General features: G+C 51.6%; 1 protein-coding gene across 1 annotated transcript; it reads left to right on the top strand.

Annotated features, from left to right (window-relative positions):
* Positions 1 to 245,422: 245,422 nt before the first annotated feature.
* LOC137204035 (protein starmaker-like) lies at positions 245,423 to 262,379 on the top strand. Its single transcript, XM_067701372.1, has 7 exons — positions 245,423 to 245,522; positions 246,613 to 246,705; positions 250,559 to 250,651; positions 254,493 to 254,585; positions 259,705 to 259,797; positions 261,899 to 261,991; positions 262,315 to 262,379. The coding sequence occupies exons 1-7, from the start codon at positions 245,423 to 245,425 to the stop codon at positions 262,377 to 262,379; spliced, it is 630 nt and encodes a 209-aa protein (XP_067557473.1).
* Positions 262,380 to 287,443: the final 25,064 nt, after the last annotated feature.

Raw genomic sequence — 287,443 nt, 5'->3', positions numbered from 1 at the left:
CGATGGATAGTGTGAGGGTGAGACCAATGGTGCCTGCGATGTTGCGTGCAATACAGAATGCCATGCTGAGCGCGATGATAGGAACAATCTTGAAAGCGATCTTGAGTGCAATGGTGAGAGCGATGATGAGTGCAAGTGTGAGAGCAGTGGTGAGTGCGATGGTGAAATCGATGGTGACTCCGAGGGTGAAAGCATTGGTGAGAGCGATGGTGAGAGCGAAGGTGAGTGCAATGTTGAGAATGATGGTGAGAGTGATGATGAGAGCGATGATGAGGCGATGGTGAGTTCGATGGTGAGTGCTATGCTGTGTGTGACGGTGAGAGCGATTTTGAGTGCGATGGTGAATATGATGTTGAGTGCGAGGGTGAGAGCGATGGTGAGTGTGAGGGTGAGTGCAATGGGGAGAGCGATAATGAGAGTGATGGTGACTGCCACAGTGAGAGAGCTGATGAGTGCGATGAGTACGATCGTGAGAGTGATGGTGGGTGCGATGGCGAGGGCGATGATGAGTGAGATGGTGAGAACAATGGTGAGAGCTATGGTGAGTGCGACGGTGAGTGATGCTGCGTGCGATGGTCCATTTAATGGTGAGTGAGATGGTGTGTGTGATGGTCAGAGTGAAGCGATGATGAGAGCAATGATGAGTGCAATGGTGAGTGCTATGGTGAGAGCGATGGAGGGTGCGATGATCAGTCCGATGGTGAGAGCGATAGTGAGAGTGATGGTGATTGTGAGGGTGACATCAATGTTGCGTGCAATGATCCGTGTGATGCTGAGTGCGATGGTGACTGCGATGGTGAGTGTGATGCTGAGAGCTATGGTGTGTTCGATGGTGAGTGCGATGGTGAGAGCAACGGAGAGTGCGATGGTGAGAGTGATGATGAGTGCGATAGTGTGTGCGATGGTCAGTGTGATGTTGAGGATGATGGTGAGACCGATGATGAGAGCCATAGTGAGTGGGACGTGGAGTGCGATGGTGAAAGCAATGGTGAGAACAAAGGTGAGAGCAATGGTGAGAGCGATGGTGAGTGCGATGATGACGGTGATTGTGAGAGTGATGGTGAGTGTGATTGTGAGAGTGAAGCTGCGTGCCACTGTCCGTGTGATGGTGCATGCCAGGGTGCATGCGATGGAGAGTGCGATGCTGAGAGTGATATTGGGAGTGATCTTGAGAGCGATGGTGAGTGCGATTGTAAAAGCGATTGTTAGTGCCAAAGTGCGTGTGATGGTGAGTGCGATGGTGAGTCAGATGGTGAGCATGATGGGGAAAGAGATGGTGAGTGTGAAGGTGAGTGCGATGGTGTGCACGATTGTGCATGCAATCGTTAGAGCAATGGAAAGTGCGATGGTTAGTGCGATGGTGACAGCGATGATGAGAGTGATGGTGAAAGCGATTGTGAATTCGAAGGTGTGGGTGAGGGTGTGTGCGATGGAGACTGGGATGCTGAGTGAGATGGTGAGAGAGGTGGTGAAAGCAATTGTCAGTGCAATGATGAGTGCGATGCTGAGTGCGCTGGTGCATGCGATGGTGCCAGCTATCGTCAGTGTGTTGGAGAGAGTGATGGTGAGTGTGATGTTCAGTGCTATGGTGAAACAGATAATGCGTGTGATGGTGCACGCGACAGTGTGTGCCACTGTGCGTACAACAGTGTGTGCAATGGTGAGTTCAATGTGTAGTGCAACCATGAGAACAATGTTGAGTGCAACAGTGAGTGCAAGGGTGAGAGCCATGGTGTGTGCGATGGTTCGTTCGATGGAGTTGTGATGCTGAGTTTGATGGTTAGAGCGATCTAGAGTGTGATGACGAGTGCGATGGTGATTGTGATGGTGAGAGCGATGGTGAGTGCGATGGTGAGTGGGATGGTGCATGTGAAGGTGAGTGCGATGGTGTGCGTGATAGTGAGAGCAATGGCGCATGCGGTGGTGATTGCGACATTGAGACTGATGGTGAGTGAGATGGTGGGTGCAATAGTGAGAGCCATGGTGAATTCAACAGTGAGTGCGATGTTGAGAGCGATGGTGAGTGTGATGGTGAGAGTGATGGTGAGTACGTTGGTGAGAACGATGCTGAGTGTGATGGTGAGACCGATGGTGCTTGCGATGGTGCGAGGGATGATGAGTGTGATGGTGAGAGTGATGGTGATTGCAATGTTCGATGCAAGCTGAGAGTGATAGTGCGTGCGATGTTACGTGCAAAAATGTGGGCCATGGTGCATGCGACAGTTTGTGAGACAGTGAGTGCAACGGTGAGTGCGACAGTGAGAGCAAAGTTGAGTGCGATGGATAGTGTGAGGGTGAGACCAATGGTGCCTGCGATGTTGCGTGCAATACAGAATGCCATGCTGAGCGCGATGATAGGAACAATCGTGAAAGCGATCGTGAGTGCGATGGTGAGAACGATGGTGAGAGTGATGATGAGAGCGATGGTGAGGCGATGGTGAGAGCGATGGTGAGTGCTATGCTGTGTGTGACGGTGAGAGCGATTTTGAGTGCGATGGTTAGAGTGATGGAGAGTGCGATGGCGAATGTGATGGTGAGTGCGAGGGTGAGAGCGATGGTGAGTGCGATGGTGAGTGCGATGGGGAGAGCAATAATGAGAGTGATGGTGACTGCCACAGTGAGAGAGCTGATGATTGCGATAAGATTGTGAGAGTGATGGTGAGTGCGATGGCGAGTGCGATGATTAATGCGATGGTGAGAACAATGGTGAGAGCTATGGTGAGTGCGACGGTGACAGTGATGCTGCGTGCGATGGTCCATTTAATGGTGAGTGAGATGGTGTGTGTGATGGTGAGAGCGATGGTGAGTGCTATTGTGAGAGTGATGGTGAATGAGACGGTGAGTGCGATGGAGCGTGGGATGGTGTCTGTGATGGTGAGAGTAATGGAGAGTGCGATAGGCAGTGCGATGCTGACAGTGATAGTGAGAGCGATGTTGAAAGTGATTGTGATTGCAAAGGTGTGTGCGATGGTGAGGGAGATCTTGAGAGCGATGGTGAGTGCGATGGTGAGTGGGATGCTGCATGTGATGGTGAGTGCGATGGTGTGTGTGATAGTGAGAGCAATGGCACGTGCGATGGTGAGTGTGACGTTGAGACCGATGGTGAGTGCGATCGTGAGAGCAATGGTGAGAGTGGTGTTGAGTGCGATGATGAGTGCAATTATGAGAGCAATGATGAGAGTCATGGTGAGTGTGATGGAGATAGCTAGGCTGCGAGCGATGCTCCCTGTGATGATGAGTGCGGTGGTGAGTGTGATGGTGAGAGAGATGTTGACAGCTAAGTTTAGTGCGATGGTGAGAGCGATGATAAGTGCAATTGTGAGAACAATGGTTAGTGCGATGGTGAGATCGATGGTGACTGCGAGGGTGAATGCGTTGTTGAGAGCAATGTTGAGAGCGATGGTGAGTGTGATGGCAAATGTGATGTTGAGTGCGAGGGTGAGAACGATGGTGACTGCGAGGGTGAGTGCGATGGGGAGAGCGATAACGAGAGTGATGGTGACTGCCACAGTGAGAGAGCTGATGAGTGCGATAAGTACGATTGTGAGAGTGATGGTGACTGCGATGGCGAGGGTGATGATGAGTGCGATGGTGAGAACAATGGTGAGAGTATCGTGAGTGCAACGGTGACAGTGATGCTGCGTGCGATGGTCCATTTAATGGTGAGTGAGATGGTGTGTGTGATGGTGAGAGCGAAGCGATGATGAGAGCGATGATGAGTGCAAAGGTGAGTGCTATGGTTGAGAGCGATGGTGAGAGCGATGGAGGGTGCGATGATGACGGTGATTGTGAGAGTGATGGTGAGTGTGATTGTGAGAGTGAAGCTGCGTGCAACTGTCCGTGTGATGGTGCATGCCAGGGTGCATGCGATGGAGAGTGCGATGCCGAGAGTGAGATTGGGAGCGATCCTGAGAGCGATGGTGAGTGCGATTGTAAAAGCGATTGTTAGTGCCAAAGTGCGTGTGATGGTGAGTGCGATGGTGAGTCAGATGGTGAGCATGATGGGGAAAGAGATGGTGAGTGTGAAGGTGAGTGTGATGGTGTGCACGTTTGTGCATGCAATCGTTAGAGAAATGGAAAGTGCGATGTTTAGTGCTATCGTAACAGCGACGATGAGAGTGATGGTGAAAGCGATTGTGAATTTGAAGGTGTGCGTGAGGGTGTGTGCGATGGAGACTGGGATGCTGATTGAGATGGTGAGGGAGATGGTGAAAGCAATTGTGAGTGCAATGATGAGTGCGATGCTGAGTGCGATGGTGCATGCGATGGTGCCAGCTATCGTGAGTGTGTTGGAGAGAGTGATGGTGAGTGTGATGTTCAGTGCTATGGTGAAACAGATAGTGCGTGTGACGCTGCATGCGACAGTGTGTGCCACTGTGCGTACAACAGTGTGTGCAATGGTGAGTTCAATGTGTAGTGCAACCATGAGAACAATGTTGAGTGCGACAGTGAGTGCAAGGGTGAGAGCCATGGTGTGTGCGATGGTTCGTTCGATGGAGTTGCGATGCTGAGTTTGATGGTTAGAGCGATCTAGAGTGTGATGATGAGTGCGATGGTGATTGTGATGGTGAGAGCGATGGTGAGTGAGATGGTGGGTGCAATAGTGAGAGCCATGGTGAATTCAACAATGAGTGCGATGTTGAGTGCGATGGTGAGTGTGATGGTGAGAGCGATGGTGAGTACGATGGTGAGAGCGATGCTGAGTGTGATGGTGAGACCGATGGTGCATGCGATGGTGCGAGGGATGATGAGTGTGATGGTGAGAGTGATGGTGAGTGCAATGTTCGATGCAATGCTGAGAGTGATAGTGCGTGCGATGTTACGTGCAACAATGTGGGCCATGATGCATGCGACAGTTTGTGAGACAGTGAGTGCAACGGTGAGTGCGACAGTGAGAGCAAAGTTGAGTGCGATGGATAGTGTGAGGGTGAGACCAATGGTGCCTGCGATGTTGCGTGCAATACAGAATGCCATGCTGAGCGCGATGATAGGAACAATCGTGAAAGCGATCGTGAGTGCGATGGTGAGAGCGATGATGAGTGCGAGTGTGAGAGCAATGGTGAGTGCGATGGTGAGATCGATGGTGACTGCGAGGGTGAGTGCATTGGTGAGAGCGATGGTGAGAGTGATGATGAGAGCGATGGTGAGGCGATGGTGAGAGTGATGGTGAGTGAGATGGTGAGTGCGATGGAGCGTACGATGGTGTGTGTGATGGTGAGAGCGATGGGGAGTGCGATAGGCAGTGCGATGCTGACAGTGATAGTGAGGGCGATGTTGAAAGTGATTGTGATTGCAAAGGTTTGTGCGATGGTGAGAGAGATCTTGAGAGCAATGGTGAGTGTGATGGTGAGTGGGATGGTGCATGTGATGGTGAGTGCGATGGTGTGCGTGATGGTAAGAGCAATGGCGCATGCGATTGTTATTGCGACATTGAGACCGATGGTGAGAGCGATGGTGAGTGCGATCGTGAGAGCAATGGTGAGAGTGGTGGTGACTGCGATGATGAGTGCACTTATGAGAGCAATGATGAGAGTCATGGTGAGTGTGATGGAGATAGTGAGGCTGCGAGCGATGCTCCGTGTGATGATGAGTGCAGTGATGACTGTGATCGTGAGAGAGATGTTGAGAGCGAAGTTTAGAGCGATGGTGAGAGCGATGATGAGTGCAATGGTGAGAACGATGGTGACTCCGAGGGTGAATGCGTTGGTGAGAGCGATGGTGAGAGCGATGGCGAGTGCGATGGTGAGAACGATGGTGAGAGTGATGATGAGAGCGATGGTGAGGCGATGGTAAGAGCGATGGTGAGTGCTATGCTATGTGTGACGGTGAGAGCGATTTTGAGTGCGATGGTGGGAGTGATGGTGAGTGCGATGGCGAATGTGATGGTGAGTGCGAGGGTGAGAGCGATGGTGAGTGCGAGGGTGAGTGCGATGGGGAGAGCAATAATGAGAGTTATGGTGACTGCCACAGTGAGAGAGCTGATGAGTGCGATGAGTAAGATTGTGACAGTGATGGTGAGTGCGATGGCGAGTGCGAAGATGACTGCGATGGTGAGAACAATGGTGAGAGCTATGGTGAGTGCGACGGTGACAGTGATGCTGCGTGCGATGGTCCATTTAATGGTGAGTGAGATGCTGTGTGTGATGGTGAGAGCGATGGTGAGTGCTATCGTGAGAGTGATGGTGAGTGAGACGGTGAGTGCAATGGAGCGTGCGATGGTGTCTGTGGTGGTGAGAGCAATGGAGAGTGCGATAGGCAGTGCGATGCTGACAGTGATAGTGAGAACGATGTTGAAAGTGATTGTGATTGCAAAGGTGTGTGCGATGGTGAGGGAGATCTTGAGAGCGATGGTGAGTGCGATGGTGAGTGGGATGGTGCATGTGATGGTGAGTGCGATGGTGTATGTGATAGAGCAATGGCGCGTGCGATGGTGAGTGCGACGTTGAGACCGATGGTGAGTGCGATCGGGAGAGCAATGGTGAGAGTGGTGGTGAGAGCGATGATGAGTGCAATTATGAGAGCAATGATGAGAGTCATGGTGAGTGTGTTGGAGATAGCGAGGCTGCGAGCGATGCTCCATGTGATGATGAGTGCGATGATGAGTGTGATGGTGAGAGAGATGTTGAGAGCAAAGTTTAGTGCGATGGTGAGAGTGATGATGAGTGCAATTGTGAGAACAATGGTTAGTGCGATGGTGAGATCGATGGTGACTGCGAGGGTGAATACGTTGTTGAGAGCAATGTTGAGAGCGATGGTGAGTGTGATGGCGAATGTGATGTTGAGTGCGAGGGTGAGAGCGATGGTGACTGCGAGGGTGAGTGCGATGGGGAGAGCGACAACGAGAGTTATGGTGACTGCCACAGTGAGAGAGCTGATGAGTGCGATAAGTACGATTGTGAGAGCGATGGTGTGTGAGATGGCGAGGGTGATGATGAGTGCGATGGTGAGAACAATGGTGAGTGCAACGGTGACAGTGATGCTGCGTGCGATGGTCCATTTAATGGTGAGTGAGATGGTGTGTGTGATGGTGAGAGCGAAGAGATGTTGAGTGCAAAGGTGAGTGCTATGGTGAGAGCGGTGGTGAGTGCAATGTTGAGAGCGATGGTGAGAGCGATGGAGGGTGTGATGATCAGTCCGATGGTGAGAGCAATAGCTAGAGTGATGGTGATTGTGAGGGTGACATCAATGTTGCGTGCAATGTTCCGTGTGATGCTGAGTGCGATGGTGACTGCGATGGTGAGTGTGATGCTGAGAGCTATGGTGTGTTCGATGGTGAGTGCGATGGTGAGAGCAACGGAGAGTGCGATGGTGAGAGTGATGATGAGTGCGATAGTGTGTGCGATGGTCAGTGTGATGTTGAGGGCGATGGTGAGAGCGATGATGAGAGCCATAGTGAGTGAGACGTGGAGTGCGATGGTGAAAGCAATGGTGAGAACAAAGGTGAGAGCAATGGTGAGAGCGATGGTGAGTGCGATGATGACGGTGATTGTGAGAGTGATGGTGAGTGTGATTGTGAGAGTGAAGCTGCGTGCAACTGTCCGTGTGATGGTGCATGCCAGGGTGCATGCGATGGAGAGTGCGATGCCGAGAGTGATATTGGGAGCGATCTTGAGAGCGATGGTGAGTGCGATTGTAAAAGCGATTGTTAGTGCCAAAGTGCGTGTGATGGTGAGCGCGATGGTGAGTCAGTTGGTGAGCATGATGGGCAAAGAGATGGTGAGTGTGAAGGTGATTGCGATCGTGTGCACGATTGTGCATGCAATCATTAGAGCAATGGAAAGTGCGATGGTTAGTGCGATGGTGACAGTGATGATGAGAGTGACGGTGAAAGCGATTGTGAATTCAAAGGTGTGGGTGAGGGTGTGTGCGATGGAGACTGGGATGCTGAGTGAGATGGTGAGAGAGATGGTGAAAGCAATTGTGAGTGCAATGATGAGTGTGATGCTGAGTGCGATGGTGCATGCGATGGTGCCAGCTATCGTGAGTGTGTTGGAGAGAGTGATGGTGAGTGTGATGTTCAGTGCTATGGTGAAACAGATAGTGCGTGTGACGGTGCACGCGACAGTGTGTGCCACTGTGCGTACAACAGTGTGTGCAATGGTGAGTTCAATGTGTAGTGCAACCATGAGAACAATGTTGAGTGCGACAGTGAGTGCAAGGGTGAGAGCCATGGTGTGTGCGATGGTTCGTTCGATGGAGTTGCGATGCTGAGTTTGATGGTTAGAGCCATCTAGAGTGTGATGATGAGTGCGATGGTGATTGTGATGGTGAGAGCGATGGTGAGTGAGATGGTGGGTGCAATAGTGAGAGCCATGGTGAATTCAACAGTGAGTGCGATGTTGAGAGCGATGGTGAGTGTGATGGTGAGAGCGATGTTGAGTACGATGGTGAGAGCGATGCTCAGTGTGATGGTGAGACCGATGGTGCATGCGATGGTGCAAGGGATGATGAGTGTGATGGTGAGAGTGATGGTGAGTGCAATGTTCGATGCAATGCTGAGAGTGATAGTGCGTGCGATGTTACATGCAAAAATGTGGGCCATGGTGCATGCGACAGTTTGTGAGACAGTGAGTGCAACGGTGAGTGCGACAGTGAGAGCAAAGTTGAGTGCGATGGATAGTGTGAGGGTGAGACCAATGGTGCCTGCGATGTTGCGTGCAATACAGAATGCCATGCTGAGCACGATGATAGGAACAATCGTGAAAGCGATCGTGAGTGCGATGGTGAGAGCGATGATGAGTGCGAGTGTGAGAGCAATGGTGAGTGCGATGGTGAGATCGATGGTGACTGCGAGGGTGAGTGCATTGGTGAGAGCGATGGTGAGAGTGATGATGAGAGCGATGGTGAGGCGATGGTGAGAGTGATGGTGAGTGATTTGCTGGGTGCGATGGTGAGAGCGATCATGAGAGCAATGTTGAGTGCGATGGTGAGAGCAATGTGGAGTGCGATGGCGAGTGTGATGTTGTGTGCGAGGATGAGAGTGATCGTGAGCGTGAGGGTGAGAGTGATGGTGAGAGCGATGGTGAGAGTGATGGTGAGTGCGATGGTGAGTACTTTGGTGCGTGCCATGCTGCGAGCTTTGGTGAGCGCCATGGTGAGACCGATGGTGAGAGCGAGGATAAGTGTGATGGTTAGAGTGATGCTGAGAGTAACGGTGAGTGCAGTGGTGAGTGCAGTGATGAGTGTGATACGGCAGTGCACATGATGGTGGGTGCGACAGTGATTGGGACGGTGAGAGTGAGCATGAGAGCGAAAGCGCGTGTGATGGTGCATGCGATGGAGAGTGCTTGGCTGAGTGCGATGGTGAGAGCAATTTTGAGAGCGATTGTGAGTATGATGGAGAGTGTGATGGTGAGAACCATGGTGACAGACATGGTGAGTGCGATGTTGAGAGCGATGGTGAGAGTGTTAGAGCGTGTGATGGAGCACGTGACAGTGTGTGCCCCAGTGCATGCTATGGTGAGTGCTATGGTGAGTGCAATGGGGAGTGCAATGGTGAGAGTGATGGTGAAAGCAAATGTGAGTGCAAAGGTGTGTGCGATTGTGAGTGTGACTGTGAGTCTTATGGTGAGAAGATGGTAAGTGCGATGGTGAGAGCAATGGTGAGTGTGATGATGAGAGTGATGGTGAGAGGGACGGTGATGGTGATGGTGAGAGCGATGGTGTGTATGATAATGAGTGTGATGGTGAAAGCGATGTGAGTCCGAGGGTGAGAGCGATGCTGCTTTCGATGGTCCATGTGATGGTGCGTGACACGCTGCATGCAATGGACAGTGCAATGCAAAGTGTGATCTTGAGAGTGGTCTTGAGAGCGACAGTGAGTGCAATTTTGAGTGTCATGGTGGGAACGACGGTGAGAGTGACGGTGAGTGCGATGGCATGTGCGATGGTGAGAACGATGGTGAGGGTGATGGTGAGAGCGATGTTGAGTGTGATGGTGAGAGTGATGGTGAGAGCGATGGTAAGTGCAATGGTAAGTGCGATGGTGAGTGCGATGTTGAGGGTGATGGTGAGAGCGATGGTGAGTGCTATCGTGAGAGTGATGGTGAGTGAGATGTTGAGTGTGATGGAGCGTACGATGGTGTGTGTGATGGTGAGAGCGATGGAGAGTGCGATAGGCAGTGCGAAGCTGACAGTGATAGTGAGAGCGATGTTGAAAGTGATTTGATTACAAAGGTGTTTGCGATGGTGAGAGAGATCTTGAGAGCGATGGTGAGTGCGATGGTGAGTGGGATGGTGCATGTGAAGGTGAGTGCGATGGTGTGCGTGATAGTGAGAGCAATGGCGCGTGCGGTGGTGATTGCGACATTGAGACTGATGGTGAGAGCGATGGTGAGTGCGATCGTGAGTGCAATGGTGAGAGCGATGATGAGTGCAAGTGTGAGAGCAATGGTGAGTGCGATGGTGAAATCGATGGTGACTCCGAGGGTGAATGCGTTGGTGAGAGCGATGGTGAGAGCGAAGGTGAGTGCGATATTGAGAACGATGGTGAGAGTGATGATGAGAGCGATGGTGAGACGATGGTGAGTGCAATGGTGAGTGCTATGCTGTGTGTGACAGTGAGAGCGATTTTGAGTGCGATGGTGGGAGCGATGGTGAGTGCGATGGTGAATGTGATGGTGAGTGCGAGGGTGAGAGCGATGGTGAGTGTGAGGGTGAGTGCGATGGGGAGAGCGATAATGAGAGTGATAGTGACTGCCACAGTGAGAGAGCTGATGAGTGCGATGAGTACGATTGTGAGAGTGATGGTGGGTGCAATGGCGAGGGCGATGATGAGTGCGATGGTGAGAACAATGGTGAGAGCTATGGTGAGTGCGATGGTGACAGTGATGCTGTGTGCGATGGTCCATTTAATGGTGAGTGAGATGGTGTGTGTGATGGTCAGAGTGAAGCGATGATGAGAGCGATGATGAGTGCAATGGTGAGTGCTATGGTGAGAGCGATGGTGAGAGCGATGGAGGGTGCGATGATCAGTCCGATGGTGAGAGCGATAGTGAGAGTGATGGTGAGTGTGAGGGTGACATCAGTGTTGCGTGCAATGATCCGTGTGATGCTGAGTGCGATGGTGGCTGCGATGGTGAGTGTGATGCTGAGAGCTATGGTATGTTCGATGGTGAGTGCGATGGAGAGAGCAACGGAGAGTGCGATGGTGAGAGTCATGAGGAGTGCGATAGTGTGTGCGATGGTCAGTGTGATGTTGAGGGCGATGGTGAGACCGATGATGAGAGCCATAGTGAGACGTGGAGTGCGGTGGTGAAAGCAATGGTGAGAACAAAGGTGAGAGCAATGGTGAGAGCGATGGTGAGTGCGATGATGACGGTGATTGTGAGAGTGATGGTGAGTGTGATTGTGAGAGTGAAGCTGCGTGCAACTGTCCGTGTGATGGTGCATGCCAGGGTGCATGCGATGGAGAGTGCGATGCCGAGAGTGATATTGGGAGCGATCTTGAGAGAGATGGTGAGTGCGATTGTAAAAGCGATTGTTAGTGCCAAAATGTGTGTGATGGTGAGTGCAATGGTGAGTCAGTTGGTGAGCATGATGGGGAAAGAGATGGTGAGTGTGAAGGTGAGTGCGATGGTGTGCACGACTGTGCATGCAATCGTTAGAGCAATGGAAAGTGCAATGGTTAGTGCGATGGTGACAGCGATGATGAGAGTGATGGTGAAAGCGATTGTGAATTCGAAGGTGTGGGTGAGGGTGTGTGTGATGGAGAATGGGATGCTGAGTGAGATGGTGAGAGAGATGGTGAAAGCAATTGTCAGTGCAATGATGAGTGCGATGCTGAGTGCGATGGTGCATGCGATGGTGCCAGCTATCGTGAGTGTGTTGGAGAGAGTGATGGTGAGTGTGATGTTCAGTGCTATGGTGAAACAGATAGTGCGTGTGACGGTGCACGCGACAGTGTGTGCCACTGTGCGTACAACAGTGTGTGCAATGGTGAGTTCAATGTGTAGTGCAACCATGAGAACAATGTTGAGTGCGACAGTGAGTGCAAGGGTGAGAGCCATGGTGTGTGCGATGGTTCGTTCGATGGAGTTGCGATGCTGAGTTTGATGGTTAGAGCGATCTAGAGTGTGATGATGAGTGCGATGGTGATTGTGATGGTGAGAGCGATGGTGAGTGAGATGGTGGGTGCAATAGTGAGAGCCATGGTGAATTCAACAGTGAGTGCGATGTTGAGAGCGATGGTGAGTGTGATGGTGAGAGCGATGGTGAGTACGATGGTGAGAGCGATGCTGAGTGTGATGGTGAGACCGATGGTGCATGCGATGGTGCGAGGGATGATGAGTGTGATGGTGAGAGTGATGGTGAGTGCAATGTTCGATGCAATGCTGAGAGTGATAGTGCGTGCGATGTTACGTGCAAAAATGTGGGCCATGGTGCATGCGACAGTTTGTGAGACAGTGAGTGCAACGGTGAGTGCGACAGTGAGAGCAAAGTTGAGTGCGATGGATAGTGTGAGGGTGAGACCAATGGTGCCTGCGATGTTGCGTGCAATACAGAATGCCATGCTGAGCGCGATGATAGGAACAATCGTGAAAGCGATCGTGAGTGCGATGGTGAGAGTGATGATGAGTGCGAGTGTGAGAGCAATGGTGAGTGCGATGGTGAGATCGATGGTGACTGCGAGGGTGAGTGCATTGGTGAGAGCGATGGTGAGAGTGATGATGAGAGCGATGGTGAGGCGATGGTGAGAGTGATGGTGAGTGATTTGCTGGGTGCGATGGTGAGAGCGATCATGAGAGCAATGTTGAGTGCGATGGTGAGAGCGATGTTGAGTGCGATGGCGAGTGTGATGTTGTGTGCGAGGGTGAGAGTGATCGTGAGTGTGAGGGTGAGAGTGATGGTGAGAGCGATGGTGAGAGTGATGGTGAGTGCGATGGTGAGTACGTTGCTGCGTGCCATGCTGCGAGCTTTGGTGAGCGCCATGGTGAGACCGATGGTGAGAGCGAGGATAAGTGTGATGGTTAGAGTGATGCTGAGAGTAACGGTGAGTGCAGTGGTGAGTGCAGTGATGAGTGTGATACGGCAGTGCACATGATGGTGGGTGCGACGGTGATTGGGACGGTGAGAGTGAGCATGAGAGCGAAAGCGCGTGTGATGGTGCATGCGATGGAGAGTGCTTGGCTGAGTGCCATGGTGAGAGCAATTTTGAGAGCGATTGTGAATATGATGGAGAGTGTGATGGTGAGAACCATGGTGACAGACATGGTGAGTGCGATGTTGAGAGCGATGGTGAGAGTGTTAGAGCGTGTGATGGAGCACGTGACAGTGTGTGCCCCAGTGCATGCTATGGTGAGTGCTATGGTGAGTGCAATGGGGAGTGCAATGGTGAGAGTGATGGTGAAAGCGAATGTGAGTGCAAAGGTGTGTGCGATTGTGAGTGTGACTGTGAGTCTTATGGTGAGAAGATGGTAAGTGCGATGGTGAGAGCAATGGTGAGTGTGATGATGAGAGTGATGGTGAGAGCGACGGTGATGGTGAGAGCGATGGTGTGTACGATTATGAGTGTGATGGTGAGAGCGATGTGAGTCCGAGGGTGAGAGCGATGCTGCTTTCGATGGTCCATGTGATGGTGCGTGACACACTGCATGCAATGGACAGTGCAATGCCAAGTGTGATCTTGAGAGTGGTCTTGAGAGCGACAGTGAGTGCAATTTTGAGTGTGATGGTGGGAGCGATGGTGAGAGTGATGGTGAGTGCGAATGCGAATGCTATGGTGAGTGCTAGGGTGAGAGCGACGGTGAGTGCGAGGGTGAGTGCGACGGGGAGAGCAATAATGAGAGTGATGGTGGCTGCCACAGTGAGAGAGCTGATGAGTGCGATGAGTAAGATTGTGAGAGTGATGGTGAGTGCGAAGGCGAGTGCGATGATGAGTGCGATGGTGAGAAAAATGGTGAGAGCTATGGTGAGTGCGACGGTGACAGTGATGCTGCGTGCGATGGTCCATTTAATGGTGAGTGAGATGCTGTGTGTGATGGTGAGAGCGATGGTGAGTGCTATCGTGAGAGTGATGGTGAGTGAGACGGTGAGTGCGATGGAGCGTGCGATGGTGTCTGTGATGGTGAGAGCAATGGAGAGTGCGATAGGCAGTGCGATGCTGACAGTGATAGTGAGAGCGATGTTGAAAGTGATTTTGATTGCAAAGGTGTGTGCAATGCTGAGGGGGATCTTGAGAGCGATGGTGAGTGCGATGGTGAGTGGGATGGTGCATGTGATGGTGAGTACGATGGTGTATGTGATAGAGCAATGGTGCGTTCGATGGTGAGTGCGACGTTGAGACCGATAGTGAGTGCGATCGTGAGAGCAATGGTGAGAGTGGTGGTGAGTGCGATGATGAGTGCAATTATGAGAGCAATGATGAGAGTCATGGTGAGTGTGATGGAGATAGCGAGGCTGTGAGCGATGCTCCATGTGATGATGAGAGCGATGGTGAGTGTGATGGTGAGAGAGATGTTGAGAGCGAAGTTTAGTGCGATGTTGAGAGCGACGATGAGTGCAAATGTGAGAACAATGGTTAGTGCGAGGGTGAGAGCGATGGTGACTGCGAGGGTGAGTGCGATGGTGAGAGCGATAACGAGAGTGATGGTGACTGCCACAGTGAGAGAGCTGATGAGTGCGATAAGTACGATTGTGAGAGTGATGGTGAGTGCGATGGCGAGGGTGATGATGAGTGCGATGGTGAGAACAATGGTGAGAGTATCGTGAGTGCAACGGTGACAGTGATGCTGCGTGCGATGGTCCATTTAATGGTGAGTGAGATGGTGTGTGTGATGGTGAGAGCGAAGCGATGATGAGAGCGATGATGAGTGCAAAGGTGAGTGCTATGGTGAGAGCGATGGTGAGTGCAATGTTGAGAGCGATGGTGAGAGCGATGCAGGGTGCGATGATCAGTCCGATGGTGAGAGCAATAGTTAGAGTGATGGTGATTGTGAGGGTGACATCAATGTTGCGTGCAATGATCCGTGTGATGCTGAGTGCGATGGTGACTGCGATGGTGAGTGTGATGCTGAGAGCTATGGTGTGTTCGATGGTGAGTGCGATGGTGAGAGCAACGGAGAGTGCGATGGTGAGAGTGATGATGAGTGCGATAGTGTGTGCGATGGTCAGTGTGATGTTGAAGACGATGGTGAGAGCGATGATGAGAGCCATAATGAGTGAGACGTGGAGTGCGATGGTGAAAGCAATGGTGAGAACAAAGGTGAGAGCAATGGTGAGAGCGATGGTGAGTGAGATGATGACGGTGATTGTGAGAGTGATGGTGAGTGTGATTGTGAGAGTGAAGCTGCATGCAACTGTCCGTGTGATAGTGCATGCCAGGGTGCATGCGATGGAGAGTGTGATGCCGAGAGTGATATTGGGAGCGATCTTGAGAGCGATGGTGAGTGCGATTGTAAAAGCGATTGTTAGTGCCAAAGTGCGTGTGATGGTGAGTCAGATGGTGAGCATGATGGGGAAAGAGATGGTGAGTGTGAAGGTGAGTGCGGTGGTATGCACGATTGTGCATGCAATCGTTAGAGCAATGGAAAATGCAATAGTTAGTGCGATGGTGACAGCGATGATGAGAGTGATGGTGAAAGCGATTGTGAATTCGAAGGTGTGGGTGAGGGTGTGTGTGATGGAGAATGGGATGCTGAGTGAGATGGTGAGAGAGATGGTGAAAGCAATTGTCAGTGCAATGATGAGTGCGATGCTGAGTGCGATGGTGCATGCGATGGTGCCAGCTATCGTGAGTGTGTTGGAGAGAGTGATGGTGAGTGTGATGTTCAGTGCTATGGTGAAACAGATAGTGCGTGTGACGGTGCACGCGACAGTGTGTGCCACTGTGCGTACAACAGTGTGTGCAATGGTGAGTTCAATGTGTAGTGCAACCATGAGAACAATGTTGAGTGCGACAGTGAGTGCAAGGGTGAGAGCCATGGTGTGTGCGATGGTTCGTTCGATGGAGTTGCGATGCTGAGTTTGATGGTTAGAGCGATCTAGAGTGTGATGATGAGTGCGATGGTGATTGTGATGGTGAGAGCGATGGTGAGTGAGATGGTGGGTGCAATAGTGAGAGCCATGGTGAATTCAACAGTGAGTGCGATGTTGAGAGCGATGGTGAGTGTGATGGTGAGAGCGATGGTGAGTACGATGGTGAGAGCGATGCTGAGTGTGATGGTGAGACCGATGGTGCATGCGATGGTGCGAGGGATGATGAGTGTGATGGTGAGAGTGATGGTGAGTGCAATGTTCGATGCAATGCTGAGAGTGATAGTGCGTGCGATGTTACGTGCAAAAATGTGGGCCATGGTGCATGCGACAGTTTGTGAGACAGTGAGTGCAACGGTGAGTGCGACAGTGAGAGCAAAGTTGAGTGCGATGGATAGTGTGAGGGTGAGACCAATGGTGCCTGCGATGTTGCGTGCAATACAGAATGCCATGCTGAGCGCGATGATAGGAACAATCGTGAAAGCGATCGTGAGTGCGATGGTGAGAGTGATGATGAGTGCGAGTGTGAGAGCAATGGTGAGTGCGATGGTGAGATCGATGGTGACTGCGAGGGTGAGTGCATTGGTGAGAGCGATGGTGAGAGTGATGATGAGAGCGATGGTGAGGCGATGGTGAGAGTGATGGTGAGTGATTTGCTGGGTGCGATGGTGAGAGCGATCATGAGAGCAATGTTGAGTGCGATGGTGAGAGCGATGTTGAGTGCGATGGCGAGTGTGATGTTGTGTGCGAGGGTGAGAGTGATCGTGAGTGTGAGGGTGAGAGTGATGGTGAGAGCGATGGTGAGAGTGATGGTGAGTGCGATGGTGAGTACGTTGCTGCGTGCCATGCTGCGAGCTTTGGTGAGCGCCATGGTGAGACCGATGGTGAGAGCGAGGATAAGTGTGATGGTTAGAGTGATGCTGAGAGTAACGGTGAGTGCAGTGGTGAGTGCAGTGATGAGTGTGATACGGCAGTGCACATGATGGTGGGTGCGACGGTGATTGGGACGGTGAGAGTGAGCATGAGAGCGAAAGCGCGTGTGATGGTGCATGCGATGGAGAGTGCTTGGCTGAGTGCCATGGTGAGAGCAATTTTGAGAGCGATTGTGAATATGATGGAGAGTGTGATGGTGAGAACCATGGTGACAGACATGGTGAGTGCGATGTTGAGAGCGATGGTGAGAGTGTTAGAGCGTGTGATGGAGCACGTGACAGTGTGTGCCCCAGTGCATGCTATGGTGAGTGCTATGGTGAGTGCAATGGGGAGTGCAATGGTGAGAGTGATGGTGAAAGCGAATGTGAGTGCAAAGGTGTGTGCGATTGTGAGTGTGACTGTGAGTCTTATGGTGAGAAGATGGTAAGTGCGATGGTGAGAGCAATGGTGAGTGTGATGATGAGAGTGATGGTGAGAGCGACGGTGATGGTGAGAGCGATGGTGTGTACGATTATGAGTGTGATGGTGAGAGCGATGTGAGTCCGAGGGTGAGAGCGATGCTGCTTTCGATGGTCCATGTGATGGTGCGTGACACACTGCATGCAATGGACAGTGCAATGCCAAGTGTGATCTTGAGAGTGGTCTTGAGAGCGACAGTGAGTGCAATTTTGAGTGTGATGGTGGGAGCGATGGTGAGAGTGATGGTGAGTGCGAATGCGAATGCTATGGTGAGTGCTAGGGTGAGAGCGACGGTGAGTGCGAGGGTGAGTGCGACGGGGAGAGCAATAATGAGAGTGATGGTGGCTGCCACAGTGAGAGAGCTGATGAGTGCGATGAGTAAGATTGTGAGAGTGATGGTGAGTGCGAAGGCGAGTGCGATGATGAGTGCGATGGTGAGAAAAATGGTGAGAGCTATGGTGAGTGCGACGGTGACAGTGATGCTGCGTGCGATGGTCCATTTAATGGTGAGTGAGATGCTGTGTGTGATGGTGAGAGCGATGGTGAGTGCTATCGTGAGAGTGATGGTGAGTGAGACGGTGAGTGCGATGGAGCGTGCGATGGTGTCTGTGATGGTGAGAGCAATGGAGAGTGCGATAGGCAGTGCGATGCTGACAGTGATAGTGAGAGCGATGTTGAAAGTGATTTTGATTGCAAAGGTGTGTGCAATGCTGAGGGGGATCTTGAGAGCGATGGTGAGTGCGATGGTGAGTGGGATGGTGCATGTGATGGTGAGTACGATGGTGTATGTGATAGAGCAATGGTGCGTTCGATGGTGAGTGCGACGTTGAGACCGATAGTGAGTGCGATCGTGAGAGCAATGGTGAGAGTGGTGGTGAGTGCGATGATGAGTGCAATTATGAGAGCAATGATGAGAGTCATGGTGAGTGTGATGGAGATAGCGAGGCTGTGAGCGATGCTCCATGTGATGATGAGAGCGATGGTGAGTGTGATGGTGAGAGAGATGTTGAGAGCGAAGTTTAGTGCGATGTTGAGAGCGACGATGAGTGCAAATGTGAGAACAATGGTTAGTGCGAGGGTGAGAGCGATGGTGACTGCGAGGGGGAGTGCGATGGTGAGAGCGATAACGAGAGTGATGGTGACTGCCACAGTGAGAGAGCTGATGAGTGCGATAAGTACGATTGTGAGAGTGATGGTGAGTGCGATGGCGAGGGTGATGATGAGTGCGATGGTGAGAACAATGGTGAGAGTATCGTGAGTGCAACGGTGACAGTGATGCTGCGTGCGATGGTCCATTTAATGGTGAGTGAGATGGTGTGTGTGATGGTGAGAGCGAAGCGATGATGAGAGCGATGATGAGTGCAAAGGTGAGTGCTATGGTGAGAGCGATGGTGAGTGCAATGTTGAGAGCGATGGTGAGAGCGATGCAGGGTGCGATGATCAGTCCGATGGTGAGAGCAATAGTTAGAGTGATGGTGATTGTGAGGGTGACATCAATGTTGCGTGCAATGATCCGTGTGATGCTGAGTGCGATGGTGACTGCGATGGTGAGTGTGATGCTGAGAGCTATGGTGTGTTCGATGGTGAGTGCGATGGTGAGAGCAACGGAGAGTGCGATGGTGAGAGTGATGATGAGTGCGATAGTGTGTGCGATGGTCAGTGTGATGTTGAAGACGATGGTGAGAGCGATGATGAGAGCCATAATGAGTGAGACGTGGAGTGCGATGGTGAAAGCAATGGTGAGAACAAAGGTGAGAGCAATGGTGAGAGCGATGGTGAGTGAGATGATGACGGTGATTGTGAGAGTGATGGTGAGTGTGATTGTGAGAGTGAAGCTGCATGCAACTGTCCGTGTGATAGTGCATGCCAGGGTGCATGCGATGGAGAGTGTGATGCCGAGAGTGATATTGGGAGCGATCTTGAGAGCGATGGTGAGTGCGATTGTAAAAGCGATTGTTAGTGCCAAAGTGCGTGTGATGGTGAGTCAGATGGTGAGCATGATGGGGAAAGAGATGGTGAGTGTGAAGGTGAGTGCGGTGGTATGCACGATTGTGCATGCAATCGTTAGAGCAATGGAAAATGCAATAGTTAGTGCGATGGTGACAGCGATGATGAGAGTGATGGTGAAAGCGATTGTGAATTCGAAGGTGTGGGTGAGGGTGTGTGCGATGGAGACTGGGATGCTGAGTGAGATGGTGAGAGAGATGGTGAAAGCAATTGTGAGTGCCATGATGAGTGTGATGCTGAGTGCGATGGTGCATGCGATGGTGCCAGCTATCGTGAGTGTGTTGGAGAGAGTGATGGTGAGTGTGATGTTCAGTGCTATGGTGAGAGAGATAGTGCGTGTGACGGTGCACGCGACAGTGTGTGCCACTGTGCGTACAACAGTGTGTGCAATGGTGAGTTCAATGTGTAGTGCAACCATGAGAACAATGTTGAGTGCGACAGTGAGTGCAAGGGTGAGAGCCATGGTGTGTGCGATGGTTCGTTCGATGGAGTTGCGATGCTGAGTTTGATGGTTAGAGCGATCTAGAGTGTGATGATGAGTGCGATGGTGATTGTGATGGTGAGAGCGATGGTGAGTGAGATGGTGGGTGCAATAGTGAGAGCCATGGTGAATTCAACAGTGAGTGCGATGTTGAGAGCGATGGTGAGTGTGATGGTGAGAGCGATGGTGAGTACGATGGTGAGAGCGATGCTGAGTGTGATGGTGAGACCGATGGTGCATGCGATGGTGCGAGGGATGATGAGTGTGATGGTGAGAGTGATGGTGAGTGCAATGTTCGATGCAATGCTGAGAGTGATAGTGCGTGCGATGTTACGTGCAAAAATGTGGGCCATGGTGCATGCGACAGTTTGTGAGACAGTGAGTGCAACGGTGAGTGCGACAGTGAGAGCAAAGTTGAGTGCGATGGATAGTGTGAGGGTGAGACCAATGGTGCCTGCGATGTTGCGTGCAATACAGAATGCCATGCTGAGCGCGATGATAGGAACAATCGTGAAAGCGATCGTGAGTGCGATGCTGAGAGCGATGATGAGTGCGAGTGTGAGAGCAATGGTGAGTGCGATGGTGAGATCGATGGTGACTGCGAGGGTGAGTGCATTGGTGAGAGCGATGGTGAGAGTGATGATGAGAGCGATGGTGAGGCGATGGTGAGAGTGATGGTGAGTGTGAGGGTGAGAGTGATGGTGAGAGCGATGGTGAGAGTGATGGTGAGTGCGATGGTGAGTACGTTGGTGCGAGCCATGCTGCGAGCTTTGGTGAGCGCCATGGTGAGACCGATGGTGAGAGCGAGGATAAGTGTGATGGTTAGAGTGATGCTGAGAGTAACGGTGAGTGCAGTGGTGAGTGCAGTGATGAGTGTGATACAGCAGTGCACATGATGGTGGGTGCGACGGTGATTGGGACGGTGAGAGTGAGCATGAGAGCGAAAGCGCGTGTGATGGTGCATGCGATGGAGAGTGCTTGGCTGAGTGCGATGGTGAGAGCAATTTTGAGAGCGATTGTGAGTATGATGGAGAGTGTGATGGTGAGAACCATGGTGACAGACATGGTGAGTGCGATGTTGAGAGCGATGGTGAGAGTGTTAGAGCGTGTGATGGAGCACGTGACAGTGTGTGCCCCAGTGCATGCTATGGTGAGTGCTATGGTGAGTGCAATGGGGAGTGCAATGGTGAGAGTGATGGTGAAAGCGAATGTGAGTGCAAAGGTGTGTGCGATTGTGAGTGTGACTGTGAGTCTTATGGTGAGAAGATGGTAAGTGCGATGGTGAGAGCAATGGTGAGTGTGATGATGAGAGTGATGGTGAGAGCGACGGTGATGGTGAGAGCGATGGTGTGTACGATTATGAGTTTGATGGTGAGAGCGATGTGAGTCCGAGGGTGAGAGCAATGCTGCTTTCGATGGTCCATATGATGGTGCGTGACACGCTGCAAGCAATGGACAGTGCAATGCCAAGTGTGATCTTGAGAGTGGTCTTGAGAGCGACAGTGAGTGCAATTTTGAGTGTCATGGTGGGAACGACGGTGAGAGTGATGGTGAGTGCGATGGCATGTGCGATGGTGAGAACGATGGTGAGGGTGATGGTGAGAGTGATGTTGAGTGTGATGGTGAGAGTGATGGTGAGAGCGATGGTAAGTGCAATGGTAAGTGCGATGGTGAGTGCGATGTTGAGGGTGATGGTGAGAGCGATGGTGAGTGCTATCGTGAGAGTGATGGTGAGTGAGATGATGAGTGTGATGGAGCGTACGATGGTGTGTGTGATGGTGAGAGCGATGGAGAGTGCGATAGGCAGTGCGATGCTGACAGTGATAGTGAGAGCGATGTTGAAAGTGATTGTGATTGCAAAGGTGTTTGCAATGGTGAGAGAGATCTTGAGAGCGATGGTGAGTGCGATGGTGAGTGGGATGGTGCATGTGAAGGTGAGTGCGATGGTGTGCATGATAGTGAGAGCAATGGCGCGTGCGGTGGTGATTGCGACATTGAGAATGATGGTGAGAGCGATGGTGAGTGCGATCGTGAGTGCAATGGTGAGAGCGATGATGAGTGCAAGTGTGAGAGCAATGGTGAGTGCGATGGTGAAATCGATGGTGACTCCGAGGGTGAATGCGTTGGTGAGAGCGATGGTGAGAGCGAAGGTGAGTGCGATGTTGAGAACGATGGTGAGAGTGATGATGAGAGCGATGGTGAGACGATGGTGAGTGCGATGGTGAGTGCTATGCTGTGTGTGACGGTGAGAGCGATTTTGAGTGCGATGGTGGGAGCGATGGTGAGTGCGATGGTGAATGTGATGGTGAGTGCGAGGGTGAGAGCGATGGTGAGTGTGAGGGTGAGTGCGATGGGGAGAGCGATAATGAGAGTGATAGAGACTGCCACAGTGAGAGAGCTGATGAGTGCGATGAGTACGATTGTGAGAGTGATGGTGGGTGCGATGGCGAGGGCGATGATGAGTGCGATGGTGAGAACAAAGGTGAGAGCAATGGTGAGAGCGATGGTGAGTGAGATGATGACGGTGATTGTGAGAGTGATGGTGAGTGTGATTGTGAGAGTGAAGCTGCATGCAACTGTCCGTGTGATAGTGCATGCCAGGGTGCATGCGATGGAGAGTGTGATGCCGAGAGTGATATTGGGAGCGATCTTGAGAGCGATGGTGAGTGCGATTGTAAAAGCGATTGTTAGTGCCAAAGTGCGTGTGATGGTGAGTCAGATGGTGAGCATGATGGGGAAAGAGATGGTGAGTGTGAAGGTGAGTGCGGTGGTATGCACGATTGTGCATGCAATCGTTAGAGCAATGGAAAATGCAATAGTTAGTGCGATGGTGACAGCGATGATGAGAGTGATGGTGAAAGCGATTGTGAATTCGAAGGTGTGGGTGAGGGTGTGTGCGATGGAGACTGGGATGCTGAGTGAGATGGTGAGAGAGATGGTGAAAGCAATTGTGAGTGCCATGATGAGTGTGATGCTGAGTGCGATGGTGCATGCGATGGTGCCAGCTATCGTGAGTGTGTTGGAGAGAGTGATGGTGAGTGTGATGTTCAGTGCTATGGTGAGAGAGATAGTGCGTGTGACGGTGCACGCGACAGTGTGTGCCACTGTGCGTACAACAGTGTGTGCAATGGTGAGTTCAATGTGTAGTGCAACCATGAGAACAATGTTGAGTGCGACAGTGAGTGCAAGGGTGAGAGCCATGGTGTGTGCGATGGTTCGTTCGATGGAGTTGCGATGCTGAGTTTGATGGTTAGAGCGATCTAGAGTGTGATGATGAGTGCGATGGTGATTGTGATGGTGAGAGCGATGGTGAGTGAGATGGTGGGTGCAATAGTGAGAGCCATGGTGAATTCAACAGTGAGTGCGATGTTGAGAGCGATGGTGAGTGTGATGGTGAGAGCGATGGTGAGTACGATGGTGAGAGCGATGCTGAGTGTGATGGTGAGACCGATGGTGCATGCGATGGTGCGAGGGATGATGAGTGTGATGGTGAGAGTGATGGTGAGTGCAATGTTCGATGCAATGCTGAGAGTGATAGTGCGTGCGATGTTACGTGCAAAAATGTGGGCCATGGTGCATGCGACAGTTTGTGAGACAGTGAGTGCAACGGTGAGTGCGACAGTGAGAGCAAAGTTGAGTGCGATGGATAGTGTGAGGGTGAGACCAATGGTGCCTGCGATGTTGCGTGCAATACAGAATGCCATGCTGAGCGCGATGATAGGAACAATCGTGAAAGCGATCGTGAGTGCGATGCTGAGAGCGATGATGAGTGCGAGTGTGAGAGCAATGGTGAGTGCGATGGTGAGATCGATGGTGACTGCGAGGGTGAGTGCATTGGTGAGAGCGATGGTGAGAGTGATGATGAGAGCGATGGTGAGGCGATGGTGAGAGTGATGGTGAGTGTGAGGGTGAGAGTGATGGTGAGAGCGATGGTGAGAGTGATGGTGAGTGCGATGGTGAGTACGTTGGTGCGAGCCATGCTGCGAGCTTTGGTGAGCGCCATGGTGAGACCGATGGTGAGAGCGAGGATAAGTGTGATGGTTAGAGTGATGCTGAGAGTAACGGTGAGTGCAGTGGTGAGTGCAGTGATGAGTGTGATACGGCAGTGCACATGATGGTGGGTGCGACGGTGATTGGGACGGTGAGAGTGAGCATGAGAGCGAAAGCGCGTGTGATGGTGCATGCGATGGAGAGTGCTTGGCTGAGTGCGATGGTGAGAGCAATTTTGAGAGCGATTGTGAGTATGATGGAGAGTGTGATGGTGAGAACCATGGTGACAGACATGGTGAGTGCGATGTTGAGAGCGATGGTGAGAGTGTTAGAGCGTGTGATGGAGCACGTGACAGTGTGTGCCCCAGTGCATGCTATGGTGAGTGCTATGGTGAGTGCAATGGGGAGTGCAATGGTGAGAGTGATGGTGAAAGCGAATGTGAGTGCAAAGGTGTGTGCGATTGTGAGTGTGACTGTGAGTCTTATGGTGAGAAGATGGTAAGTGCGATGGTGAGAGCAATGGTGAGTGTGATGATGAGAGTGATGGTGAGAGCGACGGTGATGGTGAGAGCGATGGTGTGTACGATTATGAGTTTGATGGTGAGAGCGATGTGAGTCCGAGGGTGAGAGCAATGCTGCTTTCGATGGTCCATATGATGGTGCGTGACACGCTGCAAGCAATGGACAGTGCAATGCCAAGTGTGATCTTGAGAGTGGTCTTGAGAGCGACAGTGAGTGCAATTTTGAGTGTCATGGTGGGAACGACGGTGAGAGTGATGGTGAGTGCGATGGCATGTGCGATGGTGAGAACGATGGTGAGGGTGATGGTGAGAGCGATGTTGAGTGTGATGGTGAGAGTGATGGTGAGAGCGATGGTAAGTGCAATGGTAAGTGCGATGGTGAGTGCGATGTTGAGGGTGATGGTGAGAGCGATGGTGAGTGCTATCGTGAGAGTGATGGTGAGTGAGATGATGAGTGTGATGGAGCGTACGATGGTGTGTGTGATGGTGAGAGCGATGGAGAGTGCGATAGGCAGTGCGATGCTGACAGTGATAGTGAGAGCGATGTTGAAAGTGATTGTGATTGCAAAGGTGTTTGCAATGGTGAGAGAGATCTTGAGAGCGATGGTGAGTGCGATGGTGAGTGGGATGGTGCATGTGAAGGTGAGTGCGATGGTGTGCATGATAGTGAGAGCAATGGCGCGTGCGGTGGTGATTGCGACATTGAGAATGATGGTGAGAGCGATGGTGAGTGCGATCGTGAGTGCAATGGTGAGAGCGATGATGAGTGCAAGTGTGAGAGCAATGGTGAGTGCGATGGTGAAATCGATGGTGACTCCGAGGGTGAATGCGTTGGTGAGAGCGATGGTGAGAGCGAAGGTGAGTGCGATGTTGAGAACGATGGTGAGAGTGATGATGAGAGCGATGGTGAGACGATGGTGAGTGCGATGGTGAGTGCTATGCTGTGTGTGACGGTGAGAGCGATTTTGAGTGCGATGGTGGGAGCGATGGTGAGTGCGATGGTGAATGTGATGGTGAGTGCGAGGGTGAGAGCGATGGTGAGTGTGAGGGTGAGTGCGATGGGGAGAGCGATAATGAGAGTGATAGAGACTGCCACAGTGAGAGAGCTGATGAGTGCGATGAGTACGATTGTGAGAGTGATGGTGGGTGCGATGGCGAGGGCGATGATGAGTGCGATGGTGAGAACAAAGGTGAGAGCAATGGTGAGAGCGATGGTGAGTGAGATGATGACGGTGATTGTGAGAGTGATGGTGAGTGTGATTGTGAGAGTGAAGCTGCATGCAACTGTCCGTGTGATAGTGCATGCCAGGGTGCATGCGATGGAGAGTGTGATGCCGAGAGTGATATTGGGAGCGATCTTGAGAGCGATGGTGAGTGCGATTGTAAAAGCGATTGTTAGTGCCAAAGTGCGTGTGATGGTGAGTCAGATGGTGAGCATGATGGGGAAAGAGATGGTGAGTGTGAAGGTGAGTGCGGTGGTATGCACGATTGTGCATGCAATCGTTAGAGCAATGGAAAATGCAATAGTTAGTGCGATGGTGACAGCGATGATGAGAGTGATGGTGAAAGCGATTGTGAATTCGAAGGTGTGGGTGAGGGTGTGTGCGATGGAGACTGGGATGCTGAGTGAGATGGTGAGAGAGATGGTGAAAGCAATTGTGAGTGCCATGATGAGTGTGATGCTGAGTGCGATGGTGCATGCGATGGTGCCAGCTATCGTGAGTGTGTTGGAGAGAGTGATGGTGAGTGTGATGTTCAGTGCTATGGTGAGAGAGATAGTGCGTGTGACGGTGCACGCGACAGTGTGTGCCACTGTGCGTACAACAGTGTGTGCAATGGTGAGTTCAATGTGTAGTGCAACCATGAGAACAATGTTGAGTGCGACAGTGAGTGCAAGGGTGAGAGCCATGGTGTGTGCGATGGTTCGTTCGATGGAGTTGCGATGCTGAGTTTGATGGTTAGAGCGATCTAGAGTGTGATGATGAGTGCGATGGTGATTGTGATGGTGAGAGCGATGGTGAGTGAGATGGTGGGTGCAATAGTGAGAGCCATGGTGAATTCAACAGTGAGTGCGATGTTGAGAGCGATGGTGAGTGTGATGGTGAGAGCGATGGTGAGTACGATGGTGAGAGCGATGCTGAGTGTGATGGTGAGACCGATGGTGCATGCGATGGTGCGAGGGATGATGAGTGTGATGGTGAGAGTGATGGTGAGTGCAATGTTCGATGCAATGCTGAGAGTGATAGTGCGTGCGATGTTACGTGCAAAAATGTGGGCCATGGTGCATGCGACAGTTTGTGAGACAGTGAGTGCAACGGTGAGTGCGACAGTGAGAGCAAAGTTGAGTGCGATGGATAGTGTGAGGGTGAGACCAATGGTGCCTGCGATGTTGCGTGCAATACAGAATGCCATGCTGAGCGCGATGATAGGAACAATCGTGAAAGCGATCGTGAGTGCGATGCTGAGAGCGATGATGAGTGCGAGTGTGAGAGCAATGGTGAGTGCGATGGTGAGATCGATGGTGACTGCGAGGGTGAGTGCATTGGTGAGAGCGATGGTGAGAGTGATGATGAGAGCGATGGTGAGGCGATGGTGAGAGTGATGGTGAGTGTGAGGGTGAGAGTGATGGTGAGAGCGATGGTGAGAGTGATGGTGAGTGCGATGGTGAGTACGTTGGTGCGAGCCATGCTGCGAGCTTTGGTGAGCGCCATGGTGAGACCGATGGTGAGAGCGAGGATAAGTGTGATGGTTAGAGTGATGCTGAGAGTAACGGTGAGTGCAGTGGTGAGTGCAGTGATGAGTGTGATACGGCAGTGCACATGATGGTGGGTGCGACGGTGATTGGGACGGTGAGAGTGAGCATGAGAGCGAAAGCGCGTGTGATGGTGCATGCGATGGAGAGTGCTTGGCTGAGTGCGATGGTGAGAGCAATTTTGAGAGCGATTGTGAGTATGATGGAGAGTGTGATGGTGAGAACCATGGTGACAGACATGGTGAGTGCGATGTTGAGAGCGATGGTGAGAGTGTTAGAGCGTGTGATGGAGCACGTGACAGTGTGTGCCCCAGTGCATGCTATGGTGAGTGCTATGGTGAGTGCAATGGGGAGTGCAATGGTGAGAGTGATGGTGAAAGCGAATGTGAGTGCAAAGGTGTGTGCGATTGTGAGTGTGACTGTGAGTCTTATGGTGAGAAGATGGTAAGTGCGATGGTGAGAGCAATGGTGAGTGTGATGATGAGAGTGATGGTGAGAGCGACGGTGATGGTGAGAGCGATGGTGTGTACGATTATGAGTTTGATGGTGAGAGCGATGTGAGTCCGAGGGTGAGAGCAATGCTGCTTTCGATGGTCCATATGATGGTGCGTGACACGCTGCAAGCAATGGACAGTGCAATGCCAAGTGTGATCTTGAGAGTGGTCTTGAGAGCGACAGTGAGTGCAATTTTGAGTGTCATGGTGGGAACGACGGTGAGAGTGATGGTGAGTGCGATGGCATGTGCGATGGTGAGAACGATGGTGAGGGTGATGGTGAGAGCGATGTTGAGTGTGATGGTGAGAGTGATGGTGAGAGCGATGGTAAGTGCAATGGTAAGTGCGATGGTGAGTGCGATGTTGAGGGTGATGGTGAGAGCGATGGTGAGTGCTATCGTGAGAGTGATGGTGAGTGAGATGATGAGTGTGATGGAGCGTACGATGGTGTGTGTGATGGTGAGAGCGATGGAGAGTGCGATAGGCAGTGCGATGCTGACAGTGATAGTGAGAGCGATGTTGAAAGTGATTGTGATTGCAAAGGTGTTTGCAATGGTGAGAGAGATCTTGAGAGCGATGGTGAGTGCGATGGTGAGTGGGATGGTGCATGTGAAGGTGAGTGCGATGGTGTGCATGATAGTGAGAGCAATGGCGCGTGCGGTGGTGATTGCGACATTGAGAATGATGGTGAGAGCGATGGTGAGTGCGATCGTGAGTGCAATGGTGAGAGCGATGATGAGTGCAAGTGTGAGAGCAATGGTGAGTGCGATGGTGAAATCGATGGTGACTCCGAGGGTGAATGCGTTGGTGAGAGCGATGGTGAGAGCGAAGGTGAGTGCGATGTTGAGAACGATGGTGAGAGTGATGATGAGAGCGATGGTGAGACGATGGTGAGTGCGATGGTGAGTGCTATGCTGTGTGTGACGGTGAGAGCGATTTTGAGTGCGATGGTGGGAGCGATGGTGAGTGCGATGGTGAATGTGATGGTGAGTGCGAGGGTGAGAGCGATGGTGAGTGTGAGGGTGAGTGCGATGGGGAGAGCGATAATGAGAGTGATAGAGACTGCCACAGTGAGAGAGCTGATGAGTGCGATGAGTACGATTGTGAGAGTGATGGTGGGTGCGATGGCGAGGGCGATGATGAGTGAGATGGTGAGAACAATGGTGAGAGCTATGGTGAGTGCGATGGTGACAGTGATGCTGTGTGCGATGGTCCATTTAATGGTGAGTGAGATGGTGTGTGTGATGGTCAGAGTGAAGCGATGATGAGAGCGATGATGAGTGCAATGGTGAGTGCTATGGTGAGAGCGATGGTGAGAGCGATGGAGGGTGCGATGATCAGTCCGATGGTGAGAGCGATAGTGAGAGTGATGGTGAGTGTGAGGGTGACATCAGTGTTGCGTGCAATGATCCGTGTGATGCTGAGTGCGATGGTGGCTGCGATGGTGAGTGTGATTCTGAGAGCTATGGTATGTTCGATGGTGAGTGCGATGGAGAGAGCAACGGAGAGTGCGATGGTGAGAGTCATGATGAGTGCGATAGTGTGTGCGATGGTCAGTGTGATGTTGAGGGCGATGGTGAGACCGATGATGAGAGCCATAGTGAGACGTGGAGTGCGGTGGTGAAAGCAATGGTGAGAACAAAGGTGAGAGGAATGGTGAGAGCGATGGTGAGTGCGATGATGACGGTGATTGTGAGAGTGATGGTGAGTGTGATTGTGAGAGTGAAGCTGCGTGCAACTGTCCGTGTGATGGTGCATGCCAGGGTGCATGCGATGGAGAGTGCGATGCCGAGAGTGATATTGGGAGCGATCTTGAGAGCGATGGTGAGTGCGATTGTAAAAGCGATTGTTAGTGCCAAAATGCGTGTGATGGTGAGTGCGATGGTGAGTCAGTTGGTGAGCATGATGGGGAAAGAGATGGTGAGTGTGAAGGTGAGTGCGATGGTGTGCACGACTGTGCATGCAATCGTTAGAGCAATGGAAAGTGCAATGGTTAGTGCGATGGTGACAGCGATGATGAGAGTGATGGTGAAAGCGATTGTGAATTCGAAGGTGTGGGTGAGGGTGTGTGTGATGGAGAATGGGATGCTGAGTGAGATGGTGAGAGAGATGGTGAAAGCAATTGTCAGTGCAATGATGAGTGCGATGCTGAGTGCGATGGTGCATGTAATGGTGCCAGCTATCGTGAGTGTGTTGGAGAGAGTGATGGTGAGTGTGATGTTCAGTGCTATGGTGAAACAGATAGTGTGTGTGACGGTGCACGCGACAGTGTGTGCCACTGTGCGTACAACAGTGTGTGCAATGGTGAGTTCAATGTGTAGTGCAACCATGAGAACAATGTTGAGTGCGACAGTGAGTGCAAGGGTGAGAGCCATGGTGTGTGCGATGGTTCGTTCGATGGAGTTGCGATGCTGAGTTTGATGGTTAGAGCGATCTAGAGTGTGATGATGAGTGCGATGGTGATTGTGATGGTGAGAGTGATGGTGAGTGAGATGGTGGGTGCAATAGTGAAAGTCATGGTGAATTCAACAGTGAGTGCGATGTTGAGAGCGATGGTGAGTGTGATGGTGAGAGCGATGGTGAGTACGATGGTGAGAGCGATGCTGAGTGTGATGGTGAGACCGATGGTGCATGCGATGGTGCGAGGGATGATGAGTGTGATGGTGAGAGTGATGGTGAGTGCAATGTTCGATGCAATGCTGAGAGTGATAGTGTGTGCGATGTTACGTGCAAAAATGTGGGCCATGGTGCATGCGACAGTTTGTGAGACAGTGAGTGCAACGGTGAGTGCGACAGTGAGAGCAAAGTTGAGTGCGATGGATAGTGTGAGGGTGAGACCAATGGTGCCTGCGATGTTGCGTGCAATACAGAATGCCATGCTGAGCGCGATGATAGGAACAATCGTGAAAGCGATCGTGAGTGCGATGGTGAGAGCGATGATGAGTGCGAGTGTGAGAGCAATGGTGAGTGCGATGGTGAGATCGATGGTGACTGCGAGGGTGAGTGCATTGGTGAGAGCGATGGTGAGAGTGATGATGAGAGCGATGGTGAGGCGATGGTGAGAGTGATGGTGAGTGATTTGCTGGGTGCGATGGTGAGAGCGATCATGAGAGCAATGTTGAGTGCGATGGTGAGAGCGATGTTGAGTGCGATGGCGAGTGTGATGTTGTGTGCGAGGGTGAGAGTGATCGTGAGTGTGAGGGTGAGAGTGATGGTGAGAGCGATGGTGAGAGTGATGGTGAGTACGATGGTGAGTACGTTGGTGCGTGCCATGCTGCGAGCTTTGGTGAGCGCCATGGTGAGACCGATGGTGAGAGCGAGGATAAGTGTGATGGTTAGAGTGATGCTGAGAGTAACGGTGAGTGCAGTGGTGAGTGCAGTGATGAGTGTCATACGGCAGTGCACATGATGGTGGGTACGACGGTGATTGGGACGGTGAGAGTGAGCATGAGAGCGAAAGCGCGTGTGATGGTGCATGCGATGGAGAGTGCTTGGCTGAGTGCGATGGTGAGAGCAATTTTGAGAGCGATTTTGAATATGATGGAGAGTGTGATGGTGAGAACCATGGTGACAGACATGGTGAGTGCGATGTTGACAGCGATGGTGAGAGTGTTAGAGTGTGTGATGGAGCACGTGACAGTGTGTGCCCCAGTGCATGCTATGGTGAGTGCAATGGGGAGTGCAATGGTGAGAGTGATGGTGAAAGCGAATGTGAGTGCAAAGGTGTGTGCGATTGTGAGTGTGACTGTGAGTCTTATGGTGAGAAGATGGTAAGTGCGATGGTGAGAGCAACGGTGAGTGTGATGATGAGAGTGATGGTGAGAGCGACGGTGATGGTGAGAGCGATGGTGTGTATGATTATGAGTGTGATGGTGAGAGCGATGTGAGTCCGAGTGTGAGAGCGATGCTGCTTTCGATGGTCCATGTGATGGTGCGTGACACACTGCATGCAATGGACAGTGCAATGCCAAGTGTGATCTTGAGAGTGGTCTTGAGAGCGACAGTGAGTGCAATTTTGAGTGTGATGGTGGGAACGATGGTGAGAGTGATGGTGAGTGCGAATGCGAATGCTATGGTGAGTGCTAGGGTGAGAGCGACAGTGAGTGCGAGGGTGAGTGCGACGGGGAGAGCAATAATGAGAGTGATGGTGGCTGCCACAGTGAGAGAGCTGATGAGTGCGATGAGTAAGATTGTGAGAGTGATGGTGAGTGCGAAGGCGAGTGCGATGATGAGTGCGATGGTGAGAAAAATGGTGAGAGCTATGGTGAGTGCGACGGTGACAGTGATGCTGCGTGCGATGGTCCATTTAATGGTGAGTGAGATGCTGTGTGTGATGGTGAGAGCGATGGTGAGTGCTATCGTGAGAGTGATGGTGAGTGAGACGGTGAGTGTGATGGAGCGTGCGATGGTGTCTGTGATGGTGAGAGCAATGGAGAGTGCGATAGGCAGTGCGATGCTGACAGTGATAGTGAGAGCGATGTTGAAAGTGATTGTGATTGCAAAGGTGTGTGCGATGGTGAGGGAGATCTTGAGAGCGATGGTGAGTGCGATGGTGAGTGGGATGGTGCATGTGATGGTGAGTACGATGGTGTATGTGATAGAGCAATGGTGCGTTCGATGGTGAGTGCGACGTTGAGACCGATAGTCAGTGCGATCGTGAGAGCAATGGTGAGAGTGGTGGTGAGTGCGATGATGAGTGCAATTATGAGAGCAATGATGAGAGTCATGGTGAGTGTGATGGAGATAGTGAGGCTGTGAGCGATGCTCCATGTGATGATGAGAGCGATGGTGAGTGTGATGGTGAGAGAGATGTTGAGAGCGAAGTTTAGTGCGATGGTGAGAGCGACGATGAGTGCAAATGTGAGAACAATGGTTAGTGCGAGGGTGAGAGCGATGGTGACTGCGAGGGTGAGTGCGATGGTGAGAGCGATAACGAGAGTGATGGTGACTGCCACAGTGAGAGAGCTGATGAGTGCGATAAGTACGATTGTGAGAGTGATGGTGAGTGCGATGGCGAGGGTGATGATGAGTGCGATGGTGAGAACAATGGTGAGAGTATCGTGAGTGCAACGGTGACAGTGATGCTGCGTGCGATGGTCCATTTAATGGTGAGTGAGATGGTGTGTGTGATGGTGAGAGCGAAGCGATGATGAGAGCGATGATGAGTGCAAAGGTGAGTGCTATGGTGAGAGCGATGGTGAGTGCAATGTTGAGAGCGATGGTGAGAGCGATGCAGGGTGCGATGATCAGTCCGATGGTGAGAGCAATAGTTAGAGTGATGGTGATTGTGAGGGTGACATCAATGTTGCGTGCAATGATCCGTGTGATGCTGAGTGCGATGGTGACTGCGATGGTGAGTGTGATGCTGAGAGCTATGGTGTGTTCGATGGTGAGTGTGATGGTGAGAGCAACGGAGAGTGCGATGGTGAGAGTGATGATGAGTGCGATAGTGTGTGCGATGGTCAGTGTGATGTTGAAGACGATGGTGAGAGCGATGATGAGAGCCATAGTGAGTGAGACGTGGAGTGCGATGGTGAAAGCAATGGTGAGAACAAAGGTGAGAGCAATGGTGAGAGCGATGGTGAGTGCGATGATGACGGTGATTGTGAGAGTGATGGTGAGTGTGATTGTGAGAGTGAAGCTGCGTGCAACTGTCCGTGTGATAGTGCATGCCAGGGTGCATGCGATGGAGAGTGTGATGCCGAGAGTGATATTGGGAGCGATCTTGAGAGCGATGGTGAGTGCGATTGTAAAAGCGATTGTTAGTGCCAAAGTCCGTGTGATGGTGAGTCAGATGGTGAGCATGATGGGGAAAGAGATGGTGAGTGTGAAGGTGAGTGCGGTGGTATGCACGATTGTGCATGCAATCGTTAGAGCAATGGAAACTGCAATAGTTAGTGCGATGGTGACAGCGATGATGAGAGTGATGGTGAAAGCGATTGTGAATTCGAAGGTGTGGGTGAGGGTGTGTGCGATGGAGACTGGGATGCTGAGTGAGATGGTGAGAGAGATGGTGAAAGCAATTGTGAGTGCAATGATGAGTGTGATGCTGAGTGCGATGGTGCATGCGATGGTGCCAGCTATCGTGAGTGTGTTGGAGAGAGTGATGGTGAGTGTGATGTTCAGTGCTATGGTGAAACAGATAGTGCGTGTGACGGTGCACGCGACAGTGTGTGCCACTGTGCGTACAACAGTGTGTGCAATGGTGAGTTCAATGTGTAGTGCAACCATGAGAACAATGTTGAGTGCGACAGTGAGTGCAAGGGTGAGAGCCATGGTGTGTGCGATGGTTCGTTCGATGGAGTTGCGATGCTGAGTTTGATGGTTACAGCCATCTAGAGTGTGATGATGAGTGCGATGGTGATTGTGATGGTGAGAGCGATGGTGAGTGAGATGGTGGGTGCAATAGTGAGAGCCATGGTGAATTCAACAGTGAGTGCGATGTTGAGAGCGATGGTGAGTGTGATGGTGAGAGCGATGGTGAGAGCGATGCTGAGTGTGATGGTGAGACCGATGGTGCATGCGATGGTGCGAGGGATGATGAGTGTGATGGTGAGAGTGATGGTGAGTGCAGTGTTCGATGCAATGCTGAGAGTGATAGTGCGTGCGATGTTACGTGCAAAAATGTGGGCCATGGTGCATGCGACAGTTTGTGAGACAGTGAGTGCAACGGTGAGTGCGACAGTGAGAGCAAAGTTGAGTGCGATGGATAGTGTGAGGGTGAGACCAATGGTGCCTGCGATGTTGCGTGCAATACAGAATGCCATGCTGAGCGCGATGATAGGAACAATCGTGAAAGCGATCGTGAGTGCGATGGTGAGAGCGATGATGAGTGCGAGTGTGAGAGCAATGGTGAGTGCGATGGTGAGATCGATGGTGACTGCGAGGGTGAGTGCATTGGTGAGAGCGATGGTGAGAGTGATGATGAGAGCGATGGTGAGGCGATGGTGAGAGTGATGGTGAGTGATTTGCTGGGTGCGATGGTGAGAGCGATCATGAGAGCAATGTTGAGTGCGATGGTGAGAGCGATGTTGAGTGCGATGGCGAGTGTGATGTTGTGTGCGAGGGTGAGAGTGATCGTGAGTGTGAGGGTGAGAGTGATGGTGAGAGCGATGGTGAGAGTGATGGTGAGTACGATGGTGAGTACGTTGGTGCGTGCCATGCTGCGAGATTTAGTGAGCGCCATGGTGAGACCGATGGTGAGAGCGAGGATAAGTGTGATGGTTAGAGTGATGCTGAGAGTAACGGTGAGTGCAGTGGTGAGTGCAGTGATGAGTGTGATACGGCAGTGCACATGATGGTGGGTGCGACGGTGATTGGGACGGTGAGAGTGAGCATGAGAGCGAAAGCGCGTGTGATGGTGCATGCGATGGAGAGTGCTTGGCTGAGTGCGATGGTGAGAGCAATTTTGAGAGCGATTTTGAATATGATGGAGAGTGTGATGGTGAGAACCATGGTGACAGACATGGTGAGTGCGATGTTGACAGCGATGGTGAGAGTGTTAGAGTGTGTGATGGAGCACGTGACAGTGTGTGCCCCAGTGCATGCTATGGTGAGTGCAATGGGGAGTGCAATGGTGAGAGTGATGGTGAAAGCGAATGTGAGTGCAAAGGTGTGTGCGATTGTGAGTGTGACTGTGAGTCTTATGGTGAGAAGATGGTAAGTGCGATGGTGAGAGCAATGGTGAGTGTGATGATGAGAGTGATGGTGAGAGCGACGGTGATGGTGAGAGCGATGGTGTGTACGATTATGAGTGTGATGGTGAGAGCGATGTGAGTCCGAGGGTGAGAACGATGCTGCTTTCGATGGTCCATGTGATGGTGCGTGACACACTGCATGCAATGGACAGTGCAATGCCAAGTGTGATCTTGAGAGTGGTCTTGAGAGCGACAGTGAGTGCAATTTTGAGTGTGATGGTGGGAGCGATGGTGAGAGTGATGGTGAGTGCGAATGCGAATGCTATGGTGAGTGCTAGGGTGAGAGCGACAGTGAGTGCGAGGGTGAGTGCGACGGGGAGAGCAATAATGAGAGTGATGGTGGCTGCCACAGTGAGAGAGCTGATGAGTGCGATGAGTAAGATTGTGAGAGTGATGGTGAGTGCGAAGGCGAGTGCGATGATGAGTGCGATGGTGAGAAAAATGGTGAGAGCTATGGTGAGTGCGACGGTGACAGTGATGCTGCGTGCGATGGTCCATTTAATGGTGAGTGAGATGCTGTGTGTGATGGTGAGAGCGATGGTGAGTGCTATCGTGAGAGTGATGGTGAGTGAGACGGTGAGTGTGATGGAGCGTGCGATGGTGTCTGTGATGGTGAGAGCAATGGAGAGTGCGATAGGCAGTGCGATGCTGACAGTGATAGTGAGAGCGATGTTGAAAGTGATTGTGATTGCAAAGGTGTGTGCGATGGTGAGGGAGATCTTGAGAGCGATGGTGAGTGCGATGGTGAGTGGGATGGTGCATGTGATGGTGAGTACGATGGTGTATGTGATAGAGCAATGGTGCGTTCGATGGTGAGTGCGACGTTGAGACCGATAGTCAGTGCGATCGTGAGAGCAATGGTGAGAGTGGTGGTGAGTGCGATGATGAGTGCAATTATGAGAGCAATGATGAGAGTCATGGTGAGTGTGATGGAGATAGTGAGGCTGTGAGCGATGCTCCATGTGATGATGAGAGCGATGGTGAGTGTGATGGTGAGAGAGATGTTGAGAGCGAAGTTTAGTGCGATGGTGAGAGCGACGATGAGTGCAAATGTGAGAACAATGGTTAGTGCGAGGGTGAGAGCGATGGTGACTGCGAGGGTGAGTGCGATGGTGAGAGCGATAACGAGAGTGATGGTGACTGCCACAGTGAGAGAGCTGATGAGTGCGATAAGTACGATTGTGAGAGTGATGGTGAGTGCGATGGCGAGGGTGATGATGAGTGCGATGGTGAGAACAATTGTGAGAGTATCGTGAGTGCAACGGTGACAGTGATGCTGCGTGCGATGGTCCATTTAATGGTGAGTGAGATGGTGTGTGTGTTGGTGAGAGCGAAGCGATGATGAGAGCAATGATGAGTGCAAAGGTGAGTGCTATGGTGAGAGCGATGGTGAGTGCAATGTTGAGAGCGATGGTGAGAGCGATGCAGGGTGCGATGATCAGTCCGATGGTGAGAGCAATAGTTAGAGTGATGGTGATTGTGAGGGTGACATCAATGTTGCGTGCAATGATCCGTGTGATGCTGAGTGCGATGGTGACTGCGATGGTGAGTGTGATGCTGAGAGCTATGGTGTGTTCGATGGTGAGTGTGATGGTGAGAGCAACGGAGAGTGCGATGGTGAGAGTGATGATGAGTGCGATAGTGTGTGCGATGGTCAGTGTGATGTTGAAGACGATGGTGAGAGCGATGATGAGAGCCATAGTGAGTGAGACGTGGAGTGCGATGGTGAAAGCAATGGTGAGAACAAAGGTGAGAGCAATGGTGAGAGCGATGGTGAGTGCGATGATGACGGTGATTGTGAGAGTGATGGTGAGTGTGATTGTGAGAGTGAAGCTGCGTGCAACTGTCCGTGTGATAGTGCATGCCAGGGTGCATGCGATGGAGAGTGTGATGCCGAGAGTGATATTGGGAGCGATCTTGAGAGCGATGGTGAGTGCGATTGTAAAAGCGATTGTTAGTGCCAAAGTGCGTGTGATGGTGAGTCAGATGGTGAGCATGATGGGGAAAGAGATGGTGAGTGTGAAGGTGAGTGCGGTGGTATGCACGATTGTGCATGCAATCGTTAGAGCAATGGAAAGTGCAATAGTTAGTGCGATGGTGACAGCGATGATGAGAGTGATGGTGAAAGCGATTGTGAATTCGAAGGTGTGAGTGAGGGTGTGTGCGATGGAGACTGGGATGCTGAGTGAGATGGTGAGAGAGATGGTGAAAGCAATTGTGAGTGCAATGATGAGTGTGATGCTGAGTGCGATGGTGCATGCGATGGTGCCAGCTATCGTGAGTGTGTTGGAGAGAGTGATGGTGAGTGTGATGTTCAGTGCTATGGTGAAACAGATAGTGCGTGTGACGGTGCACGCGACAGTGTGTGCCACTGTGCGTACAACAGTGTGTGCAATGGTGAGTTCAATGTGTAGTGCAACCATGAGAACAATGTTGAGTGCGACAGTGAGTGCAAGGGTGAGAGCCATGGTGTGTGCGATGGTTCGTTCGATGGAGTTGCGATGCTGAGTTTGATGGTTAGAGCGATCTAGAGTGTGATGATGAGTGCGATGGTGATTGTGATGGTGAGAGCGATGGTGAGTGAGATGGTGGGTGCAATAGTGAGAACCATGGTGAATTCAACAGTGAGTGCGATGTTGAGAGCGATGGTGAGTGTGATGGTGAGAGCGATGGTGAGAGTGATGCTGAGTGTGATGGTGAGACCGATGGTGCATGCGATGGTGCGAGGGATGATGAGTGTGATGGTGAGAGTGATGGTGAGTGCAGTGTTCGATGCAATGCTGAGAGTGATAGTGCGTGCGATGTTACGTGCAAAAATGTGGGCCATGGTGCATGCGACAGTTTGTGAGACAGTGAGTGCAACGGTGAGTGCGACAGTGAGAGCAAAGTTGAGTGCGATGGATAGTGTGAGGGTGAGACCAATGGTGCCTGCGATGTTGCGTGCAATACAGAATGCCATGCTGAGCGCGATGATAGGAACAATCGTGAAAGCGATCGTGAGTGCGATGGTGAGAGCGATGATGAGTGCGAGTGTGAGAGCAATGGTGAGTGCGATGGTGAGATCGATGGTGACTGCGAGGGTGAGTGCATTGGTGAGAGCGATGGTGAGAGTGATGATGAGAGCGATGGTGAGGCGATGGTGAGAGTGATGGTGAGTGATTTGCTGGGTGCGATGGTGAGAGCGATCATGAGAGCAATGTTGAGTGCGATGGTGAGAGCAATGTGGAGTGCGATGGCGAGTGTGATGTTGTGTGCGAGGGTGAGAGTGATCGTGAGTGTGAGGGTGAGAGTGATGGTGAGAGCGATGGTGAGAGTGATGGTGAGTGCGATGGTGAGTACGTTGGTGCGTGCCATGCTGCGAGCTTTGGTGAGCGCCATGGTGAGACCGATGGTGAGAGCGAGGATAAGTGTGATGGTTAGAGTGATGCTGAGAGTAACGGTGAGTGCAGTGGTGAGTGCAGTGATGAGTGTGATACGGCAGTGCACATGATGGTGGGTGCGACGGTGATTGGGATGGTGAGAGTGAGCATGAGAGCGAAAGCGCGTGTGATGGTGCATGCGATGGAGAGTGCTTGGCTGAGTGCGATGGTGAGAGCAATTTTGAGAGCGATTGTGAGTATGATGGAGAGTGTGATGGTGAGAACCATGGTGACAGACATGGTGAGTGCGATGTTGAGAGCGATGGTGAGAGTGTTAGAGCGTGTGATGGAGCACGTGACAGTGTGTGCCCCAGTGCATGCTATGGTGAGTGCTATGGTGAGTGCAATGGGGAGTGCAATGGTGAGAGTGATGGTGAAAGCGAATGTGAGTGCAAAGGTGTGTGCGATTGTGAGTGTGACTGTGAGTCTTATGGTGAGAAGATGGTAAGTGCGATGGTGAGAGCAATGGTGAGTGTGATGATGAGAGTGATGGTGAGAGCGACGGTGATGGTGAGAGCGATGGTGTGTACGATTATGAGTTTGATGGTGAGAGCGATGTGAGTCCGAGGATGAGAGCGATGCTGCTTTCGATGGTCCATATGATGGTGCGTGACACGCTGCAAGCAATGGACAGTGCAATGCCAAGTGTGATCTTGAGAGTGGTCTTGAGAGCGACAGTGAGTGCAATTTTGAGTGTCATGGTGGGAACGACGGTGAGAGTGATGGTGAGTGCGATGGCATGTGCGATGGTGAGAACGATGGTGAGGGTGATGGTGAGAGCGATGTTGAGTGTGATGGTGAGAGTGATGGTGAGAGCGATGGTAAGTGCAATGGTAAGTGCGATGGTGAGTGCGATGTTGAGGGTGATGGTGAGAGCGATGGTGAGTGCTATCGTGAGAGTGATGGTGAGTGAGATGATGAGTGTGATGGAGCGTACGATGGTGTGTGTGATGGTGACAGCGATGGAGAGTGCGATAGGCAGTGCGATGCTGACAGTGATAGTGAGAGCGATGTTGAAAGTGATTGTGATTGCAAAGGTGTTTGCAATGGTGAGAGAGATCTTGAGAGCGATGGTGAGTGCGATGGTGAGTGGGATGGTGCATGTGAAGGTGAGTGCGATGGTGTGCATGATAGTGAGAGCAATGGCGCGTGCGGTGGTGATTGCGACATTGAGACTGATGGTGAGAGCGATGGTGAGTGCGATCGTGAGTGCAATGGTGAGAGCGATGATGAGTGCAAGTGTGAGAGCAATGGTGAGTGTGATGGTGAAATCGATGGTGACTCCGAGGGTGAATGCGTTGGTGAGAGCGATGGTGAGAGCGAAGGTGAGTGCGATGTTGAGAACGATGGTGAGAGTGATGATGAGAGCGATGGTGAGACGATGGTGAGTGCGATGGTGAGTGCTATGCTGTGTGTGACGGTGAGAGCGATGGTGAGTGCGATGGTGGGAGCGATGGTGAGTGCGATGGTGAATGTGATGGTGAGTGCGAGGGTGAGAGCGATGGTGAGTGTGAGGGTGAGTGCGAGGGGGAGAGCGATAATGAGAGTGATAGAGACTGCCACAGTGAGAGAGCTGATGAGTGCGATGAGTACGATTGTGAGAGTGATGGTGGGTGCGATGGCGAGGGCGATGATGAGTGCGATGGTGAGAACAATGGTGAGAGCTATGGTGAGTGCGATGGTGACAGTGATGCTGTGTGCGATGGTCCATTTAATGGTGAGTGAGATGGTGTGTGTGATGGTCATAGTGAAGCGATGATGAGAGCGATGATGAGTGCAATGGTGAGTGCTATGGTGAGAGCGATGGTGAGAGCGATGGAGGGTGCGATGATCAGTCCGATGGTGAGAGCGATAGTGAGAGTGATGGTGAGTGTGAGGGTGACATCAGTGTTGCGTGCAATGATCCGTGTGATGCTGAGTGCGATGGTGGCTGCGATGGTGAGTGTGATTCTGAGAGCTATGGTATGTTCGATGGTGAGTGCGATGGAGAGAGCAACGGAGAGTGCGATGGTGAGAGTCATGATGAGTGCGATAGTGTGTGCGATGGTCAGTGTGATGTTGAGGGCGATGGTGAGACCGATGATGAGAGCCATAGTGAGACGTGGAGTGCGGTGGTGAAAGCAATGGTGAGAACAAAGGTGAGAGGAATGGTGAGAGCGATGGTGAGTGCGATGATGACGGTGATTGTGAGAGTGATGGTGAGTGTGATTGTGAGAGTGAAGCTGCGTGCAACTGTCCATGTGATGGTGCATGCCAGGGTGCATGCGATGGAGAGTGCGATGCCGAGAGTGATATTGGGAGCGATCTTGAGAGCGATGGTGAGTGCGATTGTAAAAGCGATTGTTAGTGCCAAAATGCGTGTGATGGTGAGTGCGATGGTGAGTCAGTTGGTGAGCATGATGGGGAAAGAGATGGTGAGTGTGAAGGTGAGTGCGATGGTGTGCACGACTGTGCATGCAATCGTTAGAGCAATGGAAAGTGCAATGGTTAGTGCGATGGTGACAGCGATGATGAGAGTGATGGTGAAAGCGATTGTGAATTCGAAGGTGTGGTTGAGGGTGTGTGCGATGGAGACTGGGATGCTGAGTGAGGTGGTGAGGGAGATGGTGAAAGCAATTGTCAGTGCAATGATAAGTGCGATGCTGAGTGCGATGGTGCATGCGATGGTGCCAGCTATTGTGAGTGTGTTGGAGAGAGTGATGGTGAGTGTGATGTTCAGTGCTATGGTGAAAGAGATAGTGCGTGTGACGGTGCACGCGACAGTGTGTGCCACTGTGCGTACAACAGTGTGTGCAATGGTGAGTTCAATGTGTAGTGCAACCATGAGAACAATGTTGAGTGCGACAGTGAGTGCAAGGGTGAGAGCCATGGTGTGTGCGATGGTTCGTTCGATGGAGTTGCGATGCTGAGTTTGATGGTTAGAGCGATCTAGAGTGTGATGATGAGTGCGATGGTGATTGTGATGGTGAGAGCGATGGTGAGTGAGATGGTGTGTGCAATAGTGAGAACCATGGTGAATTCAACAGTGAGTGCAATGTTGAGAGCGATGGTGTATGTGATGGTGAGAGCGATGGTGAGTACGATGGTGAGAGCGATGCTGAGTGTGATGGTGAGACCGATGGTGCATGCGATGGTGTGAGGGATGATGAGTGTGATGGTGAGAGTGATGGTGAGTGCAATGTTCGATGCAATGCTGAGAGTGATAGTGCGTGCGATGTTACATGCAAAAATGTGGGCCATGGTGCATGCGACAGTTTGTCAGACAGTGAGTGCAACGGTGAGTGCGACAGTGACAGCAAAGTTGAGTGCGACGGATAGTGTGAGGGTGAGACCAATGGTGCCTGCGATGTTGCGTGCAATACAGAATGCCATGCTGAACGCGATGATAGGAAGAATCGTGAAAGCGATCTTGAGTGCAATGGTGAGAGCGATGATGAGTGCAAGTGTGAGAGCAATGGTGAGTGCGATGGTGAAATCGATCGTGACTCCGAGGGTGAATGCGTTGGTGAGAGCGATGGTGAGAGCGAAGGTGAGTGCGATGTTGAGAACGATGGTGAGAGTGATGATGAGAGCGATGGTGAGGCGATGGTGCGTGCGATGGTGAGTGCTATGCTGTGTGTGACGGTGAGAGCGATTTTGAGTGCGATGGTGGGAGCGATGGTGAGTGCGATGGTGAATGTGATGGTGAGTGCGAGGGTGAGAGCGATGGTGAGTGTGAGGGTGAGTGCGATGGGGAGAGCGATAATGAGAGTGATGGTGACTGCCACATTGAGAGAGCTGATGAGTGCGATGAGTACGATTGTGAGAGTGATGGTGGGTGCGATGGTGAGGGCGATGATGAGTGAGATGGTGTGTGCAATAGTGAGAACCATGGTGAATTCAACAGTGAGTGCAATGTTGAGAGCGATGGTGTATGTGATGGTGAGAGCGATGGTGAGTACGATGGTGAGAGCGATGCTGAGTGTGATGGTGAGACCGATGGTGCATGCGATGGTGCGAGGGATGATGAGTGTGATGGTGAGAGTGATGGTGAGTGCAATGTTCGATGCAATGCTGAGAGTGATAGTGCGTGCGATGTTACGTGCAAAAATGTGGGCCATGGTGCATGCGACAGTTTGTGAGACAGTGAGTGCAACGGTGAGTGCGACAGTGAGAGCAAAGTTGAGTGCGATGGATAGTGTGAGGGTGAGACCAATGGTGCCTGCGATGTTGCCTGCAATACAGAATGCCATGCTGAGCGCGATGATAGGAACAATCGTGAAAGCGATCGTGAGTGCGATGGTGAGAGCGATGATGAGTGCGAGTGTGAGAGCAATGGTGAGTGCGATGGTGAGATCGATGGTGACTGCGAGGGTGAGTGCATTGGTGAGAGCGATGGTGAGAGTGATGATGAGAGCGATGGTGAGGCGATGGTGAGAGTGATGGTGAGTGATTTGCTGGGTGCGATGGTGAGAGCGATCATGACAGCAATGTTGAGTGCGATGGTGAGAGCGATGTTGAGTGCGATGGCGAGTGTGATGTTGTGTGCGAGGGTGAGAGTGATCGTGAGTGTGAGGGTGAGAGTGATGGTGAGAGCGATGGTGAGAGTGATGGTGAGTACGATGGTGAGTACGTTGGTGCGTGCCATGCTGCGAGATTTAGTGAGCGCCATGGTGAGACCGATGGTGAGAGCGAGGATAAGTGTGATGGTTAGAGTGATGCTGAGAGTAACGGTGAGTGCAGTGGTGAGTGCAGTGATGAGTGTGATACGGCAGTGCACATGATGGTGGGTGCGACGGTGATTGGGACGGTGAGAGTGAGCATGAGAGCGAAAGCGCGTGTGATGGTGCATGCGATGGAGAGTGCTTGGCTGAGTGCGATGGTGAGAGCAATTTTGAGAGCGATTTTGAATATGATGGAGAGTGTGATGGTGAGAACCATGGTGACAGACATGGTGAGTGCGATGTTGACAGCGATGGTGAGAGTGTTAGAGTGTGTGATGGAGCACGTGACAGTGTGTGCCCCAGTGCATGCTATGGTGAGTGCAATGGGGAGTGCAATGGTGAGAGTGATGGTGAAAGCGAATGTGAGTGCAAAGGTGTGTGCGATTGTGAGTGTGACTGTGAGTCTTATGGTGAGAAGATGGTAAGTGCGATGGTGAGAGCAACGGTGAGTGTGATGATGAGAGTGATGTTGAGAGCGACGGTGATGGTGAGAGCGATGGTGTGTACGATTATGAGTGTGATGGTGAGAGCGATGTGAGTCCGAGGGTGAGAACGATGCTGCTTTCGATGGTCCATGTGATGGTGCGTGACACACTGCATGCAATGGACAGTGCAATGCCAAGTGTGATCTTGAGAGTGGTCTTGAGAGCGACAGTGAGTGCAATTTTGAGTGTGATGGTGGGAGCGATGGTGAGAGTGATGGTGAGTGCGAATGCGAATGCTATGGTGAGTGCTAGGGTGAGAGCGACAGTGAGTGCGAGGGTGAGTGCGACGGGGAGAGCAATAATGAGAGTGATGGTGGCTGCCACAGTGAGAGAGCTGATGAGTGCGATGAGTAAGATTGTGAGAGTGATGGTGAGTGCGAAGGCGAGTGCGATGATGAGTGCGATGGTGAGAAAAATGGTGAGAGCTATGGTGAGTGCGACGGTGACAGTGATGCTGCGTGCGATGGTCCATTTAATGGTGAGTGAGATGCTGTGTGTGATGGTGAGAGCGATGGTGAGTGCTATCGTGAGAGTGATGGTGAGTGAGACGGTGAGTGTGATGGAGCGTGCGATGGTGTCTGTGATGGTGAGAGCAATGGAGAGTGCGATAGGCAGTGCGATGCTGACAGTGATAGTGAGAGCGATGTTGAAAGTGATTGTGATTGCAAAGGTGTGTGCGATGGTGAGGGAGATCTTGAGAGCGATGGTGAGTGCGATGGTGAGTGGGATGGTGCATGTGATGGTGAGTACGATGGTGTATGTGATAGAGCAATGGTGCGTTCGATGGTGAGTGCGACGTTGAGACCGATAGTCAGTGCGATCGTGAGAGCAATGGTGAGAGTGGTGGTGAGTGCGATGATGAGTGCAATTATGAGAGCAATGATGAGAGTCATGGTGAGTGTGATGGAGATAGTGAGGCTGTGAGCGATGCTCCATGTGATGATGAGAGCGATGGTGAGTGTGATGGTGAGAGAGATGTTGAGAGCGAAGTTTAGTGCGATGGTGAGAGCGACGATGAGTGCAAATGTGAGAACAATGGTTAGTGCGAGGGTGAGAGCGATGGTGAGTGCGATGGTGAGAGCGATAACGAGAGTGATGGTGACTGCCACAGTGAGAGAGCTGATGAGTGCGATAAGTACGATTGTGAGAGTGATGGTGAGTGCGATGGCGAGGGTGATGATGAGTGCGATGGTGAGAACAATGGTGAGAGTATCGTGAGTGCAACGGTGACAGTGATGCTGCGTGCGATGGTCCATTTAATGGTGAGTGAGATGGTGTGTGTGATGGTGAGAGCGAAGCGATGATGAGAGCAATGATGAGTGCAAAGGTGAGTGCTATGGTGAGAGCGATGGTGAGTGCAATGTTGAGAGCGATGGTGAGAGCGATGCAGGGTGCGATGATCAGTCCGATGGTGAGAGCAATAGTTAGAGTGATGGTGACTGTGAGGGTGACATCAATGTTGCGTGCAATGATCCGTGTGATGCTGAGTGCGATGGTGACTGCGATGGTGAGTGTGATGCTGAGAGCTATGGTGTGTTCGATGGTGAGTGCGATGGTGAGAGCAACGGAGAGTGCGATGGTGAGAGTGATGATGAGTGCGATAGTGTGTGCGATGGTCAGTGTGATGTTGAAGACGATGGTGAGAGCGATGATGAGAGCCATAGTGAGTGAGACGTGGAGTGCGATGGTGAAAGCAATGGTGAGAACAAAGGTGAGAGCAATGGTGAGAGCGATGGTGAGTGCGATGATGACGGTGATTGTGAGAGTGATGGTGAGTGTGATTGTGAGAGTGAAGCTGCGTGCAACTGTCCGTGTGATGGTGCATGCCAGGGTGCATGCGATGGAGAGTGTGATGCCGAGAGTGATATTGGGAGCGATCTTGAGAGCGATGGTGAGTGCGATTGTAAAAGCGATTGTTAGTGCCAAAGTGCGTGTGATGGTGAGTCAGATGGTGAGCATGATGGGGAAAGAGATGGTGAGTGTGAAGGTGAGTGCGGTGGTATGCACGATTGTGCATGCAATCGTTAGAGCAATGGAAAGTGCAATAGTTAGTGCGATGGTGACAGCGATGATGAGAGTGATGGTGAAAGCGATTGTGAATTCGAAGGTGTGGGTGAGGGTGTGTGCGATGGAGACTGGGATGCTGAGTGAGATGGTGAGAGAGATGGTGAAAGCAATTGTGAGTGCAATGATGAGTGTGATGCTGAGTGCGATGGTGCATGCGATGGTGCCAGCTATCGTGAGTGTGTTGGAGAGAGTGATGGTGAGTGTGATGTTCAGTGCTATGGTGAAACACATAGTGCGTGTGACGGTGCACGCGACAGTGTGTGCCACTGTGCGTACAACAGTGTGTGCAATGGTGAGTTCAATGTGTAGTGCAACCATGAGAACAATGTTGAGTGCGACAGTGAGTGCAAGGGTGAGAGCCATGGTGTGTGCGATGGTTCGTTCGATGGAGTTGTGATGCTGAGTTTGATGGTTAGAGCCATCTAGAGTGTGATGATGAGTGCGATGGTGATTGTGATGGTGAGAGCGATGGTGAGTGTGATGGTGGGTGCAATAGTGAGAGCCATGGTGAATTCAACAGTGAGTGCGATGTTGAGAGCGATGGTGAGTGTGATGGTGAGAGCGATGTTGAGTACGATGGTGAGAGCGATGCTGAGTGTGATGGTGAGACCGATGGTGCATGCGATGGTGCGAGGGATGATGAGTGTGATGGTGAGAGTGATGGTGAGTGCAATGTTCGATGCAATGCTGAGAGTGATAGTGCGTGCGATGTTACGTGCAAAAATGTGGGCCATGGTGCATGCGACAGTTTGTGAGACAGTGAGTGCAACGGTGAGTGCGACAGTGAGAGCAAAGTTGAGTGCGATGGATAGTGTGAGGGTGAGACCAATGGTGCCTGCGATGTTGCGTGCAATACAGAATGCCATGCTGAGCGCGATGATAGGAACAATCGTGAAAGCGATCGTGAGTGCGATGGTGAGAGCGATGATGAGTGCGAGTGTGAGAGCAATGGTGAGTGCGATGGTGAGATCGATGGTGACTGCGAGGGTGAGTGCATTGGTGAGAGCGATGGTGAGAGTGATGATGAGAGCGATGGTGAGGCGATGGTGAGAGTGATGGTGAGTGATTTGCTGGGTGCGATGGTGAGAGCGATCATGAGAGCAATGTTGAGTGCGATGGTGAGAGCAATGTGGAGTGCGATGGCGAGTGTGATGTTGTGTGCGAGGGTGAGAGTGATCGTGAGTGTGAGGGTGAGAGTGATGGTGAGAGCGATGGTGAGAGTGATGGTGAGTGCGATGGTGAGTACGTTGGTGCGTGCCATGCTGCGAGCTTTGGTGAGCGCCATGGTGAGACCGATGGTGAGAGCGAGGATAAGTGTGATGGTTAGAGTGATGCTGAGAGTAACGGTGAGTGCAGTGGTGAGTGCAGTGATGAGTGTGATACGGCAGTGCACATGATGGTGGGTGCGACGGTGATTGGGATGGTGAGAGTGAGCATGAGAGCGAAAGCGCGTGTGATGGTGCATGCGATGGAGAGTGCTTGGCTGAGTGCGATGGTGAGAGCAATTTTGAGAGCGATTGTGAGTATGATGGAGAGTGTGATGGTGAGAACCATGGTGACAGACATGGTGAGTGCGATGTTGAGAGCGATGGTGAGAGTGTTAGAGCGTGTGATGGAGCACGTGACAGTGTGTGCCCCAGTGCATGCTATGGTGAGTGCTATGGTGAGTGCAATGGGGAGTGCAATGGTGAGAGTGATGGTGAAAGCGAATGTGAGTGCAAAGGTGTGTGCGATTGTGAGTGTGACTGTGAGTCTTATGGTGAGAAGATGGTAAGTGCGATGGTGAGAGCAATGGTGAGTGTGATGATGAGAGTGATGGTGAGAGCGACGGTGATGGTGAGAGCGATGGTGTGTACGATTATGAGTTTGATGGTGAGAGCGATGTGAGTCCGAGGATGAGAGCGATGCTGCTTTCGATGGTCCATATGATGGTGCGTGACACGCTGCAAGCAATGGACAGTGCAATGCCAAGTGTGATCTTGAGAGTGGTCTTGAGAGCGACAGTGAGTGCAATTTTGAGTGTCATGGTGGGAACGACGGTGAGAGTGATGGTGAGTGCGATGGCATGTGCGATGGTGAGAACGATGGTGAGGGTGATGGTGAGAGCGATGTTGAGTGTGATGGTGAGAGTGATGGTGAGAGCGATGGTAAGTGCAATGGTAAGTGCGATGGTGAGTGCGATGTTGAGGGTGATGGTGAGAGCGATGGTGAGTGCTATCGTGAGAGTGATGGTGAGTGAGATGATGAGTGTGATGGAGCGTACGATGGTGTGTGTGATGGTGACAGCGATGGAGAGTGCGATAGGCAGTGCGATGCTGACAGTGATAGTGAGAGCGATGTTGAAAGTGATTGTGATTGCAAAGGTGTTTGCAATGGTGAGAGAGATCTTGAGAGCGATGGTGAGTGCGATGGTGAGTGGGATGGTGCATGTGAAGGTGAGTGCGATGGTGTGCATGATAGTGAGAGCAATGGCGCGTGCGGTGGTGATTGCGACATTGAGACTGATGGTGAGAGCGATGGTGAGTGCGATCGTGAGTGCAATGGTGAGAGCGATGATGAGTGCAAGTGTGAGAGCAATGGTGAGTGTGATGGTGAAATCGATGGTGACTCCGAGGGTGAATGCGTTGGTGAGAGCGATGGTGAGAGCGAAGGTGAGTGCGATGTTGAGAACGATGGTGAGAGTGATGATGAGAGCGATGGTGAGACGATGGTGAGTGCGATGGTGAGTGCTATGCTGTGTGTGACGGTGAGAGCGATGGTGAGTGCGATGGTGGGAGCGATGGTGAGTGCGATGGTGAATGTGATGGTGAGTGCGAGGGTGAGAGCGATGGTGAGTGTGAGGGTGAGTGCGATGGGGAGAGCGATAATGAGAGTGATAGAGACTGCCACAGTGAGAGAGCTGATGAGTGCGATGAGTACGATTGTGAGAGTGATGGTGGGTGCGATGGCGAGGGCGATGATGAGTGCGATGGTGAGAACAATGGTGAGAGCTATGGTGACAGTGATGCTGTGTGCGATGGTCCATTTAATGGTGAGTGAGATGGTGTGTGTGATGGTCAGAGTGAAGCGATGATGAGAGCGATGATGAGTGCAATGGTGAGTGCTATGGTGAGAGCGATGGTGAGAGCGATGGAGGGTGCGATGATCAGTCCGATGGTGAGAGCGATAGTGAGAGTGATGGTGAGTGTGAGGGTGACATCAGTGTTGCGTGCAATGATCCGTGTGATGCTGAGTGCGATGGTGGCTGCGATGGTGAGTGTGATTCTGAGAGCTATGGTATGTTCGATGGTGAGTGCGATGGAGAGAGCAACGGAGAGTGCGATGGTGAGAGTCATGATGAGTGCGATAGTGTGTGCGATGGTCAGTGTGATGTTGAGGGCGATGGTGAGACCGATGATGAGAGCCATAGTGAGACGTGGAGTGCGGTGGTGAAAGCAATGGTGAGAACAAAGGTGAGAGGAATGGTGAGAGCGATGGTGAGTGCGATGATGACGGTGATTGTGAGAGTGATGGTGAGTGTGATTGTGAGAGTGAAGCTGCGTGCAACTGTCCATGTGATGGTGCATGCCAGGGTGCATGCGATGGAGAGTGCGATGCCGAGAGTGATATTGGGAGCGATCTTGAGAGCGATGGTGAGTGCGATTGTAAAAGCGATTGTTAGTGCCAAAATGCGTGTGATGGTGAGTGCGATGGTGAGTCAGTTGGTGAGCATGATGGGGAAAGAGATGGTGAGTGTGAAGGTGAGTGCGATGGTGTGCACGACTGTGCATGCAATCGTTAGAGCAATGGAAAGTGCAATGGTTAGTGCGATGGTGACAGCGATGATGAGAGTGATGGTGAAAGCGATTGTGAATTCGAAGGTGTGGTTGAGGGTGTGTGCGATGGAGACTGGGATGCTGAGTGAGGTGGTGAGGGAGATGGTGAAAGCAATTGTCAGTGCAATGATAAGTGCGATGCTGAGTGCGATGGTGCATGCGATGGTGCCAGCTATCGTGAGTGTGTTGGAGAGAGTGATGGTGAGTGTGATGTTCAGTGCTATGGTGAAAGAGATAGTGCGTGTGACGGTGCACGCGACAGTGTGTGCCACTGTGCGTACAACAGTGTGTGCAATGGTGAGTTCAATGTGTAGTGCAACCATGAGAACAATGTTGAGTGCGACAGTGAGTGCAAGGGTGAGAGCCATGGTGTGTGCGATGGTTCGTTCGATGGAGTTGCGATGCTGAGTTTGATGGTTAGAGCGATCTAGAGTGTGATGATGAGTGCGATGGTGATTGTGATGGTGAGAGCGATGGTGAGTGAGATGGTGTGTGCAATAGTGAGAACCATGGTGAATTCAACAGTGAGTGCAATGTTGAGAGCGATGGTGTATGTGATGGTGAGAGCGATGGTGAGTACGATGGTGAGAGCGATGCTGAGTGTGATGGTGAGACCGATGGTGCATGCGATGGTGTGAGGGATGATGAGTGTGATGGTGAGAGTGATGGTGAGTGCAATGTTCGATGCAATGCTGAGAGTGATAGTGCGTGCGATGTTACATGCAAAAATGTGGGCCATGGTGCATGCGACAGTTTGTCAGACAGTGAGTGCAACGGTGAGTGCGACAGTGACAGCAAAGTTGAGTGCGACGGATAGTGTGAGGGTGAGACCAATGGTGCCTGCGATGTTGCGTGCAATACAGAATGCCATGCTGAACGCGATGATAGGAAGAATCGTGAAAGCGATCTTGAGTGCAATGGTGAGAGCGATGATGAGTGCAAGTGTGAGAGCAATGGTGAGTGCGATGGTGAAATCGATCGTGACTCCGAGGGTGAATGCGTTGGTGAGAGCGATGGTGAGAGCGAAGGTGAGTGCGATGTTGAGAACGATGGTGAGAGTGATGATGAGAGCGATGGTGAGGCGATGGTGCGTGCGATGGTGAGTGCTATGCTGTGTGTGACGGTGAGAGCGATTTTGAGTGCGATGGTGGGAGCGATGGTGAGTGCGATGGTGAATGTGATGGTGAGTGCGAGGGTGAGAGCGATGGTGAGTGTGAGGGTGAGTGCGATGGGGAGAGCGATAATGAGAGTGATGGTGACTGCCACATTGAGAGAGCTGATGAGTGCGATGAGTACGATTGTGAGAGTGATGGTGGGTGCGATGGTGAGGGCGATGATGAGTGAGATGGTGTGTGCAATAGTGAGAACCATGGTGAATTCAACAGTGAGTGCAATGTTGAGAGCGATGGTGTATGTGATGGTGAGAGCGATGGTGAGTACGATGGTGAGAGCGATGCTGAGTGTGATGGTGAGACCGATGGTGCATGCGATGGTGCGAGGGATGATGAGTGTGATGGTGAGAGTGATGGTGAGTGCAATGTTCGATGCAATGCTGAGAGTGATAGTGCGTGCGATGTTACGTGCAAAAATGTGGGCCATGGTGCATGCGACAGTTTGTGAGACAGTGAGTGCAACGGTGAGTGCGACAGTGAGAGCAAAGTTGAGTGCGATGGATAGTGTGAGGGTGAGACCAATGGTGCCTGCGATGTTGCCTGCAATACAGAATGCCATGCTGAGCGCGATGATAGGAACAATCGTGAAAGCGATCGTGAGTGCGATGGTGAGAGCGATGATGAGTGCGAGTGTGAGAGCAATGGTGAGTGCGATGGTGAGATCGATGGTGACTGCGAGGGTGAGTGCATTGGTGAGAGCGATGGTGAGAGTGATGATGAGAGCGATGGTGAGGCGATGGTGAGAGTGATGGTGAGTGATTTGCTGGGTGCGATGGTGAGAGCGATCATGAGAGCAATGTTGAGTGCGATGGTGAGAGCAATGTTGAGTGCGATGGCGAGTGTGATGTTGTGTGCGAGGGTGAGAGTGATCGTGAGTGTGAGGGTGAGAGTGATGGTGAGAGCGATGGTGAGAGTGATGGTGAGTACGATGGTGAGTACGATGGTGAGTACGTTGGTGCGTGCCATGCTGCGAGCTTTGGTGAGCGCCATGGTGAGACCGATGGTGAGAGCGAGGATAAGTGTGATGGTTAGAGTGATGCTGAGAGTAACGGTGAGTGCAGTGGTGAGTGCAGTGATGAGTGTGATACGGCAGTGCACATGATGGTGGGTGCGACAGTGATTGGGACGGTGAGAGTGAGCATGAGAGGGAAAGCGCGTGTGATGGTGCATGCGATGGAGAGTGCTTGGCTGAGTGCGATGGTGAGAGCAATTTTGAGAGCGATTGTGAGTATGATGGAGAGTGTGATGGTGAGAACCATGGTGACAGACATGGTGAGTGCGATGTTGAGAGCGATGGTGAGAGTGTTAGAGCGTGTGATGGAGCACGTGACAGTGTGTGCCTCAGTGCATGCTATGGTGAGTGCTATGGTGAGTGCAATGGGGAGTGCAATGGTGAGAGTGATGGTGAAAGCGAATGTGAGTGCAAAGGTGTGTGCGATTGTGAGTGTGACTGTGAGTCTTATGGTGAGAAGATGGTAAGTGCGATGGTGAGAGCAATGGTGAGTGTGATGATGAGAGTGATGGTGAGAGGGACGGTGATGGTGATGGTGAGAGTGATGGTTTGTACGATTATGAGTGTGATGGTGAAAGCGATGTGAGTCCGAGGGTGAGAGCGATGCTGCTTTCGATGGTCCATGTGATGGTGCGTGACACGCTGCATGCAATGGACAGTGCAATGTCAATTGTGATCTTGAGAGTGGTCTTGAGAGCGACAGTGAGTGCAATTTTGAGAGTCATGGTGGGAACGACGGTGACAGTGATGGTGAGTGCGATGGCATGTGCGATGGTGAGAACGATGGTGAGGGTGATGGTGAGAGCGATGTTGAGTGTGATGGTGAGAGTGATGGTGAGAGCGATGGTAAGTGCAATGGTAAGTGCGATGGTGAATGCGATGGTGAGTGTGATGGTGAGAGAGATGTTGAGAGCGAAGTTTAGTGCAATGCTGAGAGCGATGATGAGTGCAATTGTGAGAACAATGGTTAGTGCGATGGTGAGATCGATGGTGACTGCGAAGGTGAATGCGTTGTTGAGAGTGATGTTGAGAGCGATGGTGAGTGTGATGGCGAATGTGATGTTGAGTTCGAGGGTGAGAGCGATGGTGACTGCGAGCGTGAGTGCGATGGGGAGAGCGATATCGAGAGTGATGGTGACTGCCACAGTGAGAGATCTGTTGAGTGCGATAAGTACGATTGTGAGAGTGATGGTGAGTGCGATGGCGAGGATGATGATGAGTGCGATGGTGAGAACAATGGTGAGAGTATCGTGGGTGCAACGGTGACAGTGATGCTGCGTGCGATGGTCCATTTAATGGTGAGTGAGATGGTGTGTGTGATGGTGAGAGCGAAGGGATGATGAGAGCGATGATGAGTGCAAAGGTGAGTGCTATGGTGAGAGCGATGGTGAGTGCAATGTTGAGAGCGATGGTGAGAGCGATGGAGGGTGCGATGATGACGGTGATTGTGAGAGTGATGGTGAGTGTGATTGTGAGAGTGAAGCTGCGTGCAACTGTCCGTGTGATGGTGCATGCCAGGGTGCATGCGATGGAGAGTGCGATGCCGAGAGTCATATTGGGAGCGATCTTGAGAGCGATGGTGAGTGCGATTGTAAAAGCGATTGTTAGTGCCAAAGTGCGTGTGATGGTGAGTGCGATGGTGAGTCAGATGGTGAGCATGATGGGGAAAGAGATGGTGAGTGTGAAGGTGAGTGTGATGGTGTGCACGATTGTGCATGCAATCGTTAGAGCAATGGAAAGTGCGATGTTTAGTGCGATCGTAACAGCGACGATGAGAGTGATGGTGAAAGCGATTGTGAATTCGAAGGTGTGGGTGAGGGTGTGTGCGATGGAGACTGGGATGCTGATTGAGATGGTGAGGGAGATGGTGAAAGCAATTGTGAGTGCAATGATGAGTGCGATGCTGAGTGCGATGGTGCATGCGATGGTGCCAGCTATCGTGAGTGTGTTGGAGAGAGTGATGGTGAGTGTGATGTTCAGTGCTATGGTGAAACAGATAGTGCGTGTGATGGTGCATGCGACAGTGTGTGCCACTGTGCGTACAACAGTGTGTGCAATGGTGAGTTCAATGTGTAGTGCAACCATGAGAACAATGTTGAGTGCGACAGTGAGTGCAAGGGTGAGAGCCATGGTGTGTGCGATGGTTCGTTCAATGGAGTTGCGATGCTGAGTTTGATGGTTAGAGCGATCTAGAGTGTGATGATGAGTGCGATGGTGATTGTGATGGTGAGAGCGATGGTGAGTGAGATGGTGGGTGCAATAGTGAGAGCCATGGTGAATTCAACAATGAGTGCGATGTTGAGAGCGATGGTGAGTGTGATGGTGAGAGCGATGGTGAGTACGATGGTGAGAGCGATGCTGAGTGTGATGGTGAGACCGATGGTGCATGCGATGGTGCGAGGGATGATGAGTGTGATGGTGAGAGTGATGGTGAGGGCAATGTTCGATGCAATGCTGAGAGTGATAGTGCGTGCGATGTTACGTGCAACAATGTGGGCCATGATGCATGCGACAGTTTGTGAGACAGTGAGTGCAACGGTGAGTGCGACAGTGAGAGCAAAGTTGAGTGCGACGGATAGTGTGAGGGTGAGTCCAATGGTGCCTGCGATGTTGCCTGCAATACAGAATGCCATGCTGAGCGCGATGATAGGAACAATCGTGAAAGCGATCGTGAGTGCGATGCTGAGAGCGATGATGAGTGCGAGTGTGAGAGCAATGGTGAGTGCGATGGTGAGATCGATGGTGACTGCGAGGGTGAGTGCATTGGTGAGAGCGATGATGAGAGTGATGATGAGAGCGATGGTGAGGCGATGGTGAGAGTGATGGTGAGTGATTTGCTGGGTGCGATGGTGAGAGCGATCATGAGAGCAATGTTGAGTGAGATGGTGAGAGCAACGTGGAGTGCGATGGCGAGTGTGATGTTGTGTGCGAGGCTGAGAGTGATCGTGAGTGTGAGGGTGAGAGTGATGGTGAGAGCGATGGTGAGAGTGATGGTGAGTACGATGGTGAGTACGTTGGTGCGTGCCATGCTGCGAGCTTTGGTGAGCGCCATGGTGAGACCGATGGTGAGAGCGAGGATAATTGTGATGGTTAGAGTGATGCTGAGAGTAACGGTGAGTGCAGTGGTGAGTGCAGTGATGAGTGTGATACGGCAGTGCACATGATGGTGGGTGCGACAGTGATTGGGACGGTGAGAGTGAGCATGAGAGCGAAAGCGCGTGTGATGGTGCATGCGATGGAGAGTGCTTGGCTGAGTGCGATGGTGAGAGCAATTTTGAGAGCGATTGTGAGTATGATGGAGAGTGTGATGGTGAGAACCATGGTGACAGACATGGTGAGTGCGATGTTGAGAGCGATGGTGAGAGTGTTAGAGCGTGTGATGGAGCACGTGACAGTGTGTGCCCCAGTGCATGCTATGGTGAGTGCTATGGTGAGTGCAATGGGGAGTGCAATGGTGAGAGTGATGGTGAAAGCGAATGTGAGTGCAAAGGTGTGTGCGATTGTGAGTGTGACTGTGAGTCTTATGGTGAGAAGATGGTAAGTGCGATGGTGAGAGCAATGGTGAGTGTGATGATGAGAGTGATGGTGAGAGCGACGGTGATGGTGAGAGCGATGGTGTGTACGATTATGAGTGTGATGGTGAGAGCGATGTGAGTCCGAGGGTGAGAGCGATGCTGCTTTCGATGGTCCACGTGATGGTGCATGACACAGTGCATGCAATGGACAGTGCAATGCCAAGTGTGATCTTGAGAGTGGTCTTGAGAGCGACAGTGAGTGCAAATTTGAGTGTGATGGTGGGAGCGATGGTGAGAGTGATGGTGAGTGCGATGGCATGTGCGATGGTGAGAACGATGGTGAGGGTGATGGTGAGAGCGATGTTGAGTGTGATGGTGAGAGTGATGGTGAGAGCGATGGTAAGTGCAATGGTAAGTGCGATGGTGAGTGCGATGTTGAGGGTGATGGTGAGAGCGATGGTGAGTGCTATCGTGAGAGTGACGGTGAGTGAGATGGTGAGTGCGATGGAGCGTACGATGGTGTGTGTGATGGTGAGAGCGATGGGGAGTGCGATAGGCAGTGCGATGCTGACAGTGATAGTGAGGGCGATGTTGAAAGTGATTGTGATTGCAAAGGTTTGTGCGATGGTGAGAGAGATCTTGAGAGCAATGGTGAGTGCGATGGTGAGTGGGATGGTGCATGTGATGGTGAGTGCGATGGTGTGCGTGATGGTAAGAGCAATGGCGCATGCGATTGTTATTGCGACATTGAGACCGATGGTGAGAGCGATGGTGAGTGCGATCGTGAGAGCAATGGTGAGAGTGGTGGTGACTGCGATGATGAGTGCAATTATGAGAGCAATGATGAGAGTCATGGTGAGTGTGATGGAGATAGTGAGGCTGCGAGCGATGCTCCGTGTGATGATGAGTGCCGTGATGAGTGTGATGGTGAGAGAGATGTTGAGAGCGAAGTTTAGAGCGATGGTGAGAGCGATGATGAGTGCAATTGTGAGGACAATAGTTAGTGCAATGGTGAGAACGATGGTGACTCCGAGGGTGAATGCGTTGGTGAGAGCGATGGTTAGAGCGATGGCGAGTGCGATGGTGAGAACGATGGTGAGAGTGATGATGAGAGCGATGGTGAGGCGATGGTAAGAGCGATGGTGAGTGCTATGCTGTGTGTGACGGTGAGAGCGATTTTGAGTGCGATGGTGGGAGTGATGGTGAGTGCGATGGCGAATGTGATGGTGAGTGCGAGGGTGAGAGCGATGGTGAGTGCGAGGGTGAGTGCGATGGGGAGAGCAATAATGAGAGTTATGGTGACTGCCACAGTGAGAGAGCTGATGAGTGCGATGAGTAAGATTGTGAGAGTGATGGTGAGTGCGATGGCGAGTGCGAAGATGAGTGCGATGGTGAGAACAATGGTGAGAGCTATGGTGAGTGCGACGGTGACAGTGATGGTGCGTGCGATGGTCCATTTAATGGTGAGTGAGATGGTGTGTGTGATGGTGAGAGCGATGGTGAGTGCTATCGTGAGAGTGATGGTGAGTGAGACGGTGAGTGCAATGGAGCGTGCGATGGTGTCTGTGGTGGTGAGAGCAATGGAGAGTGCGATAGGCAGTGCGATGCTGACAGTGATAGTGAGAACGATGTTGAAAGTGATTGTGATTGCAAAGGTGTGTGCGATGGTGAGGGAGATCTTGAGAGCGATGGTGAGTGCGATGGTGAGTGGGATGGTGCATGTGATGGTGAGTGCGATGGTGTATGTGATAGAGCAATGGCGCGTGCGATGGTGAGTGCGACGTTGAGACCGATGGTGAGTGCGATCGGGAGAGCAATGGTGAGAGTGGTGGTGAGAGTGATGATGAGTGCAATTATGAGAGCAATGATGAGAGTCATGGTGAGTGTGTTGGAGATAGCGAGGCTGCGAGCGATGCTCCATGTGATGATGAGTGCGATGATGAGTGTGATGGTGAGAGAGATGTTGAGAGCAAAGTTTAGAGTGATGGTGAGAGTGATGATGAGTGCAATTGTGAGAACAATGGTTAGTGCGATGGTGAGATCGATGGTGACTGCGAGGGTGAATACGTTGTTGAGAGCAATGTTGAGAGCGATGGTGAGTGTGATGGCGAATGTGATGTTGAGTGCGAGGGTGAGAGCGATGGTGACTGCGAGGGTGAGTGCGATGGGGAGAGCGACAACGAGAGTTATGGTGACTGCCACAGTGAGAGAGCTGATGAGTGCGATAAGTACGATTGTGAGAGCGATGGTGAGTGAGATGGCGAGGGTGATGATGAGTACGATGGTGAGAACAATGGTGAGTGCAACGGTGACAGTGATGCTGCGTGCGATGGTCCATTTAATGGTGAGTGAGATGGTGTGTGTGATGGTGAGAGCGAAGCGATGATGAGAGCGATGATGAGTGCAAAGGTGAGTGCTATGGTGAGAGCGATGGTGAGTGCAATGTTGAGAGCGATGGTGAGAGCGATGGAGGGTGCGATGATGATGGTGATTGTGAGAGTGATGGTGAGTGTGATTGTGAGAGTGAAGCTGCGTGCAACTGTCCGTTTGATGGTGCACGCCAGGGTGCATGCGATGGAGAGTGCGATGCCGAGAGTGATATTGGGAGCGATCTTGAGAGCGATGGTGAGTGCGATTGTAAAAGCGATTGTTAGTGCCAAAGTGCGTGTGATGGTGAGTGCGATGGTGAGTCAGATGGTGAGCATGATGGGGAAAGAGATGGTGAGTGTGAAGGTGAGTGCGATGGTGTGCACGATTGTGCATGCAATCGTTAGAGCAATGGAAAGTGCGATGGTTAGTGCGATGGTGACAGCGACGATGAGAGTGATGGTGAAAGCGATTGTGAATTCGAAGGTGTGGGTGAGGGTGTGTGCGATAGAGACTGGGATGCTGAGTGAGATGGTGAGGGAGATGGTGAAAGCAATTGTGAGTGCAATGATGAGTGCGATGCTGAGTGCGATGGTGCATGCGATGGTGCCAGCTATCGTGAGTGTGTTGGAGAGAGTGATGGTGAGTGTGATGTTCAGTGCTATGGTGAGAGAGATAGTGCGTGTGACGGTGCACGCGACAGTGTGTGCCACTGTGCGTACAACAGTGTGTGCAATGGTGAGTTCAATGTGTAGTGCAACCATGAGAACAATGTTGAGTGCGACAGTGAGTGCAAGGGTGAGAGCCATGGTGTGTGCGATGGTTCGTTCGATGGAGTTGCGATGCTGAGTTTGATGGTTAGAGCGATCTAGAGTGTGATGATGAGTGCGATGGTGATTGTGATGGTGAGAGCGATGGTGAGTGAGATGGTGGGTGCAACAGTGAGAACCATGGTGAATTCAACTGTGAGTGCAATGTTGAGAGCGATGGTGTATGTGATGGTGAGAGCGATGGTGAGTACGATGGTGAGAGCGATGCTGAGTGTGATGGTGAGACCGATGGTGCATGCGATGGTGCGAGGGATGATGAGTGTGATGGTGAGAGTGATGGTGAGTGCAATGTTCGATGCAATGTTGAGAGTGATAGTGCGTGCGATGTTACATGCAAAAATGTGGGCCATGGTGCATGCGACAGTTTGTGAGACAGTGAGTGCAACGGTGAGTGCGACAGTGAGAGCAAAGTTGAGTGCGACGGATAGTGTGAGGGTGAGACCAATGGTGCCTGCGATGTTGCGTGCAATACAGAATGCCATGCTGAACGCGATGATAGGAAGAATCGTGAAAGCGATCTTGAGTGCAATGGTGAGAGCGATCATGAGTGCAAGTGTGAGAGCAATGGTGAGTGCGATGGTGAAATCGATGGTGACTCCGAGGGTGAATGCGTTGGTGAGAGCGATGGTGAGATCGAAGGTGAGTGCGATGTTGAGAACGATGGTGAGAGTGATGATGAGAGCGATGGTGAGGCGATGGTGAGTGCGATGGTGAGTGCTATGCTGTGTGTGACGGTGAGAGCGATTTTGAGTGCGATGGTGGGAGTGATGGTGAGTGCGATGGTGAATGTGATGGTGAGTGTGAGGGTGAGAGCGATGGTGAGTGTGAGGGTGAGTGCGATGGGGAGAGCGATAATGAGAGTGATGGTGACTGCCACATTGAGAGAGCTGATGAGTGCGATGAGTACGATTGTGAGAGTGATGGTGGGTGCGATGGCGAGGGCGATGATGAGTGAGATGGTGAGAACAATGGTGAGAGCTATGGTGAGTGCGACGGTGAGTAATGCTGCGTGCGATGGTCCATTTAATGGTGAGTGAGATGGTGTGTGTGATGGTCAGAGTGAAGCGAAGATGATTGCAATGATGAGTGCAATGGTGAGTGCTATGGTGAGAGCGATGGTGAGTGCAATGTTGAGAGCGATGGAGGCTGCGATGATCAGTCCGATGGTGAGAGCGATAGTTAGAGTGATGGTGATTGTGAGGGTGACATCAATGTTGCGTGCAATGATCCGTGTGATGCTGAGTGTGATGGTGACTGCGATGGTGAGTGTGACGCTGAGAGCTATGGTGTGTTCGATGGTGAGTGCGATGGTGAGAGCAACGGAGAGTGCGATGGTGAGAGTGATGATGAGTGCGATAGTGTGTGCGATGGTCAGTGTGATGTTGAGGGCGATGGTGAGAGCGATGATGAGAGCCATAGTGAGTGAGACGTGGAGTGCGATGGTGAAAGCAATGGTGAGAACAAAGGTGAGAGCAATGGTGAGAACGATGGTGAGTGCGATGATGACGGTGATTGTGAGAGTGATGGTGAGTGTGATTGTGAGAGTGAAGCTGCGTGCAACTGTCCGTGTGATGGTGCATGCCAGGGTGCATGCGATGGAGAGTGCGATGCCGAGAGTGATATTGGGCGCGATCTTGAGAGCGATGGTGAGTGCGATTGTAAAAGCGATTGTTAGTGCCAAAGTACGTGTGATGGTGAGTGCGATGGTGAGTCAGATGGTGAGCATGATGGGGAAAGAGATGGTGAGTGTGAAGGTGAGTGCGATGGTGTGCACGATTGTGCATGCAATCGTTAGAGCAATGGAAAGTGCGATGGTTAGTGCGATGGTGACAGCGATGATGAGAGTGATGGTGAAAGCGATTGTGAATTCGAAGGTGTGGGTGAGGGTGTGTGCGATGGAGACTGGGATGCTGAGTGAGATGGTGAGAGAGATGGTGAAAGCAATTGTGAGTGCAATGCTGAGTGCGATGCTGAGTGCGATGGTGCATGCGATGGTGCCAGCTATCGTGAGTGTGTTGGAGAGAGTGATGGTGAGTGTGATGTTCAGTGCTATGGTGAGAGAGATAGTGCGTGTGACGGTGCATGCGACAGTGTGTGCCACTGTGCGTACAACAGTGTGTGCAATGGTGAGTTCAATGTGTAGTGCAACCATGAGAACAATGTTGAGTGCGACAGTGAGTGCAAGGGTGAGAGCCATGGTGTGTGCGATGGTTCGTTCGATGGAGTTGCGATGCTGAGTTTGATGGTTAGAGCGATCTAGAGTGTGATGATGAGTGCGATGGTGATTGTGATGGTGAGAGCGATGGTGAGTGAGATGGTGGGTGCAATAGTGAGAGCCATGGTGAATTCAACAATGAGTGCGATGTTGAGAGCGATGGTGAGTGTGATGGTGAGAGCGATGGTGAGTACGATGGTGAGAGCGATGCTGAGTGTGATGGTGAGACCGATGGTGCATGCGATGGTGCGAGGGATGATGAGTGTGATGGTGAGAGTGATGGTGAGTGCAATGTTCGATGCAATGCTGAGAGTGATAGTGCGTGCGATGTTACGTGCAACAATGTGGGCCATGGTGCATGCGACAGTTTGTGAGACAGTGAATGCAACGGTGAGTGCGACAGTGAGAGCAAAGTTGAGTGCGATGGATAGTGTGAGGGTGAGACCAATGGTGCCTGCGATGTTGCCTGCAATACAGAATGCCATGCTGAGCGCGATGATAGGAACAATCGTGAAAGCGATCGTGAGTGCGAGTGTGAGAGCAATGGTGAGTGCGATGGTGAGATCGATGGTGACTGCGAGGGTGAGTGTATTGGTGAGAGCGATGGTGAGAGTGATGATGAGAGCGATGGTGAGGCGATGGTGAGAGTGATGGTGAGTGATTTGCTGGGTGCGATGGTGAGAGCGATCATGAGAGCAATGTTGAGTGCGATGGTGAGAGCAATGTTGAGTGCGATGGCGAGTGTGATGTTGTGTGCGAGGGTGAGAGTGATCGTGAGTTTGAGGGTGAGAGTGATGGTGAGAGCGATGGTGAGAGTGATGGTGAGTACGTTGGTGCGTGCCATGCTGCGAGCTTTGGTGAGAGCCATGGTGAGACCGATGGTGAGAGCGAGGATAAGTGTGATGGTTAGAGTGATGCTGAGAGTAACGGTGAGTGCAGTGGTGAGTGCAGTGGTGAGTGTGATATGGCAGTGCACATGATGGTGGGTGCGACAGTGATTGGGATGGTGAGAGTGAGCATGAGAGCGAAAGCGCGTGTGATGGTGCATGCGATGGAGAGTGCTTGGCTGAGTGCGATGGTGAGAGCAATTTTGAGAGCGATTGTGAGTATGATGGAGAGTGTGATGGTGAGAACCATGGTGACAGACATGGTGAGTGCGATGTTGAGAGCGATGGTGAGAGTGTTAGAGCGTGTGATGGAGCACGTGACAGTGTGTGCCCCAGTGCATGCTATGGTGAGTGCAATGGGGAGTGCAATGGTGAGAGTGATGGTGAAAGCGAATGTGAGTGCAAAGGTGTGTGCGATTGTGAGTGTGACTGTGAGTCTTATGGTGAGAAGATGGTAAGTGCGATGGTGAGAGCAATGGTGAGTGTGATGATGAGAGTGATGGTGAGAGCGACGGTGATGGTGAGAGCGATGGTGTGTACGATTATGAGTGTGATGGTGAGAGCGATGTGAGTCCGAGGGTGAGAGCGATGCTGCTTTCGATGGTCCACGTGATGGTGCATGACACAGTGCATGCAATGGACAGTGCAATGCCAAGTGTGATCTTGAGAGTGGTCTTGAGAGCGACAGTGAGTGCAATTTTGAGTGTGATGGTGGGAGCGATGGTGAGAGTGATGGTGAGTGCGATGGCATGTGCGATGGTGAGAACGATGGTGAGGGTGATGGTGAGAGCGATGTTGAGTGTGATGGTGAGAGTGATGGTGAGAGCGATGGTAAGTGCAATGGTAAGTGCGATGGTGAGTGCGATGTTGAGGGTGATGGTGAGAGAGATGGTGAGTGCTATCGTGAGAGTGATGGTAAGTGAGATGGTGAGTGCGATGGAGCGTACGATGGTGTGTGTGATGGTGAGAGCGATGGGGAGTGCGATAGGCAGTGCGATGCTGACAGTGATAGTGAGGGCGATGTTGAAAGTGATTGTGATTGCAAAGGTTTGTGTGATGGTGAGAGAGATCTTGAGAGCAATGGTGAGTGCGATGGTGAGTGGGATGGTGCATGTGATGGTGAGTGCGATGGTGTGCGTGATGGTAAGAGCAATGGCACATGCGATGGTTATTGCGACATTGAGACCGATGGTGAGAGCGATGGTGAGTGCGATCATGAGAGCAATGGTGAGAGTGGTGGTGACTGCGATGATGAGTGCAATTATGAGAGCAATGATGAGAGTCATGGTGAGTGTGATGGAGATAGCGAGGCTGCGAACGATGCTCCGTGTGATGATGAGTGCAGTGATAGTGTGATGGTGAGAGAGATGTTGAGAGCGAAGTTTAGAGCGATGGTGAGAGCGATGATGAGTGCAATTGTGAGGACAATAGTTAGTGCAATGGTGAGAACGATGGTGACTCCGAGGGTGAATGCGTTGGTGAGAGCGCTGGTGAGAGCGATGGCGAGTGCGATGGTGAGAACGATGGTGAGAGTGATGATGAGAGCGATGGTGAGGCGATGGTGAGAGCGATGGTGAGTGCTATGCTGTGTGTGATGGTGAGAGCGATTTTGAGTGCGATGGTGGGAGTGATGGTGAGTGCGATGGCGAATGTGATGGTGATTGCGAGGGTGAGAGCGATGGTGAGTGCGAGGGTGAGTGCGATGGGGAGAGCAATAATGAGAGTTATGGTGACTGCCACAGTGAGAGAGCTGATGAGTGCGATGAGTAAGATTGTGAGAGTGATGGTGAGTGCGATGGCGAGTGCGATGATGAGTGCGATGGTGAGAACAATGGTGAGAGCTATGGTGAGTGCGACGGTGACAGTGATGCTGCGTGCGATGGTCCATTTAATGGTGAGTGAGATGCTGTGTGTGATGGTGAGAGCGATGGTGAGTGCAATCGTGAGAGTGATGGTGAGTGAGACGGTGAGTGCAATGGAGTGTGCGATGGTGTCTGTGGTGGTGAGAGCAATGGAGAGTGCGATAGGCAGTGCGATGCTGACAGTGATAGTGAGAACGATGTTGAAAGTGATTGTGATTGCAAAGGTGTGTGCGATGGTGAGGGAGATCTTGAGAGCGATGGTGAATGGGATGGTGCATGTGATGGTGAGTGCGATGGTGTATGTGATAGAGCAATGGCGCGTGCGATGGTGAGTGCGACGTTGAGACCGATGGTGAGTGCGATCGGGAGAGCAATGGTGAGAGTGGTGGTGAGAGCGATGATGAGTGCAATTCTGAGAGCAATGATGAGAGTCATGGTGAGTGTGTTGGAGATAGCGAGGCTGCGAGCGATGCTCCATGTGATGATGAGTGCGATGATGAGTGTGATGGTGAGAGAGATGTTGAGAGCAAAGTTTAGTGCGATGGTGAGAGCGATGATGAGTGCAATTGTGAGAACAATGGTTAGTGCGATGGTGAGATCGATGGTGACTGCGAGGGTGAATACGTTGTTGAGAGCAATGTTGAGAGCGATGGTGAGTGTGATGGCGAATGTGATGTTGAGTGCGAGGGTGAGAGCAATGGTGACTGCGAGGGTGAGTGCGATGGGGAGAGCGACAACGAGAGTTATGGTGACTGCCACAGTGAGAGAGCTGATGAGTGCGATAAGTACGATTGTGAGAGCGATGGTGAGTACGATGGCGAGGGTGATGATGAGTGCGATGGTGAGAACAATGGTGAGAGTATCGTGAGTGCAACGGTGACAGTGATGCTCCGTGCGATGGTCCATTTAATGGTGAGTAAGATGGTGTGTGTGATGGTGAGAGCGAAGAGATGTTGAGTGCAAAGGTGAGTGCTATGGTGAGAACGATGGTGAGTGCAATGTTGAGAGCGATGGTGAGAGCGATGGAGGGTGTAATGATCAGTCCGATGGTGAGAGCGATAGCTAGAGTGATGGTGATTGTGAGGGTGATATCAATGTTGCGTGCAATGTTCCGTGTGATGCTGAGTGCGATGGTGACTGCGATGGTGAGTGTGATGCTGAGAGCTATGGTGTGTTCGATGGTGAGTGCGATGGTGAGAGCAACGGAGAGTGCGATGGTGAGAGTGATGATGAGTGCGATAGTGTGTGCGATGGTCAGTGTGATGTTGAGGGCGATGGTGAGACCGATGATGAGAGCCATAGTGAGTGAGACGTGGAGTGCGATGGTGAAAGCAATGGTGAGAACAAAGGTGAGAGCAATGGTGAGAGCGATGGTGAGTGCGATGATGACGGTGATTGTGAGAGTGATGGTGAGTGTGATTGTGAGAGTGAAGCTGCGTGCAACTGTCCGTGTGATGGTGCATGCCAGGGTGCATGCGATGGAGAGTGCGATGCCGAGAGTGATATTGGGAGCGATCTTGAGAGCGATGGTGAGTGCGATTGTAAAAGCGATTGTTAGTGCCAAAATGCGTGTGATGGTGAGTGCGATGGTGAGTCAGTTGGTGAGCATGATGGGGAAAGAGATGGTGAGTGCGAAGGTGATTGCGATCGTGTGCACGATTGTGCATGCAATCATTAGAGCAATGGAAAGTGCGATGGTTAGTGCGATGGTGACAGCGATGATGAGAGTGATGGTGAAAGCGATTGTGAATTCAAAGGTGTGGGTGAGGGTGTGTGCGATGGAGACTGGGATGCTGAGTGAGATGGTGAGGGAGATGGTGAAAGCAATTGTCAGTGCAATGATGAGTGCGATGCTGAGTGCGATGGTGCATGCGATGGTGCCAGCTATCGTGAGTGTGTTGGAGAGAGTGATGGTGAGTGTGATGTTCAGTGCTATGGTGAAACAGATAGTGCGTGTGACGGTGCATGCGACAGTGTGTGCCACTGTGCGTACAACAGTGTGTGCAATGGTGAGTTCAATGTGTAGTGCAACCATGAGAACAATGTTGAGTGCGACAGTGAGTGCAAGGGTGAGAGCCATGGTGTGTGCGATGGTTCGTTCGATGGAGTTGCGATGCTGAGTTTGATGGTTAGAGCGATCTAGAGTGTGATGATGAGTGCGATGGTGATTGTGATGGTGAGAGCGATGGTGAGTGAGATGGTGGGTGCAATAGTGAGAACCATGGTGAATTCAACAGTGAGTGCGATGTTGAGACCGATGGGGCATGCGATGGTGAGAGGGATGATGAGTGTGATGGTGAGAGTGATGGTGAGTGCAATGTTCGATGCAATGCTGAGAGTGATAGTGCGTGCGATGTTACATGCAAAAATGTGGGCCATGGTGCATGCGACAGTTTGTGAGACAGTGAGTGCAACGGTGAGTGCGACAGTGACAGCAAAGTTGAGTGCGACGGATAGTGTGAGGGTGAGACCATTGGTGCCTGCGATGTTGCGTGCAATACAGAATGCCATGCTGAGCGCGATGATAGGAAGAATCGTGAAAGCAATCGTGAGTGCAATGGTGAGAGCGATGATGAGTGCAAGTGTGAGAGCAATGGTGAGTGCGATGGTAAAATCGATGGTGACTCCAAGGGTGAATGCGTTGGTGAGAGCGATGGTGAGAGCGAAGGTGAGTGCGATGTTGAGAACGATGGTGAGAGTGATGATGAGAGCGATGGCGAGGCGATGGTGAGTGCGATGGTGAGTGCTATGCTGTGTGTGACGGTGAGAGCGATTTTGAGTGCGATGGTGGGAGCGATGGTGAGTGCGATGGTGAATGTGATGGTGAGTGCGAGGGTGAGAGCGATGGTGAGTGTGAGGGTGAGTGCGATGGGGAGAACGATAATGAGAGTGATGGTGACTGCCACAGTGAGAGAGCTGATGAGTGCAATGAGTACGATTGTGAGAGTGATGGTGGGTGCGATGGCGAGGGCGATGATGAGTGAGTTGGTGAGAACAATGGTGAGAGCTATGGTGAGTGCGACGGTGAGTGATGCTGCGTGCGATGGTCCATTTAATGGTGAGTGAGATGGTGTGTGTGATGGTCAGAGTGAAGCGATGATGAGAGCAATGATAAGTGCAATGGAGACTGCTATGGTGAGAGCGATGGTGAGAGCGATGGAGGGTGCGATGTTCACTCCGATGGTGAGAGCGATAGTGAGAGTGATGGTGATTGTGAGGGTGACATCAGTGTTGCGTGCAATGATCCGTGTGATGCTGAGTGCGATGGTGACTGCGATGGTGAGTGTGATGCTGAGAGCTATGGTGTGTTCGATGGTGAGTGCGATGGTGAGAGCAACGGAGAGTGCGATGGTGAGAGTGATGATGAGTGCGATAGTGTGTGCGATGGTCAGTGTGATGTTGAGGGCGATGGTGAGAGCGATGATGAGAGCCATAGTGAGTGAGACGTGGAGTGCGATGGTGAAAGCAATGGTGAGAACAAAGGTGAGAGCAATGGTGAGAGCGATGGTGAGTGCGATGATGACGGTGATTGTGAGAGTGATGGTGAGTGTGATTGTGAGAGTGAAGCTGCGTGCAACTGTCCGTGTGATGGTGCATGCCAGGGTGCATGCGATGGAGAGTGCGATGCCGAGAGTGATATTGGGAGCGATCTTGAGAGCGATGGTGAGTGCGATTGTAAAAGCGATTGTTAGTGCCAAAGTGCGTGTGATGGTGAGTGCGATGGTGAGTCAGATGGTGAGCATGATGGGGAAAGAGATGGTGAGTGTGAAGGTGAGTGCGATGGTGTGCACGATTGTGCATGCAATCGTTAGAGCAATGGAAAGTGCGATGGTTAGTGCGATGGTGACAGCGATGATGAGAGTGATGGTGAAAGCGATTGTGAATTCGAAGGTGTGGGTGAGGGTGTGTGCGATGGAGAATGGGATGCTGAGTGAGATGGTGAGAGAGATGGTGAAAGCAATTGTGAGTGCAATGATGAGTGCGATGCTGAGTGTGATGGTGCCAGCTATCGTGAGTGTGTTGGAGAGAGTGATGGTGAGTGTGATGTTCAGTGCTATGGTGAAACAGATAGTGCGTGTGACGGTGCACGCGACAGTGTGTGCCACTGTGCGTACAACAGTGTGTGCAATGGTGAGTTCAATGTGTAGTGCAACCATGAGAACAATGTTGAGTGCGACAGTGAGTGCAAGGGTGAGAGCCATGGTGTGTGCGATGGTTCGTTCGATGGAGTTGCGATGCTGAGTTTGATGGTTAGAGCGATCTAGAGTGTGATGATGAGTGCTATGGTGATTGTGATGGTGAGAGCGATGGTGAGTGCGATCGTGAGAGCAATGGTGAGAGTGGTGGTGACTGCGATGATGAGTGCAATTATGAGAGCAATGATGAGAGTCATGGTGAGTGTGATTGAGATAGCGAGGCTGCGAACGATGCTCCGTGTGATGATGAGTGCAGTGATAGTGTGATGGTGAGAGAGATGTTGAGAGCGAAGTTTAGAGCGATGGTGAGAGCGATGATGAGTGCAATTGTGAGGACAATAGTTAGTGCAATGGTGAGAACGATGGTGACTCCAAGGGTGAATGCGTTGGTGAGAGCGATGGTGAGAGCGATGGCGAGTGCGATGGTGAGAACGATGGTGAGAGTGATGATGAGAGCGATGGTGAGGCGATGGTGAGAGCGATGGTGAGTGCTATGCTGTGTGTGACGGTGAGAGCGATTTTGAGTGCGATGGTGGGAGTGATGGTGAGTGCGATGGCGAATGTGATGGTGAGTGCGAGGGTGAGAGTGATGGTGAGTGCGAGGGTGAGTGCAATGGGGAGAGCAATAATGAGAGTTATGGTGACTGCCACAGTGAGAGAGCTGATGAGTGCGATGAGTAAGATTGTGAGAGTGATGGTGAGTGCGATGGCGAGTGCGATGATGAGTGCGATGGTGAGAACAATGGTGAGAGCTATGGTGAGTGCGACGGTGACAGTGATGCTGCGTGCGATGGTCCATTTAATGGTGAGTGAGATGCTGTGTGTGATGGTGAGAGCGATGGTGAGTGCTATCGTGAGAGTGATGGTGAGTGAGACGGTGAGTGCAATGGAGTGTGCGATGGTGTCTGTGGTGGTGAGAGCAATGGAGAGTGCGATAGGCAGTGCGATGCTGACAGTGATAGTGAGAACGATGTTGAAAGTGATTGTGATTGCAAAGGTGTGTGCGATGGTGAGGGAGATCTTGAGAGCGATGGTGAGTGCGATGGTGAATGGGATGGTGCATGTGATGGTGAGTGCAATGGTGTATGTGATAGAGCAATGGCGCGTGCGATGTTGAGTGCGACGTTGAGACCGATGGTGAGTGCGATCGGGAGAGCAATGGTGAGAGTGGTGGTGAGAGCGATGATGAGTGCAATTATGAGAGCAATGATGAGAGTCATGGTGAGTGTGTTGGAGATAGCGAGGCTGCGAGCGATGCTCCATGTGATGATGAGTGCGATGATGAGTGTGATGGTGAGAGAGATGTTGAGAGCAAAGTTTAGTGCGATGGTGAGAGCGATGATGAGTGCAATTGTGAGAACAATGGTTAGTGCGATGGTGAGATCGATGGTGACTGCGAGGGTGAATACGTTGTTGAGAGCAATGTTGAGAGCGATGGTGAGTGTGATGGCGAATGTGATGTTGAGTGCGAGGGTGAGAGCAATGGTGACTGCGAGGGTGAGTGCGATGGGGAGAGCGACAACGAGAGTTATGGTGACTGCCACAGTGAGAGAGCTGATGAGTGCGATAAGTACAATTGTGAGAGCGATGGTGAGTACGATGGCGAGGGTGATGATGAGTGCGATGGTGAGAACAATGGTGAGAGTATCGTGAGTGCAACGGTGACAGTGATGCTCCGTGCGATGGTCCATTTAATGGTGAGTAAGATGGTGTGTGTGATGGTGAGAGCGAAGAGATGTTGAGTGCAAAGGTGAGTGCTATGGTGAGAGCGATGGTGAGTGCAATGTTGAGAGCGATGGTGAGAGCGATGGAGGGTGTAATGATCAGTCCGATGGTGAGAGCGATAGCTAGAGTGATGGTGATTGTGAGGGTGACATCAATGTTGCGTGCAATGTTCCGTGTGATGCTGAGTGCGATGGTGACTGCGATGGTGAGTGTGATGCTGAGAGCTATGGTGTGTTCGATGGTGAGTGCGATGGTGAGAGCAACGGAGAGTGCGATGGTGAGAGTGATGATGAGTGCGATAGTGTGTGCGATGGTCAGTGTGATGTTGAGGGCGATGGTGAGACCGATGATGAGAGCCATAGTGAGTGAGACGTGGAGTGCGACGGTGAAAGCAATGGTGAGAACAAAGGTGAGAGCAATGGTGAGAGCGATGGTGAGTGCGATGATGACGGTGATTGTGAGAGTGATGGTGAGTGTGATTGTGAGAGTGAAGCTGCGTGCAACTGTCCGTGTGATGCTGCATGCCAGGGTGCATGCGATGGAGAGTGCGATGCCGAGAGTGATATTGGGAGCGATCTTGAGAGCGATGGTGAGTGCGATTGTAAAAGCGATTGTTAGTGCCAAAATGCGTGTGATGGTGAGTGCGATGGTGAGTCAGTTGGTGAGCATGATGGGGAAAGAGATGGTGAGTGTGAAGGTGAGTGCGATGGTGTGCACGATTGTGCATGCAATCATTAGAGCAATGGAAAGTGCGATGGTTAGTGCGATGGTGACAGCGATGATGAGAGTGATGGTGAAAGCGATTGTGAATTCGAAGGTGTGGGTGAGGGTGTGTGCGATGGAGACTGGGATGCTGAGTGAGATGGTGAGAGAGATGGTGAAAGCAATTGTGAGTGCAATGATGAGTGCGATGCTGAGTGTGATGGTGCCAGCTATCGTGAGTGTGTTGGAGAGAGTGATGGTGAGTGTGATGTTCAGTGCTATGGTGAAACAGATAGTGCGTGTGACGGTGCACGCGACATTGTGTGCCACTGTGCGTACAACAGTGTGTGCAATGGTGAGTTCAATGTGTAGTGCAACCATGAGAACAATGTTGAGTGCGACAGTGAGTGCAAGGGTGAGAGCCATGGTGTGTGCGATGGTTCGTTCGATGGAGTTGCGATGCTGAGTTTGATGGTTAGAGTGATCTAGAGTGTGATGATGAGTGCTATGGTGATTGTGATGGTGAGAGCGATGGTGAGTGAGATGGTGGCTGCAATAGTGAGAGCCATGGTGAATTCAACAGTGAGTGCGATGTTGAGAGCGATGGTGAGTGTGATGGTGAGAGCGATGCTGAGTGTGATGGTGAGACCGATGGTGCATGCGATGTTGCGAGGGATGATGAGTGTGATTGTGAGAGTGATGGTGAGTGCAATGTTCGATGCAATGCTGAGAGTGATAGTGCGTGCGATGTTACGTGCAAAAATGTGGGCCATGGTGCATGCGACAGTTTGTGAGACAGTGAGTGCAACGGTGAGTGCGACAGTGAGAGCAAAGTTGAGTGCGATGGATAGTGTGAGGGTGAGACCAATGGTGCCTGCGATGTTGCGTGCAATACAGAATGCCATGCTGAGCGCGATGATAGGAACAATCGTGAAAGCGATCGTGAGTGCGATGCTGAGAGCGATGATGAGTGCGAGTGTGAGAGCAATGGTGAGTGCGATGGTGAGATCGATGGTGACTGCAAGGGTGAGTGCATTGGTGAGAGCGATGGTGAGAGTGATGATGAGAGCGATGGTGAGGCGATGGTGAGAGTGATGGTGAGTGATTTGCTGGGTGCGATGGTGAGAGCGATCATGAGAGCAATGTTGAGTGAGATGGTGAGAGCAATGTTGAGTGCGATGGCGAGTGTGATGTTGTGTGCGAGGGTGAGAGTGATCGTGAGTGTGAGGGTGAGAGTGATGGTGAGAGCGATGGTGAGAGTGATGGTGAGTACGATGGTGAGTACGTTGGTGCGTGCCATGCTGCGAGCTTTGGTGAGCGCCATGGTGAGACCGATGGTGAGAGCGAGGATAAGTGTGATGGTTAGAGTGATGCTGAGAGTAACGGTGAGTGCAGTGGTGAGTGCAGTGATGAGTGTGATACGGCAGTGCACATGATGGTGGGTGCGACAGTGATTGGGACGGTGAGAGTGAGCATGAGAGCGAAAGCGCGTGTGATGGTGCATGCGATGGAGAGTGCTTGGCTGAGTGCGATGGTGAGAGCAATTTTGAGAGCGATTGTGAGTATGATGGAGAGTGTGATGGTGAGAACCATGGTGACAGACATGGTGAGTGCGATGTTGAGAGCGATGGTGAGAGTGTTAGAGCGTGTGATGGAGCACGTGACAGTGTGTGCCCCAGTGCATGCTATGGTGAGTGCTATGGTGAGTGCAATGGGGAGTGCAATGGTGAGAGTGATGGTGAAAGCGAATGTGAGTGCAAAGGTGTGTGCGATTGTGAGTGTGACTGTGAGTCTTATGGTGAGAAGATGGTAAGTGCGATGGTGAGAGCAATGGTGAGTGTGATGATGAGAGTGATGGTGAGAGCGACGGTGATGGTGAGAGCGATGGTGTGTACGGTTATGAGTGTGATGGTGAGAACGATGTGAGTCCGAGGGTGAGAGCGATGCTGCTTTCGATGGTCCACGTGATGGTGCATGACACAGTGCATGCAATGGACAGTGCAATGCCAAGTGTGATCTTGAGAGTGGTCTTGAGAGCGACAGTGAGTGCAATTTTGAGTGTGATGGTGGGAGCGATGGTGAGAGTGATGGTGAGTGCGATGGCATGTGCGATGGTGAGAACGATGGTGAGGGTGATGGTGAGAGCGATGTTGAGTGTGATGGTGAGAGTGATGGTGAGAGCGATGGTAAGTGCAATGGTAAGTGCGATGGTGAGTGCGATGTTGAGGGTGATGGTGAGAGCGATGGTGAGTGCTATCGTGAGAGTGATGGTGAGTGAGATGGTGAGTGCGATGGAGCGTACGATGGTGTGTGTGATGGTGAGAGCGATGGGGAGTGCGATAGGCAGTGCGATGCTGACAGTGATAGTGAGTGCGATGTTGAAAGTGATTGTGATTGCAAAGGTTTGTGCGATGGTGAGAGAGATCTTGAGAGCAATGGTGAGTGCGATGGTGAGTGGGATGGTGCATGTGATGGTGAGTGCGATGGTGTGCGTGATGGTAAGAGCAATGGCGCATGCGATTGTTATTGCGACATTGAGACCGATGGTGAGAGCGATGGTGAGTGCGATCGTGAGAGCAATGGTGAGAGTGGTGGTGACTGCGATGATGAGTGCAATTATGAGAGCAATGATGAGAGTCATGGTGAGTGTGATGGAGATAGTGAGGCTGCGAGCGATGCTCCGTGTGATGATGAGTGCAGTGATGAGTGTGATGGTGAGAGAGATGTTGAGAGCGAAGTTTAGAGCGATGGTGAGAGCGATGATGAGTGCAATTGTGAGGACAATAGTTAGTGCAATGGTGAGAACGATGGTGACTCTTAGGGTGAATGCATTGGTGAGAGCGATGGTGAGAGCGATGGCGAGTGCGATGGTGAGAACGATGGTGAGAGTGATGATGAGAGCGATGGTGAGGCGATGGTAAGAGCGATGGTGAGTGCTATGCTATGTGTGACGGTGAGAGCGATTTTGAGTGCGATGGTGGGAGTGATGGTGAGTGCGATGGCGAATGTGATGGTGAGTGCGAGGGTGAGAGCGATGGTGAGTGCGAGGGTGAGTGCGATGGGGAGAGCAATAATGAGAGTTATGGTGACTGCCACAGTGAGAGAGCTGATGAGTGCGATGAGTAAGATTGTGAGAGTGATGGTGAGTGCGATGGCGAGTGCGAAGATGAGTGCGATGGTGAGAACAATGGTGAGAGCTATGGTGAGTGCGATGGTGACAGTGATGCTGCGTGCGATGGTCCATTTAATGGTGAGTGAGATGGTGTGTGTGATGGTGAGAGCGATGGTGAGTGCTATCGTGAGAGTGATGGTGAGTGAGACGGTGAGTGCAATGGAGCGTGCGATGGTGTCTGTGGTGGTGAGAGCAATGGAGAATGCGATAGGCAGTGCGATGCTGACAGTGATAGTGAGAACGATGTTGAAAGTGATTGTGATTGCAAAGGTGTGTGCGATGGTGAGGGAGATCTTGAGAGCGATGGTGAGTGCGATGGTGAGTGGGATGGTGCATGTGATGGTGAGTACGATGGTGTATGTGATAGAGCAATGGCACGTGCGATGGTGAGTGCGACGTTGAGACCGATGGTGAGTGCGATCGGGAGAGCAATGGTGAGAGTGGTGGTGAGAGCGATGATGAGTGCAATTATGAGAGCAATGATGAGAGTCATGGTGAGTGTGTTGGAGATAGCGAGGCTGCGAGCGATGCTCCATGTGATGATGAGTGCGATGATGAGTGTGATGGTGAGAGAGATGTTGAGAGCAAAGTTTAGTGCGATGGTGAGAGCGATGATGAGTGCAATTGTGAGAACAATGGTTAGTGCGATGGTGAGATCGATGGTGACTGCGAGGGTGAATACGTTGTTGAGAGCAATGTTGAGAGCGATGGTGAGTGTGATGGCGAATGTGATGTTGAGTGCGAGGGTGAGAGCGATGGTGACTGCGAGGGTGAGTGCGATGGGGAGAGCGACAATGAGAGTTATGGTGACTGCCACAGTGAGAGAGCTGATGAGTGCGATAAGTACGATTGTGAGAGCGATGGTGAGTGAGATGGCGAGGGTGATGATGAGTGCGATGGTGAGAACAATGGTGAGTGCAACGGTGACAGTGATGCTGCGTGCGATGGTCCATTTAATGGTGAGTGAGATGGTGTGTGTGATGGTGAGAGCGAAGAGATGTTGAGTGCAAAGGTGAGTGCTATGGTGAGAGCGGTGGTGAGTGCAATGTTGAGAGCGATGGTGAGAGCGATGGAGGGTGTGATGATCAGTCCGATGGTGAGAGCAATAGCTAGAGTGATGGTGATTGTGAGGGTGACATCAATGTTGCGTGCAATGTTCCGTGTGATGCTGAGTGCGATGGTGACTGCGATGGTGAGTGTGATGCTGAGAGCTATGGTGTGTTCGATGGTGAGTGCGATGGTGAGAGCAATGGAGAGTGCGATGGTGAGAGTGATGATGAGTGCGATAGTGTGTGCGATGGTCAGTGTGATGTTGAGGGCGATGGTGAGAGCGATGATGAGAGCCATAGTGAGTGAGACGTGGAGTGCGATGGTGAAAGCAATGGTGAGAACAAAGGTGAGAGCAATGGTGAGAGCGATGGTGAGTGCGATGATGACGGTGATTGTGAGAGTGATGGTGAGTGTGATTGTGAGAGTGAAGCTGCGTGCAACTGTCCGTGTGATGGTGCATGCCAGGGTGCATGCGATGGAGAGTGCGATGCCGAGAGTGATATTGGGAGCGATCTTGAGAGCAATGGTGAGTGCGATTGTAAAAGCGATTGTTAGTGCCAAAGTGCGTGTGATGGTGAGTGCGATGGTGAGTCAGTTGGTGAGCATGATGGGGAAAGAGATGGTGAGTGTGAAGGTGAGTGCGATGGTGTGCACGATTGTGCATGCAATCGTTAGAGCAATGGAAAGTGCGATGGTTAGTGCGATGGTGACAGCGATGATGAGAGTGATGGTGAAAGCGATTGTGAATTCGAAGGTGTGGGTGAGGGTGTGTGCGATGGAGACTGGGATGCTGAGTGAGATGGTGAGAGAGGTGGTGAAAGCAATTGTGAGTGCAATGATGAGTGCGATGCTGAGTGCGATGGTGCATGCGATGGTGCCAGCTATCGTGAGTGTGTTGGAGAGAGTGATGGTGAGTGTGATGTTCAGTGCTATGGTGAGAGAGATAGTGCGTGTGACGGTGCACGCGACAGTGTGTGCCACTGTGCGTACAACAGTGTGTGCAATGGTGAGTTCAATGTGTAGTGCAACCATGAGAACAATGTTGAGTGCGACAGTGAGTGCAAGGGTGAGAGCCATGGTGTGTGCGATGGTTCGTTCGATGGAGTTGCGATGCTGAGTTTGATGGTTAGAGCGATCTAGAGTGTGATGATGAGTGCGATGGTGATTGTGATGGTGAGAGCGATGGTGAGTGAGATGATGGGTGCAATAGTGAGAGCCATGGTGAATTCAACAGTGAGTGCGATGTTGAGAGCGATGGTGAGTGTGATGGTGAGAGCGATGGTGAGTACGATGGTGAGAGCGATGCTGAGTGTGATGGTGAGACCGATGGTGCATGCGATGGTGCAAGGGATGATGAGTGTGATGGTGAGAGTGATGGTGAGTGCAATGTTCGATGCAATGCTGAGAGTGATAGTGCGTGCGATGTTATGTGCAAAAATGTGGGCCATGGTGCATGCGACAGTTTGTGAGACAGTGAGTGCAACGGTGAGTGCGACAGTGAGAGCAAAGTTGAGTGCGATGGATAGTGTGAGGGTGAGACCAATGGTGCCTGCGATGTTGCCTGCAATACAGAATGCCATGCTGAGCGCGATGATAGGAACAATCGTGAAAGCGATCGTGAGTGCGATGCTGAGAGCGATGATGAGTGCGAGTGTGAGAGCAATGGTGAGTGCGATGGTGAGATCGATGGTGACTGCGAGGGTGAGTGCATTGGTGAGAGCGATGGTGAGAGTGATGATGAGAGCGATGGTGAGGCGATGGTGAGAGTGATGGTGAGTGATTTGCTGGGTGCGATGGTGAGAGCGATCATGAGAGCAATGTTGAGTGCGATGGCGAGTGTGATGTTGTGTGCGAGGGTGAGAGTGATCGTGAGTGTGAGGGTGAGAGTGATGGTGAGAGCGATGGTGAGAGTGATGGTGAGTACGATGGTGAGTACGTTGGTGCGTGCCATGCTGCGAGCTTTGGTGAGCGCCATGGTGAGACCGATGGTGAGAGCGAGGATAAGTGTGATGGTTAGAGTGATGCTGAGAGTAACGGTGAGTGCAGTGGTGAGTGCAGTGATGAGTGTGATACGGCAGTGCACATGATGGTGGGTGCGACAGTGATTGGGACGGTGAGAGTGAGCATGAGAGCGAAAGCGCGTGTGATGGTGCATGCGATGGAGAGTGCTTGGCTGAGTGCGATGGTGAGAGCAATTTTGAGAGCGATTGTGAGTATGATGGAGAGTGTGATGGTGAGAACCATGGTGACAGACATGGTGAGTGCGATGTTGAGAGCGATGGTGAGAGTGATAGAGCGTGTGATGGAGCACGTGACAGTGTGTGCCCCAGTGCATGCTATGGTGAGTGCTATGGTGAGTGCAATGGGGAGTGCAATGGTGAGAGTGATGGTGAAAGCGAATGTGAGTGCAAAGGTGTGTGCGATTGTGAGTGTGACTGTGAGTCTTATGGTGAGAAGATGGTAAGTGCGATGGTGAGAGCAATGGTGAGTGTGATGATGAGAGTGATGGTGAGAGGGACGGTGATGGTGATGGTGAGAGCGATGGTTTGTACGATTATGAGTGTGATGGTGAAAGCGATGTGAGTCCGAGGGTGAGAGCGATGCTGCTTTCGATGGTCCATGTGATGGTGCGTGACACGCTGCATGCAATGGACAGTGCAATGCCAATTGTGATCTTGAGAGTGGTCTTGAGAGCGACAGTGAGTGCAATTTTGAGTGTCATGGTGGGAACGACGGTGAGAGTGATGGTGAGTGCGATGGCATGTGCGATGGTGAGAACGATGGTGAGGGTGATGATGAGAGCGATGTTGAGTGTGATGGTGAGAGTGATGGTGAGAGCGATGGTAAGTGCAATGGTAAGTGCGATGGTGAATGCGATGGTGAGTGTGATGGTGAGAGAGATGTTGAGAGCGAAGTTTAGTGCAATGCTGAGAGCGATGAAGAGTGCAATTGTGAGAACAATGGTTAGTGCGATGGTGAGATCGATGGTGACTGCGAGGGTGAATGCGTTGTTGAGAGTGATGTTGAGAGCGATGGTGAGTGTGATGGCGAATGTGATGTTGAGTTCGAGGGTGAGAGCGATGGTGACTGCGAGCGTGAGTGCAATGGGGAGAGCGATATCGAGAGTGATGGTGACTGCCACAGTGAGAGATCTGTTGAGTGAGATAAGTACGATTGTGAGAGTGATGGTGAGTGCGATGGCGAGGATGATGATGAGTGCGATGGTGAGAACAATGGTGAGAGTATCGTGGGTGCAACGGTGACAGTGATGCTGCGTGCGATGGTCCATTTAATGGTGAGTGAGATGGTGTGTGTGATGGTGAGAGCAAAGCGATGATGAGAGCGATGATGAGTGCAAAGGTGAGTGCTATGGTTGAGAGCGATGGTGAGAGCGATGGACGGTGCGATGATGACGGTGATTGTGAGAGTGATGGTGAGTGTGATTGTGAGAGTGAAGCTGCGTGCAACTGTCCGTGTGATGGTGCATGCCAGGGTGCATGCGATGGAGAGTGCGATGCCGAGAGTGATATTGGGAGCGATCTTGAGAGCGATGGTGAGTGCGATTGTAAAAGCGATTGTTAGTGCCAAAGTGCGTGTGATGGTGAGTGCGATGGTGAGTCAGTTGGTGAGCATGATGGGGAAAGAGATGGTGAGTGTGAAGGTGAGTGTGATGGTGTGCACGATTGTGCATGCAATCGTTAGAGCAATGGAAAGTGCGATGGTTAGTGCGATGGTGACAGCGATGATGAGAGTGATGGTGAAAGCGATTGTGAATTCGAAGGTGTGGGTGAGGGTGTGTGCGATGGAGACTGGGATGCTGAGTGAGATGGTGAGAGAGATGGTGAAAGCAATTGTGAGTGCAATGATGAGTGCGATGCTGAGTGCGATGGTGCATGCGATGGTGCCAGCTATCGTGAGTGTGTTGGAGAGAGTGATGGTGAGTGTGATGTTCAGTGCTATGGTGAGAGAGATAGTGCGTGTGACGGTGCACGCGACAGTGTGTGCCACTGTGCGTACAACAGTGTGTGCAATGGTGAGTTCAATGTGTAGTGCAACCATGAGAACAATGTTGAGTGCGACAGTGAGTGCAAGGGTGAGAGCCATGGTGTGTGCGATGGTTCGTTCGATGGAGTTGCGATGCTGAGTTTGATGGTTAGAGCGATCTAGAGTGTGATGATGAGTGCGATGGTGATTGTGATGGTGAGAGCGATGGTGAGTGAGATGATGGGTGCAATAGTGAGAGCCATGGTGAATTCAACAGTGAGTGCGATGTTGAGAGCGATGGTGAGTGTGATGGTGAGAGCGATGGTGAGTACGATGGTGAGAGCGATGCTGAGTGTGATGGTGAGACCGATGGTGCATGCGATGGTGCAAGGGATGATGAGTGTGATGGTGAGAGTGATGGTGAGTGCAATGTTCGATGCAATGCTGAGAGTGATAGTGCGTGCGATGTTATGTGCAAAAATGTGGGCCATGGTGCATGCGACAGTTTGTGAGACAGTGAGTGCAACGGTGAGTGCGACAGTGAGAGCAAAGTTGAGTGCGATGGATAGTGTGAGGGTGAGACCAATGGTGCCTGCGATGTTGCCTGCAATACAGAATGCCATGCTGAGCGCGATGATAGGAACAATCGTGAAAGCGATCGTGAGTGCGATGCTGAGAGCGATGATGAGTGCGAGTGTGAGAGCAATGGTGAGTGCGATGGTGAGATCGATGGTGACTGCGAGGGTGAGTGCATTGGTGAGAGCGATGGTGAGAGTGATGATGAGAGCGATGGTGAGGCGATGGTGAGAGTGATGGTGAGTGATTTGCTGGGTGCGATGGTGAGAGCGATCATGAGAGCAATGTTGAGTGCGATGGCGAGTGTGATGTTGTGTGCGAGGGTGAGAGTGATCGTGAGTGTGAGGGTGAGAGTGATGGTGAGAGCGATGGTGAGAGTGATGGTGAGTACGATGGTGAGTACGTTGGTGCGTGCCATGCTGCGAGCTTTGGTGAGCGCCATGGTGAGACCGATGGTGAGAGCGAGGATAAGTGTGATGGTTAGAGTGATGCTGAGAGTAACGGTGAGTGCAGTGGTGAGTGCAGTGATGAGTGTGATACGGCAGTGCACATGATGGTGGGTGCGACAGTGATTGGGACGGTGAGAGTGAGCATGAGAGCGAAAGCGCGTGTGATGGTGCATGCGATGGAGAGTGCTTGGCTGAGTGCGATGGTGAGAGCAATTTTGAGAGCGATTGTGAGTATGATGGAGAGTGTGATGGTGAGAACCATGGTGACAGACATGGTGAGTGCGATGTTGAGAGCGATGGTGAGAGTGATAGAGCGTGTGATGGAGCACGTGACAGTGTGTGCCCCAGTGCATGCTATGGTGAGTGCTATGGTGAGTGCAATGGGGAGTGCAATGGTGAGAGTGATGGTGAAAGCGAATGTGAGTGCAAAGGTGTGTGCGATTGTGAGTGTGACTGTGAGTCTTATGGTGAGAAGATGGTAAGTGCGATGGTGAGAGCAATGGTGAGTGTGATGATGAGAGTGATGGTGAGAGGGACGGTGATGGTGATGGTGAGAGCGATGGTTTGTACGATTATGAGTGTGATGGTGAAAGCGATGTGAGTCCGAGGGTGAGAGCGATGCTGCTTTCGATGGTCCATGTGATGGTGCGTGACACGCTGCATGCAATGGACAGTGCAATGCCAATTGTGATCTTGAGAGTGGTCTTGAGAGCGACAGTGAGTGCAATTTTGAGTGTCATGGTGGGAACGACGGTGAGAGTGATGGTGAGTGCGATGGCATGTGCGATGGTGAGAACGATGGTGAGGGTGATGATGAGAGCGATGTTGAGTGTGATGGTGAGAGTGATGGTGAGAGCGATGGTAAGTGCAATGGTAAGTGCGATGGTGAATGCGATGGTGAGTGTGATGGTGAGAGAGATGTTGAGAGCGAAGTTTAGTGCAATGCTGAGAGCGATGAAGAGTGCAATTGTGAGAACAATGGTTAGTGCGATGGTGAGATCGATGGTGACTGCGAGGGTGAATGCGTTGTTGAGAGTGATGTTGAGAGCGATGGTGAGTGTGATGGCGAATGTGATGTTGAGTTCGAGGGTGAGAGCGATGGTGACTGCGAGCGTGAGTGCAATGGGGAGAGCGATATCGAGAGTGATGGTGACTGCCACAGTGAGAGATCTGTTGAGTGAGATAAGTACGATTGTGAGAGTGATGGTGAGTGCGATGGCGAGGATGATGATGAGTGCGATGGTGAGAACAATGGTGAGAGTATCGTGGGTGCAACGGTGACAGTGATGCTGCGTGCGATGGTCCATTTAATGGTGAGTGAGATGGTGTGTGTGATGGTGAGAGCAAAGCGATGATGAGAGCGATGATGAGTGCAAAGGTGAGTGCTATGGTTGAGAGCGATGGTGAGAGCGATGGACGGTGCGATGATGACGGTGATTGTGAGAGTGATGGTGAGTGTGATTGTGAGAGTGAAGCTGCGTGCAACTGTCCGTGTGATGGTGCATGCCAGGGTGCATGCGATGGAGAGTGCGATGCCGAGAGTGATATTGGGAGCGATCTTGAGAGCGATGGTGAGTGCGATTGTAAAAGCGATTGTTAGTGCCAAAGTGCGTGTGATGGTGAGTGCGATGGTGAGTCAGTTGGTGAGCATGATGGGGAAAGAGATGGTGAGTGTGAAGGTGAGTGTGATGGTGTGCACGATTGTGCATACAATCGTTAGAGCAATGGAAAGTGCGATGGTTAGTGCGATGGTGACAGCGATGATGAGAGTGATGGTGAAAGCGATTGTGAATTCGAAGGTGTGGGTGAGGGTGTGTGCGATGGAGACTGGGATGCTGAGTGAGATGGTGAGAGAGATGGTGAAAGCAATTGTGAGTGCAATGATGAGTGCGATGCTGAGTGCGATGGTGCATGCGATGGTGCCAGCTATCGTGAGTGTGTTGGAGAGAGTGATGGTGAGTGTGATGTTCAGTGCTATGGTGAGAGAGATAGTGCGTGTGACGGTGCACGCGACAGTGTGTGCCACTGTGCGTACAACAGTGTGTGCAATGGTGAGTTCAATGTGTAGTGCAACCATGAGAACAATGTTGAGTGCGACAGTGAGTGCAAGGGTGAGAGCCATGGTGTGTGCGATGGTTCGTTCGATGGAGTTGCGATGCTGAGTTTGATGGTTAGAGCGATCTAGAGTGTGATGATGAGTGCGATGGTGATTGTGATGGTGAGAGCGATGGTGAGTGAGATGGTGGGTGCAATAGTGAGAGCCATGGTGAATTCAACAGTGAGTGCGATGTTGAGAGCGATGGTGAGTGTGATGGTGAGAGCGATGGTGAGTACGATGGTGAGAGCGATGCTGAGTGTGATGGTGAGACCGATGGTGCATGCGATGGTGCGAGGGTTGATGAGTGTGATGGTGAAAGTGATGGTGAGTGCAATGTTCAATGCAATGCTGAGAGTGATAGTGCGTGCGATGTTACGTGCAAAAATGTGGGCCATGGTGCATGCGACAGTTTGTGAGACAGTGAGTGCAACGGTGAGTGCGACAGTGAGAGCAAAGTTGAGTGCGATGGATAGTGTGAGGGTGAGACCAATGGTGCCTGCGATGTTGCGTGCAATACAGAATGCCATGCTGAGCGCGATGATAGGAACAATCGTGAAAGCGATCGTGAGTGCGATGGTGAGAGCGATGATGAGTGCGAGTGTGAGAGCAATGGTGAGTGCGATGGTGAGATCGATGGTGACTGCGAGGGTGAGTGCATTGGTGAGAGCGATGGTGAGAGTGATGATGAGAGCGATGGTGAGGCGATGGTGAGAGTGATGGTGAGTGATTTGCTGGGTGCGATGGTGAGAGCGATCATGAGAGCAATGTTGAGTGCGATGTCGAGTGTGATGTTGTGTGCGAGGGTGAGAGTGATCGTGAGTGTGAGGGTGAGAGTGATGGTGAGAGCGATGGTGAGAGTGATGGTGAGTACGATGGTGAGTACGTTGGTGCGTGCCATGCTGCGAGCTTTGGTGAGCGCCATGGTGAGACCGATGGTGAGAGCGAGGATAAGTGTGATGGTTAGAGTGATGCTGAGAGTAACGGTGAGTGCAGTGGTGAGTGCAGTGATGAGTGTGATACGGCAGTGCACATGATGGTGGGTGCGACAGTGATTGGGACGGTGACAGTGAGCATGAGAGCGAAAGCGCGTGTGATGGTGCATGCGATGGAGAGTGCTTGGCTGAGTGCGATGGTGAGAGCAATTTTGAGAGCGATTGTGAGTATGATGGAGAGTGTGATGGTGAGAACCATGGTGACAGACATGGTGAGTGCGATGTTGAGAGCGATGGTGAGAGTGTTAGAGCGTGTGATGGAGCACGTGACAGTGTGTGCCCCAGTGCATGCTATGGTGAGTGCTATGGTGAGTGCAATGGGGAGTGCAATGGTGAGAGTGATGGTGAAAGCGAATGTGAGTGCAAAGGTGTGTGCGATTGTGAGTGTGACTGTGAGTCTTATGGTGAGAAGATGGTAAGTGCGATGGTGAGAGCAATGGTGAGTGTGATGATGAGAGTGATGGTGAGAGGGACGGTGATGGTGATGGTGAGAGCGATGGTTTGTACGATTATGAGTGTGATGGTGAAAGCGATGTGAGTCCGAGGGTGAGAGCAATGCTGCTTTCGATGGTCCATGTGATGGTGCGTGACACGCTGCATGCAATGGACAGTGCAATGCCAATTGTGATCTTGAGAGTGGTCTTGAGAGCGACAGTGAGTGCAATTTTGAGAGTCATGGTGGGAACGACGGTGAGAGTGATGGTGAGTGCGATGGCATGTGCGATGGTGAGAACGATGGTGAGGGTGATGGTGAGAGCGATGTTGAGTGTGATGGTGAGAGTGATGGTGAGAGCGATGGTAAGTGCAATGGTAAGTGCGATGGTGAATGCGATGGTGAGTGTGATGGTGAGAGAGATGTTGAGAGCGAAGTTTAGTGCAATGCTGAGAGCGATGATGAGTGCAATTGTGAGAACAATGGTTAGTGCGATGGTGAGATCGATGGTGACTGCGAGGGTGAATGCATTGTTGAGAGTGATGTTGAGAGCGATGGTGAGTGTGATGGCGAATGTGATGTTGAGTTCGAGGGTGAGAGCGATGGTGACTGCGAGCGTGAGTGCGATGGGGAGAGCGATATCGAGAGTGATGGTGACTGCCACAGTGAGAGAGCTGATGAGTGCGATGAGTAAGATTGTGAGAGTGATGGTGAGTGCGATGGCGAGTGCGATGATGAGTGCGATGGTGGGAACAATGGTGAGAGCTATGGTGAGTGCGACGGTGACAGTGATGCTGCGTGCGATGGTCCATTAAATGGTGAGTGAGATGCTGTGTGTGATGGTGAGAGCGATGGTGAGTGCTATCGTGAGAGTGATGGTGAGTGAGACGGTGAGTGCAATGGAGTGTGCGATGGTGTCTGTGGTGGTGAGAGCAATGGAGAGTGCGATAGGCAGTGCGATGCTGACAGTGATAGTGAGAACGATGTTGAAAGTGATTGTGATTGCAAAGGTGTGTGCGATGGTGAGGGAGATCTTGAGAGCGATGGTGAGTGCGATGGTGAATGGGATGGTGCATGTGATGGTGAGTGCGATGGTGTATGTGATAGAGCAATGGTGCGTGCGATGGTGAGTGCGACGTTGAGACCGATGGTGAGTGCGATCAGGAGAGCAATGGTGAGAGTGGTGGTGAGAGCGATGATGAGTGCAATTATGAGAGCAATGATGAGAGTCATGGTGAGTGTGTTGGAGATAGCGAGGCTGCGAGCGATGCTCCATGTGATGATGAGTGCGATGATGAGTGTGATGGTGAGAGAGATGTTGAGAGCAAAGTTTAGTGCGATGGTGAGAGCGATGATGAGTGCAATTGTGAGAACAATGGTTAGTGCGATGGTGAGATCGATGGTGACTGCGAGGGTGAATACGTTGTTGAGAGCAATGTTGAGAGCGATGGTGAGTGTGATGGCGAATGTGATGTTGAGTGCGAGGGTGAGAGCAATGGTGACTGCGAGGGTGAGTGCGATGGGGAGAGCGACAACGAGAGTTATGGTGACTGCCACAGTGAGAGAGCTGATGAGTGCGATAAGTACAATTGTGAGAGCGATGGTGAGTACGATGGCGAGGGTGATGATGAGTGCGATGGTGAGAACAATGGTGAGAGTATCGTGAGTGCAACGGTGACAGTGATGCTCCGTGCGATGGTCCATTTAATGGTGAGTAAGATGGTGTGTGTGATGGTGAGAGCGAAGAGATGTTGAGTGCAAAGGTGAGTGCTATGGTGAGAGCGATGATGAGTGCAAGTGTGAGAGCGATGGTGAGTGCGATGGTGAAATCGATGGTGACTCCGAGGGTGAATGTGTTGGTGAGAGCGATGGTGAGAGCGAAGGTGAGTGCGATGTTGAGAACGATGGTGACAGCGATGATGAGGCGATGGTGAGTGCGATGGTGAGTGCTATGCTGTGTGTGACGGTGAGAGCGATTTTGAGTGCGATGGTGGGAGCGATGGTGAGTGCGATGGTGAATGTGAAGGTGAGTGCGAGGGTGAGAGCGATGGTGAGTGTGAGGGTGAGTGCGATGGGGAGAGCGATAATGAGAGTGATGGTGACTGCCACATTGAGAGAGATGATGAGTGCGATGAGTACGATTGTGAGAGTGATGGTGGGTGCGATGGCGAGGGCGATGATGAGTGAGATGGTGAGAACAATGGTGAGAGCTATGGTGAGTGCGACAGTGAGTGATGTTGCGTGCGATGGTCCATTTAATGGTGAGTGAGATGGTGTGTGTGATGGTCAGAGTGAAGCGATGATGAGAGTAATGATGAGTGCAATGGTGAGTGCTATGGTGAGAGCGATGGTGAGAGCGATGGAGGGTGCGATGATCAGTCCGATGGTGAGAGCGATAGTGAGAGTGATGGTGATTGTGAGGGTGACATCAATGTTGCGTGCAATGATCCGTGTGATGCTGAGTGCGTTGGTGACTGCGATGGTGAGTGTGATGCTGAGAGCTATGGTGTGTTCGATGGTGAGTGCGATGGTGAGAGCAACGGAGAGTGCGATGGTGAGAGTGATGATGAGTGCGATAGTGTGTGCGATGGTCAGTGTGATGTTGAGGGCGATGGTGAGACCGATGATGAGAGCCATAGTGAGTGAGACGTGGAGTGCGATGGTGAAAGCAATGGTGAGAACAAAGGTGAGAGCAATGGTGAGAGCGATGGTGAGTACGATGATGACGGTGATTGTGAGAGTGATGGTGAGTGTGATTGTGAGAGTGAAGCTGCGTGCAACTGTCCGTGTGATGGTGCATGCCAGGGTGCATGCGATGGAGAGTGCGATGCCGAGAGTGATATTGGGAGCGATCTTGAGAGCGATGGTGAGTGCGATTGTAAAAGCGATTGTTAGTGCCAAAGTGCGTGTGATGGTGAGTGCGATGGTGAGTCAGATGGTGAGCATGATGGGGAAAGAGATGGTGAATGTGAAGGTGAGTGCGATGGTGTGCACGATTGTGCATGCAATCGTTAGAGCAATGGAAAGTGCGATGGTTAGTGCGATGGTGACAGCGATGATGAGAGTGATGGTGAAAGCGATTGTGAATTCGAAGGTGTGGGTGAGGGTGTGTGCGATGGAGACTGGGATGCTGAGTGAGATGGTGAGAGAGATGGTGAAAGCAATTGTGAGTGCAATGATGAGTGCGATGCTGAGTGTGATGGTGCCAGCTATCGTGAGTGTGTTGGAGAGAGTGATGGTGAGTGTGATGTTCAGTGCTATGGTGAAACAGATAGTGCGTGTGACGGTGCACGCGACACTGTGTGCCACTGTGCGTACAACAGTGTGTGCAATGGTGAGTTCAATGTGTAGTGCAACCATGAGAACAATGTTGAGTGCGACAGTGAGTGCAAGGGTGAGAGCCATGGTGTGTGCGATGGTTCGTTCGATGGAGTTGCGATGCTGAGTTTGATGGTTAGAGCGATCTAGAGTGTGATGATGAGTGCGATGGTGATTGTGATGGTGAGAGCGATGGTGAGTGAGATGGTGGGTGCAATAGTGAGAGCCATGGTGAATTCAACAGTGAGTGCGATGTTGAGAGCGATGGTGAGTGTGATGGTGAGAGCGATGGTGAGTACGATGGGGAGAGCGATACTGAGTGTGATGGTGAGACCGATGGTGCATGCGATGGTGCGAGGGATGATGAGTGTGATGGTGAGAGTGATGGTGAGTGCAATGTACGATGCAATGCTGAGAGTGATAGTGCGTGCGATGTTACGTGCAACAATGTGGGCCATGGTGCATGCGACAGTTTGTGAGACAGTGAGTGCAACGGTGAGTGCGACAGTGAGAGCAAAGTTGAGTGCGATGGATAGTGTGAGGGTGAGACCAATGGTGCCTGCGATGTTGCGTGCAATACAGAATGCCATGCTGAGCGCCATGATAGGAACAATCGTGAAAGCGATCGTGAGTGTGATGCTGAGAGCGATGATGAGTGCGAGTGTGAGAGCAATGGTGAGTGCGATGGTGAGATCGATGGTGACTGCGAGGGTGAGTGCATTGGTGAGAGCGATGGTGTGAGTGATGATGAGAGCGATGGTGAGGCGATCGTGAGAGTGATGGTGAGTGATTTGCTGGGTGCGATGGTGAGAGCGATCATGAGAGCAATGTTGGGTGTGATGGCGAGTGTGATGTGTGCGAGGGTGAGAGTGATCGTGAGTGTGAGGGTGAGAGTGATGGTGAGAGCGATGGTGAGAGTGATGGTGAGTACGATGGTGAGTACGTTGGTGCGTGCCATGCTGCGAGCTTTGGTGAGCGTCATGGTGAGACCGATGGTGAGAGCGAGGATAAGTGTGATGGTTAGAGTGATGGTGAGAGTAACGGTGAGTGCAGTGGTGAGTGCAGTGATGAGTGTGATACGGCAGTGCACATGATGGTGGGTGCGACAGTGATTGGGACGGTGAGAGTGAGCATGAGAGCGAAAGCGCGTGTGATGGTGCATGCGATGGAGAGTGCTTGGCTGAGTGTGATGGTGAGAGCAATTTTGAGAGCGATTGTGAGTATGATGGAGAGTGTGATGGTGAGAACCATGGTGACAGACATGGTGAGTGCGATGTTGAGAGCGATGGTGAGAGTATTAGAGCGTGTGATGGAGCACGTGACACTGTGTGCCCCAGTGCATGCTATGGTGAGTGCCATGGTGAGTGCAATGGGGAGTGCAATGGTGAGAGTGATGGTGAAAGCGAATGTGAGTGCAAAGGTGTGTGCGATTGTGAGTGTGACTGTGAGTCTTATGGTGAGAAGATGGTAAGTGCGATGGTGAGAGCAATGGTGAGTGTGATGATGAGAGTGATTGTGAGAGGGACGGTGATGGTGATGGTGAGAGCGATGGTGTGTACGATTATGAGTGTGATGGTGAGAGCGATGTGAGTCCGAGGGTGAGAGCGATGCTGCTTTCGATGGTCCATGTGATGGTGCGTGACACGCTGCATGCAATGGACAGTGCAATGCCAAGTGTGATCTTGAGAGTGGTCTTGAGAGCGACAGGAAGTGCAATTTTGAGTGTCATGGTGGGAACGACGGTGAGAGTGACGGTGAGTGCGATGGCATGTGCGATGGTGAGAACGATGGTGAGGGTGGTGGTGAGAGCGATGTTGAGTGTGATGGTGAGAGTGATGGTGAGAGCGATGGTAAGTGCAATGGTAAGTGCGATGGTGAATGCGATGGTGAGTGTGATGGTGAGAGAGATGTTGAGAGCGAAGTTCAGTGCAATGGTGAGAGCGATGATGAGTGCAATTGTGAGAACAACGGTTAGTGCGAAGGTGAGATCGATGGTGACTGCGAGGGTGAATGCGTTGTTGAGAGCGATGTTGAGAGCGATGGTGAGTGTGATGGCGAATGTGATGTTGAGTTCGAGGGTGAGAGCGATGGTGACTGCGAGCGTCAGTGCGATGGGGAGAGCGATATCGAGAGTGATGGTGACTGCCAAAGTGAGAGAGCTGATGAGTGCGATAAGTACGATTGTGAGAGTGATGGTGAGTGCGATTGCGAGGATGATGATGAGTGCGATGGTGAGAACAATGGTGAGAGTATCGTGAGTGCAACGGTGACAGTGATGCTGCGTGCGATGGTCCATTTAATGGTGAGTGAGATGGTGTGTGTGATTGTGAGAGCGAAGCGATGATGAGAGCGATGATGAGTGCAAAGGTGAGTGCTATGGTGAGAGCGATGGTGAGTGCAATGTTGAGAGCGATGGTGAGAGCGATGGAGGGTGCGATGATGACGGTGATTGTGAGAGTGATGGTGAGTGTGATTGTGAGAGTGAAGCTGCGTGCAACTGTCCGTGTGATGGTGCATGCCAGGGTGCATGCGATGGAGACTGCGATGCCGAGAGTGATATTGGGCGCGATCTTGAGAGCGATGGTGAGTGCGATTGTAAAAGCGATTGTTAGTGCCAAAGTACATGTGATGGTGAGTGCGATGGTGAGTCAGTTGGTGAGCATGATGGGGAAAGAGAAGGTGAGTGTGAAGGTGAGTGCGATGGTGTGCACGATTGTGCATGCAATCGTTTGAGCAATGGAAAGTGCGATGGTTAGTGCGATGGTGACAGCGATGATGAGAGTGATGGTGAAAGCGATTGTGAATTCGAAGGTGTGGGTGAGGGTGTGTGCGATGGAGACTGGGATGCTGAGTGAGATGGTGAGAGAGATGGTGAAAGCAACTGTGAGTGCAATGATGAGTGCGATGCTGAGTGTGATGGTGCCAGCTATCGTGAGTGTGTTGGAGAGAGTGATGGTGAGTGTGATGTTCAGTGTTATGGTGAAACAGATAGTGCCTGTGACGGTGCACGCTACAGTGTGTGCCACTGTGCATACAACAGTGTGTGCGATGGTGAGTTCAATGTGTAGTGCAACCATGTGTACAATGTTGAGTGCGACAGTGAGTGCAAGGGTGAGAGCCATGGTGTGTGCGATGGTTCGTTCGATGGAGTTGCGATGCTGAGTTTGATGCTTAGAGTGATCTAGAGTGTGATGATGAGTGCTATGGTGATTGTGATGGTGAGAGCGATGGTGAGTGAGATGGTGGCTGCAATAGTGAGAGCCATGGTGAATTCAACAGTGAGTGCGATGTTGAGAGCGATGGTGAGTGTGATGGTGAGAGCGATGCTGAGTGTGATGGTGAGACCGATGGTGCATGCGATGTTGCGAGGGATGATGAGTGTGATTGTGAGAGTGATGGTGAGTGCAATGTTCGATGCAATGCTGAGAGTGATAGTGCGTGCGATGTTACGTGCAAAAATGTGGGCCATGGTGCATGCGACAGTTTGTGAGACAGTGAGTGCAACGTTGAGTGCGACAGTGAGAGCAAAGTTGAGTGCGATGGATAGTGTGAGGGTGAGACCAATGGTGCCTGCGATGTTGCGTGCAATACAGAATGCCATGCTGAGCGCGATGATAGGAACAATCGTGAAAGCGATCGTGAGTGCGATGCTGAGAGCGATGATGAGTGCGAGTGTGAGAGCAATGGTGAGTGCGATGGTGAGATCGATGGTGACTGCAAGGGTGAGTGCATTGGTGAGAGCGATGGTGAGAGTGATGATGAGAGCGATGGTGAGGCGATGGTGAGAGTGATGGTGAGTGATTTCCTGGGTGCGATGGTGAGAGCGATCATGAGAGCAATGTTGAGTGAGATGGTGAGAGCAATGTTGAGTGCGATGGCGAGTGTGATGTTGTGTGCGAGGGTGAGAGTGATTGTGAGTGTGAGGGTGAGAGTGATGGTGAGAGCGATTGTGAGAGTGATGGTGAGTACGATGGTGAGTACGTTGGTGCGTGCCATGCTGCGAGCTTTGGTGAGCGCCATGGTGAGACCGATGGTGAGAGCGAGGATAAGTGTGATGGTTAGAGTGATGCTGAGAGTAACGGTGAGTGCAGTGGTGAGTGCAGTGATGAGTGTGATACGGCAGTGCACATGATGGTGGGTGCGACAGTGATTGGGACGGTGAGAGTGAGCATGAGAGCGAAAGCGCGTGTGATGGTGCATGCGATGGAGAGTGCTTGGCTGAGTGCGATGGTGAGAGCAATTTTGAGAGCGATTGTGAGTATGATGGAGAGTGTGATGGTGAGAACCATGGTGACAGACATGGTGAGTGCGATGTTGAGAGCGATGGTGAGAGTGTTAGAGCGTGTGATGGAGCACGTGACAGTGTGTGCCCCAGTGCATGCTATGGTGAGTGCTATGGTGAGTGCAATGGGGAGGGCAATGGTGAGAGTGATGGTGAAAGCGAATGTGAGTGCAAAGGTGTGTGCGATTGTGAGTGTGACTGTGAGTCTTATGGTGAGAAGATGGTAAGTGCGATGGTGAGAGCAATGGTGAGTGTGATGATGAGAGTGATGGTGAGAGGGACGGTGATGGTGATGGTGAGAGCGATGGTGTGTATGATTATGAGTGTGATGGTGAGAGCGATGTGAGTCCGAGGGTGAGAGCGATGCTGCTTTCGATGGTCCATGTGATGGTGCGTGACACGCTGCATGCAATGGACAGTGCAATGCCAAGTGTGATCTTGAGAGTGGTCTTGAGAGCGACAGTGAGTGCAATTTTGATTGTCATGGTGGGAACGACGGTGAGAGTGATGGTGAGTGCGATGGCATGTGCGATGGTGAGAACGATGGTGAGGGTGATGGTGAGAGCGATGTTGAGTGTGATGGTGAGAGTGATGGTGAGAGCGATGGTAAGTGCAATGGTAAGTGCGATGGTGAATGCGATGGTGAGTGTGATGGTGAGAGAGATGTTGAGAGCGAAGTTTAGTGCAATGCTGAGAGCGATGATGAGTGCAATTGTGAGAACAATGGTTAGTGCGATGGTGAGATCGATGGTGACTGCGAGGGTGAATGCGTTGTTGAGAGCGATGTTGAGAGCGATGGTGAGTGTGATGGCGAATGTGATGTTGAGTTCGAGGGTGAGAGCGATGGTGACTGCGAGCGTGAGTGCGATGGGGAGAGCGATATCGAGAGTGATGGTGACTGCCACAGTGAGAGAGCTGATGAGTGCGATAAGTACGATTGTGAGAGTGATGGTGAGTGCGATGGCGAGGATGATGATGAGTGCGATGGTGAGAACAATGGTGAGAGTATCGTGGGTGCAACGGTGACAGTGATGCTGCGTGCGATGGTCCATTTAATGGTGAGTGAGATGGTGTGTGTGATGGTGAGAGCGAAGCGATGATGAGAGCGATGATGAGTGCAAAGGTGAGTGCTATGGTGAGAGCAATGGTGAGTGCAATGTTGAGAGCGATGGTGAGAGCGATGGAGGGTGCGATGATGACGGAGATTGTGAGAGTGATGGTGAGTGTGATTGTGAGAGTGAAGCTGCGTGCAACTGTCCATGTGATGGTGCATGCCAGGGTGCATGCGATGGAGAGTGCGATGCCGAGAGTGATATTGGGAGCGATCTTGAGAGCGATGGTGAGTGCGATTGTAAAAGCGATTGTTAGTGCCAAAGTGCGTGTGATGGTGAGTGCGATGGTGAGTCAGATGGTGAGCATGATGGGGAAAGAGATGGTGAGTGTGAAGGTGAGTGTGATGGTGTGCACGATTGTGCATGCAATCGTTATAGCAATGGAAAGTGCGATGTTTAGTGCGATCGTAACAGCGACGATGAGAGTGATGGTGAAAGCGATTGTGAATTCGAAGGTGTGGGTGAGGGTGTGTGCGATGGAGACTGGGATGCTGATTGAGATGGTGAGGGAGATGGTGAAAGCAATTGTGAGTGCAATGATGAGTGCGATGCTGAGTGCGATGGTGCATGCGATGGTGCCAGCTATTGTGAGTGTGTTGGAGAGAGTGATGGTGAGTGTGATGTTCAGTGCTATGGTGAAACAGATAGTGCGTGTGACGGTGCATGCGACAGTGTGTGCCACTGTGCGTACAGCAGTGTGTGCAATGCTGAGTTCAATGTGTAGTGCAACCATGAGAACAATGTTGAGTGCGACAGTGAGTGCAAGGGTGAGAGCCATGGTGTGTGCGATGGTTCGTTCGATGGAGTTGCGATGCTGAGTTTGATGGTTAGAGCCATCTAGAGTGTGATGATGAGTGCGATGGTGATTGTGATGGTGAGAGCGATGGTGAGTGAGATGGTGGGTGCAATAGTGAGAGCCATGGTGAATTCAAGAATGAGTGCGATGTTGAGTGCGATGGTGAGTGTGATGGTGAGAGCGATGGTGAGTACGATGGTGAGAGCGATGCTGAGTGTGATGGTGAGACCGATGGTGCATGCGATGGTGCGAGGGATGATGAGTGTGATGGTGAGAGTGATGGTGAGTGCAATGTTCGATGCAATGCTGAGAGTGATAGTGCGTGCGATGTTACGTGCAACAATGTGGGCCATGATGCATGCGACAGTTTGTGAGACAGTGAGTGCAACGGTGAGTGCGACAATGAGAGCAAAGTTGAGTGCGATGGATAGTGTGAGGGTGAGACCAATGGTGCCTGCGATGTTGCGTGCAATACAGAATGCCATGCTGAGCGCCATGATAGGAACAATCGTGAAAGCGATCGTGAGTGCGATGGTGAGAGAGATCTTGAGAGCAATGGTGAGTGCGATGGTGAGTGGGATGGTGCATGTGATGGTGAGTGCGATGGTGTGCGTGATGGTAAGAGCAATGGCGCATGCGATTGTTATTGCGACATTGAGACCGATGGTGAGAGCGATGGTGAGTGCGATCGTGAGAGCAATGGTGAGAGTGGTGGTGACTGCGATGATGAGTGCAATTATGAGAGCAATGATGAGAGTCATGCTGAGTGTGATGGAGATAGTGAGGCTGCGAGCGATGCTCCGTGTGATGATGAGTGCAGTGATGAGTGTGATGGTGAGAGAGATGTTGAGAGCGAAGTTTAGAGCGATGGTGAGAGCGATGATGAGTGCAATTGTGAGGACAATAGTTAGTGCAATGGTGAGAATGATGGTGACTCTGAGGGTGAATGCTTTGGTGAGAGCGATGGTGAGAGCGATGGCGAGTGCGATGGTGAGAACGATGGTGAGAGTGATGATGAGAGCGATGGTGAGGCGATGGTAAGAGCGATGGTGAGTGCTATGCTATGTGTGACGGTGAGAGCGATTTTGAGTGCGATGGTGGGAGTGATGGTGAGTGCGATGGCGAATGTGATGGTGAGTGCGAGGGTGAGAGCGATGGTGAGTGCGAGGGTGAGTGCGATGGGGAGAGCAATAATGAGAGTTATGGTGACTGCCACAGTGAGAGAGCTGATGAGTGCGATGAGTAAGATTGTGAGAGTGATGGTGAGTGCGATGGCGAGTGCGAAGATGAGTGCGATGGTGAGAACAATGGTGAGAGCTATGGTGAGTGCGACGGTGACAGTGATGCTGCGTGCGATGGTCCATTTAATGGTGAGTGAGATGCTGTGTGTGATGGTGAGAGCGATGGTGAGTGCTATCGTGAGAGTGATGGTGAGTGAGACGGTGAGTGCAATGGAGCGTGCGATGGTGTCTGTGGTGGTGAGAGCAATGGAGAATGCGATAGGCAGTGCGATGCTGACAGTGATAGTGAGAACGATGTTGAAAGTGATTGTGATTGCAAAGGTGTGTGCGATGGTGAGGGAGATCTTGAGAGCGATGGTGAGTGCGATGGTGAGTGGGATGGTGCATGTGATGGTGAGTGCGATGGTGTATGTGATAGAGCAATGGCACGTGCGATGGTGAGTGCGACGTTGAGACCGATGGTGAGTGCGATCGGGAGAGCAATGGTGAGAGTGGTGGTGAGAGCGATGATGAGTGCAATTATGAGAGCAATGATGAGAGTCATGGTGAGTGTGTTGGAGATAGCGAGGCTGCGAGCGATGCTCCATGTGATGATGAGTGCGATGATGAGTGTGATGGTGAGAGAGATGTTGAGAGCAAAGTTTAGTGCGATGGTGAGAGTGATGATGAGTGCAATTGTGAGAACAATGGTTAGTGCGATGGTGAGATCGATGGTGACTGCGAGGGTGAATACGTTGTTGAGAGCAATGTTGAGAGCGATGGTGAGTGTGATGGCGAATGTGATGTTGAGTGCGAGGGTGAGAGCGATGGTGACTGCGAGGGTGAGTGCGATGGGGAGAGCGACAACGAGAGTTATGGTGACTGCCACAGTGAGAGAGCTGATGAGTGCGATAAGTACGATTGTGAGAGCGATGGTGAGTGAGATGGCGAGGGTGATGATGAGTGCGATGGTGAGAACAATGGTGAGTGCAACGGTGACAGTGATGCTGCGTGCGATGGTCCATTTAATGGTGAGTGAGATGGTGTGTGTGATGGTGAGAGCGAAGAGATGTTGAGTGCAAAGGTGAGTGCTATGGTGAGAGCGGTGGTGAGTGCAATGTTGAGAGCGATGGTGAGAGCGATGGAGGGTGTGATGATCAGTCCGATGGTGAGAGCAATAGCTAGAGTGATGGTGATTGTGAGGGTGACATCAATGTTGCGTGCAATGTTCCGTGTGATGCTGAGTGCGATGGTGACTGCGATTGTGAGTGTGATGCTGAGAGCTATGGTGTGTTCGATGGTGAGTGCGATGGTGAGAGCAACGGAGAGTGCGATGGTGAGAGTGATGATGAGTGCGATAGTGTGTGCGATGGTCAGTGTGATGTTGAGGGCGATGGTGAGAGCGATGATGAGAGCCATAGTGAGTGAGACGTGGAGTGCGATGGTGAAAGCAATGGTGAGAACAAAGGTGAGAGCAATGGTGAGAGCGATGGTGAGTGCGATGATGACGGTGATTGTGAGAGTGATGGTGAGTGTGATTGTGAGAGTGAAGCTGCGTGCAACTGTCCGTGTGATGGTGCATGCCAGGGTGCATGCGATGGAGAGTGCGATGCCGAGAGTGATATTGGGAGCGATCTTGAGAGCGATGGTGAGTGCGATTGTAAAAGCGATTGTTAGTGCCAAAGTGCGTGTGATGGTGAGTGCGATGGTGAGTCAGTTGGTGAGCATGATGGGGAAAGAGATGGTGAGTGTGAAGGTGAGTGCGATGGTGTGCACGATTGTGCATGCAATCGTTAGAGCAATGGAAAGTGCGATGGTTAGTGCGATGGTGACAGCGATGATGAGAGTGATGGTGAAAGCGATTGTGAATTTGAAGGTGTGGGTGAGGGTGTGTGCGATGGAGACTGGGATGCTGAGTGAGATGGTGAGAGAGATGGTGAAAGCAATTGTGAGTGCAATGATGAGTGCGATGCTGAGTGCGATGGTGCATGCGATGGTGCCAGCTATCGTGAGTGTGTTGGAGAGAGTGATGGTGAGTGTGATGTTCAGTGCTATGGTGAGAGAGATAGTGCGTGTGACGGTGCACGCGACAGTGTGTGCCACTGTGTGTACAACAGTGTGTGCAATGGTGAGTTCAATGTGTAGTGCAACCATGAGAACAATGTTGAGTGCGACAGTGAGTGCAAGGGTGAGAGCCATGGTGTGTGCGATGGTTCGTTCGATGGAGTTGCGATGCTGAGTTTGATGGTTAGAGCGATCTAGAGTGTGATGATGAGTGCGATGGTGATTGTGATGGTGAGAGCGATGGTGAGTGAGATGGTGGGTGCAATAGTGAGAGCCATGGTGAATTCAACAGTGAGTGCGATGTTGAGAGCGATGGTGAGTGTGATGGTGAGAGCGATGGTGAGTACGATGGTGAGAGCGATGCTGAGTGTGATGGTGAGACCGATGGTGCATGCGATGGTGCGAGGGATGATGAGTGTGATGGTGAGAGTGATGGTGAGTGCAATGTTCGATGCAATGCTGAGAGTGATAGTGCGTGCGATGTTACGTGCAAAAATGTGGGCCATGGTGCATGCGACAGTTTGTGAGACAGTGAGTGCAACGGTGAGTGCGACAGTGAGAGCAAAGTTGAGTGCGATGGATAGTGTGAGGGTGAGACCAATGGTGCCTGCGATGTTGCCTGCAATACAGAATGCCATGCTGAGCGCGATGATAGGAACAATCGTGAAAGCGATCGTGAGTGCGATGCTGAGAGCGATGATGAGTGCGAGTGTGAGAGCAATGGTGAGTGCGATGGTGAGATCGATGGTGACTGCGAGGGTGAGTGCATTGGTGAGAGCGATGGTGAGAGTGATGATGAGAGCGATGGTGAGGCGATGGTGAGAGTGATGGTGAGTGATTTGCTGGGTGCGATGGTGAGAGCGATCATGAGAGCAATGTTGAGTGCGATGGCGAGTGTGATGTTGTGTGCGAGGGTGAGAGTGATCGTGAGTGTGAGGGTGAGAGTGATGGTGAGAGCGATGGTGAGAGTGATGGTGAGTACGATGGTGAGTACGTTGGTGCGTGCCATGCTGCGAGCTTTGGTGAGCGCCATGGTGAGACCGATGGTGAGAGCGAGGATAAGTGTGATGGTTAGAGTGATGCTGAGAGTAACGGTGAGTGCAGTGGTGAGTGCAGTGATGAGTGTGATACGGCAGTGCACATGATGGTGGGTGCGACAGTGATTGGGACGGTGAGAGTGAGCATGAGAGCGAAAGCGCGTGTGATGGTGCATGTGATGGAGAGTGCTTGGCTGAGTGCGATGGTGAGAGCAATTTTGAGAGCGATTGTGAGTATGATGGAGAGTGTGATGGTGAGAACCATGGTGACAGACATGGTGAGTGCGATGTTGAGAGCGATGGTGAGAGTGTTAGAGCGTGTGATGGAGCACGTGACAGTGTGTGCCCCAGTGCATGCTATGGTGAGTGCTATGGTGAGTGCAATGGGGAGTGCAATGGTGAGAGTGATGGTGAAAGCGAATGTGAGTGCAAAGGTGTGTGCGATTGTGAGTATGACTGTGAGTCTTATGGTGAGAAGATGGTAAGTGCGATGGTGAGAGCAATGGTGAGTGTGACGATGAGAGTGATGGTGAGAGGGACGGTGATGGTGATGGTGAGAGCGATGGTTTGTACGATTATGAGTGTGATGGTGAAAGCGATGTGAGTCCGAGGGTGAGAGCGATGCTGCTTTCGATGGTCCATGTGATGGTGCGTGACACGCTGCATGCAATGGACAGTGCAATGCCAATTGTGATCTTGAGAGTGGTCTTGAGAGCGACAGTGAGTGCAATTTTGAGTGTCATGGTGGGAACGACGGTGAGAGTGATGGTGAGTGCATTGGCATGTGCGATGGTGAGAACGATGGTGAGGGTGATGATGAGAGCGATGTTGAGTGTGATGGTGAGAGTGATGGTGAGAGCGATGGTAAGTGCAATGGTAAGTGCGATGGTGAATGCGATGGTGAGTGTGATGGTGAGAGAGATGTTGAGAGCGAAGTTTAGTGCAATGCTGAGAGCGCTGAAGAGTGCAATTGTGAGAACAATGGTTAGTGCGATGGTGAGATCGATGGTGACTGCGAGGGTGAATGCATTGTTGAGAGTGATGTTTAGAGCGATGGTGAGTGTGATGGCGAATGTGATGTTGAGTTCGAGGGTGAGAGCGATGGTGACTGCGAGCGTGAGTGCGATGGGGAGAGCGATATCGAGAGTGATGGTGACTGCCACAGTGAGAGATCTGTTGAGTGCGATAAGTACGATTGTGAGAGTGATGGTGAGTGCGATGGCGAGGATGATGATGAGTGCGATGGTGAGAACAATGGTGAGAGTATCGTGGGTGCAACGGTGACAGTGATGCTGCGTGCGATGGTCCATTTAATGGTGAGTGAGATGGTGTGTGTGATGGTGAGAGCGAAGAGATGTTGAGTGCAAAGGTGAGTGCTATGGTGAGAGCGGTGGTGAGTGCAATGTTGAGAGCGATGGTGAGAGCGATGGAGGGTGTGATGATCAGTCCGATGGTGAGAGCAATAGCTAGAGTGATGGTGATTGTGAGGGTGACATCAATGTTGCGTGCAATGTTCCGTGTGATGCTGAGTGCGATGGTGACTGCGATGGTGAGTGTGATGCTGAGAGCTATGGTGTGTTCGATGGTGAGTGCGATGGTTAGAGCAACGGAGAGTGCGATGGTGAGAGTGATGATGAGTGCGATAGTGTGTGCGATGGTCAGTGTGATGTTGAGGGCGATGGTGAGAGCGATGATGAGAGCCATAGTGAGTGAGACGTGGAGTGCGATGGTGAAAGCAATGGTGAGAACAAAGGTGAGAGCAATGGTGAGAGCGATGGTGAGTGCGATGATGACGGTGATTGTGAGAGTGATGGTGAGTGTGATTGTGAGAGTGAAGCTGCGTGCAACTGTCCGTGTGATGGTGCATGCCAGGGTGCATGCGATGGAGAGTGCGATGCCGAGAGTGATATTGGGAGCAATCTTGAGAGCGATGGTGAGTGCGATTGTAAAAGCGATTGTTAGTGCCAAAGTGCGTGTGATGGTGAGTGCGATGGTGAGTCAGTTGGTGAGCATGATGGGGAAAGAGATGGTGAGTGTGAAGGTGATTGCGATCGTGTGCACGATTGTGCATGCAATCATTAGAGCAATGGAAAGTGCGATGGTTAGTGCGATGGTGACAGTGATGATGAGAGTGATGGTGAAAGCGATTGTGAATTCAAAGGTGTAGGTGAGGGTGTGTGTGATGGAGACTGGGATGCTGAGTGAGATGGTGAGAGAGATGGTGAAAGCAATTGTGAGTGCAATGCTGAGTGCGATGCTGAGTGCGATGGTGCATGCGATGGTGCCAGCTATCGTGAGTGTGTTGGAGAGAGGGATGGTGAGTGTGATGTTCAGTGCTATGGTGAAACAGATAGTGCGTGTGACGGTGCATGCGACAGTGTGTGCCACTGTGCGTACAACAGTGTGTGCAATGGTGAGTTCAATGTGTAGTGCAACCATGAGAACAATGTTGAGTGCGACAGTGAGTGCAAGGGTGAGAGCCATGGTGTGTGCGATGGTTCGTTCGATGGAGTTGCGATGCTGAGTTTGATGGTTAGAGCCATCTAGAGTGTGATGATGAGTGCGATGGTGATTGTGATGGTGAGAGCGATGGTGAGTGAGATGGTGGGTGCAATAGTGAGAGCCATGGTGAATTCAACAGTGAGTGCGATGTTGAGAGCGATGGTGAGTGTGATGGTGAGAGCGATGGTGAGTACGATGGTGAGAGCGATGCTGAGTGTGATGGTGAGACCGATGGTGCATGCGATGGTGCGAGGGATGATGAGTGTGATGGTGAGAGTGATGGTGAGTGCAATGTTCGATGCAATGCTGAGAGTGATAGTGCGTGCGATGTTACGTGCAACAATGTGGGCCATGATGCATGTGACAGTTTGTGAGACAGTGAGTGCAACGGTGAGTGCGACAATGAGAGCAAAGTTGAGTGCGATGGATAGTGTGAGGGTGAGACCAATGGTGCCTGCGATGTTGCGTGCAATACAGAATGCCATGCTGAGCGCGATGATAGGAACAATCGTGAAAGCGATCGTGAGTGCGATGGTGAGAGTGATGATGAGTGCGAGTGTGAGAGCAATGGTGAGTGCGATGGTGAGATCGATGGTGACTGCGAGGGTGAGTGCATTGGTGAGAGCGATGGTGAGAGTGATGATGAGAGCGATGGTGAGGCGATGGTGAGAGTGATGGTGAGTGATTTGCTGGGTGCGATGGTGAGAGCGATCATGAGAGCAATGTTGAGTGCGATGGCGAGTGTGATGTTGTGTGCGAGGGTGAGAGTGATCGTGAGTGTGAGGGTGAGAGTGATGGTGAGAGCGATGGTGAGAGTGATGGTGAGTACGATGGTGAGTACGTTGGTGCGTGCCATGCTGCGAGCTTTCGTGAGCGCCATGGTGAGACCGATGGTGAGAGCGAGGATAAGTGTGATGGTTAGAGTGATGCTGAGAGTAACGGTGAGTGCAGTGGTGAGTGCAGTGATGAGTGTGATACGGCAGTGCACATGATGGTGGGTGCGACAGTGATTGGGACGGTGAGAGTGAGCATGAGAGCGAAAGCGTGTGTGATGGTGCATGCGATGGAGAGTGCTTGGCTGAGTGCGATGGTGAGAGCAATTTTGAGAGCGATTGTGAGTATGATGGAGAGTGTGATGGTGAGAACCATGGTGACAGACATGGTGAGTGCGATGTTGAGAGCGATGGTGAGAGTGTTAGAGCGTGTGATGGAGCACGTGACAGTGTGTGCCCCAGTGCATGCTATGGTGAGTGCTATGGTGAGTGCAATGGGGAGTGCAATGGTGAGAGTGATGGTGAAAGCGAATGTGAGTGCAAAGGTGTGTGCGATTGTGAGTGTGACTGTGAGTCTTATGGTGAGAAGATGGTAAGTGCGATGGTGAGAGCAATGGTGAGTGTGATGATGAGAGTGATGGTGAGAGGGACGGTGATGGTGATGGTGAGAGCGATGGTGTGTACGATTATGAGTGTGATGGTGAGAGCGATGTGAGTCCGAGGGTGAGAGCGATGCTGCTTTCGATGGTCCATGTGATGGTGCGTGACACGCTGCATGCAATGGACAGTGCAATGCCAAGTGTGATCTTGAGAGTGGTCTTGAGAGCGACAGTGAGTGCAATTTTGAGAGTCATGGTGGGAACGACGGTGAGAGTGATGGTGAGTGCGATGGCATGTGCGATGGTGAGAACGATGGTGAGGGTGATGGTGAGAGCGATGTTGAGTGTGATGGTGAGAGTGATGGTGAGAGCGATGGTAAGTGCAATGGTAAGTGCGATGGTGAATGCGATGGTGAGTGTGATGGTGAGAGAGATGTTGAGAGCGAAGTTTAGTGCAATGCTGAGAGCGATGATGAGTGCAATTGTGAGAACAATGGTTAGTGCGATGGTGAGATCGATGGTGACTGCGAGGGTGAATGCGTTGTTGAGAGTGATGTTGAGAGCGATGGTGAGTGTGATGGCGAATGTGATGTTGAGTTCGAGGGTGAGAGCGATGGTGACTGCGAGCGTGAGTGCGATGGGGAGAGCGATATCGAGAGTGATGGTGACTGCCACAGTGAGAGATCTGTTGAGTGCGATAAGTACGATTGTGAGAGTGATGGTGAGTGCGATGGCGAGGATGATGATGAGTGCGATGGTGAGAACAATGGTGAGAGTATCGTGGGTGCAACGGTGACAGTGATGCTGCGTGCGATGGTCCATTTAATGGTGAGTGAGATGGTGTGTGTGATGGTGAGAGCGAAGAGATGTTGAGTGCAAAGGTGAGTGCTATGGTGAGAGCGGTGGTGAGTGCAATGTTGAGAGCGATGGTGAGAGCGATGGAGGGTGTGATGATCAGTCCGATGGTGAGAGCAATAGCTAGAGTGATGGTGATTGTGAGGGTGACATCAATGTTGCGTGCAATGTTCCGTGTGATGCTGAGTGCGATGGTGACTGCGATGGTGAGTGTGATGCTGAGAGCTATGGTGTGTTCGATGGTGAGTGCGATGGTGAGAGCAACGGAGAGTGCGATGGTGAGAGTGATGATGAGTGCGATAGTGTGTGCGATGGTCAGTGTGATGTTGAGGGCGATGGTGAGAGCGATGATGAGAGCCATAGTGAGTGAGACGTGGAGTGCGATGGTGAAAGCAATGGTGAGAACAAAGGTGAGAGCAATGGTGAGAGCGATGGTGAGTGCGATGATGACGGTGATTGTGAGAGTGATGGTGAGTGTGATTGTGAGAGTGAAGCTGCGTGCAACTGTCCGTGTGATGGTGCATGCCAGGGTGCATGCGATGGAGAGTGCGATGCCGAGAGTGATATTGGGAGCAATCTTGAGAGCGATGGTGAGTGCGATTGTAAAAGCGATTGTTAGTGCCAAAGTGCGTGTGATGGTGAGTGCGATGGTGAGTCAGTTGGTGAGCATGATGGGGAAAGAGATGGTGAGTGTGAAGGTGATTGCGATCGTGTGCACGATTGTGCATGCAATCATTAGAGCAATGGAAAGTGCGATGGTTAGTGCGATGGTGACAGTGATGATGAGAGTGATGGTGAAAGCGATTGTGAATACAAATGTGTAGGTGAGGGTGTGTGTGATGGAGACTGGGATGCTGAGTGAGATGGTGAGAGAGATGGTGAAAGCAATTGTGAGTGCAATGATGAGTGCGATGCTGAGTGCGATGGTGCATGCGATGGTGCCAGCTATCGTGAGTGTGTTGGAGAGAGGGATGGTGAGTGTGATGTTCAGTGCTATGGTGAAACAGATAGTGCGTGTGACGGTGCATGCGACAGTGTGTGCCACTGTGCGTACAACAGTGTGTGCAATGGTGAGTTCAATGTGTAGTGCAACCATGAGAACAATGTTGAGTGCGACAGTGAGTGCAAGGGTGAGAGCCATGGTGTGTGCGATGGTTCGTTCGATGGAGTTGCGATGCTGAGTTTGATGGTTAGAGCCATCTAGAGTGTGATGATGAGTGCGATGGTGATTGTGATGGTGAGAGCGATGGTGAGTGAGATGGTGGGTGCAATAGTGAGAGCCATGGTGAATTCAACAGTGAGTGCGATGTTGAGAGCGATGGTGAGTGTGATGGTGAGAGCGATGGTGAGTACGATGGTGAGAGCGATGCTGAGTGTGATGGTGAGACCGATGGTGCATGCGATGGTGCGAGGGATGATGAGTGTGATGGTGAGAGTGATGGTGAGTGCAATGTTCGATGCAATGCTGAGAGTGATAGTGCGTGCGATGTTACGTGCAACAATGTGGGCCATGATGCATGTGACAGTTTGTGAGACAGTGAGTGCAACGGTGAGTGCGACAATGAGAGCAAAGTTGAGTGCGATGGATAGTGTGAGGGTGAGACCAATGGTGCCTGCGATGTTGCGTGCAATACAGAATGCCATGCTGAGCGCGATGATAGGAACAATCGTGAAAGCGATCGTGAGTGCGATGGTGAGAGTGATGATGAGTGCGAGTGTGAGAGCAATGGTGAGTGCGATGGTGAGATCGATGGTGACTGCGAGGGTGAGTGCATTGGTGAGAGCGATGGTGAGAGTGATGATGAGAGCGATGGTGAGGCGATGGTGAGAGTGATGGTGAGTGATTTGCTGGGTGCGATGGTGAGAGCGATCATGAGAGCAATGTTGAGTGCGATGGCGAGTGTGATGTTGTGTGCGAGGGTGAGAGTGATCGTGAGTGTGAGGGTGAGAGTGATGGTGAGAGCGATGGTGAGAGTGATGGTGAGTACGATGGTGAGTACGTTGGTGCGTGCCATGCTGCGAGCTTTCGTGAGCGCCATGGTGAGACCGATGGTGAGAGCGAGGATAAGTGTGATGGTTAGAGTGATGCTGAGAGTAACGGTGAGTGCAGTGGTGAGTGCAGTGATGAGTGTGATACGGCAGTGCACATGATGGTGGGTGCGACAGTGATTGGGACGGTGAGAGTGAGCATGAGAGCGAAAGCGCGTGTGATGGTGCATGCGATGGAGAGTGCTTGGCTGAGTGCGATGGTGAGAGCAATTTTGAGAGCGATTGTGAGTATGATGGAGAGTGTGATGGTGAGAACCATGGTGACAGACATGGTGAGTGCGATGTTGAGAGCGATGGTGAGAGTGTTAGAGCGTGTGATGGAGCACGTGACAGTGTGTGCCCCAGTGCATGCTATGGTGAGTGCTATGGTGAGTGCAATGGGGAGTGCAATGGTGAGAGTGATGGTGAAAGCGAATGTGAGTGCAAAGGTGTGTGCGATTGTGAGTGTGACTGTGAGTCTTATGGTGAGAAGATGGTAAGTGCGATGGTGAGAGCAATGGTGAGTGTGATGATGAGAGTGATGGTGAGAGGGACGGTGATGGTGATGGTGAGAGCGATGGTGTGTACGATTATGAGTGTGATGGTGAGAGCGATGTGAGTCCGAGGGTGAGAGTGATGCTGCTTTCGATGGTCCATGTGATGGTGCGTGACACGCTGCATGCAATGGACAGTGCAATGCCAAGTGTGATCTTGAGAGTGGTCTTGAGAGCGACAGTGAGTGCAATTTTGAGAGTCATGGTGGGAACGACGGTGAGAGTGATGGTGAGTGCGATGGCATGTGCGATGGTGAGAACGATGGTGAGGGTGATGGTGAGAGCGATGTTGAGTGTGATGGTGAGAGTGATGGTGAGAGCGATGGTAAGTGCAATGGTAAGTGCGATGGTGAATGCGATGGTGAGTGTGATGGTGAGAGAGATGTTGAGAGCGAAGTTTAGTGCAATGCTGAGAGCGATGATGAGTGCAATTGTGAGAACAATGGTTAGTGCGATGGTGAGATCGATGGTGACTGCGAGGGTGAATGCGTTGTTGAGAGTGATGTTGAGAGCGATGGTGAGTGTGATGGCGAATGTGATGTTGAGTTCGAGGGTGAGAGCGATGGTGACTGCGAGAGTGAGTGCGATGGGGAGAGCGATATCGAGAGTGATGGTGACTGCCACAGTGAGAGATCTGTTGAGTGCGATAAGTACGATTGTGAGAGTGATGGTGAGTGCGATGGCGAGGATGATGATGAGTGCGATGGTGAGAACAATGGTGAGAGTATCGTGGGTGCAACGGTGACAGTGATGCTGCGTGCGATGGTCCATTTAATGGTGAGTGAGATGGTGTGTGTGATGGTGAGAGCGAAGAGATGTTGAGTGCAAAGGTGAGTGCTATGGTGAGAGCGGTGGTGAGTGCAATGTTGAGAGCGATGGTGAGAGCGATGGAGGGTGTGATGATCAGTCCGATGGTGAGAGCAATAGCTAGAGTGATGGTGATTGTGAGGGTGACATCAATGTTGCGTGCAATGTTCCGTGTGATGCTGAGTGCGATGGTGACTGCGATGGTGAGTGTGATGCTGAGAGCTATGGTGTGTTCGATGGTGAGTGCGATGGTGAGAGCAACGGAGAGTGCGATGGTGAGAGTGATGATGAGTGCGATAGTGTGTGCGATGGTCAGTGTGATGTTGAGGGCGATGGTGAGAGCGATGATGAGAGCCATAGTGAGTGAGACGTGGAGTGCGATGGTGAAAGCAATGGTGAGAACAAAGGTGAGAGCAATGGTGAGAGCGATGGTGAGTGCGATGATGACGGTGATTGTGAGAGTGATGGTGAGTGTGATTGTGAGAGTGAAGCTGCGTGCAACTGTCCGTGTGATGGTGCATGCCAGGGTGCATGCGATGGAGAGTGCGATGCCGAGAGTGATATTGGGAGCAATCTTGAGAGCGATGGTGAGTGCGATTGTAAAAGCGATTGTTAGTGCCAAAGTGCGTGTGATGGTGAGTGCGATGGTGAGTCAGTTGGTGAGCATGATGGGGAAAGAGATGGTGAGTGTGAAGGTGATTGCGATCGTGTGCACGATTGTGCATGCAATCATTAGAGCAATGGAAAGTGCGATGGTTAGTGCGATGGTGACAGCGATGATGAGAGTGATGGTGAAAGCGATTGTGAATTCAAAGGTGTAGGTGAGGGTGTGTGTGATGGAGACTGGGATGCTGAGTGAGATGGTGAGAGAGATGGTGAAAGCAATTGTGAGTGCAATGCTGAGTGCGATGCTGAGTGCGATGGTGCATGCGATGGTGCCAGCTATCGTGAGTGTGTTGGAGAGAGGGATGGTGAGTGTGATGTTCAGTGCTATGGTGAAACAGATAGTGCGTGTGACGGTGCATGCGACAGTGTGTGCCACTGTGCGTACAACAGTGTGTGCAATGGTGAGTTCAATGTGTAGTGCAACCATGAGAACAATGTTGAGTGCGACAGTGAGTGCAAGGGTGAGAGCCATGGTGTGTGCGATGGTTCGTTCGATGGAGTTGCGATGCTGAGTTTGATGGTTAGAGCGATCTAGAGTGTGATGATGAGTGCGATGGTGATTGTGATGGTGAGAGCGATGGTGAGTGAGATGGTGGGTGCAATAGTGAGAACAATGGTGAATTCAACAGTGAGTGCGATGTTGAGAGCGATGGTGAGTGTGATGGTGAGAGCGATGGTGAGTACGATGGTGAGAGCGATGCTGAGTGTGATGGTGAGACCGATGGTGCATGCGATGGTGCGAGGGATGATGAGTGTGATGGTGAGAGTGATGGTGAGTGCAATGTTCGATGCAATGCTGAGAGTGATAGTGCGTGCGATGTTACGTGCAACAATGTGGGCCATGATGCATGCGACAGTTTGTGAGACAGTGAGTGCAACGGTGAGTGCGACAATGAGAGCAAAGTTGAGTGCGATGGATAGTGTGAGGGTGAGACCAATGGTGCCTGCGATGTTGCCTGCAATACAGAATGCCATGCTGAGCGCGATGATAGGAACAATCGTGAAAGCGATCGTGAGTGCGATGGTGAGAGTGATGATGAGTGCGAGTGTGAGAGCAATGGTGAGTGCGATGGTGAGATCGATGGTGACTGCGAGGGTGAGTGCATTGGTGAGAGCGATGGTGAGAGTGATGATGAGAGCAATGGTGAGGCGATGGTGAGAGTGATGGTGAGTGATTTGCTGGGTGCGATGGTGAGAGCGATCATGAGAGCAATGTTGAGTGCGATGGTGAGAGCAATGTTGAGTGCGATGGCGAGTGTGATGTTGTGTGCGAGGGTGAGAGTGATCGTGAGTGTGAGGGTGAGAGTGATGGTGAGAGCGATGGTGAGAGTGATGGTGAGTACGATGGTGAGTACGTTGGTGCGTGCCATGCTGCGAGCTTTGGTGAGCGCCATGGTGAGACCGATGGTGAGAGCGAGGATAAGTGTGATGGTTAGAGTGATGCTGAGAGTAACGGTGAGTGCAGTGGTGAGTGCAGTGATGAGTGTGATACGGCAGTGCACATGATGGTGGGTGCGACAGTGATTGGGACGGTGAGAGTGAGCATGAGAGCGAAAGCGCGTGTGATGGTGCATGCGATGGAGAGTGCTTGGCTGAGTGCGATGGTGAGAGCAATTTTGAGAGCGATTGTGAGTATGATGGAGAGTGTGATGGTGAGAACCATGGTGACAGACATGGTGAGTGCGATGTTGAGAGCGATGGTGAGAGTGTTAGAGCGTGTGATGGAGCACGTGACAGTGTGTGCCCCAGTGCATGCTATGGTGAGTGCTATGGTGAGTGCAATGGGGAGTGCAATGGTGAGAGTGATGGTGAAAGCGAATGTGAGTGCAAAGGTGTGTGCGATTGTGAGTGTGACTGTGAGTCTTATGGTGAGAAGATGGTAAGTGCGATGGTGAGAGCAATGGTGAGTGTGATGATGAGAGTGATGGTGAGAGGGACAGTGATGGTGATGGTGAGAGCGATGGTGTGTACGATTATGAGTGTGATGGTGAGAGCGATGTGAGTCCGAGGGTGAGAGCGATGCTGCTTTCGATGGTCCATGTGATGGTGCGTGACACGCTGCATGCAATGGACAGTGCAATGCCAATTGTGATCTTGAGAGTGGTCTTGAGAGCGACAGTGAGTGCAATTTTGAGTGTCATGGTGGGAACGACGGTGAGAGTGATGGTGAGTGCGATGGCATGTGCGATGGTGAGAACGATGGTGAGGGTGATGATGAGAGCGATGTTGAGTGTGATGGTGAGAGTGATGGTGAGAGCGATGGTAAGTGCAATGGTAAGTGCGATGGTGAATGCGATGGTGAGTGTGATGGTGAGAGAGATGTTGAGAGCGAAGTTTAGTGCAATGCTGAGAGCGATGAAGAGTGCAATTGTGAGAACAATGGTTAGTGCGATGGTGAGATCAATGGTGACTGCGAGGGTGAATGCGTTGTTGAGAGCGATGTTGAGAGCGATGGTGAGTGTGATGGCGAATGTGATGTTGAGTTCGAGGGTGAGAGCGATGGTGACTGCGAGCGTGAGTGCGATGGGGTGAGCGATATCGAGAGTGATGGTGACTGCCACAGTGAGAGATCTGTTGAGTGCGATAAGTACGATTGTGAGAGTGATGGTGAGTGCGATGGCGAGGATGATGATGAGTGCGATGGTGAGAACAATGGTGAGAGTATCGTGGGTGCAACGGTGACAGTGATGCTGCGTGCGATGGTCCATTTAATGGTGAGTGAGATGGTGTGTGTGATGGTGAGAGCGAAGCGATGATGAGAGCGATGATGAGTGCAAAGATGAGTGCTATGGTTGAGAGCGATGGTGAGAGCGATGGAGGGTGCGATGATGACGGTGATTGTGAGAGTGATGGTGAGTGTGATTGTGAGAGTGAAGCTGCGTGCAACTGTCCGTGTGATGGTGCATGCCAGGGTGCATGCGATGGAGAGTGCGATGCCGAGAGTGATATTGGGCGCGATCTTGAGAGCGATGGTGAGTGCGATTGTAAAAGCGATTGTTAGTGCCAAAGTACGTGTGATGGTGAGTGCGATGGTGAGTCAGTTGGTGAGCATGATGGGGAAAGAGATGGTGAGTGTGAAGGTGAGTGCGATGGTGTGCACGATTGTGCATGCAATCGTTAGAGCAATGGAAAGTGCGATGGTTAGTGCGATGGTGACAGCGATGATGAGAGTGATGGTGAAAGCGATTGTGAATTCGAAGGTGTGGGTGAGGGTGTGTGCGATGGAGACTGGGATGCTGAGTGAGATGGTGAGAGCGATGGTGAAAGCAATTGTGAGTGCAATGATGAGTGCGATGCTGAGTGCGATGGTGCATGCGATGGTGCCAGCTATCGTGAGTGTGTTGGAGAGAGTGATGGTGAGTGTGATGTTCAGTGCTATGGTGAGAGAGATAGTGTGTGTGACGGTGCACGCGACAGTGTGTGCCACTGTGCGTACAACAGTGTGTGCAATGGTGAGTTCAATGTGTAGTGCAACCATGAGAACAATGTTGAGTGCGACAGTGAGTGCAAGGGTGAGAGCCATGGTGTGTGCGATGGTTCGTTCGATGGAGTTGCGATGCTGAGTTTGATGGTTAGAGCGATCTAGAGTGTGATGATGAGTGCGATGGTGATTGTGATGGTGAGAGCGATGGTGAGTGAGATGGTGGGTGCAATAGTGAGAGCCATGGTGAATTCAACAGTGAGTGCGATGTTGAGAGCGATGGTGAGTGTGATGGTGAGAGCGATGGTGAGTACGATGGTGAGAGCGATGCTGAGTGTGATGGTGAGACCGATGGTGCATGCGATGGTGCGAGGGATGATGAGTGTGATGGTGAGAGTGATGGTGAGTGCAATGTTCGATGCAATGCTGAGAGTGATAGTGCGTGCGATGTTACGTGCAAAAATGTGGGCCATGGTGCATGCGACAGTTTGTGAGACAGTGAGTGTAATGGTGAGTGTGACAGTGAGAGCAAAGTTGAGTGCGATGGATAGTGTGAGGGTGAGACCAATGGTGCCTGCGATGTTGCCTGCAATACAGAATGCCATGCTGAGCGCGATGATAGGAACAATCGTGAAAGCGATCGTGAGTGCGATGCTGAGAGCGATGATGAGTGCGAGTGTGAGAGCAATGGTGAGTGCGATGGTGAGATCGATGGTGACTGCGAGGGTGAGTGCATTGGTGAGAGCGATGGTGAGAGTGATGATGAGAGCGATGGTGAGGCGATGGTGAGAGTGATGGTGAGTGATTTGCTGGGTGCGATGGTGAGAGCGATCATGAGAGCAATGTTGAGTGCGATGGTGAGAGCAATGTTGAGTGCGATGGCGACTGTGATGTTGTGTGCGAGGGTGAGAGTGATCGTGAGTGTGAGGGTGAGAGTGATGGTGAGAGCGATGGTGAGAGTGATGGTGAGTACGATGGTGAGTACGTTGGTGCGTGCCATGCTGCGAGCTTTCGTGAGCGCCATGGTGAGACCGATGGTGAGAGCGAGGATAAGTGTGATGGTTAGAGTGATGCTGAGAGTAATGGTGAGTGCAGTGGTGAGTGCAGTGATGAGTGTGATACGGCAGTGCACATGATGGTGGGTGCCACAGTGATTGGGACGGTGAGAGTGAGCATGAGAGCGAAAGCGCGTGTGATGGTGCATGCGATGGAGAGTGCTTGGCTGAGTGCGATGGTGAGAGCAATTTTGAGAGCGATTGTGAGTATGATGGAGAGTGTGATGGTGAGAACCATGGTGACAGACATGGTGAGTGCGATGTTGAGAGCGATGGTGAGAGTGTTAGAGCGTGTGATGGAGCACGTGACAGTGTGTGCCCCAGTGCATGCTATGGTGAGTGCTATGGTGAGTGCAATGGGGAGTGCAATGGTGAGAGTGATGGTGAAAGCGAATGTGAGTGCAAAGGTGTGTGCGATTGTGAGTGTGACTGTGAGTCTTATGGTGAGAAGATGGTAAGTGCGATGGTGAGAGCAATGGTGAGTGTGATGATGAGAGTGATGGTGAGAGGGACGGTGATGGTGATGGTGAGAGCGATGGTGTGAATGATTATGAGTGTGATGGTGAAAGCGATGTGAGTCCGAGGGTGAGAGCGATGCTGCTTTCGATGGTCCATGTGATGGTGTGTGACACGCTGCATGCAATGGACAGTGCAATGCCAAGTGTGATCTTGAGAGTGGTCTTGAGAGCGACAGTGAGTGCAATTTTGAGTGTCATGGTGGGAACGACGGTGAGAGTGATGGTGAGTGCGATGGCATGTGCGATGGTGAGAACGATGGTGAGGGTGATGGTGAGAGCGATGTTGAGTGTGATGGTGAGAGTGATGGTGAGAGCGATGGTAAGTGCAATGGTAAGTGCGATGGTGAATGCGATGGTGAGTGTGATGGTGAGAGAGATGTTGAGAGCGAAGTTTAGTGCAATGGTGAGAGCGATGAAGAGTGCAATTGGGAGAACAATGGTTAGTGCGATGGTGAGATCGATGGTGACTGCGAGGGTGAATGCGTTGTTGAGAGCGATGTTGAGAGCGATGGTGAGTGTGATGGCGAATGTGATGTTGAGTTCGAGGGTGAGAGCGATGGTGACTGCGAGCGTGAGTGCGATGGGGAGAGCGATATCGAGAGTGATGGTGACTGCCACAGTGAGAGATCTGTTGAGTGCGATAAGTACGATTGTGAGAGTGATGGTGAGTGCGATGGCGAGGATGATGATGAGTGCCATGGTGAGAACAATGGTGAGAGTATCGTGGGTGCAACGGTGACAGTGATGCTGCGTGCGATGGTCCATTTAATGGTGAGTGAGATGGTGTGTGTGATGGTGAGAGCGAAGCGATGATGAGAGCGATGATGAGTGCAAAGGTGAGAGCAGTGGTGAGTGCGATGGTGAAATCGATGGTGACTCCGAGGGTGAAAGCATTGGTGAGAGCGATGGTGAGAGCGAAGGTGAGTGCAATGTTGAGAATGATGGTGAGAGTGATGATGAGAGCGATGATGAGGCGATGGTGAGTGTGATGGTGAGTGCTATGCTGTGTGTGACGGTGAGAGCGATTTTGAGTGCGATGGTGAATATGATGGTGAGTGCGAGGGTGAGAGCGATGGTGAGTGTGAGGGTGAGTGCAATGGGGAGAGCGATAATGAGAGTGATGGTGACTGCCACAGTGAGAGAGCTGATGAGTGCGATGAGTACGATCGTGAGAGTGATGGTGGGTGCGATGGCGAGGGCGATGATGAGTGAGATGGTGAGAACAATGGTGAGAGCTATGGTGAGTGCGACGGTGAGTGATGCTGCGTGCGATTGTCCATTTAATGGTGAGTGAGATGGTGTGTGTGATGGTCAGAGTGAAGCGATGATGAGAGCAATGATGAGTGCAATGGTGAGTGCTATGGTGAGAGCGATGGTGAGAGCGATGGAGGGTGCGATGATCAGTCCGATGGTGAGAGCGATAGTGAGAGTGATGGTGATTGTGAGGGTGACATCAATGTTGCGTGCAATGATCCGTGTGATGCTGAGTGCGATGGTGACTGCGATGGTGAGTGTGATGCTGAGAGCTATGGTGTGTTCGATGGTGAGTGCGATGGTGAGAGCAACGGAGAGTGCGATGGTGAGAGTGATGATGAGTGCGATAGTGTGTGCGATGGTCAGTGTGATGTTGAGGATGATGGTGAGACCGATGATGAGAGCCATAGTGAGTGAGACGTGGAGTGCGATGGTGAAAGCAATGGTGAGAACAAAGGTGAGAGCAATGGTGAGAGCGATGGTGAGTGCGATGATGACGGTGATTGTGAGAGTGATGGTGAGTGTGATTGTGAGAGTGAAGCTGCGTGCCACTGTCCGTGTGATGGTGCATGCCAGGGTGCATGCGATGGAGAGTGCGATGCCGAGAGTGATATTGGGAGTGATCTTGAGAGCGATGGTGAGTGCGATTGTAAAAGCGATTGTTAGTGCCAAAGTGCGTGTGATGGTGAGTGCGATGGTGAGTCAGATGGTGAGCATGATGGGGAAAGAGACGGTGAGTGTGAAGGTGAGTGCGATGGTGTGCACGATTGTGCATGCAATCGTTAGAGCAATGGAAAGTGCGATGGTTAGTGCGATGGTGACAGCGATGATGAGAGTGATGGTGAAAGCGATTGTGAATTCGAAGGTGTGGGTGAGGGTGTGTGCGATGGAGACTGGGATGCTGAGTGAGATGGTGAGAGAGGTGGTGAAAGCAATTGTCAGTGCAATGATGAGTGTGATGCTGAGTGCGCTGGTGCATGCGATGGTGCCAGCTATCGTCAGTGTTTTGGAGAGAGTGATGGTGAGTGTGATGTTCAGTGCTATGGTGAAACAGATAGTGCGTGTGATGGTGCACGCGACAGTGTGTGCCACTGTGCGTACAACAGTGTGTGCAATGGTGAGTTCTATGTGTAGTGCAACCATGAGAACAATGTTGAGTGCAACAGTGAGTGCAAGGGTGAGAGCCATGGTGTGTGCGATGGTTCGTTCGATGGAGTTGTGATGCTGAGTTTGATGGTTAGAGCGATCTAGAGTGTGATGACGAGTGCGATGCTGATTGTGATGGTGAGAGCGATGGTGAGTGCGATGGTGAGTGGGATGGTGCATGTGAAGGTGAGTGCGATGGTGTGCGTGATAGTGAGAGCAATGGCGCATGCGGTGGTGATTGCGACATTGAGACTGATGGTGAGTGAGATGGTGGGTGCAATAGTGAGAGCCATGGTGAATTCAACAGTGAGTGCGATGTTGAGAGCGATGGTGAGTGTGATGGTGAGAGCGATGGTGAGTACGTTGGTGAGAACGATGCTGAGTGTGATGGTGAGACCGATGGTGCATGCGATGGTGCGAGGGATGATGAGTGTGATGGTGAGAGTGATGGTGATTGCAATGTTCGATGCAAGCTGAGAGTGATAGTGCGTGCGATGTTACGTGCAAAAATGTGGGCCATGGTGCATGCGACAGTTTGTGAGACAGTGAGTGCAACGGTGAGTGCGACAGTAAGAGCAAAGTTGAGTGCGATGGATAGTGTGAGGGTGAGACCAATGGTGCCTGCGTGTTGCGTGCAATACACAATGCCATGCTGAGCGCGATGATAGGAACAATCGTGAAAGCGATCGTGAGTGCGATGGTGAGAACGATGGTGAGAGTGATGATGAGAGCGATGGTGAGGCGATGGTGAGAGCGATGGTGAGTGCTATGCTGTGTGTGATGGTGAGAGCGATTTTGAGTGCGATGGTTGGAGTGATGGAGAGTACGATGGCGAATGTGATGGTGAGTGCGAGGGTGAGAGCGATGGTGAGTGCGATGGTGAGTGCGATGGGGAGAGCAATAATGAGAGTGATGGTGACTGCCACAGTGAGAGAGCTGATGAGTGCGATAAGATTGTGAGAGTGATGGTGAGTGCGATGGCGAGTGCGATGATTAATGCGATGGTGAGAACAATGGTGAGAGCTATGGTGAGTGCGACGGTGACAGTGATGCTGCGTGCGATGGTCCATTTAATGGTGAGTGAGATGGTGTGTGTGATGGTGAGAGCGATGGTGAGTGCTATCGTGAGAGTGATGGTGAGTGAGACGGTGAGTGCGATGGAGCGTGCGATGGTGTCTGTGATGGTGAGAGCAATGGAGAGTGCGATAGGCAGTGCGATGCTGACAGTGATAGTGAGAGCGATGTTGAAAGTGATTGTGATTGCAAAGGTGTGTGCGATGGTGAGGGAGATCTTGAGAGCGATGGTGAGTGCGATGGTGAGTGGGATGTTGCATGTGATGGTGAGTGCGATGGTGTGTGTGATAGTGAGAGCAATGGCGTGTGCGATGGTGAGTGTGACGTTGAGACCGATGGTGAGTGCGATCGTGAGAGCAATGGTGAGAGTGGTGTTGAGTGCGATGATGAGTGCAATTATGAGAGCAATGATGAGAGTCATGGTGAGTGTGATGGAGATAGCTAGGCTGCGAGCGATGCTCCCTGTGATGATGAGTGCGATGGTGAGTGTGATGGTGAGAGAGATGTTGACAGCTAAGTTTAGTGCGATGGTGAGAGCGATGATAAGTGCAATTGTGAGAACAATGGTTAGTCCGATGGTGAGATCGATGGTGACTGCGAGGGTGAATGCGTTGTTGAGAGCAATGTTGAGAGCGATGGTGAGTGTGATGGCAAATGTGATGTTGAGTGCGAGGGTGAGAACGATGGTGACTGCGAGGGTGAGTGCGATGGGGAGAGCGATAACGAGAGTGATGGTGACTGCCACAGTGAGAGAGCTGATGAGTGCGATAAGTACGATTGTGAGAGTGATGGTGACTGCGATGGCGAGGGTGATGATGAGTGCGATGGTGAGAACAATGGTGAGAGTATCGTGAGTGCAACGGTGACAGTGATGCTGCGTGCGATGGTCCATTTAATGGTGAGTGAGATGGTGTGTGTGATGGTGAGAGAGAAGCGATGATGAGAGCGATGATGAGTGCAAAGGTGAGTGCAATGTTGAGAGCGATGGTGAGAGCGATGGAGGGTGCGATGATGACGGTGATTGTGAGAGTGATGGTGAGTGTGATTGTGAGAGTGAAGCTGCGTGCAACTGTCCGTGTGATGGTGCATGCCAGGGTGCATGCGATGGAGAGTGCGATGCCGAGAGTGATATTGGGAGCGATCTTGAGAGCGATGGTGAGTGCGATTGTAAAAGCGATTGTTAGTGCCAAAGTGCGTGTGATGGTGAGTGCGATGGTGAGTCAGATGGTGAGCATGATGGGGAAAGAGATGGTGAGTGTGAAGGTGAGTGCGATGGTGTGCACGATTGTGCATGCCATCGTTAGAGCAATGGAAAGTGCGATGGTTAGTGCGATGGTGACAGCGATGATGAGAGTGATGGTGAAAGCGATTGTGAATTCGAAGGTGTGGGTGAGGGTGTGTGCGATGGAGACTGGGATGCTGAGTGAGATGGTGAGAGAGATGGTGAAAGCAATTGTCAGTGCAATGATGAGTGCGATGCTGAGTGCGATGGTGCATGCGATGGTGCCAGCTATCGTGAGTGTGTTGGAGAGAGTGATGGTGAGTGTGATGTTCTGTGCTATGGTGAAACAGATAGTGCGTGTGACGGTGCACGCGACAGTGTGTGCCACTGTGCGTACAACAGTGTGTGCAATGGTGAGTTCAATGTGTAGTGCAACCATGAGAACAATGTTGAGTGCGACAGTGAGTGCAAGGGTGAGAGCCATGGTGTGTGCGATGGTTCGTTCGATGGAGTTGCGATGCTGAGTTTGATGGTTAGAGCGATCTAGAGTGTGATGATGAGTGCGATGGTGATTGTGATGGTGAGAGCGATGGTGAGTGAGATGGTGGGTGCAATAGTGAGAACCATGGTGAATTCAACAGTGAGTGTGATGTTGAGAGCGATGGTGTATGTGATGGTGAGAGCGATGGTGAGAACGATGGTGAGAGCGATGCTGAGTGTGATGCTGAGTGTGATGGTGAGACCGATGGTGCATGCGATGGTGTGAGGGATGATAAGTGTGATGGTGAGAGTGATGGTGAGTGCAATGTTCAATGCAATGCTGAGAGTGATAGTGCATGCGATGTTACATGCAAAAATGTGGGCCATGGTGCATGCAACTCTTTGTGAGACAGTGAGTGCAACGGTGAGTGCGACAGTGACAGCAAAGTTGAGTGCGATGGATAGTGTGAGGGTGAGAACAATGGTGCCTGCGATGTTGCGTGCAATACAGAATGCCATGCTGAGCGCGATGATAGGAACAATCGTGAAAGCGATCTTGAGTGCAATGGTGAGAGCGATGATGAGTGCAAGTGTGAGAGCAATGGTGAGTGCGATGGTGAAATCGATGGTGATTCCGAGGGTGAATGCGTTGGTGAGAGCAATGGTGAGAGTGAAGGTGAGTGCGATGTTGAGAACGATGGTGAGAGTGATGATGAGAGCGATGATGAGGCGATGGTGAGTTCGATGGTGAGTGCTATGCTGTGTGTGACGGTGAGAGCGATTTTGAGTGCGATGGTGGGAGCGATGGTGAGTGCGATGGTGAATGTGATGGTGAGTGCGAGGGTGAGAGCGATGGTGAGTGTGAGGGTGAGTGCGATGGGGAGAGCGATAATGAGAGTGATGGTGACTGCCACAGTGAGAGAGCTGATGAGTGCGATGAGTACGATCGTGAGAGTGATGGTGGGTGCGATGGCGAGGGCGATGATGAGTGAGATGGTGAGAACAATGGTGAGAGCTATGGTGAGTGCGACAGTGAGTGATGCTGCGTGCGATGGTCCATTTAATGGTGAGTGAGATGGTGTGTGTGATGGTCAGTGTGAAGCGATGATGAGAGCAATGATGAGTGCAATGGTGAGTGCTATGGTGAGAGCGATGGTGAGAGCGATGGAGGGTGCGATGATCAGTCCGATGGTGAGAGCGATAGTGAGAGTGATGGTGATTGTGAGGGTGACATCAATGTTGCGTGCAATGATCCGTGTGATGCTGAGTACGATGGTGACTGCGATGGTGAGTGTGATGCTGAGAGCTATGGTGTGTTCGATGGTGAGTGCGATGGTGAGAGCAATGGAGAGTGCGATGGTGAGAGCGATGATGAGTGCGATAGTGTGTGCGATGGTCAGTGTGATGTTGAGGGTGATGGTGAGACCGATGATGAGAGCCATAGTGAGTGAGACGTGGAGTGCGATGGTGAAAGCAATGGTGAGAACTAAGGTGAGAGCAATGGTGAGAGCGATGGTGAGTGCGATGATGACGGTGATTGTGAGAGTGATGGTGAGTGTGATTGTGAGAGTGAAGCTGCGTGCAACTGTCCGTGTGATGGTGCATGCCAGGGTGCATGCGATGGAGAGTGCGATGCCGAGAGTGATATTGGGAGCGATCTTGAGAGCGATGGTGAGTGCGATTGTAAAAGCGATTGTTAGTGCCAAAGTGCGTGTGATGGTGAGTGCGATGGTGAGTCAGATTGTGAGCATGATGGGGAAAGAGATGGTGAGTGTGAAGGTGAGTGCGATGGTGTGCACGATTGTGCATGCAAACGTTAGAGCAATGGAAAGTGCGATGGTTAGTGCGATGGTGACAGCGATGATGAGAGTGATGGTGAAAGCGATTGTGAATTCGAAGGTGTGGGTGAGGGTGTGTGCGATGGAGACTGGGATGCTGAGTGAGATGGTGAGAGAGATGGTGAAAGCAATTGTCAGTGCAATGATGAGTGCGATGCTGAGTGCGATGGTGCATGCGATGGTGCCAGCTATCGTGAGTGTGTTGGAGAGAGTGATGGTGAGTGTGATGTTCAGTGCTATGGTGAGAGAGATAGTGCGTGTGACGGTGCACGCGACAGTGTGTGCCACTGTGCGTACAACAGTGTGTGCAATGGTGAGTTCAATGTGTAGTGCAACCATGAGAACAATGTTGAGTGCGACAGTGAGTGCAAGGGTGAGAGCCATGGTGTGTGCGATGGTTCGTTCGATGGAGTTGCGATGCTGAGTTTGATGGTTAGAGCGATCTAGAGTGTGATGATGAGTGCGATGGTGATTGTGATGGTGAGAGCGATGGTGAGTGAGATGGTGGGTGCAATAGTGAGAGCCATGGTGAATTCAACAGTGAGTGCGATGTTGAGAGCGATGGTGAGTGTGATGGTGAGAGCGATGGTGAGTACGATGGTGAGAGCGATGCTGAGTGTGATGGTGAGACCGATGGTGCATGCGATGGTGCGAGGGATGATGAGTGTGATGGTGAGAGTGATGGTGAGTGCAATGTTCGATGCAATGCTGAGAGTGATAGTGCGTGCGATGTTACGTGCAAAAATGTGGGCCATGGTGCATGCGACAGTTTGTGAGACAGTGAGTGTAACGGTGAGTGTGACAGTGAGAGCAAAGTTGAGTGCGATGGATAGTGTGAGGGTGAGACCAATGGTGCCTGCGATGTTGCGTGCAATACAGAATGCCATGCTGAGCACGATGATAGGAACAATCGTGAAAGCGATCGTGAGTGCGATGGTGAGAGCGATGATGAGTGCGAGTGTGAGAGCAATGGTGAGTGCGATGGTGAGATCGATGGTGACTGCGAGGGTGAGTGCATTGGTGAGAGCGATGGTGAGAGTGATGATGAGAGCGATGGTGAGGCGATGGTGAGAGTGATGGTGAGTGATTTGCTGGGTGCGATGGTGAGAGCGATCATGAGAGCAATGTTGAGTGCGATGGTGAGAGCAATGTTGAGTGCGATGGCGAGTGTGATGTTGTGTGCGAGGGTGAGAGTGATCGTGAGTGTGAGGGTGAGAGTGATGGTGAGAGCGATGGTGAGAGTGATGGTGAGTACGATGGTGAGTACGTTGGTGCGTGCCATGCTGCGAGATTTGGTGAGCGCCATGGTGAGACCGATGGTGAGAGCGAGGATAAGTGTGATGGTTAGAGTGATGCTGAGAGTAACGGTGAGTGCAGTGGTGAGTGCAGTGATGAGTGTGATACGGCAGTGCACATGATGGTGGGTGTGACGGTGATTGGGACGGTGAGAGTGAGCATGAGAGCGAAAGCGCGTGTGATGGTGCATGCGATGGAGAGTGCTTGGCTGAGTGCGATGGTGAGAGCAATTTTGAGAGCGATTGTGAGTATGATGGAGAGTGTGATGGTGAGAACCATGGTGACAGACATGGTGAGTGCGATGTTGAGAGCGATGGTGAGAGTGTTAGAGCGTGTGATGGAGCACGTGACAGTGTGTGCCCCAGTGCATGCTATGGTGAGTGCTATGGTGAGTGCAATGGGGAGTGCAATGGTGAGAGTGATGGTGAAAGCGAATGTGAGTGCAAAGGTGTGTGCGATTGTGAGTGTGACTGTGAGTCTTATGGTGAGAAGATGGTAAGTGCGATGGTGAGAGCAATGGTGAGTGTGATGATGAGAGTGATGGTGAGAGGGACAGTGATGGTGATGGTGAGAGCGATGGTGTGTACGATTATGAGTGTGATGGTGAGAGCGATGTGAGTCCGAGGGTGAGAGCGATGCTGCTTTCGATGGTCCATGTGATGGTGCGTGACACGCTGCATGCAATGGACAGTGCAATGCCAAGTGTGATCTTGAGAGTGGTCTTGAGAGCGACAGTGAGTGCAATTTTGAGTGTCATGGTGGGAACGACGGTGAGAGTGATGGTGAGTGCGATGGCATGTGCGATGGTGAGAACGATGGTGAGGGTGATGGTGAGAGCGATGTTGAGTGTGATGGTGAGAGTGATGGTGAGAGCGATGGTAAGTGCAATGGTAAGTGCGATGGTGAGTGCGATGTTGAGGGTGATGGTGAGAGCGATGGTGAGAGCGAAGTTTAGTGCAATGCTGAGAGCGATGAAGAGTGCAATTGTGAGAACAATGGTTAGTGCGATGGTGAGATCGATGGTGACTGCGAGGGTGAATGCGTTGTTGAGAGCGATGTTGAGAGCGATGGTGAGTGTGATGGCGAATGTGATGTTGAGTTCGAGGGTGAGAGCGATGGTGACTGCGAGCGTGAGTGCGATGGGGAGAGCGATATCGAGAGTGATGGTGACTGCCACAGTGAGAGATCTGTTGAGTGCGATAAGTACGATTGTGAGAGTGATGGTGAGTGCGATGGCGAGGATGATGATGAGTGCGATGGTGAGAACAATGGTGAGAGTATCGTGGGTGCAACGGTGACAGTGATGCTGCGTGCGATGGTCCATTTAATGGTGAGTGAGATGGTGTGTGTGATGGTGAGAGCGAAGCGATGATGAGAGCGATGATGAGTGCAAAGGTGAGTGCTATGGTTGAGAGCGATGGTGAGAGCGATGGACGGTGCGATGATGACGGTGATTGTGAGAGTGATGGTGAGTGTGATTGTGAGAGTGAAGCTGCGTGCAACTGTCCGTGTGATGGTGCATGCCAGGGTGCATGCGATGGAGAGTGCGATGCCGAGAGTGATATTGGGCGCGATCTTGAGAGCGATGGTGAGTGCGATTGTAAAAGCGATTGTTAGTGCCAAAGTACGTGTGATGGTGAGTGCGATGGTGAGTCAGTTGGGGAGCATGATGGGGAAAGAGATGGTGAGTGTGAAGGTGAGTGCGATGGTGTGCACGATTGTGCATGCAATCGTTAGAGCAATGGAAAGTGCGATGGTTAGTGCGATGGTGACAGCGATGATGAGAGTGATGGTGAAAGCGATTGTGAATTTGAAGGTGTGGGTGAGGGTGTGTGCGATGGAGACTGGGATGCTGAGTGAGATGGTGAGAGAGATGGTGAAAGCAATTGTGAGTGCAATGATGAGTGCGATGCTGAGTGCGATGGTGCATGCGATGGTGCCAGCTATCGTGAGTGTGTTGGAGAGAGTGATGGTGAGTGTGATGTTCAGTGCTATGGTGAGAGAGATAGTGCGTGTGACGGTGCACGCGACAGTGTGTGCCACTGTGCGTACAACAGTGTGTGCAATGGTGAGTTCAATGTGTAGTGCAACCATGAGAACAATGTTGAGTGCGACAGTGAGTGCAAGGGTGAGAGCCATGGTGTGTGCGATGGTTCGTTCGATGGAGTTGCGATGCTGAGTTTGATGGTTAGAGCGATCTAGAGTGTGATGATGAGTGCGATGGTGATTGTGATGGTGAGAGTGATGGTGAGTGAGATGGTGGGTGCAATAGTGAGAGCCATGGTGAATTCAACAGTGAGTGCGATGTTGAGAGCGATGGTGAGTGTGATGGTGAGAGCGATGGTGAGTACGATGGTGAGAGCGATGCTGAGTGTGATGGTGAGACCGATGGTGCATGCGATGGTGCGAGGGATGATGAGTGTGATGGTGAGAGTGATGGTGAGTGCAATGTTCGATGCAATGCTGAGAGTGATAGTGCGTGCGATGTTACGTGCAAAAATGTGGGCCATGGTGCATGCGACAGTTTGTGAGACAGTGAGTGCAACGGTGAGTGCGACAGTGAGAGCAAAGTTGAGTGCGATGGATAGTGTGAGGGTGAGACCAATGGTGCCTGCGATGTTGCCTGCAATACAGAATGCCATGCTGAGCGCGATGATAGGAACAATCGTGAAAGCGATCGTGAGTGCGATGCTGAGAGCGATGATGAGTGCGAGTGTGAGAGCAATGGTGAGTGCGATGGTGAGATCGATGGTGACTGCGAGGGTGAGTGCATTGGTGAGAGCGATGGTGAGAGTGATGATGAGAGCGATGGTGAGGCGATGGTGAGAGTGATGGTGAGTGATTTGCTGGGTGCGATGGTGAGAGCGATCATGAGAGCAATGTTGAGTGCGATGGTGAGTGTGATGTTGTGTGCGAGGGTGAGAGTGATCGTGAGTGTGAGGGTGAGAGTGATGGTGAGAGCGATGGTGAGAGTGATGGTGAGTACGATGGTGAGTACGTTGGTGCATGCCATGCTGCGAGCTTTGGTGAGCGCCATGGTGAGACCGATGGTGAGAGCGAGGATAAGTGTGATGGTTAGAGTGATGCTGAGAGTAATGGTGAGTGCAGTGGTGAGTGCAGTGATGAGTGTGATACGGCAGTGCACATGATGGTGGGTGCCACAGTGATTGGGACGGTGAGAGTGAGCATGAGAGCGAAAGCGCGTGTGATGGTGCATGCGATGGAGAGTGCTTGGCTGAGTGCGATGGTGAGAGCAATTTTGAGAGCGATTGTGAGTATGATGGAGAGTGTGATGGTGAGAACCATGGTGACAGACATGGTGAGTGCGATGTTGAGAGCGATGGTGAGAGTGTTAGAGCGTGTGATGGAGCACGTGACAGTGTGTGCCCCAGTGCATGCTATGGTGAGTGCTATGGTGAGTGCAATGGGGAGTGCAATGGTGAGAGTGATGGTGAAAGCGAATGTGAGTGCAAAGGTGTGTGCGATTGTGAGTGTGACTGTGAGTCTTATGGTGAGAAGATGGTAAGTGCGATGGTGAGAGCAATGGTGAGTGTGATGATGAGAGTGATGGTGAGAGGGACGGTGATGGTGATGGTGAGAGCGATGATGAGTGCAAGTGTGAGAGCAGTGGTGAGTGCGATGGTGAAATCGATGGTGACTCCGAGGGTGAAAGCATTGGTGAGAGCGATGGTGAGAGCGAAGGTGAGTGCAATGTTGAGAATGATGGTGAGAGTGATGATGAGAGCGATGATGAGGCGATGGTGAGTGTGATGGTGAGTGGGATGGTGCATGTGAAGGTGAGTGCGATGGTGTGCGTGATAGTGAGAGCAATGGCGCATGCGGTGGTGATTGCGACATTGAGACTGATGGTGAGTGAGATGGTGGGTGCAATAGTGAGAGCCATGGTGAATTCAACAGTGAGTGCGATGTTGAGAGCGATGGTGAGTGTGATGGTGAGAGTGATGGTGAGTACGTTGGTGAGAACGATGCTGAGTGTGATGGTGAGACCGATGGTGCTTGCGATGGTGCGAGGGATGATGAGTGTGATGGTGAGAGTGATGGTGATTGCAATGTTCGATGCAAGCTGAGAGTGATAGTGCGTGCGATGTTACGTGCAAAAATGTGGGCCATGGTGCATGCGACAGTTTGTGAGACAGTGAGTGCAACGGTGAGTGCGACAGTGAGAGCAAAGTTGAGTGCGATGGATAGTGTGAGGGTGAGACCAATGGTGCCTGCGTGTTGCGTGCAATACACAATGCCATGCTGAGCGCGATGATAGGAACAATCGTGAAAGCGATCGTGAGTGCGATGGTGAGAACGATGGTGAGAGTGATGATGAGAGCGATGGTGAGGCGATGGTGAGAGCGATGGTGAGTGCTATGCTGTGTGTGACGGTGAGAGCGATTTTGAGTGCGATGGTTGGAGTGATGGAGAGTGCGATGGCGAATGTGATGGTGAGTGCGAGGGTGAGAGCGATGGTGAGTGCGATGGTGAGTGCGATATGGAGAGCAATAATGAGAGTGATGGTGACTGCCACAGTGAGAGAGCTGATGAGTGCGATAAGATTGTGAGAGTGATGGTGAGTGCGATGGCGAGTGCGATGATTAATGCGATGGTGAGAACAATGGTGAGAGCTATGGTGAGTGCGACGGTGACAGTGATGCTGCGTGCGATGGTCCATTTAATGGTGAGTGAGATGGTGTGTGTGATGGTGAGAGCGATGGTGAGTGCTATCGTGAGAGTGATGGTGAGTGAGACGGTGAGTGCGATGGAACGTGCGATGGTGTCTGTGATGGTGAGAGCAATGGAGAGTGCGATAGGCAGTGCGATGCTGACAGTGATAGTGAGAGCGATGTTGAAAGTGATTGTGATTGCAAAGGTGTGTGCGATGGTGAGGGAGATCTTGAGAGCGATGGTGAGTGCGATGGTGAGTGGGATGCTGCATGTGATGGTGAGTGCGATGGTGTGTGTGATAGTGAGAGCAATGGCGCGTGCGATGGTGAGTGTGACGTTGAGACCGATGGTGAGTGCGATCGTGAGAGCAATGGTGAGAGTGGTGTTGAGTGCGATGATGAGTGCAATTATGAGAGCAATGATGAGAGTCATGGTGAGTGTGATGGAGATAGCTAGGCTGCGAGCGATGCTCCCTGTGATGATGAGTGCGATGGTGAGTGTGATGGTGAGAGAGATGTTGACAGCTAAGTTTAGTGCGATGGTGAGAGCGATGATAAGTGCAATTGTGAGAACAATGGTTAGTCCGATGGTGAGATCGATGGTGACTGCGAGGGTGAATGCGTTGTTGAGAGCAATGTTGAGAGCGATGGTGAGTGTGATGGCAAATGTGATGTTGAGTGCGAGGGTGAGAACGATGGTGACTGCGAGGGTGAGTGCGATGGGGAGAGCGATAACGAGAGTGATGGTGACTGCCACAGTGAGAGAGCTGATGAGTGCGATAAGTACGATTGTGAGAGTGATGGTGACTGCGATGGCGAGGGTGATGATGAGTGCGATGGTGAGAACAATGGTGAGAGTATCGTGAGTGCAACGGTGACAGTGATGCTGCGTGCGATGGTCCATTTAATGGTGAGTGAGATGGTGTGTGTGATGGTGAGAGCGAAGCGATGATGAGAGCGATGATGAGTGCAAAGGTGAGTGCAATGTTGAGAGCGATGGTGAGAGCGATGGAGGGTGCGATGATGACGGTGATTGTGAGAGTGATGGTGAGTGTGATTGTGAGAGTGAAGCTGCGTGCAACTGTCCGTGTGATGGTGCATGCCAGGGTGCATGCGATGGAGAGTGCGATGCCGAGAGTGATATTGGGAGCGATCTTGAGAGCGATGGTGAGTGCGATTGTAAAAGCGATTGTTAGTGCCAAAGTGCGTGTGATGGTGAGTGCGATGGTGAGTCAGATGGTGAGCATGATGGGGAAAGAGATGGTGAGTGTGAAGGTGAGTGCGATGGTGTGCACGATTGTGCATGCCGTCGTTAGAGCAATGGAAAGTGCGATGGTTAGTGCGATGGTGACAGCGATGATGAGAGTGATGTTGAAAGCGATTGTGAATTCGAAGGTGTGGGTGAGGGTGTGTGCGATGGAGACTGGGATGCTGAGTGAGATGGTGAGAGAGATGGTGAAAGCAATTGTCAGTGCAATGATGAGTGCGATGCTGAGTGCGATGGTGCATGCGATGGTGCCAGCTATCGTGAGTGTGTTGGAGAGAGTGATGGTGAGTGTGATGTTCTGTGCTATGGTGAAACAGATAGTGCGTGTGACGGTGCACGCGACAGTGTGTGCCACTGTGCGTACAACAGTGTGTGCAATGGTGAGTTCAATGTGTAGTGCAACCATGAGAACAATGTTGAGTGCGACAGTGAGTGCAAGGGTGAGAGCCATGGTGTGTGCGATGGTTCGTTCGATGGAGTTGCGATGCTGAGTTTGATGGTTAGAGCGATCTAGAGTGTGATGATGAGTGCGATGGTGATTGTGATGGTGAGAGCGATGGTGAGTGAGATGGTGGGTGCAATAGTGAGAGCCATGGTGAATTCAACAGTGAGTGCGATGTTGAGAGCGATGGTGAGTGTGATGGTGAGAGCGATGCTGAGTGTGATGGTGAGACCGATGGTGCATGCGATGGTGCGAGGGATGATGAGTGTGATGGTGAGAGTGATGGTGAGTGCAATGTTCGATGCAATGCTGAGAGTGATAGTGCGTGCGATGTTACGTGCAAAAATGTGGGCCATGGTGCATGCGACAGTTTGTGAGACAGTGAGTGCAACGGTGAGTGCGACAGTGAGAGCAAAGTTGAGTGCGATGGATAGTGTGAGGGTGAGACCAATGGTGCCTGCGATGTTGCGTGCAATACAGAATGCCATGTTGAGCGCGATGATAGGAATAATCGTGAAAGCGATCGTGAGTGCGATGCTGAGAACGATGATGAGTGCGAGTGTGAGAGCAATGGTGAGTGCAATGGTGAGATCGATGGTGACTGCGAGGGTGAGTGCATTGGTGAGAGCGATGGTGAGAGTGATGATGAGAGCGATGGTGAGGCGATGGTGAGAGCGATGGTGAGTGCTATGCTGTGTGTGACGGTGAGAGCGATTTTGAGTGCGATGGTTGGAGTGATGGAGAGTGCGATGGCGAATGTGATGGTGAGTGCGAGGGTGAGAGCGATGGTGAGTGCGATGGTGAGTGCGATGGGGAGAGCAATAATGAGAGTGATGGTGACTGCCACAGTGAGAGAGCTGATGAGTGCGATAAGATTGTGAGAGTGATGGTGAGTGCGATGGCGAGTGCGATGATTAATGCGATGGTGAGAACAATGGTGAGAGCTATGGTGAGTGCGACGGTGACAGTGATGCTGCGTGCGATGGTCCATTTAATGGTGAGTGAGATGGTGTGTGTGATGGTGAGAGCGATGGTGAGTGCTATCGTGAGAGTGATGGTGAGTGAGACGGTGAGTGCGATGGAGCGTGCGATGGTGTCTGTGATGGTGAGAGCAATGGAGAGTGCGATAGGCAGTGCGATGCTGACAGTGATAGTGAGAGCGATGTTGAAAGTGATTGTGATTGCAAAGGTGTGTGTGATGGTGAGGGAGATCTTGAGAGCGATGGTGAGTGCGATGGTGAGTGGGATGCTGCATGTGATGGTGAGTGCGATGGTGTGTGTGATAGTGAGAGCAATGGCGTGTGCGATGGTGAGTGTGACGTTGAGACCGATGGTGAGTGCGATCGTGAGAGCAATGGTGAGAGTGGTGTTGAGTGCGATGATGAGTGCAATTATGAGAGCAATGATGAGAGTCATGGTGAGTGTGATGGAGATAGCTAGGCTGCGAGCGATGCTCCCTGTGATGATGAGTGCGATGGTGAGTGTGATGGTGAGAGAGATGTTGACAGCTAAGTTTAGTGCGATGGTGAGAGCGATGATAAGTGCAATTGTGAGAACAATGGTTAGTCCGATGGTGAGATCGATGGTGACTGCGAGGGTGAATGCGTTGTTGAGAGCAATGTTGAGAGCGATGGTGAGTGTGATGGCAAATGTGATGTTGAGTGCGAGGGTGAGAACGATGGTGACTGCGAGGGTGAGTGCGATGGGGAGAGCGATAACGAGAGTGATGGTGACTGCCACAGTGAGAGAGCTGATGAGTGCGATAAGTACGATTGTGAGAGTGATGGTGACTGCGATGGCGAGGGTGATGATGAGTGCGATGGTGAGAACAATGGTGAGAGTATCGTGAGTGCAACGGTGACAGTGATGCTGCGTGCGATGGTCCATTTAATGGTGAGTGAGATGGTGTGTGTGATGGTGAGAGCGAAGCGATGATGAGAGCGATGATGAGTGCAAAGGTGAGTGCAATGTTGAGAGCGATGGTGAGAGCGATGGAGGGTGCGATGATGACGGTGATTGTGAGAGTGATGGTGAGTGTGATTGTGAGAGTGAAGCTGCGTGCAACTGTCCGTGTGATGGTGCATGCCAGGGTGCATGCGATGGAGAGTGCGATGCCGAGAGTGATATTGGGAGCGATCTTGAGAGCGATGGTGAGTGCGATTGTAAAAGCGATTGTTAGTGCCAAAGTGCGTGTGATGGTGAGTGCGATGGTGAGTCAGATGGTGAGCATGATGGGGAAAGAGATGGTGAGTGTGAAGGTGAGTGCGATGGTGTGCACGATTGTGCATGCCGTCGTTAGAGCAATGGAAAGTGCGATGGTTAGTGCGATGGTGACAGCGATGATGAGAGTGATGGTGAAAGCGATTGTGAATTCGAAGGTGTGGGTGAGGGTGTGTGCGATGGAGACTGGGATGCTGAGTGAGATGGTGAGAGAGATGGTGAAAGCAATTGTCAGTGCAATGATGAGTGCGATGCTGAGTGCGATGGTGCATGCGATGGTGCCAGCTATCGTGAGTGTGTTGGAGAGAGTGATGGTGAGTGTGATGTTCTGTGCTATGGTGAAACAGATAGTGCGTGTGACGGTGCACGCGACAGTGTGTGCCACTGTGCGTACAACAGTGTGTGCAATGGTGAGTTCAATGTGTAGTGCAACCATGAGAACAATGTTGAGTGCGACAGTGAGTGCAAGGGTGAGAGCCATGGTGTGTGCGATGGTTCGTTCGATGGAGTTGCGATGCTGAGTTTGATGGTTAGAGCGATCTAGAGTGTGATGATGAGTGCGATGGTGATTGTGATGGTGAGAGCGATGGTGAGTGAGATGGTGGGTGCAATAGTGAGAACCATGGTGAATTCAACAGTGAGTGCGATGTTGAGAGCGATGGTGTATGTGATGGTGAGAGCGATGGTGAGAACGATGGTGAGAGCGATGCTGAGTGTGATGCTGAGTGTGATGGTGAGACCGATGGTGCATGCGATGGTGTGAGGGATGATAAGTGTGATGGTGAGAGTGATGGTGAGTGCAATGTTCAATGCAATGCTGAGAGTGATAGTGCATGCGATGTTACATGCAAAAATGTGGGCCATGGTGCATGCAACTGTTTGTGAGACAGTGAGTGCAACGGTGAGTGCGACAGTGACAGCAAAATTGAGTGCGATGGATAGTGTGAGGGTGAGAACAATGGTGCCTGCGATGTTGCGTGCAATACAGAATGCCATGCTGAGCGCGATGATAGGAACAATCGTGAAAGCGATCTTGAGTGCAATGGTGAGAGAGATGATGAGTGCAAGTGTGAGAGCAATGGTGAGTGCGATGGTGAAATCGATGGTGACTCCGAGGGTGAATGCGTTGGTGAGAGCAATGGTGAGAGTGAAGGTGAGTGCGATGTTGAGAACGATGGTGAGAGTGATGATGAGAGCGATGATGAGGCGATGGTGAGTTCGATGGTGAGTGCTATGCTGTGTGTGACGGTGAGAGTGATTTTGAGTGCGATAGTGGGAGCGATGGTGAGTGCGATGGTGAATGTGATGGTGAGTGCGAGGGTGAGAGCGATGGTGAGTGTGAGGGTGAGTGCGATGGGGAGAGCGATAATGAGAGTGATGGTGACTGCCACAGTGAGAGAGCTGATGAGTGCGATGAGTACGATCGTGAGAGTGATGGTGGGTGCGATGGCGAGGGCGATGATGAGTGAGATGGTGAGAACAATGGTGAGAGCTATGGTGAGTGCGACGGTGAGTGATGCTGCGTGCGATGGTCCATTTAATGGTGAGAGCGATGGTGAGTGTGATGGTGAGAGTGATGGTGAGTACGATGGTGAGAGCGATGCTGAGTGTGATGGTGAGACCGATGGTGCATGCGATGGTGCGAGGGATGATGAGTGTGATGGTGAGAGTGATGGTGAGTGCAATGTTCGATGCAATGCTGAGAGTGATAGTGCGTGCGATGTTACGTGCAAAAATGTGGGCCATGGTGCATGCGACAGTTTGTGAGACAGTGAGTGTAATGGTGAGTGTGACAGTGAGAGCAAAGTTGAGTGCGATGGATAGTGTGAGGGTGAGACCAATGGTGCCTGCGATGTTGCGTGCAATACAGAATGCCATGCTGAGCACGATGATAGGAACAATCGTGAGTGCGATGGTGAGATCGATGGTGACTGCGAGGGTGAGTGCATTGGTGAGAGCGATGGTGAGAGTGATGATGAGAGCGATGGTGAGGCGATGGTGAGAGTGATGGTGAGTGATTTGCTGGGTGCGATGGTGAGAGCGATCATGAGAGCAATGTTGAGTGCGATGGCGAGTGTGATGTTGTGTGCGAGGGTGAGAGTGATCGTGAGTGTGAGGGTGAGAGTGATGGTGAGAGCGATGGTGAGAGTGATGGTGAGTACGATGGTGAGTACGTTGGTGCGTGCCATGCTGCGAGCTTTGGTGAGCGCCATGGTGAGACCGATGGTGAGAGCGAGGATAAGTGTGATGTTTAGAGTGATGCTGAGAGTAACGGTGAGTGCAGTGGTGAGTGCAGTGATGAGTGTGATACGGCAGTGCACATGATGGTGGGTGCGACAGTGATTGGGACGGTGAGAGTGAGCATGAGAGCGAAAGCGCGTGTGATGGTGCATGCGATGGAGAGTGCTTGGCTGAGTGCGATGGTGAGAGCAATTTTGAGAGCGATTGTGAGTATGATGGAGAGTGTGATGGTGAGAACCATGGTGACAGACATGGTGAGTGCGATGTTGAGAGCGATGGTGAGAGTGTTAGAGCGTGTGATGGAGCACGTGACAGTGTGTGCCCCAGTGCATGCTATGGTGAGTGCTATGGTGAGTGCAATGGGGAGTGCAATGGTGAGAGTGATGGTGAAAGCGAATGTGAGTGCAAAGGTGTGTGCAATTGTGAGTGTGACTGTGAGTCTTATGGTGAGAAGATGGTAAGTGCGATGGTGAGAGCAATGGTGAGTGTGATGATGAGAGTGATGGTGAGAGCGACGGTGATGGTGAGAGCGATGGTGTGTACGATTATGAGTGTGATGGTGAGAGCGATGTGAGTCCGAGGGTGAGAGCGATGCTGCTTTCGATTGTCCGTGTGATGGTGCGTGACACGCTGCATGCAATGGACAGTGCAATGCCAAGTGTGATCTTGAGAGTGGTCTTGAGAGCGACAGTGAGTGCAATTTTGAGTGTCATGGTGGGAACGATGGTGAGAGTGATGATGAGTGCGATGGCATGTGCGATGGTGAGAACGATGGTGAGGGTGATGGTGAGAGCGATGTTGAGTGTGATGGTGAGAGTGAGGGTGAGAGCGATGGTAAGTACAATGGTAAGTGCGATGGTGAATGCGATGGTGAGTGTGATGGTGAGAGAGATGTTGAGAGTGAAGTTTAGTGCAATGGTGAGAGCGATGATGAGTGCAATTGTGAGAACAATAGTTAGTGCAATGGTGAGATCGATGGTGACTCCGAGGGTGAATGCGTACGTGAGAGCGATGGTGAGAGTGATAGCGACTGCGATGGTGAGAACGATGGTGAGAGTGATGATGAGAGCGATGGTGAGGCGATGGTGAGAGCGATGGTGAGTGCTATGCTGTGTGTGACGGTGAGAGCGATTTTGAGTGCGATGGTGGGAGTGATGGTGAGTGCGATGGCGAATGTGATGGTGAGTGCGAGGGTGAGTGCGACAGGGAGAGCAATAATGAGAGTGATGGTGACTGCCACAGTGAGAGAGCTGATGAGTGCGATGAGTAAGATTGTGAGAGTGATGGTGAGTGCGATGGCGAGTGCGATGATGAGTGCGATGGTGAGAACAATGGTGAGAGCTATGGTGAGTGCGACGGTGACAGTGATGCTGCGTGCGATGGTCCATTTAATGGTGAGTGAGATGGTGTGTGTGATGGTGAGATCGATGGTGAGTGCTATCGTGAGAGTGATGGTGAGTGAGACGGTGAGTGCGATGGAGCGTGCGATGGTGTCTGTGATGGTGAGAGCAATGGAGAGTGCGATAGGCAGTGCGATGCTGACAGTGATAGTGAGAGCGATGTTGAAAGTGATTGTGATTGCAAAGGTGTGTGCGATGGTGAGGGAGATCTTGAGAGCGATGGTGAGTGCGATGGTGAGTGGGATGCTGCATGTGATGGTGAGTGCGATGGTGTGTGTGATAGTGAGAGCAATGGCACGTGTGATGGTGAGTGCGACGTTGAGACCGATGGTGAGTGCGATCGTGAGAGCAATGGTGAGAGTGGTGTTGAGTGCGATGATGAGTGCAATTATGAGAGCAATGATGAGAGTCATGGTGAGTGTGATGGAGATAGCGAGGCTGCGAGTGATGCTCCGTGTGATGATGAGTGCAGTGATGAGTGTGATGGTGAGAGAGATGTTGAGAGCGAAGTTTAGAGCAATGGTGAGAGCGATGATGAATGCAATTGTGAGAACAATAGTTAGTGCAATGGTGAGATCGATGGTGACTCCGAGGGTGAATGCGTACGTGAGAGCGATGGTGAGAGTGATAGCGACTGCGATGGTGAGAACGATGGTGAGAGTGATGATGAGAGCGATGGTGAGGCGATGGTGAGAGCGATGGTGAGTGCTATGCTGTGCGTGACGGTGAGAGCGATTTTGAGTGCGATGGTGGGAGTGATGGTGAGTGCGATGGCGAATGTGATGGTGAGTGCGAGGGTGAGTGCGACAGGGAGAGCAATAATGAGAGTGATGGTGACTGCCACAGTGAGAGAGCTGATGAGTGCGATGAGTAAGATTGTGAGAGTGATGGTGAGTGCGATGGCGAGTGCGATGATGAGTGCGATGGTGAGAACAATGGTGAGAGCTATGGTGAGTGCGACGGTGACAGTGATGCTGCGTGCGATGGTCCATTTAATGGTGAGTGAGATGGTGTGTGTGATGGTGAGATCGATGGTGAGTGCTATCGTGAGAGTGATGGTGAGTGAGACGGTGAGTGCGATGGAGCGTGCGATGGTGTCTGTGATGGTGAGAGCAATGGAGAGTGAGATAGGCAGTGCGATGCTGACAGTGATAGTGAGAGCGATGTTGAAAGTGATTGTGATTGCAAAGGTGTGTGCGATGGTGAGGGAGATCTTGAGAGCGATGGTGAGTGCGATGGTGAGTGGGATGCTGCATGTGATGGTGAGTGCGATGGTGTGTGTGATAGTGAGAGCAATGGCACGTGTGATGGTGAGTGCGACGTTGAGACCGATGGTGAGTGCGATCGTGAGAGCAATGGTGAGAGTGGTGGTGAGTGCGATGATGAGTGCAATTATGAGAGCAATGATGAGAGTCATGGTGAGTGTGATGGAGATAGCGAGACTGCGAGTGATGCTCCGTGTGATGATGACTGCAGTGATGAGTGTGATGGTGAGAGAGATGTTGAGAGCGAAGTTTAGAGCAATGGTGAGAGCGATGATGAATGCAATTGTGAGAACAATAGTTAGTGCAATGGTGAGATCGATGGTGACTCCGAGGGTGAATGCGTAGGTGAGAGCGATGGTGAGAGCGATGGCGAGTGCGATGGTGAGAACGATGGTGAGAGTGATGATGAGAGCGATGGTGAGGCAATGGTGAGAGCGATGGTGAGTGCTATGCTGTGTGTGACGGTGAGAGCGATTTTGAGTGCGATGGTGGGAGTGATGGTGAGTGCGATGGAGAATGTGATGGTGAGTGCGAGGGTGAGAGCGATGGTGAGTGCGAGGGTGAGTGCGACGGAGAGAGCAATAATGAGAGTGATGGTGACTGCCACAGTGAGAGAGCTGATGAGTGCGATGAGTAAGATTGTGAGAGTGATGGTGAGTGCGATGGCGAGTGCGATGATGAGTGCGATGGTGAGAACAATGGTGAGAGCTATGGTGAGTGCGACGGTGACAGTGATGCTGCGTGCGATGGTCCATTTAATGGTGAGTGAGATGGTGTGTGTGATGGTGAGAGCAATGGTGAGTGCTATCGGGAGAGTGATGGTGAGTGAGACGGTGAGTGGTATGGTGCATGTGATGGTGAGTGCGATGGTGTATGTGATAGTGAGAGCAATGGCGCGTGCAATGATGAGTGCGACGTTGAGACCGATGGTGAGTGCGATCACGAGAGCAATGGTGAGAGTGGTGGTGAGTGCGATGATGAGTGCAATTATGAGAGCAATGATGAGAGTCATGGTGAGTGTGATGGAGATAGCGAGGCTGCGAGCGATGCTCCATGTGATGATGAGTGCAATGGTGAGTGTGATGGTGAGAGAGATGTTGAGAGCGAAGTTTAGTGCGATGGTGAGAGTGATGATGAGTGCAATTGTGAGAACAATGGTTAGTGCGATGGTGAGATCGATGGTGACTGCGAGGGTGAATGCGTTGTTGAGAGCAATGTTGAGAGCGATGGTGAGTGTGATGGCAAATGTGATGTTGAGTGCGAGGGTGAGAGCGATGGTGACTGCGAGGGTGAGTGCGATGGGGAGAGCGATAACGAGAGTGATGGTGACTGCCACAGTGAGAGAGCTGATGAGTGCGATAAGTACGATTGTGAGAGCGATGGTGAGTGCGATGGCGAGGGTGATGATGAGTGCGATGGTGAGAACAATGGTGAGAGTATCGTGAGTGCAACAGTGACAGTGATGCTGCGTGCGATGGTCCATTTAATGGTGAGTGAGATGGTGTGTGTGATGGTGAGAGCGAAGCGATGATGAGAGCGATGATGAGTGCAAAGGTGAGTGCTATGGTGAGAGCGATGGTGAGTGCAATGTTGAGAGCGATGGTGAGAGCGATGGAGGCTGCGATGATCAGTCCGATGGTGAGAGCGATAGTTAGAGTGATGGTGATTGTGAGGGTGACATCAATGTTGCGTGCAATGATCCGTGTGATGCTGAGTGCGATGGTGACTGCGATGGTGAGTGTGATGCTGAGAGCTATGGTATGTTCGATGGTGAGTGCGATGGTGAGAGCAACGGAGAGTGCGATGGTGAGAGTGATGATGAGTGCGATAGTGTGTGCGATGGTCAGTGTGATGTTGAGGGCGATGGTGAGACCGATGATGGGAGCCATAGTGAGTGAGACGTGGAGTGCGATGGTGAAAGCAATGGTGAGAACAAAGGTGAGAGCAATGGTGAGAGCGACGGTGAGTGCGATGGTGACGATGATTGTGAGAGTGATGGTGAGTGTGATTGTGAGAGTGAAGCTGCGTGCAACTGTCCATGTGATGGTGCATGCCAGGGTGCATGCGATGGAGAGTGCGACGCCAAGAGTGATATTGGGAGCGATCTTGAGAGCGATGGTGAGTGCGATTGTAAAAGCGATTGTTAGTGCCAAAGTGCGTGTGATGGTGAGTGCGATGGTGAGTCAGTTGGTGAGCATGATGGGGAAAGAGATGGTGAGTGTGAAGGTGAGTGCAATGGTGTGCACGATTGTGCATGCAATCGTTAGAGCAATGGAAAGTGCGATGGTTAGTGCGATGGTGACAGCGATGATGAGAGTGATGGTGAAAGCGATTGTGAATTCAAAGGTGTGGGTGAGGGTGTGTGCGATGGAGACTGGGATGCTGAGTGAGATGGTGAGAGAGATGGTGAAAGCAATTGTGAGTGCAATGATGAGTGCGATGCTGAGTGCGATGGTGCATGCGATGGTGCCAGCTATCGTGAGTGTGTTGGAGAGAGTGATGGTGAGTGTGATGTTCAGTGCTATGGTGAAACAGATAGTGCGTGTGACGGTGCACGCGACAGTGTTTGCCACAGTGCGTACAACAGTGTGTGCAATGGTGAGTTCAATGTGTAGTGCAACCATGAGAACAATGTTGAGTGCGACAGTGAGTGCAAGGGTGAGAGCCATGGTGTGTGCGACGGTTCGTTCGATGGAGTTGCGATGCTGAGTTTGATGGTTAGAGCGATCTAGAGTGTGATGATGAGTGCGATGGTGATTGTGATGGTGAGAGCGATGGTGAGTGAGATGGTGGGTGCAATAGTGAGAGCCATGGTGAATTCAACAGTGAGTGCGATGTTGAGAGCGATGGTGAGTGTGATGGTGAGACCGATGGTGCATGCGATGGTGCGAGGGATGATGAGTGTGATGGTGAGAGTGATGGTGAGTGCAATGTTCGATGCAAGCTGAGAGTGATAGTGCGTGCGATGTTACGTGCAAAAATGTGGGCCATGGTGCATGCGACAGTTTGTGAGACAGTGAGTGCAACGGTGAGTGTGACAGTGAGAGCAAAGTTGAGTGCGATGGATAGTGTGAGGGTGAGACCAATGGTGCCTGCGATGTTGCGTGCAATACAGAATGCCATGCTGAGCGCGATGATAGGAACAATCGTGAAAGCGATCGTGAGTGCGATGGTGAGAGCGATGATGAGTGCGAGTGTGAGAGCAATGGTGAGTGCGATGGTGAGATCGATGGTGACTGGGAGGGTGAGTGCATTGGTGAGAGCGATGGTGAGAGTGATGATGAGAGCGATGGTGAGGCGATGGTGAGAGTGATGGTGAGTGATTTGCTGGGTGCGATGGTGAGAGCGATCATGAGAGCAATGTTGAGTGCGATGGTGAGAGCAATGTTGAGTGCGATGGCGAGTGTGATGTTGTGTGCGTGGGTGAGAGTGATCGTGAGTGTGAGGGTGAGAGTGATGGTGAGAGCGATGGTGAGAGTGATGGTGAGTACGATGGTGAGTACGTTGGTGCGTGCCATGCTGCGAGCTTTGGTGAGCGCCATGGTGAGACCGATGGTGAGAGCGAGGATAAGTGTGATGGTTAGAGTGATGCTGAGAGTAACGGTGAGTGCAGTGGTGAGTGTGATACGGCAGTGCACATGATGGTGGGTGCGACAGTGATTGGGATGGTGAGAGTGAGCATGAGAGCGAAAGCGCGTGTGATGGTGCATGCGATGGAGAGTGCTTGGCTGAGTGCGATGGTGAGAGCAATTTTGAGAGCGATTGTGAGTATGATGGAGAGTGTGATGGTGAGAACCATGGTGACAGACATGGTGAGTGCGATGTTGAGAGCGATGGTGAGAGTGTTAGAGCGTGTGATGGAGCACGTGACAGTGTGTGCCCCAGTGCATGCTATGGTGAGTGCTATGGTGAGTGCAATGGGGAGTGCAATGGTGAGAGTGATGGTGAAAGCGAATGTGAGTGCAAAGGTGTGTGCGATTGTGAGTGTGACTGTGAGTCTTATGGTGAGAAGATGGTAAGTGCGATGGTGAGAGCAATGGTGAGTGTGATGATGAGAGTGATGGTGAGAGGGACAGTGATGGTGATGGTGAGAGCGATGGTGTGTACGATTACGAGTGTGATGGTGAGAGCGATGTGAGTCCGAGGGTGAGAGCGATGCTGCTTTCGATGGTCCATGTGATGGTGCGTGACACGCTGCATGCAATGGACAGTGCAATGCCAAGTGTGATCTTGAGAGTGGTCTTGAGAGCGACAGTGAGTGCAATTTTGAGTGTCATGGTGGGAACGACGGTGAGAGTGATGGTGAGTGCGATGGTGAGTGTGATGGTGAGAGTGATGGTGAGAGCGATGGTAAGTGCGATGGTGAATGCGATAGTGAGTGTGATGGTGAGAGAGATGTTGAGAGCGAAGTTCAGTGCAATGGTGAGAGCGATGATGAGTGCAATTGTGAGAACAATGGTTAGTGCGAAGGTGAGATCGATGGTGACTGCGAGGGTGAATGCGTTGTTGAGAGCGATGTTGAGAGCGATGGTGAGTGTGATGGCGAATGTGATGTTGAGTTCGAGGGTGAGAGCGATGGTGACTGCGAGCGTGAGTGCGATGGGGAGAGCGATATCGAGAGTGATGGTGACTGCCACAGTGAGAGAGCTGATGAGTGCGATAAGTACGATTGCGAGAGTGATGGTGAGGGCGATGGTGAGGATGATGATGAGTGCGATGCTGAGAACAATGGTGAGAGTATCGTGAGTGCAACGGTGACAGTGATGCTGCGTGCGATGGTCCATTTAATGGTGAGTGAGATGGTGTGTGTGATGGTGAGAGCGAAGCGATGATGAGAGCGATGATGAGTGCAAAGGTGAGTGCTAGGTTGAGAGCGATGATGAGTGCAATGTTGAGAGCGATGGTGAGAGCGATGGAGGTTGCGATGATGACGGTGATTGTGAGTGTGATGGTGAGTGTGATTGTGAGAGGGAAGCTGCGTGCAACTGTCCGTGTGATGGTGCATGCCAGGGTGCATGCGATGGAGAGTGCGATGCCGAGAGTGATATTGGGAGCGATCTTGAGAGCGATGGTGAGTGCGATTGTAAAAGCGATTGTTAGTGCCAAAGTGCGTGTGATGGTGAGTGCGATGGTGAGTCAGATGCTGAGCATGATGGGGAAAGAGATGGTGAGTGTGAAGGTGAGTGCGATGGTGTGCACGATTGTGCATGCAATCGTTAGAGCAATGGAAAGTGCGATGGTTAGTGCGATGGTGACAGCGATGATGAGAGTGATGGTGAAAGCGATTGTGAATTCGAAGGTGTGGGTGAGGGTGTGTGCGATGGAGACTGGGATGCTGAGTGAGATGGTGAGAAAGATGGTGAAAGCAATTGTGAGTGCAATGATGAGTGCGATGCTGAGTGCGATGGTGCATGCGATGGTGCCAGCTATCGTGAGTGTGTTGGAGAGAGTGATGGTGAGTGTGATGTTCAGTGCTATGGTGAGAGAGATAGTGCGTGTGACGGTGCACGCGACAGTGTGTGCCACTGCGTACAACAGTGTGTGCAATGGTGAGTTCAATGTGTAGTGCAACCATGAGAACAATGTTGAGTGCGACAGTGAGTGCAAGGGTGAGAGCCATGGTGTGTGCGATGGTTCGTTCGATGGAGTTGCGATGCTGAGTTTGATGGTTAGAGCGATCTAGAGTGTGATGATGAGTGCGATGGTGATTGTGATGGTGAGAGCGATGGTGAGTGAGATGGTGGGTGCAATAGTGAGAGCCATGGTGAATTCAACAGTGAGTGCGATGTTGAGAGCGATGGTGAGTGTGATGGTGAGAGCGATGGTGAGTACGATGGTGAGAGCGATGCTGAGTGTGATGCTGAGTGTGATGGTGAGACCGATGGTGCATGCGATGGTGTGAGGGATGATAAGTGTGATGGTGAGAGTGATGGTGAGTGCAATGTTCAATGCAATGCTGAGAGTGATAGTGCATGCGATGTTACATGCAAAAATGTGGGCCATTGTGCATGCGACAGTTTGTGAGACAGTGAGTGCAACAGTGAGTGCGACAGTGACAGCAAAGTCGAGTGCGACGGATAATGTGAGGGTGAGACCAATGGTGCCTGCGATGTTGCGTGCAATACAGAATGCCATGCTGAGCGCGATGATAGGAACAATCGTGAAAGCGATCTTGAGTGCAATGGTGAGAGCGATGATGAGTGCAAGTGTGAGAGCAATGGTGAGTGCGATGGTGAAATCGATGGTGACTCCGAGGGTGAATGCGTTGGTGAGAGCGATGGTGAGAGTGAAGGTGAGTGCGATGTTGAGAACGATGGTGAGAGTGATGATGAGAGCGATGATGAGGCGATGGTGAGTGCGATGGTGAGTGCTATGCTGTGTGTGACGGTGAGAGCGATTTTGAGTGCGATTGTGGGAGCGATGGTGAGTGCGATGGTGAATGTGATGGTGAGTGCGAGGGTGAGAGCGATGGTGAGTGTGAGGGTGAGTGCGATGGGGAGAGCGATAATGAGAGTGATGGTGACTGCCACAGTGAGAGAGCTGATGAGTGCGATGAGTACGATCGTGAGAGTGATGGTGGGTGCGATGGCGAGGGCGATGATGAGTGAGATGGTGAGAACAATGGTGAGAGCTATGGTGAGTGCGATGGTGAGTGATGCTGCGTGCGATGGTCCATTTAATGGTGAGTGAGATGGTGTGTGTGATGGTCAGAGTGAAGCGATGATGAGAGCAATGATGAGTGCAATGGTGAGTGCTATGGTGAGAGCGATGGTGAGTGCAATGTTGAGAGCGATGGTGAGAGCGATGGAGGCTGCGATGATCAGTCCGATGGTGAGAGCGATAGTTAGAGTGATGGTGATTGTGAGGGTGACATCAATGTTGCGTGCAATGATCCGTGTGATGCTGAGTGCGATGGTGACTGCGATGGTGAGTGTGATGCTGAGAGCTATGGTATGTTCGATGGTGAGTGCGATGGTGAGAGCAACGGAGAGTGCGATGGTGAGAGTGATGATGAGTGCGATAGTGTGTGCGATGGTCAGTGTGATGTTGAGGGTGATGGTGAGACCGATGATGGGAGCCATAGTGAGTGAGACATGGAGTGCGATGTTGAAAGCAATGGTGAGAACAAAGGTGAGAGCAATGGTGAGAGCGACGGTGAGTGCGATGATGACGGTGATTGTGAGAGTGATGGTGAGTGTGATTGTGAGAGTGAAGCTGCGTGCAACTGTCCATGTGATGGTGCATGCCAGGGTGCATGCGATGGAGAGTGCGACGCCAAGAGTGATATTGGGAGCGATCTTGAGAGCGATGGTGAGAACGATGGTGAGAGTGATGATGAGAGCGATGGTGAGGCGATGGTGAGAGCGATGGTGAGTGCTATGCTGTGTGTGACGGTGAGAGCGATTTTGAGTGCGATGGTTGGAGTGATGGAGAGTGCGATGGCGAATGTGATGGTGAGTGCGAGGGTGAGAGCGATGGTGAGTGCGATGGTGAGTGCGATGGGGAGAGCAATAATGAGAGTGATGGTGACTGCCACAGTGAGAGAGCTGATGAGTGCGATAAGATTGTGAGAGTGATGGTGAGTGCGATGGCGAGTGCGATGATTAATGCGATGGTGAGAACAATGGTGAGAGCTATGGTGAGTGCGACGGTGACAGTGATGCTGCGTGCGATGGTCCATTTAATGGTGAGTGAGATGCTGTGTGTGATGGTGAGAGCGATGTTGAGTGCTATTGTGAGAGTGATGGTGAATGAGACAGTGAGTGCGATGGAGCGTGGGATGGTGTCTGTGATGGTGAGAGTAATGGAGAGTGCGATAGGCAGTGCGATGCTGACAGTGATAGTGAGAGCGATGTTGAAAGTGATTGTGATTGCAAAGGTGTGTGCGATGGTGAGGGAGATCTTGAGAGCGATGGTGAGTGCGATGGTGAGTGGGATGCTGCATGTGATGGTGAGTGCGATAGTGTGTGTGATAGTGAGAGCAATGGCGCGTGCGATGGTGAGTGTGACGTTGAGACCGATGGTGAGTGCGATCGTGAGAGCAATGGTGAGAGTGGTGTTGAGTGCGATGATGAGTGCAATTATGAGAGCAATGATGAGAGTCATGGTGAGTGTGATGGAGATAGCTAGGCTGCGAGCGATGCTCCCTGTGATGATGAGTGCGATGGTGAGTGTGATGGTGAGAGAGATGTTGACAGCTAAGTTTAGTGCGATGGTGAGAGCGATGATAAGTGCAATTGTGAGAACAATGGTTAGTGCGATGGTGAGATCGATGGTGACTGCGAGGGTGAATGCGTTGTTGAGAGCGATGGTGAGTGTGATGGCAAATGTGATGTTGAGTGCGAGGGTGAGAACGATGGTGACTGCGAGGGTGAGTGCGATGGGGAGAGCGATAACGAGAGTGATGGTGACTGCCACAGTGAGAGAGCTGATGAGTGCGATAAGTACGATTGCGAGAGTGATGGTGACTGCGATGGCGAGGGTGATGATGAGTGCGATGGTGAGAACAATGGTGAGAGTATCGTGAGTGCAACGGTGACAGTGATGCTGCGTGCGATGGTCCATTTAATGGTGAGTGAGATGGTGTGTGTGATGGTGAGAGCGAAGCGATGATGAGAGCGATGATGAGTGCAAAGGTGAGTGCTATGGTGAGAGCGATGGTGAGTGCAATGTTGAGAGCGATGGTGAGAGCGATGGAGGGTGCGATGATGACGGTGATTGTGAGAGTGATGGTGAGTGTGATTGTGAGAGTGAAGCTGCGTGCAACTGTCCGTGTGATGGTGCATGCCAGGGTGCATGCGATGGAGAGTGCGATGCCGAGAGTGATATTGGGAGCGATCTTGAGAGCGATGGTGAGTGTGATTGTAAAAGAGATTGTTAGTGCCAAAGTGCGTGTGATGGTGAGTGCGATGGTGAGTCAGATGGTGAGCATGATGGGGAAAGAGATGGTGAGTGTGAAGGTGAGTGCGATGGTGTGCACGATTGTGCATGCAATCGTTAGAGCAATGGAAAGTGCGATGGTTAGTGCGATGGTGACAGCGATGATGAGAGTGATGGTGAAAGCGATTGTGAATTCGAAGGTGTGGGTGAGGGTGTGTGCGATGGAGACTGGGATGCTGAGTGAGATGGTGAGAGAGATGGTGAAAGCAATTGTGAGTGCAATGATGAGTGCGATGCTGAGTGCGATGGTGCATGCGATGGTGCCAGCTATCGTGAGTGTGTTGGAGAGAGTGATGGTGAGTGTGATGTTCAGTGCTATGGTGAGAGAGATAGTGCGTGTGACGGTGCACGCGACAGTGTGTGCCACTGTGCGTACAACAGTGTGTGCAATGGTGAGTTCAATGTGTAGTGCAACCATGAGAACAATGTTGAGTGCGACAGTGAGTGCAAGGGTGAGAGCCATGGTGTGTGCGATGGTTAGTTCGATGGAGTTGCGATGCTGAGTTTGATGGTTAGAGCGATCTAGAGTGTGATGATGAGTGCGATGGTGATTGTGATGGTGAGAGCGATGGTGAGTGAGATGGTGGGTGCAATAGTGAGAGCCATGGTGAATTCAACAGTGAGTGCGATGTTGAGAGCGATGGTGAGTGTGATGGTGAGAGCGATGCTGAGTGTGATGGTGAGACCGATGGTGCATGCGATGGTGCGAGGGATGATGAGTGTGATGGTGAGAGTGATGGTGAGTGCAATGTTCGATGCAATGCTGAGAGTGATAGTGCGTGCGATGTTACGTGCAAAAATGTGGGCCATGGTGCATGCGACAGTTTGTGAGACAGTGAGTGCAACGGTGAGTGCGACAGTGAGAGCAAAGTTGAGTGCGATGGATAGTGTGAGGGTGAGACCAATGGTGCCTGCGATGTTGCGTGCAATAGAGAATGCCATGTTGAGCGCGATGATAGGAATAATCGTGAAAGCGATCGTGAGTGCGATGCTGAGAGCGATGATGAGTGCGAGTGTGAGAGCAATGGTGAGTGCAATGGTGAGATCGATGGTGACTGCGAGGGTGAGTGCATTGGTGAGAGCGATGGTGAGAGTGATGATGAGAGCGATGGTGAGGCGATGGTGAGAGCGATGGTGAGTGCTATGCTGTGTGTGACGGTGAGAGCGATTTTGAGTGCGATGGTTGGAGTGATGGAGAGTGCGATGGCGAATGTGATGGTGAGTGCGAGGGTGAGAGCGATGGTGAGTGCGATGGTGAGTGCGATGGGGAGAGCAATAATGAGAGTGATGGTGACTGCCACAGTGAGAGAGCTGATGAGTGCGATGAGTAAGATTGTGAGAGTGATGGTGAGTGCGATGGCGAGTGCGATGATGAGTGCGATGGTGAGAACAATGGTGAGAGCTATGGTGAGTGCGACGGTGACAGTGATGCTGCGTGCGATGGTCCATTTAATGGTGAGTGAGATGGTGTGTGTGATGGTGAGAGCGATGGTGAGTGCTATTGTGAGAGTGATGGTGAGTGAGACGGTGAGTGCGATGGAGCGTGGGATGGTGTCTGTGATGGTGAGAGTAATGGAGAGTGCGATAGGCAGTGCGATGCTGACAGTGATAGTGAGAGCGATGTTGAAAGTGATTGTGATTGCAAAGGTGTGTGCGATGGTGAGGGAGATCTTGAGAGCGATGGTGAGTGCGATGGTGAGTGGGATGCTGCATGTGATGGTGAGTGCGATGGTGTGTGTGATAGTGAGAGCAATGGCGCGTGCGATGGTGAGTGTGACGTTGAGACCGATGGTGAGTGCGATCGTGAGAGCAATGGTGAGAGTGGTGTTGAGTGCGATGATGACTGCAATTATGAGAGCAATGATGAGAGTCATGGTGAGTGTGATGGAGATAGCTAGGCTGCGAGCGATGCTCCCTGTGATGATGAGTGCGATGGTGAGTGTGATGGTGAGAGAGATGTTGACAGCTAAGTTTAGTGCGATGGTGAGAGCGATGATAAGTGCAATTGTGAGAACAATGGTTAGTGCGATGGTGAGATCGATGGTGACTGCGAGGGTGAATGCGTTATTGAGAGCAATGTTGAGAGCGATGGTGAGTGTGATGGCAAATGTGATGTTGAGTGCGAGGGTGAGAACGATGGTGACTGCGAGGGTGAGTGCGATGGGGAGAGCCATAACGAGAGTGATGGTGACTGCCACAGTGAGAGAGCTGATGAGTGCGATAAGTACGATTGTGAGAGTGATGGTGACTGCGATGGCGAGGGTGATGATGAGTGCGATGGTGAGAACAATGGTGAGAGTATCGTGAGTGCAACGGTGACAGTGATGCTGCGTGCGATGGTCCATTTAATGGTGAGTGAGATGGTGTGTGTGATGGTGAGAGCGAAGCGATGATGAGAGCGATGATGAGTGCAAAGGTGAGTGCTATGTTTGAGAGCGATGGTGAGAGCGATGGAGGGTGCGATGATGACGGTGATTGTGAGAGTGATGGTGAGTGTGATTGTGAGAGTGAAGCTGCGTGCAACTGTCCATGTGATGGTGCATGCCAGGGTGCATGCGATGGAGAGTGCAATGCCAAGAGTGATATTGGGAGCGATCTTGAGAGTGATGGTGAGTGCGATTGTAAAAGCGATTGTTAGTGCCAAAGTGCGTGTGATGGTGAGTGCGATGGTGAGTCAGATGGTGAGCATGATGGGGAAAGAGATGGTGAGTGTGAAGGTGAGTGCGATGGTGTGCACGATTGTGCATGCAATCGTTAGAGCAATGGAAAGTGCGATGGTTAGTGCGATGGTGACAGCGATGATGAGAGTGATGGTGAAAGCGATTGTGAATTCGAAGGTGTGGGTGAGGGTGTGTGCGATGGAGACTGGGATGCTGAGTGAGATGGTGAGAGAGATGGTGAAAGCAATTGTGAGTGCAATGATGAGTGCGATGCTGAGTGCGATGGTGCATGCGATGGTGCCAGCTATCGTGAGTGTGTTGGAGAGAGTGATGGTGAGTGTGATGTTCAGTGCTATGGTGAAACAGATATTGCGTGTGACGGTGCACGCGACAGTGTGTGCCACTGTGCATACAACAGTGTGTGCAATGGTGAGTTCAATGTGTAGTGCAACCATGAGAACAATGTTGAGTGCGACAGTGAGTGCAAGGGTGAGAGCCATGGTGTGTGCGATGGTTCGTTCGATGGAGTTGCGATGCTGAGTTTGATGGTTAGAGCGATCTAGAGTGTGATGATGAGTGTGATGGTGATTGTGATGGTGAGAGCGATGGTGAGTGAGATGGTGGGTGCAATAGTGAGAACCATGGTGAATTCAACAGTGAGTGCGATGTTGAGAGCGATGGTGTATGTGATGGTGAGAGCGATGGTGAGAACGATGGTGAGAGCGATGCTGAGTGTGATGCTGAGTGTGATGGTGAGACCGATGGTGCATGCGATGGTGTGAGGGATGATAAGTGTGATGGTGAGAGTGATGGTGAGTGCAATGTTCAATGCAATGCTGAGAGTGATAGTGCATGCGATGTTACATGCAAAAATGTGGGCCATGGTGCATGCAACTGTTTGTGAGACAGTAAGTGCAACGGTGAGTGCGACAGTGACAGCAAAGTTGAGTGCGATGGATAGTGTGAGGGTGAGAACAATGGTGCCTGCGATGTTGCCTGCAATACAGAATGCCATGCTGAGCGCGATGATAGGAACAATCGTGAAAGCGATCGTGAGTGCGATGGTGAGAGCGATGATGAGTGCGAGTGTGAGAGCAATGGTGAGTGCGATGGTGAGATCGATGGTGACTGCGAGGGTGAGTGCATTGGTGAGAGCGATGGTGAGAGTGATGATGAGAGCGATGGTGAGGCGATGGTGAGAGTGATGGTGAGTGATTTGCTGGGTGCGATGGTGAGAGCGATCATGAGAGCAATGTTGAGTGCGATGGTGAGAGCAATGTTGAGTGCGATGGCGAGTGTGATGTTGTGTGCGAGGGTGAGAGTGATCGTGAGTGTGAGGGTGAGAGTGATGGTGAGAGCGATGGTGAGAGTGATGGTGAGTACGATGGTGAGTACGTTGGTGCGTGCCATGCTGCGAGATTTGGTGAGCGCCATGGTGAGACCGATGGTGAGAGCGAGGATAAGTGTGATGGTTAGAGTGATGCTGAGAGTAACGGTGAGTGCAGTGGTGAGTGCAGTGATGAGTGTGATACGGCAGTGCACATGATGGTGGGTGTGACGGTGATTGGGACGGTGAGAGTGAGCATGAGAGCGAAAGCGCGTGTGATGGTGCATGCGATGGAGAGTGCTTGGCTGAGTGCGATGGTGAGAGCAATTTTGAGAGCGATTGTGAGTATGATGGAGAGTGTGATGGTGAGAACCATGGTGACAGACATGGTGAGTGCGATGTTGAGAGCGATGGTGAGAGTGTTAGAGCGTGTGATGGAGCACGTGACAGTGTGTGCCCCAGTGCATGCTATGGTGAGTGCTATGGTGAGTGCAATGGGGAGTGCAATGGTGAGAGTGATGGTGAAAGCAAATGTGAGTGCAAAGGTGTGTGCGATTGTGAGTGTGACTGTGAGTCTTATGGTGAGAAGATGGTAAGTGCGATGGTGAGAGCAATGGTGAGTGTGATGATGAGAGTGATGGTGAGAGGGACAGTGATGGTGATGGTGAGAGCGATGGTGTGTACGATTATGAGTGTGATGGTGAGAGCGATGTGAGTCCGAGGGTGAGAGCGATGCTGCTTTCGATGGTCCATGTGATGGTGCGTGACACGCTGCATGCAATGGACAGTGCAATGCCAAGTGTGATCTTGAGAGTGGTCTTGAGAGCGACAGTGAGTGCAATTTTGAGTGTCATGGTGGGAACGACGGTGAGAGTGATGGTGAGTGCGATGGCATGTGCGATGGTGAGAACGATGGTGAGGGTGATGGTGAGAGCGATGTTGAGTGTGATGGTGAGAGTGATGGTGAGAGCGATGGTAAGTGCAATGGTAAGTGCGATGGTGAGTGCGATGTTGAGGGTGATGGTGAGAGCGATGGTGAGAGCGAAGTTTAGTGCAATGCTGAGAGCGATGAAGAGTGCAATTGTGAGAACAATGGTTAGTGCGATGGTGAGATCGATGGTGACTGCGAGGGTGAATGCGTTGTTGAGAGCGATGTTGAGAGCGATGGTGAGTGTGATGGCGAATGTGATGTTGAGTTCGAGGGTGAGAGCGATGGTGACTGCGAGCGTGAGTGCGATGGGGAGAGCGATATCGAGAGTGATGGTGACTGCCACAGTGAGAGATCTGTTGAGTGCGATAAGTACGATTGTGAGAGTGATGGTGAGTGCGATGGCGAGGATGATGATGAGTGCGATGGTGAGAACAATGGTGAGAGTATCGTGGGTGCAACGGTGACAGTGATGCTGCGTGCGATGGTCCATTTAATGGTGAGTGAGATGGTGTGTGTGATGGTGAGAGCGAAGCGATGATGAGAGCGATGATGAGTGCAAAGGTGAGTGCTATGGTTGAGAGCGATGGTGAGAGCGATGGACGGTGCGATGATGACGGTGATTGTGAGAGTGATGGTGAGTGTGATTGTGAGAGTGAAGCTGCGTGCAACTGTCCGTGTGATGGTGCATGCCAGGGTGCATGCGATGGAGAGTGCGATGCCGAGAGTGATATTGGGCGCGATCTTGAGAGCGATGGTGAGTGCGATTGTAAAAGCGATTGTTAGTGCCAAAGTACGTGTGATGGTGAGTGCGATGGTGAGTCAGTTGGGGAGCATGATGGGGAAAGAGATGGTGAGTGTGAAGGTGAGTGCGATGGTGTGCACGATTGTGCATGCAATCGTTAGAGCAATGGAAAGTGCGATGGTTAGTGCGATGGTGACAGCGATGATGAGAGTGATGGTGAAAGCGATTGTGAATTCGAAGGTGTGGGTGAGGGTGTGTGCGATGGAGACTGGGATGCTGAGTGAGATGGTGAGAGAGATGGTGAAAGCAATTGTGAGTGCAATGATGAGTGCGATGCTGAGTGCGATGGTGCATGCGATGGTGCCAGCTATCGTGAGTGTGTTGGAGAGAGTGATGGTGAGTGTGATGTTCAGTGCTATGGTGAGAGAGTTAGTGCGTGTGACGGTGCACGCGACAGTGTGTGCCACTGTGCGTACAACAGTGTGTGCAATGGTGAGTTCAATGTGTAGTGCAACCATGAGAACAATGTTGAGTGCGACAGTGAGTGCAAGGGTGAGAGCCATGGTGTGTGCGATGGTTCGTTCGATGGAGTTGCGATGCTGAGTTTGATGGTTAGAGCGATCTAGAGTGTGATGATGAGTGCGATGGTGATTGTGATGGTGAGAGCGATGGTGAGTGAGATGGTGGGTGCAATAGTGAGAGCCATGGTGAATTCAACAGTGAGTGCGATGTTGAGAGCGATGGTGAGTGTGATGGTGAGAGCGATGGTGAGTACGATGGTGAGAGCGATGCTGAGTGTGATGGTGAGACCGATGGTGCATGCGATGGTGCGAGGGATGATAAGTGTGATGGTGAGAGTGATGGTGAGTGCAATGTTCGATGCAATGCTGAGAGTGATAGTGCGTGCGATGTTACGTGCAAAAATGTGGGCCATGGTGCATGCGACAGTTTGTGAGACAGTGAGTGCAACGGTGAGTGCGACAGTGAGAGCAAAGTTGAGTGCGATGGATAGTGTGAGGGTGAGACCAATGGTGCCTGCGATGTTGCCTGCAATACAGAATGCCATGCTGAGCGCGATGATAGGAACAATCGTGAAAGCGATCGTGAGTGCGATGCTGAGAGCGATGATGAGTGCGAGTGTGAGAGCAATGGTGAGTGCGATGGTGAGATCGATGGTGACTGCGAGGGTGAGTGCATTGGTGAGAGCGATGGTGAGAGTGATGATGAGAGCGATGGTGAGGCGATGGTGAGAGTGATGGTGAGTGATTTGCTGGGTGCGATGGTGAGAGCGATCATGAGAGCAATGTTGAGTGCGATGGTGAGTGTGATGTTGTGTGCGAGGGTGAGAGTGATCGTGAGTGTGAGGGTGAGAGTGATGGTGAGAGCGATGGTGAGAGTGATGGTGAGTACGATGGTGAGTACGTTGGTGCGTGCCATGCTGCGAGCTTTGGTGAGCGCCATGGTGAGACCGATGGTGAGAGCGAGGATAAGTGTGATGGTTAGAGTGATGCTGAGAGTAATGGTGAGTGCAGTGGTGAGTGCAGTGATGAGTGTGATACGGCAGTGCACATGATGGTGGGTGCCACAGTGATTGGGACGGTGAGAGTGAGCATGAGAGCGAAAGCGCGTGTGATGGTGCATGCGATGGAGAGTGCTTGGCTGAGTGCGATGGTGAGAGCAATTTTGAGAGCGATTGTGAGTATGATGGAGAGTGTGATGGTGAGAACCATGGTGACAGACATGGTGAGTGCGATGTTGAGAGCGATGGTGAGAGTGTTAGAGCGTGTGATGGAGCACGTGACAGTGTGTGCCCCAGTGCATGCTATGGTGAGTGCTATGGTGAGTGCAATGGGGAGTGCAATGGTGAGAGTGATGGTGAAAGCGAATGTGAGTGCAAAGGTGTGTGCGATTGTGAGTGTGACTGTGAGTCTTATGGTGAGAAGATGGTAAGTGCGATGGTGAGAGCAATGGTGAGTGTGATGATGAGAGTGATGGTGAGAGGGACGGTGATGGTGACGGTGAGAGCGATGATGAGTGCAAGTGTGAGAGCAGTGGTGAGTGCGATGGTGAAATCGATGGTGACTCCGAGGGTGAAAGCATTGGTGAGAGCGATGGTGAGAGTGAAGGTGAGTGCAATGTTGAGAATGATGGTGAGAGTGATGATGAGAGCGATGATGAGGCGATGGTGAGTGTGATGGTGAGTGGGATGGTGCATGTGAAGGTGAGTGCGATGGTGTGCGTGATAGTGAGAGCAATGGCGCATGCGGTGGTGATTGCGACATTGAGACTGATGGTGAGTGAGATGGTGGGTGCAATAGTGAGAGCCATGGTGAATTCAACAGTGAGTGCGATGTTGAGAGCGATGGTGAGTGTGATGGTGAGAGTGATGGTGAGTACGTTGGTGAGAACGATGCTGAGTGTGATGGTGAGACCGATGGTGCTTGCGATGGTGCGAGGGATGATGAGTGTGATGGTGAGAGTGATGGTGATTGCAATGTTCGATGCAAGCTGAGAGTGATAGTGCGTGCGATGTTACGTGCAAAAATGTGGGCCATGGTGCATGCGACAGTTTGTGAGACAGTGAGTGCAACGGTGAGTGCGACAGTGAGAGCAAAGTTGAGTGCGATGGATAGTGTGAGGGTGAGACCAATGGTGCCTGCGTGTTGCGTGCAATACACAATGCCATGCTGAGCGCGATGATAGGAACAATCGTGAAAGCGATCGTGAGTGCGATGGTGAGAACGATGGTGAGAGTGATGATGAGAGCGATGGTGAGGCGATGGTGAGAGCGATGGTGAGTGCTATGCTGTGTGTGACGGTGAGAGCGATTTTGAGTGCGATGGTTGGAGTGATGGAGAGTGCGATGGCGAATGTGATGGTGAGTGCGAGGGTGAGAGCGATGGTGAGTGCGATGGTGAGTGCGATGGGGAGAGCAATAATGAGAGTGATGGTGACTGCCACAGTGAGAGAGCTGATGAGTGCGATAAGATTGTGAGAGTGATGGTGAGTGCGATGGCGAGTGCGATGATTAATGCGATGGTGAGAACAATGGTGAGAGCTATGGTGAGTGCGACGGTGACAGTGATGCTGCGTGCGATGGTCCATTTAATGGTGAGTGAGATGGTGTGTGTGATGGTGAGAGCGATGGTGAGTGCTATCGTGAGAGTGATGGTGAGTGAGACGGTGAGTGCGATGGAACGTGCGATGGTGTCTGTGATGGTGAGAGCAATGGAGAGTGCGATAGGCAGTGCGATGCTGACAGTGATAGTGAGAGCGATGTTGAAAGTGATTGTGATTGCAAAGGTGTGTGCGATGGTGAGGGAGATCTTGAGAGCGATGGTGAGTGCGATGGTGAGTGGGATGCTGCATGTGATGGTGAGTGCGATGGTGTGTGTGATAGTGAGAGCAATGGCGCGTGCGATGGTGAGTGTGACGTTGAGACCGATGGTGAGTGCGATCGTGAGAGCAATGGTGAGAGTGGTGTTGAGTGCGATGATGAGTGCAATTATGAGAGCAATGATGAGAGTCATGGTGAGTGTGATGGAGATAGCTAGGCTGCGAGCGATGCTCCCTGTGATGATGAGTGCGATGGTGAGTGTGATGGTGAGAGAGATGTTGACAGCTAAGTTTAGTGCGATGGTGAGAGCGATGATAAGTGCAATTGTGAGAACAATGGTTAGTCCGATGGTGAGATCGATGGTGACTGCGAGGGTGAATGCGTTGTTGAGAGCAATGTTGAGAGCGATGGTGAGTGTGATGGCAAATGTGATGTTGAGTGCGAGGGTGAGAACGATGGTGACTGCGAGGGTGAGTGCGATGGGGAGAGCGATAACGAGAGTGATGGTGACTGCCACAGTGAGAGAGCTGATGAGTGCGATAAGTACGATTGTGAGAGTGATGGTGACTGCGATGGCGAGGGTGATGATGAGTGCGATGGTGAGAACAATGGTGAGAGTATCGTGAGTGCAACGGTGACAGTGATGCTGCGTGCGATGGTCCATTTAATGGTGAGTGAGATGGTGTGTGTGATGGTGAGAGCGAAGCGATGATGAGAGCGATGATGAGTGCAAAGGTGAGTGCAATGTTGAGAGCGATGGTGAGAGCGATGGAGGGTGCGATGATGACGGTGATTGTGAGAGTGATGGTGAGTGTGATTGTGAGAGTGAAGCTGCGTGCAACTGTCCGTGTGATGGTGCATGCCAGGGTGCATGCGATGGAGAGTGCGATGCCGAGAGTGATATTGGGAGCGATCTTGAGAGCGATGGTGAGTGCGATTGTAAAAGCGATTGTTAGTGCCAAAGTGCGTGTGATGGTGAGTGCGATGGTGAGTCAGATGGTGAGCATGATGGGGAAAGAGATGGTGAGTGTGAAGGTGAGTGCGATGGTGTGCACGATTGTGCATGCCGTCGTTAGAGCAATGGAAAGTGCGATGGTTAGTGCGATGGTGACAGCGATGATGAGAGTGATGGTGAAAGCGATTGTGAATTCGAAGGTGTGGGTGAGGGTGTGTGCGATGGAGACTGGGATGCTGAGTGAGATGGTGAGAGAGATGGTGAAAGCAATTGTCAGTGCAATGATGAGTGCGATGCTGAGTGCGATGGTGCATGCGATGGTGCCAGCTATCGTGAGTGTGTTGGAGAGAGTGATGGTGAGTGTGATGTTCTGTGCTATGGTGAAACAGATAGTGCGTGTGACGGTGCACGCGACAGTGTGTGCCACTGTGCGTACAACAGTGTGTGCAATGGTGAGTTCAATGTGTAGTGCAACCATGAGAACAATGTTGAGTGCGACAGTGAGTGCAAGGGTGAGAGCCATGGTGTGTGCGATGGTTCGTTCGATGGAGTTGCGATGCTGAGTTTGATGGTTAGAGCGATCTAGAGTGTGATGATGAGTGCGATGGTGATTGTGATGGTGAGAGCGATGGTGAGTGAGATGGTGGGTGCAATAGTGAGAACCATGGTGAATTCAACAGTGAGTGCGATGTTGAGAGCGATGGTGTATGTGATGGTGAGAGCGATGGTGAGAACGATGGTGAGAGCGATGCTGAGTGTGATGCTGAGTGTGATGGTGAGACCGATGGTGCATGCGATGGTGTGAGGGATGATAAGTGTGATGGTGAGAGTGATGGTGAGTGCAATGTTCAATGCAATGCTGAGAGTGATAGTGCATGCGATGTTACATGCAAAAATGTGGGCCATGGTGCATGCAACTGTTTTTGAGACAGTGAGTGCAACGGTGAGTGCGACAGTGACAGCAAAGTTGAGTGCGATGGATAGTGTGAGGGTGAGAACAATGGTGCCTGCGATGTTGCGTGCAATACAGAATGCCATGCTGAGCGCGATGATAGGAACAATCGTGAAAGCGATCTTGAGTGCAATGGTGAGAGAGATGATGAGTGCAAGTGTGAGAGCAATGGTGAGTGCGATGGTGAAATCGATGGTGACTCCGAGGGTGAATGCGTTGGTGAGAGCAATGGTGAGAGTGAAGGTGAGTGCGATGTTGAGAACGATGGTGAGAGTGATGATGAGAGCGATGATGAGGCGATGGTGAGTTCGATGGTGAGTGCTATGCTGTGTGTGACGGTGAGAGTGATTTTGAGTGCGATGGTGGGAGCGATGGTGAGTGCGATGGTGAATGTGATGGTGAGTGCGAGGGTGAGAGCGATGGTGAGTGTGAGGGTGAGTGCGATGGGGAGAGCGATAATGAGAGTGATGGTGACTGCCACAGTGAGAGAGCTGATGAGTGCGATGAGTACGATCGTGAGAGTGATGGTGGGTGCGATGGCGAGGGCGATGATGAGTGAGATGGTGAGAACAATGGTGAGAGCTATGGTGAGTGCGACGGTGAGTGATGCTGCGTGCGATGGTCCATTTAATGGTGAGAGCGATGGTGAGTGTGATGGTGAGAGTGATGGTGAGTACGATGGTGAGAGCGATGCTGAGTGTGATGGTGAGACCGATGGTGCATGCGATGGTGCGAGGGATGATGAGTGTGATGGTGAGAGTGATGGTGAGTGCAATGTTCGATGCAATGCTGAGAGTGATAGTGCGTGCGATGTTACGTGCAAAAATGTGGGCCATGGTGCATGCGACAGTTTGTGAGACAGTGAGTGTAATGGTGAGTGTGACAGTGAGAGCAAAGTTGAGTGCGATGGATAGTGTGAGGGTGAGACCAATGGTGCCTGCGATGTTGCGTGCAATACAGAATGCCATGCTGAGCACGATGATAGGAACAATCGTGAGTGCGATGGTGAGATCGATGGTGACTGCGAGGGTGAGTGCATTGGTGAGAGCGATGGTGAGAGTGATGATGAGAGCGATGGTGAGGCGATGGTGAGAGTGATGGTGAGTGATTTGCTGGGTGCGATGGTGAGAGCGATCATGAGAGCAATGTTGAGTGCGATGATGAGAGCAATGTTGAGTGCGATGGCGAGTGTGATGTTGTGTGCAAGGGTGAGAGTGATCGTGAGTGTGAGGGTGAGAGTGATGGTGAGAGCGATGGTGAGAGTGATGGTGAGTACGATGGTGAGTACGTTGGTGCGTGCCATGCTGCGAGCTTTGGTGAGCGCCATGGTGAGACCGATGGTGAGAGCGAGGATAAGTGTGATGTTTAGAGTGATGCTGAGAGTAACGGTGAGTGCAGTGGTGAGTGCAGTGATGAGTGTGATACGGCAGTGCACATGATGGTGGGTGCGACAGTGATTGGGACGGTGAGAGTGAGCATGAGAGCGAAAGCGCGTGTGATGGTGCATGCGATGGAGAGTGCTTGGCTGAGTGCGATGGTGAGAGCAATTTTGAGAGCGATTGTGAGTATGATGGAGAGTGTGATGGTGAGAACCATGGTGACAGACATGGTGAGTGCGATGTTGAGAGCGATGGTGAGAGTGTTAGAGCGTGTGATGGAGCACGTGACAGTGTGTGCCCCAGTGCATGCTATGGTGAGTGCTATGGTGAGTGCAATGGGGAGTGCAATGGTGAGAGTGATGGTGAAAGCGAATGTGAGTGCAAAGGTGTGTGCGATTGTGAGTGTGACTGTGAGTCTTATGGTGAGAAGATGGTAAGTGCGATGGTGAGAGCAATGGTGAGTGTGATGATGAGAGTGATGGTGAGAGCGACGGTGATGGTGAGAGCGATGGTGTGTACGATTATGAGTGTGATGGTGAGAGCGATGTGAGTCCGAGGGTGAGAGCGATGCTGCTTTCGATTGTCCGTGTGATGGTGCGTGACACGCTGCATGCAATGGACAGTGCAATGCCAAGTGTGATCTTGAGAGTGGTCTTGAGAGCGACAGTGAGTGCAATTTTGAGTGTCATGGTGGGAACGATGGTGAGAGTGATGATGAGTGCGATGGCATGTGCGATGGTGAGAACGATGGTGAGGGTGATGGTGAGAGCGATGTTGAGTGTGATGGTGAGAGTGAGGGTGAGAGCGATGGTAAGTACAATGGTAAGTGCGATGGTGAATGCGATGGTGAGTGTGATGGTGAGAGAGATGTTGAGAGTGAAGTTTAGTGCAATGGTGAGAGCGATGATGAGTGCAATTGTGAGAACAATAGTTAGTGCAATGGTGAGATCGATGGTGACTCCGAGGGTGAATGCGTACGTGAGAGCGATGGTGAGAGTGATAGCGACTGCGATGGTGAGAACGATGGTGAGAGTGATGATGAGAGCGATGGTGAGGCGATGGTGAGAGCGATGGTGAGTGCTATGCTGTGTGTGACGGTGAGAGCGATTTTGAGTGCGATGGTGGGAGTGATGGTGAGTGCGATGGCGAATGTGATGGTGAGTGCGAGGGTGAGTGCGACAGGGAGAGCAATAATGAGAGTGATGGTGACTGCCACAGTGAGAGAGCTGATGAGTGCGATGAGTAAGATTGTGAGAGTGATGGTGAGTGCGATGGCGAGTGCGATGATGAGTGCGATGGTGAGAACAATGGTGAGAGCTATGGTGAGTGCGACGGTGACAGTGATGCTGCGTGCGATGGTCCATTTAATGGTGAGTGAGATGGTGTGTGTGATGGTGAGATCGATGGTGAGTGCTATCGTGAGAGTGATGGTGAGTGAGACGGTGAGTGCGATGGAGCGTGCGATGGTGTCTGTGATGGTGAGAGCAATGGAGAGTGCGATAGGCAGTGCGATGCTGACAGTGATAGTGAGAGCGATGTTGAAAGTGATTGTGATTGCAAAGGTGTGTGCGATGGTGAGGGAGATCTTGAGAGCGATGGTGAGTGCGATGGTGAGTGGGATGCTGCATGTGATGGTGAGTGCGATGGTGTGTGTGATAGTGAGAGCAATGGCACGTGTGATGGTGAGTGCGACGTTGAGACCGATGGTGAGTGCGATCGTGAGAGCAATGGTGAGAGTGGTGTTGAGTGCGATGATGAGTGCAATTATGAGAGCAATGATGAGAGTCATGGTGAGTGTGATGGAGATAGCGAGGCTGCGAGTGATGCTCCGTGTGATGATGAGTGCAGTGATGAGTGTGATGGTGAGAGAGATGTTGAGAGCGAAGTTTAGAGCAATGGTGAGAGCGATGATGAATGCAATTGTGAGAACAATAGTTAGTGCAATGGTGAGATCGATGGTGACTCCGAGGGTGAATGCGTACGTGAGAGCGATGGTGAGAGTGATAGCGACTGCGATGGTGAGAACGATGGTGAGAGTGATGATGAGAGCGATGGTGAGGCGATGGTGAGAGCGATGGTGAGTGCTATGCTGTGCGTGACGGTGAGAGCGATTTTGAGTGCGATGGTGGGAGTGATGGTGAGTGCGATGGCGAATGTGATGGTGAGTGCGAGGGTGAGTGCGACAGGGAGAGCAATAATGAGAGTGATGGTGACTGCCACAGTGAGAGAGCTGATGAGTGCGATGAGTAAGATTGTGAGAGTGATGGTGAGTGCGATGGCGAGTGCGATGATGAGTGCGATGGTGAGAACAATGGTGAGAGCTATGGTGAGTGCGACGGTGACAGTGATGCTGCGTGCGATGGTCCATTTAATGGTGAGTGAGATGGTGTGTGTGATGGTGAGATCGATGGTGAGTGCTATCGTGAGAGTGATGGTGAGTGAGACGGTGAGTGCGATGGAGCGTGCGATGGTGTCTGTGATGGTGAGAGCAATGGAGAGTGAGATAGGCAGTGCGATGCTGACAGTGATAGTGAGAGCGATGTTGAAAGTGATTGTGATTGCAAAGGTGTGTGCGATGGTGAGGGAGATCTTGAGAGCGATGGTGAGTGCGATGGTGAGTGGGATGCTGCATGTGATGGTGAGTGCGATGGTGTGTGTGATAGTGAGAGCAATGGCACGTGTGATGGTGAGTGCGACGTTGAGACCGATGGTGAGTGCGATCGTGAGAGCAATGGTGAGAGTGGTGGTGAGTGCGATGATGAGTGCAATTATGAGAGCAATGATGAGAGTCATGGTGAGTGTGATGGAGATAGCGAGACTGCGAGTGATGCTCCGTGTGATGATGACTGCAGTGATGAGTGTGATGGTGAGAGAGATGTTGAGAGCGAAGTTTAGAGCAATGGTGAGAGCGATGATGAATGCAATTGTGAGAACAATAGTTAGTGCAATGGTGAGATCGATGGTGACTCCGAGGGTGAATGCGTAGGTGAGAGCGATGGTGAGAGCGATGGCGAGTGCGATGGTGAGAACGATGGTGAGAGTGATGATGAGAGCGATGGTGAGGCAATGGTGAGAGCGATGGTGAGTGCTATGCTGTGTGTGACGGTGAGAGCGATTTTGAGTGCGATGGTGGGAGTGATGGTGAGTGCGATGGAGAATGTGATGGTGAGTGCGAGGGTGAGAGCGATGGTGAGTGCGAGGGTGAGTGCGACGGAGAGAGCAATAATGAGAGTGATGGTGACTGCCACAGTGAGAGAGCTGATGAGTGCGATGAGTAAGATTGTGAGAGTGATGGTGAGTGCGATGGCGAGTGCGATGATGAGTGCGATGGTGAGAACAATGGTGAGAGCTATGGTGAGTGCGACGGTGACAGTGATGCTGCGTGCGATGGTCCATTTAATGGTGAGTGAGATGGTGTGTGTGATGGTGAGAGCAATGGTGAGTGCTATCGGGAGAGTGATGGTGAGTGAGACGGTGAGTGGTATGGTGCATGTGATGGTGAGTGCGATGGTGTATGTGATAGTGAGAGCAATGGCGCGTGCAATGATGAGTGCGACGTTGAGACCGATGGTGAGTGCGATCGCGAGAGCAATGGTGAGAGTGGTGGTGAGTGCGATGATGAGTGCAATTATGAGAGCAATGATGAGAGTCATGGTGAGTGTGATGGAGATAGCGAGGCTGCGAGCGATGCTCCATGTGATGATGAGTGCAATGGTGAGTGTGATGGTGAGAGAGATGTTGAGAGCGAAGTTTAGTGCGATGGTGAGAGTGATGATGAGTGCAATTGTGAGAACAATGGTTAGTGCGATGGTGAGATCGATGGTGACTGCGAGGGTGAATGCGTTGTTGAGAGCAATGTTGAGAGCGATGGTGAGTGTGATGGCAAATGTGATGTTGAGTGCGAGGGTGAGAGCGATGGTGACTGCGAGGGTGAGTGCGATGGGGAGAGCGATAACGAGAGTGATGGTGACTGCCACAGTGAGAGAGCTGATGAGTGCGATAAGTACGATTGTGAGAGCGATGGTGAGTGCGATGGCGAGGGTGATGATGAGTGCGATGGTGAGAACAATGGTGAGAGTATCGTGAGTGCAACAGTGACAGTGATGCTGCGTGCGATGGTCCATTTAATGGTGAGTGAGATGGTGTGTGTGATGGTGAGAGCGAAGCGATGATGAGAGCGATGATGAGTGCAAAGGTGAGTGCTATGGTGAGAGCGATGGTGAGTGCAATGTTGAGAGCGATGGTGAGAGCGATGGAGGCTGCGATGATCAGTCCGATGGTGAGAGCGATAGTTAGAGTGATGGTGATTGTGAGGGTGACATCAATGTTGCGTGCAATGATCCGTGTGATGCTGAGTGCGATGGTGACTGCGATGGTGAGTGTGATGCTGAGAGCTATGGTATGTTCGATGGTGAGTGCGATGGTGAGAGCAACGGAGAGTGCGATGGTGAGAGTGATGATGAGTGCGATAGTGTGTGCGATGGTCAGTGTGATGTTGAGGGCGATGGTGAGACCGATGATGGGAGCCATAGTGAGTGAGACGTGGAGTGCGATGGTGAAAGCAATGGTGAGAACAAAGGTGAGAGCAATGGTGAGAGCGACGGTGAGTGCGATGGTGACGATGATTGTGAGAGTGATGGTGAGTGTGATTGTGAGAGTGAAGCTGCGTGCAACTGTCCATGTGATGGTGCATGCCAGGGTGCATGCGATGGAGAGTGCGACGCCAAGAGTGATATTGGGAGCGATCTTGAGAGCGATGGTGAGTGCGATTGTAAAAGCGATTGTTAGTGCCAAAGTGCGTGTGATGGTGAGTGCGATGGTGAGTCAGTTGGTGAGCATGATGGGGAAAGAGATGGTGAGTGTGAAGGTGAGTGCAATGGTGTGCACGATTGTGCATGCAATCGTTAGAGCAATGGAAAGTGCGATGGTTAGTGCGATGGTGACAGCGATGATGAGAGTGATGGTGAAAGCGATTGTGAATTCAAAGGTGTGGGTGAGGGTGTGTGCGATGGAGACTGGGATGCTGAGTGAGATGGTGAGAGAGATGGTGAAAGCAATTGTGAGTGCAATGATGAGTGCGATGCTGAGTGCGATGGTGCATGCGATGGTGCCAGCTATCGTGAGTGTGTTGGAGAGAGTGATGGTGAGTGTGATGTTCAGTGCTATGGTGAAACAGATAGTGCGTGTGACGGTGCACGCGACAGTGTTTGCCACAGTGCGTACAACAGTGTGTGCAATGGTGAGTTCAATGTGTAGTGCAACCATGAGAACAATGTTGAGTGCGACAGTGAGTGCAAGGGTGAGAGCCATGGTGTGTGCGACGGTTCGTTCGATGGAGTTGCGATGCTGAGTTTGATGGTTAGAGCGATCTAGAGTGTGATGATGAGTGCGATGGTGATTGTGATGGTGAGAGCGATGGTGAGTGAGATGGTGGGTGCAATAGTGAGAGCCATGGTGAATTCAACAGTGAGTGCGATGTTGAGAGCGATGGTGAGTGTGATGGTGAGAGCGATGGTGAGTACGATGGTGAGAGCGATGCTGAGTGTGATGGTGAGACCGATGGTGCATGCGATGGTGCGAGGGATGATGAGTGTGATGGTGAGAGTGATGGTGAGTGCAATGTTCGATGCAAGCTGAGAGTGATAGTGCGTGCGATGTTACGTGCAAAAATGTGGGCCATGGTGCATGCGACAGTTTGTGAGACAGTGAGTGCAACGGTGAGTGTGACAGTGAGAGCAAAGTTGAGTGCGATGGATAGTGTGAGGGTGAGACCAATGGTGCCTGCGATGTTGCGTGCAATACAGAATGCCATGCTGAGCGCGATGATAGGAACAATCGTGAAAGCGATCGTGAGTGCGATGGTGAGAGCGATGATGAGTGCGAGTGTGAGAGCAATGGTGAGTGCGATGGTGAGATCGATGGTGACTGGGAGGGTGAGTGCATTGGTGAGAGCGATGGTGAGAGTGATGATGAGAGCGATGGTGAGGCGATGGTGAGAGTGATGGTGAGTGATTTGCTGGGTGCGATGGTGAGAGCGATCATGAGAGCAATGTTGAGTGCGATGGTGAGAGCAATGTTGAGTGCGATGGCGAGTGTGATGTTGTGTGCGTGGGTGAGAGTGATCGTGAGTGTGAGGGTGAGAGTGATGGTGAGAGCGATGGTGAGAGTGATGGTGAGTACGATGGTGAGTACGTTGGTGCGTGCCATGCTGCGAGCTTTGGTGAGCGCCATGGTGAGACCGATGGTGAGAGCGAGGATAAGTGTGATGGTTAGAGTGATGCTGAGAGTAACGGTGAGTGCAGTGGTGAGTGTGATACGGCAGTGCACATGATGGTGGGTGCGACAGTGATTGGGACGGTGAGAGTGAGCATGAGAGCGAAAGCGCGTGTGATGGTGCATGCGATGGAGAGTGCTTGGCTGAGTGCGATGGTGAGAGCAATTTTGAGAGCGATTGTGAGTATGATGGAGAGTGTGATGGTGAGAACCATGGTGACAGACATGGTGAGTGCGATGTTGAGAGCGATGGTGAGAGTGTTAGAGCGTGTGATGGAGCACGTGACAGTGTGTGCCCCAGTGCATGCTATGGTGAGTGCTATGGTGAGTGCAATGGGGAGTGCAATGGTGAGAGTGATGGTGAAAGCGAATGTGAGTGCAAAGGTGTGTGCGATTGTGAGTGTGACTGTGAGTCTTATGGTGAGAAGATGGTAAGTGCGATGGTGAGAGCAATGGTGAGTGTGATGATGAGAGTGATGGTGAGAGGGACAGTGATGGTGATAGTGAGAGCGATGGTGTGTACGATTACGAGTGTGATGGTGAAAGCGATGTGAGTCCGAGGGTGAGAGCGATGCTGCTTTCGATGGTCCATGTGATGGTGCGTGACACGCTGCATGCAATGGACAGTGCAATGCCAAGTGTGATCTTGAGAGTGGTCTTGAGAGCGACAGTGAGTGCAATTTTGAGTGTCATGGTGGGAACGACGGTGAGAGTGATGGTGAGTGCGATGGTGAGTGTGATGGTGAGAGTGATGGTGAGAGCGATGGTAAGTGCGATGGTGAATGCGATAGTGAGTGTGATGGTGAGAGAGATGTTGAGAGCGAAGTTCAGTGCAATGGTGAGAGCGATGATGAGTGCAATTGTGAGAACAATGGTTAGTGCGAAGGTGAGATCGATGGTGACTGCGAGGGTGAATGCGTTGTTGAGAGCGATGTTGAGAGCGATGGTGAGTGTGATGGCGAATGTGATGTTGAGTTCGAGGGTGAGAGCGATGGTGACTGCGAGCGTGAGTGCGATGGGGAGAGCGATATCGAGAGTGATGGTGACTGCCACAGTGAGAGAGCTGATGAGTGCGATAAGTACGATTGCGAGAGTGATGGTGAGGGCGATGGTGAGGATGATGATGAGTGCGATGCTGAGAACAATGGTGAGATTTTCGTGAGTGCAACGGTGACAGTGATGCTGCGTGCGATGGTCCATTTAATGGTGAGTGAGATGGTGTGTGTGATGGTGAGAGCGAAGCGATGATGAGAGCGATGATGAGTGCAAAGGTGAGTGCTAGGTTGAGAGCGATGATGAGTGCAATGTTGAGAGCGATGGTGAGAGCGATGGAGGGTGCGATGATGACGGTGATTGTGAGTGTGATGGTGAGTGTGATTGTGAGAGGGAAGCTGCGTGCAACTGTCCGTGTGATGGTGCATGCCAGGGTGCATGCGATGGAGAGTGCGATGCCGAGAGTGATATTGGGAGCGATCTTGAGAGCGATGGTGAGTGCGATTGTAAAAGCGATTGTTAGTGCCAAAGTGCGTGTGATGGTGAGTGCGATGGTGAGTCAGATGCTGAGCATGATGGGGAAAGAGATGGTGAGTGTGAAGGTGAGTGCGATGGTGTGCACGATTGTGCATGCAATCGTTAGAGCAATGGAAAGTGCGATGGTTAGTGCGATGGTGACAGCGATGATGAGAGTGATGGTGAAAGCGATTGTGAATTCGAAGGTGTGGGTGAGGGTGTGTGCGATGGAGACTGGGATGCTGAGTGAGATGGTGAGAAAGATGGTGAAAGCAATTGTGAGTGCAATGATGAGTGCGATGCTGAGTGCGATGGTGCATGCGATGGTGCCAGCTATCGTGAGTGTGTTGGAGAGAGTGATGGTGAGTGTGATGTTCAGTGCTATGGTGAGAGAGATAGTGCGTGTGACGGTGCACGCGACAGTGTGTGCCACTGCGTACAACAGTGTGTGCAATGGTGAGTTCAATGTGTAGTGCAACCATGAGAACAATGTTGAGTGCGACAGTGAGTGCAAGGGTGAGAGCCATGGTGTGTGCGATGGTTCGTTCGATGGAGTTGCGATGCTGAGTTTGATGGTTAGAGCGATCTAGAGTGTGATGATGAGTGCGATGGTGATTGTGATGGTGAGAGCGATGGTGAGTGAGATGGTGGGTGCAATAGTGAGAGCCATGGTGAATTCAACAGTGAGTGCGATGTTGAGAGCGATGGTGAGTGTGATGGTGAGAGCGATGGTGAGTACGATGGTGAGAGCGATGCTGAGTGTGATGCTGAGTGTGATGGTGAGACCGATGGTGCATGCGATGGTGTGAGGGATGATAAGTGTGATGGTGAGAGTGATGGTGAGTGCAATGTTCAATGCAATGCTGAGAGTGATAGTGCATGCGATGTTACATGCAAAAATGTGGGCCATGGTGCATGCGACAGTTTGTGAGACAGTGAGTGCAACAGTGAGTGCGACAGTGACAGCAAAGTCGAGTGCGACGGATAATGTGAGGGTGAGACCAATGGTGCCTGCGATGTTGCGTGCAATACAGAATGCCATGCTGAGCGCGATGATAGGAACAATCGTGAAAGCGATCTTGAGTGCAATGGTGAGAGCGATGATGAGTGCAAGTGTGAGAGCAATGGTGAGTGCGATGGTGAAATCGATGGTGACTCCGAGGGTGAATGCGTTGGTGAGAGCGATGGTGAGAGTGAAGGTGAGTGCGATGTTGAGAACGATGGTGAGAGTGATGATGAGAGCGATGATGAGGCGATGGTGAGTGCGATGGTGAGTGCTATGCTGTGTGTGACGGTGAGAGCGATTTTGAGTGCGATGGTGGGAGCGATGGTGAGTGCGATGGTGAATGTGATGGTGAGTGCGAGGGTGAGAGCGATGGTGAGTGTGAGGGTGAGTGCGATGGGGAGAGCGATAATGAGAGTGATGGTGACTGCCACAGTGAGAGAGCTGATGAGTGCGATGAGTACGATCGTGAGAGTGATGGTGGGTGCGATGGCGAGGGCGATGATGAGTGAGATGGTGAGAACAATGGTGAGAGCTATGGTGAGTGCGATGGTGAGTGATGCTGCGTGCGATGGTCCATTTAATGGTGAGTGAGATGGTGTGTGTGATGGTCAGAGTGAAGCGATGATGAGAGCAATGATGAGTGCAATGGTGAGTGCTATGGTGAGAGCGATGGTGAGTGCAATGTTGAGAGCGATGGTGAGAGCGATGGAGGCTGCGATGATCAGTCCGATGGTGAGAGCGATAGTTAGAGTGATGGTGATTGTGAGGGTGACATCAATGTTGCGTGCAATGATCCGTGTGATGCTGAGTGCGATGGTGACTGCGATGGTGAGTGTGATGCTGAGAGCTATGGTATGTTCGATGGTGAGTGCGATGGTGAGAGCAACGGAGAGTGCGATGGTGAGAGTGATGATGAGTGCGATAGTGTGTGCGATGGTCAGTGTGATGTTGAGGGTGATGGTGAGACCGATGATGGGAGCCATAGTGAGTGAGACATGGAGTGCGATGTTGAAAGCAATGGTGAGAACAAAGGTGAGAGCAATGGTGAGAGCGACGGTGAGTGCGATGATGACGGTGATTGTGAGAGTGATGGTGAGTGTGATTGTGAGAGTGAAGCTGCGTGCAACTGTCCATGTGATGGTGCATGCCAGGGTGCATGCGATGGAGAGTGCGACGCCAAGAGTGATATTGGGAGCGATCTTGAGAGCGATGGTGAGAACGATGGTGAGAGTGATGATGAGAGCGATGGTGAGGCGATGGTGAGAGCGATGGTGAGTGCTATGCTGTGTGTGACGGTGAGAGCGATTTTGAGTGCGATGGTGGGAGTGATGGAGAGTGCGATGGCGAATGTGATGGTGAGTGCGAGGGTGAGAGCGATGGTGAGTGCGATGGTGAGTGCGATGGGGAGAGCAATAATGAGAGTGATGGTGACTGCCACAGTGAGAGAGCTGATGAGTGCGATAAGATTGTGAGAGTGATGGTGAGTGCGATGGCGAGTGCGATGATTAATGCGATGGTGAGAACAATGGTGAGAGCTATGGTGAGTGCGACGGTGACAGTGATGCTGCGTGCGATGGTCCATTTAATGGTGAGTGAGATGGTGTGTGTGATGGTGAGAGCGATGTTGAGTGCTATTGTGAGAGTGATGGTGAATGAGACAGTGAGTGCGATGGAGCGTGGGATGGTGTCTGTGATGGTGAGAGTAATGGAGAGTGCGATAGGCAGTGCGATGCTGACAGTGATAGTGAGAGCGATGTTGAAAGTGATTGTGATTGCAAAGGTGTGTGCGATGGTGAGGGAGATCTTGAGAGCGATGGTGAGTGCGATGGTGAGTGGGATGCTGCATGTGATGGTGAGTGCGATAGTGTGTGTGATAGTGAGAGCAATGGCGCGTGCGATGGTGAGTGTGACGTTGAGACCGATGGTGAGTGCGATCGTGAGAGCAATGGTGAGAGTGGTGTTGAGTGCGATGATGAGTGCAATTATGAGAGCAATGATGAGAGTCATGGTGAGTGTGATGGAGATAGCTAGGCTGCGAGCGATGCTCCCTGTGATGATGAGTGCGATGGTGAGTGTGATGGTGAGAGAGATGTTGACAGCTAAGTTTAGTGCGATGGTGAGAGCGATGATAAGTGCAATTGTGAGAACAATGGTTAGTGCGATGGTGAGATCGATGGTGACTGCGAGGGTGAATGCGTTGTTGAGAGCGATGGTGAGTGTGATGGCAAATGTGATGTTGAGTGCGAGGGTGAGAACGATGGTGACTGCGAGGGTGAGTGCGATGGGGAGAGCGATAACGAGAGTGATGGTGACTGCCACAGTGAGAGAGCTGATGAGTGCGATAAGTACGATTGCGAGAGTGATGGTGACTGCGATGGCGAGGGTGATGATGAGTGCGATGGTGAGAACAATGGTGAGAGTATCGTGAGTGCAACGGTGACAGTGATGCTGCGTGCGATGGTCCATTTAATGGTGAGTGAGATGGTGTGTGTGATGGTGAGAGCGAAGCGATGATGAGAGCGATGATGAGTGCAAAGGTGAGTGCTATGGTGAGAGCGATGATGAGTGCAATGTTGAGAGCGATGGTGAGAGCGATGGAGGGTGCGATGATGACGGTGATTGTGAGAGTGATGGTGAGTGTTTTTGTGAGAGTGAAGCTGCGTGCAACTGTCCGTGTGATGGTGCATGCCAGGGTGCATGCGATGGAGAGTGCGATGCCGAGAGTGATATTGGGAGCGATCTTGAGAGCGATGGTGAGTGTGATTGTAAAAGCGATTGTTAGTGCCAAAGTGCGTGTGATGGTGAGTGCGATGGTGAGTCAGATGCTGAGCATGATGGGGAAAGAGATGGTGAGTGTGAAGGTGAGTGCGATGGTGTGCACGATTGTGCATGCAATCGTTAGAGCAATGGAAAGTGCGATGGTTAGTGCGATGGTGACAGCGATGATGAGAGTGATGGTGAAAGCGATTGTGAATTCGAAGGTGTGGGTGAGGGTGTGTGCGATGGAGACTGGGATGCTGAGTGAGATGGTGAGAGAGATGGTGAGAGAGATGGTGAAAGCAATTGTGAGTGCAATGATGAGTGCGATGCTGAGTGCGATGGTGCATGCGATGGTGCCAGCTATCGTGAGTGTGTTGGAGAGAGTGATGGTGAGTGTGATGTTCAGTGCTATGGTGAGAGAGATAGTGCGTGTGACGGTGCACGCGACAGTGTGTGCCACTGTGCGTACAACAGTGTGTGCAATGGTGAGTTCAATGTGTAGTGCAACCATGAGAACAATGTTGAGTGCGACAGTGAGTGCAAGGGTGAGAGCCATGGTGTGTGCGATGGTTCGTTCGATGGAGTTGCGATGCTGAGTTTGATGGTTAGAGCGATCTAGAGTGTGATGATGAGTGCGATGGTGATTGTGATGGTGAGAGCGATGGTGAGTGAGATGGTGGGTGCAATAGTGAGAGCCATGGTGAATTCAACAGTGAGTGCGATGTTGAGAGCGATGGTGAGTGTGATGGTGAGAGCGATGCTGAGTGTGATGGTGAGACCGATGGTGCATGCGATGGTGCGAGGGATGATGAGTGTGATGGTGAGAGTGATGGTGAGTGCAATGTTCGATGCAATGCTGAGAGTGATAGTGCGTGCGATGTTACGTGCAAAAATGTGGGCCATGGTGCATGCGACAGTTTGTGAGACAGTGAGTGCAACGGTGAGTGCGACAGTGAGAGCAAAGTTGAGTGCGATGGATAGTGTGAGGGTGAGACCAATGGTGCCTGCGATGTTGCGTGCAATAGAGAATGCCATGTTGAGCGCGATGATAGGAATAATCGTGAAAGCGATCGTGAGTGCGATGCTGAGAGCGATGATGAGTGCGAGTGTGAGAGCAATGGTGAGTGCAATGGTGAGATCGATGGTGACTGCGAGGGTGAGTGCATTGGTGAGAGCGATGGTGAGAGTGATAATGAGAGCGATGGTGAGGCGATGGTGAGAGCGATGGTGAGTGCTATGCTGTGTGTGACGGTGAGAGCGATTTTGAGTGCGATGGTTGGAGTGATGGAGAGTGCGATGGCGAATGTGATGGTGAGTGCGAGGGTGAGAGCGATGGTGAGTGCGATGGTGAGTGCGATGGGGAGAGCAATAATGAGAGTGATGGTGACTGCCACAGTGAGAGAGCTGATGAGTGCGATGAGTAAGATTGTGAGAGTGATGGTGAGTGCGATGGCGAGTGCGATGATGAGTGCGATGGTGAGAACAATGGTGAGAGCTATGGTGAGTGCGACGGTGACAGTGATGCTGCGTGCGATGGTCCATTTAATGGTGAGTGAGATGGTGTGTGTGATGGTGAGAGCGATGGTGAGTGCTATTGTGAGAGTGATGGTGAGTGAGACGGTGAGTGCGATGGAGCGTGGGATGGTGTCTGTGATGGTGAGAGTAATGGAGAGTGCGATAGGCAGTGCGATGCTGACAGTGATAGTGAGAGCGATGTTGAAAGTGATTGTGATTGCAAAGGTGTGTGCGATGGTGAGGGAGATCTTGAGAGCGATGGTGAGTGCGATGGTGAGTGGGATGCTGCATGTGATGGTGAGTGCGATGGTGTGTGTGATAGTGAGAGCAATGGTGCGTGCGATGGTGAGTGTGACGTTGAGACCGATGGTGAGTGCGATCGTGAGAGCAATGGTGAGAGTGGTGTTGAGTGCGATGATGAGTGCAATTATGAGAGCAATGATGAGAGTCATGGTGAGTGTGATGGAGATAGCTAGGCTGCGAGCGATGCTCCCTGTGATGATGAGTGCGATGGTGAGTGTGATGGTGAGAGAGATGTTGACAGCTAAGTTTAGTGCGATGGTGAGAGCGATGATAAGTGCAATTGTGAGAACAATGGTTAGTGCGATGGTGAGATCGATGGTGACTGCGAGGGTGAATGCGTTGTTGAGAGCAATGTTGAGAGCGATGGTGAGTGTGATGGCAAATGTGATGTTGAGTGCGAGGGTGAGAACGATGGTGACTGCGAGGGTGAGTGCGATGGGGAGAGCGATAACGAGAGTGATGGTGACTGCCACAGTGAGAGAGCTGATGAGTGCGATAAGTACGATTGTGAGAGTGATGGTGACTGCGATGGCGAGGGTGATGATGAGTGCGATGGTGAGAACAATGGTGAGAGTATCGTGAGTGCAACGGTGACAGTGATGCTGCGTGCGATGGTCCATTTAATGGTGAGTGAGATGGTGTGTGTGATGGTGAGAGCGAAGCGATGATGAGAGCGATGATGAGTGCAAAGGTGAGTGCTATGTTTGAGAGCGATGGTGAGAGCGATGGAGGGTGCGATGATGACGGTGATTGTGAGAGTGATGGTGAGTGTGATTGTGAGAGTGAAGCTGCGTGCAACTGTCCATGTGATGGTGCATGCCAGGGTGCATGCGATGGAGAGTGCAATGCCAAGAGTGATATTGGGAGCGATCTTGAGAGTGATGGTGAGTGCGATTGTAAAAGCGATTGTTAGTGCCAAAGTGCGTGTGATGGTGAGTGCGATGGTGAGTCAGATGGTGAGCATGATGGGGAAAGAGATGGTGAGTGTGAAGGTGAGTGCGATGGTGTGCACGATTGTGCATGCAATCGTTAGAACAATGGAAAGTGCGATGGTTAGTGCGATGGTGACAGCGATGATGAGAGTGATGGTGAAAGCGATTGTGAATTCGAAGGTGTGGGTGAGGGTGTGTGCGATGGAGACTGGGATGCTGAGTGAGATGGTGAGAGAGATGGTGAAAGCAATTGTGAGTGCAATGATGAGTGCGATGCTGAGTGCGATGGTGCATGCGATGGTGCCAGCTATCGTGAGTGTGTTGGAGAGAGTGATGGTGAGTGTGATGTTCAGTGCTATGGTGAAACAGATAGTGCGTGTGACGGTGCACGCGACAGTGTGTGCCACTGTGCATACAACAGTGTGTGCAATGGTGAGTTCAATGTGTAGTGCAACCATGAGAACAATGTTGAGTGCGACAGTGAGTGCAAGGGTGAGAGCCATGGTGTGTGCGATGGTTCGTTCGATGGAGTTGCGATGCTGAGTTTGATGGTTAGAGCGATCTAGAGTGTGATGATGAGTGTGATGGTGATTGTGATGGTGAGAGCGATGGTGAGTGAGATGGTGGGTGCAATAGTGAGAACCATGGTGAATTCAACAGTGAGTGCGATGTTGAGAGCGATGGTGTATGTGATGGTGAGAGCGATGGTGAGAACGATGGTGAGAGCGATGCTGAGTGTGATGCTGAGTGTGATGGTGAGACCGATGGTGCATGCGATGGTGTGAGGGATGATAAGTGTGATGGTGAGAGTGATGGTGAGTGCAATGTTCAATGCAATGCTGAGAGTGATAGTGCATGCGATGTTACATGCAAAAATGTGGGCCATGGTGCATGCAACTGTTTGTGAGACAGTAAGTGCAACGGTGAGTGCGACAGTGACAGCAAAGTTGAGTGCGATGGATAGTGTGAGGGTGAGAACAATGGTGCCTGCGATGTTGCGTGCAATACAGAATGCCATGTTGAGCGCGATGATAGGAATAATCGTGAAAGCGATCGTGAGTGCGATGCTGAGAGCGATGATGAGTGCGAGTGTGAGAGCAATGGTGAGTGCAATGGTGAGATCGATGGTGACTGCGAGGGTGAGTGCATTGGTAAGAGTGATGGTGAGAGTGATGATGAGAGCGATGGTGAGGCGATGGTGAGAGCGATGGTGAGTGCTATGCTGTGTGTGACGGTGAGAGCGATTTTGAGTGCGATGGTTTGAGTGATGGAGAGTGCGATGGCGAATGTGATGGTGAGTGCGAGGGTGAGAGCGATGGTGAGTGCGATGGTGAGTGCGATGGGGAGAGCAATAATGAGAGTGATGGTGACTGCCACAGTGAGAGAGCTGATGAGTGCGATGAGTAAGATTGTGAGAGTGATGGTGAGTGCGATGGCGAGTGCGATGGTGAGTGCGATGGTGAGAACAATGGTGAGAGCTATGGTGAGTGCGACGGTGACAGTGATGCTGCGTGCGATGGTCCATTTAATGGTGAGTGAGATGGTGTGTGTGATGGTGAGAGCGATGGTGAGTGCTATTGTGAGAGTGATGGTGAGTGAGACGGTGAGTGCGATGGAGCGTGGGATGGTGTCTGTGATGGTGAGAGTAATGGAGAGTGCGATAGGCAGTGCGATGCTGACAGTGATAGTGAGAGCGATGTTGAAAGTGATTGTGATTGCAAAGGTGTGTGCGATGGTGAGGGAGATCTTGAGAGCGATGGTGAGTGCGATGGTGAGTGGGATGCTGCATGTGATGGTGAGTGCAATGGTGTGTGTGATAGTGAGAGCAATGGTGCGTGCGATGGTGAGTGTGACGTTGAGACCGATGGTGATTGCGATCGTGAGAGCAATGGTGAGAGTGGTGTTGAGTGCGATGATGAGTGCAATTATGAGAGCAATGATGAGAGTCATGGTGAGTGTGATGGAGATAGCTAGGCTGCGAGCGATGCTCCCTGTGATGATGAGTGCGATGGTGAGTGTGATGGTGAGAGAGATGTTGACAGCTAAGTTTAGTGCGATGGTGAGAGCGATGATAAGTGCAATTGTGAGAACAATGGTCAGTGCGATGGTGAGATCGATGGTGACTGCGAGGGTGAATGCGTTGTTGAGAGCAATGTTGAGAGCGATGGTGAGTGTGATGGCAAATGTGATGTTGAGTGCGAGGGTGAGAACGATGGTGACTGCGAGGGTGAGTGCGATGGGGAGAGCGATAACGAGAGTGATGGTGACTGCCACAGTGAGAGAGCTGATGAGTGCGATAAGTACGATTGTGAGAGTGATGGTGACTGCGATGGCGAGGGTGATGATGAGTGCGATGGTGAGAACAATGGTGAGAGTATCGTGAGTGCAACGGTGACAGTGATGCTGCGTGCGATGGTCCATTTAATGGTGAGTGAGATGGTGTGTGTGATGGTGAGAGCGAAGCGATGATGAGAGCGATGATGAGTGCAAAGGTGAGTGCTATGGTTGAGAGCGATGGTGAGAGCAATGGAGGGTGCGATGATGACGGTGATTGTGAGAGTGATGGTGAGTGTGATTGTGAGAGTGAAGCTGCGTGCAACTGTCCATGTGATGGTGCATGCCAGGGTGCATGCGATGGAGAGTGCGATGCCGAGAGTGATATTGGGAGCGATCTTGAGAGTGATGGTGAGTGCGATTGTAAAAGCGATTGTTAGTGCCAAAGTGCGTGTGATGGTGAGTGCGATGGTGAGTCAGATGGTGAGCATGATGGGGAAAGAGATGGTGAGTGTGAAGGTGAGTGCAATGGTGTGCACGATTGTGCATGCAATCGTTAGAGCAATGGAAAGTGCGATGGTTAGTGCGATGGTGACAGCGATGATGAGAGTGATGGTGAAAGCGATTGTGAATTCGAAGGTGTGGGTGAGGGTGTGTGCGATGGAGACTGGGATGCTGAGTGAGATGGTGAGAGAGATGGTGAAAGCAATTGTCAGTGCAATGATGAGTGCGATGCTGAGTGCGATGGTGCATGCGATGGTGCCAGCTATCGTGAGTGTGTTGGAGAGAGTGATGGTGAGTGTGATGTTCAGTGCTATGGTGAAACAGATAGTGCGTGTGACGGTGCACGCGACAGTGTGTGCCACTGTGCATACAACAGTGTGTGCAATGGTGAGTTCAATGTGTAGTGCAACCATGAGCACAATGTTGAGTGCGACAGTGAGTGCAAGGGTGAGAGCCATGGTGTGTGCGATGGTTCGTTCGATGGAGTTGCGATGCTGAGTTTGATGGTTAGAGCGATCTAGAGTGTGATGATGAGTGTGATGGTGATTGTGATGGTGAGAGCGATGGTGAGTGAGATGGTGGGTGCAATAGTGAGAACCATGGTGAATTCAACAGTGAGTGCGATGTTGAGAGCGATGGTGTATGTGATGGTGAGAGCGATGGTGAGAACGATGGTGAGAGCGATGCTGAGTGTGATGCTGAGTGTGATGGTGAGACCGATGGTGCATGCGATGGTGTGAGGGATGATAAGTGTGATGGTGAGAGTGATGGTGAGTGCAATGTTCAATGCAATGCTGAGAGTGATAGTGCATGCGATGTTACATGCAAAAATGTGGGCCATGGTGCATGCAACTGTTTGTGAGACAGTGAGTGCAACGGTGAGTGCGACAGTGACAGCAAAGTTGAGTGCGATGGATAGTGTGAGGGTGAGAACAATGGTGCCTGCGATGTTGCGTGCAATACAGAATGCCATGCTGAGCGCGATGATAGGAACAATCGTGAAAGCGATCTTGAGTGCAATGGTGAGAACGATGATGAGTGCAAGTGTGAGAGCAATGGTGAGTGCGATGGTGAAATCGATGGTGACTCCGAGGGTGAATGCGTTGGTGAGAGCAATGGTGAGAGTGAAGGTGAGTGCGATGTTGAGAACGATGGTGAGAGTGATGATGAGAGCGATGATGAGGCGATGGTGAGTTCGATGGTGAGTGCTATGCTGTGTGTGACGGTGAGAGTGATTTTGAGTGCGATGGTGGGAGCGATGGTGAGTGCGATGGTGAATGTGATGATGAGTGCGAGGGTGAGAGCGATGGTGAGTGTGAGGGTGAGTGCGATGGGGAGAGCGATAATGAGAGTGATGGTGACTGCCACAGTGAGAGAGCTGATGAGTGCGATGAGTACGATCGTGAGAGTGATGGTGGGTGCGATGGCGAGGGCGATGATGAGTGAGATGGTGAGAACAATGGTGAGAGCTATGGTGAGTGCGACGGTGAGCGATGCTGCGTGCGATGGTCCATTTAATGGTGAGTGAGATGGTGTGTGTGATGGTCAGAGTGAAGCGATGATGAGAGCAATGATGAGTGCAATGGTGAGTGCTATGGTGAGAGCGATGGTGAGAGCGATGGAGGGTGCGATGATCAGTCCGATGGGGAGAGCGATAGTGAGAGTGATGGTGATTGTGAGGGTGACATCAATGTTGCGTGCAATGATCCGTGTGATGCTGAGTACGATGGTGACTGCGATGGTGAGTGTGATGCTGAGAGCTATGGTGTGTTCGATGGTGAGTGCGATGGTGAGAGCAATGGAGAGTGCGATGGTGAGAGCGATGATGAGTGCGATAGTGTGTGCGATGGTCAGTGTGATGTTGAGGGCGATGGTGAGACCGATGATGAGAACCATAGTGAGTGAGACGTGGAGTGCGATGGTGAAAGCAATGGTGAGAACTAAGGTGAGAGCAATGGTGAGAGCGATGGTGAGTGCGATGATGACGGTGATTGTGAGAGTGATGGTGAGTGTGATTGTGAGAGTGAAGCTGCGTGCAACTGTCCGTGTGATGGTGCATGCCAGGGTGCATGCGATGGAGAGTGCGATGCCGAGAGTGATATTGGGAGCGATCTTGAGAGCGATGGTGAGTGCAATTGTAAAAGCGATTGTTAGCGCCAAAGTGCGTGTGATGGTGAGTGCGATGGTGAGTCAGATTGTGAGCATGATGAGGAAAGAGATGGTGAGTGTGAAGGTGAGTGCGATGGTGTGCACGATTGTGCATGCAATCGTTTGAGCAATGGAAAGTGCGATGGTTAGTGCGATGGTGACAGCGATGATGAGAGTGATGGTGAAAGCGATTGTGAATTCAAAGGTGTGGGTGAGGGTGTGTGCGATGGAGACTGGGATGCTGAGTGAGATGGTGAGAGAGATGGTGAAAGCAATTGTGAGTGCAATGATGAGTGCGATGCTGAGTGCGATGGTGCATGCGATGGTGCCAGCTATCGTGAGTGTGTTGGAGAGAGTGATGGTGAGTGTGATGTTCAGTGCTATGGTGAAACAGATAGTGCGTGTGACGGTGCACGCGACAGTGTTTGCCACAGTGCGTACAACAGTGTGTGCAATGGTGAGTTCAATGTGTAGTGCAACCATGAGAACAATGTTGAGTGCGACAGTGAGTGCAAGGGTGAGAGCCATGGTGTGTGCGACGGTTCGTTCGATGGAGTTGCGATGCTGAGTTTGATGGTTAGAGCCATCTAGAGTGTGATGATGAGTGCGATGGTGATTGTGATGGTGAGAGCGATGGTGAGTGAGATGGTGGGTGCAATAGTGAGAGCCATGGTGAATTCAACAGTGAGTGCGATGTTGAGAGCGATGGTGAGTGTGATGGTGAGAGCGATGGTGAGTACGATGGTGAGAGCGATGCTGAGTGTGATGGTGAGACCGATGGTGCATGCGATGGTGCGAGGGATGATGAGTGTGATGGTGAGAGTGATGGTGAGTGCAATGTTCGATGCAATGCTGAGAGTGATAGTGCGTGCGATGTTACGTGCAAAAATGTGGGCCATGGTGCATGCGACAGTTTGTGAGACAGTGAGTGCAACGGTGAGTGCGACAGTGAGAGCAAAGTTGAGTGCGATGGATAGTGTGAGGGTGAGACCAATGGTGCCTGCGATGTTGCGTGCAATACAGAATGCCATGCTGAGCGCGATGATAGGAACAATCGTGAAAGCGATCGTGAGTGCGATGGTGAGAGCGATGATGAGTGCGAGTGTGAGAGCAATGGTGAGTGCGATGGTGAGATCGATGGTGACTGGGAGGGTGAGTGCATTGGTGAGAGCGATGGTGAGAGTGATGATGAGAGCGATGGTGAGGCGATGGTGAGAGTGATGGTGAGTGATTTGCTGGGTGCGATGGTGAGAGCGATCATGAGAGCAATGTTGAGTGCGATGGTGAGAGCAATGTTGAGTGCGATGGCGAGTGTGATGTTGTGTGCGTGGGTGAGAGTGATCGTGAGTGTGAGGGTTAGAGTGATGGTGAGAGCGATGGTGAGAGTGATGGTGAGTACGATGGTGAGTACGTTGGTGCGTGCCATGCTGCGAGCTTTGGTGAGCACCATGGTGAGACCGATGGTGAGAGCGAGGATAAGTGTGATGGTTAGAGTGATGCTGAGAGTAACGGTGAGTGCAGTGGTGAGTGTGATACGGCAGTGCACATGATGGTGGGTGCGACAGTGATTGGGACGGTGAGAGTGAGCATGAGAGCGAAAGCGCGTGTGATGGTGCATGCGATGGAGAGTGCTTGGCTGAGTGCGATGGTGAGAGCAATTTTGAGAGCGATTGTGAGTATGATGGAGAGTGTGATGGTGAGAACCATGGTGACAGACATGGTGAGTGCGATGTTGAGAGCGATGGTGAGAGTGTTAGAGCGTGTGATGGAGCACGTGACACTGTGTGCCCCAGTGCATGCTATGGTGAGTGCTATGGTGAGTGCAATGGGGAGTGCAATGGTGAGAGTGATGGTGAAAGCGAATGTGAGTGCAAAGGTGTGTGCGATTGTGAGTGTGACTGTGAGTCTTATGGTGAGAAGATGGTAAGTGCGATGGTGAGAGCAATGGTGAGTGTGATGATGAGAGTGATGGTGAGAGGGACAGTGATGGTGATGGTGAGAGCGATGGTGTGTACGATTATGAGTGTGATGGTGAGAGCGATGTGAGTCCGAGGGTGAGAGCGATGCTGCTTTCGATGGTCCATGTGATGGTGCGTGACACGCTGCATGCAATGGACAGTGCAATGCCAAGTGTGATCTTGAGAGTGGTCTTGAGAGCGACAGTGAGTGCAATTTTGAGTGTCATGGTGGGAACGACGGTGAGAGTGATGGTGAGTGCGATGGTGAGTGTGATGGTGAGAGTGATGGTGAGAGCGATGGTAAGTGCAATGGTAAGTGCGATGGTGAATGCGATAGTGAGTGTGATGGTGAGAGAGATGTTGAGAGCGAAGTTCAGTGCAATGGTGAGAGCGATGATGAGTGCAATTGTGAGAACAATGGTTAGTGCGAAGGTGAGATCGATGGTGACTGCGAGGGTGAATGCGTTGTTGAGAGCGATGTTGAGAGCGATGGTGACTGTGATGGCGAATGTGATGTTGAGTTCGAGGGTGAGAGCGATGGTGACTGCGAGCGTGAGTGCGATGGGGAGAGCGATATCGAGAGTGATGGTGACTGCCACAGTGAGAGAGCTGATGAGTGCGATAAGTACGATTGCGAGAGTGATGGTGAGGGCGATGGTGAGGATGATGATGAGTGCGATGGTGAGAACAATGGTGAGAGTATCGTGAGTGCAACGGTGACAGTGATGCTGCGTGCGATGGTCTTTTTAATGGTGAGTGAGATGGTGTGTGTGATGGTGAGAGCGAAGCGATGATGAGAGCGATGATGAGTGCAAAGGTGAGTGCTATGTTGAGAGCGATGATGAGTGCAATGTTGAGAGCGATGGTGAGAGCGATGGAGGGTGCGATGATGACGGTGATTGTGAGTGTGATGGTGAGTGTGATTGTGAGAGTGAAGCTGCGTGCAACTGTCCGTGTGATGGTGCATGCCAGGGTGCATGCGATGGAGAGTGCGATGCCGAGAGTGATATTGGGAGCGATCTTGAGAGCGATGGTGAGTGCGATTGTAAAAGCGATTGTTAGTGCCAAAGTGCGTGTGATGGTGAGTGCGATGGTGAGTCAGATGCTGAGCATGATGGGGAAAGAGATGGTGAGTGTGAAGGTGAGTGCGATGGTGTGCACGATTGTGCATGCAATCGTTAGAGCAATGGAAAGTGCGATGGTTAGTGCGATGGTGACAGCGATGATGAGAGTGATGGTGAAAGCGATTGTGAATTCGAAGGTGTGGGTGAGGGTGTGTGCGATGGAGACTGGGATGCTGAGTGAGATGGTGAGAGAGATGGTGAAAGCAATTGTGAGTGCAATGATGAGTGCGATGCTGAGTGCGATGGTGCATGCGATGGTGCCAGCTATCGTGAGTGTGTTGGAGAGAGTGATGGTGAGTGTGATGTTCAGTGCTATGGTGAGAGAGATAGTGCGTGTGACGGTGCACGCGACAGTGTGTGCCACTGTGCGTACAACAGTGTGTGCAATGGTGAGTTCAATGTGTAGTGCAACCATGAGAACAATGTTGAGTGCGACAGTGAGTGCAAGGGTGAGAGCCATGGTGAGTGCGATGGTTCGTTCGATGGAGTTGCGATGCTGAGTTTGATGGTTAGAGCGATCTAGAGTGTGATGATGAGTGCGATGGTGATTGTGATGGTGAGAGCGATGGTGAGTGAGATGGTGGGTGCAATAGTGAGAGCCATGGTGAATTCAACAGTGAGTGCGATGTTGAGAGCGATGGTGAGTGTGATGGTGAGAGCGATGGTGAGTACGATGGTGAGAGCGATGCTGAGTGTGATGGTGAGACCGATGGTGCATGCGATGGTGCGAGGGATGATGAGTGTGATGGTGAGAGTGATGGTGAGTGCAATGTTCGATGCAATGCTGAGAGTGATAGTGCGTGCGATGTTACGTGCAAAAATGTGGGCCATGGTGCATGCGACAGTTTGTGAGACAGTGAGTGTAATGGTGAGTGTGACAGTGAGAGCAAAGTTGAGTGCGATGGATAGTGTGAGGGTGAGACCAATGGTGCCTGCGATGTTGCGTGCAATACAGAATGCCATGCTGAGCGCGATGATAGGAACAATCGTGAAAGCGATCGTGAGTGCGATGCTGAGAGCGATGATGAGTGCGAGTGTGAGAGCAATGGTGAGTGCGATGGTGAGATCGATGGTGACTGCGAGGGTGAGTGCCTTGGTGAGAGCGATGGTGAGAGTGATGATGAGAGCGATGGTGAGGCGATGGTGAGAGTGATGGTGAGTGATTTGCTGGGTGCGATGGTGAGAGCGATCATGAGAGCAATGTTGAGTGCGATGGTGAGAGCAATGTTGAGTGCGATGGCGAGTGTGATGTTGTGTGCGTGGGTGAGAGTGATCGTGAGTGTGAGGGTTAGAGTGATGGTGAGAGCGATGGTGAGAGTGATGGTGAGTACGATGGTGAGTACGTTGATGCGTGCCATGCTGCGAGCTTTGGTGAGCGCCATGGTGAGACCGATGGTGAGAGCGAGGATAAGTGTGATGGTTAGAGTGATGCTGAGAGTAACGGTGAGTGCAGTGGTGAGTGTGATACGGCAGTGCACATGATGGTGGGTGCGACAGTGATTGGGACGGTGAGAGTGAGCATGAGAGCGAAAGCGCGTGTGATGGTGCATGCGATGGAGAGTGCTTGGCTGAGTGCGATGGTGAGAGCAATTTTGAGAGCGATTGTGAGTATGATGGAGAGTGTGATGGTGAGAACCATGGTGACAGACATGGTGAGTGCGATGTTGAGAGCGATGGTGAGAGTGTTAGAGCGTGTGATGGAGCACGTGACAGTGTGTGCCCCAGTGCATGCTATGGTGAGTGCTATGGTGAGTGCAATGGGGAGTGCAATGGTGAGAGTGATGGTGAAAGCGAATGTGAGTGCAAAGGTGTGTGCGATTGTGAGTGTGACTGTGAGTCTTATGGTGAGAAGATGGTAAGTGCGATGGTGAGAGCAATGGTGAGTGTGATGATGAGAGTGATGGTGAGAGGGACAGTGATGGTGATGGTGAGAGCGATGGTGTGTACGATTATGAGTGTGATGGTGAGAGCGATGTGAGTCCGAGGGTGAGAGCGATGCTGCTTTCGATGGTCCATGTGATGGTGCGTGACACGCTGCATGCAATGGACAGTGCAATGCCAAGTGTGATCTTGAGAGTGGTCTTGAGAGCGACAGTGAGTGCAATTTTGAGTGTCATGGTGGGAACGACGGTGAGAGTGATGGTGAGTGCGATGGTGAGTGTGATGGTGAGAGTGATGGTGAGAGCGATGGTAAGTGCAATGGTAAGTGCGATGGTGAATGCGATAGTGAGTGTGATGGTGAGAGAGATGTTGAGAGCGAAGTTCAGTGCAATGGTGAGAGCGATGATGAGTGCAATTGTGAGAACAATGGTTAGTGCGAAGGTGAGATCGATGGTGACTGCGAGGGTGAATGCGTTGTTGAGAGCGATGTTGAGAGCGATGGTGACTGTGATGGCGAATGTGATGTTGAGTTCGAGGGTGAGAGCGATGGTGACTGCGAGCGTGAGTGCGATGGGGAGAGCGATATCGAGAGTGATGGTGACTGCCACAGTGAGAGAGCTGATGAGTGCGATAAGTACGATTGCGAGAGTGATGGTGAGGGCGATGGTGAGGATGATGATGAGTGCGATGGTGAGAACAATGGTGAGAGTATCGTGAGTGCAACGGTGACAGTGATGCTGCGTGCGATGGTCTTTTTAATGGTGAGTGAGATGGTGTGTGTGATGGTGAGAGCGAAGCGATGATGAGAGTGATGATGAGTGCAAAGGTGAGTGCTATGTTGAGAGCGATGATGAGTGCAATGTTGAGAGCGATGGTGAGAGCGATGGAGGGTGCGATGATGACGGTGATTGTGAGTGTGATGGTGAGTGTGATTGTGAGAGTGAAGCTGCGTGCAACTGTCCGTGTGATGGTGCATGCCAGGGTGCATGCGATGGAGAGTGCGATGCCGAGAGTGATATTGGGAGCGATATTGAGAGCGATGGTGAGTGCGATTGTAAAAGCGATTGTTAGTGCCAAAGTGCGTGTGATGGTGAGTGCGATGGTGAGTCAGATGCTGAGCATGATGGGGAAAGAGATGGTGAGTGTGAAGGTGAGTGCGATGGTGTGCACGATTGTGCATGCAATCGTTAGAGCAATGGAAAGTGCGATGGTTAGTGCGATGGTGACAGCGATGATGAGAGTGATGGTGAAAGCGATTGTGAATTCGAAGGTGTGGGTGAGGGTGTGTGCGATGGAGACTGGGATGCTGAGTGAGATGGTGAGAGAGATGGTGAAAGCAATTGTGAGTGCAATGATGAGTGCGATGCTGAGTGCGATGGTGCATGCGATGGTGCCAGCTATCGTGAGTGTGTTGGAGAGAGTGATGGTGAGTGTGATGTTCAGTGCTATGGTGAGAGAGATAGTGCGTGTGACGGTGCACGCGACAGTGTGTGCCACTGTGCGTACAACAGTGTGTGCAATGGTGAGTTCAATGTGTAGTGCAACCATGAGAACAATGTTGAGTGCGACAGTGAGTGCAAGGGTGAGAGCCATGGTGTGTGCGATGGTTCGTTCGATGGAGTTGCGATGCTGAGTTTGATGGTTAGAGCGATCTAGAGTGTGATGATGAGTGCGATGGTGATTGTGATGGTGAGAGCGATGGTGAGTGAGATGGTGGGTGCAATAGTGAGAGCCATGGTGAATTCAACAGTGAGTGCGATGTTGAGAGCGATGGTGAGTGTGATGGTGAGAGTGATGGTGAGTACGATGGTGAGAGCGATGCTGAGTGTGATGGTGAGACCGATGGTGCATGCGATGGTGCGAGGGATGATGAGTGTGATGGTGAGAGTGATGGTGAGTGCAATGTTCGATGCAATGCTGAGAGTGATAGTGCGTGCGATGTTACGTGCAAAAATGTGGGCCATGGTGCATGCGACAGTTTGTGAGACAGTGAGTGTAATGGTGAGTGTGACAGTGAGAGCAAAGTTGAGTGCGATGGATAGTGTGAGGGTGAGACCAATGGTGCCTGCGATGTTGCGTGCAATACAGAATGCCATGCTGAGCGCGATGATAGGAACAATCGTGAAAGCGATCGTGAGTGCGATGCTGAGAGCGATGATGAGTGCGAGTGTGAGAGCAATGGTGAGTGCGATGGTGAGATCGATGGTGACTGCAAGGGTGAGTGCATTGGTGAGAGCGATGGTGAGAGTGATGATGAGAGCGATGGTGAGGCGATGGTGAGAGTGATGGTGAGTGATTTGCTGGGTGCGATGGTGAGAGCGATCATGAGAGCAATGTTGAGTGAGATGGTGAGAGCAATGTTGAGTGCGATGGCGAGTGTGATGTTGTGTGCGAGGGTGAGAGTGATTGTGAGTGTGAGGGTGAGAGTGATGGTGAGAGCGATGGTGAGAGTGATGGTGAGTACGATGGTGAGTACGTTGGTGCGTGCCATGCTGCGAGCTTTGGTGAGCGCCATGGTGAGACCGATGGTGAGAGCGAGGATAAGTGTGATGGTTAGAGTGATGCTGAGAGTAACGGTGAGTGCAGTGGTGAGTGCAGTGATGAGTGTGATACGGCAGTGCACATGATGGTGGGTGCGACAGTGATTGGGACGGTGAGAGTGAGCATGAGAGCGAAAGCGCGTGTGATGGTGCATGCGATGGAGAGTGCTTGGCTGAGTGCGATGGTGAGAGCAATTTTGAGAGCGATTGTGAGTATGATGGAGAGTGTGATGGTGAGAACCATGGTGACAGACATGGTGAGTGCGATGTTGAGAGCGATGGTGAGAGTGTTAGAGCGTGTGATGGAGCACGTGACAGTGTGTGCCCCAGTGCATGCTATGGTGAGTGCTATGGTGAGTGCAATGGGGAGGGCAATGGTGAGAGTGATGGTGAAAGCGAATGTGAGTGCAAAGGTGTGTGCGATTGTGAGTGTGACTGTGAGTCTTATGGTGAGAAGATGGTAAGTGCGATGGTGAGAGCAATGGTGAGTGTGATGATGAGAGTGATGGTGAGAGGGACGGTGATGGTGATGGTGAGAGCGATGGTGTGTATGATTATGAGTGTGATGGTGAGAGCGATGTGAGTCCGAGGGTGAGAGCGATGCTGCTTTCGATGGTCCATGTGATGGTGCGTGACACGCTGCATGCAATGGACAGTGCAATGCCAAGTGTGATCTTGAGAGTGGTCTTGAGAGCGACAGTGAGTGCAATTTTGAGTGTCATGGTGGGAACGACGGTGAGAGTGACGGTGAGTGCGATGGCATGTGCGATGGTGAGAACGATGGTGAGGGTGATGGTGAGAGCGATGTTGAGTGTGATGGTGAGAGTGATGGTGAGAGCGATGGTAAGTGCAATGGTAAGTGCGATGGTGAATGCGATGGTGAGTGTGATGGTGAGAGAGATGTTGAGAGCGAAGTTTAGTGCAATGCTGAGAGCGATGATGAGTGCAATTGTGAGAACAATGGTTAGTGCGATGGTGAGATCGATGGTGACTGCGAGGGTGAATGCGTTGTTGAGAGCGATGTTGAGAGCGATGGTGAGTGTGATGGCGAATGTGATGTTGAGTTCGAGGGTGAGAGCGATGGTGACTGCGAGCGTGAGTGCGATGGGGAGAGCGATATCGAGAGTGATGGTGACTGCCACAGTGAGAGAGCTGATGAGTGCGATAAGTACGATTGTGAGAGTGATGGTGAGTGCGATGGCGAGGATGATGATGAGTGCGATGGTGAGAACAATGGTGAGAGTATCGTGGGTGCAACGGTGACAGTGATGCTGCGTGCGATGGTCCATTTAATGGTGAGTGAGATGGTGTGTGTGATGGTGAGAGCGAAGCGATGATGAGAGCGATGATGAGTGCAAAGGTGAGTGCTATGGTTGAGAGCGATGGTGAGAGCGATGGACGGTGCGATGATGACGGTGATTGTGAGAGTGATGGTGAGTGTGATTGTGAGAGTGAAGCTGCGTGCAACTGTCCGTGTGATGGTGCATGCCAGGGTGCATGCGATGGAGAGTGCGATGCCGAGAGTGATATTGGGCGCGATCTTGAGAGCGATGGTGAGTGCGATTGTAAAAGCGATTGTTAGTGCCAAAGTGCGTGTGATGGTGAGTGCGATGGTGAGTCAGTAGGGGAGCATGATGGGGAAAGAGATGGTGAGTGTGAAGGTGAGTGCGATGGTGTGCACGATTGTGCATGCAATCGTTAGAGCAATGGAAAGTGCGATGGTTAGTGCGATGGTGACAGCGATGATGAGAGTGATGGTGAAAGCGATTGTGAATTCGAAGGTGTGGGTGAGAGTGTGTGCGATGGAGACTGGGATGCTGAGTGAGATGGTGAGAGAGATGGTGAAAGCAATTGTCAGTGCAATGATGAGTGCGATGCTGAGTGCGATGGTGCATGCGATGGTGCCAGCTATCGTGAGTGTGTTGGAGAGAGTGATGGTGAGTGTGATGTTCAGTGCTATGGTGAGAGAGATAGTGCGTGTGACGGTGCACGCGACAGTGTGTGCCACTGTGCGTACAACAGTGTGTGCAATGGTGAGTTCAATGTGTAGTGCAACCATGAGAACAATGTTGAGTGCGACAGTGAGTGCAAGGGTGAGAGCCATGGTGTGTGCGATGGTTCGTTCGATGGAGTTGCGATGCTGAGTTTGATGGTTAGAGCGATCTAGAGTGTGATGATGAGTGCGATGGTGATTGTGATGGTGAGAGCGATGGTGAGTGAGATGGTGGGTGCAATAGTGAGAGCCATGGTGAATTCAACAGTGAGTGCGATGTTGAGAGCGATGGTGAGTGTGATGGTGAGAGCGATGGTGAGTACGATGGTGAGAGCGATGCTGAGTGTGATGGTGAGACCGATGGTGCATGCGATGGTGCGAGGGATGATGAGTGTGATGGTGAGAGTGATGGTGAGTGCAATGTTCGATGCAATGCTGAGAGTGATAGTGCGTGCGATGTTACGTGCAAAAATGTGGGCCATGGTGCATGCGACAGTTTGTGAGACAGTGAGTGCAACGGTGAGTGCGACAGTGAGAGCAAAGTTGAGTGCGATGGAGAGTGTGAGGGTGAGACCAATGGTGCCTGCGATGTTGCCTGCAATACAGAATGCCATGCTGAGCGCGATGATAGGAACAATCGTGAAAGCGATCGTGAGTGCGATGCTGAGAGCGATGATGAGTGCGAGTGTGAGAGCAATGGTGAGTGCGATGGTGAGATCGATGGTGACTGCGAGGGTGAGTGCATTGGTGAGAGCGATGGTGAGAGTGATGATGAGAGCGATGGTGAGGCGATGGTGAGAGTGATGGTGAGTGATTTGCTGGGTGCGATGGTGAGAGCGATCATGAGAGCAATGTTGAGTGCGATGGCGAGTGTGATGTTGTGTGCGAGGGTGAGAGTGATCGTGAGTGTGAGGGTGAGAGTGATGGTGAGAGCGATGGTGAGAGTGATGGTGAGTACGATGGTGAGTACGTTGGTGCGTGCCATGCTGCGAGCTTTGGTGAGCGCCATGGTGAGACCGATGGTGAGAGCGAGGATAAGTGTGATGGTTAGAGTGATGCTGAGAGTAATGGTGAGTGCAGTGGTGAGTGCAGTGATGAGTGTGATACGGCAGTGCACATGATGGTGGGTGCCACAGTGATTGGGACGGTGAGAGTGAGCATGAGAGCGAAAGCGCGTGTGATGGTGCATGCGATGGAGAGTGCTTGGCTGAGTGCGATGGTGAGAGCAATTTTGAGAGCGATTGTGAGTATGATGGAGAGTGTGATGGTGAGAACCATGGTGACAGACATGGTGAGTGCGATGTTGAGAGCGATGGTGAGAGTGTTAGAGCGTGTGATGGAGCACGTGACAGTGTGTGCCCCAGTGCATGCTATGGTGAGTGCTATGGTGAGTGCAATGGGGAGTGCAATGGTGAGAGTGATGGTGAAAGCGAATGTGAGTGCAAAGGTGTGTGCGATTGTGAGTGTGACTGTGAGTCTTATGGTGAGAAGATGGTAAGTGCGATGGTGAGAGCAATGGTGAGTGTGATGATGAGAGTGATGGTGAGAGGGACGGTGATGGTGACGGTGAGAGCGATGATGAGTGCAAGTGTGAGAGCAGTCGTGAGTGCGATGGTGAAATCGATGGTGACTCCGAGGGTGAAAGCATTGGTGAGAGCGATGGTGAGAGCGAAGGTGAGTGCAATGTTGAGAATGATGGTGAGAGTGATGATGAGAGCGATGATGAGGCGATGGTGAGTGTGATGGTGAGTGCTATGCTGTGTGTGACGGTGAGAGCGATTTTGAGTGCGATGGTGAATATGATGGTGAGTGCGAGGGTGAGAGCGATGGTGAGTGTGAGGGTGAGTGCAATGGGGAGAGCGATAATGAGAGTGATGGTGACTGCCACAGTGAGAGAGCTGATGAGTGCGATGAGTACGATCGTGAGAGTGATGGTGGGTGCGATGGCGAGGGCGATGATGAGTGAGATGGTGAGAACAATGGTGAGAGCTATGGTGAGTGCGACGGTGAGTGATGCTGCGTGCGATGGTCCATTTAATGGTGAGTGAGATGGTGTGTGTGATGGTCAGAGTGAAGCGATGATGAGAGCAATGATGAGTGCAATGGTGAGTGCTATGGTGAGAGCGATGGTGAGAGCGATGGAGGGTGCGATGATCAGTCCGATGGTGAGAGCGATAGTGAGAGTGATGGTGATTGTGAGGGTGACATCAATGTTGCGTGCAATGATCCGTGTGATGCTGAGTGCGATGGTGACTGCGATGGTGAGTGTGATGCTGAGAGCTATGGTGTGTTTGATGGTGAGTGCGATGGTGAGAGCAACGGAGAGTGCGATGGTGAGAGTGATGATGAGTGCGATGATGACGGTGATTGTGAGAGTGATGGTGAGTGTGATTGTGAGAGTGAAGCTGCGTGCCACTGTCCGTGTGATGGTGCATGCCAGGGTGCATGCGATGGAGAGTGCGATGCCGAGAGTGATATTGGGAGTGATCTTGAGAGCGATGGTGAGTGCGATTGTAAAAGCGATTGTTAGTGCCAAAGTGCGTGTGATGGTGAGTGCGATGGTGAGTCAGATGGTGAGCATGATGGGGAAAGAGATGGTGAGTGTGAAGGTGAGTGCGATGGTGTGCACGATTGTGCATGCAATCGTTAGAGCAATGGAAAGTGCGATGGTTAGTGCGATGGTGACAGCGATGATGAGAGTGATGGTGAAAGCGATTGTGAATTCGAAGGTGTGGGTGAGGGTGTGTGCGATGGAGACTGGGATGCTGAGTGAGATGGTGAGAGAGGTGGTGAAAGCAATTGTCAGTGCAATGATGAGTGTGATGCTGAGTGCGCTGGTGCATGCGATGGTGCCAGCTATCGTCAGTGTTTTGGAGAGAGTGATGGTGAGTGTGATGTTCAGTGCTATGGTGAAACAGATAGTGCGTGTGATGGTGCACGCGACAGTGTGTGCCACTGTGCGTACAACAGTGTGTGCAATGGTGAGTTCTATGTGTAATGCAACCATGAGAACAATGTTGAGTGCAACAGTGAGTGCAAGGGTGAGAGCCATGGTGTGTGCGATGGTTCGTTCGATGGAGTTGTGATGCTGAGTTTGATGGTTAGAGCGATCTAGAGTGTGATGACGAGTGCGATGGTGATTGTGATGGTGAGAGCGATGGTGAGTGCGATGGTGAGTGGGATGGTGCATGTGAAGGTGAGTGCGATGGTGTGCGTGATAGTGAGAGCAATGGCGCATGCGGTGGTGATTGCGACATTGAGACTGATTGTGAGTGAGATGGTGGGTGCAATAGTGAGAGCCATGGTGAATTCAACAGTGAGTGCGATGTTGAGAGCGATGGTGAGTGTGATGGTGAGAGTGATGGTGAGTACGTTGGTGAGAACGATGCTGAGTGTGATGGTGAGACCGATGGTGCTTGCGATGGTGCGAGGGATGATGAGTGTGATGGTGAGAGTGATGGTGATTGCAATGTTCGATGCAAGCTGAGAGTGATAGTGCGTGCGATGTTACGTGCAAAAATGTGGGCCATGGTGCATGCGACAGTTTGTGAGACAGTGAGTGCAACGGTGAGTGCGACAGTGAGAGCAAAGTTGAGTGCGATGGATAGTGTGAGGGTGAGACCAATGGTGCCTGCGTGTTGCGTGCAATACACAATGCCATGCTGAGCGCGATGATAGGAACAATCGTGAAAGCGATCGTGAGTGCGATGGTGAGAACGATGGTGAGAGTGATGATGAGAGCGATGGTGAGGCGATGGTGAGAGCGATGGTGAGTGCTATGCTGTGTGTGACGGTGAGAGCGATTTTGAGTGCGATGGTTGGAGTGATGGAGAGTGCGATGGCGAATGTGATGGTGAGTGCGAGGGTGAGAGCGATGGTGAGTGCGATGGTGAGTGCGATGGGGAGAGCAATAATGAGAGTGATGGTGACTGCCACAGTGAGAGAGCTGATGAGTGCGATAAGATTGTGAGAGTGATGGTGAGTGCGATGGCGAGTGCGATGATTAATGCGATGGTGAGAACAATGGTGAGAGCTATGGTGAGTGCGACGGTGACAGTGATGCTGCGTGCGATGGTCCATTTAATGGTGAGTGAGATGGTGTGTGTGATGGTGAGAGCGATGGTGAGTGCTATCGTGAGAGTGATGGTGAGTGAGACGGTGAGTGCGATGGAGCGTGCGATGGTGTCTGTGATGGTGAGAGCAATGGAGAGTGCGATAGGCAGTGCGATGCTGACAGTGATAGTGAGAGCGATGTTGAAAGTGATTGTGATTGCAAAGGTGTGTGCGATGGTGAGGGAGATCTTGAGAGCGATGGTGAGTGCGATGGTGAGTGGGATGCTGCATGTGATGGTGAGTGCGATGGTGTGTGTGATAGTGAGAGCAATGGCGTGTGCGATGGTGAGTGTGACGTTGAGACCGATGGTGAGTGCGATCGTGAGAGCAATGGTGAGAGTGGTGTTGAGTGCGATGATGAGTGCAATTATGAGAGCAATGATGAGAGTCATGGTGAGTGTGATGGAGATAGCTAGGCTGCGAGCGATGCTCCCTGTGATGATGAGTGCGATGGTGAGTGTGATGGTGAGAGAGATGTTGACAGCTAAGTTTAGTGCGATGGTGAGAGCGATGATAAGTGCAATTGTGAGAACAATGGTTAGTCCAATGGTGAGATCGATGGTGACTGCGAGGGTGAATGCGTTGTTGAGAGCAATGTTGAGAGCGATGGTGAGTGTGATGGCAAATGTGATGTTGAGTGCGAGGGTGAGAACGATGGTGACTGCGAGGGTGAGTGCGATGGGGAGAGCGATAACGAGAGTGATGGTGACTGCCACAGTGAGAGAGCTGATGAGTGCGATAAGTACGATTGTGAGAGTGATGGTGACTGCGATGGCGAGGGTGATGATGAGTGCGATGGTGAGAACAATGGTGAGAGTATCGTGAGTGCAACGGTGACAGTGATGCTGCGTGCGATGGTCCATTTAATGGTGAGTGAGATGGTGTGTGTGATGGTGAGAGCGAAGCGATGATGAGAGCGATGATGAGTGCAAAGGTGAGTGCAATGTTGAGAGCGATGGTGAGAGCGATGGAGGGTGCGATGATGACGGTGATTGTGAGAGTGATGGTGAGTGTGATTGTGAGAGTGAAGCTGCGTGCAACTGTCCGTGTGATGGTGCATGCCAGGGTGCATGCGATGGAGAGTGCGATGCCGAGAGTGATATTGGGAGCGATCTTGAGAGCGATGGTGAGTGCGATTGTAAAAGCGATTGTTAGTGCCAAAGTGCGTGTGATGGTGAGTGCGATGGTGAGTCAGATGGTGAGCATGATGGGGAAAGAGATGGTGAGTGTGAAGGTGAGTGCAATGGTGTGCACGATTGTGCATGCAATCGTTAGAGCAATGGAAAGTGCGCTGGTTAGTGCGATGGTGACAGCGATGATGAGAGTGATGGTGAAAGCGATTGTGAATTCGAAGGTGTGGGTGAGGGTGTGTGCGATGGAGACTGGGATGCTGAGTGAGATGGTGAGAGAGATGGTGAAAGCAATTGTCAGTGCAATGATGAGTGCGATGCTGAGTGCGATGGTGCATGCGATGGTGCCAGCTATCGTGAGTGTGTTGGAGAGAGTGATGGTGAGTGTGATGTTCATTGCTATGGTGAAACAGATAGTGCGTGTGACGGTGCACGCGACAGTGTGTGCCACTGTGCATACAACAGTGTGTGCAATGGTGAGTTCAATGTGTAGTGCAACCATGAGAACAATCTTGAGTGCGACAGTGAGTGCAAGGGTGAGAGCCATGGTGTGTGCGACGGTTCGTTCGATGGAGTTGCGATGCTGAGTTTGATGGTTAGAGCGATCTAGAGTGTGATGATGAGTGTGATGGTGATTGTGATGGTGAGAGCGATGGTGAGTGAGATGGTGGGTGCAATAGTGAGAACCATGGTGAATTCAACAGTGAGTGCGATGTTGAGAGCGATGGTGTATGTGATGGTGAGAGCGATGGTGAGAACGATGGTGAGAGCAATGCTGAGTGTGATGCTGAGTGTGATGGTGAGACCGATGGTGCATGCGATGGTGTGAGGGATGATAAGTGTGATGGTGAGAGTGATGGTGAGTGCAATGTTCAATGCAATGCTGAGAGTGATAGTGCATGCGATGTTACATGCAAAAATGTGGGCCATGGTGCATGCAACTGTTTGTGAGACAGTGAGTGCAACGGTGAGTGCGACAGTGACAGCAAAGTTGAGTGCGATGGATAGTGTGAGGGTGAGAACAATGGTGCCTGCGATGTTGCGTGCAATACAGAATGCCATGCTGAGCGCGATGATAGGAACAATCGTGAAAGCGATCTTGAGTGCAATGGTGAGAGCGATGATGAGTGCAAGTGTGAGAGCAATGGTGAGTGCGATGGTGAAATCGATGGTGACTCCGAGGGTGAATGCGTTGGTGAGAGCAATGGTGAGAGTGAAGGTGAGTGCGATGTTGAGAACAATGGTGAGAGTGATGATGAGAGCGATGATGAGGCGATGGTGAGTTCGATGGTGAGTGCTATGCTGTGTGTGACGGTGAGAGTGATTTTGAGTGCGATGGTGGGAGCGATGGTGAGTGCGATGGTGAATGTGATGGTGAGTGCGAGGGTTAGAGCGATGGTGAGTGTGAGGGTGAGTGCGATGGGGAGAGCGATAATGAGAGTGATGGTGACTGCCACAGTGAGAGAGCTGATGAGTGCGATGAGTACGATCGTGAGAGTGATGGTGGGTGCGATGGCGAGTGCGATGATGAGTGAGATGGTGAGAACAATGGTGAGAGCTATGGTGAGTGCGACGGTGAGTGATGCTGCGTGCGATGGTCCATTTAATGGTGAGAGCGATGGTGAGTGTGATGGTGAGAGTGATGGTGAGTACGATGGTGAGAGCGATGCTGAGTGTGATGGTGAGACCGATGGTGCATGCGATGGTGCGAGGGATGATGAGTGTGATGGTGAGAGTGATGGTGAGTGCAATGTTCGATGCAATGCTGAGAGTGATAGTGTGTGCGATGTTACGTGCAAAAATGTGGGCCATGGTGCATGCGACAGTTTGTGAGACAGTGAGTGTAATGGTGAGTGTGACAGTGAGAGCAAAGTTGAGTGCGATGGATAGTGTGAGGGTGAGACCAATGGTGCCTGCGATGTTGCGTGCAATACAGAATGCCATGCTGAGCACGATGATAGGAACAATCGTGAGTGCGATGGTGAGATCGATGGTGACTGCGAGGGTGAGTGCATTGGTGAGAGCGATGGTGAGAGTGATGATGAGAGCGATGGTGAGGCGATGGTGAGAGTGATGGTGAGTGATTTGCTGGGTGCGATGGTGAGAGCGATCATGAGAGCAATGTTGAGTGCGATGGTGAGAGCAATGTTGAGTGCGATGGCGAGTGTGATGTTGTGTGCGAGGGTGAGAGTGATCGTGAGTGTGAGGGTGAGAGTGATGGTGAGAGCGATGGTGAGAGTGATGGTGAGTACGATGGTGAGTACGTTGGTGCGTGCCATGCTGCGAGCTTTGGTGAGCGCCATGGTGAGACCGATGGTGAGAGCGAGGATAAGTGTGATGGTTAGAGTGATGCTGAGAGTAACGGTGAGTGCAGTGGTGAGTGCAGTGATGAGTGTGATACGGCAGTGCACATGATGGTGGGTGCGACAGTGATTGGGACGGTGAGAGTGAGCATGAGAGCGAAAGCGCGTGTGATGGTGCATGCGATGGAGAGTGCTTGGCTGAGTGCGATGGTGAGAGCAATTTTGAGAGCGATTGTGAGTATGATGGAGAGTGTGATGGTGAGAACCATGGTGACAGACATGGTGAGTGCGATGTTGAGAGCGATGGTGAGAGTGTTAGAGCGTGTGATGGAGCACGTGACAGTGTGTGCCCCAGTGCATGCTATGGTGAGTGCTATGGTGAGTGCAATGGGGAGTGCAATGGTGAGAGTGATGGTGAAAGCGAATGTGAGTGCAAAGGTGTGTGCGATTGTGAGTGTGACTGTGAGTCTTATGGTGAGAAGATGGTAAGTGCGATGGTGAGAGCAATGGTGAGTGTGATGATGAGAGTGATGGTGAGAGCGACGGTGATGGTGAGAGCGATGGTGTGTACGATTATGAGTGTGATGGTGAGAGTGATGTGAGTCCGAGGGTGAGAGCGATGCTGCTTTCGATTGTCCGTGTGATGGTGCGTGACACGCTGCATGCAATGGACAGTGCAATGCCAAGTGTGATCTTGAGAGTGGTCTTGAGAGCGACAGTGAGTGCAATTTTGAGTGTCATGGTGGGAACGATGGTGAGAGTGATGATGAGTGCGATGGCATGTGCGATGGTGAGAACGATGGTGAGGGTGATGGTGAGAGCGATGTTGAGTGTGATGGTGAGAGTGAGGGTGAGAGCGATGGTAAGTACAATGGTAAGTGCGATGGTGAATGCGATGGTGAGTGTGATGGTGAGAGAGATGTTGAGAGCGAAGTTTAGTGCAATGGTGAGAGCGATGATGAGTGCAATTGTGAGAACAATAGTTAGTGCAATGGTGAGATCGATGGTGACTCCGAGGGTGAATGCGTACGTGAGAGCGATGGTGAGAGTGATAGCGACTGCGATGGTGAGAACGATGGTGAGAGTGATGATGAGAGCGATGGTGAGGCGATGGTGAGAGCGATGGTGAGTGCTATGCTGTGTGTGACGGTGAGAGCGATTTTGAGTGCGATGGTGGGAGTGATGGTGAGTGCGATGGCGAATGTGATGGTGAGTGCGAGGGTGAGTGCGACAGGGAGAGCAATAATGAGAGTGATGGTGACTGCCACAGTGAGAGAGCTGATGAGTGCGATGAGTAAGATTGTGAGAGTGATGGTGAGTGCGATGGCGAGTGCGATGATGAGTGCGATGGTGAGAACAATGGTGAGAGCTATGGTGAGTGCGACGGTGACAGTGATGCTGCGTGCGATGGTCCATTTAATGGTGAGTGAGATGGTGTGTGTGATGGTGAGATCGATGGTGAGTGCTATCGTGAGAGTGATGGTGAGTGAGACGGTGAGTGCGATGGAGCGTGCGATGGTGTCTGTGATGGTGAGAGCAATGGAGAGTGCGATAGGCAGTGCGATGCTGACAGTGATAGTGAGAGCGATGTTGAAAGTGATTGTGATTGCAAAGGTGTGTGCGATGGTGAGGGAGATCTTGAGAGCGATGGTGAGTGCGATGGTGAGTGGGATGCTGCATGTGATGGTGAGTGCGATGGTGTGTGTGATAGTGAGAGCAATGGCACGTGTGATGGTGAGTGCGACGTTGAGCCCGATGGTGAGTGCGATCGTGAGAGCAATGGTGAGAGTGGTGGTGAGTGCGATGATGAGTGCAATTATGAGAGCAATGATGAGAGTCATGGTGAGTGTGATGGAGATAGCGAGGCTGCGAGTGATGCTCCGTGTGATGATGAGTGCAGTGATGAGTGTGATGGTGAGAGAGATGTTGAGAGCGAAGTTTAGAGCAATGGTGAGAGCGATGATGAATGCAATTGTGAGAACAATAGTTAGTGCAATGGTGAGATCGATGGTGACTCCGAGGGTGAATGCGTACGTGAGAGCGATGGTGAGAGTGATAGCGACTGCGATGGTGAGAACGATGGTGAGAGTGATGATGAGAGCGATGGTGAGGCGATGGTGAGAGCGATGGTGAGTGCTATGCTGTGCGTGACGGTGAGAGCGATTTTGAGTGCGATGGTGGGAGTGATGGTGAGTGCGATGGCGAATGTGATGGTGAGTGCGAGGGTGAGTGCGACAGGGAGAGCAATAATGAGAGTGATGGTGACTGCCACAGTGAGAGAGCTGATGAGTGCGATGAGTAAGATTGTGAGAGTGATGGTGAGTGCGATGGCGAGTGCGATGATGAGTGCGATGGTGAGAACAATGGTGAGAGCTATGGTGAGTGCGACGGTGACAGTGATGCTGCGTGCGATGGTCCATTTAATGGTGAGTGAGATGGTGTGTGTGATGGTGAGATCGATGGTGAGTGCTATCGTGAGAGTGATGGTGAGTGAGACGGTGAGTGCGATGGAGCGTGCGATGGTGTCTGTGATGGTGAGAGCAATGGAGAGTGCGATAGGCAGTGCGATGCTGACAGTGATAGTGAGAGCGATGTTGAAAGTAATTGTGATTGCAAAGGTGTGTGCGATGGTGAGGGAGATCTTGAGAGCGATGGTGAGTGCGATGGTGAGTGGGATGCTGCATGTGATGGTGAGTGCGATGGTGTGTGTGATAGTGAGAGCAATGGCACGTGTGATGGTGAGTGCGACGTTGAGACCGATGGTGAGTGCGATCGTGAGAGCAATGGTGAGAGTGGTGGTGAGTGCGATGATGAGTGCAATTATGAGAGCAATGATGAGAGTCATGGTGAGTGTGATGGAGATAGCGAGACTGCGAGTGATGCTCCGTGTGATGATGAGTGCAGTGATGAGTGTGATGGTGAGAGAGATGTTGAGAGCGAAGTTTAGAGCAATGGTGAGAGCGATGATGAATGCAATTGTGAGAACAATAGTTAGTGCAATGGTGAGATCGATGGTGACTCCGAGGATGAATGCGTAGGTGAGAGCGATGGTGAGAGCGATGGCGAGTGCGATGGTGAGAACGATGGTGAGAGTGATGATGAGAGCGATGGTGAGGCAATGGTGAGAGCGATGGTGAGTGCTATGCTGTGTGTGACGGTGAGAGCGATTTTGAGTGCGATGGTGGGAGTGATGGTGAGTGCGATGGAGAATGTGATGGTGAGTGCGAGGGTGAGAGCGATGGTGAGTGCGAGGGTGAGTGCGACGGAGAGAGCAATAATGAGAGTGATGGTGACTGCCACAGTGAGAGAGCTGATGAGTGCGATGAGTAAGATTGTGAGAGTGATGGTGAGTGCGATGGCGAGTGCGATGATGAGTGCGATGGTGAGAACAATGGTGAGAGCTATGGTGAGTGCGACGGTGACAGTGATGCTGCGTGCGATGGTCCATTTAATGGTGAGTGAGATGCTGTGTGTGATGGTGAGAGCAATGGTGAGTGCTATCGGGAGAGTGATGGTGAGTGAGACGGTGAGTGGTATGGTGCATGTGATGGTGAGTGCGATGGTGTATGTGATAGTGAGAGCAATGGCGCGTACAATGATGAGTGCGACGTTGAGACCGATGGTGAGTGCGATCGCAAGAGCAATGGTGAGAGTGGTGGTGAGTGCGATGATGAGTGCAATTATGAGAGCAATGATGAGAGTCATGGTGAGTGTGATGGAGATAGCGAGGCTGCGAGCGATGCTCCATGTGATGATGAGTGCAATGGTGAGTGTGATGGTGAGAGAGATGTTGAGAGCGAAGTTTAGTGCGATGGTGAGAGCGATGATGAGTGCAATTGTGAGAACAATGGTTAGTGCGATGGTGAGATCGATGGTGACTGCGAGGGTGAATGCGTTGTTGAGAGCAATGTTGAGAGCGATGGTGAGTGTGATGGCAAATGTGATGTTGAGTGCGAGGGTGAGAGCGATGGTGACTGCGAGGGTGAGTGCGATGGGGAGAGCGATAACGAGAGTGATGGTGACTGCCACAGTGAGAGAGCTGATGAGTGCGATAAGTACGATTGTGAGAGCGATGGTGAGTGCGATGGCGAGGGTGATGATGAGTGCGATGGTGAGAACAATGGTGAGAGTATCGTGAGTGCAACAGTGACAGTGATGCTGCGTGCGATGGTCCATTTAATGGTGAGTGAGATGGTGTGTGTGATGGTGAGAGCGAAGCGATGATGAGAGCGATGATGAGTGCAAAGGTGAGTGCTATGGTGAGAGCGATGGTGAGTGCAATGTTGAGAGCGATGGTGAGAGCGATGGAGGCTACGATGATCAGTCCGATGGTGAGAGCGATAGTTAGAGTGATGGTGATTGTGAGGGTGACATCAATGTTGCGTGCAATGATCCGTGTGATGCTGAGTGCGATGGTGACTGCGATGGTGAGTGTGATGCTGAGAGCTATGGTATGTTCGATGGTGAGTGCGATGGTGAGAGCAACGGAGAGTGCGATGGTGAGAGTGATGATGAGTGCGATAGTGTGTGCGATGGTCAGTGTGATGTTGAGGGCGATGGTGAGACCGATGATGGGAGCCATAGTGAGTGAGACGTGGAGTGCGATGGTGAAAGCAATGGTGAGAACAAAGGTGAGAGCAATGGTGAGAGCGACGGTGAGTGCGATGGTGACGATGATTGTGAGAGTGATGGTGAGTGTGATTGTGAGAGTGAAGCTGCGTGCAACTGTCCATGTGATGGTGCATGCCAGGGTGCATGCGATGGAGAGTGCGACGCCAAGAGTGATATTGGGAGCGATCTTGAGAGCGATGGTGAGTGCGATTGTAAAAGCGATTGTTAGTGCCAAAGTGCGTGTGATGGTGAGTGCGATGGTGAGTCAGTTGGTGAGCATGATGGGGAAAGAGATGGTGAGTGTGAAGGTGAGTGCAATGGTGTGCACGATTGTGCATGCAATCGTTAGAGCAATGGAAAGTGCGATGGTTAGTGCGATGGTGACAGCGATGATGAGAGTGATGGTGAAAGCGATTGTGAATTCAAAGGTGTGGGTGAGGGTGTGTGCGATGGAGACTGGGATGCTGAGTGAGATGGTGAGAGAGATGGTGAAAGCAATTGTGAGTGCAATGATGAGTGCGATGCTGAGTGCGATGGTGCATGCGATGGTGCCAGCTATCGTGAGTGTGTTGGAGAGAGTGATGGTGAGTGTGATGTTCAGTGCTTTGGTGAAACAGATAGTGCGTGTGACGGTGCACGCGACAGTGTGTGCCACAGTGCGTACAACAGTGTGTGCAATGGTGAGTTCAATGTGTAGTGCAACCATGAGAACAATGTTGAGTGCGACAGTGAGTGCAAGGGTGAGAGCCATGGTGTGTGCGACGGTTCGTTCGATGGAGTTGCGATGCTGAGTTTGATGGTTAGAGCGATCTAGAGTGTGATGATGAGTGCGATGGTGATTGTGATGGTGAGAGCGATGGTGAGTGAGATGGTGGGTGCAATAGTGAGAGCCATGGTGAATTCAACAGTGAGTGCGATGTTGAGAGCGATGGTGAGTGTGATGGTGAGAGCGATGGTGAGTACGATGGTGAGAGCGATGCTGAGTGTGATGGTGAGACCGATGGTGCATGCGATGGTGCGAGGGATGATGAGTGTGATGGTGAGAGTGATGGTGAGTGCAATGTTCGATGCAATGCTGAGAGTGATAGTGCGTGCGATGTTACGTGCAAAAATGTGGGCCATGGTGCATGCGACAGTTTGTGAGACAGTGAGTGCAACGGTGAGTGCGACAGTGAGAGCAAAGTTGAGTGCGATGGATAGTGTGAGGGTGAGACCAATGGTGCCTGCGATGTTGCGTGCAATACAGAATGCCATGCTGAGCGCGATGATAGGAACAATCGTGAAAGCGATCGTGAGTGCGATGGTGAGAGCGATGATGAGTGCGAGTGTGAGAGCAATGGTGAGTGCGATGGTGAGATCGATGGTGACTGGGAGGGTGAGTGCATTGGTGAGAGCGATGGTGAGAGTGATGATGAGAGCGATGGTGAGGCGATGGTGAGAGTGATGGTGAGTGATTTGCTGGGTGCGATGGTGAGAGCGATCATGAGAGCAATGTTGAGTGCGATGGTGAGAGCAATGTTGAGTGCGATGGCGAGTGTGATGTTGTGTGCGTGGGTGAGAGTGATCGTGAGTGTGAGGGTGAGAGTGATGGTGAGAGCGATGGTGAGAGTGATGGTGAGTACGATGGTGAGTACGTTGGTGCGTGCCATGCTGCGAGCTTTGGTGAGCGCCATGGTGAGACCGATGGTGAGAGCGAGGATAAGTGTGATGGTTAGAGTGATGCTGAGAGTAACGGTGAGTGCAGTGGTGAGTGTGATACGGCAGTGCACATGATGGTGGGTGCGACAGTGATTGGGACGGTGAGAGTGAGCATGAGAGCGAAAGCGCGTGTGATGGTGCATGCGATGGAGAGTGCTTGGCTGAGTGCGATGGTGAGAGCAATTTTGAGAGCGATTGTGAGTATGATGGAGAGTGTGATGGTGAGAACCATGGTGACAGACATGGTGAGTGCGATGTTGAGAGCGATGGTGAGAGTGTTAGAGCGTGTGATGGAGCACGTGACAGTGTGTGCCCCAGTGCATGCTATGGTGAGTGCTATGGTGAGTGCAATGGGGAGTGCAATGGTGAGAGTGATGGTGAAAGCGAATGTGAGTGCAAAGGTGTGTGCGATTGTGAGTGTGACTGTGAGTCTTATGGTGAGAAGATGGTAAGTGCGATGGTGAGAGCAATGGTGAGTGTGATGATGAGAGTGATGGTGAGAGGGACAGTGATGGTGATGGTGAGAGCGATGGTGTGTACGATTATGAGTGTGATGGTGAGAGCGATGTGAGTCCGAGGGTGAGAGCGATGCTGCTTTCGATGGTCCATGTGATGGTGCGTGACACGCTGCATGCAATGGACAGTGCAATGCCAAGTGTGATCTTGAGAGTGGTCTTGAGAGCGACAGTGAGTGCAATTTTGAGTGTCATGGTGGGAACGACGGTGAGAGTGATGGTGAGTGCGATGGTGAGTGTGATGGTGAGAGTGATGGTGAGAGCGATGGTAAGTGCAATGGTAAGTGCGATGGTGAATGCGATAGTGAGTGTGATGGTGAGAGAGATGTTGAGAGCGAAGTTCAGTGCAATGGTGAGAGCGATGATGAGTGCAATTGTGAGAACAATGGTTAGTGCGAAGGTGAGATCGATGGTGACTGCGAGGGTGAATGCGTTGTTGAGAGCGATGTTGAGAGCGATGGTGACTGTGATGGCGAATGTGATGTTGAGTTCGAGGGTGAGAGCGATGGTGACTGCGAGCGTGAGTGCGATGGGGAGAGCGATATCGAGAGTGATGGTGACTGCCACAGTGAGAGAGCTGATGAGTGCGATAAGTACGATTGCGAGAGTGATGGTGAGGGCGATGGTGAGGATGATGATGAGTGCGATGGTGAGAACAATGGTGAGAGTATCGTGAGTGCAACGGTGACAGTGATGCTGCGTGCGATGGTCCATTTAATGGTGAGTGAGATGGTGTGTGTGATGGTGAGAGCGAAGCGATGATGAGAGCGATGATGAGTGCAAAGGTGAGTGCTATGTTGAGAGCGATGATGAGTGCAATGTTGAGAGCGATGGTGAGAGCGATGGAGGGTGCGATGATGACGGTGATTGTGAGTGTGATGGTGAGTGTGATTGTGAGAGTGAAGCTGCGTGCAACTGTCCGTGTGATGGTGCATGCCAGGGTGCATGCGATGGAGAGTGGGATGCCGAGAGTGATATTGGGAGCGATCTTGAGAGCGATGGTGAGTGCGATTGTAAAAGCGATTGTTAGTGCCAAAGTGCGTGTGATGGTGAGTGCGATGGTGAGTCAGATGGTGAGCATGATGGGGAAAGAGATGGTGAGTGTGAAGGTGAGTGCGATGGTGTGCACGATTGTGCATGCAATCGTTAGAGCAATGGAAAGTGCGATGGTTAGTGCGATGGTGACAGCGATGATGAGAGTGATGGTGAAAGCGATTGTGAATTCGAAGGTGTGGGTGAGGGTGTGTGCGATGGAGACTGGGATGCTGAGTGAGATGGTGAGAGAGATGGTGAAAGCAATTGTGAGTGCAATGATGAGTGCGATGCTGAGTGCGATGGTGCATGCGATGGTGCCAGCTATCGTGAGTGTGTTGGAGAGAGTGATGGTGAGTGTGATGTTCAGTGCTATGGTGAGAGAGATAGTGCGTGTGACGGTGCACGCGACAGTGTGTGCCACTGTGCATACAACAGTGTGTGCAATGGTGAGTTCAATGTGTAGTGCAACCATGAGAACAATGTTGAGTGCGACAGTGAGTGCAAGGGTGAGAGCCATGGTGTGTGCGATGGTTCGTTCGATGGAGTTGCGATGCTGAGTTTGATGGTTAGAGCGATCTAGAGTGTGATGATGAGTGCGATGGTGATTGTGATGGTGAGAGCGATGGTGAGTGAGATGGTGGGTGCAATAGTGAGAGCCATGGTGAATTCAACAGTGAGTGCGATGTTGAGAGCGATGGTGAGTGTGATGGTGAGAGTGATGGTGAGTACGATGGTGAGAGCGATGCTGAGTGTGATGGTGAGACCGATGGTGCATGCGATGGTGCGAGGGATGATGAGTGTGATGGTGAGAGTGATGGTGAGTGCAATGTTCGATGCAATGCTGAGAGTGATAGTGCGTGCGATGTTACGTGCAAAAATGTGGGCCATGGTGCATGCGACAGTTTGTGAGACAGTGAGTGTAATGGTGAGTGTGACAGTGAGAGCAAAGTTGAGTGCGATGGATAGTGTGAGGGTGAGACCAATGGTGCCTGCGATGTTGCGTGCAATACAGAATGCCATGCTGAGCGCGATGATAGGAACAATCGTGAGTGCGATGGTGAAATCGATGGTGACTGCGAGGGTGAGTGCATTGGTGAGAGCGATGGTGAGAGTGATGATGAGAGCGATGGTGAGGCGATGGTGAGAGTGATGGTGAGTGATTTGCTGGGTGCGATGGTGAGAGCGATCATGAGAGCAATGTTGAGTGCGATGGTGAGAGCAATGTTGAGTGCGATGGCGAGTGTGATGTTGTGTGCGAGGGTGAGAGTGATCGTGAGTGTGAGGGTGAGAGTGATGGTGAGAGCGATGGTGAGAGTGATGGTGAGTACGATGGTGAGTACGTTGGTGCGTGCCATGCTGCGAGCTTTGGTGAGCGCCATGGTGAGACCGATGGTGAGAGCGAGGATAAGTGTGATGGTTAGAGTGATGCTGAGAGTAACGGTGAGTGCAGTGGTGAGTGCAGTGATGAGTGTGATACGGCAGTGCACATGATGGTGGGTGCGACGGTGATTGGGACGGTGAGAGTGAGCATGAGAGCGAAAGCGCGTGTGATGGTGCATGCGATGGAGAGTGCTTGGCTGAGTGCGATGGTGAGAGCAATTTTGAGAGCGATTGTGAGTATGATGGAGAGTGTGATGGTGAGAACCATGGTGACAGACATGGTGAGTGCGATGTTGAGAGCGATGGTGAGAGTGTTAGAGCGTGTGATGGAGCACGTGACAGTGTGTGCCCCAGTGCATGCTATGGTGAGTGCTATGGTGAGTGCAATGGGGAGTGCAATGGTGAGAGTGATGGTGAAAGCGAATGTGAGTGCAAAGGTGTGTGCGATTGTGAGTGTGACTGTGAGTCTTATGGTGAGAAGATGGTAAGTGCGATGGTGAGAGCAATGGTGAGTGTGATGATGAGAGTGATGGTGAGAGGGACAGTGATGGTGATGGTGAGAGCGATGGTGTGTACGATTATGAGTGTGATGGTGAGAGCGATGTGAGTCCGAGGGTGAGAGCGATGCTGCTTTCGATGGTCCATGTGATGGTGCGTGACACGCTGCATGCAATGGACAGTGCAATGCCAAGTGTGATCTTGAGAGTGGTCTTGAGAGCGACAGTGAGTGCAATTTTGAGTGTCATGGTGGGAACGACGGTGAGAGTGATGGTAAGTGCGATGGTGAGTGTGATGGTGAGAGTGATGGTGAGAGCAATGGTAAGTGCAATGGTAAGTGCGATGGTGAATGCGATAGTGAGTGTGATGGTGAGAGAGATGTTGAGAGCGAAGTTCAGTGCAATGGTGAGAGCGATGATGAGTGCAATTGTGAGAACAATGTTTAGTGCGAAGGTGAGATCGATGGTGACTGCGAGGGTGAATGCGTTGTTGAGAGCGATGTTGAGAGCGATGGTGACTGTGATGGCGAATGTGATGTTGAGTTCGAGGGTGAGAGCGATGGTGACTGCGAGCGTGAGTGCGATGGGGAGAGCGATATCGAGAGTGATGGTGACTGCCACAGTGAGAGAGCTGATGAGTGCGATAAGTACGATTGCGAGAGTGATGGTGAGGGCGATGGTGAGGATGATGATGAGTGCGATGGTGAGAACAATGGTGAGAGTATCGTGAGTGCAACGGTGACAGTGATGCTGCGTGCGATGGTCTTTTTAATGGTGAGTGAGATGGTGTGTGTGATGGTGAGAGTGAAGCGATGATGAGAGCGATGATGAGTGCAAAGGTGAGTGCTATGTTGAGAGCGATGATGAGTGCAATGTTGAGAGCGATGGTGAGAGCGATGGAGGGTGCGATGATGACGGTGATTGTGAGTGTGATGGTGAGTGTGATTGTGAGAGTGAAGCTGCGTGCAACTGTCCGTGTGATGGTGCATGCCAGGGTGCATGCGATGGAGAGTGCGATGCCGAGAGTGATATTGGGAGCGATCTTGAGAGCGATGGTGAGTGCGATTGTAAAAGCGATTGTTAGTGCCAAAGTGCGTGTGATGGTGAGTGCGATGGTGAGAGCAAAGTTGAGTGCGATGGATAGTGTGAGGGTGAGACCAATGGTGCCTGCAATGTTGTGTGCAATACAGAATGCCATGTTGAGCGCGATGATAGGAATAATCGTGAAAGCGATCGTGAGTGCGATGCTGAGAGCGATGATGAGTGCGAGTGTGAGAGCAATGGTGAGTGCGATGGTGAGATCGATGGTGACTGCGAGGGTGAGTGCATTGGTGAGAGCGATGGTGAGAGTGATGATGAGAGCGATGGTGAGGCGATGGTGAGAGCGATGGTGAGTGCTATGCTGTGTGTGACGGTGAGAGCGGTTTTGAGTGCGATGGTTGGAGTGATGGAGAGTGCGATGGCGAATGTGATGGTTAGTGCGAGGGTGAGAGCGATGGTGAGTGCGATGGTGAGTGCGATGGGGAGAGCAATAATGAGAGTGATGGTGACTGCCACAGTGAGAGAGCTGATGAGTGCGATGAGTAAGATTGTGAGAGTGATGGTGAGTGCGATGGCGAGTGCGATGATGAGTGCGATGGTGAGAACAATGGTGAGAGCTATGGTGAGTGCGACGGTGACAGTGATGCTGCGTGCGATGGTCCATTTAATGGTGAGTGAGATGGTGTGTGTGATGGTGAGAGCGATGGTGAGTGCTATTGTGAGAGTGATGGTGAGTGAGACGGTGAGTGCGATGGAGCGTGGGATGGTGTCTGTGATGGTGAGAGTAATGGAGAGTGCGATAGGCAGTGCGATGCTGACAGTGATAGTGAGAGCGATGTTGAAAGTGATTGTGATTGCAAAGGTGTGTGCGATGGTGAGGGAGATCTTGAGAGCGATGGTGAGTGCGATGGTGAGTGGGATGCTGCATGTGATGGTGAGTGCGATGGTGTGTGTGATAGTGAGAGCAATGGTGCGTGCGATGGTGAGTGTGACGTTGAGACCGATGGTGAGTGCGATCGTGAGAGCAATGGTGAGAGTGGTGTTGAGTGCGATGATGAGTGCAATTATGAGAGCAATGATGAGAGTCATGGTGAGTGTGATGGAGATAGCTAGGCTGCGAGCGATTCTCCCTGTGATGATGAGTGCGACGGTGAGTGTGATGGTGAGAGAGATGTTGACAGCTAAGTTTAGTGCGATGGTGAGAGCGATGATAAGTGCAATTGTGAGAACAATGGTTAGTGCGATGGTGAGATCGATGGTGACTGCGAGGGTGAATGCGTTGTTGAGAGCAATGTTGAGAGCGATGGTGAGTGTGATGGCAAATGTGATGTTGAGTGCGAGGGTGAGAACGATGGTGACTGCGAGGGTGAGTGCGATGGGGAGAGCGATAACGAGAGTGATGGTGACTGCCACAGTGAGAGAGCTGATGAGTGCGATAAGTACGATTGTGAGAGTGATGGTGACTGCGATGGCGAGGGTGATGATGAGTGCGATGGTGAGAACAATGGTGAGAGTATCGTGAGTGCAACGGTGACAGTGATGCTGCGTGCGATGGTCCATTTAATGGTGAGTGAGATGGTGTGTGTGATGGTGAGAGCGAAGCGATGATGAGAGCGATGATGAGTGCAAAGGTGAGTGCTATGGTTGAGAGCGATGGTGAGAGCGATGGAGGGTGCGATGATGACGGTGATTGTGAGAGTGATGGTGAGTGTGATTGTGAGAGTGAAGCTGCGTGCAACTGTCCATGTGATGGTGCATGCCAGGGTGCATGCGATGGAGAGTGTGATGCCGAGAGTGATATTGGGAGCGATCTTGAGAGTGATGGTGAGTGCGATTGTAAAAGCGATTGTTAGTGCCAAAGTGCGTGTGATGGTGAGTGCGATGGTGAGTCAGATGGTGAGCATGATGGGGAAAGAGATGGTGAGTGTGAAGGTGAGTGCGATGGTGTGCACGATTGTGCATGCAATCGTTAGAGCAATGGAAAGTGCGATGGTTAGTGCGATGGTGACAGCGATGATGAGAGTGATGGTGAAAGCGATTGTGAATTCGAAGGTGTGGGTGAGGGTGTGTGCGATGGAGACTGGGATGCTGAGTGAGATGGTGAGAGAGATGGTGAAAGCAATTGTGAGTGCAATGATGAGTGCGATGCTGAGTGCGATGGTGCATGCGATGGTGCCAGCTATCGTGAGTGTGTTGGAGAGAGTGATGGTGAGTGTGATGTTCAGTGCTATGGTGAAACAGATAGTGCGTGTGACGGTGCACGCGACAGTGTGTGCCACTGTGCGTACAACAGTGTGTGCAATGGTGAGTTCAATGTGTAGTGCAACCATGAGAACAATGTTGAGTGCGACAGTGAGTGCAAGGGTGAGAGCCATGGTGTGTGCGATGGTTCGTTCGATGGAGTTGCGATGCTGAGTTTGATGGTTAGAGCGATCTAGAGTGTGATGATGAGTGCGATGGTGATTGTGATGGTGAGAGCGATGGTGAGTGAGATGGTGGGTGCAATAGTGAGAGCCATGGTGAATTCAACAGTGAGTGCGATGTTGAGAGCGATGGTGAGTGTGATGGTGAGAGCGATGCTGAGTGTGATGGTGAGACCGATGGTGCATGCGATGGTGCGAGGGATGATGAGTGTGATGGTGAGAGTGATGGTGAGTGCAATGTTCGATGCAATGCTGAGAGTGATAGTGCGTGCGATGTTACGTGCAAAAATGTGGGCCATGGTGCATGCGACAGTTTGTGAGACAGTGAGTGCAACGGTGAGTGCGACAGTGAGAGCAAAGTTGAGTGCGACGGATAATGTGAGGGTGAGACCAATGGTGCCTGCGATGTTGCGTGCAATACAGAATGCCATGCTGAGCGCGATGATAGGAACAATCGTGAAAGCGATCTTGAGTGCAATGGTGAGAGCGATGATGAGTGCAAGTGTGAGAGCAATGGTGAGTGCGATGGTGAAATCCATGGTGACTCCGAGGGTGAATGCGTTGGTGAGAGTGAAGGTGAGTGCGATGTTGAGAACGATGGTGAGAGTGATGATGAGAGCGATGATGAGGTGATGGTGAGTGTGATGGTGAGTGCTATGCTGTGTGTGACGGTGAGAGCGATTTTGAGTGCGATGGTGGGAGCGATGGTGAGTGCGATGGTGAATGTGATGGTGAGTGCGAGGGTGAGAGCGATGGTGAGTGTGAGGGTGAGTGCGATGGGGAGAGCGATAATGAGAGTGATGGTGACTGCCACAGTGAGAGAGCTGATGAGTGCGATGAGTACGATCGTGAGAGTGATGGTGGGTGCGATGGCGAGGGCGATGATGAGTGAGATGGTGAGAACAATGGTGAGAGCTATGGTGAGTGCGATGGTGAGTGATGCTGCGTGCAATGGTCCATTTAATGGTGAGTGAGATCGTGTGTGTGATGGTCAGAGTGAAGCGATGATGAGAGCGATGATGAGTGCAAAGGTGAGTGCTATGGTGAGAGCGATGGTGAGAGCGATGGAGGGTGCGATGATCAGTCCGATTGTGAGAGCGATAGTGAGAGTGATGGTGATTGTGAGGCTGACATCAATGTTGCGTGCAATGATCCGTGTGATGCTGAGTGCGATGGTGACTGCGATGGTGAGTGTGATGCTGAGAGCTATGGTGTGTTCGATGGTGAGTGCGATGGTGAGAGCAATGGAGAGTGCGATGGTGAGAGCGATGATGAGTGCAATAGTGTGTGCGATGGTCAGTGTGATGTTGAGGGCGATGGTGAGACCGATGATGAGAGCCATAGTGAGTGAGACATGGAGTGCGATGGTGAAAGCAATGGTGAGAACAAAGGTGAGAGCAATGGTGAGAGCGATGGTGAGTGCGATGATGAGTGCAATTATGAGAGCAATGATGAGAGTCATGGTGATTGTGATGGAGATAGCGAGGCTGCGAGCGATGCTCCATGTGATGATGAGTGCGATGGTGAGTGTGATGGTGAGAGAGACGTTGAGAGCGAAGTTTAGTGCAATGGTGAGAGCGATGATGAGTGCAATTGTGAGAACAATGGTTAGTGCGATGGTGAGATCGATGGTGACTGCGAGGGTGAATGCGTTGTTGAGAGCAATGTTGAGAGCGATGGTGAGTGTGATGGCAAATGTGATGTTGAGTGCGAGGGTGAGAGCGATGGTGACTGCGAGGGTGAGTGCGATGGGGAGAGCGATAACGAGAGTGATGGTGACTGCCACAGTGAGAGAGCTGATGAGTGCGATAAGTACGATTGTGAGAGCGATGGTGAGTGCGATGGCGAGGGTGATGATGAGTGCGATGGTGAGAACAATGGTGAGAGTATCGTGAGTGCAACAGTGACAGTGATGCTGCTTGCGATGGTCCATTTAATGGTGAGTGAGATGGTGTGTGTGATGGTGAGAGCAAAGCGATGATGAGAGCGATGATGAGTGCAAAGGTGAGTGCTATGGTGAGAGCGATGGTGAGTGCAATGTTGAGAGCGATGGTGAGAGCGATGGAGGCTGCGATGATCAGTCCGATGGTGAGAGCGATAGTTAGAGTGATGGTGATTGTGAGGGTGACATCAATGTTGTGTGCAATGATCCGTGTGATGCTGAGTGCGATGGTGACTGCGATGGTGAGTGTGATGCTGAGAGCTATGGTGTGTTCGATCGTGAGAGCAACGGAGAGTGCGATGGTGAGAGTGATGATGAGTGCGATAGTGTGTGCGATGGTCAGTGTGATGTTGAGGGCGATGGTGAGACCGATGATGAGAGCCATAGTGAGTGAGACGTGGAGTGCGATGGTGAAAGCAATGGTGAGAACAAAGGTGAGAGCAATGGTGAGAGCGATGGTGAGTGCGATGATGACGGTGATTGTGAGAGTGATGGTGAGTGTGATTGTGAGAGTGAAGCTGCGTGCAACTGTCCGTGTGATGGTGCATGCCAGGGTGCATGCGATGGAGAGTGCGACGCCGAGAGTGATATTGGGAGCGATCTTGAGAGCGATGGTGAGTGCGATTGTAAAAGCGATTGTTAGTGCCAAAGTGCGTGTGATGGTGAGTGCGATGGTGAGTCAGTTGGTGAGCATGATGGGGAAAGAGATGGTGAGTGTGAAGGTGAGTGCGATGGTGTGCACGATTGTGCATGCAATCGTTAGAGCAATGGAAAGTGCGATGGTTAGTGTGATGGTGACAGCGATGATGAGAGTGATGGTGAAAGCGATTGTGAATTCGAAGGTGTGGGTGAGGGTGTGTGCGATGGAGACTGGGATGCTGAGTGAGATGGTGAGAGAGATGGTGAAAGCAATTGTGAGTGCAATGATGAGTGCGATGCTGAGTGCGATGGTGCATGCGATGGTGCCAGCTATCGTGAGTGTGTTGGAGAGAGTGATGGTGAGTGTGATGTTCAGTGCTATGGTGAAACAGATAGTGCGTGTGACGGTGCACGCGACAGTGTGTGCCACAGTGCGTACAACAGTGTGTGCAATGGTGAGTTCAATGTGTAGTGCAACCATGAGAACAATGTTGAGTGCGACAGTGAGTGCAAGGGTGAGAGCCATGGTGTGTGCGACGGTTCGTTCGATGGAGTTGCGATGCTGAGTTTGATGGTTAGAGCGATCTAGAGTGTGATGATGAGTGCGATGGTGATTGTGATGGTGAGAGCGATGGTGAGTGAGATGGTGGGTGCAATAGTGAGAGCCATGGTGAATTCAACAGTGAGTGCGATGTTGAGAGCGATGGTGAGTGTGATGGTGAGAGCGATGGTGAGTACGATGGTGAGAGCGATGCTGAGTGTGATGGTGAGACCGATGGTGCATGCGATGGTGCGAGGGATGATGAGTGTGATGGTGAGAGTGATGGTGAGTGCAATGTTCGATGCAATGCTGAGAGTGATAGTGCGTGCGATGTTACGTGCAAAAATGTGGGCCATGGTGCATGCGACAGTTTGTGAGACAGTGAGTGCAACGGTGAGTGCGACAGTGAGAGCAAAGTTGAGTGCGATGGATAGTGTGAGGGTGAGACCAATGGTGCCTGCGATGTTGCGTGCAATACAGAATGCCATGCTGAGCGCGATGATAGGAACAATCGTGAAAGCGATCGTGAGTGCGATGCTGAGAGCGATGATGAGTGCGAGTGTGAGAGCAATGGTGAGTGCGATGGTGAGATCGATGGTGACTGGGAGGGTGAGTGCATTGGTGAGAGCGATGGTGAGAGTGATGATGAGAGCGATGGTGAGGCGATCGTGAGAGTGATGGTGAGTGATTTGCTGGGTGCGATGGTGAGAGCGATCATGAGAGCAATGTTGAGTGCGATGGTGAGAGCAATGTTGAGTGCGATGGCGAGTGTGATGTTGTGTGCGTGGGTGAGAGTGATCGTGAGTGTGAGGGTTAGAGTGATGGTGAGAGCGATGGTGAGAGTGATGGTGAGTACGATGGTGAGTACGTTGGTGCGTGCCATGCTGCGAGCTTTGGTGAGCGCCATGGTGAGACCGATGGTGAGAGCGAGGATAAGTGTGATGGTTAGAGTGATGCTGAGAGTAACGGTGAGTGCAGTGGTGAGTGTGATACGGCAGTGCACATGATGGTGGGTGCGACAGTGATTGGGACGGTGAGAGTGAGCATGAGAGCGAAAGCGCGTGTGATGGTGCATGCGATGGAGAGTGCTTGGCTGAGTGCGATGGTGAGAGCAATTTTGAGAGCGATTGTGAGTATGATGGAGAGTGTGATGGTGAGAACCATGGTGACAGACATGGTGAGTGCGATGTTGAGAGCGATGGTGAGAGTGTTAGAGCGTGTGATGGAGCACGTGACAGTGTGTGCCCCAGTGCATGCTATGGTGAGTGCTATGGTGAGTGCAATGGGGAGTGCAATGGTGAGAGTGATGGTGAAAGCGAATGTGAGTGCAAAGGTGTGTGCGATTGTGAGTGTGACTGTGAGTCTTATGGTGAGAAGATGGTAAGTGCGATGGTGAGAGCAATGGTGAGTGTGATGATGAGAGTGATGGTGAGAGGGACAGTGATGGTGATGGTGAGAGCGATGGTGTGTACGATTATGAGTGTGATGGTGAGAGCGATGTGAGTCCGAGGGTGAGAGCGATGCTGCTTTCGATGGTCCATGTGATGGTGCGTGACACGCTGCATGCAATGGACAGTGCAATGCCAAGTGTGATCTTGAGAGTGGTCTTGAGAGCGACAGTGAGTGCAATTTTGAGTGTCATGGTGGGAACGACGGTGAGAGTGATGGTGAGTGCGATGGTGAGTGTGATGGTGAGAGTGATGGTGAGAGCGATGGTAAGTGCAATGGTAAGTGCGATGGTGAATGCGATAGTGAGTGTGACGGTGAGAGAGATGTTGAGAGCGAAGTTCAGTGCAATGGTGAGAGCGATGATGAGTGCAATTGTGAGAACAATGGTTAGTGCGAAGGTGAGATCGATGGTGACTGCGAGGGTGAATGCGTTGTTGAGAGCGATGTTGAGAGCGATGGTGACTGTGATGGCGAATGTGATGTTGAGTTCGAGGGTGAGAGCGATGGTGACTGCGAGCGTGAGTGCGATGGGGAGAGCGATATCGAGAGTGATGGTGACTGCCACAGTGAGAGAGCTGATGAGTGCGATAAGTACGATTGCGAGAGTGATGGTGAGGGCGATGGTGAGGATGATGATGAGTGCGATGGTGAGAACAATGGTGAGAGTATCGTGAGTGCAACGGTGACAGTGATGCTGCGTGCGATGGTCTTTTTAATGGTGAGTGAGATGGTGTGTGTGATGGTGAGAGCGAAGCAATGATGAGAGCGATGATGAGTGCAAAGGTGAGTGCTATGTTGAGAGCGATGATGAGTGCAATGTTGAGAGCGATGGTGAGAGCGATGGAGGGTGCGATGATGACGGTGATTGTGAGTGTGATGGTGAGTGTGATTGTGAGAGTGAAGCTGCGTGCAACTGTCCGTGTGATGGTGCATGCCAGGGTGCATGCGATGGAGAGTGCGATGCCGAGAGTGATATTGGGAGCGATCTTGAGAGCGATGGTGAGTGCGATTGTAAAAGCGATTGTTAGTGCCAAAGTGCGTGTGATGGTGAGTGCGATGGTGAGAGCAAAGTTGAGTGCGATGGATAGTGTGAGGGTGAGACCAATTGTGCCTGCGATGTTGTGTGCAATACAGAATGCCATGTTGAGCGCGATGATAGGAATAATCGTGAAAGCGATCGTGAGTGCGATGCTGAGAGCGATGATGAGTGCGAGTGTGAGAGCAATGGTGAGTGCGATGGTGAGATCGATGGTGACTGCGAGGGTGAGTGCATTGGTGAGAGCGATGGTGAGAGTGATGATGAGAGCGATGGTGAGGCGATGGTGAGAGCGATGGTGAGTGCTATGCTGTGTGTGACGGTGAGAGCGGTTTTGAGTGCGATGGTTGGAGTGATGGAGAGTGCGATGGCGAATGTGATGGTTAGTGCGAGGGTGAGAGCGATGGTGAGTGCGATGGTGAGTGCGATGGGGAGAGCAATAATGAGAGTGATGGTGACTGCCACAGTGAGAGAGCTGATGAGTGCGATGAGTAAGATTGTGAGAGTGATGGTGAGTGCGATGGCGAGTGCGATGATGAGTGCGATGGTGAGAACAATGGTGAGAGCTATGGTGAGTGCGACGGTGACAGTGATGCTGCGTGCGATAGTCCATTTAATGGTGAGTGAGATGGTGTGTGTGATGGTGAGAGCGATGGTGAGTGTTATTGTGAGAGTGATGGTGAGTGAGACGGTGAGTGCGATGGAGCGTGGGATGGTGTCTGTGATGGTGAGAGTAATGGAGAGTGCGATAGGCAGTGCGATGCTGACAGTGATAGTGAGAGCGATGTTGAAAGTGATTGTGATTGCAAAGGTGTGTGCGATGGTGAGGGAGATCTTGAGAGCGATGGTGAGTGCGATGGTGAGTGGGATGCTGCATGTGATGGTGAGTGCGATGGTGTGTGTGATAGTGAGAGCAATGGTGCGTGCGATGGTGAGTGTGACGTTGAGACCGATGGTGAGTGCGATCGTGAGAGCAATGGTGAGAGTGGTGTTGAGTGCGATGATGAGTGCAATTATGAGAGCAATGATGAGAGTCATGGTGAGTGTGATGGAGATAGCTAGGCTGCGAGCGATTCTCCCTGTGATGATGAGTGCGACGGTGAGTGTGATGGTGAGAGAGATGTTGACAGCTAAGTTTAGTGCGATGGTGAGAGCGATGATAAGTGCAATTGTGAGAACAATGGTTAGTGCGATGGTGAGATCGATGGTGACTGCGAGGGTGAATGCGTTGTTGAGAGCAATGTTGAGAGCGATGGTGAGTGTGATGGCAAATGTGATGTTGAGTGCGAGGGTGAGAACGATGGTGACTGCGAGGGTGAGTGCGATGGGGAGAGCGATAACGAGAGTGATGGTGACTGCCACAGTGAGAGAGCTGATGAGTGCGATAAGTACGATTGTGAGAGTGATGGTGACTGCGATGGCGAGGGTGATGATGAGTGCGATGGTGAGAACAATGGTGAGAGTATCGTGAGTGCAACGGTGACAGTGATGCTGCGTGCGATGGTCCATTTAATGGTGAGTGAGATGGTGTGTGTGATGGTGAGAGCGAAGCGATGATGAGAGCGATGATGAGTGCAAAGGTGAGTGCTATGGTTGAGAGCGATGGTGAGAGCGATGGAGGGTGCGATGATGACGGTGATTGTGAGAGTGATGGTGAGTGTGATTGTGAGAGTGAAGCTGCGTGCAACTGTCCATGTGATGGTGCATGCCAGGGTGCATGCGATGGAGAGTGTGATGCCGAGAGTGATATTGGGAGCGATCTTGAGAGTGATGGTGAGTGCGATTGTAAAAGCGATTGTTAGTGCCAAAGTGCGTGTGATGGTGAGTGCGATGGTGAGTCAGATGGTGAGCATGATGGGGAAAGAGATGGTGAGTGTGAAGGTGAGTGCGATGGTGTGCACGATTGTGCATGCAATCGTTAGAGCAATGGAAAGTGCGATGGTTAGTGCGATGGTGACAGCGATGATGAGAGTGATGGTGAAAGCGATTGTGAATTCGAAGGTGTGGGTGAGGGTGTGTGCGATGGAGACTGGGATGCTGAGTGAGATGGTGAGAGAGATGGTGAAAGCAATTGTGAGTGCAATGATGAGTGCGATGCTGAGTGCGATGGTGCATGCGATGGTGCCAGCTATCGTGAGTGTGTTGGAGAGAGTGATGGTGAGTGTGATGTTCAGTGCTATGGTGAAACAGATAGTGCGTGTGACGGTGCACGCGACAGTGTGTGCCACTGTGCGTACAACAGTGTGTGCAATGGTGAGTTCAATGTGTAGTGCAACCATGAGAACAATGTTGAGTGCGACAGTGAGTGCAAGGGTGAGAGCCATGGTGTGTGCGATGGTTCGTTCGATGGAGTTGCGATGCTGAGTTTGATGGTTAGAGCGATCTAGAGTGTGATGATGAGTGCGATGGTGATTGTGATGGTGAGAGCGATGGTGAGTGAGACGGTGGGTGCAATAGTGAGAGCCATGGTGAATTCAACAGTGAGTGCGATGTTGAGAGCGATGGTGAGTGTGATGCTGAGAGCGATGGTGAGTACGATGGTGAGAGCGATGCTGAGTGTGATGGTGAGACCGATGGTGCATGCGATGGTGCGAGGGATGATGAGTGTGATGGTGAGAGTGATGGTGAGTGCAATGTTCGATGCAATGCTGAGAGTGATAGTGCGTGCGATGTTACGTGCAAAAATGTGGGCCATGGTGCATGCGACAGTTTCTGAGACAGTGAGTGTAATGGTGAGTGTGACAGTGAGAGCAAAGTTGAGTGCGATGGATAGTGTGAGGGTGAGACCAATGGTGCCTGCGATGTTGCGTGCAATACAGAATGCCATGCTGAGCGCGATGTTAGGAACAATCGTGAAAGCGATCGTGAGTGCAATGGTGAGAGCGATGATGAGTGCAAGTGTGAGAGCAATGGTGAGTGCGATGGTGAAATCGATGGTGACTCCGAGGGTGAATGCATTGGTGAGAGCGATGGTGAGAGCGATGGCGAGTGCGATGGTGAGAACGATGGTGAGAGTGATGATGAGAGCGATGGTGAGGCGATGGTAAGAGCGATGGTGAGTGTTATGCTGTGTGTGACGGTGAGAGCGATTTTGAGTGCGATGGTGGGAGTGATGGTGAGTGCGATGGCGAATGTGATGGTGAGTGCGAGGGTGAGAGCGATGGTGAGTGTGAGGGTGAGTGCGATGGGGAGAGCAATAATGAGAGTTATGGTGACTGCCACAGTGAGAGAGCTGATGAGTGCGATGAGTAAGATTGTGAGAGTGATGGTGAGTGCGATGGCGAGTGCGATGATGAGTGCGATGGTGAGAACAATGGTGAGAGCTATGGTGAGTGCGACGGTGACAGTGATGCTGCGTGCGATGGTCCATTTAATGGTGAGTGAGATGGTGTGTGTGATGGTGAGAGCGATGGTGAGTGCTATTGTGAGAGTGATGGTGAGTGAGACGGTGAGTGCAATGGAGCGTGCGATGGTGTCTGTGGTGGTGAGAGCAATGGAGAGTGCGATAGGCAGTGCGATGCTGACAGTGATAGTGAGAACGATGTTGAAAGTGATTGTGATTGCAAAGGTGTGTGCGATGGTGAGGGAGATCTTGAGAGCGATGGTGAGTGCGATGGTGAGTGGGATGGTGCATGTGATGGTGAGTGCGATGGTGTATGTGATAGAGCAATGGCGCGTGCGATGGTGAGTGCGACGTTGAGACCGATGGTGAGTGCGATCGGGAGAGCAATGGTGAGAGTGGTGGTGAGAGCGATGATGAGTGCAATTATGAGAGCAATGATGAGAGTCATGGTGAGTGTGATGGAGATAGCTAGGCTGCGAGCGATGCTCCCTGTGATGATGAGTGCGATGGTGAGTGTGATGGTGAGAGAGATGTTGACAGCTAAGTTTAGTGCGATGGTGAGAGCGATGATAAGTGCAATTGTGAGAACAATGGTTAGTGCGATGGTGAGATCGATGGTGACTGCGAGGGTGAATGCGTTGTTGAGAGCAATGTTGAGAGCGATGGTGAGTGTGATGGCAAATGTGATGTTGAGTGCGAGGGTGAGAACGATGGTGACTGCGAGGGTGAGTGCGATGGGGAGAGCCATAACGAGAGTGCTGGTGACTGCCACAGTGAGAGAGCTGATGAGTGCGATAAGTACGATTGTGAGAGTGATGGTGACTGCGATGGCGAGGGTGATGATGAGTGCGATGGTGAGAACAATGGTGAGAGTATCGTGAGTGCAACGGTGACAGTGATGCTGCGTGCAATGGTCCATTTAATGGTGAGTGAGATGGTGTGTGTGATGGTGAGAGCGAAGCGATGATGAGAGCGATGATGAGTGCAAAGGTGAGTGCTATGGTTGAGAGCGATGGTGAGAGCGATGGAGGGTGCGATGATGACGGTGATTGTGAGAGTGATGGTGAGTGTGATTGTGAGAGTGAAGCTGCGTGCAACTGTCCATGTGATGGTGCATGCCAGGGTGCATGCGATGGAGAGTGCGATGCCGAGAGTGATATTGGGAGCGATCTTGAGAGTGATGGTGAGTGCGATTGTAAAAGCGATTGTTAGTGCCAAAGTGCGTGTGATGGTGAGTGCGATGGTGAGTCAGATGGTGAGCATGATGGGGAAAGAGATGGTGAGTGTGAAGGTGAGTGCGATGGTGTGCACGATTGTGCATGCAATCGTTAGAGCAATGGAAAGTGCGATGGTTAGTGCGATGGTGACAGCGATGATGAGAGTGATGGTGAAAGCGATTGTGAATTCGAAGGTGTGGGTGAGGGTGTGTGCGATGGAGACTGGGATGCTGAGTGAGATGGTGAGAGAGATGGTGAAAGCAATTGTGAGTGCAATGATGAGTGCGATGCTGAGTGCGATGGTGCATGCGATGGTGCCAGCTATCGTGAGTGTGTTGGAGAGAGTGATGGTGAGTGTGATGTTCAGTGCTATGGTGAAACAGATAGTGCGTGTGACGGTGCATGCGACAGTGTGTGCCACTGTGCGTACAACAGTGTGTGCAATGGTGAGTTCAATGTGTAGTGCAACCATGAGAACAATGTTGAGTGCGACAGTGAGTGCAAGGGTGAGAGCCATGGTGTGTGCGATGGTTCGTTCGATGGAGTTGCGATGCTGAGTTTGATGGTTAGAGCGATCTAGAGTGTGATGATGAGTGCCATGGTGATTGTGATGGTGAGAGCGATGGTGAGTGAGATGGTGGGTGCAATAGTGAGAACCATGGTGAATTCAACAGTGAGTGCGATGTTGAGAGCGATGGTGTATGTGATGGTGAGAGCGATGGTGAGAACGATGGTGAGAGCGATGCTGAGTGTGATGCTGAGTGTGATGGTGAGACCGATGGTGCATGCGATGGTGTGAGGGATGATAAGTGTGATGGTGAGAGTGATGGTGAGTGCAATGTTCAATGCAATGCTGAGAGTGATAGTGCATGCGATGTTACATGCAAAAATGTGGGCCATGGTGCATGCAACTGTTTGTGAGACAGTGAGTGCAACGGTGAGTGCGACAGTGACAGCAAAGTTGAGTGCGATGGATAGTGTGAGGGTGAGAACAATGGTGCCTGCGATGTTGCGTGCAATACAGAATGCCATGCTGAGCGCGATGATAGGAACAATCGTGAAAGCGATCTTGAGTGCAATGGTGAGAGCGATGATGAGTGCAAGTGTGAGAGCAATGGTGAGTGCGATGGTGAAATCGATGGTGACTCCGAGGGTGAATGCGTTGGTGAGAGCAATGGTGAGAGTGAAGGTGAGTGCGATGTTGAGAACGATGGTGAGAGTGATGATGAGAGCGATGATGAGGCGATGGTGAGTTCGATGGTGAGTGCTGTGCTGTGTGTGACGGTGAGAGCGATTTTGAGTGCGATGGTGGGAGCGATGGTGAGTGCGATGGTGAATGTGATGGTGAGTGCGAGGGTGAGAGCGATGGTGAGTGTGAGGGTGAGTGCGATGGGGAGAGCGATAATGAGAGTGATGGTGACTGCCACAGTGAGAGAGCTGATGAGTGCAATGAGTACGATCGTGAGAGTGATGGTGGGTGCGATGGCGAGGGCGATGATGAGTGAGATGGTGAGAACAATGGTGAGAGCTATGGTGAGTGCGACGGTGAGTGATGCTGCGTGCGATGGTCCATTTAATGGTGAGTGAGATGGTGTGTGTGATGGTCAGAGTGAAGCGATGATGAGAGCAATGATGAGTGCAATGGTGAGTGCTATGGTGAGAGCAATGGTGAGAGCGATGGAGGGTGCGATGATCAGTCCGATGGGGAGAGCGATAGTGAGAGTGATGGTGATTGTGAGGGTGACATCAATGTTGCGTGCAATGATCCGTGTGATGCTGAGTACGATGGTGACTGCGATGGTGAGTGTGATGCTGAGAGCTATGGTGTGTTCGATGGTGAGTGCGATGGTGAGAGCAACGGAGAGTGCGATGGTGAGAGCGATGATGAGTGCGATAGTGTGTGCGATGGTCAGTGTGATGTTGAGGGCGATGGTGAGACCGATGATGAGAGCCATAGTGAGTGAGACGTGGAGTGCGATGGTGAAAGCAATGGTGAGAACTAAGGTGAGAGCAATGGTGAGAGCGATGGTGAGTGCAATGTTGAGAGCGATGGTGAGAGCGATGGAGGGTGCGATGATGACGGTGATTGTGAGAGTGATGGTGAGTGTGATTGTGAGAGTGAAGCTGCGTGCAACTGTCCGTGTGATGGTGCATGCCAGGGTGCATGTGATGGAGAGTGCGATGCCGAGAGTGAGATTGGGAGCGATCCTGAGAGCGATGGTGAGTGCGATTGTAAAAGCGATTGTTAGTGCCAAAGTGCGTGTGATGGTGAGTGCGATGGTGAGTCAGATGGTGAGCATGATGGGGAAAGAGATGGTGAGTGTGAAGGTGAGTGCGATGGTGTGCACGATTGTGCATGCAATCGTTAGAGCAATGGAAAGTGCGATGGTTAGTGCGATGCTGACAGCGATGATGAGAGTGATGGTGAAAGCGATTGTGAATTCGAATGTGTGGGTGAGGGTGTGTGCGATGGAGACTGGGATGCTGAGTGAGATGGTGAGGGAGATGGTGAAAGCAATTGTCAGTGCAATGATGAGTGCGATGCTGAGTGCGATGGTGCATGCGATGGTGCCAGCTATCGTGAGTGTGTTGGAGAGAGTGATGGTGAGTGTGATGTTCAGTGCTATGGTGAAACAGATAGTGCGTGTGACGGTGCACGCGACAGAGTGTGCCACTGTGCGTACAACAGTGTGTGCAATGGTGAGTTCAATGTGTAGTGCAACCATGAGAACAATGTTGAGTGCGACAGTGAGTGCAAGGGTGAGAGCCATGGTGTGTGCGATGGTTCGTTCGATGGAGTTGCGATGCTGAGTTTGATGGTTAGAGCGATCTAGAGTGTGATGATGAGTGCGATGGTGATTGTGATGGTGAGAGCGATGGTGAGTGAGATGGTGGGTGCAATAGTGAGAGCCATGGTGAATTCAACAGTGAGTGCGATGTTGAGAGCGATGGTGAGTGTGATGGTGAGAGCGAAGTTGAGTACGATGGTGAGAGCGATGCTGAGTGTGATGGTGAGACCGATGGTGCATGCGATGGTGCGAGGGATGATGAGTGTGATGGTGAGAGTGATGGTGAGTGCAATGTTCGATGCAATGCTGAGAGTGATAGTGCGTGCGATGTTACGTGCAAAAATGTGGGCCATGGTGCATGCGACAGTTTGTGAGACAGTGAGTGCAACGGTGAGTGCGACAGTGAGAGCAAAGTTGAGTGCGATGGATAGTGTGAGGGTGAGACCAATGGTGCCTGCGATGTTGCGTGCAATACAGAATGCCATGCTGAGCGCGATGATAGGAACAATCGTGAAAGCGAACGTGAGTGCGATGGTGAGAGCGATGATGAGTGCGAGTGTGAGAGCAATGGTGAGTGCGATGGTGAGATCGATGGTGACTGCGAGGGTGAGTGCATTGGTGAGAGCGATGGTGAGAGTGATGATGAGAGCGATGGTGAGGCGATGGTGAGAGTGATGGTGAGTGATTTGCTGGGTGCGATGGTGAGAGCGATCATGAGAGCAATGTTGAGTGCGATGGTGAGAGCAATGTTGAGTGCTATGGCGAGTGTGATGTTGTGTGCGAGGATGAGAGTGATCGTGAGCGTGAGGGTGAGAGTGATGGTGAGAGCGATGGTGAGAGTGATGGTGAGTACGATGGTGAGTACTTTGGTGCGTGCCATGCTGCGAGCTTTGGTGAGCGCCATGGTGAGACCGATGGTGAGAGCGAGGATAAGTGTGATGGTTAGAGTGATGCTGAGAGTAACGGTGAGTGCAGTGGTGAGTGCAGTGATGAGTGTGATACGGCAGTGCACATGATGGTGGGTGCGACGGTGATTGGGATGGTGAGAGTGAGCATGAGAGCGAAAGCGCGTGTGATGGTGCATGCGATGGAGAGTGCTTGGCTGAGTGCGATGGTGAGAGCAATTTTGAGAGCGATTGTGAGTATGATGGAGAGTGTGATGGTGAGAACCATGGTGACAGACATGGTGAGTGCGATGTTGAGAGCGATGGTGAGAGTGTTAGAGCGTGTGATGGAGCACGTGACAGTGTGTGCCCCAGTGCATGCTATGGTGAGTGCTATGGTGAGTGCAATGGGGAGTGCAATGGTGAGAGTGATGGTGAAAGCGAATGTGAGTGCAAAGGTGTGTGCGATTGTGAGTGTGACTGTGAGTCTTATGGTGAGAAGATGGTAAGTGTGATGGTGAGAGCAATGGTGAGTGTGATGATGAGAGTGATGGTGAGAGCGACGGTGATGGTGAGAGCGATGGTGTGTACGATTATGAGTGTGATGGTGAGAGCGATGTGAGTCCGAGGGTGAGAGCGATGCTGCTTTCGATGGTCCACGTGATGGTGCATGACACAGTGCATGCAATGGACAGTGCAATGCCAAGTGTGATCTTGAGAGTGGTCTTGAGAGCGACAGTGAGTGCAATTTTGAGTGTGATGGTGGGAGCGATGGTGAGAGTGATGGTGAGTGCAATGGCATGTGCGATGGTGAGAACGATGGTGAGGGTGATGGTGAGAGCGATGTTGAGTGTGATGGTGAGAGTGATGGTGAGAGCGATGGTAAGTGCAATGGTAAGTGCGATGGTGAGTGCGATGTTGAGGGTGATGGTGAGAGCGATGGTGAGTGCTATCTTGAGAGTGATGGTGAGTGAGATGGTGAGTGCGATGGAGCGTACGATGGTGTGTGTGATGGTGAGAGCGATGGGGAGTGCGATAGGCAGTGCGATGCTGACAGTGATAGTGAGGGCGATGTTGAAAGTGATTGTGATTGCAAAGGTTTGTGCGATGGTGAGAGAGATCTTGAGAGCAATGGTGAGTGCGATGGTGAGTGGGATGGTGCATGTGATGGTGAGTGCGATGGTGTGCGTGATGGTAAGAGCAATGGCGCATGCGATTGTTATTGCGACATTGAGACCAATGGTGAGAGCGATGGTGAGTGCGATCGTGAGAGCAATGGTGAGAGTGGTGGTGACTGCGATGATGAGTGCAATTATGAGAGCAATGATGAGAGTCATGGTGAGTGTGATGGAGATAGTGAGGCTGCGAGCGATGCTCCGTGTGATGATGAGTGCAGTGATGAGTGTGATGGTGAGAGAGATGTTGAGAGCGAAGTTTAGAGCGATGGTGAGAGCGATGATGAGTGCAATTGTGAGGACAATAGTTAGTGCAATGGGGAGAACGATGGTGACTCCGAGGGTGAATGCGTTGGTGAGAGCGATGGTGAGAGCGATGGCGAGTGCGATGGTGAGAACGATGGTGAGAGTGATGATGAGAGCGATGGTGAGGCGATGGTAAGAGCGATGGTGAGTGCTATGCTATGTGTGACGGTGAGAGCGATTTTGAGTGCGATGGTGGGAGTGATGGTGAGTGCGATGGCGAATGTGATGGTGAGTGCGAGGGTGAGAGCGATGGTGAGTGCGAGGGTGAGTGCGATGGGGAGAGCAATAATGAGAGTTATGGTGACTGCCACAGTGAGAGAGCTGATGAGTGCGATGAGTAAGATTGTGAGAGTGATGGTGAGTGCGATGGCGAGTGCGAAGATGAGTGCGATGGTGAGAACAATGGTGAGAGCTATGGTGAGTGCGACGGTGACAGTGATGCTGCGTGCGATGGTCCATTTAATGGTGAGTGAGATGCTGTGTGTGATGGTGAGAGCGATGGTGAGTGCTATCGTGAGAGTGATGGTGAGTGAGACGGTGAGTGCAATGGAGCGTGCGATGCTGTCTGTGGTGGTGAGAGCAATGGAGACTGCGATAGGCAGTGCGATGCTGACAGTGATAGTGAGAACGATGTTGAAAGTGATTGTGATTGCAAAGGTGTGTGCGAAGGTGAGGGAGATCTTGAGAGCGATGGTGAGTGCGATGGTGAGTGGGATGGTGCATGTGATGGTGAGTGCGATGGTGTATGTGATAGAGCAATGGCGCGTGCGATGGTGAGTGCGACGTTGAGACCGATGGTGAGTGCGATCGGGAGAGCAATGGTGAGAGTGGTGGTGAGAGCGATGATGAGTGCAATTATGAGAGCAATGATGAGAGTCATGGTGAGTGTGTTGGAGATAGCGAGGCTGCGAGCGATGCTCCATGTGATGATGAGTGCGATGATGAGTGTGATGGTGAGAGAGATGTTGAGAGCAAAGTTTAGTGCGATGGTGAGAGTGATGATGAGTGCAATTGTGAGAACAATGGTTAGTGCGATGGTGAGATCGATGGTGACTGCGAGGGTGAATACGTTGTTGAGAGCAATGTTGAGAGCGATGGTGAGTGTGATGGCGAATTTGATGTTGAGTGCGAGGGTGAGAGCGATGGTGACTGCGAGGGTGAGTGCGATGGGGAGAGCGACAACGAGAGTTATGGTGACTGCCACAGTGAGAGAGCTGATGAGTGCGATAAGTACGATTGTGAGAGCGATGGTGAGTGAGATGGCGAGGGTGATGATGAGTGCGATGGTGAGAACAATGGTGAGTGCAACGGTGACAGTGATGCTGCGTGCGATGGTCCATTTAATGGTGAGTGAGATGGTGTGTGTGATGGTGAGAGCGAAGAGATGTTGAGTGCAAAGGTGAGTGCTATGGTGAGAGCGGTGGTGAGTGCAATGTTGAGAGCGATGGTGAGAGCGATGGAGGGTGTGATGATCAGTCCGATGGTGAGAGCAATAGCTAGAGTGATGGTGATTGTGAGGGTGACATCAATGTTGCGTGCAATGTTCCGTGTGATGCTGAGTGCGATGGTGACTGCGATCGTGAGTGTGATGCTGAGAGCTATGGTGTGTTCGATGGTGAGTGCGATGGTGAGTGTGATGGCGAATGTGATGTTGAGTTCGAGGGTGAGAGCGATGGTGACTGCGAGCATGAGTGTGATGGGGAGAGCGATATCGAGAGTGATGGTGACTGCCACAGTGAGAGATCTGTTGAGTGCGATAAGTACGATTGTGAGAGTGATGGTGAGTGCGATGTCGAGGATGATGATGAGTGCGATGGTGAGAACAATGGTGAGAGTATCGTGGGTGCAACGGTGACAGTGATGCTGCGTGCGATGGTCCATTTAATGGTGAGTGAGATGGTGTGTGTGATGGTGAGAGCTCAGAGATGATGAGAGCGATGATGAGTGCAAAGGTGAGTGCTATGGTTGAGAGCGATGGTGAGAGCGATGGACGGTGCGATGATGACGGTGATTGTGAGAGTGATGGTGAGTGTGATTGTGAGAGTGAAGCTGCGTGCAACTGTCCGTGTGATGGTGCATGCCAGGGTGCATGCGATGGAGAGTGCGATGCCGAGAGTGATATTGGGCGCGATCTTGAGAGCGATGGTGAGTGCGATTGTAAAAGCGATTGTTAGTGCCAAAGTACGTGTGATGGTGAGTGCGATGGTGAGTCAGTTGGTGAGCATGATGGGGAAAGAGATGGTGAGTGTGAAGGTGAGTGCGATGGTGTGCACGATTGTGCATGCAATCGTTAGAGCAATGGAAAGTGCGATGGTTAGTGCGATGGTGACAGCGATGATGAGAGTGATGGTGAAAGCGATTGTGAATTCGAAGGTGTGGGTGAGGGTGTGTGCGATGGAGACTGGGATGCTGAGTGAGATGGTGAGAGAGATGGTGAAAGCAATTGTGAGTGCAATGCTGAGTGCGATGCTGAGTGCGATGGTGCATGCGATGGTGCCAGCTATCGTGAGTGTGTTGGAGAGAGTGATGGTGAGTGTGATGTTCAGTGCTATGGTGAGAGAGATAGTGCGTGTGACGGTGCACGCGACAGTGTGTGCCACTGTGCGTACAACAGTGTGTGCAATGGTGAGTTCAATGTGTAGTGCAACCATGAGAACAATGTTGAGTGCGACAGTGAGTGCAAGGGTGAGAGCCATGGTGTGTGCGATGGTTCGTTCGATGGAGTTGCGATGCTGAGTTTGATGGTTAGAGCGATCTAGAGTGTGATGATGAGTGCGATGGTGATTGTGATGGTGAGAGCGATGGTGAGTGAGATGGTGGGTGCAATAGTGAGAGCCATGGTGAATTCAACAGTGAGTGCGATGTTGAGAGCGATGGTGAGTGTGATGGTGAGAGCGATGTTGAGTACGATGGTGAGAGCGATGCTGAGTGTGATGGTGAGACCGATAGTGCATGCGATGGTGCGAGGGATGATGAGTGTGATGGTGAGAGTGATGGTGAGTGCAATGTTCGATGCAATGCTGAGAGTGATAGTGCGTGCGATGTTACGTGCAACAATGTGGGCCATGGTGCATGCGACAGTTTGTGAGACAGTGAGTGCAACGGTGAGTGCGACAGTGAGAGCAAAGTTGAGTGCGATGGATAGTGTGAGGGTGAGACCAATGGTGCCTGCGATGTTGCCTGCAATACAGAATGCCATGCTGAGCGCGATGATAGGAACAATCGTGAAAGCGATCGTGAGTGCGATGATGAGAGCGATGATGAGTGCGAGTGTGAGAGCAATGGTGAGTGCGATGGTGAGATCGATGGTGACTCCGAGGGTGAATGCGTTGGTGAGAGCGATGATGAGAGCGAAGGTGAGTGCGATGTTGAGAACGATGGTGAGAGTGATGATGAGAGCGATGGTGAGGCGATGGTGAGTGCGATGGTGAGTGCTATGCTGTGTGTGACGGTGAGAGCGATTTTGAGTGCGATGGTGGGAACGATGGTGAGTGCGATGGTGAATGTGATGGTGAGTGCGAGGGTGAGAGCGATGGTGAGTGTGAGGGTGAGTGCGATGGGGAGAGCGATAATGAGAGTGATGGTGACTGCCACAGTGAGAGAGCGGATGAGTGCGATGAGTACGATTGTGAGAGTGATGGTGGGTGCGATGGCAAGGGCGATGATGAGTGAGATGGTGAGAACAATGTTGAGAGCTATGGTGAGTGCGACGGTGAGTGATGCTGCGTGCGATGGTCCATTTAATGGTGAGTGAGATGGTGTGTGTGATGGTCAGAGTGAAGCGATGATGAGAGCGATGATGAGTGCAATGGTGAGTGCTATGGTGAGAGCGATGGTGAGAGTGATGGAGGGTGCGATGATCACTCCGTTGGTGAGAGCGATAGTGAGAGTGATGGTGATTGTGAGGGTGACATCAATGTTGCGTGCAATGATCCGTGTGATGCTGAGTGCGATGGTGACTGCAATGGTGAGTGTGATGCTGAGAGCTATGGTGTGTTCGATGGTGAGTGCGATGGTGAGAGCAATGGAGAGTGCGATGGTGAGAGTGATGATGAGTGCGATAGTGTGTGCGATGGTCAGTGTGATGTTGAGGGCGATGGTGAGAGCGATGATGAGAGCCATAGTGAGTGAGACGTGGAGTGCGATGGTGAAAGCAATGGTGAGAACAAAGGTGAGAGCAATGGTGAGAGCGATGGTGAGTGCGATGATGACGGTGATTGTGAGAATGATGGTGAGTGTGATTGTGAGAGTGAAGCTGCGTGCAACTGTCCGTGTGATGGTGCATGCCAGGGTGCATGCGATGGAGAGTGCGACGCCGAGAGTGATATTGGGAGCGATCTTGAGAGTGATGGTGAGTGCGATTGTAAAAGCGATTGTTAGTGCCAAAATGCATGTGATGGTGAGTGCGATGGTGAGTCAGTTGGTGAGCATGATGGGGAAAGAGATGGTGAGTGTGAAGGTGAGTGCGATGGTGTGCACGATTGTGCATGCAATCGTTAGAGCAATGGAAAGTGCGATGGTTAGTGCGATGGTGACAGCGATGATGAGAGTGATGGTGAAAGCGATTGTGAAGTCGAAGGTGTGGGTGAGGGTGTGTGCGATGGAGACTGGGATGCTGAGTGGGATGGTGAGAGAGATGGTGAAAGCAATTGTGAGTGCCATGATGAGTGCGATGCTGAGTGCGATGGTGCATGCGATGGTGCCAGCTATCGTGAGTGTGTTGGAGAGAGTGATGGTGAGTGTGATGTTCAGTGCTATGGTGAAACAGATAGTGCGTGTGACGGTGCACGCGACAGTGTGTGCCACTGTGCGTACAACAGTGTGTGCAATGGTGAGTTCAATGTGTAGTGCAACCAAGAGAACAATGTTGAGTGCGACAGTGAGTGCAAGGGTGAGAGCCATGGTGTGTGCGATGGTTCGTTCGATGGAGTTGCGATGCTGAGTTTGATGGTTAGAGTGCTCTAGAGTGTGATGATGAGTGCGATGGTGATTGTGATGGTGAGAGCGATGGTGAGTGAGATGGTGGGTGCAATAGTGAGAGCCATGGTGAATTCAACAGTGAGTGCGATGTTGAGAGCGATGGTGAGTGTGATGGTGAGACCGATGGTGCATGCGATGGTGCGAGGGATGATGAGTGTGATGGTGAGAGTGATGGTGAGTGCAATGTTCGATGCAATGCTGAGAGTGATAGTGCGTGCGATGTTACGTGCAAAAATGTGGGCCATGGTGCATGTGACAGTTTGTGAGACAGTGAGTGCAACGGTGAGTGCGACAGTGAGAGCAAAGTTGAGTGCGATGGATAGTGTGAGGGTGAGACCAATGGTGCCTGCGATGTTGCGTGCAATACACAATGCCATGCTGAGCGCGATGATAGGAACAATCGTGAAAGCGATCGTGAGTGCGATGCTGAGAGCGATGATGTGTGCGAGTGTGAGAGCAATGGTGAGTGCGATGGTGAGATCGATGGTGACTGCGAGGGTGAATGCATTGGTTAGAGCGATGGTGAGAGTGATGATGAGAGCGATGGTGAGGCGATGGTGAGAGTGATGGTGAGTGATTTGCTGGGTGCGATGGTGAGAGCGATCATGAGAGCAATGTTGAGTGCGATGGTGAGAGCAATGTTGAGTGCGATGGCGAGTGTGATGTTGTGTGCGAGGGTGAGAGTGATCGTGAGTGTGAGGGTGAGAGTGATGGTGAGAGCGATGGTGAGAGTGATGGTGAGTACGATGGTGAGTACGTTGGTGCGTGCCATGCTGCGAGCTTTGGTGAGCGCCGTGGTGAGACCGATGGTGAGAGCGAGGATAAGTGTGATGGTTAGAGTGATGCTGAGAGTAACGGTGAGTGCAGTGGTGAGTGCAGTGATGAGTGTGATACGGCAGTGCACATGATGGTGGGTGCGACAGTGATTGGGACGGTGAGAGTGAGCATGAGAGCGAAAGCGCGTGTGATGGTGCATGCGATGGAGAGTGCTTGGCTGAGTGCGATGGTGAGAGCAATTTTGAGAGTGATTGTGAGTATGATGGAGAGTGTGATGGTGACAGACATGGTGAGTGCGATGTTGAGAGCGATGGTGAGAGTGTTAGAGCGTGTGATGGAGCACGTGACAGTGTGTGCCCCAGTGCATGCTATGGTGAGTGCTATGGTGAGTGCAATGGGGAGTGCAATGGTGAGAGTGATGGTGAAAGCGAATGTGAGTGCAAAGGTGTGTGCGATTGTGAGTGTGACGGTGAGTCTTATGGTGAGAAGATGGTAAGTGCGATGGTGAGAGCAATGGTGAGTGTGATGATGAGAGTGATGGTGAGAGGGACGGTGATGGTGATGGTGACAGCGATGGTGAGTATGATTATGAGTGTGATGGTGAAAGCGATGTGAGTCCGAGGGTGAGAGCGATGCTGCTTTCGATGGTTCATGTGATGGTGTGTGACACGCTGCATGCAATGGACAGTGCAATGCCAAGTGTGATCTTGAGAGTGGTCTTGAGAGTGACAGTGAGTGCAATTTTGAGTGTCATGGTGGGAACGACGGTGAGAGTGATGGTGAGTGCCATGGCATGTGCGATGGTGAGAACGATGGTGAGGGTGATGGTGAGAGCGATGTTGAGTGTGATGGTGAGAGTGATGGTGAGAGCGATGGTAAGTGCAATGGTAAGTGCGATGGTGAATGCGATGGTGAGTGTGATGGTGAGAGAGATGTTGAGAGCGAAGTTCAGTGCAATGGTGAGAGCGATGATGAGTGCAATTGTGAGAACAATGGTTAGTGCGATGGTGAGATCGATGGTGACTGCGAGGGTGAATGCGTTGTTGAGAGTGATGTTGAGAGCAATGGTGAGTGTGATGGCGAATGTGATGTTGAGTTCGAGGGTGAGAGCGATGGTGACTGCGAGCGTGAGTGCGATGGGGAGAGCGATATCGAGAGTGATGGTGACTGCCACAGTGAGAGAGCTGATGAGTGCGATAAGTACGATTGTGAGAGTGATGGTGAGTGCGATGACGAGGATGATGAGGAGTGCGATGGTGAGAACAATGGTGAGAGTATCGTGAGTGCAACGGTGACAGTGATGCTGCGTGCGATGGTCCCTTTAATGGTGAGTGAGATGGTGTGTGTGATGGTGAGAGCGAAGCGATGATGAGAGCGATGATGAGTGCAAAGGTGAGTGCTATGGTGAGAGCGATGGTGAGTGCAATGTTGAGAGCGATGGTGAGAGCGATGGAGGGTGCGATGATGACGGTGATTGTGAGAGTGATGGTGAGTGTGATTGTGAGAGTGAAGCTGCATGCAACTGTCCGTGTGATGGTGCATGCCAGGGTGCATACGATGGAGAGTGTGATGCCGAGAGTGATATTGGGAGCGATCTTGAGAGCGATGGTGAGTGCGATTGTAAAAGCGATTGTTAGTGCCAAAGTGCGTGTGATGGTGAGTCAGATGGTGAGCATGATAGGGAAAGAGATGGTGAGTGTGAAGGTGAGTGCGGTGGTATGCACGATTGTGCATGCAATCGTTAGAGCAATGGAAAGTGCAATAGTTAGTGCGATGGTGACAGCGATGATGAGAGTGATGGTGAAAGCGATTGTGAATTCGAAGGTGTGGGTGAGGGTGTGTGCAATGGAGACTGGGATGCTGAGTGAGATGGTGAGAGAGATGGTGAAAGCAATTGTGAGTGCAATGATGAGTGTGATGCTGAGTGCGATGGTGCATGCGATGGTGCCAGCTATCGTGAGTGTGTTGGAGAGAGTGATGGTGAGTGTGATGTTCAGTGCTATGGTGAAACAGATAGTGCGTGTGACGGTGCACGCGACAGTGTGTGCCACTGTGCGTACAACAGTGTGTGCAATGGTGAGTTCAATGTGTAGTGCAACCATGAGAACAATGTTGAGTGCGACAGTGAGTGCAAGGGTGAGAGCCATGGTGTGTGCGATGGTTCGTTCGATGGAGTTGCGATGCTGAGTTTGATGGTTAGAGCGATCTAGATTGTGATGATGAGTGCGATGGTGATTGTGATGGTGAGAGCGATGGTGAGTGAGATGGTGGGTGCAATAGTGAGAGCCATGGTGAATTCAACAGTGAGTGCGATGTTGAGAGCGATGGTGAGTGTGATGGTGAGAGCGATGGTGAGTACGATGGTGAGAGCGATGCTGAGTGTGATGGTGAGACCGATGGTGCATGCGATGGTGCGAGGGATGATGAGTTTGATGGTGAGAGTGATGGTGAGTGCAATGTTCGATGCAATGCTGAGAGTGATAGTGCGTGCGATGTTACGTGCAAAAATGTGGGCCATGGTGCATGCGACAGTTTGTGAGACAGTGAGTGCAACGGTGAGTGCGACAGTGAGAGCAAAGTTGAGTGCGATGGATAGTGTGAGGGTGAGACCAATGGTGCCTGCGATGTTGCCTGCAATACAGAATGCCATGCTGAGCACGATGATAGGAACAATCTTGAAAGCGATCTTGAGTGCAATGGTGAGAGCGATGATGAGTGCAAGTGTGAGAGCAGTGGTGAGTGCGATGGTGAAATCGATGGTGACTCCGAGGGTGAAAGCATTGGTGAGAGCGATGGTGAGAGCGAAGGTGAGTGCAATGTTGAGAATGATGGTGAGAGTGATGATGAGAGCGATGATGAGGCGATGGTGAGTGCGATGGTGAGTGCTATGCTGTGTGTGACGGTGAGAGCGATTTTGAGTGCGATGGTGAATATGATGGTGAGTGCGAGGGTGAGAGCGATGGTGAGTGTGAGGGTGAGTGCAATGGGGAGAGCGATAATGAGAGTGATGTTGACTGCCACAGTGAGAGAGCTGATGAGTGCGATGAGTACGATCGTGAGAGTGATGGTGGGTGCGATGGCGAGGGCGATGATGAGTGAGATGTTGAGAACAATGGTGAGAGCTATGGTGAGTGCGACGGTGAGTGATGCTGCGTGCGATGGTCCATTTAATGGTGAGTGAGATGGTGTGTGTGATGGTCAGAGTGAAGCGATGATGAGAGCAATGATGAGTGCAATGGTGAGTGCTATGGTGAGAGCGATGGTGAGAGCGATGGAGGGTGCGATGATCAGTCCGATGGTGAGAGCGATAGTGAGAGTGATGGTGATTGTGAGGGTGACATCAATGTTGCGTGCAATGATCCGTGTGATGCTGAGTGCGATGGTGACTGCGATGGTGAGTGTGATGCTGAGAGCTATGGTGTGTTCGATGGTGAGTGCGATGGTGAGAGTGATGATGAGTGCGATAGTGTGTGCGATGGTCAGTGTGATGTTGAGGATGATGGTGAGACCGATGATGAGAGCCATAGTGAGTGGGACGTGGAGTGCGATGGTGAAAGCAATGGTGAGAACAAAGGTGAGAGCAATGGTGAGAGCGATGGTGAGTGCGATGATGACGGTGATTGTGAGAGTGATGGTGAGTGTGATTGTGAGAGTGAAGCTGCGTGCCACTGTCCGTGTGATGGTGCATGCCAGGGTGCATGCGATGGAGAGTGCGATGCCGAGAGTGATATTGGGAGTGATCTTGAGAGCGATGGTGAGTGCGATTGTAAAAGCGATTGTTAGTGCCAAAGTGCGTGTGATGGTGAGTGCGATGGTGAGTCAGATGGTGAGCATGATGGGGAAAGAGATGGTGAGTGTGAAGGTGAGTGCGATGGTGTGCACGATTGTGCATGCAATCGTTAGAGCAATGGAAAGTGCGATGGTTAGTGCGATGGTGAGGATGATGATGAGTGCGATGGTGAGAGCAATGGTGAGTGTGATGATGAGAGTGATGGTGAGAGGGACGGTGATGGTGATGGTGAGAGCGATGGTGTGTATGATTATGAGTGTGATGGTGAGAGCGATGTGAGTCCGAGGGTGAGAGCGATGCTGCTTTCGATGGTCCATGTGATGGTGTGTGACACGCTGCATGCAATGGACAGTGCAATGCCAAATGTGATCTTGAGAGTGGTCTTGAGAGCGACAGTGAGTGCAATTTTGAGTGTGATGGTGGGAGCGATGGTGAGAGTGATGGTGAGTGCGAATGCGAATGCTATGGTGAGTGCTAGGGTGAGAGCGATGGTGAGTGCGAGGGTGAGTGTGACGGGGAGAGCAATAATGAGAGTGATGGTGACTGCCACAGTGAGAGAGCTGATGAGTGCGATGAGTAAGATTGTGAGAGTGATGGTGAGTGTGATGGCGAGTGCGATGATGAGTGCGATGGTGAGAACAATGGTGAGAGTATCGTGAGTGCAACGGTGACAGTGATTCTGCGTGCGATGGTCCATTTAATGGTGAGTGAGATGGTGTGTGTGATGGGGAGAGCGAAGCGATGATGAGAGCGATGATGAGTGCAAAGGTGAGTGCTATGGTGAGAGCGATGGCGAGTGCGATGGTGAGAACGATGGTGAGAGTGATGATGAGAGCGATGGTGAGGCGATGGTGAGGGCGATGGTGAGTGCTATGCTGTGTGTGACGGTGAGAGCGATTTTGAGTGCGATGGTGGGAGTGATGGTGTGTGCGATGGCGAATGTGATGGTGAGTGCGAGGGTGAGTGCGACGGGGAGAGCAATAACGAGAGTGATGGTGACTGCCACAGTGAGAGAGATGATGAGTGCGATGAGTAAGATTGTGAGAGTGATGGTGAGTGCGATGGCGAGTGCGATGATGAGTGCAATGGTGAGAACAATGGTGAGAGCTATGGTGAGTGCGACGGTGACAGTGATGCTGCGTGCGATGGTCCATTTAATGGTGAGTGAGATGGTGTGTGTGATGGTGAGAGCGATGGTGAGTGCTATCGTGAGAGTGATGGTGAGTGAGACGGTGAGTGCGATGGAGCGTGCGATGGTGTCTGTGATGGTGAGAGCAATGGAGAGTGCGATAGGCAGTGCGATGCTGACAGTGATAGTGAGAGTGATGTTGAATGTGATTGTGATTGCAAAGGTGTGTGCGATGGTGAGGGAGATCTTGAGAGCGATGGTGAGTGCGATGGTGAGTGGGATGCTGCATGTGATGGTGAGTGCGATGGTGTGCGTGATAGTGAGAGCAATGGCGCGTGCGATGGTGAGTGTGACGTTGAGACCGATGGTGAGTGCGATCGTGAGAGCAATGGTGAGAGTGGGGGTGAGTGCGATGATGAGTGCAATTATGAGAGCAATGATGAGAGTCATGGTGAGTGTGATGGAGATAGCGAGGCTGCGAGCGATGCTCCATGGGATGATGAGTGCGATGGTGAGTGTGATGGTGAGAGAGATGTTGAGAGCGAAGTTTAGAGCGATGGTGAGAGCGATGATGAGTGCAATTGTGAGAACAATAGTTAGTGCAATGGTGAGATCGATGGTGACTCCGAGGGTGAATGCGTTGGTGAGAGCGATGGTGAGAGCGATGGCGAGTGCGATGGTGAGACCGATGGTGAGAGTGATGATGAGAGCGATGGTGAGGCGATGGTGAGAGCGATGGTGAGTGCTATGCTGTGTGTGATGGTGAGAGCGATTTTGAGTGCGATGGTGGGAGTGATGGTGAGTGTGATGGCGAATGTGATGGTGAGTGCGAGGGTGAGAGCGATGGTGAGTGCGAGGGTGAGTGCGACGGGGAGAGCAATAATGAGAGTGATGGTGACTGCCACAGTGAGAGAGCTGATGAGTGCGATGAGTAAGATTGTGAGAGTGATGGTGAGTGCGATGGCGAGTGCGATGATGAGTGCGATGGTGAGAACAATGGTGAGAGCTATGGTGAGTGCGACGGTGACAGTGATGCTGCGTGCGATGGTCCATTTAATGGTGAGTGAGATGGTGTGTGTGATGGTGAGAGCAATGGTGAGTGCTATCGGGAGAGTGATGGTGAGTGAGACGGTGAGTGGGATGGTGCATATGATGGTGAGTGCGATGGTGTATGTGATAGTGAGACCAATGGCGCGTGCAATGGTGAGTGCGACATTGAGACCGATGGTGAGTGAGATCGCGAGAGCAATGGTGAGAGTGGTGGTGAGTGCGATGATGAGTGCAATTATGAGAGCAATGATGAGAGTCATGGTGAGTGTGATGGAGATAGCGAGGCTGCGAGCGATGCTCCATGGGATGATGAGTGCGATGGTGAGTGTGATGGTGAGAGAGATGTTGAGAGCGAAGTTTAGTGCAATGGTGAGAGCAATGATGAGTGCAATTGTGAGAACAATGGTTAGTGCGATGGTGAGATCGATGGTGACTGCGAGGGTGAATGCGTTGTTGAGAGCAATGTTGAGAGCGATGGTGAGTGTGATGGCAAATGTGATGTTGAGTGCGAGGGTGAGAGCGATGGTGACTGCGAGGGTGAGTGCGATGGGGAGAGCGATAACGAGAGTGATGGTGACTGCCACAGTGAGAGAGCTGATGAGTGCGATAAGTACGATTGTGAGAGCGATGGTGAGTGTGATGGCGAGGGTGATGATGAGTGCGATGGTGAGAACAATGGTGAGAGTATCGTGAGTGCAACGGTGACAGTGATGCTGCGTGCGATGCTCCATTTAATGGTGAGTGAGATGGTGTGTGTGATGGTGAGAGCGAAGCGATGATGAGAGCGATGATGAGTGCAAAGGTGAGTGCTATGGTGAGAGCGATGGTGAGTGCAATGTTGAGAGCGATGGTGAGAGCGATGGAGGCTGCGATGATCAGTCCGATGGTGAGAGCGATAGTTAGAGTGATGGTGATTGTGAGGGTGACATCAATGTTGCGTGCAATGATCCGTGTGATGCTGAGTGCGATGGTGACTGCGATGGTGAGTGTGATGCTGAGAGCTATGGTATGTTCGATGGTGAGTGCGATGGTGAGAGCAACGGAGAGTGCGATGGTGAGAGTGATGATGAGTGCGATAGTGTGTGCGATGGTCAGTGTGATGTTGAGGGCGATGGTGAGACCGATGATGAGAGCCATAGTGAGTGAGACGTGGAGTGCGATGGTGAAAGCAATGGTGAGAACAAAGGTGAGAGCAATGGTGAGAGCGATGGTGAGTGCGATGATGACGGTGATTGTGAGAGAGATGGTGAGTGTGATTGTGAGAGTGAAGCTGCGTGCAACTGTCCGTGTGATGGTGCATGCGATGGAGAGTGCGATGCCGAGAGTGATATTGGGAGCGATCTTGAGAGCGATGGTGAGTGCGATTGTAAAAGCGATTGTTAGTGCCAAAGTGCGTGTGATGGTGAGTGCGATGGTGAGTCAGTTGGTGAGCATGATGGGGAAAGAGATGGTGAGTGTGAAGGTGAGTGCGATGGTGTGCACGATTGTGCATGCAATCGTTAGAGCAATGGAAAGTGCGATGGTTAGTGTGATGGTGACAGCGATGATGAGAGTGACGGTGAAAGCGATTGTGAATTCAAAGGTGTGGGTGAGGGTGTGTGCGATGGAGACTGGGATGCTGAGTGAGATGGTGAGAGAGATGGTGAAAGCAATTGTGAGTGCAATGATGAGTGCGATGCTGAGTGCGATGGTGCATGCGATGGTGCCAGCTATCGTGAGTGTGTTGGAGAGAGTGATGGTGAGTGTGATGTTCAGTGCTATGGTGAAACACATAGTGCGTGTCACGGTGCACGCGACAGAGTGTGCCACAGTGCGTACAACAGTGTGTGCAATGGTGAGTTCAATGTGTAGTGCAACCATGAGAACAATGTTGAGTGCGACAGTGAGTGCAAGGGTGAGAGCCATGGTGTGTGCGATGGTTCGTTCGATGGAGTTGCGATGCTGAGTTTGATGGTTAGAGCGATCTAGAGTGTGATGATGAGTGCGATGGTGATTGTGATGGTGAGAGCGATGGTGAGTGAGATGGTGGGTGCAATAGTGAGAGCCATGGTGAATTCAACAGTGAGTGCGATGTTGAGAGCGATGGTGAGTGTGATGGTGAGAGCGATGGTGAGTACGATGGTGAGAGCGATGCTGAGTGTGATGGTGAGACCGATGGTGCATGCGATGGTGCGAGGGATGATGAGTGTGATGGTGAGAGTGATGGTGAGTGCAATGTTCGATGCAATGCTGAGAGTGATAGTGCGTGCGATGTTACGTGCAAAAATGTGGGCCATGGTGCATGCGACAGTTTGTGAGACAGTGAGTGCAACGGTGAGTGCGACAGTGAGAGCAAAGTTGAGTGCGATGGATAGTGTGAGGGTGAGACCAATGGTGCCTGCGATGTTGCGTGCAATACAGAATGCCATGCTGAGCGCGATGATAGGAACAATCGTGAAAGCGATCGTGAGTGCGATGCTGAGAGCGATGATGAGTGCGAGTGTGAGAGCAATGGTGAGTGCGATGGTGAGATCGATGGTGACTGCGAGGGTGAGTGCATTGGTGAGAGCGATGGTGAGAGTGATGATGAGAGCGATGGTGAGGCGATGGTGAGAGTGATGGTGAGTGTGAGGGTGAGAGTGATGGTGAGAGCGATGGTGAGAGTGATGGTGAGTGCGATGGTGAGTACGTTGGTGCGAGCCATGCTGCGAGCTTTGGTGAGCGCCATGGTGAGACCGATGGTGAGAGCGAGGATAAGTGTGATGGTTAGAGTGATGCTGAGAGTAACGGTGAGTGCAGTGGTGAGTGCAGTGATGAGTGTGATACGGCAGTGCACATGATGGTGGGTGCGACGGTGATTGGGACGGTGAGAGTGAGCATGAGAGCGAAAGCGCGTGTGATGGTGCATGCGATGGAGAGTGCTTGGCTGAGTGCGATGGTGAGAGCAATTTTGAGAGCGATTGTGAGTATGATGGAGAGTGTGATGGTGAGAACCATGGTGACAGACATGGTGAGTGCGATGTTGAGAGCGATGGTGAGAGTGTTAGAGCGTGTGATGGAGCACGTGACAGTGTGTGCCCCAGTGCATGCTATGGTGAGTGCTATGGTGAGTGCAATGGGGAGTGCAATGGTGAGAGTGATGGTGAAAGCGAATGTGAGTGCAAAGGTGTGTGCGATTGTGAGTGTGACTGTGAGTCTTATGGTGAGAAGATGGTAAGTGCGATGGTGAGAGCAATGGTGAGTGTGATGATGAGAGTGATGGTGAGAGCGACGGTGATGGTGAGAGCGATGGTGTGTACGATTATGAGTTTGATGGTGAGAGCGATGTGAGTCCGAGGGTGAGAGCAATGCTGCTTTCGATGGTCCATATGATGGTGCGTGACACGCTGCAAGCAATGGACAGTGCAATGCCAAGTGTGATCTTGAGAGTGGTCTTGAGAGCGACAGTGAGTGCAATTTTGAGTGTCATGGTGGGAACAACGGTGAGAGTGATGGTGAGTGCGATGGCATGTGCGATGGTGAGAACGATGGTGAGGGTGATGGTGAGAGCGATGTTGAGTGTGATGGTGAGAGTGATGGTGAGAGCGATGGTAAGTGCAATGGTAAGTGCGATGGTGAGTGCGATGTTGAGGGTGATGGTGAGAGCGATGGTGAGTGCTATCGTGAGAGTGATGGTGAGTGAGATGATGAGTGTGATGGAGCGTACGATGGTGTGTGTGATGGTGAGAGCGATGGAGAGTGCGATAGGCAGTGCGATGCTGACAGTGATAGTGAGAGCGATGTTGAAAGTGATTGTGATTGCAAAGGTGTTTGCAATGGTGAGAGAGATCTTGAGAGCGATGGTGAGTGCGATGGTGAGTGGGATGGTGCATGTGAAGGTGAGTGCGATGGTGTGCATGATAGTGAGAGCAATGGCGCGTGCGGTGGTGATTGCGACATTGAGAATGATGGTGAGAGCGATGGTGAGTGCGATCGTGAGTGCAATGGTGAGAGCGATGATGAGTGCAAGTGTGAGAGCAATGGTGAGTGCGATGGTGAAATCGATGGTGACTCCGAGGGTGAATGCGTTGGTGAGAGCGATGGTGAGAGCGAAGGTGAGTGCGATGTTGAGAACGATGGTGAGAGTGATGATGAGAGCGATGGTGAGACGATGGTGAGTGCGATGGTGAGTGCTATGCTGTGTGTGACGGTGAGAGCGATTTTGAGTGCGATGGTGGGAGCGATGGTGAGTGCGATGGTGAATGTGATGGTGAGTGCGAGGGTGAGAGCGATGGTGAGTGTGAGGGTGAGTGCGATGGGGAGAGCGATAATGAGAGTGATAGAGACTGCCACAGTGAGAGAGCTGATGAGTGCGATGAGTACGATTGTGAGAGTGATGGTGGGTGCGATGGCGAGGGCGATGATGAGTGCGATGGTGAGAACAATGGTGAGAGCTATGGTGAGTGCGACGGTGACAGTGATGCTGTGTGCGATGGTCCATTTAATGGTGAGTGAGATGGTGTGTGTGATGGTCAGAGTGAAGCGATGATGAGAGCGATGATGAGTGCAATGGTGAGTGCTATGGTGAGAGCGATGGTGAGAGCGATGGAGGGTGCGATGATCAGTCCGATGGTGAGAGCGATAGTGAGAGTGATGGTGAGTGTGAGGGTGACATCAGTGTTGCGTGCAATGATCCGTGTGATGCTGAGTGCGATGGTGGCTGCGATGGTGAGTGTGATTCTGAGAGCTATGGTATGTTCGATGGTGAGTGCGATGGAGAGAGCAACGGAGAGTGCGATGGTGAGAGTCATGATGAGTGCGATAGTGTGTGCGATGGTCAGTGTGATGTTGAGGGCGATGGTGAGACCGATGATGAGAGCCATAGTGAGACGTGGAGTGCGGTGGTGAAAGCAATGGTGAGAACAAAGGTGAGAGGAATGGTGAGAGCGATGGTGAGTGCGATGATGACGGTGATTGTGAGAGTGATGGTGAGTGTGATTGTGAGAGTGAAGCTGCGTGCAACTGTCCGTGTGATGGTGCATGCCAGGGTGCATGCGATGGAGAGTGCGATGCCGAGAGTGATATTGGGAGCGATCTTGAGAGCGATGGTGAGTGCGATTGTAAAAGCGATTGTTAGTGCCAAAATGCGTGTGATGGTGAGTGCGATGGTGAGTCAGTTGGTGAGCATGATGGGGAAAGAGATGGTGAGTGTGAAGGTGAGTGCGATGGTGTGCACGACTGTGCATGCAATCGTTAGAGCAATGGAAAGTGCAATGGTTAGTGCGATGGTGACAGCGATGATGAGAGTGATGGTGAAAGCGATTGTGAATTCGAAGGTGTGGGTGAGGGTGTGTGTGATGGAGAATGGGATGCTGAGTGAGATGGTGAGAGAGATGGTGAAAGCAATTGTCAGTGCAATGATGAGTGCGATGCTGAGTGCGATGGTGCATGTAATGGTGCCAGCTATCGTGAGTGTGTTGGAGAGAGTGATGGTGAGTGTGATGTTCAGTGCTATGGTGAAACAGATAGTGTGTGTGACGGTGCACGCGACAGTGTGTGCCACTGTGCGTACAACAGTGTGTGCAATGGTGAGTTCAATGTGTAGTGCAACCATGAGAACAATGTTGAGTGCGACAGTGAGTGCAAGGGTGAGAGCCATGGTGTGTGCGATGGTTCGTTCGATGGAGTTGCGATGCTGAGTTTGATGGTTAGAGCGATCTAGAGTGTGATGATGAGTGCGATGGTGATTGTGATGGTGAGAGTGATGGTGAGTGAGATGGTGGGTGCAATAGTGAAAGCCATGGTGAATTCAACAGTGAGTGCGATGTTGAGAGCGATGGTGAGTGTGATGGTGAGAGCGATGGTGAGTACGATGGTGAGAGCGATGCTGAGTGTGATGGTGAGACCGATGGTGCATGCGATGGTGCGAGGGATGATGAGTGTGATGGTGAGAGTGATGGTGAGTGCAATGTTCGATGCAATGCTGAGAGTGATAGTGTGTGCGATGTTACGTGCAAAAATGTGGGCCATGGTGCATGCGACAGTTTGTGAGACAGTGAGTGCAACGGTGAGTGCGACAGTGAGAGCAAAGTTGAGTGCGATGGATAGTGTGAGGGTGAGACCAATGGTGCCTGCGATGTTGCGTGCAATACAGAATGCCATGCTGAGCGCGATGATAGGAACAATCGTGAAAGCGATCGTGAGTGCGATGGTGCGAGCGATGATGAGTGCGAGTGTGAGAGCAATGGTGAGTGCGATGGTGAGATCGATGGTGACTGCGAGGGTGAGTGCATTGGTGAGAGCGATGGTGAGAGTGATGATGAGAGCGATGGTGAGGCGATGGTGAGAGTGATGGTGAGTGATTTGCTGGGTGCGATGGTGAGAGCGATCATGAGAGCAATGTTGAGTGCGATGGTGAGAGCGATGTTGAGTGCGATGGCGAGTGTGATGTTGTGTGCGAGGGTGAGAGTGATCGTGAGTGTGAGGGTGAGAGTGATGGTGAGAGCGATGGTGAGAGTGATGGTGAGTACGATGGTGAGTACGTTGGTGCGTGCCATGCTGCGAGCTTTGGTGAGCGCCATGGTGTGACCGATGGTGAGAGCGAGGATAAGTGTGATGGTTAGAGTGATGCTGAGAGTAACGGTGAGTGCAGTGGTGAGTGCAGTGATGAGTGTGATACGGCAGTGCACATGATGGTGGGTGCGACGGTGATTGGGACGGTGAGAGTGAGCATGAGAGCGAAAGCGCGTGTGATGGTGCATGCGATGGAGAGTGCTTGGCTGAGTGCGATGGTGAGAGCAATTTTGAGAGCGATTTTGAATATGATGGAGAGTGTGATGGTGAGAACCATGGTGACAGACATGGTGAGTGCGATGTTGACAGCGATGGTGAGAGTGTTAGAGTGTGTGATGGAGCACGTGACAGTGTGTGCCCCAGTGCATGCTATGGTGAGTGCAATGGGGAGTGCAATGGTGAGAGTGATGGTGAAAGCGAATGTGAGTGCAAAGGTGTGTGCGATTGTGAGTGTGACTGTGAGTCTTATGGTGAGAAGATGGTAAGTGCGATGGTGAGAGCAACGGTGAGTGTGATGATGAGAGTGATGGTGAGAGCGACGGTGATGGTGAGAGCGATGGTGTGTACGATTATGAGTGTGATGGTGAGAGCGATGTGAGTCCGAGGGTGAGAGCGATGCTGCTTTCGATGGTCCATGTGATGGTGCGTGACACACTGCATGCAATGGACAGTGCAATGCCAAGTGTGATCTTGAGAGTGGTCTTGAGAGCGACAGTGAGTGCAATTTTGAGTGTGATGGTGGGAACGATGGTGAGAGTGATGGTGAGTGCAAATGCGAATGCTATGGTGAGTGCTAGGGTGAGAGCGACAGTGAGTGCGAGGGTGAGTGCGACGGGGAGAGCAATAATGAGAGTGATGGTGGCTGCCACAGTGAGAGAGCTGATGAGTGCGATGAGTAAGATTGTGAGAGTGATGGTGAGTGCGAAGGCGAGTGCGATGATGAGTGCGATGGTGAGAAAAATGGTGAGAGCTATGGTGAGTGCGACGGTGACAGTGATGCTGCGTGCGATGGTCCATTTAATGGTGAGTGAGATGCTGTGTGTGATGGTGAGAGCGATGGTGAGTGCTATCGTGAGAGTGATGGTGAGTGAGACGGTGAGTGTGATGGAGCGTGCGATGGTGTCTGTGATGGTGAGAGCAATGGAGAGTGCGATAGGCAGTGCGATGCTGACAGTGATAGTGAGAGCGATGTTGAAAGTGATTGTGATTGCAAAGGTGTGTGCGATGGTGAGGGAGATCTTGAGAGCGATGGTGAGTGCGATGGTGAGTGGGATGGTGCATGTGATGGTGAGTACGATGGTGTATGTGATAGAGCAATGGTGCGTTCGATGGTGAGTGCGACGTTGAGACCGATAGTGAGTGCGATCGTGAGAGCAATGGTGAGAGTGGTGGTGAGTGCGATGATGAGTGCAATTATGAGAGCAATGATGAGAGTCATGGTGAGTGTGATGGAGATAGTGAGGCTGTGAGCGATGCTCCATGTGATGATGAGAGCGATGGTGAGTGTGATGGTGAGAGAGATGTTGAGAGCGAAGTTTAGTGCGATGGTGAGAGCGACGATGAGTGCAAATGTGAGAACAATGGTTAGTGCGAGGGTGAGAGCGATGGTGACTGCGAGGGTGAGTGCGATGGTGAGAGCGATAACGAGAGTGATGGTGACTGCCACAGTGAGAGAGCTGATGAGTGCGATAAGTACGATTGTGAGAGTGATGGTGAGTGCGATGGCGAGGGTGATGATGAGTGCGATGGTGAGAACAATGGTGAGAGTATCGTGAGTGCAACGGTGACAGTGATGCTGCGTGCGATGGTCCATTTAATGGTGAGTGAGATGGTGTGTGTGATGGTGAGAGCGAAGCGATGATGAGAGCGATGATGAGTGCAAAGGTGAGTGCTATGGTGAGAGCGATGGTGAGTGCAATGTTGAGAGCGATGGTGAGAGCGATGCAGGGTGCGATGATCAGTCCGATGGTGAGAGCAATAGTTAGAGTGATGGTGATTGTGAGGGTGACATCAATGTTGCGTGCAATGATCCGTGTGATGCTGAGTGCGATGGTGACTGCGATGGTGAGTGTGATGCTGAGAGCTATGGTGTGTTCGATGGTGAGTGTGATGGTGAGAGCAACGGAGAGTGCGATGGTGAGAGTGATGATGAGTGCGATAGTGTGTGTGATGGTCAGTGTGATGTTGAAGACGATGGTGAGAGCGATGATGAGAGCCATAGTGAGTGAGACGTGGAGTGCGATGGTGAAAGCAATGGTGAGAACAAAGGTGAGAGCAATGGTGAGAGCGATGGTGAGTGCGATGATGACGGTGATTGTGAGAGTGATGGTGAGTGTGATTGTGAGAGTGAAGCTGCGTGCAACTGTCCGTGTGATAGTGCATGCCAGGGTGCATGCGATGGAGAGTGTGATGCCGAGAGTGATATTGGGAGCGATCTTGAGAGCGATGGTGAGTGCGATTGTAAAAGCGATTGTTAGTGCCAAAGTGCGTGTGATGGTGAGTCAGATGGTGAGCATGATGGGGAAAGAGATGGTGAGTGTGAAGGTGAGTGCGGTGGTATGCACGATTGTGCATGCAATCGTTAGAGCAATGGAAACTGCAATAGTTAGTGCGATGATGACAGCGATGATGAGAGTGATATTGGGAGCGATCTTGAGAGCGATGGTGAGTGCGATTGTAAAAGCGATTGTTAGTGCCAAAGTGCGTGTGATGGTGAGTGCGATGGTGAGTCAGTTGGTGAGCATGATGGGGAAAGAGATGGTGAGTGTGAAGGTGAGTGCGATGGTGTGCACGATTGTGCATGCAATCATTAGAGCAATGGAAAGTGCGATGGTTAGTGTGATGGTGACAGCGATGATGAGAGTGACGGTGAAAGCGATTGTGAATTCAAAGGTGTGGGTGAGGGTGTGTGCGATGGAGACTGGGATGCTGAGTGAGATGGTGAGAGAGATGGTGAAAGCAATTGTGAGTGCAATGCTGAGTGCGATGCTGAGTGCGATGGTGCATGCGATGGTGCCAGCTATCGTGAGTGTGTTGGAGAGATGGATGGTGAGTGTGATGTTCAGTGCTATGGTGAAACAGATAGTGCGTGTGACGGTGCATGCGACAGTGTGTGCCACTGTGCGTACAACAGTGTGTGCAATGGTGAGTTCAATGTGTAGTGCAACCATGAGAACAATGTTGAGTGCGACAGTGAGTGCAAGGGTGAGAGCCATGGTGTGTGCGATGGTTCGTTCGATGGAGTTGCGATGCTGAGTTTGATGGTTAGAGCGATCTAGAGTGTGATGATGAGTGCGATGGTGATTGTGATGGTGAGAGCGATGGTGAGTGAGATGGTGGGTGCAATAGTGAGAGCCATGGTGAATTCAACAGTGAGTGCGATGTTGAGAGCGATGGTGAGTGTGATGGTGAGAGCGATGGTGAGAGCGATGCTGAGTGTGATGGTGAGACCGATGGTGCATGCGATGGTGCGAGGGATGATGAGTGTGATGGTGAGAGTGATGGTGAGTGCAGTGTTCGATGCAATGCTGAGAGTGATAGTGCGTGCGATGTTACGTGCAAAAATGTGGGCCATGGTGCATGCGACAGTTTGTGAGACAGTGAGTGCAACGGTGAGTGCGACAGTGAGAGCAAAGTTGAGTGCGATGGATAGTGTGAGGGTGAGACCAATGGTGCCTGCGATGTTGCGTGCAATACAGAATGCCATGCTGAGCGCGATGATAGGAACAATCGTGAAAGCGATCGTGAGTGCGATGGTGAGACCGATGATGAGTGCGAGTGTGAGAGCAATGGTGAGTGCGATGGTGAGATCGATGGTGACTGCGAGGGTGAGTGCATTGGTGAGAGCGATGGTGAGAGTGATGATGAGAGCGATGGTGAGGCGATGGTGAGAGTGATGGTGAGTGATTTGCTGGGTGCGATGGTGAGAGCGATCATGAGAGCAATGTTGAGTGCGATGGTGAGAGCGATGTTGAGTGCGATGGCGAGTGTGATGTTGTGTGCGAGGGTGAGAGTGATCGTGAGTGTGAGGGTGAGAGTGATGGTGAGAGCGATGGTGAGAGTGATGGTGAGTACGATGGTGAGTACGTTGGTGCGTGCCATGCTGCGAGCTTTGGTGAGCGCCATGGTGAGACCGATGGTGAGAGCGAGGATAAGTGTGATGGTTAGAGTGATGCTGAGAGTAACGGTGAGTGCAGTGGTGAGTGCAGGGATGAGTGTGATACGGCAGTGCACATGATGGTGGGTGCGACGGTGATTGGGACGGTGAGAGTGAGCATGAGAGCGAAAGCGCGTGTGATGGTGCATGCGATGGAGAGTGCTTGGCTGAGTGCGATGGTGAGAGCAATTTTGAGAGCGATTTTGAATATGATGGAGAGTGTGATGGTGAGAACCATGGTGACAGACATGGTGAGTGCGATGTTGACAGCGATGGTGAGAGTGTTAGAGTGTGTGATGGAGCACGTGACAGTGTGTGCCCCAGTGCATGCTATGGTGAGTGCAATGGGGAGTGCAATGGTGAGAGTGATGGTGAAAGCGAATGTGAGTGCAAAGGTGTGTGCGATTGTGAGTGTGACTGTGAGTCTTATGGTGAGAAGATGGTAAGTGCGATGGTGAGAGCAACGGTGAGTGTGATGATGAGAGTGATGTTGAGAGCGACGGTGATGGTGAGAGCGATGGTGTGTACGATTATGAGTGTGATGGTGAGAGCGATGTGAGTCCGAGGGTGAGAACGATGCTGCTTTCGATGGTCCATGTGATGGTGCGTGACACACTGCATGCAATGGACAGTGCAATGCCAAGTGTGATCTTGAGAGTGGTCTTGAGAGCGACAGTGAGTGCAATTTTGAGTGTGATGGTGGGAGCGATGGTGAGAGTGATGGTGAGTGCGAATGCGAATGCTATGGTGAGTGCTAGGGTGAGAGCGACAGTGAGTGCGAGGGTGAGTGCGACGGGGAGAGCAATAATGAGAGCGATGGTGACTGCGAGGGTGAGTGCGATGGTGAGAGCGATAACGAGAGTGATGGTGACTGCCACAGTGAGAGAGCTGATGAGTGCGATAAGTACGATTGTGAGAGTGATGGTGAGTGCGATGGCGAGGGTGATGATGAGTGCGATGGTGAGAACAATGGTGAGAGTATCGTGAGTGCAACGGTGACAGTGATGCTGCGTGCGATGGTCCATTTAATGGTGAGTGAGATGGTGTGTGTGATGGTGAGAGCGAAGCGATGATGAGAGCAATGATGAGTGCAAAGGTGAGTGCTATGGTGAGAGCGATGGTGAGTGCAATGTTGAGAGCGATGGTGAGAGCGATGCAGGGTGCGATGATCAGTCCCATGGTGAGAGCAATAGTTAGAGTGATGGTGATTGTGAGGGTGACATCAATGTTGCGTGCAATGATCCGTGTGATGCTGAGTGCGATGGTGACTGCGATGGTGAGTGTGATGCTGAGAGCTATGGTGTGTTCGATGGTGAGTGTGATGGTGAGAGCAACGGAGAGTGCGATGGTGAGAGTGATGATGAGTGCGATAGTGTGTGCGATGGTCAGTGTGATGTTGAAGACGATGGTGAGAGCGATGATGAGAGCCATAGTGAGTGAGACGTGGAGTGCGATGGTGAAAGCAATGGTGAGAACAAAGGTGAGAGCAATGGTGAGAGCGATGGTGAGTGCGATGATGACGGTGATTGTGAGAGTGATGGTGAGTGTGATTGTGAGAGTGAAGCTGTGTGCAACTGTCCGTGTGATAGTGCATGCCAGGGTGCATGCGATGGAGAGTGTGATGCCGAGAGTGATATTGGAAGCGATCTTGAGAGCGATGGTGAGTGCGATTGTAAAAGCGATTGTTAGTGCCAAAGTGCGTGTGATGGTGAGTCAGATGGTGAGCATGATGGGGAAAGAGATGGTGAGTGTGAAGGTGAGTGCGGTGGTATGCACGATTGTGCATGCAATCGTTAGAGCAATGGAAAGTGCAATAGTTAGTGCGATGGTGACAGCGATGATGAGAGTGATGGTGAAAGCGATTGTGAATTCGAAGGTGTGAGTGAGGGTGTGTGCGATGGAGACTGGGATGCTGAGTGAGATGGTGAGAGAGATGGTGAAAGCAATTGTGAGTGCAATGATGAGTGTGATGCTGAGTGCGATGGTGCATGCGATGGTGCCAGCTATCGTGAGTGTGTTGGAGAGAGTGATGGTGAGTGTGATGTTCAGTGCTATGGTGAAACAGATAGTGCGTGTGACGGTGCACGCGACAGTGTGTGCCACTGTGCGTACAACAGTGTGTGCAATGGTGAGTTCAATGTGTAGTGCAACCATGAGAACAATGTTGAGTGCGACAGTGAGTGCAAGGGTGAGAGCCATGGTGTGTGCGATGGTTCGTTCGATGGAGTTGCGATGCTGAGTTTGATGGTTAGAGCGATCTAGAGTGTGATGATGAGTGCGATGGTGATTGTGATGGTGAGAGCGATGGTGAGTGAGATGGTGGGTGCAATAGTGAGAGCCATGGTGAATTCAACAGTGAGTGCGATGTTGAGAGCGATGGTGAGTGTGATGGTGAGAGCGATGGTGAGAGCGATGCTGAGTGTGATGGTGAGACCGATGGTGCATGCGATGGTGCGAGGGATGATGAGTGTGATGGTGAGAGTGATGGTGAGTGCAGTGTTCGATGCAATGCTGAGAGTGATAGTGCGTGCGATGTTACGTGCAAAAATGTGGGCCATGGTGCATGCGACAGTTTGTGAGACAGTGAGTGCAACGGTGAGTGCGACAGTGAGAGCAAAGTTGAGTGCGATGGATAGTGTGAGGGTGAGACCAATGGTGCCTGCGATGTTGCGTGCAATACAGAATGCCATGCTGAGCGCGATGATAGGAACAATCGTGAAAGCGATCGTGAGTGCGATGGTGAGAGCGATGATGAGTGCGAGTGTGAGAGCAATGGTGAGTGCGATGGTGAGATCGATGGTGACTGCGAGGGTGAGTGCATTGGTGAGAGCGATGGTGAGAGTGATGATGAGAGCGATGGTGAGGCGATGGTGAGAGTGATGGTGAGTGATTTGCTGGGTGCGATGGTGAGAGCGATCATGAGAGCAATGTTGAGTGCGATGGTGAGAGCAATGTGGAGTGCGATGGCGAGTGTGATGTTGTGTACGAGGGTGAGAGTGATCGTGAGTGTGAGGTTGAGAGTGATGGTGAGAGCGATGGTGAGAGTGATGGTGAGTGCGATGGTGAGTACGTTGGTGCGTGCCATGCTGCGAGCTTTGGTGAGCGCCATGGTGAGACCGATGGTGAGAGCGAGGATAAGTGTGATGGTTAGAGTGATGCTGAGAGTAACGGTGAGTGCAGTGGTGAGTGCAGTGATGAGTGTGATACGGCAGTGCACATGATGGTGGGTGCGACGGTGATTGGGACGGTGAGAGTGAGCATGAGAGCGAAAGCGCGTGTGATGGTGCATGCGATGGAGAGTGCTTGGCTGAGTGCGATGGTGAGAGCAATTTTGAGAGCGATTGTGAGTATGATGGAGAGTGTGATGGTGAGAACCATGGTGACAGACATGGTGAGTGCGATGTTGAGAGCGATGGTGAGAGTGTTAGAGCGTGTGATGGAGCACGTGACAGTGTGTGCCCCAGTGCATGCTATGGTGAGTGCTATGGTGAGTGCAATGGGGAGTGCAATGGTGAGAGTGATGGTGAAAGCGAATGTGAGTGCAAAGGTGTGTGCGATTGTGAGTGTGACTGTGAGTCTTATGGTGAGAAGATGGTAAGTGCGATGGTGAGAGCAATGGTGAGTGTGATGATGAGAGTGATGGTGAGAGGGACGGTGATGGTGATGGTGAGAGCGATGGTTTGTACGATTATGAGTGTGATGGTGAAAGCGATGTGAGTCCGAGGGTGAGAGCGATGCTGCTTTCGATGGTCCATGTGATGGTGCGTGACACGCTGCATGCAATGGACTGTGCAATGCCAATTGTGATCTTGAGAGTGGTCTTGAGAGCGACAGTGAGTGCAATTTTGAGTGTCATGGTGGGAACGACGGTGAGAGTGATGGTGAGTGCGATGGCATGTGCGATGGTGAGAACGATGGTGAGGGTGATGGTGAGAGCGATGTTGAGTGTGATGGTGAGAGTGATGGTGAGAGCGATGGTAAGTGCAATGGTAAGTGCGATGGTGAATGCGATGGTGAGTGTGATGGTGAGAGAGATGTTGAGAGCGAAGTTTAGTGCAATGCTGAGAGCGATGATGAGTGCAATTGTGAGAACAATGGTTAGTGCGATGGTGAGATCGATGGTGACTGCGAGGGTGAATGCGTTGTTGAGAGCGATGTTGAGAGCGATGGTGAGTGTGATGGCGAATGTGATGTTGAGTTCGAGGGTGAGAGCGATGGTGACTGCGAGCGTGAGTGCGATGGGGAGAGCGATATCGAGAGTGATGGTGACTGCCACAGTGAGAGATCTGTTGAGTGCGATAAGTACGATTGTGAGAGTGATGGTGAGTGCGATGGCGAGGATGATGATGAGTGCGATGGTGAGAACAATGGTGAGAGTATCGTGGGTGCAACGGTGACAGTGATGCTGCGTGCGATGGTCCATTTAATGGTGAGTGAGATGGTGTGTGTGATGGTGAGAGCGAAGCGATGATGAGAGCGATGATGAGTGCAAAGGTGAGTGCTATGGTGAGAGCGATGGTGAGAGCGATGGAGGGTGCGATGATGACGGTGATTGTGAGAGTGATGGTGAGTGTGATTGTGAGAGTGAAGCTGCGTGCAACTGTCCGTTTGATGGTGCACGCCAGGGTGCATGCGATGGAGAGTGCGATGCCGAGAGTGATATTGGGAGCGATCTTGAGAGCGATGGTGAGTGCGATTGTAAAAGCGATTGTTAGTGCCAAAGTGCGTGTGATGGTGAGTGCGATGGTGAGTCAGATGGTGAGCATGATGGGGAAAGAGATGGTGAGTGTGAAGGTGAGTGCGATGGTGTGCACGATTGTGCATGCAATCGTTAGAGCAATGGAAAGTGCGATGGTTAGTGCGATGGTGACAGCGACGATGAGAGTGATGGTGAAAGCGATTGTGAATTCGAAGGTGTGGGTGAGGGTGTGTGCGATGGAGACTGGGATGCTGAGTGAGATGGTGAGGGAGATGGTGAAAGCAATTGTCAGTGCAATGATGAGTGCGATGCTGAGTGCGATGGTGCATGCGATGGTGCCAGCTATCGTGAGTGTGTTGGAGAGAGTGATGGTGAGTGTGATGTTCAGTGCTATGGTGAAAGAGATAGTGCGTGTGACGGTGCACGCGACAGTGTGTGCCACTGTGCGTACAACAGTGTGTGCAATGGTGAGTTCAATGTGTAGTGCAACCATGAGAACAATGTTGAGTGCGACAGTGAGTGCAAGGGTGAGAGCCATGGTGTGTGCGATGGTTCGTTCGATGGAGTTGCGATGCTGAGTTTGATGGTTAGAGCGATCTAGAGTGTGATGATGAGTGCGATGGTGATTGTGATGGTGAGAGCGATGGTGAGTGAGATGGTGTGTGCAATAGTGAGAACCATGGTGAATTCAACAGTGAGTGCAATGTTGAGAGCGATGGTGTATGTGATGGTGAGAGCGATGGTGAGTACGATGGTGACAGCGATGCTGAGTGTGATGGTGAGACCGATGGTGCATGCGATGGTGTGAGGGATGATGAGTGTGATGGTGAGAGTGATGGTGAGTGCAATGTTCGATGCAATGCTGAGAGTGATAGTGCGTGCGATGTTACATGCAAAAATGTGGGCCATGGTGCATGCGACAGTCTGTCAGACAGTGAGTGCAACGGTGAGTGCGACAGTGACAGCAAAGTTGAGTGCGACGGATAGTGTGAGGGTGACACCAATGGTGCCTGCGATGTTGCGTGCAATACAGAATGCCATGCTGAACGCGATGATAGGAAGAATCGTGAAAGCGATCTTGAGTGCAATGGTGAGAGCGATGATGAGTGCAAGTGTGAGAGCAATGGTGAGTGCGATGGTGAAATCGATGGTGACTCCGAGGGTGAATGCGTTGGTGAGAGCGATGGTGAGAGCGAAGGTGAGTGCGATGTTGAGAACGATGGTGAGAGTGATGATGAGAGCGATGGTGAGGCGATGGTGAGTGCGATGGTGAGTGCTATGCTGTGTGTGACGGTGAGAGCGATTTTGAGTGCGATGGTGGGAGCGATGGTGAGTGCGATGGTGAATGTGATGGTGAGTGCGAGGGTGAGAGCGATGGTGAGTGTGAGGGTGAGTGCGATGGGGAGAGCGATAATGAGAGTGATGGTGACTGCCACATTGAGAGAGCTGATGAGTGCGATGAGTACGATTGTGAGAGTGATGGTGGGTGCGATGGTGAGGGCGATGATGAGTGAGATGGTGTGTGCAATAGTGAGAACCATGGTGAATTCAACAGTGAGTGCAATGTTGAGAGCGATGGTGTATGTGATGGTGAGAGCGATGGTGAGTACGATGGTGAGAGCGATGCTGAGTGTGATGGTGAGACCGATGGTGCATGCGATGGTGCGAGGGATGATGAGTGTGATGGTGAGAGTGATGGTGAGTGCAATGTTCGATGCAATGCTGAGAGTGATAGTGCGTGCGATGTTACGTGCAAAAATGTGGGCCATGGTGCATGCGACAGTTTGTGAGACAGTGAGTGCAACGGTGAGTGCGACAGTGAGAGCAAAGTTGAGTGCGATGGATAGTGTGAGGGTGAGACCAATGGTGCCTGCGATGTTGCCTGCAATACAGAATGCCATGCTGAGCGCGATGATAGGAACAATCGTGAAAGCGATCGTGAGTGCGATGGTGAGAGCGATGATGAGTGCGAGTGTGAGAGCAATGGTGAGTGCGATGGTGAGATCGATGGTGACTGCGAGGGTGAGTGCATTGGTGAGAGCGATGGTGAGAGTGATGATGAGAGCGATGGTGAGGCGATGGTGAGAGTGATGGTGAGTGATTTGCTGGGTGCGATGGTGAGAGCGATCATGAGAGCAATGTTGAGTGCGATGGTGAGAGCAATGTTGAGTGCGATGGCGAGTGTGATGTTGTGTGCGAGGGTGAGAGTGATCGTGAGTGTGAGGGTGAGAGTGATGGTGAGAGCGATGGTGAGAGTGATGGTGAGTACGATGGTGAGTACGATGGTGAGTACGTTGGTGCGTGCCATGCTGCGAGCTTTGGTGAGCGCCATGGTGAGACCGATGGTGAGAGCGAGGATAAGTGTGATGGTTAGAGTGATGCTGAGAGTAACGGTGAGTGCAGTGGTGAGTGCAGTGATGAGTGTGATACGGCAGTGCACATGATGGTGGGTGCGACAGTGATTGGGACGGTGAGAGTGAGCATGAGAGCGAAAGCGCGTGTGATGGTGCATGCGATGGAGAGTGCTTGGCTGAGTGCGATGGTGAGAGCAATTTTGAGAGCGATTGTGAGTATGATGGAGAGTGTGATGGTGAGAACCATGGTGACAGACATGGTGAGTGCGATGTTGAGAGCGATGGTGAGAGTGTTAGAGCGTGTGATGGAGCACGTGACAGTGTGTGCCCCAGTGCATGCTATGGTGAGTGCTATGGTGAGTGCAATGGGGAGTGCAATGGTGAGAGTGATGGTGAAAGCGAATGTGAGTGCAAAGGTGTGTGCGATTGTGAGTGTGACTGTGAGTCTTATGGTGAGAAGATGGTAAGTGCGATGGTGAGAGCAATGGTGAGTGTGATGATGAGAGTGATGGTGAGAGGGACGGTGATGGTGATGGTGAGAGCGATGGTTTGTACGATTATGAGTGTGATGGTGAAAGCGATGTGAGTCCGAGGGTGAGAGCGATGCTGCTTTCGATGGTCCATGTGATGGTGCGTGACACGCTGCATGCAATGGACTGTGCAATGCCAATTGTGATCTTGAGAGTGGTCTTGAGAGCGACAGTGAGTGCAATTTTGAGTGTCATGGTGGGAACGACGGTGAGAGTGATGGTGAGTGCGATGGCATGTGCGATGGTGAGAACGATGGTGAGGGTGATGGTGAGAGCGATGTTGAGTGTGATGGTGAGAGTGATGGTGAGAGCGATGGTAAGTGCAATGGTAAGTGCGATGGTGAATGCGATGGTGAGTGTGATGGTGAGAGAGATGTTGAGAGCGAAGTTTAGTGCAATGCTGAGAGCGATGATGAGTGCAATTGTGAGAACAATGGTTAGTGCGATGGTGAGATCGATGGTGACTGCGAGGGTGAATGCGTTGTTGAGAGCGATGTTGAGAGCGATGGTGAGTGTGATGGCGAATGTGATGTTGAGTTCGAGGGTGAGAGCGATGGTGACTGCGAGCGTGAGTGCGATGGGGAGAGCGATATCGAGAGTGATGGTGACTGCCACAGTGAGAGATCTGTTGAGTGCGATAAGTACGATTGTGAGAGTGATGGTGAGTGCGATGGCGAGGATGATGATGAGTGCGATGGTGAGAACAATGGTGAGAGTATCGTGGGTGCAACGGTGACAGTGATGCTGCGTGCGATGGTCCATTTAATGGTGAGTGAGATGGTGTGTGTGATGGTGAGAGCGAAGCGATGATGAGAGCGATGATGAGTGCAAAGGTGAGTGCTATGGTGAGAGCGATGGTGAGTGCAATGTTGAGAGCGATGGTGAGAGCGATGGAGGGTGCGATGATGACGGTGATTGTGAGAGTGATGGTGAGTGTGATTGTGAGAGTGAAGCTGCGTGCAACTGTCCGTGTGATGGTGCACGCCAGGGTGCATGCGATGGAGAGTGCGATGCCGAGAGTGATATTGGGAGCGATCCTGAGAGCGATGGTGAGTGCGATTGTAAAAGCGATTGTTAGTGCCAAAGTGCGTGTGATGGTGAGTGCGATGGTGAGTCAGATGGTGAGCATGATGGGGAAAGAGATGGTGAGTGTGAAGGTGAGTGCGATGGTGTGCACGATTGTGCATGCAATCGTTAGAGCAATGGAAAGTGCGATGGTTAGTGCGATGGTGACAGCGACGATGAGAGTGATGGTGAAAGCGATTGTGAATTCGAAGGTGTGGTTGAGGGTGTGTGCGATGGAGACTGGGATGCTGAGTGAGGTGGTGAGGGAGATGGTGAAAGCAATTGTCAGTGCAATGATAAGTGCGATGCTGAGTGCGATGGTGCATGCGATGGTGCCAGCTATCGTGAGTGTGTTGGAGAGAGTGATGGTGAGTGTGATGTTCATTGCTATGGTGAAACAGATAGTGCGTGTGACGGTGCACGCGACAGTGTGTGCCACTGTGCGTACAACAGTGTGTGCAATGGTGAGTTCAATGTGTAGTGCAACCATGAGAACAATGTTGAGTGCGACAGTGAGTGCAAGGGTGAGAGCCATGGTGTGTGCGATGGTTCGTTCGATGGAGTTGCGATGCTGAGTTTGATGGTTAGAGCGATCTAGAGTGTGATGATGAGTGCGATGGTGATTGTGATGGTGAGAGCGATGGTGAGTGAGATGGTGTGTGCAATAGTGAGAACCATGGTGAATTCAACAGTGAGTGCAATGTTGAGAGCGATGGTGTATGTGATGGTGAGAGCGATGGTGAGTACGATGGTGAGAGCGATGCTGAGTGTGATGGTGAGACCGATGGTGCATGCGATGGTGTGAGGGATGATGAGTGTGATGGTGAGAGTGATGGTGAGTGCAATGTTCGATGCAATGCTGAGAGTGATAGTGCGTGCGATGTTACATGCAAAAATGTGGGCCATGGTGCATGCGACAGTTTGTCAGACAGTGAGTGCAACGGTGAGTGCGACAGTGACAGCAAAGTTGAGTGCGACGGATAGTGTGAGGGTGAGACCAATGGTGCCTGCGATGTTGCGTGCAATACAGAATGCCATGCTGAACGCGATGATAGGAAGAATCGTGAAAGCGATCTTGAGTGCAATGGTGAGAGCGATGATGAGTGCAAGTGTGAGAGCAATGGTGAGTGCGATGGTGAAATCGATGGTGACTCCGAGGGTGAATGCGTTGGTGAGAGCGATGGTGAGAGCGAAGGTGAGTGCGATGTTGAGAACGATGGTGAGAGTGATGATGAGAGCGATGGTGAGGCGATGGTGAGTGCGATGGTGAGTGCTATGCTGTGTGTGACGGTGAGAGCGATTTTGAGTGCGATGGTGGGAGCGATGGTGAGTGCGATGGTGAATGTGATGGTGAGTGCGAGGGTGAGAGCGATGGTGAGTGTGAGGGTGAGTGCGATGGGGAGAGCGATAATGAGAGTGATGGTGACTGCCACATTGAGAGAGCTGATGAGTGCGATGAGTACGATTGTGAGAGTGATGGTGGGTGCGATGGTGAGGGCGATGATGAGTGAGATGGTGTGTGCAATAGTGAGAACCATGGTGAATTCAACAGTGAGTGCAATGTTGAGAGCGATGGTGTATGTGATGGTGAGAGCGATGGTGAGTACGATGGTGAGAGCGATGCTGAGTGTGATGGTGAGACCGATGGTGCATGCGATGGTGCGAGGGATGATGAGTGTGATGGTGAGAGTGATGGTGAGTGCAATGTTCGATGCAATGCTGAGAGTGATAGTGCGTGCGATGTTACGTGCAAAAATGTGGGCCATGGTGCATGCGACAGTTTGTGAGACAGTGAGTGCAACGGTGAGTGCGACAGTGAGAGCAAAGTTGAGTGCGATGGATAGTGTGAGGGTGAGACCAATGGTGCCTGCGATGTTGCCTGCAATACAGAATGCCATGCTGAGCGCGATGATAGGAACAATCGTGAAAGCGATCGTGAGTGCGATGGTGAGAGCGATGATGAGTGCGAGTGTGAGAGCAATGGTGAGTGCGATGGTGAGATCGATGGTGACTGCGAGGGTGAGTGCATTGGTGAGAGCGATGGTGAGAGTGATGATGAGAGCGATGGTGAGGCGATGGTGAGAGTGATGGTGAGTGATTTGCTGGGTGCGATGGTGAGAGCGATCATGAGAGCAATGTTGAGTGCGATGGTGAGAGCAATGTTGAGTGCGATGGCGAGTGTGATGTTGTGTGCGAGGGTGAGAGTGATCGTGAGTGTGAGGGTGAGAGTGATGGTGAGAGCGATGGTGAGAGTGATGGTGAGTACGATGGTGAGTACGATGGTGAGTACGTTGGTGCGTGCCATGCTGCGAGCTTTGGTGAGCGCCATGGTGAGACCGATGGTGAGAGCGAGGATAAGTGTGATGGTTAGAGTGATGCTGAGAGTAACGGTGAGTGCAGTGGTGAGTGTGATACGGCAGTGCACATGATGGTGGGTGCGACGGTGATTGGGACGGTGAGAGTGAGCATGAGAGCGAAAGCGCGTGTGATGGTGCATGCGATGGAGAGTGCTTGGCTGAGTGCGATGGTGAGAGCAATTTTGAGAGCGATTGTGAGTATGATGGAGAGTGTGATGGTGAGAACCATGGTGACAGACATGGTGAGTGCGATGTTGAGAGCGATGGTGAGAGTGTTAGAGCGTGTGATGGAGCACGTGACAGTGTGTGCCCCAGTGCATGCTATGGTGAGTGCTATGGTGAGTGCAATGGGGAGTGCAATGGTGAGAGTGATGGTGAAAGCGAATGTGAGTGCAAAGGTGTGTGCGATTGTGAGTGTGACTGTGAGTCTTATGGTGAGAAGATGGTAAGTGCGATGGTGAGAGCAATGGTGAGTGTGATGATGAGAGTGATGGTGAGAGGGACGGTGATGGTGATGGTGAGAGCGATGGTGTGTACGATTATGAGTGTGATGGTGAGAGCGATGTGAGTCCGAGGGTGAGAACGATGCTGCTTTCGATGGTCCATGTGATGGTGCGTGACACGCTGCATGCAATGGACAGTGCAATGCCAATTGTGATCTTGAGAGTGGTCTTGAGAGCGACAGTGAGTGCAATTTTGAGTGTCATGGTGGGAACGACGGTGAGAGTGATGGTGAGTGCGATGGCATGTGCGATGGTGAGAACGATGGTGAGGGTGATGGTGAGAGCGATGTTGAGTGTGATGGTGAGAGTGATGGTGAGAGCGATGGTAAGTGCAATGGTAAGTGCGATGGTGAATGCGATGGTGAGTGTGATGGTGAGAGAGATGTTGAGAGCGAAGTTTAGTGAAATGCTGAGAGCGATGATGAGTGCAATTGTGAGAACAATGGTTAGTGCGATGGTGAGATCGATGGTGACTGCGAGGGTGAATGCGTTGTTGAGAGCGATGATGAGAGCGATGGTGAGTGTGATGGCGAATGTGATGTTGAGTTCGAGGGTGAGAACGATGGTGACTGCGAGCATGAGTGCGATGGGGAGAGCGATATCGAGAGTGATGGTGACTGCCACAGTGAGAGATCTGTTGTGTGCGATAAGTACGATTGTGAGAGTGATGGTGAGTGCGATGGCGAGGATGATGATGAGTGCGATGGTGAGAACAATGGTGAGAGTATCGTGGGTGCAACGGTGACAGTGATGCTGCGTGCGATGGTCCATTTAATGGTGAGTGAGATGGTGTGTGTGATGGTGAGAGCGAAGCGATGATGAGAGCGATGATGAGTGCAAAGGTGAGTGCTATGGTGAGAGCGATGGTGAGTGCAATGTTGAGAGCGATGGTGAGAGCGATGGAGGGTGCGATGATGACGGTGATTGTGAGAGTGATGGTGAGTGTGATTGTGAGAGTGAAGCTGCGTGCAACTGTCCGTTTGATGGTGCACGCCAGGGTGCATGCGATGGAGAGTGCGATGCCGAGAGTGATATTGGGAGCGATCTTGAGAGCGATGGTGAGTGCGATTGTAAAAGCGATTGTTAGTGCCAAAGTGCGTGTGATGGTGAGTGCGATGGTGAGTCAGATGGTGAGCATGATGGGGAAAGAGATGGTGAGTGTGAAGGTGAGTGCGATGGTGTGCACGATTGTGCATGCAATCGTTAGAGCAATGGAAAGTGCGATGGTTAGTGCGATGGTGACAGCGACGATGAGAGTGATGGTGAAAGCGATTGTGAATTCGAAGGTGTGGGTGAGGGTGTGTGCGATGGAGACTGGGATGCTGAGTGAGATGGTGAGGGAGATGGTGAAAGCAATTGTCAGTGCAATGATGAGTGCGATGCTGAGTGCGATGGTGCATGCGATGGTGCCAGCTATCGTGAGTGTGTTGGAGAGAGTGATGGTGAGTGTGATGTTCAGTGCTATGGTGAAAGAGATAGTGCGTGTGACGGTGCATGCGACAGTGTGTGCCACTGTGCGTACAACAGTGTGTGCAATGGTGAGTTCAATGTGTAGTGCAACCATGAGAACAATGTTGAGTGCGACAGTGAGTGCAAGGGTGAGAGCCATGGTGTGTGCGATGGTTCGTTCGATGGAGTTGCGATGCTGAGTTTGATGGTTAGAGCGATCTAGAGTGTGATGATGAGTGCGATGGTGATTGTGATGGTGAGAGCGATGGTGAGTGAGATGGTGTGTGCAATAGTGAGAACCATGGTGAATTCAACAGTGAGTGCAATGTTGAGAGCGATGGTGTATGTGATGGTGAGAGCGATGGTGAGTACGATGGTGAGAGCGATGCTGAGTGTGATGGTGAGACCGATGGTGCATGCGATGGTGTGAGGGATGATGAGTGTGATGGTGAGAGTGATGGTGAGTGCAATGTTCGATGCAATGCTGAGAGTGATAGTGCGTGCGATGTTACATGCAAAAATGTGGGCCATGGTGCATGCGACAGTTTGTCAGACAGTGAGTGCAACGGTGAGTGCGACAGTGAGAGCAAAGTTGAGTGCGACGGATAGTGTGAGGGTGACACCAATGGTGCCTGCGATGTTGCGTGCAATACAGAATGCCATGCTGAACGCGATGATAGGAAGAATCGTGAAAGCGATCTTGAGTGCAATGGTGAGAGCGATGATGAGTGCAAGTGTGAGAGCAATGGTGAGTGCGATGGTGAAATCGATCGTGACTCCGAGGGTGAATGCGTTGGTGAGAGCGATGGTGAGAGCGAAGGTGAGTGCGATGTTGAGAACGATGGTGAGAGTGATGATGAGAGCGATGGTGAGGCGATGGTGAGTGCGATGGTGAGTGCTATGCTGTGTGTGACGGTGAGAGCGATTTTGAGTGCGATGGTGGGAGCGATGGTGAGTGCGATGGTGAATGTGATGGTGAGTGCGAGGGTGAGAGCGATGGTGAGTGTGAGGGTGAGTGCGATGGGGAGAGCGATAATGAGAGTGATGGTGATGGCCACATTGAGAGAGCTGATGAGTGCGATGAGTACGATTGTGAGAGTGATGGTGGGTGCGATGGCGAGGGCGATGATGAGTGAGATGGTGAGAACAATGGTGAGAGCTATGGTGAGTGCGACGGTGAGTGATGCTGCGTGCGATGGTCCATTTAATGGTGAGTGAGATGGTGTGTGTGATGGTCAGAGTGAAGCGAAGATGAGAGCAATGATGAGTGCAATGGTGAGTGCTCTGGTGAGAGCGATGGTGAGTGCAATGTTGAGAGCGATGGAGGCTGCGATGATCAGTCCGATGGTGAGAGCGATAGTTAGAGTGATGGTGATTGTGAGGGTGACATCAATGTTGCGTGCAATGATCCGTGTGATGCTGAGTGTGATGGTGACTGCGATGGTGAGTGTGACGCTGAGAGCTATGGTGTGTTCGATGGTGAGTGCGATGGTGAGAGCAACGGAGAGTGCGATGGTGAGAGTGATGATGAGTGCGATAGTGTGTGCGATGGTCAGTGTGATGTTGAGGGCGATGGTGAGAGCGATGATGAGAGCCATAGTGAGTGAGACGTGGAGTGCGATGGTGAAAGCAATGGTGAGAACAAAGGTGAAAGCAATGGTGAGAACGATGGTGAGTGCGATGATGACGGTGATTGTGAGAGTGATGTTGAGTGTGATTGTGAGAGTGAAGCTGCGTGCAACTGTCCGTGTGATGGTGCATGCCAGGGTGCATGCGATGGAGAGTGCGATGCCGAGAGTGATATTGGGAGCGATCTTGAGAGCGATGGTGAGTGCGATTGTAAAAGCGATTGTTAGTGCCAAAGTGCGTGTGATGGTGAGTGCGATGGTGAGTCAGATGGTGAGCATGATGGGGAAAGAGATGGTGAGTGTGAAGGTGAGTGCGATGGTGTGCACGATTGTGCATGCAATCGTTAGAGCAATGGAAAGGGCGATGGTGACAGCGATGATGAGAGTGATGGTGAAAGCGATTGTGAATTCGAAGGTGTGGGTGAGGATGTGTGCGATGGAGACTGGGATGCTGAGTGAGATGGTGAGAGAGATGGTGAAAGCAATTGTGAGTGCAATGCTGAGTGCGATGCTGAGTGCGATGGTGCATGCGATGGTGCCAGCTATCGTGAGTGTGTTGGAGAGAGTGATGGTGAGTGTGATGTTCAGTGCTATGGTGAGAGAGATAGTGCGTGTGACGGTGCACGCGACAGTGTGTGCCACTGTGCGTACAACAGTGTGTGCAATGGTGAGTTCAATGTGTAGTGCAACCATGAGAACAATGTTGAGTGTGACAGTGAGTGCAACGGTGAGAGCCATGGTGTGTGCGATGGTTCGTTCGATGGAGTTGCGATGCTGAGTTTGATGGTTAGAGCGATCTAGAGTGTGATGATGAGTGCGATGGTGATTGTGATGGTGAGAGCGATGGTGAGTGAGATGGTGGGTTCAATAGTGAGAGCCATGGTAAATTCAACAGTGAGTGCGATGTTGAGAGCGATGGTGTATGTGATGGTGAGAGCGATGGTGAGTACGATGGTGAGAGCGATGCTGAGTGTGATGGTGAGACCGATTGTGCATGCGATGGTGCGAGGGATGATGAGTGTGATGGTGAGAGTGATGGTGAGTGCAATGTTCGATGCAATGCTGAGAGTGATAGTGCGTGCGATGTTACGTGCAAAAATGTGGGCCATGGTGCATGCGACAGTTTGTGAGACAGTGAGTGCAACGGTGAGTGCGACAGTGAGAGCAAAGTTGAGTGCGATGGATGGTGTGAGGGTGAGACCAATGGTGCCTGCGATGTTGCGTGCAATACAGAATGCCATGCTGAGCGCGATGATAGGAACAATCGTGAAAGCGATCGTGAGTGCGATGCTGAGAGCGATGATGAGTGCGAGTGTGAGAGCAATGGTGAGTGCGATGGTGAGATCGATGGTGACTGCGAGGGTGAGTGCATTGGTGAGAGCGATGGTGAGAGTGATGATGAGAGCGATGGTGAGGTGATGGTGAGAGTGATGGTGAGTGATTTGCTGGGTGCGATGGTGAGAGCGATCATGAGAGCAATGTTGAGTGCGATGGTGAGAGCAATGTTGAGTGCGATGGCAAGTGTGATGTTGTGTGCGAGGGTGAGAGTGATCGTGAGTGTGAGGGTGAGAGTGATGGTGAGAGCGATGGTGAGACTGATGGTGAGTACGATGGTGAGTACGTTGGTGCGTGCCATGCTGCGAGCTTTGGTGAGCGCCATGGTGAGACCGATGGTGAGAGCGAGGATAAGTGTGATGGTTAGAGTGATGCTGAGAGTAACGGTGAGTGCAGTGGTGAGTGCAGTGATGAGTGTGATACGGCAGTGCACATGATGGTGGGTGCGACAGTGATTGGGACGGTGAGAGTGAGCATGAGAGCGAAAGCGCGTGTGATGGTGCATGCGATGGAGAGTGCTTGGCTGAGTGCGATGGTGAGAGCAATTTTGAGAGCGATTGTGAGTATGATGGAGAGTGTGATGGTGAGAACCATGGTGACAGACATGGTGAGTGCGATGTTGAGAGCGATGGTGAGAGTGTTAGAGCGTGTGATGGAGCACGTGACAGTGTGTGCCTCAGTGCATGCTATGGTGAGTGCTATGGTGAGTGCAATGGGGAGTGCAATGGTGAGAGTGATGGTGAAAGCGAATGTGAGTGCAAAGGTGTGTGCGATTGTGAGTGTGACTGTGAGTCTTATGGTGAGAAGATGGTAAGTGCGATGGTGAGAGCAATGGTGAGTGTGATGATGAGAGTGATGGTGAGAGCGACGGTGATGGTGAGAGCGATGGTGTGTACGATTATGAGTGTGATGGTGAGAGCGATGTGAGTCCGAGGGTGAGAGCGATGCTGCTTTCGATGGTCGATATGATGGTGCGTGACACGCTGCATGCAATGGACAGTGCAATGCCAATTGTGATCTTGAGAGTGGTCTTGAGAGCGACAGTGAGTGCAATTTTGAGTGTCATGGTGGGAACGACGGTGAGAGTGATGGTGAGTGCGATGGCATGTGCGATGGTGAGAACGATGGTGAGGGTGATGGTGAGAGCGATGTTGAGTGTGATGGTGAGAGTGATGGTGAGAGCGATGGTAAGTTCAATGGTAAGTGCGATGGTGAATGCGATGGTGAGTGTGATCTTGAGAGAGATGTTGAGAGCGAAGTTTAGTGCAATGGTGAGAGCGATGATGAGTGCAATTGTGAGAACAATGGTTAGTGCGATGGAGAGATTGATGGTGACTGCGAGGGTGAATGCGTTGTTGAGAGCGATGTTGAGAGCGATGGTGAATGTGATGGCGAATGTGATGTTGAGTGCGAGGGTGAGAGCGATGGTGACTGCGAGCGTGAGTGCGATGGGGAGAGCGATATCGAGAGTGATGGTGACTGCCACAGTGAGAGATCTGTTGAGTGCGATAAGTACGATTGTGAGAGTGATGGTGAGTGCGATGGCGAGGATGATGATGAGTGCGATGGTGAGAACAATGGTGAGAGTATCGTGGGTGCAACGGTGACAGTGATGCTGCGTGCGATGGTCCATTTAATGGTGAGTGAGATGGTGTGTGTGATGGTGAGAGTGAAGCGATGATGAGAGTGATGATGAGTGCAAAGGTGAGTGCTATGGTGAGAGCGATGGTGAGTGCAATGTTGAGAGCGATGGAGGGTGCGATGATGACGGTGATTGTGAGAGTGATGGTGAGTGTGATTGTGAGAGTGAAGCTGCGTGGAACTGTCCGTTTGATGGTGCACGCCAGGGTGCATGCGATGGAGAGTGCGATGTCGAGAGTGATATTGGGAGCGATCTTGAGAGCGATGGTGAGTGCGATTGTAAAAGCGATTGTTAGTGCCAAAGTGCGTGTGATGGTGAGTGCGATGGTGAGTCAGATGGTGAGCATGATGGGGAAAGAGATGGTGAGTGTGAAGGTGAGTGCGATGGTGTGCACGATTGTGCATGCAATCGTTAGAGCAATGGAAAGTGCGATGGTTAGTGCGATGGTGACAGCGACGATGAGAGTGATGGTGAAAGCGATTGTGAATTCGAAGGTGTGGGTGAGGGTGTGTGTGATGGAGACTGGGATGCTGAGTGAGATGGTGAGGGAGATGGTGAACGCAATTGTCAGTGCAATGATAAGTGCGATGCTGAGTGCGATGGTGCATGCGATGGTGCCAGCTATCGTGAGTGTGTTGGAGAGAGTGATGGTGAGTGTGATGTTCAGTGCTATGGTGAAACAGATAGTGCGTGTGTCGGTGCATGCGACAGTGTGTGCCACTGTGCGTACAACAGTGTGCAATGGTGAGTTCAATGTGTAGTGCAACCATGAGAACAATGTTGAGTGCGACAGTGAGTGCAAGGGTGAGAGCCATGGTGTGTGCGATGGTTCGTTCGATGGAGTTGCGATGCTGAGTTTGATGGTTAGAGCGATCTAGAGTGTGATGATGAGTGCGATGGTGATTGTGATGGTGAGAGCGATGGTGAGTGAGATGGTGGGTGCAATAGTGAGAACCATGGTGAATTCAACAGTGAGTGCGATGTTGAGAGCGATGGTGTATGTGATGGTGAGAGCGATGGTGAGTACGATGGTGCGAGGGATGATGAGTGTGATGGTGAGAGTGATGGTGAGTGCAATGTTCGATGCAATGCTGAGAGTGATAGTGCGTGCGATGTTACATGCAAAAATGTGGGCCATGGTGCATGCGACAGTTTGTGAGACAGTGAGTGCAACGGTGAGTGCGACAGTGACAGCAAAGTTGAGTGCGACGGATAGTGTGAGGGTGAGACCAATGGTGCCTGCGATGTTGCGTGCAATACAGAATGCCATGCTGAACGCGATGATATGAAGAATCGTGAAAGCAATCGTGAGTGCAATGGTGAGAGCGATGATGAGTGCAAGTGTGAGAGCAATGGTGAGTGCGATGGTAAAATCGATGGTGACTCCGAGGGTGAATGCGTTGGTGAGAGCGATGGTGAGAGCGAAGGTGAGTGCGATGTTGAGAACGATGGTGAGAGTGATGATGAGAGCGATGGTGAGGCGATGGTGAGTGCGATGGTGAGTGCTATGTTGTGTGTGACGGTGAGAGCGATTTTGAGTGCGATGGTGGGAGCGATGGTGAGTGCGATGGTGAATGTGATGGTGAGTGCGAGCGTGAGAGCGATGGTGAGTGTGAGGGTGAGTGCGATGGGGAGAGCGATAATGAGAGTGATGGTGACTGCCACAGTGAGAGAGCTGATGAGTGCGATGAGTACGATTGTGAGAGTGATGGTGGGTGCGATGGCAAGGGCGATGATGAGTGAGATGGTGAGAACAATGGTGAGAGCTATGGTGAGTGCGACGGTGAGTGATGCTGCGTGCGATGGTCCATTTAATGCTGAGTGAGATGGTGTGTGTGATGGTCAGAGTGAAGCGATGATGAGAGCAATGATGAGTGCAATGGTGAGTGCTATGGTGAGAGCGATGGTGAGAGCGATGGAGGGTGCGATGATCACTCCGATGGTGAGAGCGATAGTGAGAGTGATGGTGATTGTGAGGGTGACATCAATGTTGCGTGCAATGATCCGTGTGATGCTGAGTGCGATGGTGACTGCGATGGTGAGTGTGATGCTGAGAGCTATGGTGTGTTCGATGGTGAGTGCGATGGTGAGAGCAACGGAGAGTGCGATGGTGAGAGTGATGATGAGTGCGATAGTGTGTGCGATGGTCAGTGTGATGTTGAGGGCGATGGTGAGACCGATGATGAGAGCCATAGTGAGTGAGACGTGGAGTGCGATGGTGAAGGCAATGGTGAGAACAAAGGTGAGAGCAATGGTGAGAGCGATGGTGAGTGCGATGATGACGGTGATTGTGAGAGTGATGGTGAGTGTGATTGTGAGAGTGAAGCTGCGTGCAACTGTCCGTGTGATGGTGCATGCCAGGGTGCATGCGATGGAGAGTGCGATGCCGAGAGTGATATTGGGAGCGATCTTGAGAGCGATGGTGAGTGCGATTGTAAAAGCGATTGTTAGTGCCAAAATGCGTGTGATGGTGAGTGCGATGGTGAGTCAGTTGGTGAGCATGATGGGGAAAGAGATGGTGAGTGTGAAGGTGAGTGCGATGGTGTGCACGATTGTGCATGCAATCGTTAGAGCAATGGAAAGTGCGATGGTTAGTGCGATGGTGACAGCGATGATGAGAGTGATGGTGAAAGCGATTGTGAATTCGAAGGTGTGGGTGAGGGTGTGTGCGATGGAGAATGGGATGCTGAGTGAGATGGTGAGAGAGATGGTGAAAGCAATTGTGAGTGCAATGATGAGTGCGATGCTGAGTGTGATGGTGCCAGCTATCGTGAGTGTGTTGGAGAGAGTGATGGTGAGTGTGATGTTCAGTGCTATGGTGAAACAGATAGTGCGTGTGACGGTGCACGCGACAGTGTGTGCCACTGTGCGTACAACAGTGTGTGCAATGGTGAGTTCAATGTGTAGTGCAACCATGAGGACAATGTTGAGTGCGACAGTGAGTGCAAGGGTGAGAGCCATGGTGTGTGCGATGGTTCGTTCGATGGAGTTGCGATGCTGAGTTTGATGGTTAGAGCGATCTAGAGTGTGATGATGAGTGCGATGGTGATTGTGATGGTGAGAGCGATGGTGAGTGAGATGGTGGGTGCAACAGTGAGAACCATGGTGAATTCAACTGTGAGTGCAATGTTGAGAGCGATGGTGTATGTGATGGTGAGAGCGATGGTGAGTACGATGGTGAGAGCGATGCTGAGTGTGATGGTGAGACCGATGGTGCATGCGATGGTGCGAGGGATGATGAGTGTGATGGTGAGAGTGATGGTGAGTGCAATGTTCGATGCAATGTTGAGAGTGATAGTGCGTGCGATGTTACATGCAAAAATGTGGGCCATGGTGCATGCGACAGTTTGTGAGACAGTGAGTGCAACGGTGAGTGCGACAGTGAGAGCAAAGTTGAGTGCGACGGATAGTGTGAGGGTGAGACCAATGGTGCCTGCGATGTTGCGTGCAATACAGAATGCCATGCTGAACGCGATGATAGGAAGAATCGTGAAAGCGATCTTGAGTGCAATGGTGAGAGCGATCATGAGTGCAAGTGTGAGAGCAATGGTGAGTGCGATGGTGAAATCGATGGTGACTCCGAGGGTGAATGCGTTGGTGAGAGCGATGGTGAGATCGAAGGTGAGTGCGATGTTGAGAACGATGGTGAGAGTGATGATGAGAGCGATGGTGAGGCGATGGTGAGTGCGATGGTGAGTGCTATGCTGTGTGTGACGGTGAGAGCGATTTTGAGTGCGATGGTGGGAGTGATGGTGAGTGCGATGGTGAATGTGATGGTGAGTGTGAGGGTGAGAGCGATGGTGAGTGTGAGGGTGAGTGCGATGGGGAGAGCGATAATGAGAGTGATGGTGACTGCCACATTGAGAGAGCAGATGAGTGCGATGAGTACGATTGTGAGAGTGATGGTGGGTGCGATGGCGAGGGCGATGATGAGTGAGATGGTGAGAACAAAGGTGAGAGCTATGGTGAGTGCGACGGTGAGTAATGCTGCGTGCGATGGTCCATTTAATGGTGAGTGAGATGGTGTGTGTGATGGTCAGAGTGAAGCGAAGATGATTGCAATGATGAGTGCAATGGTGAGTGCTATGGTGAGAGCGATGGTGAGTGCAATGTTGAGAGCGATGGAGGCTGCGATGATCAGTCCGATGGTGAGAGCGATAGTTAGAGTGATGGTGATTGTGAGGGTGACATCAATGTTGCATGCAATGATCCGTGTGATGCTGAGTGTGATGGTGACTGCGATGGTGAGTGTGACGCTGAGAGCTATGGTGTGTTCGATGGTGAGTGCGATGGTGAGAGCAACAGAGAGTGCGATGGTGAGAGTGATGATGAGTGCGATAGTGTGTGCGATGGTCAGTGTGATGTTGAGGGCGATGGTGAGAGCGATGATGAGAGCCATAGTGAGTGAGACGTGGAGTGCGATGGTGAAAGCAATGGTGAGAACAAAGGTGAGAGCAATGGTGAGAACGATGGTGAGTGCGATGATGACGGTGATTGTGAGAGTGATGGTGAGTGTGATTGTGAGAGTGAAGCTGCGTGGAACTGTCCGTGTGATGGTGCATGCCAGGGTGCATGCGATGGAGAGTGCGATGCCGAGAGTGATATTGGGCGCGATCTTGAGAGCGATGGTGAGTGCGATTGTAAAAGCGATTGTTAGTGCCAAAGTACGTGTGATGGTGAGTGCGATGGTGAGTCAGATGGTGAGCATGATGGGGAAAGAGATGGTGAGTGTGAAGGTGAGTGCGATGGTGTGCACGATTGTGCATGCAATCGTTAGAGCAATGGAAAGTGCGATGGTTAGTGCGATGGTGACAGCGATGATGAGAGTGATGGTGAAAGCGATTGTGAATTCGAAGGTGTGGGTGAGGGTGTGTGCGATGGAGACTGGGATGCTGAGTGAGATGGTGAGAGAGATGGTGAAAGCAATTGTGAGTGCAATGCTGAGTGCGATGCTGAGTGCGATGGTGCATGCGATGGTGCCAGCTATCGTGAGTGTGTTGGAGAGAGTGATGGTGAGTGTGATGTTCAGTGCTATGGTGAGAGAGATAGTGCGTGTGACGGTGCACGCGACAGTGTGTGCCACTGTGCGTACAACAGTGTGTGCAATGGTGAGTTCAATGTGTAGTGCAACCATGAGAACAATGTTGAGTGCGACAGTGAGTGCAAGGGTGAGAGCCATGGTGTGTGCGATGGTTCGTTCGATGGAGTTGCGATGCTGAGTTTGATGGTTAGAGCGATCTAGAGTGTGATGATGAGTGCGATGGTGATTGTGATGGTGAGAGCGATGGTGAGTGAGATGGTGGGTGCAATAGTGAGAGCCATGGTGAATTCAACAATGAGTGCGATGTTGAGAGCGATGGTGAGTGTGATGGTGAGAGCGATGGTGAGTACGATGGTGAGAGCGATGCTGAGTGTGATGGTGAGACCGATGGTGCATGCGATGGTGCGAGGGATGATGAGTGTGATGGTGAGAGTGATGGTGAGTGCAATGTTCGATGCAATGCTGAGAGTGATAGTGCGTGCGATGTTACGTGCAACAATGTGGGCCATGGTGCATGCGACAGTTTGTGAGACAGTGAATGCAACGGTGAGTGCGACAGTGAGAGCAAAGTTGAGTGCGATGGATAGTGTGAGGGTGAGACCAATGGTGCCTGCGATGTTGCCTGCAATACAGAATGCCATGTTGAGCGCGATGATAGGAACAATCGTGAAAGCGATCGTGAGTGCGAGTGTGAGAGCAATGGTGAGTGCGATGGTGAGATCGATGGTGACTGCGAGGGTGAGTGCATTGGTGAGAGCGATGGTGAGAGTGATGATGAGAGCGATGGTGAGGCGATGGTGAGAGTGATGGTGAGTGATTTGCTGGGTGCGATGGTGAGAGCGATCATGAGAGCAATGTTGAGTGCGATGGTGAGAGCAATGTTGAGTGCGATGGCGAGTGTGATGTTGTGTGCGAGGGTGAGAGTGATCGTGAGTGTGAGGGTGAGAGTGATGGTGAGAGCGATGGTGAGAGTGATGGTGAGTACGATGGTGAGTACGTTGGTGCGTGCCATGCTGCGAGCTTTGGTGAGCGCCATGGTGAGACCGATGGTGAGAGCGAGGATAAGTGTGATGGTTAGAGTGATGCTGAGAGTAACGGTGAGTGCAGTGGTGAGTGCAGTGGTGAGTGTGATACGGCAGTGCAAATGATGGTGGGTGCGACAGTGATTGGGATGGTGAGAGTGAGCATGAGAGCGAAAGCGCGTGTGATGGTGCATGCGATGGAGAGTGCTTGGCTGAGTGCGATGGTGAGAGCAATTTTGAGAGCGATTGTGAGTATGATGGAGAGTGTGATGGTGAGAACCATGGTGACAGACATGGTGAGTGCGATGTTGAGAGCGATGGTGAGAGTGTTAGAGCGTGTGATGGAGCACGTGACAGTGTGTGCCCCAGTGCATGCTATGGTGAGTGCTATGGTGAGTGCAATGGGGAGTGCAATGGTGAGAGTGATGGTGAAAGCGAATGTGAGTGCAAAGGTGTGTGCGATTGTGAGTGTGACTGTGAGTCTTATGGTGAGAAGATGGTAAGTGCGATGGTGAGAGCAATGGTGAGTGTGATGATGAGAGTGATGATGAGAGCGACAGTGATGGTGATGGTGAGAGCGATGGTTTGTACGATTATGAGTGTGATGGTGAGAGCGATGTGAGTCCGAGGGTGAGAGCGATGCTGCTTTCGATGGTCCATGTGATGGTGCGTGACACGCTGCATGCAATGGACAGTGCAATGCCAAGTGTGATCTTGAGAGTGGTCTTGAGATCGATAGTGAGTGCAATTTTGAGTGTCATGGTGGGAACGACGGTGAGAGTGATGGTGAGTGCGATGGCATGTGCGATGGTGAGAACGATGGTGAGGGTGATGGTGAGAGCGATGTTGAGTGTGATGGTGAGAGTGATGGTGAGAGCGATGGTAAGTGCAATGGTAAGTGCGATGGTGAATGCGATGGTGAGTGTGATGGTGAGAGAGATGTTGAGAGCGAAGTTCAGTGCAATGGTGAGAGCGATGATGAGTGCAATTGTGAGAACAACGGTTAGTGCGAAGGTGAGATCGATGGTGACTGCGAGGGTGAATGCGTTGTTGAGAGCGATGTTGAGAGCGATGGTGAGTGTGATGGCGAATGTGATGTTGAGTTCGAGGGTGAGAGCGATGGTGACTGCGAGCGTGAGTGCGATGGGGAGAGCGATATCGAGAGTGATGGTGACTGCCACAGTGAGAGAGCTGATGAGTGCGATAAGTACGATTGTGAGAGTGATGGTGAGTGCGATGGCGAGGATGATGATGAGTGCGATGGTGAGAACAATGGTGAGAGTATCATGAGTGCAACGGTGACAGTGATGCTGCGTGAGATGGTCCATTTAATGGTGAGTGAGATGGTGTGTGTGATGGTGAGAGCGAAGCGATGATGAGAGCGATGATGAGTGCAAAGGTGAGTGCTATGGTGAGAGCGATGGTGAGTGCAATGTTGAGAGCGATGGTGAGAGCGATGGAGGGTGCGATGATGACGTTGATTGTGAGTGTGATGGTGAGTGTGATTGTGAGAGTGAAGCTGTGTGCAACTGTCCGTGTGATGGTGCATGCCAGGGTGCATGCGATGGAGAGTGCGATGCCGAGAGTGATATTGGGCGTGATCTTGAGAGCGATGGTGAGTGCGATTGTAAAAGCGATTGTTAGTGCCAAAGTGCATGTGATGATGAGTGCGATGGTGAGTCAGATGGTGAGCATGATGGGGAAAGAGATGGTGAGTGTGAAGGTGAGTGCGATGGTGTGCACGATTGTGTATGCAATCGTTAGAGCAATGGAAAGTGCGATGGTTAGTGCGATGGTGACAGCGATGATGAGAGTGATGGTGAAAGCGATTGTGAATTCGAAGGTGTGGGTGAGGGTGTGTGCGATGGAGACTGTGATGCTGAGTGAGATGGTGAGAGAGATGGTGAAAGCAACTGTGAGTGCAATGATGAGTGCGATGCTGAGTGTGATGGTGTCAGCTATCGTGAGTGTGTTGGAGAGAGTGATGGTGAGTGTGATGTTCAGTGCTATGGTGAAACAGATAGTGCCTGTGACGGTGCACGCTACAGTGTGTGCCACTCTGCATACAACAGTGTGTGCGATGGTGAGTTCAATGTGTAGTGCAACCATGAGAACAATGTTGAGTGCGACAGTGAGTGCAAGGGTGAGAGCCATGGTGTGTGCGATGGTTCGTTCGATGGAGTTGCGATGCTGAGTTTGATGGTTAGAGTGATCTAGAGTGTGATGATGAGTGCTATGGTGATTGTGATGGTGAGAGCGATGGTGAGTGAGATGGTGGCTGCAATAGTGAGAGCCATGGTGAATTCAACAGTGAGTGCGATGTTGAGAGCGATGGTGAGTGTGATGGTGAGAGCGATGCTGAGTGTGATGGTGAGACCGATGTTGAGTGTGATGGTGAGACCGATGGTGCATGCGATGGTGCGAGGGATGATGAGTGTGATGGTGAGAGTGATGGTGAGTGCAATGTTCGATGCAATGCTGAGAGTGATAGTGCGTGCGATGTTACGTGCAAAAATGTGGGCCATGGTGCATGCGACAGTTTGTGAGACAGTGAGTGCAACGGTGAGTGCGACAGTGAGAGCAAAGTTGAGTGCGACGGATAGTGTGAGGGTGAGACCAATGGTGCCTGCAATGTTGCGTGCAATACAGAATGCCATGCTGAGCGCGATGATAGGAACAATCGTGAAAGCGATCGTGAGTGCGATGCTGAGAGCGATGATGAGTGCGAGTGTGAGAGCAATGGTGAGTGCGATGGTGAGATCGATGGTGACTGCGAGGGTGAGTGCATTGGTGAGAGCGATGGTGAGAGTGATGATGAGAGCGATGGTGAGGCGATGGTGAGAGTGATGGTGAGTGATTTGCTGGGTGCGATGGTGAGAGCGATCATGAGAGCAATGTTGAGTGCGATGGTGAGAGCAATGTTGAGTGCGATGGCGAGTGTGATGTTGTGTGCGAGGGTGAGAGTGATCGTGAGGGTGAGAGTGATGGTGAGAGCGATGGTGAGAGTGATGGTGAGTACGATGGTGAGTACGATGGTGAGTACGTTGGTGCGTGCCATGCTGCGAGCTTTGGTGAGCGCCATGGTGAGACCGATGGTGAGAGCGAGGATAAGTGTGATGGTTAGAGTGATGCTGAGAGTAACGGTGAGTGCAGTGGTGAGTGCAGTGATGAGTGTGATACGGCAGTGCACATGATGGTGGGTGCGACAGTGATTGGGACGGTGAGAGTGAGCATGAGAGCGAAAGCGCGTGTGATGGTGCATGCGATGGAGAGTGCTTGGCTGAGTGCGATGGTGAGAGCAATTTTGAGAGCGATTGTGAGTATGATGGAGAGTGTGATGGTGAGAACCATGGTGACAGACATGGTGAGTGCGATGTTGAGAGCGATGGTGAGAGTGTTAGAGCGTGTGATGGAGCACGTGACAGTGTGTGCCCCAGTGCATGCTATGGTGAGTGCAATGGGGAGTGCAATGGTGAGAGTGATGGTGAAAGCGAATGTGAGTGCAAAGGTGTGTGCGATTGTGAGTGTGACTGTGAGTCTTATGGTGAGAAGATGGTAAGTGCGATGGTGAGAGCAATGGTGAGTGTGATGATGAGAGTGATGGTGAGAGCGACGGTGATGGTGAGAGCGATGGTGTGTACGATTATGAGTGTGATGGTGAGAGCGATGTGAGTCCGAGGGTGAGAGCGATGCTGCTTTCGATGGTCCACGTGATGGTGCATGACACAGTGCATGCAATGGACAGTGCAATGCCAAGTGTGATCTTGAGAGTGGTCTTGAGAGCGACAGTGAGTGCAATTTTGAGTGTGATGGTGGGAGCGATGGTGAGAGTGATGGTGAGTGCGATGGCATGTGCGATGGTGAGAACGATGGTGAGGGTGATGGTGAGAGCGATGTTGAGTGTGATGGTGAGAGTGATGGTGAGAGCGATGGTAAGTGCAATGGTAAGTGCGATGGTGAGTGCGATGTTGAGGGTGATGGTGAGAGAGATGGTGAGTGCTATCGTGAGAGTGATGGTAAGTGAGATGGTGAGTGCGATGGAGCGTACGATGGTGTGTGTGATGGTGAGAGCGATGGGGAGTGCGATAGGCAGTGCGATGCTGACAGTGATAGTGAGGGCGATGTTGAAAGTGATTGTGATTGCAAAGGTTTGTGTGATGGTGAGAGAGATCTTGAGAGCAATGGTGAGTGCGATGGTGAGTGGGATGGTGCATGTGATGGTGAGTGCGATGGTGTGCGTGATGGTAAGAGCAATGGCACATGCGATGGTTATTGCGACATTGAGACCGATGGTGAGAGCGATGGTGAGTGCGATCATGAGAGCAATGGTGAGAGTGGTGGTGACTGCGATGATGAGTGCAATTATGAGAGCAATGATGAGAGTCATGGTGAGTGTGATGGAGATAGCGAGGCTGCGAACGATGCTCCGTGTGATGATGAGTGCAGTGATAGTGTGATGGTGAGAGAGATGTTGAGAGCGAAGTTTAGAGCGATGGTGAGAGCGATGATGAGTGCAATTGTGAGGACAATAGTTAGTGCAATGGTGAGAACGATGGTGACTCCGAGGGTGAATGCGTTGGTGAGAGCGATGGTGAGAGCGATGGCGAGTGCGATGGTGAGAACGATGGTGAGAGTGATGATGAGAGCGATGGTGAGGCGATGGTGAGAGCGATGGTGAGTGCTATGCTGTGTGTGACGGTGAGAGCGATTTTGAGTGCGATGGTGGGAGTGATGGTGAGTGCGATGGCGAATGTGATGGTGAGTGCGAGGGTGAGAGCGATGGTGAGTGCGAGGGTGAGTGCGATGGGGAGAGCAATAATGAGAGTTATGGTGACTGCCACAGTGAGAGAGCTGATGAGTGCGATGAGTAAGATTGTGAGAGTGATGGTGAGTGCGATGGCGAGTGCGATGATGAGTGCGATGGTGAGAACAATGGTGAGAGCTATGGTGAGTGCGACGGTGACAGTGATGCTGCGTGCGATGGTCCATTTAATGGTGAGTGAGATGCTGTGTGTGATGGTGAGAGCGATGGTGAGTGCTATCGTGAGAGTGATGGTGAGTGAGACGGTGAGTGCAATGGAGTGTGCGATGGTGTCTGTGGTGGTGAGAGCAATGGAGAGTGCGATAGGCAGTGCAATGCTGACAGTGATAGTGAGAACGATGTTGAAAGTGATTGTGATTGCAAAGGTGTGTGCGATGGTGAGGGAGATCTTGAGAGCGATGGTGAGTGCGATGGTGAATGGGATGGTGCATGTGATGGTGAGTGCGATGGTGTATGTGATAGAGCAATGGCGCGTGCGATGGTGAGTGCGACGTTGAGACCGATGGTGAGTGCGATCGGGAGAGCAATGGTGAGAGTGGTGGTGAGAGCGATGATGAGTGCAATTATGAGAGCAATGATGAGAGTCATGGTGAGTGTGTTGGAGATAGCGAGGCTGCGAGTGATGCTCCATGTGATGATGAGTGCGATGATGAGTGTGATGGTGAGAGAGATGTTGAGAGCAAAGTTTAGTGCGATGGTGAGAGCGATGATGAGTGCAATTGTGAGAACAATGGTTAGTGCGATGGTGAGATCGATGGTGACTGCGAGGGTGAATACGTTGTTGAGAGCAATGTTGAGAGCGATGGTGAGTGTGATGGCGAATGTGATGTTGAGTGCGAGGGTGAGAGCAATGGTGACTGCGAGGGTGAGTGCGATGGGGAGAGCGACAACGAGAGTTATGGTGACTGCCACAGTGAGAGAGCTGATGAGTGCGATAAGTACGATTGTGAGAGCGATGGTGAGTACGATGGCGAGGGTGATGATGAGTGCGATGGTGAGAACAATGGTGAGAGTATCGTGAGTGCAACGGTGACAGTGATGCTCCGTGCGATTGTCCATTTAATGGTGAGTAAGATGGTGTGTGTGATGGTGAGAGCGAAGAGATGTTGAGTGCAAAGGTGAGTGCTATGGTGAGAGCGATGGTGAGTGCAATGTTGAGAGCGATGGTGAGAGCGATGGAGGGTGTAATGATCAGTCCGATGGTGAGAGCGATAGCTAGAGTGATGGTGATTGTGAGGGTGACATCAATGTTGCGTGCAATGTTCCGTGTGATGCTGAGTGCGATGGTGACTGCGATGGTGAGTGTGATGCTGAGAGCTATGGTGTGTTCGATGGTGAGTGCGATGGTGAGAGCAACGGAGAGTGCGATGGTGAGAGTGATGATGAGTGCGATAGTGTGTGCGATGGTCAGTGTGATGTTGAGGGCGATGGTGAGACCGATGATGAGAGCCATAGTGAGTGAGACGTGGAGTGCGATGGTGAAAGCAATGGTGAGAACAAAGGTGAGAGCAATGGTGAGAGCGATGGTGAGTGCGATGATGACGGTGATTGTGAGAGTGATGGTGAGTGTGATTGTGAGAGTGAAGCTGCGTGCAACTGTCCGTGTGATGGTGCATGCCAGGGTGCATGCGATGGAGAGTGCGATGCCGAGAGTGATATTGGGAGCGATCTTGAGAGCGATGGTGAGTGCGATTGTAAAAGCGATTGTTAGTGCCAAAATGCGTGTGATGGTGAGTGCGATGGTGAGTCAGTTGGTGAGCATGATGGGGAAAGAGATGGTGAGTGCGAAGGTGATTGCGATCGTGTGCACGATTGTGCATGCAATCATTAGAGCAATGGAAAGTGCGATGGTTAGTGCGATGGTGACAGCGACGATGAGAGTGATGGTGAAAGCGATTGTGAATTCAAAGGTGTGGGTGAGGGTGTGTGCGATGGAGACTGGGATGCTGAGTGAGATGGTGAGAGAGATGGTGAAAGCAATTGTCAGTGCAATGATGAGTGCGATGCTGAGTGCGATGGTGCATGCGATGGTGCCAGCTATCGTGAGTGTGTTGGAGAGAGTGATGGTGAGTGTGATGTTCAGTGCTATGGTGAAACAGATAGTGCGTGTGACGGTGCATGCGACAGTGTGTGCCACTGTGCGTACAACAGTGTGTGCAATGGTGAGTTCAATGTGTAGTGCAACCATGAGAACAATGTTGAGTGCGACAGTGAGTGCAAGGGTGAGAGCCATGGTGTGTGCGATGGTTCGTTCGATGGAGTTGCGATGCTGAGTTTGATGGTTAGAGCGATCTACAGTGTGATGATGAGTGCGATGGTGATTGTGATGGTGAGAGCGATGGTGAGTGAGATGGTGGGTGCAATAGTGAGAACCATGGTGAATTCAACAGTGAGTGCGATGTTGAGAGCGATGGTGTATGTGATGGTGAGAGCGATGGTGAGTATGATGGTGAGACCGATGCTGAGTGTGATGGTGAGACCGATGGTGCATGCGATGGTGCGAGGGATGATGAGTGTGATGGTGAGAGTGATGGTGAGTGCAATGTTCGATGCAATGCTGAGAGTGATAGTGCGTGCGATGTTACATGCAAAAATGTGGGCCATGGTGCATGCGACAGTTTGTGAGACAGTGAGTGCAACGGTGAGTGCGACAGTGAGAGCAAAGTTGAGTGCGATGGATAGTGTGAGGGTGAGACCAATGGTGCCTGCGATGTTGCGTGCAATACAGAATGCCATGCTGAGCGCGATGATAGGAACAATCGTGAAAGCGATCGTGAGTGCGATGGTGAGATCGATGGTGACTGCGAGGGTGAGTGCATTGGTGAGAGCGATGGTGAGAGTGATGATGAGAGCGATGGTGAGGCGATGGTGAGAGTGATGGTGAGTGATTTGCTGGGTGCGATGGTGAGAGCGATCATGAGAGCAATGTTGAGTGCGATGGTGAGAGCAATGTGGAGTGCGATGGCGAGTGTGATGTTGTGTGCGAGGGTGAGAGTGATCGTGAGTGTGAGGGTGAGAGTGATGGTGAGAGCGATGGTGAGAGTGATGGTGAGTACGATGGTGAGTACGTTGGTGCGTGCCATGCTGCGAGCTTTGGTGAGCGCCATGGTGAGACCGATGGTGAGAGCGAGGATAAGTGTGATGGTTAGAGTGATGCTGAGAGTAACGGTGAGTGCAGTGGTGAGTGCAGTGATGAGTGTGATACGGCAGTGCACATGATGGTGGGTGCGACAGTGATTGGGACGGTGAGAGTGAGCATGAGAGGGAAAGCGCGTGTGATGGTGCATGCGATGGAGAGTGCTTGGCTGAGTGCGATGGTGAGAGCAATTTTGAGAGCGATTGTGAGTATGATGGAGAGTGTGATGGTGAGAACCATGGTGACAGACATGGTGAGTGCGATGTTGAGAGTGATGGTGAGAGTGTTAGAGCGTGTGATGGAGCACGTGACAGTGTGTGCCCCAGTGCATGCTATGGTGAGTGCTATGGCGAGTGCAATGGGGAGTGCAATGGTGAGAGAGATGGTGAAAGAGAATGTGAGTGCAAAGGTGTGTGCGATTGTGAGTGTGACTGTGAGTCTTATGGTGAGAAGATGGTAAGTGCGATGGTGAGAGCAATGGTGAGTGTGATGATGAGAGTGATGGTGAGAGGGACGGTGATGGTGATGGTGAGAGCGATGGTTTGTACAATTATGAGTGTGATGGTGAGAGCGATGTGAGTCCGAGGGTGAGAGCGATGCTGCTTTCGATGGTCCATGTGATGGTGCGTGACACGCTGCATGCAATGGACAGTGCAATGCCAATTGTGATCTTGAGAGTGGTCTTGAGAGCGACAGTGAGTGCAATTTTGAGTGTCATGGTGGGAACGACGGTGAGAGTGATGGTGAGTGCGATGGCATGTGCGATGGTGAGAACGATGGTGAGGGTGATGGTGAGAGCGATGTTGAGTGTGATGGTGAGAGTGATGGTGAGAGCGATGGTAAGTGCAATGGTAAGTGCGATGGTGAATGCGGTGGTGAGTGTGATGGTGAGAGAGATGTTGAGAGCGAAGTTTAGTGCAATGCTGAGAGCGATGATGAGTGCAATTGTGAGAACAATGGTTAGTACGATGGTGAGATCGATGGTGACTGCGAGGGTGAATGCGTTGTTGAGAGTGATGTTGAGAGCGATGGTGAGTGTGATGGCGAATGTGATGTTGAGTTCGAGGGTGAGAGCGATGGTGACTGCGAGCGTGAGTGCAATGGGGAGAGCGATATCGAGAGTGATGGTGACTGCCACAGTGAGAGATCTGTTGAGTGCGATAAGTACGATTGTGAGAGTGATGGTGAGTGCGATGGCGAGGATGATGATGAGTGCGATGGTGAGAACAATGGTGAGAGTATCGTGGGTGCAACGGTGACAGTGATGCTGCGTGCGATGGTCCATTTAATGGTGAGTGAGATGGTGTGTGTGATGGTGAGAGCGAAGCGATGATGAGAGCGATGATGAGTGCAAAGGTGAGTGCTATGGTGAGAGCGATGGTGAGTGCAATGTTGAGAGCGATGGTGAGAGCGATGGAGGGTGCGATGATGACGGTGATTGTGAGAGTGATGGTGAGTGTGATTGTGAGAGTGAAGCTGCGTGCAACTGTCCGTGTGATGGTGCACCCCAGGGTGCATGCGATGGAGAGTGCGATGCCGAGAGTGATATTGGGAGCGATCTTGAGAGCGATGGTGAGTGCGATTGTAAAAGCGATTGTTAGTGCCAAAGTGCGTGTGATGGTGAGTGCGATGGTGAGTCAGATGGTGAGCATGATGGGGAAAGAGATGGTGAGTGTGAAGGTGAGTGCGATGGTGTGCACGATTGTGCATGCAATTGTTAGAGCAATGGAAAGTGCGATGGTTAGTGCGATGGTGACAGCGACGATGAGAGTGATGGTGAAAGCGATTGTGAATTCGAAGGTGTGGGTGAGGGTGTGTGCGATGGAGACTGGGATGCTGAGTGAGATGGTGAGAGAGATGGTGAAAGCAATTGTCAGTGCAATGATGAGTGCGATGCTGAGTGCGATGGTGCATGCGATGGTGCCAGCTATCGTGAGTGTGTTGGAGAGAGTGATGGTGAGTGTGATGTTCAGTGCTATGGTGAAACAGATAGTGCGTGTGACGGTGCACACGACAGTGTGTGCCACTGTGCGTACAACAGTGTGTGCAATGGTGAGTTCAATGTGTAGTGCAACCATGAGAACAATGTTGAGTGCGACAGTGAGTGCAAGGGTGAGAGCCATGGTGTGTGCGATGGTTCGTTCGATGGAGTTGCGATGCTGAGTTTGATGGTTAGAGTGATCTAGAGTGTGATGATGAGTGCGATGGTGATTGTGATGGTGAGAGCGATGGTGAGTGAGATGGTGGGTGCAATAGTGAGAGCCATGGTGAATTCAACAGTGAGTGCGATGTTGAGAGCGATGGTGAGTGTGATGGTGAGAGCGATGGTGAGTACGATGGTGAGAGCGATGCTGAGTGTGATGGTGAGACCGATGGTGCATGCGATTGTGTGAGGGATGATGAGTGTGATGGTGAGAGTGATGGTGAGTGCAATGTTCGATGCAATGCTGAGAGTGATAGTGCGTGCGATGTTACGTGCAAAAATGTGGGCCATGGTGCATGCGACAGTTTGTGAGACAGTGAGTGCAACGGTGAGTGCGACAGTGAGAGCAAAGTTGAGTGCGATGGATAGTGTGAGGGTGAGACCAATGGTGCCTGCGATGTTGCGTGCAATACAGAATGCCATGCTGAGCGCGATGATAGGAACAATCGTGAAAGCGATTGTGAGTGCGATGATGAGTGCGAGTGTGAGAGCAATGGTGAGTGCGATGGTGAGATCGATGGTGACTGCGAGGGTGAGTGCATTGGTGAGAGCGATGGTGAGAGTGATGATGAGAGCGATGGTGAGGCGATGGTGAGAGTGATGGTGAGTGATTTGCTGGGTGCGATGGTGAGAGCGATCATGAGAGCAATGTTGAGTGCGATGGTGAGAGCAATGTTGAGTGCGATGGCGAGTGTGATGTTGTGTGCGAGGGTGAGAGTGATCGTGAGTGTGAGGGTGAGAGTGATGGTGAGAGCGATGGTGAGAGTGATGGTGAGTACGATGGTGAGTACGTTGGTGCGTGCCATGCTGCGAGCTTTGGTGAGCGCCATGGTGAGACCGATGGTGAGAGCGAGGATAAGTGTGATGGTTAGAGTGATGCTGAGAGTAACGGTGAGTGCAGTGGTGAGTGCAGTGGTGAGTGTGATACGGCAGTGCACATGATGGTGGGTGCGACAGTGATTGGGACGGTGAGAGTGAGCATGAGAGCGAAAGCGCGTGTGATGGTGCATGCGATGGAGAGTGCTTGGCTGAGTGCGATGGTGAGAGCAATTTTGAGAGCGATTGTGAGTATGATGGAGAGTGTGATGGTGAGAACCATGGTGACAGACATGGTGAGTGCGATGTTGAGAGCGATGGTGAGAGTGTTAGAGCGTGTGATGGAGCACGTGACAGTGTGTGCCCCAGTGCATGCTATGGTGAGTGCTATGGTGAGTGCAATGGGGAGTGCAATGGTGAGAGTGATGGTGAAAGCGAATGTGAGTGCAAAGGTGTGTGCGATTGTGAGTGTGACTGTGAGTCTTATGGTGAGAAGATGGTAAGTGCGATGGTGAGAGCAATGGTGAGTGTGATGATGAGAGTGATGATGAGAGCGACAGTGATGGTGATGGTGAGAGCGATGGTTTGTACGATTATGAGTGTGATGGTGAGAGCGATGTGAGTCCGAGGGTGAGAGCGATGCTGCTTTCGATGGTCCATGTGATGGTGCGTGACACGCTGCATGCAATGGACAGTGCAATGCCAAGTGTGATCTTGAGAGTGGTCTTGAGATCGATAGTGAGTGCAATTTTGAGTGTCATGGTGGGAACGACGGTGAGAGTGATGGTGAGTGCGATGGCATGTGCGATGGTGAGAACGATGGTGAGGGTGATGGTGAGAGCGATGTTGAGTGTGATGGTGAGAGTGATGGTGAGAGCGATGGTAAGTGCAATGGTAAGTGCGATGGTGAATGCGATGGTGAGTGTGATGGTGAGAGAGATGTTGAGAGCGAAGTTCAGTGCAATGGTGAGAGCGATGATGAGTGCAATTGTGAGAACAACGGTTAGTGCGAAGGTGAGATCGATGGTGACTGCGAGGGTGAATGCGTTGTTGAGAGCGATGTTGAGAGCGATGGTGAGTGTGATGGCGAATGTGATGTTGAGTTCGAGGGTGAGAGCGATGGTGACTGCGAGCGTGAGTGCGATGGGGAGAGCGATATCGAGAGTGATGGTGACTGCCACAGTGAGAGAGCTGATGAGTGCGATAAGTACGATTGTGAGAGTGATGGTGAGTGCGATGGCGAGGATGATGATGAGTGCGATGGTGAGAACAATGGTGAGAGTATCATGAGTGCAACGGTGACAGTGATGCTGCGTGAGATGGTCCATTTAATGGTGAGTGAGATGGTGTGTGTGATGGTGAGAGCGAAGCGATGATGAGAGCGATGATGAGTGCAAAGGTGAGTGCTATGGTGAGAGCGATGGTGAGTGCAATGTTGAGAGCGATGGTGAGAGCGATGGAGGGTGCGATGATGACGTTGATTGTGAGTGTGATGGTGAGTGTGATTGTGAGAGTGAAGCTGTGTGCAACTGTCCGTGTGATGGTGCATGCCAGGGTGCATGCGATGGAGAGTGCGATGCCGAGAGTGATATTGGGCGTGATCTTGAGAGCGATGGTGAGTGCGATTGTAAAAGCGATTGTTAGTGCCAAAGTGCATGTGATGATGAGTGCGATGGTGAGTCAGATGGTGAGCATGATGGGGAAAGAGATGGTGAGTGTGAAGGTGAGTGCGATGGTGTGCACGATTGTGTATGCAATCGTTAGAGCAATGGAAAGTGCGATGGTTAGTGCGATGGTGACAGCGATGATGAGAGTGATGGTGAAAGCGATTGTGAATTCGAAGGTGTGGGTGAGGGTGTGTGCGATGGAGACTGTGATGCTGAGTGAGATGGTGAGAGAGATGGTGAAAGCAACTGTGAGTGCAATGATGAGTGCGATGCTGAGTGTGATGGTGTCAGCTATCGTGAGTGTGTTGGAGAGAGTGATGGTGAGTGTGATGTTCAGTGCTATGGTGAAACAGATAGTGCCTGTGACGGTGCACGCTACAGTGTGTGCCACTCTGCATACAACAGTGTGTGCGATGGTGAGTTCAATGTGTAGTGCAACCATGAGAACAATGTTGAGTGCGACAGTGAGTGCAAGGGTGAGAGCCATGGTGTGTGCGATGGTTCGTTCGATGGAGTTGCGATGCTGAGTTTGATGGTTAGAGTGATCTAGAGTGTGATGATGAGTGCTATGGTGATTGTGATGGTGAGAGCGATGGTGAGTGAGATGGTGGCTGCAATAGTGAGAGCCATGGTGAATTCAACAGTGAGTGCGATGTTGAGAGCGATGGTGAGTGTGATGGTGAGAGCGATGCTGAGTGTGATGGTGAGACCGATGTTGAGTGTGATGGTGAGACCGATGGTGCATGCGATGGTGCGAGGGATGATGAGTGTGATGGTGAGAGTGATGGTGAGTGCAATGTTCGATGCAATGCTGAGAGTGATAGTGCGTGCGATGTTACGTGCAAAAATGTGGGCCATGGTGCATGCGACAGTTTGTGAGACAGTGAGTGCAACGGTGAGTGCGACAGTGAGAGCAAAGTTGAGTGCGACGGATAGTGTGAGGGTGAGACCAATGGTGCCTGCAATGTTGCGTGCAATACAGAATGCCATGCTGAGCGCGATGATAGGAACAATCGTGAAAGCGATCGTGAGTGCGATGCTGAGAGCGATGATGAGTGCGAGTGTGAGAGCAATGGTGAGTGCGATGGTGAGATCGATGGTGACTGCGAGGGTGAGTGCATTGGTGAGAGCGATGGTGAGAGTGATGATGAGAGCGATGGTGAGGCGATGGTGAGAGTGATGGTGAGTGATTTGCTGGGTGCGATGGTGAGAGCGATCATGAGAGCAATGTTGAGTGCGATGGTGAGAGCAATGTTGAGTGCGATGGCGAGTGTGATGTTGTGTGCGAGGGTGAGAGTGATCGTGAGGGTGAGAGTGATGGTGAGAGCGATGGTGAGAGTGATGGTGAGTACGATGGTGAGTACGATGGTGAGTACGTTGGTGCGTGCCATGCTGCGAGCTTTGGTGAGCGCCATGGTGAGACCGATGGTGAGAGCGAGGATAAGTGTGATGGTTAGAGTGATGCTGAGAGTAACGGTTAGTGCAGTGGTGAGTGCAGTGATGAGTGTGATACGGCAGTGCACATGATGGTGGGTGCGACAGTGATTGGGACGGTGAGAGTGAGCATGAGAGCGAAAGCGCGTGTGATGGTGCATGCGATGGAGAGTGCTTGGCTGAGTGCGATGGTGAGAGCAATTTTGAGAGCGATTGTGAGTATGATGGAGAGTGTGATGGTGAGAACCATGGTGACAGACATGGTGAGTGCGATGTTGAGAGCGATGGTGAGAGTGTTAGAGCGTGTGATGGAGCACGTGACAGTGTGTGCCCCAGTGCATGCTATGGTGAGTGCAATGGGGAGTGCAATGGTGAGAGTGATGGTGAAAGCGAATGTGAGTGCAAAGGTGTGTGCGATTGTGAGTGTGACTGTGAGTCTTATGGTGAGAAGATGGTAAGTGCGATGGTGAGAGCAATGGTGAGTGTGATGATGAGAGTGATGGTGAGAGCGACGGTGATGGTGAGAGCGATGGTGTGTACGATTATGAGTGTGATGGTGAGAGCGATGTGAGTCCGAGGGTGAGAGCGATGCTGCTTTCGATGGTCCACGTGATGGTGCATGACACAGTGCATGCAATGGACAGTGCAATGCCAAGTGTGATCTTGAGAGTGGTCTTGAGAGCGACAGTGAGTGCAATTTTGAGTGTGATGGTGGGAGCGATGGTGAGAGTGATGGTGAGTGCGATGGCATGTGCGATGGTGAGAACGATGGTGAGGGTGATGGTGAGAGCGATGTTGAGTGTGATGGTGAGAGTGATGGTGAGAGCGATGGTAAGTGCAATGGTAAGTGCGATGGTGAGTGCGATGTTGAGGGTGATGGTGAGAGAGATGGTGAGTGCTATCGTGAGAGTGATGGTAAGTGAGATGGTGAGTGCGATGGAGCGTACGATGGTGTGTGTGATGGTGAGAGCGATGGGGAGTGCGATAGGCAGTGCGATGCTGACAGTGATAGTGAGGGCGATGTTGAAAGTGATTGTGATTGCAAAGGTTTGTGTGATGGTGAGAGAGATCTTGAGAGCAATGGTGAGTGCGATGGTGAGTGGGATGGTGCATGTGATGGTGAGTGCGATGGTGTGCGTGATGGTAAGAGCAATGGCACATGCGATGGTTATTGCGACATTGAGACCGATGGTGAGAGCGATGGTGAGTGCGATCGTGAGAGCAATGGTGAGAGTGGTGGTGACTGCGATGATGAGTGCAATTATGAGAGCAATGATGAGAGTCATGGTGAGTGTGATGGAGATAGCGAGGCTGCGAACGATGCTCCGTGTGATGATGAGTGCAGTGATAGTGTGATGGTGAGAGAGATGTTGAGAGCGAAGTTTAGAGCGATGGTGAGAGCGATGATGAGTGCAATTGTGAGGACAATAGTTAGTGCAATGGTGAGAACGATGGTGACTCCGAGGGTGAATGCGTTGGTGAGAGCGATGGTGAGAGCGATGGCGAGTGCGATGGTGAGAACGATGGTGAGAGTGATGATGAGAGCGATGGTGAGGCGATGGTGAGAGCGATGGTGAGTGCTATGCTGTGTGTGACGGTGAGAGCGATTTTGAGTGCGATGGTGGGAGTGATGGTGAGTGCGATGGCGAATGTGATGGTGAGTGCGAGGGTGAGAGCGATGGTGAGTGCGAGGGTGAGTGCGATGGGGAGAGCAATAATGAGAGTTATGGTGACTGCCACAGTGAGAGAGCTGATGAGTGCGATGAGTAAGATTGTGAGAGTGATGGTGAGTGCGATGGCGAGTGCGATGATGAGTGCGATGGTGAGAACAATGGTGAGAGCTATGGTGAGTGCGACGGTGACAGTGATGCTGCGTGCGATGGTCCATTTAATGGTGAGTGAGATGCTGTGTGTGATGGTGAGAGCGATGGTGAGTGCTATCGTGAGAGTGATGGTGAGTGAGACGGTGAGTGCAATGGAGTGTGCGATGGTGTCTGTGGTGGTGAGAGCAATGGAGAGTGCGATAGGCAGTGCAATGCTGACAGTGATAGTGAGAACGATGTTGAAAGTGATTGTGATTGCAAAGGTGTGTGCGATGGTGAGGGAGATCTTGAGAGCGATGGTGAGTGCGATGGTGAATGGGATGGTGCATGTGATGGTGAGTGCGATGGTGTATGTGATAGAGCAATGGCGCGTGCGATGGTGAGTGCGACGTTGAGACCGATGGTGAGTGCGATCGGGAGAGCAATGGTGAGAGTGGTGGTGAGAGCGATGATGAGTGCAATTATGAGAGCAATGATGAGAGTCATGGTGAGTGTGTTGGAGATAGCGAGGCTGCGAGTGATGCTCCATGTGATGATGAGTGCGATGATGAGTGTGATGGTGAGAGAGATGTTGAGAGCAAAGTTTAGTGCGATGGTGAGAGCGATGATGAGTGCAATTGTGAGAACAATGGTTAGTGCGATGGTGAGATCGATGGTGACTGCGAGGGTGAATACGTTGTTGAGAGCAATGTTGAGAGCGATGGTGAGTGTGATGGCGAATGTGATGTTGAGTGCGAGGGTGAGAGCAATGGTGACTGCGAGGGTGAGTGCGATGGGGAGAGCGACAACGAGAGTTATGGTGACTGCCACAGTGAGAGAGCTGATGAGTGCGATAAGTACGATTGTGAGAGCGATGGTGAGTACGATGGCGAGGGTGATGATGAGTGCGATGGTGAGAACAATGGTGAGAGTATCGTGAGTGCAACGGTGACAGTGATGCTCCGTGCGATTGTCCATTTAATGGTGAGTAAGATGGTGTGTGTGATGGTGAGAGCGAAGAGATGTTGAGTGCAAAGGTGAGTGCTATGGTGAGAGCGATGGTGAGTGCAATGTTGAGAGCGATGGTGAGAGCGATGGAGGGTGTAATGATCAGTCCGATGGTGAGAGCGATAGCTAGAGTGATGGTGATTGTGAGGGTGACATCAATGTTGCGTGCAATGTTCCGTGTGATGCTGAGTGCGATGGTGACTGCGATGGTGAGTGTGATGCTGAGAGCTATGGTGTGTTCGATGGTGAGTGCGATGGTGAGAGCAACGGAGAGTGCGATGGTGAGAGTGATGATGAGTGCGATAGTGTGTGCGATGGTCAGTGTGATGTTGAGGGCGATGGTGAGACCGATGATGAGAGCCATAGTGAGTGAGACGTGGAGTGCGATGGTGAAAGCAATGGTGAGAACAAAGGTGAGAGCAATGGTGAGAGCGATGGTGAGTGCGATGATGACGGTGATTGTGAGAGTGATGGTGAGTGTGATTGTGAGAGTGAAGCTGCGTGCAACTGTCCGTGTGATGGTGCATGCCAGGGTGCATGCGATGGAGAGTGCGATGCCGAGAGTGATATTGGGAGCGATCTTGAGAGCGATGGTGAGTGCGATTGTAAAAGCGATTGTTAGTGCCAAAATGCGTGTGATGGTGAGTGCGATGGTGAGTCAGTTGGTGAGCATGATGGGGAAAGAGATGGTGAGTGCGAAGGTGATTGCGATCGTGTGCACGATTGTGCATGCAATCATTAGAGCAATGGAAAGTGCGATGGTTAGTGCGATGGTGACAGCGACGATGAGAGTGATGGTGAAAGCGATTGTGAATTCAAAGGTGTGGGTGAGGGTGTGTGCGATGGAGACTGGGATGCTGAGTGAGATGGTGAGAGAGATGGTGAAAGCAATTGTCAGTGCAATGATGAGTGCGATGCTGAGTGCGATGGTGCATGCGATGGTGCCAGCTATCGTGAGTGTGTTGGAGAGAGTGATGGTGAGTGTGATGTTCAGTGCTATGGTGAAACAGATAGTGCGTGTGACGGTGCATGCGACAGTGTGTGCCACTGTGCGTACAACAGTGTGTGCAATGGTGAGTTCAATGTGTAGTGCAACCATGAGAACAATGTTGAGTGCGACAGTGAGTGCAAGGGTGAGAGCCATGGTGTGTGCGATGGTTCGTTCGATGGAGTTGCGATGCTGAGTTTGATGGTTAGAGCGATCTACAGTGTGATGATGAGTGCGATGGTGATTGTGATGGTGAGAGCGATGGTGAGTGAGATGGTGGGTGCAATAGTGAGAACCATGGTGAATTCAACAGTGAGTGCGATGTTGAGAGCGATGGTGTATGTGATGGTGAGAGCGATGGTGAGTATGATGGTGAGACCGATGCTGAGTGTGATGGTGAGACCGATGGTGCATGCGATGGTGCGAGGGATGATGAGTGTGATGGTGAGAGTGATGGTGAGTGCAATGTTCGATGCAATGCTGAGAGTGATAGTGCGTGCGATGTTACATGCAAAAATGTGGGCCATGGTGCATGCGACAGTTTGTGAGACAGTGAGTGCAACGGTGAGTGCGACAGTGAGAGCAAAGTTGAGTGCGATGGATAGTGTGAGGGTGAGACCAATGGTGCCTGCGATGTTGCGTGCAATACAGAATGCCATGCTGAGCGCGATGATAGGAACAATCGTGAAAGCGATCGTGAGTGCGATGGTGAGATCGATGGTGACTGCGAGGGTGAGTGCATTGGTGAGAGCGATGGTGAGAGTGATGATGAGAGCGATGGTGAGGCGATGGTGAGAGTGATGGTGAGTGATTTGCTGGGTGCGATGGTGAGAGCGATCATGAGAGCAATGTTGAGTGCGATGGTGAGAGCAATGTGGAGTGCGATGGCGAGTGTGATGTTGTGTGCGAGGGTGAGAGTGATCGTGAGTGTGAGGGTGAGAGTGATGGTGAGAGCGATGGTGAGAGTGATGGTGAGTACGATGGTGAGTACGTTGGTGCGTGCCATGCTGCGAGCTTTGGTGAGCGCCATGGTGAGACCGATGGTGAGAGCGAGGATAAGTGTGATGGTTAGAGTGATGCTGAGAGTAACGGTGAGTGCAGTGGTGAGTGCAGTGATGAGTGTGATACGGCAGTGCACATGATGGTGGGTGCGACAGTGATTGGGACGGTGAGAGTGAGCATGAGAGGGAAAGCGCGTGTGATGGTGCATGCGATGGAGAGTGCTTGGCTGAGTGCGATGGTGAGAGCAATTTTGAGAGCGATTGTGAGTATGATGGAGAGTGTGATGGTGAGAACCATGGTGACAGACATGGTGAGTGCGATGTTGAGAGTGATGGTGAGAGTGTTAGAGCGTGTGATGGAGCACGTGACAGTGTGTGCCCCAGTGCATGCTATGGTGAGTGCTATGGCGAGTGCAATGGGGAGTGCAATGGTGAGAGAGATGGTGAAAGAGAATGTGAGTGCAAAGGTGTGTGCGATTGTGAGTGTGACTGTGAGTCTTATGGTGAGAAGATGGTAAGTGCGATGGTGAGAGCAATGGTGAGTGTGATGATGAGAGTGATGGTGAGAGGGACGGTGATGGTGATGGTGAGAGCGATGGTTTGTACAATTATGAGTGTGATGGTGAGAGCGATGTGAGTCCGAGGGTGAGAGCGATGCTGCTTTCGATGGTCCATGTGATGGTGCGTGACACGCTGCATGCAATGGACAGTGCAATGCCAATTGTGATCTTGAGAGTGGTCTTGAGAGCGACAGTGAGTGCAATTTTGAGTGTCATGGTGGGAACGACGGTGAGAGTGATGGTGAGTGCGATGGCATGTGCGATGGTGAGAACGATGGTGAGGGTGATGGTGAGAGCGATGTTGAGTGTGATGGTGAGAGTGATGGTGAGAGCGATGGTAAGTGCAATGGTAAGTGCGATGGTGAATGCGGTGGTGAGTGTGATGGTGAGAGAGATGTTGAGAGCGAAGTTTAGTGCAATGCTGAGAGCGATGATGAGTGCAATTGTGAGAACAATGGTTAGTACGATGGTGAGATCGATGGTGACTGCGAGGGTGAATGCGTTGTTGAGAGTGATGTTGAGAGCGATGGTGAGTGTGATGGCGAATGTGATGTTGAGTTCGAGGGTGAGAGCGATGGTGACTGCGAGCGTGAGTGCAATGGGGAGAGCGATATCGAGAGTGATGGTGACTGCCACAGTGAGAGATCTGTTGAGTGCGATAAGTACGATTGTGAGAGTGATGGTGAGTGCGATGGCGAGGATGATGATGAGTGCGATGGTGAGAACAATGGTGAGAGTATCGTGGGTGCAACGGTGACAGTGATGCTGCGTGCGATGGTCCATTTAATGGTGAGTGAGATGGTGTGTGTGATGGTGAGAGCGAAGCGATGATGAGAGCGATGATGAGTGCAAAGGTGAGTGCTATGGTGAGAGCGATGGTGAGTGCAATGTTGAGAGCGATGGTGAGAGCGATGGAGGGTGCGATGATGACGGTGATTGTGAGAGTGATGGTGAGTGTGATTGTGAGAGTGAAGCTGCGTGCAACTGTCCGTGTGATGGTGCACCCCAGGGTGCATGCGATGGAGAGTGCGATGCCGAGAGTGATATTGGGAGCGATCTTGAGAGCGATGGTGAGTGCGATTGTAAAAGCGATTGTTAGTGCCAAAGTGCGTGTGATGGTGAGTGCGATGGTGAGTCAGATGGTGAGCATGATGGGGAAAGAGATGGTGAGTGTGAAGGTGAGTGCGATGGTGTGCACGATTGTGCATGCAATTGTTAGAGCAATGGAAAGTGCGATGGTTAGTGCGATGGTGACAGCGACGATGAGAGTGATGGTGAAAGCGATTGTGAATTCGAAGGTGTGGGTGAGGGTGTGTGCGATGGAGACTGGGATGCTGAGTGAGATGGTGAGAGAGATGGTGAAAGCAATTGTCAGTGCAATGATGAGTGCGATGCTGAGTGCGATGGTGCATGCGATGGTGCCAGCTATCGTGAGTGTGTTGGAGAGAGTGATGGTGAGTGTGATGTTCAGTGCTATGGTGAAACAGATAGTGCGTGTGACGGTGCACACGACAGTGTGTGCCACTGTGCGTACAACAGTGTGTGCAATGGTGAGTTCAATGTGTAGTGCAACCATGAGAACAATGTTGAGTGCGACAGTGAGTGCAAGGGTGAGAGCCATGGTGTGTGCGATGGTTCGTTCGATGGAGTTGCGATGCTGAGTTTGATGGTTAGAGTGATCTAGAGTGTGATGATGAGTGCGATGGTGATTGTGATGGTGAGAGCGATGGTGAGTGAGATGGTGGGTGCAATAGTGAGAGCCATGGTGAATTCAACAGTGAGTGCGATGTTGAGAGCGATGGTGAGTGTGATGGTGAGAGCGATGGTGAGTACGATGGTGAGAGCGATGCTGAGTGTGATGGTGAGACCGATGGTGCATGCGATTGTGTGAGGGATGATGAGTGTGATGGTGAGAGTGATGGTGAGTGCAATGTTCGATGCAATGCTGAGAGTGATAGTGCGTGCGATGTTACGTGCAAAAATGTGGGCCATGGTGCATGCGACAGTTTGTGAGACAGTGAGTGCAACGGTGAGTGCGACAGTGAGAGCAAAGTTGAGTGCGATGGATAGTGTGAGGGTGAGACCAATGGTGCCTGCGATGTTGCGTGCAATACAGAATGCCATGCTGAGCGCGATGATAGGAACAATCGTGAAAGCGATTGTGAGTGCGATGATGAGTGCGAGTGTGAGAGCAATGGTGAGTGCGATGGTGAGATCGATGGTGACTGCGAGGGTGAGTGCATTGGTGAGAGCGATGGTGAGAGTGATGATGAGAGCGATGGTGAGGCGATGGTGAGAGTGATGGTGAGTGATTTGCTGGGTGCGATGGTGAGAGCGATCATGAGAGCAATGTTGAGTGCGATGGTGAGAGCAATGTTGAGTGCGATGGCGAGTGTGATGTTGTGTGCGAGGGTGAGAGTGATCGTGAGTGTGAGGGTGAGAGTGATGGTGAGAGCGATGGTGAGAGTGATGGTGAGTACGATGGTGAGTACGTTGGTGCGTGCCATGCTGCGAGCTTTGGTGAGCGCCATGGTGAGACCGATGGTGAGAGCGAGGATAAGTGTGATGGTTAGAGTGATGCTGAGAGTAACGGTGAGTGCAGTGGTGAGTGCAGTGGTGAGTGTGATACGGCAGTGCACATGATGGTGGGTGCGACAGTGATTGGGACGGTGAGAGTGAGCATGAGAGCGAAAGCGCGTGTGATGGTGCATGCGATGGAGAGTGCTTGGCTGAGTGCGATGGTGAGAGCAATTTTGAGAGCGATTGTGAGTATGATGGAGAGTGTGATGGTGAGAACCATGGTGACAGACATGGTGAGTGCGATGTTGAGAGCGATGGTGAGAGTGTTAGAGCGTGTGATGGAGCACGTGACAGTGTGTGCCCCAGTGCATGCTATGGTGAGTGCTATGGTGAGTGCAATGGGGAGTGCAATGGTGAGAGTGATGGTGAAAGCGAATGTGAGTGCAAAGGTGTGTGCGATTGTGAGTGTGACTGTGAGTCTTATGGTGAGAAGATGGTAAGTGCGATGGTGAGAGCAATGGTGAGTGTGATGATGAGAGTGATGATGAGAGCGACAGTGATGGTGATGGTGAGAGCGATGGTTTGTACGATTATGAGTGTGATGGTGAGAGCGATGTGAGTCCGAGGGTGAGAGCGATGCTGCTTTCGATGGTCCATGTGATGGTGCGTGACACGCTGCATGCAATGGACAGTGCAATGCCAAGTGTGATCTTGAGAGTGGTCTTGAGATCGATAGTGAGTGCAATTTTGAGTGTCATGGTGGGAACGACGGTGAGAGTGATGGTGAGTGCGATGGCATGTGCGATGGTGAGAACGATGGTGAGGGTGATGGTGAGAGCGATGTTGAGTGTGATGGTGAGAGTGATGGTGAGAGCGATGGTAAGTGCAATGGTAAGTGCGATGGTGAATGCGATGGTGAGTGTGATGGTGAGAGAGATGTTGAGAGCGAAGTTCAGTGCAATGGTGAGAGCGATGATGAGT

The sequence above is a fragment of the Pseudorca crassidens genome, chromosome 12, assembly GCF_039906515.1.
Source record: "Pseudorca crassidens isolate mPseCra1 chromosome 12, mPseCra1.hap1, whole genome shotgun sequence".
NCBI classification, from domain to species: domain Eukaryota; kingdom Metazoa; phylum Chordata; class Mammalia; order Artiodactyla; family Delphinidae; genus Pseudorca; species Pseudorca crassidens.
Note: the sequence above shows the minus strand (reverse complement) of the source record. Positions and strands in the feature narration are given on the sequence as shown.

What these genes read in the sequence shown, in the direction of transcription:
- LOC137204035 (XM_067701372.1), top strand. Translation starts at nt 245,423, where the DNA reads ATGACGGTGATTGTGAGAGTGATGGTGAGTGTGATTGTGAGAGTGAAG. An exon ending in GTGCAAGTGTGAGAGCAATG is followed by an intron (nt 250,652 to 254,492) that starts GTGAGTGCGATG and finishes CGTGCAATACAG; the next exon opens with AATGCCATGCTGAACGCGAT. An exon ending in GTGCAAGTGTGAGAGCAATG is followed by an intron (nt 261,992 to 262,314) that starts GTGAGTGCGATG and finishes TTGAGAGAGCAG; the next exon opens with ATGAGTGCGATGAGTACGAT.